The sequence below is a fragment of the Phoenix dactylifera genome, chromosome 5 (genome assembly GCF_009389715.1).
Source record: "Phoenix dactylifera cultivar Barhee BC4 chromosome 5, palm_55x_up_171113_PBpolish2nd_filt_p, whole genome shotgun sequence".
Classification (NCBI taxonomy): domain Eukaryota; kingdom Viridiplantae; phylum Streptophyta; class Magnoliopsida; order Arecales; family Arecaceae; genus Phoenix; species Phoenix dactylifera.
Window position 1 is genome coordinate 3,100,004 of NC_052396.1, and position 282,364 is coordinate 3,382,367.

General features: G+C 39.0%; 24 protein-coding genes, 3 long non-coding RNA genes and 1 pseudogene across 46 annotated transcripts in view; 17 read left to right on the forward strand and 11 right to left on the reverse strand.

Annotated features, from left to right (window-relative positions):
- Positions 1-2,868: 2,868 nt before the first annotated feature.
- Positions 2,869-3,711, forward strand: LOC103704632 (putative invertase inhibitor). Its single transcript, XM_008787997.4, has one exon. It carries the CDS (start codon positions 2,998-3,000, stop codon positions 3,538-3,540), a length of 543 nt encoding a protein of 180 aa, XP_008786219.2. The 5' UTR covers positions 2,869-2,997; the 3' UTR covers positions 3,541-3,711.
- A 2,650-nt stretch (positions 3,712-6,361) lies between these two features.
- Positions 6,362-16,160, forward strand: LOC103704633 (SH2 domain-containing protein A-like). 5 transcript variants are annotated; one of them, XM_039126520.1, is made up of 13 exons: positions 6,542-6,633; positions 7,687-7,774; positions 9,082-9,282; positions 10,865-11,065; positions 11,159-11,251; positions 13,295-13,372; positions 13,470-13,637; positions 13,977-14,327; positions 14,484-14,767; positions 14,849-15,008; positions 15,107-15,450; positions 15,571-15,636; positions 15,715-16,160. In XM_039126520.1, the coding sequence occupies exons 3-13, from the start codon at positions 9,085-9,087 to the stop codon at positions 15,749-15,751; spliced, it is 1,980 nt and encodes a 659-aa protein (XP_038982448.1). In that variant the 5' UTR covers positions 6,542-6,633; positions 7,687-7,774; positions 9,082-9,084; the 3' UTR covers positions 15,752-16,160. The 5 variants fall into 5 exon arrangements, with proteins under 5 accessions (XP_008786220.3, XP_038982447.1, XP_038982449.1 ...); XM_008787998.4 differs by lacking the exon at positions 7,687-7,774 and having other exon boundaries at positions 6,362-6,633; XM_039126519.1 differs by lacking the exon at positions 7,687-7,774 and having other exon boundaries at positions 6,362-6,633; positions 9,091-9,282.
- Positions 16,161-17,324: 1,164 nt separating this feature from the next.
- On the reverse strand, positions 17,325-23,797 carry LOC103704634 (nuclear intron maturase 2, mitochondrial). Of its 2 annotated transcripts, none has more exons than XM_008787999.4 (2): positions 20,963-23,797; positions 17,325-17,766 (listed from the first exon to the last, which is right to left on the reverse strand). In XM_008787999.4, exon 1 carries the CDS (start codon positions 23,553-23,555, stop codon positions 21,360-21,362), a length of 2,196 nt encoding a protein of 731 aa, XP_008786221.1. In that variant the 5' UTR covers positions 23,556-23,797; the 3' UTR covers positions 17,325-17,766; positions 20,963-21,359. The 2 variants fall into 2 exon arrangements, with proteins under 2 accessions (XP_008786221.1, XP_026659464.1); XM_026803663.2 differs by lacking the exon at positions 17,325-17,766 and adding an exon at positions 18,299-18,470.
- A 1,926-nt stretch (positions 23,798-25,723) lies between these two features.
- Positions 25,724-32,733, forward strand: LOC113462560 (ras-related protein RABH1b-like). Its single transcript, XM_039126523.1, has 6 exons — positions 25,724-26,078; positions 27,154-27,224; positions 29,126-29,214; positions 29,487-29,598; positions 31,448-31,538; positions 32,140-32,733. The coding sequence occupies exons 1-6, from the start codon at positions 25,962-25,964 to the stop codon at positions 32,284-32,286; spliced, it is 627 nt and encodes a 208-aa protein (XP_038982451.1). The 5' UTR covers positions 25,724-25,961; the 3' UTR covers positions 32,287-32,733.
- Positions 32,734-35,787: 3,054 nt separating this feature from the next.
- On the reverse strand, positions 35,788-37,584 carry LOC103704722. The gene has a single exon (XM_026803640.2). It carries the CDS (start codon positions 36,735-36,737, stop codon positions 35,901-35,903), a length of 837 nt encoding a protein of 278 aa, XP_026659441.2. The 5' UTR covers positions 36,738-37,584; the 3' UTR covers positions 35,788-35,900.
- Positions 37,585-43,394: 5,810 nt separating this feature from the next.
- Positions 43,395-70,148, forward strand: LOC103704635 (NAD-dependent malic enzyme 62 kDa isoform, mitochondrial). 2 transcript variants are annotated; one of them, XR_005511922.1, is made up of 20 exons: positions 43,395-43,835; positions 43,973-44,069; positions 47,044-47,162; positions 47,461-47,628; positions 48,255-48,383; positions 49,904-49,964; positions 53,840-53,943; positions 54,046-54,129; positions 58,289-58,395; positions 61,700-61,811; positions 62,526-62,639; positions 62,917-62,982; positions 66,067-66,139; positions 66,217-66,303; positions 68,708-68,762; positions 68,845-68,916; positions 69,024-69,086; positions 69,163-69,277; positions 69,366-69,563; positions 69,688-70,148. XR_005511922.1 is itself a non-coding variant. In XM_039126524.1 (19 exons), the coding sequence occupies exons 1-19, from the start codon at positions 43,665-43,667 to the stop codon at positions 69,438-69,440; spliced, it is 1,872 nt and encodes a 623-aa protein (XP_038982452.1). In that variant the 5' UTR covers positions 43,395-43,664; the 3' UTR covers positions 69,441-69,677. The 2 variants fall into 2 exon arrangements, 1 of the variants encoding a protein (XP_038982452.1); XM_039126524.1 differs by lacking the exon at positions 69,688-70,148 and having other exon boundaries at positions 69,366-69,677.
- A 3,827-nt stretch (positions 70,149-73,975) lies between these two features.
- LOC103723634 (dynamin-related protein 1E) lies at positions 73,976-89,328 on the forward strand. Its single transcript, XM_008814599.4, has 15 exons — positions 73,976-74,243; positions 74,356-74,419; positions 74,553-74,660; positions 77,684-77,785; positions 81,505-81,555; positions 81,644-81,705; positions 82,820-82,910; positions 83,126-83,190; positions 83,317-83,511; positions 83,604-83,723; positions 83,818-83,888; positions 88,056-88,281; positions 88,373-88,423; positions 88,507-88,875; positions 88,955-89,328. Exons 1-15 carry the CDS (start codon positions 74,103-74,105, stop codon positions 89,081-89,083), a joined length of 1,845 nt encoding a protein of 614 aa, XP_008812821.2. The 5' UTR covers positions 73,976-74,102; the 3' UTR covers positions 89,084-89,328.
- A 1,379-nt stretch (positions 89,329-90,707) lies between these two features.
- Positions 90,708-106,360, reverse strand: LOC103723633 (annotated as a pseudogene).
- Positions 106,361-108,622: 2,262 nt separating this feature from the next.
- LOC103704672 (phosphatidylinositol N-acetylglucosaminyltransferase subunit P-like) lies at positions 108,623-114,403 on the reverse strand. Of its 2 annotated transcripts, XR_005511923.1 has the most exons (5): positions 113,887-114,403; positions 113,708-113,780; positions 113,091-113,209; positions 108,900-109,191; positions 108,623-108,785 (listed from the first exon to the last, which is right to left on the reverse strand). XR_005511923.1 is itself a non-coding variant. In XM_039126525.1 (4 exons), exons 1-4 carry the CDS (start codon positions 114,101-114,103, stop codon positions 109,085-109,087), a joined length of 516 nt encoding a protein of 171 aa, XP_038982453.1. In that variant the 5' UTR covers positions 114,104-114,403; the 3' UTR covers positions 108,643-109,084. The 2 variants fall into 2 exon arrangements, 1 of the variants encoding a protein (XP_038982453.1); XM_039126525.1 differs by having other exon boundaries at positions 108,643-109,191.
- A 287-nt stretch (positions 114,404-114,690) lies between these two features.
- On the reverse strand, positions 114,691-118,177 carry LOC103704673 (50S ribosomal protein L18). Its single transcript, XM_008788064.4, has 2 exons — positions 117,874-118,177; positions 114,691-115,182 (listed from the first exon to the last, which is right to left on the reverse strand). The coding sequence occupies exons 1-2, from the start codon at positions 118,057-118,059 to the stop codon at positions 114,781-114,783; spliced, it is 588 nt and encodes a 195-aa protein (XP_008786286.2). The 5' UTR covers positions 118,060-118,177; the 3' UTR covers positions 114,691-114,780.
- A 1,815-nt stretch (positions 118,178-119,992) lies between these two features.
- LOC103704674 (eukaryotic translation initiation factor 3 subunit B-like) lies at positions 119,993-128,002 on the reverse strand. 2 transcript variants are annotated; one of them, XM_017842177.3, is made up of 12 exons: positions 127,868-128,002; positions 127,525-127,677; positions 126,954-127,194; positions 126,563-126,709; positions 122,970-123,098; positions 122,344-122,472; positions 122,176-122,259; positions 121,945-122,069; positions 121,651-121,849; positions 121,041-121,573; positions 120,824-120,932; positions 119,993-120,718 (listed from the first exon to the last, which is right to left on the reverse strand). In XM_017842177.3, the coding sequence occupies exons 2-12, from the start codon at positions 127,644-127,646 to the stop codon at positions 120,380-120,382; spliced, it is 2,157 nt and encodes a 718-aa protein (XP_017697666.2). In that variant the 5' UTR covers positions 127,647-127,677; positions 127,868-128,002; the 3' UTR covers positions 119,993-120,379. The 2 variants fall into 2 exon arrangements, with proteins under 2 accessions (XP_017697666.2, XP_008786288.2); XM_008788066.3 differs by having other exon boundaries at positions 127,834-127,991.
- A 2,910-nt stretch (positions 128,003-130,912) lies between these two features.
- Positions 130,913-139,892, forward strand: LOC103704675. The gene is made up of 9 exons (XM_008788067.4): positions 130,913-131,289; positions 133,883-134,010; positions 134,131-134,202; positions 134,351-134,496; positions 134,587-134,701; positions 134,777-134,857; positions 136,456-136,593; positions 137,779-137,866; positions 139,561-139,892. The coding sequence occupies exons 1-9, from the start codon at positions 131,049-131,051 to the stop codon at positions 139,689-139,691; spliced, it is 1,140 nt and encodes a 379-aa protein (XP_008786289.2). The 5' UTR covers positions 130,913-131,048; the 3' UTR covers positions 139,692-139,892.
- Positions 139,893-142,089: 2,197 nt separating this feature from the next.
- LOC103704737 (DNA replication ATP-dependent helicase/nuclease JHS1) lies at positions 142,090-178,677 on the forward strand. Of its 3 annotated transcripts, none has more exons than XM_039126526.1 (34): positions 142,090-142,497; positions 143,052-143,222; positions 143,308-143,523; positions 143,642-143,707; positions 143,817-144,017; positions 144,104-144,157; positions 144,242-144,303; positions 145,299-145,431; positions 145,646-145,756; positions 145,877-145,973; positions 146,215-146,297; positions 151,305-151,370; positions 153,086-153,241; positions 154,737-154,792; positions 154,901-154,961; positions 155,039-155,149; positions 155,239-155,295; positions 158,763-158,897; positions 158,990-159,235; positions 161,124-161,198; positions 161,357-161,478; positions 161,605-161,677; positions 161,765-161,869; positions 161,996-162,163; positions 165,667-165,736; positions 165,842-165,993; positions 170,359-170,436; positions 170,510-170,602; positions 170,714-170,851; positions 176,273-176,312; positions 176,392-176,465; positions 176,570-176,704; positions 177,772-177,891; positions 178,292-178,677. In XM_039126526.1, exons 1-34 carry the CDS (start codon positions 142,156-142,158, stop codon positions 178,454-178,456), a joined length of 4,032 nt encoding a protein of 1,343 aa, XP_038982454.1. In that variant the 5' UTR covers positions 142,090-142,155; the 3' UTR covers positions 178,457-178,677. The 3 variants fall into 3 exon arrangements, 2 of the variants coding, with proteins under 2 accessions (XP_038982454.1, XP_017697653.3); XM_017842164.3 differs by having other exon boundaries at positions 143,645-143,707; XR_005511924.1 differs by lacking the exon at positions 178,292-178,677 and having other exon boundaries at positions 170,517-170,602; positions 177,772-177,875.
- Positions 178,678-180,846: 2,169 nt separating this feature from the next.
- LOC103704676 (tobamovirus multiplication protein 2B) lies at positions 180,847-183,146 on the reverse strand. The gene is made up of 6 exons (XM_008788068.3): positions 182,971-183,146; positions 182,601-182,666; positions 182,449-182,513; positions 181,467-181,494; positions 181,273-181,340; positions 180,847-181,138 (listed from the first exon to the last, which is right to left on the reverse strand). Exons 1-6 carry the CDS (start codon positions 183,100-183,102, stop codon positions 181,012-181,014), a joined length of 486 nt encoding a protein of 161 aa, XP_008786290.2. The 5' UTR covers positions 183,103-183,146; the 3' UTR covers positions 180,847-181,011.
- Positions 183,147-183,292: 146 nt separating this feature from the next.
- On the forward strand, positions 183,293-189,135 carry LOC103704677 (NADH dehydrogenase [ubiquinone] 1 alpha subcomplex assembly factor 3). Of its 2 annotated transcripts, none has more exons than XM_008788071.4 (7): positions 183,293-183,449; positions 183,593-183,664; positions 184,254-184,370; positions 184,818-184,852; positions 187,460-187,560; positions 187,761-187,861; positions 188,842-189,135. In XM_008788071.4, the coding sequence occupies exons 1-7, from the start codon at positions 183,340-183,342 to the stop codon at positions 188,843-188,845; spliced, it is 540 nt and encodes a 179-aa protein (XP_008786293.2). In that variant the 5' UTR covers positions 183,293-183,339; the 3' UTR covers positions 188,846-189,135. The 2 variants fall into 2 exon arrangements, with proteins under 2 accessions (XP_008786293.2, XP_017697640.2); XM_017842151.3 differs by lacking the exon at positions 188,842-189,135 and adding an exon at positions 188,464-188,782.
- A 2,663-nt stretch (positions 189,136-191,798) lies between these two features.
- On the reverse strand, positions 191,799-192,809 carry LOC103704738. The gene has a single exon (XM_008788151.2). The coding sequence runs from the start codon at positions 192,807-192,809 to the stop codon at positions 191,799-191,801; it is 1,011 nt and encodes a 336-aa protein (XP_008786373.2).
- A 282-nt stretch (positions 192,810-193,091) lies between these two features.
- Positions 193,092-203,828, forward strand: LOC103704679 (pyruvate kinase isozyme G, chloroplastic). Of its 2 annotated transcripts, none has more exons than XM_039126527.1 (12): positions 193,092-193,905; positions 194,583-194,864; positions 196,137-196,302; positions 197,248-197,382; positions 197,490-197,600; positions 197,721-197,809; positions 201,023-201,085; positions 201,844-202,019; positions 202,498-202,600; positions 202,793-202,968; positions 203,204-203,308; positions 203,418-203,828. In XM_039126527.1, the coding sequence occupies exons 1-12, from the start codon at positions 193,669-193,671 to the stop codon at positions 203,431-203,433; spliced, it is 1,659 nt and encodes a 552-aa protein (XP_038982455.1). In that variant the 5' UTR covers positions 193,092-193,668; the 3' UTR covers positions 203,434-203,828. The 2 variants fall into 2 exon arrangements, with proteins under 2 accessions (XP_038982455.1, XP_008786294.1); XM_008788072.4 differs by having other exon boundaries at positions 193,103-193,905; positions 203,204-203,312.
- Positions 203,829-210,532: 6,704 nt separating this feature from the next.
- Positions 210,533-211,574, forward strand: LOC120110736. The gene is made up of 3 exons (XR_005511869.1): positions 210,533-210,980; positions 211,139-211,220; positions 211,292-211,574. It is a non-coding gene; the product is annotated as an uncharacterized LOC120110736 (long non-coding RNA).
- Positions 211,575-217,820: 6,246 nt separating this feature from the next.
- LOC120110737 lies at positions 217,821-219,133 on the forward strand. Its single transcript, XM_039126293.1, has 4 exons — positions 217,821-218,000; positions 218,302-218,481; positions 218,637-218,718; positions 218,794-219,133. Exons 1-4 carry the CDS (start codon positions 217,944-217,946, stop codon positions 218,835-218,837), a joined length of 363 nt encoding a protein of 120 aa, XP_038982221.1. The 5' UTR covers positions 217,821-217,943; the 3' UTR covers positions 218,838-219,133.
- A 1,345-nt stretch (positions 219,134-220,478) lies between these two features.
- On the forward strand, positions 220,479-223,365 carry LOC103704681. Its single transcript, XR_003385159.2, has 3 exons — positions 220,479-220,698; positions 222,236-222,409; positions 222,991-223,365. It is a non-coding gene; the product is annotated as an uncharacterized LOC103704681 (long non-coding RNA).
- Positions 223,366-225,992: 2,627 nt separating this feature from the next.
- Positions 225,993-235,686, forward strand: LOC103704739 (probable protein phosphatase 2C 26). The gene is made up of 4 exons (XM_026803691.2): positions 225,993-228,806; positions 229,419-229,532; positions 229,885-230,149; positions 235,043-235,686. The coding sequence occupies exons 1-4, from the start codon at positions 227,337-227,339 to the stop codon at positions 235,171-235,173; spliced, it is 1,980 nt and encodes a 659-aa protein (XP_026659492.2). The 5' UTR covers positions 225,993-227,336; the 3' UTR covers positions 235,174-235,686.
- Positions 235,687-235,874: 188 nt separating this feature from the next.
- On the reverse strand, positions 235,875-238,308 carry LOC103704682 (pentatricopeptide repeat-containing protein At5g46580, chloroplastic). Its single transcript, XM_008788074.4, has one exon. The coding sequence runs from the start codon at positions 238,250-238,252 to the stop codon at positions 236,042-236,044; it is 2,211 nt and encodes a 736-aa protein (XP_008786296.2). The 5' UTR covers positions 238,253-238,308; the 3' UTR covers positions 235,875-236,041.
- A 6,609-nt stretch (positions 238,309-244,917) lies between these two features.
- Positions 244,918-248,737, forward strand: LOC103704683 (NAC domain-containing protein 71). The gene is made up of 5 exons (XM_008788075.4): positions 244,918-245,790; positions 246,845-247,122; positions 247,241-247,552; positions 247,739-248,012; positions 248,120-248,737. Exons 1-5 carry the CDS (start codon positions 245,634-245,636, stop codon positions 248,164-248,166), a joined length of 1,068 nt encoding a protein of 355 aa, XP_008786297.2. The 5' UTR covers positions 244,918-245,633; the 3' UTR covers positions 248,167-248,737.
- A 1,675-nt stretch (positions 248,738-250,412) lies between these two features.
- LOC103704684 (DAR GTPase 2, mitochondrial) lies at positions 250,413-258,775 on the forward strand. Of its 3 annotated transcripts, none has more exons than XM_039126528.1 (9): positions 250,413-250,725; positions 251,603-251,707; positions 251,965-252,042; positions 252,278-252,425; positions 252,534-252,604; positions 255,452-255,548; positions 255,631-255,836; positions 256,182-256,609; positions 258,507-258,775. In XM_039126528.1, exons 1-8 carry the CDS (start codon positions 250,558-250,560, stop codon positions 256,245-256,247), a joined length of 939 nt encoding a protein of 312 aa, XP_038982456.1. In that variant the 5' UTR covers positions 250,413-250,557; the 3' UTR covers positions 256,248-256,609; positions 258,507-258,775. The 3 variants fall into 3 exon arrangements, with proteins under 3 accessions (XP_038982456.1, XP_026659493.1, XP_008786299.1); XM_008788077.4 differs by having other exon boundaries at positions 250,418-250,725; positions 256,192-256,609; XM_026803692.2 differs by lacking the exon at positions 256,182-256,609 and having other exon boundaries at positions 250,414-250,725; positions 258,507-258,640.
- Positions 258,263-261,049, reverse strand: LOC103704740 (aluminum-activated malate transporter 12-like). The gene is made up of 6 exons (XM_008788154.3): positions 260,666-261,049; positions 260,411-260,551; positions 259,921-260,193; positions 259,689-259,816; positions 259,413-259,559; positions 258,263-259,266 (listed from the first exon to the last, which is right to left on the reverse strand). Exons 1-6 carry the CDS (start codon positions 260,943-260,945, stop codon positions 258,637-258,639), a joined length of 1,599 nt encoding a protein of 532 aa, XP_008786376.1. The 5' UTR covers positions 260,946-261,049; the 3' UTR covers positions 258,263-258,636.
- On the forward strand, positions 259,414-260,283 carry LOC113462563. Its single transcript, XR_003385162.2, has 2 exons — positions 259,414-259,832; positions 259,963-260,283. It is a non-coding gene; the product is annotated as an uncharacterized LOC113462563 (long non-coding RNA).
- Positions 261,050-264,343: 3,294 nt separating the features above from the next.
- LOC103704685 (plant intracellular Ras-group-related LRR protein 5-like) lies at positions 264,344-267,627 on the forward strand. The gene is made up of 4 exons (XM_008788079.4): positions 264,344-264,518; positions 264,626-265,175; positions 266,196-267,109; positions 267,206-267,627. Exons 2-4 carry the CDS (start codon positions 264,638-264,640, stop codon positions 267,353-267,355), a joined length of 1,602 nt encoding a protein of 533 aa, XP_008786301.2. The 5' UTR covers positions 264,344-264,518; positions 264,626-264,637; the 3' UTR covers positions 267,356-267,627.
- Positions 267,628-282,332: 14,705 nt separating this feature from the next.
- LOC103704686 (L10-interacting MYB domain-containing protein-like) overlaps positions 282,333-282,364 on the reverse strand; it is an 11,865-nt gene continuing 11,833 nt past the window's right edge. For all 6 annotated transcript variants that reach the window (XM_017842176.3, XM_008788083.4, XM_008788084.4 and 3 more), the window contains exon 8: positions 282,333-282,364. This exon is cut by the window's right edge. The gene's annotated coding sequence lies outside the window, so the exon portion shown is untranslated.

Consider the following 282,364-nt stretch of genomic DNA (forward strand, 5'->3'; position numbering starts at 1 on the left):
AAGGTTTTATACAAGTCCTCATCTATCAGACGGTCTTGAAAAGGAAAAATATAAACTTCATCTAATGCCAAAATATGTTGTTTTGTTGGATTTATTTATATATAAACTATGATTGTGTATCTTCAAAAAGCATGCCAAAGTTGCTTCTCTTCTAGTTTCTATCCTTCCCCATTTAGAAAAGCAATGGCTACCTATCATTTGGAAAGGTGTTTGCTTGTCTCTAGGCTTTAATAAAAAAAGAAAACGAATAATAAATCTGGATCATGCACTCTCCCTGGGCTGTATCGTATGCGGTACGTATGCGCCGGCCTGTAGATCCTCTGCACAGTGCACCACATAGCTTTTTTTTTTTTTTTTTGCTAGGACGGGCAAGCCATACCTATTAGAAAACAGAATATTTCGGAGTGCCTGGAGCAACTTTCTATCTCCAGCCCATAACGTGCTACCCGCATGATTAGTTATATAGGCGGCTACCCAATCTACAGTCCCATTGGCTTCACAAAATACATGCTTGGTTTGAAAGATTCTTCCATCCCTCGTTATTGCTCAGATGTCTCGAAATAATGGATGGTTGCCGCTGGCATCCCTCGGACTTTCTTGGATCCAACTGATGATCCTGGCCGAGTTATTTTCCAGAATAACTGAGCTGGCTCATAACTTAAGCTAGGCATGTCGAAGGCCCACCACGTAGCCTTTTTCACTCATGGGTGCAGGGTCTAAAGTTGCAGCAAATCCGTGCCATAAATCATTTTATAATTATCTTTTCCTGTCTTGTTTTCTTTTTTTTTAGGTTTCCATCATGTATAAATGTTATCGACCCGTAGAAGTATATACGGTTCGTACAGACTCGGGTCAAACACCAGGTGCTTAAAATCATTGGTAAACATGGTAGAGGTGCTGTTGGTGTACTCTTTCATTATCTGCGGTAGGTATTCTTTTTTGAAAACAAAATATGGAGAACCAATAGTGCATTTTTATGATACTTATTAATAATCAATAATCTTCAATATCCAAGATGTTGCCATTTTCGTGTGCGTGCATATACGTGTAGAGTGAGCGTTTGATAACCCGGCAACACTCGGATGGTTCTCTATTTAGATTTGATAAAATCTAAATCGACTATTTAAAGGATCCTACATCAAATGGATGTGATTTACTATTTTTAAATTGCCTATTCAAGAAAAATCATATGATTTACAGGCTTCTAGACTCTAATCCATACATCAAATGGTCAAAAAAATATATATTATTTTATAATATTTAAACTATCCATTTTTGACTATCTGATAAATGGGTTAGAGGTCTTTAGATCATGTGATTTTATATAAGTAGGTAATTTAAAGATGATAAATCACATCTAATAGCTCAGATCTTGAAAGACGTGCACTTGTAGCTCATCAAAAAACAACTAGTGGTGTTTCGATGGCCCAAGAGTTGTAACCATCTCAGTCTAAGCCCCATGGAGCCCGTTTCATTGACTCCAAATGATGTTCCATTTTAACAACCCATGTTTGAAACCTAATCTAGGAGTAAGACAAGGGATTACATTGCAAGCTGGTAAAAACAAATAGAAGCATGGGCTGGGCCAAAAACAAATTTATTTAGGGCTCGTTTGGATTTTCCTCCAAGAGGTATTCCTGCAGGAATATCCCACAGAAATTGAAAGGGAAGTTCAAGGGATCGGCAATTATTGAAAGGTTGTTGTTTTCTTGGGCGGGATTCGTGCGTAAGAATGATGGATCTTCTTTTAGAGCATTTGTGCATCCATTTGTATATATCTCAAAGTCATTGTTGGGGGAAAATGAGTCGCTCCGGAATATATGACCGCGTGGCTAGCACGTGCCCGAAGGCGCCCGTCCAGGCGCCCGACCTGTCTACTGCGGTTGTATCTACCTACAGTACGATCAGTAACCATGCTCTGCTGTCTCCTGCGATCTACGGATCTCAAGCCCTCCACGGCAAATCTGCTTGGCAGAGTTTGATCAGCCATGATAACTCTTTGGTTCCGACCTGATCTCCTACAGTAAGGCATTAATTCGCACGATCGTGCATTAATTCACACGATATGCTCAATCATACGGTAACTTCGCCCCGTCATATCATAGGTAATCCAGTACCCCACTATAAAAGGGGAACCCTCCTATCTTAGGGGGAGTTGGACTCAAAAAAGCTGAGGAACACATATCTCCTTCCTTCTTCTCCATTAAGTCCTTCTCTGACTTAAGCATCGGAGGGCCGGCGCCGGAAACCCCGGCCATCGGCTTGTTGCAGGTCTTCCGGAGGACGCCGCTCGCCGACAGACCGCCACCTGCCATTTCAGCATCGGAGCTCCTCCTTCTCAGCTGACGGTCGCCTCCCGGGTCCAATTTTCAGCAACAGCCATCATTGGGCGATACACGAGCTAATTGATCCAACATGTCTTCAAATTTTTTCGCCAAGAAAACAAATCGAGCTCAAGTATTTGTCATCAAAGTTTGGGTTGAGCTGGGTTCCGGCCTGCCCTATCATGCAGGAAACCAAGACCGAGTAGCCTACTGGGTTGGAGACTGCAACGCTTACCGTCTCCCCATCCCTGACAGGGCTCGATGCACTTAAATAACCCATTCTGTAATCCAAAGCCTGGGCGGCTGCGACGAGGTATGACATATAAAATTCAAGTGCAGATTGTCCGGTCTATCACTTTCGCCCATTTTTTGATGCTCAAACATGTGAACTTCTCTAGTCCTTTGAGAATTGCAACCTTTATCAAGGTGCCGAGGCCGAAGCAAAATAGAAAACTTTTCTTATAATAGTTTATAGATTTTTTGAAGTTACTGGGATGGCCGATAAACTACGTACTGTCACACCAAGCATCCATTTTTTAACACAAACCTCCTCTATATATTGCCAGTTGCCTTCATTCTCGCTTCTCAGTTCTCACGCTCTAAAAACAACAGCCCTTCATACATTCACCCACAATCCCCTGAGACAAGGAGAAAGAGAGGAAAGAAAAAAACAATGAGGACTGATCTCATCCCTCTCTCTCTCACCATCATCCTCTCTCTCCTTCTTATTTCCTCCATCGCCAAAGCTTCCATCCTCGAAGAAATTTGCAGGAGCGTCGCGGCAGCCCGCCCCAACATCGGCTACGAATATTGCGTGACATCTCTCGGAACAGATCCAGGAAGCAGCTCTGCAGATCCCCATGGTCTCGCGGTCATCGCGGCGAGATTGTCCGTGGCCAATGCTACAAGCACTGAATCCAGTATAGATCAGTTAATGGTGGTGGAGTCCAAGCCTTCCTTAAAAGACTGCCTCAGTGTTTGCTCGGAAGTGTACTCGGAAGCGATCGACCACTTGAACGACGCCATCCGCAACCTGGAAGCCAGGCTTTACGGCGAGGCCGTGACATTTCTCAGTGCGGCACTCGACGCACCTGATAACTGTGAGGATGCATTCAGGGATGCCGGAGATCTGCTGCTGTCGCCGTTGGCGAGGGAGGACGAGGATTATAGCAGGCTTGCTGACATTGCTCTAACCATCACCGCGTCTCTGGGATGAAAGATGGATCTTCTCTGCTTGCTTGCTTAATATGTTAATTGTCATTAATCTTTTGCCTGGGCATGCACCCACCTGTAACATGTTCCGCTATCTAAATACCCTTTCATCTGAGTAACAACCGTTACATCAAAACAAAACAAAACAACAAAAAAAAAATCTTTTGTTTGGGCATCTAAGTAGTGTCCCATGGAGTCTGTGTACTTGCTTGTTGCAAGTAGAAAATTATACCCTACTCCATATGTACCAGCTCGTCACCTCGACGTAAGAGGAAAGACCCGCTCTCTCCCACCTTCCGCCGAGCACTTCAATGCAGGGAGCTGAAGCCCGCCGAAGGCTTGCTTTCGCAACTGCCCGTTGGAAGCTCCGCTGCAAACAGGCTTCACACGTTTATAGAAAGATAAACGGAGCTACTGATTGGGTTACCTTCTTTGCAGCTCACCATTTTTGATAGGTTTGTTTGGTTCAATGGTGGGGGTTATGCGGACAGTGGATGTTATGCGTGAGACTCCGTTGAAAAAAGAGAGAAAAGAAACATACGCTAAGGTGGCCCGTGACGTGGCGCGCACCTCTGTCGTAAAGCCTTTTCGGTAGTGGTGCCGAGCAGGACCACCACTAGCGGCAACAAATACTTGGGCTTGTATTGGAGCTGCCGGTTCTTTTGTGGGCGTTGGGCTGTCATGGCACTTCTTCGCCGCCAAAACCTGGCATGCCACGGTAGGGACCGGGGAGAAGAGAGAGAGAGAGAGTGTGGGTTGTAGGATGAGGACAGGAAATCTACAGCAGTTTGACAGCAAACAGAGGGTGGTTGCGGTGCATCACGGGTGGGAAAGCAGAAGCAGCCTGCCGACATTTTTATTCTCTAGACCCCGTGACTTTGTTCAAAGTTTCGGTAATAGCAAGGTTGACGTGAGCTTGGGTTGTTAATAACCTGATCTGAAGAAAAAAAAAAGCAGGCTAGGCCTCAGCTTTTTACAGCCACGGATAGAGATCCAGGCTCTATTTGAGCCTTGATCATCTGAAAGCATATATTATGCGGGGTCAGCCTCAGATCTAATACTTCTGAGCTAGATCCAGGTTGGAGCACTTGAGCTTTAAAATTCGAGCTCCCTAGACCTATACCCGGCCGCCATGTTTTGAGAGCAAAATTCACATCTTGTCGATGCTCGATCCCCACGGCATCTGATCATAATCTAACCACATCTGCTATCTTCTTTTGCTTTAAAGGGAGCTTCCAAGAGTAGGCTCCTTATTTTCCCAATTACAACTATAAAATATAAATCATATCTAATGTCTATGTCACAGATCAAAACAAATGCCCCATGTACCACATAAACGGCCTATCGCCACTAGATAGCTTCCTCGGAATAAATAAATGAATTCTATTATATACATCTCTTATAAGGTTATAGGGACTGTTAGTGCGAACCTTGGATGAGGTGCCAGAGAATTCAAATATAAAAGGCTGATTTTTTGCTTTGCTTTTCTCAATCTATCTTGTTTGTTTGTGGATTAGTATTGCTTCTCTATTAAGCAAATATAGAGGACAATCAAGATCAATCGCTTTGAAGAGTTGGTGATGGCTGTAGAAGAGGGTCAGCTTAGAGATATCATTGTTCTCTTTAGTTAGCATGGATGCCGTGAATGCTGCTTCACAAGTTGTTCCCACTGAGGCAGCATCAATCTCAGCTTTAGCTGAATCAAAGCTTTTGGATGCAATGAAATCTGTTTAGCACTTAAGAGCTGTTATGGCATTCTTGTAAAGATATGAGCAAGCCTCGAAAGAGTTCTTGGTGGCTCGATCTGATGCATTCTTTGAGAGCTCCATTATTTTGGACTCAATGCTCACGGCAATGGCTATGAATAGATTCGTACAAATAGCTGCAAGAAGCCATCACCATAAACCAAACAATCACCAATGCCACGACCATCAAGTCCAAGCTTGAGGACTTCTTAAAGAATGTTTCAAAGTTGCATCCTAACAAATCCTTGGAGGCTTGCCATCAGCTCTAATCGAACTTAATCCCTTCCCCAAGTTGCGCAACCAATTCTATAACATCAATGCTCAACAATGGCGCAAAGTTGTGCTTAGTGCTGCCATATAGGTGTCATCAAGCTGCAACCAGCCGAGGATGCTATCAATTAATAATGAAAACAATGATTTCTCATTTTTGTCCAACTTTGTTTTAGCCATTGCTTATTACTTAACGATGCTTTGCCATGCATATGTGCTTGTTATTTGGATAGTCTTAATAAGATGAATAATAAATATGGGTAGATATAGTCATGCCATCCTACACTAGTTGTTTTTTAAAACCGATATTAAAGCATAGGTTTTTAACTCAAGATTTATTTTTATTTTTTGCTATTTATCCGGCTATGATTTCAATCAACTTTACCTAATAAAAATTCGATTAAGCTAATTATCCATTTTTTGTTTCTGTTATTAGTTTAGGTTTAATTATTTTTCGTTGGTTCCAATCATTGTCTTGAATTTGAATATATATGGATGGTTTGGGCCTGGCTTTATGAAAAAAATCTAAGATGTTGTTCAAGAATCTATACAATTATTTTCTGATTCATGGGACGATTTTTCATTATAAAGTATCATTCCTGTTATAATGGTAAAGGAAATCCAAAATCGAAATCAATCCAAAAACCGTGATCGCACGGCCAGAATAATTTGCCCCATAATCAAAAATATGACGAGAGATGGCCCGCACAGCGATGGATGGCCCGGATCAATTCGCCGCTTCTCCCCGATACCTACCTCCAGGTGGACGAGGGCGCAGACCGTTAATAACGCCCGATAAAAGAAGAACCGGAAGCCAGGACCAGGAAAATAGAAGGGTTCCTCTCTCGCTCTCTCTTCCCACTCCCCCTCTCCAAAACCCCGCGCGGCCGACCATGGCGGACGAGCAATGGCGCGAGGAAGACTACTCCAAGCTGAGAGATCTCCGTGTAAGTCTTGATCAAGTAGGCGAAGACGGCGAAGGAAGAGGAGATGGGGACGGCGATGGCGGCAGCGGCTTCTCCCTCTGCCTCTGGCTTTACCTCTCGAGCTCCGCTCGCCCTTCTTCCGTGATCCTTCGACAGGTCTTTACTCCTTCTTTTACCCTCCCTAGATGGGAAAAAATAACTTTTTTCTTCCTTTTTTTGGGCCGTTTTTGGTGTTTTTTTAGTTGTTGCCGAGAATTCCTGGGTTTTTGTGTACCAAGATTGAATCTTTGCATCGAATTTCGTCTATCAAGGTGCTTATTTTTCTTTTTCGTTACGTGTTCTTGAGATTTTTTTTTTGAGGTTTTTAAAGGCCATTTCTTGTTTCTGTTCGCTAAAATGGGAATACGTGCTTTCCCTTTTCTTTCGGTTGTTGCGGTTTTTTAAGATAAAACATATGGAGACATGGCAAGAATTTAGGTTTATTATGAACCAAAGTGCGACTGCTCTTTTCCTCCAGTGTTGATTTCTATCTCAGTGATAAAATTGTTCCCCTGTTGAGTAATTTTTGTTGATATCTTGATTTCTTGCTATTGGTTTTGGATAAATTCACCGTTTATCTCTTGGCATCCGAATTATTTTCTGTTTTATTTTCTAGTTGGTGCTTTTTTCTTTACTGTGGATGGATGTTAGTGTTGAGTATAATATCAATTTTCTCAGCCGTTCTGGAAATGAGTTTTTTGTCTTCTGCAATCATCATCCCTATCAAATATTTTTATGAGACGAGATAGCCTTTTCTTGTTCTGTTAATGCTATTGGATCCCTTTGTTGGTTGTATATAAACAAAAGGTTTGCGGCTTTTTCAACAGTATAATTCACGCATCTGCACTGATGATATACCATCACTGAGGATATATGTTACTTTGTAAATATTTGAAGATCAAAATATTTACTGGCAAGCCTTACACTGCATACTTGCAGTTAGTTTGATCCATTATTACTTGCTATTCATTTGTTAGATTGGTTGGTAAAATAATATGGATATTTTTTTCCCAGTCCTTAGATGCATGATCATAATTTTTGAACTGAAATACATTTCCCATTATCTACCTTGTCTACGTTTTCCTATTTCCCATATGCTTTTTAATCAAGTCAATCCTTTCTTACAACTTTCATTTAGGATTTTTTCAGTTCTTCCTCTTCTCCTTCCAGATGTTAGACAAAGGAAGATGCTAGGAGGTCCAGCCCTATTACCAAACAAACAGCTACATGCTGCTGGCATGACACTTGACACAAGAGGGTCAGTGCTTTAGCCTACTGTTAATTATATCAGCCCCTTGAATCCCACCAATTCCTTGTAGCCATACATTTTTTTAAAATTTATGGGTAACAGGGTTGGGCTTCTTAGTGTTGTTGTCTTTTGTGTTCGTTGCACATGACCACGCAACACTATATATCCTTACCCTGGAAGAGAAAAGCTAGGGGGCTGAAGATGAATCAAAGACTAGTTGGTAGTAAAAAGGCCCTCCTATTCATTTCCTTGATAGATAAGAATGTTGCAAAATACTATCTATGTTTTATTTAAGTAATCCAGTATTTTTGATAATCTCCATTAGTATGGAAGATTTTATACTATTACAGTTAATAAGATGCATCTGTGCCTATTTTCCTATACTTACATACTTAGTCTAATCTAGCTAAATTCATGAAAATGAATTTGCAAATCCCATGCTTTCTTTTTATTATAGTTAGCTATGTCCGCAGTTTCCATCTTGGCCAAGATGTCAGTTAGGACATCCTTTGGTATTGGTATTAGGCACTCACCAACATGGTATATCTAAAATTTTGTCCCTATTAACTTGGCTGGTATAAACCAATATATCCTGAGATATTGAAGGAATCAAAATCAGTATATCCGTCGAGATTCTCCAATCAATATTTAACTATCTTATGTGGGCTTTGCAAGTAAATAGATATCATAATTGATGCTTAAAAACAGTATCCAGTCTCAGTTTTACTATGTTGCCCATGGTTCATATGCATCGTGCGAGCTCTCCAAACAATTAACTCAGTTCTTTCTAAAATTTCCCCACATTCCATCTTGCCTGAGATAAACACTGAGATATCAGTCCATCTCATTACCAGCCACCCACCAGATGGCCAATATATCAGAGTTTAGAAGCTTTGGCTGCATTACCCTATGATTTTTTTTTTTAATGAGTATTGAATGTTAATGCTTTTGAACATTTTGAAGTGAGAATAGGACACTTGTTGGCACTTTGAAAATGAAGAATCCAACTCACATTGGTCTGCAGTGTCAACACTTTGCACATGATTTTTGAATGTCCTATTAAACAACCCTCTGATGCAAGTGCTATGACTTCTGAGCCTCAACTATTAAAAATTCCAAATACTTGCACTTTGGAAATAAAATTGATCCAAGCTGTCTGGACAGTATTCATGGAGTATACAGCTTTATAACTTTAATGGTAGTATAATGCATCACAAGGTCAAGTTTTTTTTCTTCAAATATTTACTGTCATTAACTAATATATTCTTCTTTTTCTAATGGAAAGGTGGAATTGTATGAATTTATTTCCATTTCAGAACATGCAGATGACTTCAGAAAATGAAGGTGAAGTTCCCTTTCTGGCCCTGAGTGAGCAAAACAAGCTGATGCTCTTTCCTTTGATGTTCTTACATAAAGAAGCTCCATCTACTGATAGTTCCTTTACATGGACTGACATGCCACATGCATCTTCCAAGATCGAATTCCCACTGGAGAAATGGGTTCATGTTGGGTGTGAGGTATGTGGTATCATAAGTGCAAGTTCTAGTCATGTAAATAAGAGTCGCCGCAATGTGCAAGAATTCTTTCTGGCCCTTTCTTCAGTAGCCTTTCATTGGTCATCTAACACTTTAAATGTATTAGAGACATAAGCTTTTCTTATTTGCAGCTATAGTTCTGTTAATGGTAGGAACAATGACATTAAATGTCACTAGTATCAAATTGTAGGGTTCTGTAATTTCTAACATTCCTGGGCTACAGTTGCAGAAATATATGTTTTGTGTCATGTAACCTTTTTCTGTTGCAAGCATGATTGCATGACTGTTTGCATGTACTTGAGTAAAAATACTTCAAAAAGCATATGTCGCAAGGTTATTTTTTTCCACTGTAATGATAAAATAAATTTCTCTGGGTACCCTTTGGCAGCTACACTTTATGATCTGGTGCTAATTGTCATTTGTATGTACTCTGTCTAGTAGTAGGTTCAACTTTGTCTTGTCCTATGCGCTTCTGTTATCCTTACCTGGTTGGTATTTAATTTAACTCAGGTATTTTTGGCACAATGGGGAATCCTGGTCTGCATATGAACTGATCATCAGATTGTAAATTTGATAGGTTTACATGAATCATGCACGACATAACAAAACCTCAAAAATCTCTTCCTTTTCATTTCGCCTGTATCCATTTACTCATGCACATTAAATTTTTGACATGCAAGATATGCACTGCTTTTTTGGAAAAGTGAATTTCTGCATTGAAAGTTTTTTGTCATATTAAGTCCTTCTTTCAGCCTATATATTTTAATCTTCAAGTATAACTTGTGGAAGCTTATGGAATTATGAAGAAATATGATATGGCTACTAGTATTTCCACTTTCACATTAGCAGGATGGTAGCCAGACAGCTGTTTCTTTATTAGTAATAAATGATGCTTCTAAAATATCAAGTTTATTTGTTGTCTACCTGCCTTCTTTCTCCTTCCGTTCCTGCATTAAACTTTCTTTTATGACATGAAATGTACACTTCCAAGTAAATGAATGAAAATCTCCTGTTTCTTTAATTATAATTCTGCTGTACCAACGTACCGGTCGGCACCAGTAACGGTTCGGACCGGTACCACTGGTTTGGCTTGGTTCACGTATCCAAAAGTTTCAAAAAAATTTGGAACCGGTACGGGCCGGTTTGGGCTGGTACGGTTGGCTGGTTCGGGGTGGTACCTATTTTTAACACCGAACTGGACCGGTCAGAATCGGTGCCGGTTTGGTACGGGCTGAACCGGCCGGTACGGGCCGGTTCAACATTCCTTGATTTAATTATAATTCTGACATTTGGTATCAGTGCATTAATAGGACAGAAGCATATAATATTTCCTAACAATACTTGATGCTTCAGCTTTAAGTTTATTCACATATTTGGAATGTCTGTATGTGGTTATTTCCTTTTATTTAGCTTTCAGATATGTGACATGTGTGATAATTATTGCTTATTTAGAACTTTTAGTTTGAATGATGCCCTTGCTTGAAATTGGTTTAGGCAAGACCTGCCTGTAGATTTTCCAGTTACTTGCAAGTTACATAGTTCGTAATTGATATACTGGCATTAGGTAGCAACAAATCATATGCGCCTTCATGTTGATGGAAAACTAGTCGGGCAGGAACCTGTAACATTCCTATCCAATGAGCATCAGTATCAGGACAATTTGAAGAGAATAAAATTATTTGGTAGTGATCGGAAACTTGATGGTTATGTCTATCGTGCTCAAGTTTTGCCATTATCAGCATTGATAACAGATCAGTTTGTAAAGGTGCATATTTTTTTTATGGTGCTAATGTGTTACTTTTTCACGATGTTGCTTCTATTGTCATATAACCATTTAAACATTTTCATATGATGGCAGAATCCACCAGTAAAGTTATCTCTTCATAGTTCAGGCATCTCTGATGGAGTTGAAGAATGTGGGGATGGTGTCTGGAGCATTGTTGGTGGCAAGGTTAGAGAAGTGTCGCTCTTGGAAAAGTTGTTGAAATCATACGTTCAAATGCGCTTGAAAATATGTTAGCAAATTATGAGAACCAAACCATGTTTCAGATTTTGACTTGGGAAAAAACATTCTATTTGTTTGACATATCATGCTTCTTTCATTGCTACACATCTAAGTGGTTTCACATTGAGTGTGAAAATTGTTGTTTCTATCATGTCCTGGGAAGCCAATGTCGTGATATACCCATTTTAGGTTTGTTTGGACTGTTCTAGAAGACTCTAAAGAATTCAGAACCTCTATACAAGAGATTGAACCTCTATGTCGTGAGCCACTTGGGAGGCACTCTATGGACTGGGGAGGGAGGGATGCCCGAAGCTTTTCGGGACATTTTGTTTTCTGATTCGATTGGGTGTATTCGTACCCGTGTTGTATGAAATGCCCGCTTTAGCAGAAAAAAAGAGAGCATCATTCCATTTAATAACATTGATCTTTAATCATCTTTTTTTAATGCATGCAAATGTGGTGTTGAAACAATCTAATCTATGCCAGAAGAACTCATTCTTCAGCAATGAACATGGAAGAGATGAATTCATTTTTCTTCATTTTATTTTTTACATACCTTGAATGTAGACATGTATCACCGACATAATCTTGTGATTACCTTTTTTTCCCCTTTTTTTTCCTTTTTCAGGAGAACACTCTATTAGTCTATTTCATATCTATTCTTTGTATTATGCTCTGCACTTAGGAATATTGATCTGTAGCAAACTAGCAATACATGACTAGTCTTCTATATGTTATGCAAACGTAAGTAGAAGTTTGTCATGCATAGTAGTTCATTAGCTACTTAGGTTCATAAGAAGAGTTGCATCTCCCATCATTCTTACCAATATCCTACCATCATGATGCTGAGTGATATGATGTCAAAACGTTATGTCTAAGGACTTCCTTTCGTTTTCTGAATCTTTAAGATTTTTGATAGGGTCTTCAACCATCTTTTGTGCACCTTAAACCATGGTACATCATACCATACTGAAATGGACAATATAGGGCGTACCATACCGGTTCAATACTAGTAGACAGTATAGGGGGCGTACTAATACTCGATACGCCGAACCAGCCTCTGTACCGGTCATACCGATACAATAATAGTATGGGGCCCCGTACCAAGATGGCGTACCTTGTCCTAAACTCTTATTGTCTAAACTTGTGAAATTCCTTTTCCTGCTTTATATATGTGAACAGTAGTCTTTTTTATAAGGACTTAGCTGGTAGAGAATAATGATGTTGAAATTATAGAGCTCGTGTCGTCCTGTGATTTCTTTCCTTTTATCTGTCACTGTACCAGTTTGTGTCTTCTCAAGGTCCTCTATAATGATACTTTATTTTGAAATTTTAGTGTCTCAGAGCTACAAAAAGATGTAATGTTTCCACTATGGATGAAATGGTTCACACAGTGCAAGTCATATCAATGTTTTATATCTGACACATGATGGATGAACATACAATGTGTATGATTACACAATACAATCATATATAGTACTAAGCTAGTCAAAATCATCCCAAATAGTATTCATAGATCAGAAGTTTGCCTGGTCGATTTTTTAAACATTAGATAGAGAGCTGCATGTTGCTAGAATATGGGTGAGTTGTTTGTCAGAGATTATGTTGATGATCTAGTGAAATATGATTTGTGAAGCTTGCCAATACAATATTGTAGAGTGGACAGGTGGAATAACAATTGATATGTGCTTGCTATTTAAAGTGCCTGTCAGAGAAGCTCCTTTCCGACAAAGAGGGAAATAATGTACTACAAAATTGCAATATTAAATTTCATGACAGGGACTAAACCAAATGGTTGATTGACTAAACATGCCCAGGACCCCGGTGACTTCTACGGTTCACATCATTTTTTTTAAAAAAAAATCATGTGCAAATTGGGGATAAATTCACTCTGACATTCAAATTAATACCAATCATAATGTGTACTTGAATATACTTTTGAAAAAAATATTATTGTCTTTTTGCACTAATATTTTTGCCTGAATGCAGGCATCTTGTCGCAGGAATTTTTCCCTGGATGTTGTTCTCTTAAATGCTTTTGGTCGGTCTGTAAACAAGGAGATGGAGGTCGAATTTTGCTCTCTCCTTTATTTCCCCTTTGACTCCTTTTGTGATTGGGCCAAATAACTCTGTTGTCTCTAATGGTATCTGGTAGTCTTTTCAGATTGTTGCTTCACTTGTATATGCCGATGATGGAACTCCTGTTGAAAAGAATAGAGATGATGCAGAAGCTCCATTACTGATCAGCTATGATGGACTTGAGCACCCTTCTACGGATAGGCCTGTTACACTTCTTCGCGGACGTGCAACCTTTAAGCTGAAGATATCTCAGGTGATTCTCAAAGAGGCTTGGCTCATGTAGAATCTGGAGTTCTTTATACGTACAAAGAAGCCATGCCCAATCAATTTGTGTCCATCATTGGTGAACCTACTTCAACCATCATCTTTACATATTGCACTGCTGATGCATGCCCATCTCTGAGATTATTTCTTGAAAATTTAAGATGTTAGTTTGTTGCTTGTTGTATATGATAAAAAATCTCTAGGTCTCACTGATATTAAGTACCAATTCTAATCTGCATTGTATTCTTGAAGTATGAAGCTGCATTGGCACTTGTGTTTTTTCCTCTTTAGGCTTCACTATCAAATTTCTTTTTTCTGTTTGTTGCAGCTGTCTTCTAAATCTGACAATAGGCTGTTCCGTGTTTGTTTTCATACAATGCATGCACAAAGATATCCATTTCTAGAAGCATACTCCCATCCAATCCATTGCATCTCAAGGAATCGCGGTAACCGACCATTGGCTTTAGGGAAAAGATTGGCTTCCACAAGAGTGCTTCTTGATGAAATTCATTCACTCGAAGGCAATGATGGGTCTAGAGGAATTCGTGATGCCCATGGAGATGATTGCTTCTACATATCGAATCAGAGTGTATTGAGATGCAATACCCCGTCGAAGCATTCTAAACTAGAACATGATAGATCACCTTCAGCAATTGATGCTAATGGAATCTTGGAAAAGGTATAATGCATGCAATTAACACATCAGTTGCTAATTTCAGGCATATAATCTTTATCATTGACAGATGTACTAACAAATGTATTTTCTATTTCTTAAATTTGCATGTGTATACCCTAATGCTGACTCAGTTTTTCACTCATTGGACACTCTTTGTAGGATGAGATGTCACTGAAGACAAGCCTCGAAGTAAGGTCAAATAATTTTGAAGGAACGGATGGTGCACTATCAGATTCTGAGAGCACTGATGCTAGGGACTACGAATCCAGATGGACAAAAGAGGCTGTGAACCCAATTTCAGATGCTATCATGTTTAAATACTGTTTAGAAGGCACACATGAGCGGTTGATGCTACTCAAAGAGATGATAACTTCTGCCAATGATGAAGATATCACTAACTTCGCAGAGCAGGTTTCCCTGTATGCTGGATGTTCTCATCATCGGTAATCTTATGAAGTTTTCCTAACTATAAGAATTCTAATATGTTAAAAAACTTTCTCATTTATCATGTGTGAATTTCATAGATACCAAATATTGATTTCAAGGCGGTTACTCCAAGAGGGGGCAGATACTTGGAACTCAATTACTCAGAACAATTGCCATGTTCTCTGGAAAGATGCAGTGCCTGAGATTGATAAAAGATTCAGGAACATTGCACATTCTAGCAGGGGTTTGTCAGACGAGGTCACATCTATTTCCCCTTCTTTTCTAATTTGGACACCCCCTTTAGGCATTCAATCCTCAACAAATTTGAATGGTAGCCTTTTCATCTCATGATGCAGGACCTGGAGGTTTTGCGAGGAATTGCTGGATGTGGTGATCAATTGGGTCAAGAAGAATTTGATAGAATGTGGTACTGGTTATACCCTGTAGCTTTTGCTTTGTCAAAAGAACAAATAAATACTATGTGGGCATGCATGTCACCCAAATGGATAGAAGGATTTATTACCAGGGAGGAAGCTGAGAATGCACTTAAAGGTCCCAGAGGAGTGCAGAGACCAGGAACCTTTGTTCTCAGGTTTCCAACCTCTCGTATCTGGCCTCACCCAGATGCTGGTAGCTTAGTTGTCACATATGTCTCTGCTGATTCCACACTTCATCATAAGCTTCTTTCTCTTGATTATAGGTATGCTTTCTTTTTCTTTTTTCTTTTTTTTTTCCAGTCCCAAGTTTCGCATTTCTGCATTCAGTCTGTCTTTCCCCTAGAGTTCTGAGTTTTTTTTCTTCATAAATTTGATGATGACAGGAAAAAGGACACCAGACCACTTCAAGAGTTGCTTTTGGAAGAGCGTGAATTATCCCATCTGGGAAGGCAAGTTACACTGAAATATTATTTCATGTTTGTCTACAGTGCTTTTGTCTATTGTTAACTTGGTCGAATGCTCCACAGGGTTTCTCGACATGGGAATGCTGCTTCCCAAAGCTAAAGGTTTTGACAAGTTCATAAGCTACAAGGTTGTCGTCTCAGTACTGAATTCCGTATCGCTGCCATTCTATTACAGTGTCGAAATACAGTATGATATGAGATAGCGAGGTGTATCAAGTATTGGTACGGTACGCAACTGCATAGCAGTTCAATACCAATATGGTATGGTACCGATCGGTACAAATCTTGATGAGTAGCCATTGTGAGCCCAGTGCTTTTTTGTAGGAGCGATTTGGTTCTGAGAGGCACCTAAGTGCTAGGAGAATTTATTGTTGTTGTTGTTATTGTAGTAGTAGTATAAAAATCCGATGCTGTATAGCGGAGGGTCTTGCCACCGGACGAGAGAGAAATGTGATGGTCATGTTGATAACACTAATCAGTTGATATAGTAAATTATTCCTTTTAGTTTAGGATTTTTTTTTTGCAAATAGATGGTGACAGTTTTCATTTTTACCCACATTAATCCAGATGATCGAAACTGGTAAATTGATGGGGATCTATTATGAATTAGTGGGCACCAGAGCTCGGTAATCGGTTAGAATTAGCCTTCATCATTTAAAATAAAATCAATAAATAATCTAGTTAGTTGACGTATGTTGGCTATCAACCAGGATTGAGCTAACGTTAGGCAACTTATAGTCTGACATCGCTGCATTGACCAAATTGACCACTTAAAATACATTGAAACTTCTAAGCAGCATTAACTTATCTACAAATCAATAATTCAAGCTAATGGATGCATCTTTTTCTTTTCCTTTCCTTTTTTTTTTTTTTTTTTTTTCTGCCGTGGAAGATTGGTAAGGGGCTAAAACCCCCTTCCACCTCTGACGCAAGTACAACCCATTGCATCAGCTCATGGCAGATTTAAGTATCAATATAAAGTTGCTCCTTGTAACAAAAGCAGCGTCATCCTTCTGCTCAGGAGGCAACATTTATAATGAAACAAGGATGGATGTTACATGCTGATTCCTCCTGCTCTTTTTCTCTACTCTGGAGATTTTGGACGAATAAGCTAGCTGAAAAAATAAGCATGCTCAAAATTAGAGCTGAAAATGGATTGAATACAGATTAGATATTAGTGCATAGTTTCCGTATGCATTAAGCTCTACGAATATGAATATAAATATTGATTAGATAAAAATTTATACCTATATTTTTTCAAACAGATACAAATACATATCGGATATAAACACAAATATAAACCATTTAAATTTTGTGAGCATAAAATCAATGATTATCCTTCAATAAAAGATAAATTAACAACATATTAATATAGTCATTTCTTTTCTTTAAAAATTCACAAGTGCGATATAAGATTAAATAAGATCACAAACAAGCATGGATATTCAAATATACATCATATAGTTATCTATCTACATCCGAATCTATTTGTCATTAATAAATATGGATAAAAATACGTATATTAGTTGGATGCTCAAATTTATATATGTATCCAAATTTTCGCCCTTATCTAGAATAATTGGACTTCAAAGCACACCATACATCCAACCAAAATAGCACATTCATCGACAGGAAATTAGTGCACTTTCTTCCTTGCAATTATGCTCAAATAATTTTCATTGTGTCAAACTCCGATAAAGCAAGAATAATTCTGGATATATGCTTCTATTTAAGCATATATTGAAGACCTTGATGACACAGGAGTACAATGTCGCTCAGCAGAAAAGCAGCCCCCCAAAAAAAGTAAAAAGAGAGAGACAGAGGAAAAGAAAAATCACTATGCAATCAGAGAACTATGCTCGAGTTGCATTAGCTTCAAACCAACAGCAGCATGACAAGCAGCTGATTACAATTATATGTTCTTGCAAGTGCTGCTTTAGTTCTGCTAAGTCCGGCCACAAAAATTTGGTCAGTGGAAAACTGCAATAACAACACTAGTCCTTGTGCAGAGGGAGTGACTTCAGGTAGGAATAACAATTTAACTAAAAATTTAATTCCTTCCACTTTCCGCAAGGCCGTTACAGGAAATTCAAAATCCAAACAAGGCCACAAGTACTGAAAAAGAAGACGAAAAAAAGGCAGGAATTAGAAAACAATGAAGAGAGAAAATGACATGATTTTTCAGCTTATTCAAGAGGCAAAATGGTAGGAAATGCAAAATAAGCACCATACCTATTTATATAATGATGAGATGATTTGAAATTATAATAAATTGTTTTTCATATGTGGGAAAAAATTTAGGTATCATCACCTTTCAACATATTGTTGCATGGCTAACAACGGCAGCAGGTTAAGAAGCACAAAGGATCAAAGATTAAAAGGATACTAAGAGGAAAGGAAAATATGCAGATCCTACAAAGAGGAAAACAGAAGCGAGTGGAATCAATTACCAAAAGTCAAATACATACTGATATTGAAGAAATAAGGAAATGCTGGTTACAAAAATGAAAGGAATGCAACCCCACTTGGATCAAATGCCCACTATATATATTGCCTCCTAACCTCAATATCCCGCTCACAAATTTCTTTATATACATCTACAGTAACAAGTATATCCATAACAAATACAAATTCACATTTTATAACATAGTTCAGAAATCTAATTTAGAAATTCTTTTCATTCGCATTAGTTTTGGATCATTACACAATCTTTACAAAAATATAAAATAAACCCTATGGAACTATTCTGAAATTTTGTCCGCACCAGAAACCAACCTATTCCATCTTCACTCATCATCTCTTTATTTTTCTTCATGAAGCTTCAGACCAGAAGAACAAGAGTCAAGGAAACAATATAATGGAGATAAATATGCTGTGTTTGAAAAAAATTTGTATAGCAGTTTGAAAGTGCTACAGATGCAAAATAGGAGACACGATTCTGTAACAGTTGAGGGAAACAAGATTACGATTGACCACAGATCAAAATCGTATCTTCCTCAAAGGGTGCCAGAGCAAGTTAATATCTTGATATGATCACTAACAATTTACTGAATATGTAAACATGGGAAAATAGAAAAGCATTTCTTAGAAGGTTATTTTCTTTCATATAGACTATTATTAATCATTTACCTTCAAAAGACTTTTAATAACTGACCTTTACAACTTCCTCTCCTGAACCCCCACCTACTTTTGTTCACAGAAAATCATGTAGAGTTGCAGACTATGTTATACATTGTAACAAGCAGACGCATGCCTTAAATCCATATTCTTGGTAGATGCTATATGATGACTATGTGTATAATTGCATGCGATACCATGGCTATCAATAATGGGGCCATTGCTTGGGGCAATGGTACAATGCTTAGGTTGACAAACACAATGGCAAGGGCCTGAGTCCTGTGGCAACAACCACCGTGTGTGTGTGTGGCATGCTTTAAATCCATACTCTTGGTAGATGCTATATGACGAATATGTATATAATTGCATGAGATATTATGGCTATCAATAATGGGGCTATTGCTTGGTGAAATGGTAAAACGCTTCGGTTGACAAGTGCAATGGCAAGGACCCCAGTCCTAGGGCAGCCAATGTGTGTGCGTGCACGCGCATCCTGTATGCACGTGTGTATGGTCTGTCCTCGGTGCTACCCTCTCAGGATCCCAAAATGCCTAGGCCATTACTGAGTAATGGCACTTACCATGGCTATCAATAGATGGACTTATGACAGGTTCCGCAATTTATAACAATCAACTCAAATGTGTCCTAGGTGATGCCCAACTATCAATCCCCTCCTCTCTTGGGATGATGTTCCTGGTTTAGTCTTTGGTGGTGCACTCCTGATTTTTGGACCTGGGTAATAACTACAAATGGGTCTTCCCTCCCTTTATGTGTGTGCGTCTGTGTATACTTTACTGGCCAAGAATAGGGTGGCAAATCTAAGCGATTTGAATCCACAAGCAACAGCTTGTACCTTACAAAACAGCAAACATTAAAGCTTCAAACCATCGATTTCCATGAAGAAAGATAACATTAGAAACCAACAATCCTAACAAATTCAAAGATTCCCACAACTCCACATTAACAAAGCAAGACTTTGTAACACCAATCCCATTAATTTTTTCCCTCTTTCCATTTGTTTTTTTAAGAACTAGGATGGGAGGAAGCTCAGCTAAATTGGGCGAGAGCAGGATTTGAACCGGGCCACTGATATTAAACATCCAGTGACTTTACCAACTGAGCCAATTAGAACCCTCTAAAATGCTACCAAAACAATATGCAAAAACTTTCTCCAGTCGCTCGTCTCCAATCCTTGATCAAACAACATAAGAACTACTAGTTTGTCTTAAAAGTTAAGTTGTAACCTTTTCCAAAAGCATGTAAGATACAAAAATCACTCCAACAAATATGAAAAGGGCAAGAACTGAACCTGTAAAAGAATTTAGTGAACTCCCCTTGGAAATTTTCTTTGATACGCATACACACAGATTAGCTGAAATTAGTATGCAGCACAGAACTATAAGCACAATCTTGATTTTCTGGGCTACAATGACTATGTTGTGCAAAGATCATTGGTAACTTTGTTCTTGGACCTAATGAGGTTTCTGGACTTAAAGTGATGCACTTATATGACAGCAAATACAAGAGTTGCAAAATAATTTCAAAGCCTAATATGGTTACAAGAAAAAAAAAACTTTCCTTGATCAAACAAAGTAATGAGATATATAGCATGCATCTTCAATGCAAAATGTCAACCACACTTAAACACGTGTTTTGAGTTGTCTTGCTTTGATCATGAACCATATATTCATTGAGATCTACAATCAAGACAAACACAAGCAGATATACAACAACGATCTTTTATAAGAAAGGCCTTTATAATAATGTTGGAGATATTTGGAAAGAACACAGCTGATAATACTTGAGAATTCACTGATGTGACAGAATTATAATCGACTGCAACATCTACAAACTCATCATGTATTGGATTTGAAGCAATACTCTTATCCCTATAGCAATCTTCATCTTTATACTGGTGCATGTTTCCAACATTCTTTAACTGGATTAATAAAGCAGCTTGGGCACAATATGATATATGATGTTTCTTACACATCCATATTAAGTTTGTATGGTTCCATAAGATTTTCAAATGGATAAGTAGGTTTTAATACTTCATCATCATTAAAGCAAATCCTCTAGATACTTTCACTAAGAAAAGAAAATAGTGCTATCCCGAGGAAGAAAAGGATGGAAATTTAGTAGCTTAAGGTATTGTAAGTATAGATTCTGAAACTTTGAAAAGTAAAGAGCATACCTTGACGAAGTGGCTTCAGCTTCGCTCTCATCTTTGCCATGTACAGACCAGTGGGCTAGTATTTGTGGCTGACTGTTTCTTGAATTAGCACTCTGATCAATAAATACCATTACAGAATCAAAGTTATAAGCTCCACATGGGGATATTTGTGAATGGTAGTTCGTTGGAGAAAGACCTTGGAAGCATTCTTTTTTAACCAAGTAAGTTAATGAATATTATTTTCTCCAACAGATTTTAGTGATACATTTTGCAAATGTACAGACTACCCTAATATATAATTTATAGGTAGAATTGTTGGTTGCCAATCAGAATACAACTCAGAAACTGTGTCATGCTCTTCTCCTATTTTCACACTCAACAGAAACACACAGAGCAATAGCCAATCACCCTCACACCCTCACATCTGTGCAGCCTGTAAGACACCTCCATTCTCTTCGCCTTCTCCTATCTTATCCTTGATTTCATCCCTATTTGATCCCAATAACTCTTCTTTAGCTCTTTGGGCATCATTCTCCTCCAGAGGAGGCAAGACAAGAGCACTCTTCTTGTAGTTCCAAACGAGCACTGAAACATAATCTTGCGGGGTAACAAGGCCCTGCTTCCTAAGACAATTCCTCTGCTCTTCAAGAGTCCTTGGGTCCTCAAGCCTTATATACTCCAACAAAACCTTCTCATGATCCGGCCTCCAGCCACCTGGAAATGGGGTGTAATCCGTCTCAGGCACCAGAGACATCCGAGTGTACTGAAGCCCATCAATTGAATCCACCAGACCCATCCGCAACAAATTATGGTACTCGGGTGACTGCCCCTTCTTTTCCTTCAATGGCCGACTGAGATTCCTCGATGCAATTTTGTACACCTTTGCCCTCGACCGCAGCTTGTACTTGGCAGCATATAGCTTTGCCAAGGATCCCCTTATGATATAAGAACAAAAGTTCACAACTTTCTTGCGATTATCGGCATACCGATACCATTCCACGATAGTTTGCAAGAACTTGTTCATCTGGGCATTTGTGTGCGCCTGTGTGGCATGGAACATCCTGAAACAGGGCTGTGGATCAGGGTCCCGATCACCCTTCAAGAACTCCAACTTCCTAAACTGCTTGATACACTGCTTCAGGCTAGCAGTGACCGATAATAGTGTTCCTACACCCTTCTCGCTGATGATCTTCCCACCAGTCGCCGTGTACCTCAGCGTTGGATACACCACTCGGCGGCACAGCACATGGTCAAGAAACATGATCCCCTTGGTGATGTGCTCGATCGGGAGGCTCTCATTGTCTAATTTTAGCTGGTACCTCTGGTCACAGAATTCAATCAACTGCTTTCTAAGCACTGCAGCATCTGCCCGAGGCCCCCTGACCCCGATCAAGAAGTGCCCACCATATCGAACGTAGTCCGTCTTCCGGGTCTTGTCAGGCCCGCTGGTCGGGACAAACTCCGGCCATGACGTGTTCCCCTGCTCTTCACCGCCGGTCCATATAACATCAGACTTCGAAGGCCGGTAGAACTCCTTGATCTTCTCCTCCATCCACTTGTCAAGCTCATCAAGATACACATTTGCAAGCAAGGGGCTCAAAACCCCGCAGTGGCCCCAATCGGGGAGCTTCTCGGCCTCTTCAGGGGCAAAGCCAAAAAAGGTTTGGAGCCAGTAGGGGTCGGGCTTCGGCTCGTCCTCGGCCAAGACCCGCTTCTTCTGATACTTCCTCTTCTTCTTTTTCTTCCTGGCAGCCTCCTCGTCCATGGGGCGGCCAGTGATCACCGGGGTAGTGAGTGCCGACTTGATCAAGTCCACCACTTTCTTATCCCTGACGTCCCGAATCAACGCATTGATGATCAGCGCAGGCTTGACCCCGTCGAGAATGGTGCTGAGGTCGCCCTTGATGTACCAGAGGTAGCCAGCGAAGCTGCGGCGGATGGTGCGGATGACGGCGTGGGGGCTGCGGCCGGGGCGGAAGGCGAAAGATTTCTGAGAAAAGCGGGCCTCGTAGATGGGCTCGAGGATCATGAGCAGGACTTCTTGGACGATGCAGTCCTGGAAGGGCGGGGGCTGGGTGGAGGTGAGGAGGGCGCGGAGCTTGCGCTTGGAGAGGGAGGAGGGGTCGGTCTTGTCGCGGGGGGAGCGAATGAAGAGGTCCAGGCGGGCGCCCCAGCGGAAGCGGCCGTCGAGGACGGCGTTGCGGAGGGCGAGGAGGGATTCGAGGGCGGGGCGGGAGACGGAGGACTTGGGAAGGTAGGAACCCGTCTCGTCGGCGTAAGCCTTCTGGTATGCGAGCACCCAGAGCTCGAGGCGGCGGAGGTGGGGGGAGAGGGAGGAGGCCGTGGCGGAGGGGTCGCGGAAGTTGTCGATCCAGAGGGAAGCGCAGAGTGAGATGGGGTCCTCGCGGAGGAGGGTGGAGGGGTCATCGGGATCGGGGGGGAGGTAGCGGGGAGGGCTAGGGGAGAGGGACTGGGGATGGGGCGGAGAAGAAAGAGAGGAGATGGGACGGTGGCGGAAAAGGAGAGGAGCCGACTGTGCAGGTGGAGAGGAGGCGGCAGCGGAGGTGGAGAGGAGGCGGCGGCAGCGGAGGCGGAGGCGGAGGTGACGATACATCGCGTGGAGGCGAAACCCTAGCCTAGCCTAGCCGTGCAGCGGGCTTAAACCACTTCATTTTACTTTCCCTTCGGGCTTCGCCGCCTCCTCAGGTCGAGAGGCAGCAATCCAGCCGCCTAAAACCCTTGTTCTGACTTATGTTTTCTTTGAGAGAAGGGTTTTTGTCCCTCCGCTTGCCAGGTTTTTGCCTTGTTGGACTGCTACACTTGCCATGTCGAGAAAGAAGTTAGAAATTATTCTTTTTTTTGGGTGTTGAAAACCTATTCGTTATTGATCACAGTTCGATTCATTCAAACATATTGATCCGAGCTGCTGTATTAATCCTCAAATGCCACAGGCAAACTGAATAGCCACCATTAACAAGTGATCCATAGCAATACTCACACTAATGTGTATAGACAGAGACACATACCTATATATACATAGACATGTATATAAATACATGATAAAGTTCCATTGTATCCAAAAAATACACATAAATTGCAGTTGCAAGTGAATCAGTTTAATCTGTGGAGCAAATTATAAGGTTAGATGATTGGAAGGTGCGACCAGTTTCATTTGATCATGTCATGCAGCATCCGCGCTTAAGCTTTTCATTTTTAACACTGCTCAAAGCTATCATTTTAGATTTAAGAAAAGAAGTTTTGCTGGTTAGTGACATAAAGACTGATTTAGAGGCTTGCTCCTACAGCCTTTCTATTGTCCATTACTTTTAGCTTAGTTGTTTATAAAAAAACTATGGGGTATGTAAAGCATTTACCTGGTTGAAATTCATGCTGAAAAAGAGTTGGCGATGGTATAATTGCAAACGAGGAGCTTTCTAGTGGGGCAGGGGGTGAGGGTCTCCTCAGCATGTGGAGTTTGTCCGGAGGTGGAGGAGACCATATACCATGTGCTGATTGAGTGTCCACGAGCCAGTCAGGTATGGAGGAGTGCAGGGATTCAGTTTGTCCATGGGCAGAGGTGGTCGTCCACTGTGGAGTTCCTGCTCTTTTTGGAGGAGTCGGCATCTGGTCCCGGACTGGAGGAGAGAGGCTCTCGGGCGGCCTACCATGTGTGGTTGGACAGGAACGCCCGGGTTTTTGATAGCAGCAGTATGCCCCCGAGAGTGGTGGCAATCAAAGCTTTATTGCATGCTTCAGAGTTCACCACTGCTGCTGAGATTTCACCCTCTGGCCTGACTAGGGACACCTGGGCCCCCCTCCTGCTCTTATAGTGCCCGGGTTTGTGTGCGTATCTTGGGTGCCCCCACTCCCTGGCTTCCTAAAGGTGAATTTTGATGGCAGTGTATTGGACGATGGGAGATGTGGAGGTGCAGCTTTTGTCATCAGAGATCATGAGTCCAGACTAGTAGCAGCAGGAGGTCAGCGGATCTTCGACACCTCGGTGGTGTGTGCTGAGCTTAGAGCGGCCTGGGAGGGCATCTTTTTTGCCCATCGGACCTTGGGTGCAGATCGGTTTATTCTTGAGGGCAACTCGGCTACGGTGATCGACGGGATCCGAGGCCGGGGGCGTGCGAGAGAGGGTAGGCCACTGCTTCTCGATATTTGCAGACTGCTGCATGTGTGTGTTGCCCAGCAGGCTACATATACCTACAGAGAAGCGAATGGAGCAACTGATTGGGTTGCCTCCTATGCAACCCACCACTCTGGTGGTTTTGTGTGGTTGGGGGTGACAGATTGCCGGTTTATTTTTTCTGCCTTGTTTTCTGGTTTTTTTGGTCGTGTCCACACCCGTAGGATGTGAACTGCCGTTGTACCAAAAAAAAAAAAAAAAGTATAATTGCAAACATCTTATACTATTATTTTAAGATATGCTTGATATCATCTTTTATTTCATAAACTTTGTTAATGCAAGTGAAATCTTACCACAGCAACTCAATGCATTTGGAGGTCAAAGGTGAACTGAAAGGCCCCAAGATAAATACATTTGGAAGCCTTAATGCATAAATAAAAAAAATAAAATTTTTAAATAAAAAATATATATATATGTCTGTATGTATGTATGTATATACACTTTACACACACACACACATATATATATATATATGTTTGTGTGTATACATACATACCTACGTACGGAGTATGTACGTACAGTCAATAACGACAGTTAGTTTGGAGGAGCCTTGCTCATTAAATACGTATCGTGCACCAAACCAGCGGCTGGTGATGGGCTGCGTGCCCGCGCGGAGTTCACCTCCCTGCAACCGGATCGGTTTTCCTTGCCCACAGAACGAATTTTGAAGTAGAAAAAACTATAAAGAAGCCAACGAAGACAAAGTGGAACCTTCAGAAATCCTGTTGGCTGCTGGTGCTTCTCGCCCGAAGGCCCCCACTCTCTCGAGATCTCTTCTCGCTCTCCTCTCCGTGCTTCCGATTCCGTCGAGAGCTCTCTCTCGCTTCGGCGATGGCTCCGGTCTCCGCCCTCGCCAAGTATAAGCTGGTGTTCTTGGGGGATCAGTCGGTGGGGAAGACCAGCATCATCACTAGATTCATGTACGATAAGTTCGACAACACCTACCAGGTAGATCCCGTTCCTCGATCCATCATCCATGATCTAGGGTTTGAATTTTTTTTTCCTTTTCATTTTCACTTTCTTCGTGATTTATTTTGCGCCGGAGAAGTGTAGATCTCATGGGATTTCTTTACTTGGTAATCGGTCTTCTCGTCTAGGGTTTGGTGATATTGATAAGCTTTGGATCGAGGTGTTCTGTTCTGTATTGGTGTGGCACTTTTGTTTCAGAGTTTGCCCGATTGATTGTAGTAGGATTGGATCAAGGTCTTCAGGAATCGTTTTCGGCTCATCATATCATTTATGTAGTCTTTTATTATGGACAGTTGCACATATGAGATGAACCTCATGAATTGCCCGTTCTTGGAATGATGCCAACTGATAAAAAATCCCCAAGGTACAACAAGCCAAGGCCTAATCGTTTGCGGGTATAGCAAGATTTAAGTAGAGTTGAATACTATTTTGGGGAATTTTGTGTTGTATCTTCGTTGTCTTGATGCCCTGAAGTACCGCCCGACCATCATTCTAGGTTTGTCGTCGAAGATACTTTATCCAGTTATATAAAATATAATGCATTGCAGAGCGTGATGAACACCGTCATTATGTGGGCGAAAAAAAGAAACCAGCATGTATCAGGACTTTTTTTCCCTCCTGTTGTTACTTGGTGATAATTAATAAATCCCCTGAAGAAATTATGAAAATTATAGTTTGAAATTATTGGTTGTCCTTCGAAGTGAGCTGTAATACAGTTCTCATTAATATTCTGTAGCTCTTGAAAAAAGTTTAGATGGTACCTTTGAATTCTGTAAACATACTAGCTGCCCTTTACAAAATTACTAGAGATGAACAGACAATTTTTTTGGAGCTGCTAATTGTATGTATCTCTTTGTGTATGTCCAGAAAACGAGGATAGAATTTTGTTGTACGACTTATTTTTTTGTCTGTAATCTTTGGTCTTTGTCATCTTTTCTCTCTTGTTGCCATTTTGATGTTCTATCACACTTGTACAACAGATGAATTTAATTTCTTGTATTATTTTTTTATTTATATACTGATGTTTTTAGAAGTCTATTATCTTGATCAACAGGCTACAATTGGCATTGATTTTCTGTCTAAGACTATGTACCTTGAAGATCGAACTGTCAGACTACAACTTTGGTAGGGTCACGGCTTCATTGCTTATTCCGTCTATCTAATGAAATGCTTCTATATTCACATAAAAAGCATAATGTTCTTACTTTGCTTTAATTGTGCATGTCAGGTAGATCTCAGCATAAGGTCTCAATCTAATGGCTGAGATGGGATATAAATTTCTAAGGATACATGGCCAGAACACCACCAGCCCTAACCCTAGTGAATCCTCTAATCTTGAAAGAACCATCTCTCATCTCTAGTTCTTCCTTCCCTTCATGCCTTATATTATTTTATAAAGCTAAAATTAGTGTATAAATTATTGATTAGTGGCTTATTTATACAAACATTTCTCTTTTTTTTCCTTTTGAATCTACTGTATTGAAGATAAGTTATCTCACCCACAGATATTGATCTTGTCTGAGATTGGCTATAAATTTTTAAGGATACATGGCCAGAACTCTGCCAACTTCCCTTTTATCTCTAGTTCTTCCTTCCCGTCCTCGGCCTTTCCTTCTTTGGCTCTCTCATTCTTATGGCAGGGATTTCTGGATCTGGCAGAGCCCTCCTGAGCTTCACCACATCCCTGTGTTTGATCTTGAAGTCTGGCCTTTTTGTTTGCTCTGGCCGCATCACCACCACTGCTGTTTCTTCCTCCTTTGCTTGATGAAAAATATATTTCTATTCTGCCCTTGACACTGGCATCATCCTTGGGATCCTCCAAGCCAGCACTCGTCTTAATGTGCCAGCCCACCGCCCTTGGCTGCTCTGTCTCCACACCTCCCATGTGACCTCAGCCTCCCTCTCAACCCCTCTTGATGCTAAACAAGCCAATCAAGCTGTGCTCTAGCAAGCTGAACTGGGCTTGAGATTTCCTACTTGAGCATTCAGCCGAGCTCAGACTGACCCCAGCTTCCTCGAGTTTGGCTCCTTTACACCGTTAATAATTCCTGCATACAAATTCTGATTTGGTTAATATTATTATCTCATTTCATAGCTTTCAATTATAAAAATACCTTTAGTTGATTATATTGTTTTTCCTCTTCTGTCACCTTCCTTTACATCATGGTCTATTTTTTTTTTTGAATTTTGATATCTAGAAAAGATATTTTATAGAATTTTATGAGGATTTTTATTCTTCTACCCTGTACTTTGTTCCTTTGGACTTGGATAATTAACATGACATAGATCTACTAATTTATTGGGTATGCAGACCGATCTACAATACCATGTGAAATTCAGTGAGAGGTGATATTATGACATATTAAGGTCTTGTAAGATCTTAAGTTAAAAGATCTTTCACTTTTATAGCAATTTTAAGAAACATATATTAATTTCAAAAAAATTGGCCTTCATATTTTGATTTTCAATTGGAGGTCCAGTTTTTACTCTCATGTCTATGTTCTTTGTTGAATTGCATTTTCATTAATTGATATCACCCCTATGAATCCAGTTCCCCAGGTTACTGTTGTAACATGCCAAGCTAGAAATTTGTGAAGAAAGTAGTTCCATAAAGGACTTGTGTTTGTGTTGTTTACTTATTTTATAATGGAAACAGAAGCCGTGGTCAGGGCTCCAATTCCTGAATATTTGGTTCTAAAACTTTACCATGACTTCCACAAAGATTATTGAATACTTGTTATGGTTAACATTGTATGGGTAAATTAATTATGAGACAGGAAAGATAATGTAAACCCATGTTTCGGTCAGAGAATGACTTATGAACATATGTAAGCTCAGGTCTAAAATGATTAACACGAGAATACTACAAGAAACTCTAGTCATTTTATTCCATACATCTATACAGTATTGCGTCATTATTTTCTCTCTCTCTCTCTCTCTCTCTCTCTCTCTCTCTCTCTCTTTTTCTTTTTTTTTTTTTTGGGGGGGGGGTGCAATTCTTGTCTCTTACTTTTCATCATCCACAGGGATACAGCTGGGCAGGAGAGATTTAGGAGCCTAATTCCGAGCTACATTCGAGACTCCTCTGTTGCGGTCATTGTATATGATGTCTCAAGTATGCTTCCTACTCTAATGCATTTACAAGATTCATTTACGTTTTAGGCAAATTTGTCTCATAAAATCTAGAATTTCCATTTCCAATGTCTAAATTATCTTGGGCAGTGTAGGTTAGTTTCCTCTGATTTCAAAATGCTTAACAACCCATGTTAACAAATTTCATACGTAAGATGAGAGCGTACATTCTGTCCTCCTATAGGTATACATTATATTCTGTATTGCACATGGGAACTTTTAACTGATTACTTCTTTTTCTTAAAAAAATTGCAGGCCGGCAGTCTTTCCTAAATACTTCAAAGTGGATTGAGGAGGTTCGCTCGGAGAGGGGTAGTGATGTTATCATTGTCCTTGTTGGGAACAAAACTGACCTTGTTGACAAGAGGTAATCAGTGATTATCTTGTTATATGTTTACTTGAGTTGATGATCTTTTCAACTTGCTACAGCTAGGTTTTGATTTTTCTCTTTTTTCTCCCTTGCTTTTTTTTAACATTATTATAGGTTCGTTCAACAAGGGAATCTAGGAGAGTGAGAAGACTAATCGAATAATCATTTGATGGTCATAGAATTGATAAAGGGATTTTAGAATTATCTGGACATTAAAAATAGTAGTTGAGTTAGACATAGATTGGAGGTGTAACATTGACTGTTAGGATTGGGAGAGAAATTGCTCATTTGTGATGAGGGCTAATTTTTGACTCTTAGGATATTTATGGTGTGGTGGTCCCTGAGAAGACGAGTGATTGTACATCTTATTTTCTCCCAGTAGTTTTCTGTTTGCTGTATACAAGAAACTAAAATAAACTAGATTGAGTGATGTGTTCCTTCCTTGGAGTTGAGAGGGTTCTCTAGAAGCATTCGTGTTGCAGGGTTAACTGATGTTTCTTACCTGACCATTTAGATTTTAGATTCAGTATGTCCTTGCTTCTCTTTATGTTTCACTTGATCCTGCATGCATGGTGAGCTCTTGGAAGAATCAAGCATGCTTAAAGTCAATGTGGTTGCTCGTGGATATAGGTGGAATTTCATCTCTCCTGGTTTCCCCTTTAAAAGGGAAAATATACATCAATCATTTTATGGGGTAATTTGTGTAGTTTATTTGACAACAGAGATTATAATAAGCTAGAACTTTTTTTCATAGCATATAAGCATGGTAGAGTGATGCAATGAACTGGATGGTTTGTACAATTTTTATCTCATAGGCACAGGACTGCTTTGTTGCTTCTCATTTTTTTCCGATGCTAAATTGCTTCCCAAGCCACCTTCAGTATTGCACTTGAACCTCTTGGTGTTGCTTTTATGTGATAGCATTCGTCACCCATGCTGCAGAATACATTTGAGAATTTGTTCCCGAGATGTACATCCATGTTAATTGTCTGAAGCTTTTCTACCAAACGTTCTGAAAATGATTTAACTTGTCTGAAGCTGAAGTGTTTTCTGTGAAAAGTTCTGAAGATGACCAAACAGTATTTGTGAAATATAAGCATGTGTTTCTTGGACAGCTCAGTTCATGTGTTTACACTTTTTATTACACTTTATTGTGTTTGGTTAGAAATTTTGACCCGTAGAACATACAAAGGCATATTTTTCCAGCTTATGTTGGTCATTTAAGCAGCACTAATTTTATTCAGATTAGGTTTGGATAGGTTGGTCCAGTAAGATAAGAAATTAAGAATTTTTTGTAAGAAATTATACGAATTTATGATTTGCTTTGCTATTAACACAAAAGGAGAAAAACTCTAGATTTCTATGGAAACAGCTTGTACAAAAATCAATTGATTATTCTAGTTTACTTAGGAATTAGATCATTGCAGGGTTAACTATTTCAATGAATTGACAATAGTTTATATGAGGCAGAAAAAGAAAATTTATTTGTAATGCCAATTATAAGATCTGGTTCTTACATCATTCTACATGCAAGTATAGTTTAATTGTAAAATACTAGGTTTTTGATGGGTGGAATCGTCTCTTTCTAAAAGCATTTTCTTTTTGCCCCCTTTTTCTGGCATAAACTTTCACAAGGAAGTTAGGATGTTGATTTAATCATCCAGGTTTACTAGAGCTCAACTTTGTGCCTCCCTTTTTTATTCCCTTTATATAATAATTGTCTATCCAAATTGACTAGGACTATGAGCTGATATGTGCAACACTGAGGTTTCATTGCAAAATCTCTCTAGTACCTCTACTTTTAGTGACTGTTTAATTGTTTATAGTTCTGTCGTTGATGCAACAGGCAAGTCTCAATAGAGGAAGGAGAAGCCAAAGCACTAGATCTTGGTGTCATGTTTATTGAAACAAGTGCTAAAGCTGGCTTCAACGTAAAGGTGTGTTTCTCTCAGAAGATTGCTTTTGCCTCTTTCATTGAAGCGGACAGTGTGGCCTGCAGACTAGGATGCCAGCTTTTGTATCAGAGAACATACTGCTGCAAACTTTGCTATATACATCTAGCCTAAGGAGGTGCATAACCTCCAACAGGCTGCTCCGTGAAATTGCCTACAACACTCAACTGCTTTGGAGGCATGCTTAACAGAATTTTGCTGTCTGATCAAGAGCATTAAAGATGGAATATGAATTTTGTTGTCCTTGATAAAAAATTCTTGAACTTATGTTGAACAAGAGACGGATACGTATGGATTGCAAAATGATGTTGGTGCAGCAATATGGATTGCTTATGCAAATAAGTGTGTGCGTCTTGAGAACCAACCTGATCCAGTGCATCTGTAGTGGAACACCAGTTTAGCAAGAAGGAAATAACTGTCACTAAATATATTAGGAACAAAAGAAAAATCTCTAGCTAACAGTTTCCCAAGTGTGTCGCTTTCGTTGTTTTTGTTTTTGTGATTTTTCATTTTATATATTGGTACATTTTTTTTTTCAACTAATTCTCTTAAAAATGGCAACAAAATAACTGCTTTCTCACTTCAGGCATTGTTCCGGAAGATTGCTGCTGCACTGCCAGGGATGGAGACTCTCTCATCGACAAAGCAGGAAGACATGGTTGATGTGAACTTGAAGGCCACCAGTGCGAATTCATCCCAGTCACAGGGATCATCTGGAGGATGCACTTGCTGACCCACGCATCCAGGTCCTGTTACATTGCTCTTACTAATTCATGCGAGATACTATCAAATTTTGTCTGCTTTATCACCTTTCTTTTTAAAGCTGCATGGACCTACTTAGAAAAGGAAAAGGTGGCTGAGGTTCTGTTGGGTGAATCAGTCTCTTGTCAGTGTGTTTTGTTGTATTTATTTCTAGCATGTTCATATATAATTTCTAGTTCATCAAGAGATCTTGTAGTTTTGTAAATGCGGACGGGGGTATCAAATGGACTGTCAGAAACACTTCAAACAATTGTAGGCACAGGTGCTGCAGCCAATTCCTGGCGGCAGTGATATAGATAGAAAATGTGTAGTCCGATCGTTGTTGACATGCTCATGTTTATTACCTGAACTGCTGGTGGTGACATCTTTGCATCATTATTGGAAGTTTCTCGTCCTGGACTACTATGGGAAGGTTTTACCTTTGATCTCTGCTGCCGTTCATCACGGTGCAAGTAAAGATAATTTTGATTTAAACTACTCGTCCTGAATCCTCCACAAATCTACTTCTATGTCTTGATTATGTGATGGCTGTTATAAGTTGGGTGGGATCATAAAATTCGACCTGAGTGGTGTCAGGAGAAAAGAAGAGGGATTTCATGTGCTTTTGGTGCTTTAGACATTTGTCACTTGCCATCTATGAATATTTTCAACAGCCCCGCTGTCTGATTTGAGAGGAATTCTATGAACCCTTGCAATTCGTTATATACAAATTGGTCCTTCACTAGAAACACATATGATAGTCTTGTTGCTTTGCTTTCTTAGAATATGTAATACATTTTTAACGTGTACTATGTCAATATGTTACAAAATTCATATTGCTCCAGTTTTTTTTTTTCTCTGCATCTCTAGACTCATTGCAGAGAGAGAAATATGAAGAATTTATGCGTCAAATTATGATTAACGAAGTATGTGGAGGAGATATGCTCGTTAGGTTCTAGAGGATATTCTCGTGGTGCACATTTTCCTCGATCTATCGACAAAGATATCCGATCTCATTCATTAAGGTCTGCAGCTAATCGTCCAGAACGTTGGGATAGGACTGATTCATTGCTTAAGAATTGTTGAGAGAGTTGTATGAAATAAATAAAAATGTGAAAAAAGAGAATAAAAATAAAAAAGCGGCAGGGCCACCAAGATAGGGAAAAGAGAAGTGGGGAAATCCTTGTGCACCAACGGAGGAAGGGGCCAGTTTTATTAGAAACCAATCAGGTAAATATCGTTCACAAATGGCAACAGCAGCTAAGCGGAAGACTCTCCCCTCGTACTCTCAACAAGACTGAAGAGTCCCATTCTTCACCCTCCTGTAATCCAGTCCTCCACTCGCTCTGATACGGGAAAAGAAGCATACAGGCTCCACTATTTTTTTTCAGGAAAAATAAGATACCAATATTTGAATGCTAAATTGCCGAGCTAGCATCAATATTTCTAAAATCAGACCAGACAACAAACTAGCAAGCTATCCAGTCCCGAATCGATCGATCAGATTGGTCCAACAGGTTGGTCCAAAATTTACAGGTAGTCTATGGCTAATATGATGAAAGGAAGAATCCAAGTTCTCACTCAAAGAGGAGGAGGAGAAAGAGAGGAGTACAATCATCATGGTGGAGGAGTGAGACATCGATGAGGACATGCAAAGAGGAGGGCACATCGGTGTCGCCTCTATCGGCGACTATGGAGACTTGGCGGTGGTATCACAACTGAGGTTGAGTGGAGGAAAAGGGAGGAAAGTAAGGATATTAGCGGTAAGAGATTATAAAGAGCGACTGAGGGAATCCAAGAACAGCAAAGTGCCTCACCCTTCGATTACATTAGTCCTAGGGCTGGATCGAGGACTACTTTTAAACCGGTCGAACTGGTTGGATTTAAATATCTATGAAACTGGATCAGGTGACCTGTTAGTGATTAAATCGGTCGAACCGACTGATCCCGTCCTATTTTAAAAATGTTAGTCATCATTAATATGCACTTGGAATTTTCTGTTCAACCGCTGCCCTAGAGCGTTTTTCCTAAAATTGCTTTTATAGACGGAAAACTATGGCTTCCATATAATTATTCAATTACTTGAAAAGTCTTTCTATTGGCTTCCACAAAACTTCAATATATATGCTCTCAACATTGAAATATTTTAATTTCATTTTAGCATACCCGAGTCATTCCTTAAAAATGTTTCCTGATAATTATAAACTTTTACCAGTAGCGAAGCATATCCCCCGTATTCATCTTTAAGTATAAAAACTAAACACATGTTTAACTAGCAACCTTGCTTCTAAACTGTTATTACTTTCTTTTTCTTTTTTTTTTTGGGTACAATTGCTGCTCACCCATCCTACTCTGGTAGAGATGCAACCAGCTGTTGTTATTTTTTTGTCATCCAAAAAGCAGTGTATTTAGGACAAACTTTTCACACAATACCTTGGAACGCTAGTTATATACAGACAGCGTGTTACCTAGGCCAACATGTGCTGAGAGCTCACTAAAACGAATAAGCTGCAACAATTACATCAATTATTGGATAACTCTAGTATGGCCGATCAACAAAATACGCATTTTGGTTGACCATCAAAAGTCAACGCCGTAGAATCTGTTCATGCCCAAAGAATAGTTGACCATAAACAATGCTAGCCATGTTGGTATCAAGATTTTTAAGTACCTCGTTATCCCACCTAACACGGTTGTCTTTTATAACATTACAAAAACTATTATTTATCTAAAAAGTATCTTTATTTAATTTTTATATTTAAATATTATTAAAAACTTAAAAAGGATGGTTGAAACCATTATAGTGAATGTTATCATGGTCAGGGCACTATTATTTAAACCTATGATAGGTATTCACCATTATATGTATGAATTATGAAAAGCCATTTGAAGATATCAATATTATTATTTTGTTACGCCAGCATGCGTTGTAGAAATTTTAAACAGATATAGAGAATTTTTAAGTGGATAAGCACTAAGCCTGCAACCCGGTGCAAGCTAGATGTGGGTCCCGCTTCACATTGTTTTGGCTTTGAATGGTTCTACTTCATCGGACAGAGACGAGTCACGAGTCTTCACAAGACTTACTAATAACTCCAATTGTTTTGGCTTTGAATAGTTCCACTCTATCGGACAGAGAAGAGCCCCGAGTCCTTCACAAGTCTTAATAACTATCTCTATTATATAATAACGAAAAAATAAATTAGACGAGAGGAACTACAAATTTTCTCATACCAACATTAGCATTAGTTTTAAAATAGTATTCGATTTGAAAAGATGATGTGACGGAGGATTAAGGGCAAACTCGACGCTTAAAGCTCGGCACGAGAAAATTTCTAAGCTTTCATCATTTGAACGTTAAAAATTGAAAATTTAAACGCACATCAATGATTATTTTCGTGGCGATTCCAAACACTAAAAATATAATAAACGCACACCATTAACTTCCTTTCTTCACACACAGATATAAATATATATATATATATATATATATATATATATATATATATATAAGCTACTTAATTAAAATCCAATAAAAAATTGACCTTTTTTCCTTAAAATAAAAAGGGCAGACGTGGCAAAGGGGGGAGAGGCAGGGTAAAAGCGTCATCGGAACTTACCAAAGTCCACCAGCTTCCTCGACCGGCTCGGGCCGATCGCGGCGGCCCCGCCGGACAGGTGGCAGCGGTGGTGCGGCTTTAGGGTGCTCCGGAGCTCTCCGGAGAACCCCACCTCCGCTGCCTCCTGGCTCCTCCAGTGGCCGTGGCTCACCCTCACCAGCGGGCTCAGGCAGACGGCGAAGCCCGCGAGGCCCCCGCTTCGGTGGTGGTGTTGGCACGCAGCCGGCCGCCGCATCGTCGACGGAGTCGATCTCCAGCACCTGCCCGGCGACTCCGCGGCGCACTCGTTTCCCGACGGGGAGCAATCCGTGTCCGGCGACATTCCCCGGTCCATCGCGGGGCACGACCTTCTCTCGGCCGCCTCCTCCCCGGAGAATAGCCTCGAATTCTTCTTCTTCCGGTGGCCGTGGACGAGAACCGAGAGCCAAGAACTCGATCTGGGAGTCTCCGAGATACCGGGACCGGGCTCGGCTTTCTCGGATCTTGAGAGCCCGAACAGGGACGATAGAAGAGATGACTTCCCGGAGCCCCTCCTCCAGAAGCCGCCGGCGGCGGCGGTGGAGGAGGACGGGCCGACCCGAGGGGTGCTGAAGACGACGCCTGAGAGGCGGCAGGGGGTTGGGTCGGCGGATCGGCGGCGGGAGACGTAGGGAGAGACGGATCGGGGGAACTGAAGGCCCGGCGGAGGTGGCGGGGGCTCCGGCTTCCGGCGGTGGTCCGGCGCGTCGTCGGCCTGATCGGCAAGGAGGGCGAGGAGGCGCTCGCGGAGGCAGGGGCCGCAGACGCCGACGGCGTTCTCGGAGGGATGGCGCTTGCACCTCATCTACCGCTCCCCTCTCGTCTCTTCCGCCATTATAGATCCGATGGAACAAACAAGCTATCAACACCTAGAATTCCAGCCCGAGGTTTGGTTAGCGTCTGGTGTTCTATTAATTCCTTTTCTTATTTGTTTTAATTTTCCCTCCCGCGACGAGCTACTGGGATTTATTCACGGAAATACGGTTCAGTGTTCCTCTGGAACAACTTGAGATAAATAACTAATGGTCAGTGGGATGATGGAACGTCAACTTGGGACTCCAGTGTCGGGGTTCCTAACTTCCTATTGGTGGGCTTATCTGGTTTACCTTGAGATAGAGGTCCGACGGAACACACCTGAAGCGTGTAGAGGTCAAAACGGGTTATGCGAATACATGTCCATTTGGACGCTCACTTCAACGGGTGGATGATATTTTACGTTTTTAATCTTTCTTTTACAGCCGGTCTCCGAATGTCGTGGCAATTCTATTCCTCCTTCTTTGGAGTGGTTGAACCTTGGAGAAATGTTCCGGCCAAACGTCATGACTACTTTCTTCTACGCATTGGGCGGCTGGGTGTAGATGGTTTGACACGGGCCTAAGTGAGTTTGAGTATGAATGGGACTTAAATCTAGATGTGTTGGTGGGGCTTGGTGCCTTTGAAAATCCATATAACCAAGCCGCCGCACTGGTGAAGACGCTGAAAGACTCGGCATTTGACCGTTCAGGTTCTGTGGATCGGCCAAAAGTCAAGGTGCGCTTGAGATGGCGTTGGAAAGCTGAGATCATACTCGAGCCTTCGCTCTAACATCAGATCTGAAACAACAAACACAAAAAAGTTCCCTAGCCGGAGAGTATTCGGCGGTAATCCTCCAATGCTTATGCTAGAAGGACTCTTAGGGCTCGTTTGGTTCGCGGAAAGCATTTTCCCTTCTAGAAATATGATTCATGAAAAACAAATTCATAGGAAGAGAATGCCTAGGAAAATACTTTTGGCATGTTTGGTTGACCATGGGAAAGTGACAAATTTCCAAAGTGCTTATGTTTGGTTGGTCATCCACTTTCCTAGGAAAGTTATGTATAATTTCTATTATGCTCTTAATAAAAATTATATTTTTAATGTCTCTTTAATACTTCTTTAATGCTGAAGGGACTTTTTGGAAAAAAGTAAAAATATAGTGATTTCCGCCTCATGGGAAAGACTTTCTCATAAAATGTGGGAATCATATTCCCATAGAAATACAACTTTCCCTTCTCTCTTCTTTGAAAACTCCAACCAAACAAGAGGCATCTGATTACTTTCCGGTTGACCACACTTTTTCCCCTTCTTTTTCCGCGAACCAAACGAGCCCTTAGGGACATTGGAGGTTGTGAGAATGGCAGAGTAACAACGCGAAGGCATATGAAAGGTTGAGAGCATTTACTTGGAGCTTAGAATTGGATTGTATAGGCGAGGGTCGATGCCCATCACTGAAGAATTCGAGCATGCGGATCGGCGGTCTTTGGCGAGCCATCCCATGCTCTAAGGATTACGCGAGGTTATTTCGCACGCGCATTGCGCCCCACACATCATGCTAGTGCGTTAAGAAAATCACCTATGAATATTGTGGTCTAGATGTTTCTAGCTGAGCGAAGATTTTGAAATCCGAAGAACTTCCCTCACATTTCCGAACGAACTATGTGGCGAGCTTCGATCGATACAATGGAGGCTTTGTGTGTCTGGATTTTTATCTTTTAGTTTTTATTTTTTATTTTTACCTAGTGGTTGAATCTAGTAACTTTATCACGTAACTTCATTTCAATTGGGTTACAACATACTGTGTACATAACTTCACAAATTTTATAATGAAACAATACTTTACAACTCCATCACATCATGTATAAAGGAAAAAAATAGTGTAAATTGTGTGCACCGGCATGGTCGTTCATGCTGCCAATGGTCGAGGTATATTACCATGGGCTAATTATTGAGACGAGTGCGGGATAAATGGAATTCGCACTAATGCATCTCGATGATCGGTGTTGTGCACCAGCATGACCGTGCATGCAGTTCGTACGATAATTTTACATACAAAGGGATATGTACCTAGATCTATCCCCACTTTTTACGTAAACTGAAGGGTTGGAGCCTGATCCTTCTCAGGCTCCAACTTTGCTAGAAATTGGACTTCAGAAAAGCCACACCTTTCGATGGATGTGATTTTTAGAGATATAATTACTTTTTTTTTCTCTAGATAGCTAGCACACGCGCACGTGCGCAAATAGGCATTTTAGCCGATGCATTACTATTTTGCAAAAAAATAAAACATCTACAAGATCTCAATAGATATCAAATGGACTATTATCAAATTTAAACTATGCTAATTACATACTATTGATAACTGTATATTGTTTAGGTGGTATAGCTCTCCAGGTGTTCCTACCAAATTTTATTTGATTATCAAAGTTATTGCAATAAATTGAAATTTAAAATAAAATATTATTTTCTAAAAATAGCAAAACTATCCTTCACATGTTCATACCATATAATATAAGTATTTAAAAACATTATTATACACCATATATGTAATATATCACAATAATATATCATTAAAATATTTTTTATATAAATAACATTAATTCAATATATATATACTAATATTTTTTTATATTTTTTATTAAAATATTATTTTTTTGAAATTTAATCATGATAATATTAATATAGTAATACTACAGTAATATAATACGACACTAATATTATATAATATTACCGTAGGAAAATAAAATTATAGTAATATTAATACTACAGTGTCAATAAAATATTATAGTATAACTCAATATTACATTATACCAGCAATATTATAACATTAATTTTACAATAATATAGTAAATATTAGTTATTTATAATAATGGATAGAATATTATTGTATTGTAATATTACAATAATATTATTCGTAATTAGTATACTACTGCAAGTTATACTTAGATAAAATAAAATATAATATAACATAACATAATAGAAGATAATATCACATCATATCATATTATCATATAATAAAATAGTACAATTATATCATGATATTTTTATCATAGTACTAAAAATAATAATTTATATTAGTAATACTATGCATTATTTTATTTTTTTGCTAGTAATACTATATATAATACATTGATTGTTATATTATAATATTTTTGTAACATAAATAATATAAAATTATTTTAGAGGTATGATCTGTGAAATGCGTATAAAGAATAGGCATAAGATGGTTTGATAGGGTATTTGGCTCGCATAGGAGTCTATTGAGGGTCTTATTCTTCATTCAAACAGTAGCCAACAAAAGAATGGATGGTACACTGATTTTTCAATATAATTTCCCAAACGGTGACAGCCATACTTGGAAACAGTCGCATGCTGCCTTTCTATCTTCTAGACGATGGAGTTGGAAGATGGCTTTCGGTGGAAAATCCACACCTGCTCCTCTAGGTTTCTTGTGGTCGATGGAGAAAACGAGCGAGTGATATCGACTTGCGGGGACAAGTTGTGAAGCCTGGACGCTTCGTGAAAGCTTGAACGAGTCCATGATAAAGAAGAGTTGCGTCGGTAATTAATGTCCTGAATTGGAAGTAGCGATCGACTCTGTCGCCCCATGGCTTGGCTCGTGGCCGCAACTCTTCCATTCCCTTGGTCTATCTTCTTCTAGATTACAGATCTCATGATAGATTTATGCTGCCATACATGTCAGGCCACACATGTCTACAGAAAAGCAAATCGTGGAGCTGATTGAGTTGCGTTCTATGTGGCTCATATTTCTGGAGATTTTATTTGGAGAAAGCGTGATATAGTGTCGAATTTTTTATCTGCTTTGTTGTTTTCGGATTTTGTTAGCTGCATTTATACTCGTAGAGTGTGAGCTATTATTGTACAAAAAAAAAAAAAAATGCCGCCCAGTGCCTCTCATGACATAGATTTGGAGGGGCAACTGCCTAACTATGAATGATATCATGGTGGATATGCATGCCTTGCATGGAGGGGTTGATTCACCTGGAGTTTTATGTACAAATATAACAAGTTTGAATAATTTGAAATTTTAATACAAAATTATGCGCAGTTTCATCCTTTCATGCAAGGATGCAGAAATAAATGCTTCATTGATGGCAAACGCCTTGCCTCCCACTTCCCATGGCTGGTGGTAAGATCAACTTAGAATGTATAAGCATTGGACAAGATGTTAATATTGTTTTACATTTATTTCTCACTGTCTGGCAATTGAATTGTGCAATGTTTGCATCTATTGTCACATGACATCGAACATGTAGAGATATTTTATGATCATTTATTAGGGATTCAGTTTGGTTTGCAAGAATAGTAGGTAAAAAATGTGGCCAACGGAAAAATAAAAGAACTCTTGTTTGGTTAGAGTTTTCAAAGAAAAAAAAGATAGAAAAGTAGCATTTTCATAAAAATAAAATTCTCCAAGTTTTTTGAAAAAGAAAAATCTATAGAGATATGAGAAAGCTACTTTCCCACTGATTGAAAATTTGAATTCTTTTTTTTCTAAAACTACTCTCGAGCCATCAAAATCTATGGATAAGATATTTTCTTTATTAAGGATATGATAGATTGTTTATATAACTCTTCGAGAATAATAGATGCCCAACCAAACATAAGCCGTTTTGGAATGTACTACTTTTCTATGATCAACCAAACACACCAAAACTATTTTTTCAAATATTATATTATCAAGAATTAATTTTTCAGAAAAAATATTTTAGTATAAAAAATTCTTTATGTAAACCAAACGCATTCTAAAAGTAATAGCAACTATGAACCGATTCTTTTGAAATATCATGCAAGACTAGTCAATATTATCATACAATTTTGTTTAAATAGAATTGCTTCCGTGTCCCCCACGATGATTTACCTATCATTGATCGCTGACTAAGTAATGATTTGGACGAGGCATTCTTCTGCAATTACTTCCATACGCTGTTGACTTGCTCTGATTTGGACAAGGCTTTCTTATGTGAGTGCTTAATTAGAAAATTCTATGAAGATAAATAGTTGTATCTGTCAATTGAATTATATTATAGACTAACTATCATGTTTGCTTGATTACGATCCCATATCTAAAAAATTGTATTGCCTAGCATGCGGCCAAGGTTATTTATAAAGATTATTTTTCTTAAACCTACTATGTTGAGGCAAGAGCCTTGGTTGAAAAGTAATTATAACAATGAAGCATCAATGAACGCAATCATCCTTGTCATTATTGTTTGCAATAAACAACTAAAAATTTGTTTAAGAGGCACTCGGCTATCCGGAGATCAATAGCAGCACCAACTTGGCTGCGTAATGTCACTATCATGGAACAAGATCTGTGTCCTTTTTAATCTGTCGTTTGACAAACGAAAATAAATAAATAAATAAATAAGAGATTCATCACCTATTCACAAAAGCAAGGTTTTGAATTATAAAAATCACGACCATGTTGAAGCTTACCGAGGCCAAGATGGAACGAGATCTTGTTTTATCTCACCTGATATTAGAAATCAGATAAAATGTAAAAGAATCAATATTTTCTAGATTTTGGCCATATACCAAGATATCTCATTTTATATAGTCAATTCAGGATACTTCCCATATTAAGACAAGAATTTGAATATTTGATAATTAAGATATTTGTTTAGAATAGCAGCATCCATGGGCTCTATATTGACTGGACCCAAAGCCCAGGATCCGATACGTCCTCGCTGATCCCGCCATGATCGAGCTCTCGTGGGACCGGACGCGGGCGCGGTCCCGCTGGTGGCGGCCCGGAGCCATTTTCCGAGTACTTCATCGTTCTGGCGGTGACGGCGAGATGTTACTCGTCGACGAGCCTTATAGAAAGAGTAAAGCCGCAAGCCAGAATAGCTCATGGAACCCCATCGTGCTATCGGGAAGGGAGGAGGAGAGGGATGTGGACATGTGCTTGGAGCTCGGCACGTGGTGTTTTTTTTTTTTTTCCCCAATTGGGTCGGGTGATTCATGCTATAAGTGTATGGATACATCCAATGAAGTCAAAAAAGAAAATATTACGGATCCCAGGGCAACTTTTCATCTCTCGTCCATATGGTACTATCGGTGTGGTTAGCCACGTAGGTGGTCCATCTAGTCCGCTGCCCTATTGGCTTTTTTAAACACATGCTTCGTCTGGATAACCTTTCCATCTGTCATGATCATTCAAATAACACGAAGCAAAGGATGGTCACCAGCAGCAACCCTCGGACCCTTCTGGATCCAGCTGATGACCGTAGCCGAGTTATCATTCAAGATGACTAAACAAGTTGATAACACACATCGAGCATGTCGATTATCCGCCTCGGCAGCTCTCAGCAGGCACGTGGTGTTCGCGCGTGTTCCTGAACGGGAGCCCTGGGGAAGGGCATTTCGGGAAGGGCCCGAGAGGCCAGGGTGGGTCCACGATGGTGGCGGTGGCACCCGTCGACGAGTGGCCGAGAGGAGGGTTTGGAAAGAAAGTAAAGGGAGAGGAGACTTCCTTGCCTCTTTTGCCCGCTGGGCATCCATCGCGTGTCCAAGCCGACTGTTTTGCCGGACCGGGGTTGAATGAGCATCGGAGCCCCGAAAGAACCACCCAAGCGGAGTATGATGCACATATCAATCACTTCGGTTCTTAGTCCGGGTACGCGTAGTACTCCAGATCTATACCCGGATACAGAGTCATCCTTGCCTTTTCTTTTAAAATCTCCATCAACCGTCTACGTCCGTCCGACCAATATCACACGGTTGTAATCCACTGATCTCCCGATCCCTTCGCGTCCGGGTCGGTACCGGGGCAGCACACCGTCCGCATTCAGAAGGAGCAAAAACCCAGCAAGAACCGGAAACGACCTTGCTCCACTCCCCCAGCTGCTGTGCCCTTCTGTTCAAATTTCTCGCTCCTGACCGGCGAATCCGTTTTCTTTTCTAAAAGAAGATGGCGATCTTCCCGTCACTGCGGCACCTCCGGCGGTCCCTCTCATCCTCTGTAGCCCGGCGGCTGAGGCGGCTTCCGGCGGCGAGATCCTTCACCACCACCGAGGGCTCCCGGCCCACCATCGTGCACAAGCGGAGCCTGGACATCCTACACGATCCCTGGTTCAATAAGGTAAACATTCCACCTTGTCAACTTTCTTGATTTTATTTTCTTGATAGTTTTTTCAAGAAACTGTGGATAATTTGTAAGAGGAACGAGCTTTTGCTCGTCGATTGATTGATTCTGGCTTCCTGAAAAATTGATGTTAGGGCACGGCTTTCTCGATGACGGAGCGGGACCGGCTGGATCTTCGCGGGCTTCTTCCCCCGAATGTTATGACTCGGCAGCAGCAAATTGATCGCTTCAGTAAGTTTCTACAACCGCCTTTTGGGATGAAGATAATTCGACTCTTGTTTTGAATCTCAGGGTTTAGATTACTGCCTCCTTTATACCACATGGTTTCTTGTACACCAGTTTTCCTTTTTCTTGCACGTTAGCGGCTATCAATCCGAAGATGCATGTCACTTGAACATTGAGAGCGCATGTATTAAAAAAAAAAAAACAAAAAAGAAAAGATTTTATCTGATAAATCGGAAATTAGGTCTCGATATTCTAGTCCGGCTTTAATTTTTTCACCCAATATGAAATCCTTTGGGATAGAAAGTATTTCCACATCATTTTTGACTAGAAGAATCCTGAATTTAGGCTCCCCCCTCTCCAAAATCATATGTACGAGACACATCCAAGGGACCATTTGCCAAGTTCAAAACCCTCATATTGTTTATGCAGATATCCAGATATTTCCAAGGATGTGACCCAAAGTGAAGTGCAGATGCAACAATGTTCTTGTTTTCCCTACACCTTTCAACGACTATATTGCTCGCTCTCCTTATCCTCCTTTGGCATAGCTCAAAATGCTTGCCTCATATTTTTCCTTTTTTCACTGGTTTTGGTGTTAGAGCAATCTGATTCATGACAGCTCGTTGATGAGTTCATGGTTGTGTGAGAGGAAGAAGGCTACTGCATGACAAGGTATTAGAACTTTGGATGCAATGAAGTAACTAACATTTAGATATCAAGTTCAGGATCTGAAAAGCGAGTTGGTGAATGGGAAGATGAACTTTTGGTTGCTCTTGTTCAAAGTGGCAAAAAACACGTGGTTAGGGAACAATTCAGTCCTATAATTTGGCAACCATTGCTTCTTATAGGTGGAAATAGGGATGATGAACCCATGGTATGAGTAAAAATCTCGTACCTGACTACCCTCTTTTGCTATTGTGAATATCCTTATGTTCCCAGTTGATTTCTTGTTTTCCTCCTTATCATTATGTGGATAGTAAGAAATGAGAAGGTAATTTAAGAAAGCTCAAAGGTTTACATGTTTGGAGATAAATGTTAGAAGAGCATTATTTACACATTGAAATGGATAGAGATAGAAAGTACTTAATGGAGAAGTGAGAACAATGTAATACATTGAGTTTAGAAGACGGAAAAAAAGAAGTCAATATACAATATAAATCTACACAAGAGAGTTCAGTTGGAAGGTATCACAGAACAAAATTTGACCCTTTATGCAGATCATTTAAATGTAAAATGACATAACAACGGTCATGTTTATGCCCGCCATGGATTGCTAACAATAATTTGAAATCTGGTTTTCCTTTTATTTTAGTTTATAAGGTTTGATTGAAGAGCAAAAAATATGCATCTCTTATAATACCCCATAGGAAGGTATGTACCATGTCCGCTTGCCTCGTTAGAGCAAAATAGGATGTTGCCCCCGAATCCTAACCCCCTGCCTCGTGAAGAATTTCGCCCCCATTGTACACCTTTATGGGGTATACATTATAGCGCCTATTGAAAATGAGAAAGCATATTGCAGATCAATAGAGTATAACATGATCAGGAAGATAGACCTACACTTGTAAGAACTATAATTACTAGAATTAGGGTGGGCAATTGGGTCGAGTTGGGTCAAATAGGGGTCTAGTCAAAAATCTAAACTTGAACCCGACCCATATATTAAACGGGTCAAAAAACTAGACCCAAACCTAACCTGCATAACCCATATGATAAATGGGTCTAATCAGGTTAAACAGTTTAAGCAGGTCTTAAATGGATTAAATGGGTCTAAATTGGGTTAAGCATGTCTTAAATGTCTTAAATGGGTCTAAAATAAGCTATGCAAGTTTAAATAGGTTAAATGGGTGATATTAAATGGGTTTTGAATGGGTTAAGTAGGTTGTAAACGATTAAGCAGGTCTTGAAACATGTTAAATGGGTGAGGTCATAACCCAACCAACTATTAAATTGGTCAAAGGGGGTTAAATGGGTCAAAGATATAAACTTGAACCGGGCCTATTTAATAAATGAGTCCAGACAGATTAACTAGTATATGCCTCAGATATGTTATGTCAAACTCGATCTTGTTAAAGCGGGTTGGTTGGGGGTTGGTTTGGCAGCCAAGTCATAAATTGCCACCAATGACTAGAATCTGGCCAGTATTTGAGGTGAACTCGGCGAATCTTTCATTTCCAATTATTCATTTTAAAGGCTACATTCACTATCACTATAAGCTTTTCGAGTTCTTAGATCTTCCTTCGAACCCGATGTCTCGCTTTTCTTTTTCCTTGTCACTTCCACACAAATCCAGGCCACTTCCCCTACTAGAGCCTCCTCTTGTCAATTTTCCACCAGTTCAAAACTGGTTGGCCCATCTTCCTGCCAGTTATAAGTCAATGCTTTAGCTGAGTGGTTAAGACATGTTTCTATCATGCATATTGGATTTCCCTTTGAGAATTCTCTTGGACTGCCGCTTTTGCGTTTTTCCTACACTTGCATGCTCAATTGAGAAAAAAAATACATGTTTTAAATTACTTAAACCTCATATATAAAGATCCAAGGTTTTGGGACCTGTTATTCTCTTCATATTTATCCTGATATAGAGGGCTCATTTCATGAAGATAATCAGCTTTGATCGAATGGTTTCCACATGTGCATTTTGCTGTCATTGATTGCTATTGACAGTCATACATAATGATTATAACATTGAGGAATTTCATATCCTTTGAAATGTTCTTTGACCTGGCAATGTTGTACATGTCTAAACTTCTAACAGTAGTTTGTTAGAAAGTTGTTGGAAGCAGGCTTCTTTCTGAATCAATTTTAATGTAATAAGGCTTGGATGGGAGAAGGGCAGATGGAACAAGTAAATGTTAGGCAGTCTAAGTTATCCCATAATGCAGTCTTATACAAAGTTTATGGTCTTCTTCCTTGAATAACTTGCAAGGTAGCTCATGAATTTGCAAAGAAATGTATTCAAAATTTTGTTTGTCAACAGTGGTTGACTTGAAAAGACTAGAAGTTCATGCAAGAGATGGACCGTCAGACACTAATGCTTTGGCTAAATGGCGTATCCTTAACAGGTTGCATGACAGAAATGAGACCATGTACTACAAGGTGAGTTTTTCAGGTCTATGCATATTCTTTCCAATAATATGTTCTGTCCACTTGCTACCATTTTATTTAAGCTATCTTATGATGACTAAGCTGCATCTTTATGCCAATTTGTAATCCTTGCATAATATGCCAAGTATTGACCTTTAAAACATTAGTATTAATTGCCACTTGTTTGGCTTGCGTAAAGTCCTCCAGTAAGGAGCATCTTGTACTGGCATGTTATATCCTTTTCATTCATATTCCTTTGTAAAAATCACTTCAACAGCTCTTTTTTGTGACTTCTCTGAATATTTTGCAGATCTTAATTGAAAATATCGAGGAATATGCACCTATAGTATATACACCCACTGTTGGCCTTGTCTGTCAGAACTATAGTGGACTGTTTAGACGACCACGGGGAATGTATTTCAGTGCAGCAGATAGGGGGGAGATGATGTCGATGGTTTACAATTGGCCAGCCGAGCAGGTATCTGATTATTGCTTTTTATTTGTTTATTTATTGTGTAATAGATTCTTAATAGTTATTATTGTACTCTAATGTGGGCTTTGCTGCTACAGTCTGCTGCATGATTAATTTTTGTGCTAAAATTCATGTGTTAGATTTTGTTCCCAAAATATTTGAAAATTTTCAAGTAACTCCACTCACACATGTTAGAGCATAACTTGTTTCTACTGCATAAGCAGTTTTCCTATGACAAACTCTAGGTACTAAGGTTGTATGGAGTCATGTTCTCATTACTGTTTAGCCATCAGAACCATACATTTTTAGTATGCAGTGCTTTTGCCTATATTCTTTGCACAAGTCTGTATAATAGTATGATGTGCTCATACCCCCCGAGGAGAATATTTGTTAAGTTTGATAACAAAAATAATAAATTATATGCATCTGGACAAATTCCAATACTTTGAACATGTATTCTGGCTATTTCCCTGCACAAACTTCAGCATTTAAACTTCTGTACCTCAATGCACTCTTGACTTCATTTTTCACTTTCCTCTTTTTTTTCAGCTTCTTAAAAATCTCAACGATCGGAATTATACTCACTTGTTGTTATCTCAGTATGATATTGATGTATCAATTTTTTATTGTAGGTTGATATGATTGTGGTAACGGATGGAAGTAGAATATTGGGCCTTGGTGATCTTGGGGTTCAGGGTATTGGCATTGCAATTGGAAAGCTGGATTTGTATGTTGCTGCTGCTGGAATGAATCCTCAAAGGGTATATTCTTTGAATTTTGAATTTTATCGGCTTTACATCCATTTCTCTTAATTCCTTTACTCTCTAGTATTTTGATTTAATCAGTACAGAGATAATTATTCTATCATTTCAAATATGTCCAACCATGTAGTTCTTACTTCTTACAAATAAGGAAAGAGTGAGTATTAGAAGCTAGATGTCTAATCACATCATAGAAATTGGTTTGAACATCTTCATTAAGGTTTACTATAGTTAACAAGAAGAGTTGCTGGTTCATACATATCCTTCATAGGCCATGGGTGTCACCATTCATCTTGTAATCTCGTGTGATCTGGGTTCGTTATATTCTTTATTGTCAGATGTCATTGCAGAATGCACCAAAACTCCATTTTTGTGAAGCTTATAACATGTATCTTTTGGGGCTTCGACTATCAATGGAGTTCTTGTTTAGACATTTCAAAATTGGGTGAAGGTTTTGTACTAATAAATCTAAATACAAAATTGTTCTGTTTGTAATTTGTTTGCTCTATCTAAGCACCGGACTTCTAAATTCGCATAAGGACCTCCAGGAATTCCTTCTAGAGCCTGGTGAATAATTTTCATAGATTGCCCCAGTTCTATTGATTGCCTTTAATAAATGTTTTTCCCCTGATGACATTTATTCATCATGCAATTGAACTGATCTCTTCGTCACATCCATTAGATTATCGAAAATATTAGCATTATTGCATTTTCATCAAATTTCCTTATAATAGTAAACCAATGGGTGTTCTCTTTAATTGTAAGTGCACATTCAAAGAACTATCGTATTTCTCATTCTACATTCTTGAAGAATTTTCCCCCAACTCTGACATTATTTTAAAATACCACGATAAAAGCTGTCTTAGGTGAATCTAGCAACTAGCAAGAACTACTTGTGGATATATCACATGTATTAGCCTTAGCAGTCTTATCCCTCTGATGATCTACATATTTTCAGGGTCATGTACAAAAGACCATTTGTGAAACCAGTAATGGACTTTTCCGTCATAAATTGGATGCTTGATAGACACATGCATTGCTAAGAAGCTTCTAATTGGTGTCCCAAAACCTGAAACCAAGACTCCCATGTGGTGAAGGGAAAATATTTTTCTCATTTTCTTATTACAGATTAGAAACCTGTATCATCGACAAAAGGATCACTTTCCATTATCTGTCATCCAGAATCTTTTCATCAAATTTGATTATCAATACACCTAGTCCAAGTTATTAAGTGCTTCTCCATGTTGTTTGAAGTGCCTCTCATCAAGAGTGCGATAAATTATTCTGGTCATTAGAGATTCATTATAACATTTTACTGAAACATTTTTTAACGTCCAATCATCATTGCAACTTCTACTGAAATCCACTGATGGACTAATCCTCTGGGATAAACAGATGATCTTTTATTTCATTTCATTATTAACTAGTTTCTGTATTTAACTGAAAACTGGTGGAACAATTTCTTTTTCATAACATTTGTTTTGTTGTTACTTCGTTGAATCTTGTCTTTTCTATTGTAGGTGCTTCCTGTGATGATTGATGTTGGAACTAACAATGAGAAGCTTCTCAAAGACCCACTGTGTAAGGTTCCCTTTCACACCTTTTCTTGGGTGATAAATGATCATCATGTATCAAATATTTGAGTGTCTTTGCTTTGTAAGTACTTGTTCTTCATGGAGATGCAGAGCTATTGGTTCCCTTCAAACCAAAACATATGAGACACACACATAAACTTGTTCTTGACACTCTTTTTTGTTATTTTGGTCGTGTACATAATGTTGAGAATTCAGGTTGTTTCATGAAAGGAATAACAATATATGTTACTGAGTCAAATTCTTGAAGGCATACATGAATCATTTTATAGAGGTCATCATTAGAGTATTTCTAAATGCCATCTAATTCAGTATCTTGTAATTCTAAGATTGTATTTGTATGTTAGGTTACTCCTTGATTGATCAACACATAATATAAAGAAAATATTATCTATATAAATAATTCTGAATGTAAACCTTTCATTTTATACCTAGTATTGTGCAGTCACATTTATACAACTCACCTATATATATATACATGTATAAATTCAGGCTGATCTTGCATTATCTGCTCCTTAACTGATTAGACAGACATAAATGCTAGACTACTTTTTAAAAATCAACATAGTGTATCTGATATGCCACTAATGGAAATTGGATTTTTAGTGAGTGAGTTCTGGAGACATAGTTAGGTTAGAGACTCGCCTCCTTGCTTATGACGTGTTTAATGATATTCTGATTAGCACTAGAGTGCAAGACAGCAAAGAGTATATCATGTACTAAAAACATGAACGCAAGTTTTGTAGTTTCAGGTTTGTAGGTTCAGCAAATAATCTTCATCAGTATATTTATGGAATAAAGTGAAATGCTGGAATGAATTAAAGCATATGAAAATTTTGTGCTTCCTAAGTTCTGAATGATGCCTATAACACTTGCCATGATAGAGAAGCGATGGTATGGCATTGGAAGAGCAAAACTAATGATGCAATTTCGAGTCTGGTTATTTGTGGAAAGATCTGTCTGTGCAAACTCACAGTTTGTTGATTAGAATGTTGTCATTATTGAGGTCATTCAATTGTGTTTGGGCCATGAAGTAGGGATATGTTGATCTTTGGAAAGAGAGATCAATGATACATGTAACTTTTTGCCACAAAAAGTAACCAAACCTTGTCAAAAAGAAGCAACAAACATGACATCTAACTTTTGCAACAATTAAATTTATTGGCACGAACCAGAATGCTGAACTTTGCATTATTTGATGCTATGAAACCTCCATTGATGCAAACAAACTTGACAAGGATGTTTAGTAGCACAGAGAAATTTTGTTTATGATTGTGCACTCTAGTATGCAAGGAAGGTTAGGGGACAATGACGATTTATGCCATTATTAATCAAGAGTTTTAAGACAGCACAATAACATTCACTTTGCTATTTGAATGAACTATTGAAGCAATTATTGTGGTCAAAATTGTACTCTTTTCCTTATGAATGAGGCATCTGTGGAGTAAGTATTTACAATAATGAACCATGCAGTCTAAAGCTCCACTGCTGGAGTAGGTTTTTCATAATATAGAACCAACTCAGTGTGCGGGGACTTCAGAAAATAGATAAGTAGGGTATATAGCTCCTATGTTTGAATAGCTGCCTTTTTATTGTTTGCTGTTATTCGCCAAGTTTCCTGATAATAGCTAACGGTTGGTAAGAAAGGTCCAGCAAGAAACAGAACTGAAGGGAAAAATAATCATGTAAAAAGATACATATAAACATTAAGTTGAAAACATGGTTATCTTATTGAATTTGTAGCATGGAAGTTCTACTATCTTAAAAATTGATCGAATAAAATTCTTTGTTTAATATATCAGCTGACACCAAATCTCTGTTGAGAGACTAACACATTTTGAAAGAAACAGGGAAACGTGGGAAAAAGGAATTGCACTGAAAGGCTTAACCCATGATCTGTGTCTCATCTATATGGGGTGGGCTTTGAGGATTGAGACATGATCTAAAAAGTTTAAGATGCTCTCGACATGACACCAACCTTTTGATTTGGTATTGGATCAAATTTGCCGATTTCACTTAAAAATTTCGAAATTTTTTAGCTGCGTCCGGACCTCTGCTTCGTTTGAAACAGGAAAACCGACAGCGATCTCGGCTGCCGCAGCCTCTGCCGGCCCCCCGCAATGAAACAGGAGAACTGGCAGCGGCCTCGGCTGCCGCAGCCTCTGCCGCCACCCCGCGGCCCTCCGCTGGCGTCCGCCGCCTCTTCTTCTCCCTCTCTCCCTCACTTGCTCTCTCCTTTTCTTTTCCTTCTCCGGCTCCAACAGCGTGCCGTTCTTACATCCTGAATTGTACCGGTGAGCTATCGGTACGTCTCGAAACGGGTGGAATCGTCCGGTTCGGAACGGTTCCGCCAACCATGGTACATAGTATGGTACGAGACAGCAAGACATACCGAGTGTCAGTATAGTATAAGACTGCAAGGCGTACCAAGTGTCGGTACGATACAAGACTGCATACTAGCATGGTACAATATATGGTATAGTTTCGACCACTAAGAGAAAACTCGGTTAAGACAACTGTATGCACTAGAATGTCCTTACATGAAATTTAGAAAACTGATTGCAGGCATAAAACCTATGTAACATGATTGTTGTAATAGAATATCTATTATATGTAGGTCAAAAGAAAAAAATAGAAGATAAATGTCATTAATAAGGAAAATATTGTAAAATATGCAAGGCATACTTGAGCATAGGATTCTTGTAGGCTGCACATATTTTAACTATATTGTACACTTTAGATATAAGAAGAAATTTACTAATCTTTCATGATAGGGAGTAAATCTGTTCTTACTTCATACTATTTTTGAGAACAATTTACTGCTGCCTCAAAATAAAAACCTTGAGATTTCCTTATAGAAAAATAGGGCCGAATGATCATGTTTTTCTCATTGAGTTTGGCTATAGTTAGTCATGTTGTCTGTTTTTTATTTCCACTCAAGCTACTGGAAAAAAACCTAATGTAATAAACACAATTCTGAAATAAAAGGGAAATCAGATTTTCAAAAGTCAAAGTATATCCACATTGAATGTTAGTATGAGTCAGTCTTAATCTTTAACACCAATTAACCATTTACCAAAATAATGTTTGTGGCATGAGGATTACTATTTTTTGCGTATTTTGATATTTGACATATCAGAGTTCTGGAACCATTATAATTGTGATGAGGAACTCAGAGAATAAGAAATGTTTATCAAAATTACTTGCATCTAACCACATAATTATGGTTAGTTCATTCATTTTAGCTTCTTTAATACGTAATAACTCACAATCAATGAGAAACATTTAATCATTAGACAGTAATGTACTTTAAGATATTAGGTAACAAATTTTGTAATTGGAGTTTTCTATTATTTTACTATTTTGTTCATTTAATGAAATTAATTTTTTTGTCATTGTCATCTAAGTTTTGCATTTGAGTCTGAACTGTTGCCTTGTTCTATCAATTAGTTCAGTCATAGATATGAATTTTATTTCTAGAGGCAAGGAGGATTCTTGAACTTTGATAACTGGTACATTCAGTAGTGGTCTATTTTTTTTTATATTATCATGATATTTTTTTTAAATTGTTTTCTAGTTAGTAACCATCTGCCCATGCAGTCCTATCCACATTTTTACTAGACATCATGTCTTTCTTCCAGTATCTTAGTGTTACCTGTCACTCTTGCTATGGGCTGTGATAAGTTTTTTTATTATGATTGCCAATATATAATTTCAGGCACGGCTCTGTGTGGGTAGGTTAACGTCCATGAATTCCTTTCACTCTCATGACATGTCATGTTTGGGTTTGTAATACAATTACTAGAATTATTTCTGACAATTGTCTCTTCTAATACTTGCAATAAATATATTTTGACTGAATAGATCTAGGACTTCAAGAGCATCGTCTTGATGGTGATGAATACATCTCTGTTATTGATGAATTTATGGAAGCTGTTTTTACACGATGGCCAAATGTCATTGTACAGGTGAGCTTGAATGGTATATTGACATTTGTTAGTTGAAATTCTTTATTCTCATATGATAATATCTATCTCGGGGCATAACTAACATCACTAGTCATTTTACAGTTTGAAGATTTTCAAAGTAAGTGGGCTTTCAAATTATTGCAGCGTTACAGAAATACCTATCGAATGTTTAATGATGATGTCCAGGTGAACAACTAGCTTAAATTCATTCATAGTACGTTTATAGTTTTATTTAATTCATTGCCTTATACATCTATAACATTTAAAAACTAGCTAGTCACCTTGCTGTAATTTTTATGCCTTACTTGCATGTGTGTGTGGTGTGCATGCATATTGGAAGATTACTTTTATGAGGCCATGGGAGCCATTTGTTTTAGTGAGGTGCATACATTGCAAGAGATGTTTATATGAAGCTTGCGCACCTTATTCTAATGAAATAGAAGATTGTATGCATGATGGTATCATGTGTTGACCGAAAGATTAACTTCTTGTGTAGGAGAATCGATTACTGTATGCTATAAACTTTGATGGATATTATAATAAAGTATTATTGAAATAAAATAAGCTTTTTTTTTGAAATATTTTCTGTAAAAAATTTGTAAACTTGGAGTATGCAATGGCACATCTTGCTTAACAATTTTTTTAAAGCAACCAAATGTCAACTAAAATTTCATATGCTTTACCTTCTTACGCATGATACTTGATTTTTTAGTTTTCTACATATTACCTTTATAAAATGGGACAACTTTGAAGCTTCTATCTTATGCCTGCTCATGTGTTGCTTTATGGAGAATCCAAATGCCTTGCCTCATGTCTTCTCCTTTTTGAATAGGGTTGTTTGTTATTGGAGGGCACAACTCATAATATTTGGCAAGATGTGGCCACACCATGTGATGTAGGACAGGCAAGGGAAGGGGATCTTTAAGGATTGAGTACAGGGCTGAAACCTAAAGGTGCTGGAATTTCAGATTGAGACTTGAGTTTTCAATAAAACTGAACTACAAGGTTATGTTTTTTTGAAGAAAATTGGTAATGGACAACTAATATATAACTTAGGGTTTAGGATTCTAGGATTTAAATTGCCTTGCATGACAAAAACATTATCAACAGGTATTTCATTTGAGATGGTAACTTCTTCAAGGTTTAATGGATTATGTGAGCCAACTTATTCTTCAAATATCTCGAGGATCAAAATTTCCAACTTCTTTGACTTCTTGATGTAATTCAGCATCCAAGCATTCTTCTATTGATGGATCAGCACTAGATGTCACCTCCTTTTCTTCTGGCATCATTGTCAAATCTTTGACATTCATAGCTTCATCAATTTGTACTTCATTAGACTCTTCAATATTTTGTGAATCTTGTGAAGCTTTTCCTTTGAAGGCCTTTTCTTCAAAATATCTTTAGAATCTTGTATGTGTTCCAAATTTTGGGGAAGCTCTGCATTTTCTTTCACCTCCATAGTTAGGGAAGTAGATTTGATGCTTTCTCTATTGCCTTGTATACTAATGTGATACAAAGGCACTTGGCTTTTAACTGAAATTACCTTCCTTGTTCTTGCATCTGCGCATGCCTGACAATAACTTCAAACGTGAGGTGCTTGACTTCTTTGAATGCATAGCTTTTGGGTGACCCTTCTGTCATACAACCAAGATTTTTCACTACTGGATTCTTGAAACCGAGAAGTTTCTTCCACTTTTGCCAATTCCTTCTCTTAGAATTTTCTTGGAAACATGATTGTATTTTTTCCTTGCTGAATAATAAAGAGCGTTTTGCAATCGGGCAACAAAAACCTTTCTTTACGAGTTTCTTCATCTCTTGCCATTTGACAATAGGAGCTCAACCTCAATGAATCATCTTATCTTCTATGCCTTTACACCATATGTAAGCTCGACCTTTTACTCTTAGTAAGTTTACTCGCATATGATCAGACATCTTGTAACAATCAGACTAATCTTCTAGATTACTGATCCAATCTAGAAAATTATGTGGTTCAAGATCTCCAGTGAAATCTTCATCAGTGCACTGCTGATAATCTGATATGCTCCATTCACTGGATCAGCCACTATTGTAGAATATTATGGCATACCAAGGCTTCTGATACCAAAATGATGTAGGACACCCAAGGGAAGGGGATCTATAAGGGTTTCAGGTAGGGCTGAAACCAAAAGGTGCTGGATTTTCAGGTTGAGACTTGAGTTTTCAATAAAGCTGAACTAACAAGATCATTTTTTTTGGAAGAAAATAGGTAATGGATGACTACTGTATAAACCGGGGTTTAGGATTCGAGGAAAAGTGGTAATTCAAGGGTTATTGCTGTTGAATAATTGAAATCAAGAGCTTGCTGAAATTTTCTGGGAAAATCTGACGTGTAAACCATAAAAGGTATATGGGAAATAAAGTATGCTTTTGATCAAAATGATTAGAAGAAAGGTTTGTTACAACTAGAGGAAAAAAAATAAAAGAAGAGAAGGTAAAGAGAAGGAAAATGATAGCACCAGACTCACTCCAGGACTCAGGAATTATACCTATGGTGCGAAAAGAAAACTCTGTAACTTTCATTCATATTCTGCCAACAAGAGTGAGACAAGTCTTTATATACATTAGAAGAGATAAAGATAAACTCTCATTGGTTAAGGATGATCAATTCTTATGTTTATCTCCATCCCAACAAAAAGTTATCTTCATCTGTTGGCCACAAAAGATGAAGGGAATTGCAACCAACTAGATAAAATTTCAAATTCAAATACACATACTTTATTATTGATATTGTGACAAAAAATATCTGCAGCATAGATAATCAAACAATCAAATGTATGGATCAATCTTGGCTGCATCATATGCTATCAAATTACATGACTGAGGGTCCAACAAAATCCACCTTCTAGATCTTCATCACCGTGACCACTACAATTTGTGATCAAATAACCCTCAGGTTTGCAGGCTATCCTGATAATATATACAACATCAGGGACATGTATGCTTATCGTGGGTATTGCAACTACAATGCAGTCAAGACCAAATAAATTTTAGCCATATACTTTTAGGTCCTTGATGCCTATCAATGAGAAGGAGTAGATCTTCAAAGTTTTTCTGGGTTTTCTAGTAGGGTCTTTCTAAGCATCTAGTAGATTTTTTGATAAGTAGGGTAGTAATGATAATTGTTAAAACTATTACATAGTAATTTGTTATTAGACATGCTGATACATGTTCGATACTGAAGATATAGACATTTAAAAAGACCAATCACCAATGAGTGCGAGTGTTGCTCCTGGTTAAATATCTTCTCCTAAATCTTCATTTGCAATGGTTTATCTAAGAATTCTGATTCCTGCCCTTCTGTTGGTTGTGATGCTTTTTGTTTCTTATACCTCCATATTAATTCTATTTGACTTCAAGTATTCAGTTTGGAATTGAATTTGTATATTCTCATGATTTATGAAATATGATTTATATAGATGAAAGTCAAGGAAATATGCAAGGATAGGGATCTCTGGGTTAAATAATATTTGAGTTGTTTTTTCAAAGGATTTTGGATTATTCCAATCAAAAACCGGTGGTGTTTCAAGCTATTGTTGTCGTCATTTTGATTTTTTCTTTTTCTTTTTTTTTTTAAAAAGAAAACTTATTAGCTTCTTCCTCTTGCTAAGATATTTCACCTATTATTTGGGTATTTGACACTTCCAACCTTGTGGGACAAAATTCTTCAGGAATTATCATGCATCATCCTGGTGTGACGTATTTAGCACCCATGTGTTTGTAATCTTGTTTTATGACCGATTTGTTAGGAGCAGCAAGGCTTCCCAGTTTGCAATTGCAATTGAGAAAATATTCGAATGGCACTATCTTGTTGTTCTTTCCCACCAAAACTATGTAAAAACTCATGAATAGAACAATTTTGTTTAGAGAACATGGTCATATTTTGAATATTGTGGTTTTTTGCAGCTCCAGTGAAATGATTGTCTGAGGTTCTTTAGGTCATTAGTATTCTTAGTTTAGTTTCTCTAATTGATCATTCTTTGTATGCACATACAAAGTTATTCATCTTTAGGAAGCTTCACTTGTTTACTGACACAAGAGCACCTTTGTACTTTAAAACACACATTGTATTACCTTAACTATATTTAGTTGTTAGTAAATTCCAAATGCTTGCTTCTGAAAAGCATTTTGGTTTAAAAAAAACTCTATTGGAATTTGGTTATTGACATTGAATTTACAAGTAAACAATTAGCTTGGTATCCTAGGTATGTTATTTTGATTTCTTGATATGCCAGAACTAAATTTCAGTTCTTAAATTTTAGTTTTGAGGAGTTTTGAGATGACGCAACATTCTTTCCATGCACAGGGTACTGCTGGGGTTGCAATTGCTGGTCTTCTAGGAGCTGTAAGGGCTCAGGGAAGACCAATGATAGACTTCCCAAAACAAAAGATTGTTGTTGCCGGTGCTGGAAGGTCTGTATCAGATATGCTTCAAATGTCATGACTCAAATATTATAAAGGCTCCATGTGTACAGAATTTATCTTTGGATTAAGAAACAGTTTAGTTGTATACTGTGCTCATTCTATTGTGTTCAGATTATCTTCTCCCTTTGCTTAAAGGCCCCAAATCTCAGGACTTCAGTAAACGTATTATTGAAAAAAATGCCAATACACTTGAGCAAATATTTTATTAAAGATAGAACTGATCTTGCTGTTATAAAATCGAAAAAATTATCACATTCGATTTCATCTTGTAGAGAAAATGAAATGAATCGATGAGTTAAACACATTATATTGGTTATAAGATAAAATATTTTTTAATTGAAGACAACAACTGGTAAAAGTAAAGCAAAATTTGTGCTCCATTTTAAGATGAGTAGGATAAGAGTTTTTTCTTTGGCCAAGACAAATGCTGAACATGGTAGAGCACCAATATCTTACACAAATATTGAGTTCAATGGTTGATTATATCATTGACTGAATAGAATGATGTACAAACCGCTTCATGGTATTGGGTTTACAAGTCATGTTACTTGGTGCATCTAAATCTATAACATACTAAGACATGGTGCCCGAACAAATAGGAAAGACCATCTTCCATTAGACTCAGATGATGATGCAGGAGCATAATGATCTAAGTGCACAGTTTGCAAAATAATTGTATAGCTCTAATTTAGAATCGTAGGTGCTTTTTGGAGCCTTGTAGATGGAGCTGCACTGCAGTCTTTTCGAGCCCTGTAGATGGAGTTGCACTGCAGCTCAAGTTACAATGCAACTTGAGTTGCTTGTACCTCCATATACAGGGCTCTATCTCCCTTGTTTGGATGGACATGAAGAGGAGTGGTGGAGGAAGGGGAGGAGGATGAGAGGGAGGAATGGAAGAGGGAAGGAGAGATGGAGGGATGGGGGGATGGGGGTGAGGAAGGTGGAAGGAGAGGATGGGGGGGGGGGAACACTCCTTGGTGGAAGTGAGAAGAGTGCGTAAGCATTTGCAGAGGCAAAAGAGGGAATGGTGGATCAAGGGGAAGGTCGAGGAGTCCAGCAAGGTGTGGATGAGGTAGGTCAGACGAGATGTGGCCGAGGAAGGTTGGTGAACTCTAGCGAGGCGCGATTAGTAAGATCAGTTAGATGGGTGAGAGATGTTGGGGGTTGGTCTGATAGGATGTAACCAAGGAGATTCGGCAAAACATGGGTGAGAGAGGTTAGCACTTCTAGCAAGGCATGGTCGAGGAAATCTGATAAAGGCACAGAGGCTTGGTGGGCGTAGACGAGGGAGATCCAGCAAGATGTCGGTGAGATGTGCTGGATGGAGGTCTAGCAAGGCATTGTCAAGGAGATCTGGCAGGAGGCGAGGTCAGGATGGGGCACTAGAGAGGAAGGAGATGATGCATATGGAGTGTAAAGCTTTGATCAAGATGGAATGGAGAGAAGGTTTTTTTAAATTAAGATACTTGAGCAGTTGCAACTCGTCCCATGGCAGCCCTAAGTTGTAGTCCACCAAGCAACCAAATTTAAGGTGCAACATGGAAGGCTGAATTGTGCCGAACTGGAACGGTTGCTTGCTAGCATGGTTCAATTCATTGGTTCGAAATAGAGGGAGAGGAAGGAGAGAGGAAAAGAGAGAGGGAGGGAGGGAGAGGGGGGAAAGAGGCTGAGGGAGAGAGCTCGAATGCCCTCTATCTTGTCGGCAGGAGTTTCTCCTATTTTGTTTTGAATCAAGGGATGCCCTGCAATTTTTTTGCATTTTCAAACTGAAGTCATCAAATGGTTTGCCAACTTCAGCTTAAGTTGGCAAAAAAATGAAATAGGCAAATGGTTTGCCGACTTCTTGAGGAAAGTTGACAAATCATTTGCCGACTTCAGTTAAAAATTGGCAAAAAAAAAAAAAATAGTACATCCGGAGCGGACATGTACCATACCATACCGCCCGTTGACCATATGGGTTCTGGTACCAGTTCGGCGAACCTTAGGTGCAATTTGAGGTGCAAGCATCCAAATAAGTGGGTTAGCCCATACCTGCAACTTAACAAGACTCCAAACAGTCCGTTAATTCTAATATTGGTGGTTGATAGAAATTTATGAGTCATGATGGAGTCCAGTTTGACTGCCTTGGAATATAGATAGTGTGCTTAGGGAGTTATTTTACATTAACTATAAAGCATGACTTGGTAAGTCTTGTAGTCCTAATATATTTTTAGGAATGAGAGAAAGGGAATCTTTTCGATTTTCTGAAAATTAATCTTTTGGCTTCTGAAGTGAGTGAATCATTCTACAAATCAAGTGTGTGGCTTGGTCGTGTTGAATGTCATCCATGATTAGCAATGTCAAATGGCATCTGTTGCCTCTAGTGAATCGCATCTGGGTTTATTCTCTATGTTTTGGCTGGTCCATTTTGGCCATTCTTGCAGGCTCAGCCTGCATAATCTGCAGGATATTTATCTTATGCATTGGATGGTGTTTGAATGTCCGGTTATGCCATACAAGGATAGCATGAACAGGAGCTAAAATGTAACTGGCAAGTTCTGATATAAGTAAGAAGTGGAGACAGGTTGTGGAAGTGTGGAGAGAAAGGAGAGTTTGGAAATCTCATATTATGACATAATGAGGATACTGTGACTTACCTTTTGAGTTGATTGTGGTATCATGTATATCTCTGAAGTTCTGGAATTCCATTCCAACTGTAAAACCCATTGTGCCTCCCACATTGGCAATGATCTGTAATCTGATGCCCTCGCATAATACCCTTTTATAGGATAAACATTACCGGGCATTCTTGTATCCACTAAGTAGCACATTCTGGTAACCACACATCCTTCACCTAAACATTATCCTTATGATTGTCATTGAAAAAGAAATTATAGTGCTTCCTCATTACTAATGACTCGCTAAGCTCGGCGCGGACACATTTGAGTCACCTTGAGTTTGCAGGATTTTTCATGATGGCTGTTGCTTTCAATGATGATAGTTTTCTAGGTTGGCAACCCATTATCCAGATATCTTCTGCTTGTCTATGGCTCAGGGTTTTGTGAAGTTACATTGTTAAGGGCTCCTTTTTTAATTAATTATGATCATCTTTGAGCTACCATACATCGCATAAATTTTGTTTAGTTGTCATTGCCGTTGTCGTTTCAAAAGATGTTTCAGTGGCATATTCACCTTCTCACTGGCTAATACAACTCGTAACGTTGTATATTGAATTAAGACACTTCTTTTCATATTTTGAATCCCATCAGTTCGAACATATGATACTAAATTATCTTGTCTAATGTGATTACAGTGCTGGGATTGGAGTTGTCAATGCTGCAAGGAAAACTATGGCAAGAATGCTGGGTAACAATGAAGCAGCTTTGGAGAGTGCGAGGAGCCAGTTCTGGGTGGTTGATGCTACGGTGAGCATAATGCTCAAATTATTTGTTTTTATCATGCCAATCTTCATCAAGAAAAATTAAAATTTAAAGGGATTATATGATACACTTTAAGTACAGATATGTTAATGCTTCAACGAAGACCAAGTTCAGTACTTGACAAAAAGAAGAGAAGAGAAACTATGAGAGATGAGTTTTTCATTTATGCCCTAAAGGCTTATTCTTCTGCTATAATATAATGGAAACTGGGAGAAGGCATATCAGTTTGACGTAAGGATGGGTGTTTTTACTCTTGACATCAAAAAATTTACATGGTGGCTTGATAGGAATAATATCCAACAAAAGAAACTCAATGAAAAAGACAGAAAAATTATTTCTTCTTATGTAATTATTTTTCTCTGCTTTCATTTGTGCTTTTAATGCTATATCTCTTCCTCTCCCCCCCCCCCTCCCCCGCGCCGAACTCCTTATGTTTATTGGTCTATGTATTGTATACATATAAATACCTTTTCTTCCCTATTAACTGCTCAATATGCAGAAATTAAAATTTATATACAATAACCTATTTGGTCTTTTATATATATTTCTTACAATAGATTATGTAAGATTGTGTATTGCAGTCAGTAGACGAACCTCTAAAGATTTTTATGTAGTTTTTGTGTATTACCCATCTTGCTTATAAAATTTTTACCTTAGCTACGAACCAACTAATATTTTTTCCATGTTATTAATACTCAGGGTCTGATAACACAAGGCCGTGCAAATATTGATCCAGATGCTTTACCATTTGCCAGAAAGCTAAAGGAAGTGAGCCATCAAGGTCTAACTGAAGGAGCAAGCCTAGTTGAAGTGGTATGTATGTTACATATTTTTGAAAAATAGTTAATTATTCATTTACTGATTGTCTATTTGTCTTGCGTGCATACTGTCATTCAATATGGTGTGTTTCTTAGAATAATGATTGGTAACGGATCAGCATCCTAGATATCTATGCTTGTTAAAAATTACCTAGTTGGATGATGTATGCTTTAGGAAAAAAACATGATGATTATTATTAGTATTACATTTCTTTCTACTTTTTGCATTATGTTGTATTAATCACATCTATGCATGCTTGTGTATGTAACAGGTTAACAAAGTAAAGCCTGATGTTCTACTTGGATTATCTGCAGTTGGCGGTTTGTTCTCCAAAGAGGTAAACATAGTTACAAAGGCATCATTAAATCTGAGTAACGTTTTTTTCTCCTGCAAATTTTTTCACTATTATCAGCTATGTAGTTGATATTATTCCTTTGAATATAATGTTGATACTGTTTTGGTTAGATGGTAGGACTTACATAAGCCCTAGGGACCATATGTAACCTATTTTTAAATAGGGAACACAACTTGCATGGTTCCTTAAGAATGAATATGTCACGCCCCCGACCCGAGATCGCGAGTCAGGGGTTGTGGCAATTGCCGCATACTCATAGAGAACTCTCCCTACGAGCTTGCAAGGCATCTCATCATGATATTATAATCAGATAGCGAAAATAATTTAAATAATAATGTTCAAATTCTATTTAAATCATAAAATTAAAAGTCTTACAAAATCAATATATTTCAAAATCTTGCATCAACTCTAAAACAAAATCTAGTCTAAATAAAGATGTCAAAATCTTGTCTCTAATCACTCTCCCATGATAAATCTTCGAGTCGAGCTAATTCTTCAGATCTATAAAAACTGTAAGAAATCGTATAATGAGCTAGACGATCCAGTAAACAATGAACACTTTATTTAGATAAATCAAGCAATAAAATAATCATAATATATTAAAATTAAGCATGCAAAACACATCGATTCAAAACCAAATTGATACGCTATCTAGACATTTCAAATTTCAAATCTTGTTCGTAAACCAATTTCTTTCAAATCATCAAGTTCATCTCGACAATCATAAACTACGACTACATTTATACCCTGTGGCTGGGCTGGAATATGAGCTCATCAAAGTGTCAACGTATAACCCCCTGTTGGTAGGGTGCCGATATGCAGTATATAACCTTCACTGGCAGGGTGTTGATATGCCAGCGTATAATCCTCACTAACAGGGTGATGATATGCCAGTGAATAATCCCCACTGGTAGGGTGTCGATATGTCAACGAATAAAAAAAAGAAGATAGGGTGTCGATATGCTAGCGAATAACCCCCACTGGCAGGGTGTCGATATACCACTGGTACGAAAGCCGGTACGGGCCGATTCGAGCCGGTTCAGGCTGGTACCGCTTTTTAATACCAAACCGGACCGGTCAGAGACTAGACCGGTTCGGTATGGGCTAAACCGGCCGGTACGGGCCGGTTTAGCATTCCTTGGAACTAACCACTCAAAAAGCCTTGAGTTGTTTTTGAAACTTTCGGTACCTGTTTTTAATCCAAAGAAATAGCTTCTTTGAACACTAAAAAAATTAAAAGTTACCTAAAATATGTATGTTCTCACGCATATAGTTATGAAATGTTGATACCACCAATTACCTAAAAATGTCCATCCTCGCATGTATGGTTAATGAAATGAAGACACCGCCCAAATATAATGCTAAACACTCATATGGTTAACAAATTTGACTCCTATATTTGGTTTTGCTAAATTTGATCCAAAACTAATCAAATCCACTGAAATTGTCTGAAACTGCACCAAAACTAGTTGGTTTTAGCCAAAATTGATAGAAACTGATGCACTGTTGGATCAACTACAGCCAAAACAAAAATGTGTATTTTGACATTCCTTCATGTGGAACCTTTTTGAGCAAGAAACTATGTTTGGATATATGATTGAATGATTAATCAATTGACATGATTTTTGTAATAGGAACTTGCCATGCTTATGATATGTCTTCATGAAACACGTGTGGGAGTTATTTTAACAAATTATCAATCGTTTCTTAAGTAATCTAGTTCACGAACATATGCTTCTCAATGCCTTAATTGCTTTACATAATCCTTCTTGATATAAGACTGCAACTTAACCATCCATCTTTTGTAGCTTTGTTTCTGCATTAATGGTCAAATCTGTTTCTGACATAAGTTCTAATTATATTATCTTGTAAATGTAGCCTTGTTGTAACTTGTAGTACAGTAGAACATAGAAAAAGCTTTTTTAAATGAGTATAAAAGTGGGATAATCATTGCTTTGATCTAGGCATTGGCATCTGCATTGCTTTGGAAACAATAATCATTTGGAATTGCTAATTGAGAGGGGATAATTAAGAAATCCAACCTTTCAGTTCACTTCCTATACGGGAAGTGCCACTAGGGCTCGAGCCTGCATGCAGACTATGAACAAGTTGAAGCAAGATGTGCAGCAATTCTCCAAGTATTACTTTTTCCTTTTTTTTCCTCTTTCTTTTTCTTGTGGTTTTGGGAGTGCGAAATATTGGTAGGAGGATGGATTGTCCATGATTATTGGAGGGGAAAACTGAACACCTGTGCTTTGTTTGACTGCCATTTTACATTTAGTCCATACACAAAGGACCTTTTTACATCTGATCCACACACACTTAGTCTTGTTTTTATACTAAGTTATGCCTGTTTCTATGACATTTATGGCTGTTTTGTGCACAGACCAGGGCTGGGAATAAAATGAGTAGTCAACAGGGATTAAACATAAGGTGGTAGTCAGTCCTGAGGCCAAACATCAATTTCCCCTATTGGATGTCACCCTACTGCAGGACCAGCGGCTACAGTTTTCTGATAAGTTCTGTGATTCTCATGATTTAGATAAAGGCCATAAAATTCTCTTGGCTACTAAAATACTTCATCTTTTAGATTGTTAGTTCTTTTTTATCAGCACACAGCCAATTTGTTGTTGATTAAATGGAAATGAATGTTTTATAAAACATAGGATTAAGAAAGAGGGGACTTGCCATCTTTACCCATTTTGGTTGATAATTATTTGATGGAAACACTGCAAACAAGAAAAAAGAAAGAAAAAAAAATCCTGTTTCATTTCTAGATTTTTCATGAACTCTATGTTGATGATTAATGTGATGTGTGGAATCCCTGTACATGTAGCAGTACATGAAATGTTGCTCTACAAGTTTATGAGGTTTTAGGTTCTTTTTAATTCTCAAAAGTTTCCAAGTTTAGGTTCTTTTTAAGTTCTTTTTTTCCAGTTGACAGTTTCTGCAAATCCTATGTTTGTTGGTTCATTGTTCTTTCTCAAGAGTTTCGTTTAAGACTCAGTTGTATGCAGACAATTTATTAGGGTTCCAACTTAATGTTGTCTTTTGGATTATCTTTAGGTTTTAGAAGCCCTGAAGGATTCATCTTCCAGTAGACCAGCAATCTTCGCTATGTCAAATCCTACAAAAAATGGTTCGTGAAATGATTTGATTTACTTTATATTATCTGAATGTTTTTCCTTTCTGATTTTGGTAATCTTTATGTGGTAGCTGAATGCGCACCTGAGGAAGCCTTTTCCGTGCTGGGTGAGCATATCATATTCGCTAGTGGAAGCCCGTTTCATGATGTTGATCTTGGTATGCCTTATTTTGCATTCCATTTTGCTATTTAGTTATTGTTACAAATTCTTAATTTGTGCTTCTTTCGGAAAGGAATGGTGATACGACAAACATTAATCTCTATACTTTGATATGAAGGATGGAAACTAATTGGTTTTAATTATCAAAATTGTTAAAAAAGGACTTAACTTTCTTGTTTCTGTTATTTTTAGAAAATGTTATGATTCAATGTAGAGAGCAATTTAGAAGCTTTTGAAATAAGCCTCTATGGTATCGGTCAAAGCTTTGATAACTGTTCTATCCATGGAATGCGGAACCGTTCGGGGCATACCGAGCTATGCCAGCGGCGAATCAGGACGGTTCCGACATTCAAAACTGTAAACCGGCAGGTGGGGGGAGAGGGAGAGGAAAAGAGAGAGTGGGAGAGAGAGAAAGGAAGGGCTGTCGGAGGGGCCCCGAAAGGCCAAAGCAGGGGCTCTGCCCTCCGGACTCCGTTTTCGTTCGAAATAGGGGTGTGTAGGGGCTTTCCTTTTTTATTTTGAAAATTGTAAGTGAAGTTGGCAATGGCTTTGCCAACGTCACTTACAATATAGGTCCTTTTTTTATTTTGGAAACTTCAAGTGAAGTCGGCAAACCTATCGCCGACCTCACTTAAAATTATCAAAATAAAAAAGGGGCCCCGATGGACCCTTATTTCGAAACAGGGGTCCAAAGGGTGGAGCCCCTGCTCCGGCCCTTCGGGGCCCCTCCGGCGCGCTCCGGCGGCCCTCCCTCCCTCTCCCTTCCTCCCCCCCTCTCTCTCTTTTTCTCTCCTGTTCTCCATCTCCCACTCCCTCACCCTTTCTGCTTTGTCGGTACGGAACGGCACGAGGGCATACTGAACCCTGCCGTCGGCCGATCGGTATGGGCTTTGGTACCGGCATAGCAGATCTTGGTTCTATCAGTTTACAACAATATGGTCACTAAATTCTGCAAGGAGACCCTAGAGAATCAGGCAAAGATATCGCCTTGTAGATGTTATATGAGGCCATGACATCTGATGTTAGACTCTAGCAAACTTACTGTAAGTACAACCTCTACCATGGCAAGCATGGGAAAAGTATCCATGAATTGGATGCTGTCAAATTAAGGAACAGGTGTCTGATGAATTTATGATGCAGATAATCCACTTTGTAGTGCACATACACACATAGAAGCCCAGATGTGCGTATGCATACATAGAAATGATCAATTTATTGGGTGAAGGTGGAGTAGGGATGTGGAAATAAGGGATCTTAGATAGTGTTCCCAAAAGAATCAGTGGAAATTGATACTATAATTTTCTATGGATGATGATTTGCCAAAATAGTTTGCTTCTCCAAGAGCATAAAACCATAAACACTAGGGAAGAATGTCAGAGAGAGATAGAGAGTTTCAAATTTAATATCTTTTTATAAAATCCAAGGATTTACACTTGCATATAAGGTGCATTTATGAAAGTTCCCCCTGAAGTTAGTTGATTTAATACCATGGTTGTTTTAATATGAGATGTAGTGGTTGTATTTTTAAGTTGAGTTGTCATGATGATTCAAATGAATTTGACAGATTGGTGGACTAGTATAACCGCGTATTAACCTGTCTTCAATTTAAAATGATATCTTGTTGTCTTCTTCCCTCCTTTTTATATGTTATTGTCCCCCCCCCCCCCCCCCTCTCCCCCCCAATCCAGTTCTTTAACCCTTCGGTGAATCATTTAACTAATATACCTGTCTGGTGAAGTTTTCTTGATGAAAATTCGTCCTAATATTAATCAAGTCTTAGATGGAATCTAGTGAAAGGTGATGATTGATGTGTTAGCTTGTCTTATATGTAAATCATGAAATAGAAGGGTATCATTCTGTGATTCTTGAGTATTTTTCACTTGCTTTCTAATCCTCTTATTAGAAGGCAAAAATTTTGGGTGTTTTAATAACATAGTGTGAACTAAAGATATGAAAGTACCTCCATCCAAGTACTCAGTTACTTGGACTATCTCAAACTCCCTAGTTTTATTGCCACCATGTTGATTATTAACCAGCCAATTCCAAGTACACAATTGTGGGAACAACTAGTGGATTGGCTTATGGTGGAATATTATATGGATTTAATGATTGCAATTTATTCATTTAGCTGGATCTATTTTTTTGATTTTTTATATTTCTGCTAGTTTGACCTTCAATAAGATGTCAGATTGCTTCCGTAGGTTTTTCGGATATCTGTTGGCCATAGGTGTGTGTCCCTCTAGATTAAGTCCCTTTATATGTTAGCAATTACTAGAAGCTCAGCAAGCAAGAACTAGAGTACGTGGATCTTCTATGTGATCCATCAATATCACTGTAAACTTGAAGATGATTATGTAAGAAACTGACAAGTTCTTAAGCTATTGACTGGTTTCCTTTTGCAGGAGATGGTAAAATTGGGCACTCTAACCAGGGAAATAACATGTATCTGTTTCCTGGGTTTGTTCTGTTGCCTCTTCTCCTTTCACAATGTCATTTCCCTTTCTTTTCCTTCTGAATGATCATGTCCATGGTCATGCAGCATAGGTCTTGGTACCCTTTTGTCTGGTGCACGTGTTATCTCTGATGGTATGCTTCAGGCTGCAGCTGAATGGTAGCCTTACTTACAATAACCTTCTGTCGTAAAAAAATATTTTTTTGCTTGCAAATATTCGTTGTATAGACCTCATTTTGTTACATTAATCATGAAACTTTTCACAGTTTGGCTGCATATATGAAAGAAGAGGAGGTTCTTAAGGGGATCATATACCCTTCAATATCCAGGTCTGTTGTACATCTTCCAATGTCAATTGATGTAAAGGCTCGTTTGTTCATGCATGGTGATGGATAACTATTGCAGCATAAGGGACATAACAAAGGAGGTAGCTGCAGCTGTGGTGAGGGAAGCTGTAGCAGAAGATCTAGCGGAGGGATACCGTGACATGGATGCTCGGGAGCTTCAAAGACTTAGTCAGGTGGATATATGCTTTACATGGATGTTTGTAGTCCTGTCAGTTAAAGTTATCTTGCTTTCTTTCTAATATCAATGCTGAGGTGTTGCAGGAGGAAACTGTGACATATGTAGAGAACAACATGTGGAGTCCAGAGTATCCAACCCTGGTTTACAGAAAGGACTGAAGCACCATCCATCTTGCCAGGTTATTTTTTATAATTAGATGCGACAGGCAAGTGTATGAGCATCACACACAGAAATAGGAGCCCTATTGTATGATCTGAAGTGCCCTCATGGCTTCTCAATAGGCAATGTTTATTCTCATTACTGATTGAAATCTCCTATTTATAATCGCCCTTATCTATATTATTTTGACTGGCTTAGTCTGTTACCACTAATACATGATTTTTTTTTAAAAAAAATTCTATTCAGGTATATCAGAGTTGCAGTATCCTTTGTTATTGGTGTTCACTGGGCTTGCATGCCTATTTGTGGGCATATAACAGGATTCTAGGTTTTCAAAAAGGTCTTTTTTTCAGTATCATATGCTTCCAACATAAACGGGTTGATTGAGCCAACAGACGTGTGAAGAATGATACTTATGATTTCTATGTCCCCTCAACCTCTGTTTTCAGCAATGAGAGATGTGATAATAAAAATATTTTGAAATCCGATTTTTTGCCCTTTACTTACTCTCTAGCACCCCGAAATTTGAGTTGGTAAACTCATTCAGTTAGCTTATTGATTTTTGTACTTTAGATCTTTGCCACGTGCGAGTTATTTTTGGTTTTATAGGCTTGCATAAACATTGAACAAACCTATATTTTTTCTAATTCTGAACAAAGAAGTTATGTACTCTTTTCTTGAATTTGTGGGCAAATAAATTATTATGATATGATATTTGTACGTGAGGGAAATAAATTATTTTCTTTGATTTGTGGATGAACGAATTATTTTCACACTGGACAAGTTAGATAAGGGCCAAAACACACACACACCCACCCCATCTCCACGTTGCTGAGCATGATCGCACAATGCTAACCTTCCGTTTCTTCTCTTTTTCGTTGGGTTTTTCACATTTTTTATTCTCGTAATGCTTAGTTGATATCATTCCCTTAATGAAATCTGAATGGGTGATTAGTTACCCTCCCTTCTTTTATAAAAAAAAAATGTATGAAACATTAATTCAATTTGTTTTTCTGCACTGATCAAACATTTGTTTGATATCTATTGGCTCAAAACCCACGAATGGGAGAAGTGGGTCTTGTGGCGTTATAGCGCGGTTCCTATTTTTCATTGAAAAACAAATTTACAAGAGCTTAAGTTGAAGGCTATTAGGTCGGTTTTAAACTTTGAATTACATGCAAAAGTTTTAATTATTTGAGATGATAAAAAAAATAGCTTGCATTCTCTAATCTTTGGAAAAAAAATATGATCCACCATCCTCTAGGTTAATTTTGATGATGGTGTTTTAAACAGGTAAAGAGAGTTTTGTTATTAGGAGTGTTGAGTGGTGAGGCTGCGGCAGCATGAGATGTTAGGTTGTTTGATATTACTAGTTTCTGTGGCTGAACCATGCGCCGGAAGGGTATAGTATGTGTAACGAGAATTTTCAAGGCTTCTCATACCATCTTGGGGGGACACTCCTTGTCTTTTATTAGCCTATTTTTAGGTGGCTTGCTGCAACATCTTTAGATTAATATTCACCTTTTGAGACAAGATTGGTTAGGAATGGGAGCATCTTTTCGGTCTTTTGAAGTAAAACATATCTATACAAAAGCTAATCGAGCTGCAGATTGAGTGGCGATTTATGTTGTTGATTACACGGGACCTACTTTATTGACAATTGTAAGAGAGATTCTTTTGAATTGTTAGATAATTTATTTCGAGTTGCTTATGAATTTTTTTACTCTTAATTGGTTTAATGACTTCCGTCTACCAAAAGAAAAAAAATGATGAGAGAATTACCGCCAGTGATCACTTGTGTAAGACGCATGAAAAGCACACCAAATATTATAATGGAAGAAGTAAGAAGCAATTATGCAATTATATCCCAGTTTGCCGACACATAAAATTTGTAAAGATTTTTTTCTTCTTCTTTTTTTTTTCTGTTATGACTTTTCTTATTTTTTCTTCAAGCAATCATGCAAATATCTTTTTTCTAGCTGTTTTTTTTCTTTTTAAGCAATAGCTGATGTAATGTTTTTTTTCCTACAAGCTACTAATAAGAGGATATGATCCAAAATAGCTAGTGAGAAGGTATTATTTGAGTTACTTGGCTCTATATAAGTATTCAAGATCTACCCATTGTATAAATAATGTGGGACTAAACATATGTTTGTAGATCTTCATATACTTATATATTTCCTCCGTTTAAGTCTTTGTGATCCTTACTAGGCTAAGGGTCTAAATACATCCAAAGTCAATTACAAGTACCACAAATTCAATCATAAATACCACAATAAATCTATGGTCAATCCACATAAATCCATACTATCGTGGTTCCTAAATTATAAGGGTCATGGACTAGGTTTGCTCCAACACTATTTGTAATAATTCACTCTTTAACCCTGGTTGCCAATGAGTTGCCCTACATTGTTTGGGCTGAGACTAGTCTTATGGGATATATTGGAGGCAAGTTTGGTTGAGAGGAGTAGAATTTTGGAATTGGAATGGGAATGGAAACGACTATTTTCTATTCTAATCGTTTGGTTGGGAACAATTTCATTCTATTTCGATTCTTCAAGAGAATGAAAATGTCTCAACCTTCTAAATACTATTTGTTATTCTTCCTTAATATTCAAATTTTATTTATCAAAAAAATATAATACTTTTTTATTTTTATTTTTAATTTTAACTGTGATCGCGAATCAAATGCCTCACGAATATTGCCCATTTGCAATTTTTTCTTAAATAACAATGATGTTGCCGAGTATTTGGCACCGGGAGTCGTGCTGAGGACTTCGGTGGGGCAACGAGGCCATTTAAACGGCGAGAGGAGGTACAATGGCAGGAAACGCGCAAGGGAGAACTCAATGGATGACATGAATGAGAATGACCACAGCGCATGTTCTGTCACTTCTCACGTGACTCCCTGACCATTGTTTTGAATTTTGAATTTAAATTTGAGGTACAAACAAAATTCCTGGGGCCCGAGCCCGAGCTTTAAGTAATATATTATTACGCTTACAACTGATCCCACAAAATTATTATTTACCCTTGTAACTGTAAAAATAACACCTTCATACATCTAAAAAAAATTCAAGTTTTAATATTTAAATAATAATCCTTATAACAGTATTATAATGAAAAATAAGGAGCAATAATGGAGATATAACAATATTATCTTTCTTCTTTCTTTTTTAAATAAAAATATTATTTTTGGACCATAAGATCATTTTTTTTTTGAAGGAACTTCAATGAAAAATAAATTTCAAAAGTAGTATTTTATTAATAGAAAGAAATAATGTATTACATTAGCTGTTATTTTTATAATGATCATTGTAACAGTTATAATATCTTTATTAAAAATATTGTTAGGACTAAGTTTGAGCATATACAAAGTCGGTGACTCAAGGCTAAAGAACGAGTTCGGAATGATTGAGCTATGAAAATATATTCATGTTTGTGATCTCATTTTACTCTAGCTAGATGGACTGTACAACTCTTATCAATTTACATGTCATGCCGCGTTTAGCCAAACTAAACCTGGTTTGTTGTTTGGGCTTAGTTGGGCCAACATGTCATACTTTGGTCTAATTATAATTGAAAATCATTGTGCCAATTCCATATAGGTTGGATTTGGATCGAAGAGGCATGAGCAGTGCAACTTTTAGGATAACATTTCTATCATGATCATACACGAAACTAATCTTTATAAAGATATAAAATAGTACCATAAAACTAACAATTGTTAACTCAACTGATTGGCACCCGATATTTTAAGGGCTTGCCTTTTTGGTATATTTTATTAACATCATATAGAGGCAGAGATGGTTAGGATTGGATTATGCCTCTGAGAGTGTGTTGGGTATTGCAAAAAATTGTGACTTTGACGGCATATTTAGTGTTGCCAAGAGCACGAAGAAAAAAAAAGTTTAGTAACATCATATAAAAGTGTTTAGGACAAAAAATATTGAAAATTTTTTTAGAAGAAGCTACAAAACATGCTTTAAAGTTTCTGTTACATATACTAAAACTAGGATATAATCAGCATTAAACCCAAATGGACCTTAGGATTCTATCTGCCAAATATGACTGGTCTCAACCTGTATGGTGAATTATATTAAGGTTGCTATTAATAAGCTGGGCCCTGGTTCACCTTTATACAACCATCACTTCCAGGGCAATCCAATTTGACGATGGATCCCTTGCCCACGGACCATGCAACGGTAAAACGGTATCATTTTTGTGCCGTACGTGTCTCAATCACGCTCCAAGGGGCCTCGTACCGTCCGAGAGCTTAAAAAATCCGCAACGAATTTAGGAGGTAAAAATCCCTCCTCATCCCCAAGCCCTTAACGGAGAATCTGAAACATTTTGAAAAGACCAGCTGTGGACTGGGAATAAGTAAACGCCGTCTCCTATGTCGTGACGGACCGTCAATTTTCCCAGAATTTTCCACCGATCACAGCCGGTGGGCGGTGGCATAAAAAGAGAAGGACATAACGGGAATAAAAACGAGAGAGAGAGAGAGCGACCAAAAGATATTAGAAATTTAGAATGAGAAATAGAAGCTTCCATCACCGCCCACAACAAGAAGTGATCGTCTCCCCGAGGTCTCTTTCTCTCGATACTTCCCTTCCCCTTTCGGATTCTAGGGTTAGGATTAGGGTTTCGGCATCGGAATGACGACCATGGAGAGCTTGATCGGCCTCGTGAATCGGATCCAGAGGGCCTGCACGGTCCTCGGCGACTACGGTGGCGCCGAGGGAACCCTGCCCACTCTCTGGGAGGCGCTCCCCTCCGTCGCTGTCGTCGGAGGACAGGTTCTCTTTCCCTCAGAACTCAATCTTTTATCCGCTGATGCATGGCATAGCTACAGTGCTTTTTGTTCTTTTTTGGTCTTCTGACCTCGATGTTGGTGCCGTTCGAGACCAGAGCTCTGGGAAGTCGTCGGTCTTGGAGAGCATTGTTGGGCGCGATTTCCTTCCTCGTGGATCTGGTTAGGGTGCTCGGATCTTGATTCTCTTGTACTTTTTTTTTTATATAATACCATTATTCTTTTAATTTTCTAACCACTGATTTTAGTATTAAAAAAAGAACACATTTTTCTTTTTTTTTCCCCATTGCTGAAGGGATCGTGACGAGGCGGCCGTTGGTGCTGCAGCTACACAAGACAGAGGAAGGGCAGGTGGAGTATGCCGAGTTCCTTCACTTGCCGAAGAGGAGATTCACTGATTTCTGTGAGTTTCATTCTTTGTTAAGAACTCCTACGTGATTCCCTTTGCTCGAAAAGAGGAGTTTTGTCAGAGCTACTTTGTATTTTTCCCAATCTTGTTCCCGTTGATATGAGTTACTTATGCTTTATATCATTTGCTGAGACGAAACATTTTGATCGTGCTTTGACTGCTTTGGTCATGTAAATTTGTAAATTTTGAGTAGGGATTCAAAGTATTTTGGCTGGACTTAGATAGTTTTAGGCTTTACATAGATAAAATCATATAAACTATTTTTACTTTCTTGGCTGAGAGAGAGTGCTGCTGCAAAGTGGTTGACTGTTTGAATTAATATTTTTTAGATTATTGCCTCTCTGAATCAGTACAAAGTGATTGAGGCTCAGAGTCCATAAATAATTGTGGGGCATCTTGATATTAGCATGTCTGCTGTTTTTTGATTGTTATGCTAAACCTTGAGCAGCAGTGTCGGCCTTTTTGCTTCTGTTGCTGCACCTATAATTCAATCACTTCTTCTGAATGCTTACCAATCAAGAAAGAGGGTATTCTGTAATTACTGACCAGTTGTTTGTCTCTCAGTACAGATGGATCTGGCTTATAGGAACAACCATCAGTGATGTTTAAATGGATTTCAATCACTAGTCGTAAGTAGAGGTCATACAAACATTATTCAGAATCATGCACATTCTGTATTAGTATGTGGGGTAATGGTCTGGCTCCATCAGCTTTATAACCTTCTCCATGGTCTATAGATTTTATGAGCAGGATAATTGTTATTTTTTCCCCATTCTTCCATAGTTTCCTGTTCTATTATTGTGATTTTTCCATGTAACTTTGACCACAACTCTTAGTTCATTTTTTTCCAGGCAATACCTCCATATATGTCTTGTTCGTTTTTTATTCATATCAATCTATTCATAGCAATACTTTAGTTCAATGTTTGCCTATTTGTATTTTTCCTAAAGCTTATCCTTGAAGTTCAAATTTAGCGCTTCTGCTCATCTTTCAAATTCTTTGTCGTGTTAGATATTTTTGATCTGTTTTCTTTTGGGACCTGATAGAAGTTGAAGTTTGAATAACATATTTCATACAAACTACAGAAAGTAGTACCTGGATGAGCATTTGAGGATTATAAATCGTTAAGACGTGTCCCACATTTAGCCACATCAATCCATATTAGTTCATCCTTATATTGGATGAATCAGGAGACACTTTGGTGCTCGTTTAAATGGGTCAAAGCTGCCCAGGAAGGATTACTAGGTCCTTGTTGAGGTGCTTTGTGCTGGGTCAGGGAGGGTGGGGGCTATTTACTAGGTCCAAGCAGCCATCTATGCTATTTTTTAGAGAATTCAACTTATTAAATAACTAACCTTTTTGAGTGAATTTGTATGAAAATTAACTTAATCTCTTCAACTTTTTGATGATTGGTGTTGCCTATAACACTACCATGTTTAGATGTTGCTTAGATTAATTTGTGGCCCCTTAAATAGTTGCCGGTATGGTTGCCTAAGTTGCCTTTTGGTGCATTAATCTTACATAGCAATTAACTTGTTGATAGTCAAAGGAAGCGTGGTAACACGACCTAAAGGTGAACAGAGGATGAATCATATACATGACCTCACATATGATGCCCTTGAGATGAACAAGTTGTGAGTGCCAACTAGTGCAGTTGGTAAAGTCATTGGGCTACTCTATGTTTTGGATTCAAATCCCACTCTCTTACACCTACGTGGTTGGGTGGGGGTAACCCCCTTCCCTTTTCTTAGAAAATGGGTATGGTTGTAAATTGATAACGTTGTTGTCAGCATAATGATCTTTTCGTAAGTGAAAGTGGCAACATAGCCAAAAGGCAAGATTCTGCTCTCAGCTTATAGAGGGAAAAATGCAACATCACACCATATTTTATTAGGTCTATCATAAGCTAGATTAAAGTCAAATGCATTTAATGATGGAAAGGTATTTACTAGAACAGCTGTAGTAGAATATAGACAAACAGGGGATGATCCTTTTATTTCTGTTGTGTTCTTTAGGTACATGCATCTAAAATTAACTGAGAAAGTGACTGGGGTTGGAAGAAGGGGGGTGTCAAAAGAAGAGAGAGAACAAGAAAAGAGAGACAAATCGTTGAACCAAATCCAAGTATACTTTTCTTTTACTAATAACACTTCAAGCATCCGCAACTTAAAGCCAAAGAACAAAAATAATGCTATAGTCATGTCCGGCCTCTAATAATTATTACTCCTCTGGTCCAGTTTTAAAGTAAGAGCCATTATAATGAGATAATCACTATTGTAATGGTTTTGGAGACATCTTATTATGCTGTATTTATGTGAATCAGTTTTTACTAATTGTCGCTCCTTTTATTTTTGCCTCGTGTTCTGAATAGCAACAATCAATGCGAAAAGCTAAGGTGAATTTCTGTTTTATTTGAGTATCATTTACGATCTGGCAATATTAATATTCAATTTTATTTGAAGCCTTATCATTTCATGAGACCACTACTTCGTTTTTCTTTGAATCCCAGTTCACTCTTTTTCTACTTTTTTTTCCTGCTGCTTTTGTATGGACATGACAAGATTCTTTGTATATTGAGTTGGGATTACGTCCAATTGAATCTGATTAAGTTATGGTCTAGCTATGTTGGGCTTGAATTTTACTGGTTTCAAATCAAATTAGGTTTACACTTGGTTTTAATCAACAATCTAGATATCAGGTCTAGATTTCTGATCTTGCTCGGGTTCAAAACTTGTGGGGCTTGAGATATATCTTGTTATTCTCAACTCACATGCAACTTTAGAAATTACATCTTGCTTGCATGAACATTTAAATTATCTCATGTCCTTTGGCAAGTTAAATTTCATAGTATGGCTCTAACTACATATAAATCGATGATAAACTTGGGCTATATGCAAGTGCAAAATGTGTGGGCAAGAGAACAATATAAATTATTTTAACATTATCTGCAATTATTGTTTATCTTAATAAAACATATGTAAATCAAATTCTCTTCTAACGTTTACATTTTTTTGTAGCTCTTGTGCGCAAGGAAATTCAAGACGAAACTGATAGACTTACGGGGAAAACAAAACAAATTTCTCCTGTTCCCATTCATCTCAGCATTTATTCACCAAATGGTATAGATATCTGCTAATATTTTCTTTTCCTTTCTTGGTATTTACCTTTTGGTTATCAGTATGCATGATATGATGCTCACTGTAACCATTTGAACAAACATCGTGAACTTTGACTGCTGTCACTGCTTTCATGATCTCGTTAGTATAGTCTTCCATGTGTCTATTTTGTTGTTCAATCTTTTCTCTCTATTTCCCTTTATACTTTAATTAAGTTTATATTGTCCTCATTTTTGGAAAGGATTTCTGACTTTTCACAAACAATCATGCTTACTTTTGAAATATTGGACACTCAGTTACAACCCTATGAGTTGAGAATCTCTGCCCTTGCTGATGAAAGGTCAGAGGACCAAAAAAGTCAGATCGCTAGAATATACCGAAAACTCAAAAGGATATGACTGATGATATTTTGAGTGGACAACCAATTGCAACTGTTGGTCTATGACACAATTTCAGGACAAAGATTATCTTTGAACTGCAAGTCTTGCATACATCATTTTTTTGCTCCCCTAATTGGTTTGTTTAAAGCTAAAGGCAACTAAATGCTTCTTTATATGGTCAACATGCTACTATATAAACTACAACTCAGTGAGAACTTTTAGATGCAAATTAAGATTAAAAAATATTGCCATATAATAGTGTATGCTTGTGTTTGCTTTTCTCAGGGGGAAAAAGAGGTAATTGTGTTTCTCCCTTGGTTTATAACTTGTCCTGATAGATAATGGAATTCCCTATAAACAACTTTGCCTTGCCTAATCTTGGAGTGTTGCTCCTGGGTTACATGAGTTCAGACTGTATAACCAGTAAGGTCGGTTCTTCTGACTTTGCAAGATTTTGGGATGTCCCTTCGTGCCCAAAGTTTAGAAATCAACACCAATTCATGGAGGGTTTTCATCAGGTTGAGAGCTGATTGTAAAACATTCTGAATCTCGAAGGGATAATCTGTTGATCCGTTAAGCTGACCAAAGAAAGGATGGATAAGGCTTAGTGGCCAAGGTTGTTGCTACCAAAATAAATACAACAAAATGGTCAATTTTTTAAATTCAAAAAAAAATCTTCTGTCAATATGATGTAGCTATTATAAAATAGTGATTGTCATTGTTGGTTGTTCAACATCTTGTTTTCTATTGTCCTATTATAAAGTTGGAAGGTCAACAAGTCAAATCATTCTCCCCTGAAATGGGTTTGGCAATTAGATCCAGCGATAACGATGTTTGGGTTCCTAGAGTTTGACAATTGGGTCACTATTTGGTTAGGATGAACCTAAATATCATGGTGTCATGATTTTCTTTACCCCTTTTTCTTCCATCTTCTTTCCAACTGCTGTCACCCTCACAGATCCAGATTAGTGATTTTGTATTATTTACTATTTATTATCTGTTTCGTCCACCTCACTGTCCATCCCCTCGTCGTGGGCATTTCCGTAGTCGAAATCAATAAGGACTAGAGTCCAGCACCGTATTTGGACAATAAGGCTAATTGCTGTTTCAGCACTTGGACTGCTTTGTTCCATGTGTATTTGAAATTGAGGAACTTGGGTGCAGCCATAGAGGTGCTTGATGAAATGCCTCTGAAACATATGATTTTTTTTGAAGGCCATGATCTTGGGCTACAATCAGGATAGCTGTCCAATTGTTGCTGAAGACTATTCCTTGTTATAGGGGTAACAAACTCGCTGGTTTTGAGAAGAAACTAATAGACATTATAGCTGTTTGCACTAAACTCAAAAGATTTCTTGATTCCTTGCATATAATCTATCCTAGTCTCAAGGAAACAAGGCCAGCATCGCCAAATAATGGACCCAAGAAAATTGTTGTTATCCTAGATCAAGTTTGTTTGGAAATAAATTTAGGGTGGAACTGAAAAGTATTGGAAAATGATATAAAAGTAATAATTTTATTTGCTTGAGTAATTGCTTGATAATAAAAGATACTCTTTTATCATGCATTTAGATTCAATTAAAAGTATGTGCATTCAAATAATGAAGATGAAAAGCCACAATCATGTTTATTATAAAATAGTGTTATTGCTCAACTCACTATTCATCAAACAAAAACCTACTTTATCCACATCAGGACAGCAAATTTTGTATGTCCATGCTTTTTGGTTTTGGGTAACCATTGTTATGAGAGAAGATTTAAACTAACCATTATTGTGTCAAAAAATTATACTATTCTCTTTTAACTGACATCCATCATTAAACAATTGATATTTCCTATTCTTCATCATAATCAATTTTCATCCTTATGACTTTTATTACTTGATGCATTCAGGTAAATTGTTTTGCAATGTACTTTTGTGGTTGAATTTGAATTTTGTTTTAATATTTGGAATTGAATTTCATTGTAGCAATAAATGCAAGTTGGTATTCAACTATTCATGCATGTGCATTGTACGTGCTTACCAACTAGGTTTTTTTTTTTTTGAGAGAGAAGGTATTTGGATGCCTTTAGTGAGTAATTAATGCGATAGAGACAGAAAGAAACAAAGATTACATCCCAGAAGTGGTGCATGAATATTTTGAATTAGATCAACCATCGCTCACTAAAATGGGTGACTTTCTTTTTGATTGTCAGGTTCACTTTTCCTTCTCTTCTTTCTGTTCTTGGGCGGTTTATAGGGCAACTCGTTGAAACTACTCGTAGATTCCTTTACGTTTCAGGCGCTTTTTCGGTAGAGTGAGAAGTATAGTAGAAATTTTGCACAACCTTCTGATATCTGTACTATAGCATCATTTCATTAATCATCTCGATTGTGTTTAACATAAAATAATGTGATAAGGTGGTTGTTTCTGTTTGCGTGAAGCTTTGCTGAAATTTCTTATAATTATTTTTAAACTGTCCAGGGCATGCACTAGCAACTGATGCATTTCTTGAAGTATATATGTTGACTGCATTTGGATAGCTCTTATCCCTTACCTTCATTACTTGAAGTCATTTTTTTTTCAGCTGGCAGATTGATGTAGAAGATTTTTGGTTAAGTTTTTGATTTTTTTCAATATTTTTTAGCTGTCTTATATTCATAAAGTTGCAGTAGTAGTTATTCAGTTGGCATATCGCAAGTACTATCACGAAAGAGAGGAACAACCAAATAATCATAGGAAACAGAACTGTGCAAATGCACTTTTTCAAGCCTCAAAATCGTTGCCTGTGCTAGTGTAAAAAAAGAGGGATGCAAGCCACCAGTGACCCAATATCTGCTGTTAAAAGAAAGCATTCGGACATATCTACTAGTCTGTTACTACATTAATTATTCAAAGATCCTACATACAGACCTGTCTGCTGATACTTCTGGCAATGGTAATTGTTCAATTTTTAGCAATACTCTCAGCACGAACGAGTGGCATGTTAAAGTTGAACTAAATGCCCCTTCTTTGTAGGTAACTAATTTTGCTAGGTAATTACTAAACCGAGTATGTTATACCTTTCCTTATAATCAAAACAGCTATAACTGAACATGAATTGCTCAAATCTCTATCTCATGTTTTTTTATATTGCCAACTGGATTGAAGTAGATCTTGATCATTGAATGCTACTGATATATTGTTGTTTTTGTTCCTTGTCTCTATGCATTAGGTTTTTCTGCTTGATGATAAATCCGTCGTCGTATGTCTTATCTTTGTTATGTTTCTATATGTTCAGATCTCTGGGTCTGTCATAGATTTTTATGGTCCGTATATGTCATATCTTGACTCTGCTCACTGATTTCTTTTACTGTGGCAGTTGTGAACCTTACACTGATTGATCTACCTGGTCTGACAAAGGTTGCTGTAGGTAAATACCATTTTCACTTTCAGTTAGCTATGGGTTTACCATATAAGAAACTCTAAGCATCAAATGTAAACAATATTGTCTTTTTCAGAGGGGCAACCTGAAAGCATTGTTCAAGATATTGAAAATATGGTTCGCTCATATGTCGAGAAGGTATGTCTTAGCACCAGAAGGTGCATGATAATAACATGTATAATTCTCACCAAAAAAAGTACAAATAGTAATTTGTAGGTTGTTTATGTTGTCAAGACTGTGAGGTTCTACTTAGCTAATAATTAATGCACCTTGTGCTCAGAAGTAAAAGTTTTATCAACTTGGTCATCATGGTAGTGCTTTTTTGCTTCTAAGAGTGATTTATTTCTGGTTTTTGACAGCAATGAGTGCTTTTTTTTTTGGTACTTAAATGGGAATTTAAAATAAAGAATGACCAGTTCCCACTATTGTTCATTCAGAAAACCTATGTCAAGAGATGGAGTCTATTTGACGAGCAACCAATCATTTATGGGTATCAGCTGGAAAGAGCTCCATGAGGAACCCATAATCTATATCAAGTAGAATTGCAGGTAAGTTAGAATCTGAAAAATAAGAACCTTGGTACGGCTCGGTACACCTTGAACCGAGCGGTATGAGACAGTACCGTCGATGTTGCAGTAGATCAGATCCAACAACTTGGATCATCAATGTCAAGTCCCCGTTGTCTGGTCAGGACTGATCGGACATGATCTGAAATCCAGTTGCCCGGGATTGGGAAGGGATGAGAGATGGGTAGGTGGGTCTAGTTTTGTGGTTCTTCATGCCCTGAATGTGTTTTCTAGCCAAGAAACCATGTACCTGTCTCGCATAGTAATGAGCTACAGGCATCAATTAATATTTGACATCAGTGGTTGTATCTTTACAAGAGAAATCATGAATGATGTTTATGGATTATTTTCATATCTTGTTAATGTTTGTTTTGATTGATAAGGACAAGTTATCATGTGGTCAAGGATAAAATTGTAAAGATTTATCTAATTTTTGTTGTATATGGTGAATGAAATGTGGCATGGTATGCGTACAGCTTGAGTCTTTTTGCTAAGTGGTTATGTGATGTAAAATCATATTTGTTAAATTATTTCCCCCAATTTGGACATATACGGAATTCTCAGATTTCATTCATTAATGAAAATTTTGCCTCTTTGATGTCATTTGAGTGTTGAATGCTTTTCTCTTTCTTAAATTATTTTAAATCGGTTTCTTCAAGTGTTACCATATGTGTTTTCTTTTGCAGCCCAATAGCATTATATTGGCAATATCTCCTGCCAATCAAGACATCGCGACATCTGATGCCATTAAACTTGCTCGGGAAGTGGATCCAACAGGTACAATGTCACATTAGCAGCAAAAGTGGTAAATTTAGTATCATGATGGTCATGCTGCTACTGTTGTTTTGTAATTAGCACATTTGATAATAATAAAATTTATAAAGCATTTTTCTGGCGCATGAGAATCATTTTGTGAAAAATTATTCTTTCTCTTGCATAATGGGCTTCCTTTGAACTTTTTCTTTTTTGTAACACATTTGAGCTTTGTTTAGGTGAAAGAACTTTTGGAGTGTTGACAAAGCTTGATCTGATGGACAAGGGGACAAATGCACTTGATGTAGGTTTAAGAACTGAGAACAATTAAAAAAATTGAGAAATTGAATTCAAATAGGGCTTTATGGATTTTCCTGAAAACCTTAACATGTGGTTACCATTGCTAATCCCATTATTGCTTGCTATAAAGGTTCTTGAAGGAAGAGCCTATAGGCTGCAGCACCCTTGGGTTGGGATTGTTAACCGTTCTCAAGCAGATATCAATAAGAATGTCGACATGATTGTTGCCAGGCGGAAGGAAAGGGAATACTTTGCAACTAGTCCTGACTACTCACACTTAGCCAGTAAAATGGGGTCAGAGTATCTTGCTAAGCTTCTTTCGAAGGTAACATATTTTGGCTCCTTAACTTTTATGCATGTATCTTTGTTTGAAAACTTGGAGAGTGCGGCATTTGTAACTACGGACTTGGATTTCAGCATCTGGAGTCTGTAATCAGGGCACGCATTCCAAGTATCACATCTTTGATAAATAAAAGCGTTGAGGAACTTGAATCGGAGTTGGACCATCTTGGTAGACCCATTGCTGCTGATGCAGGGGTGAGGCATTTATATGCATATAACATGAAGTTTAGAAATTTGATGAAGTTAAAATATTATTATTGGAACTATAATGATTTTTGTTTTTCTTCAGGCTCAATTGTACACCATATTGGAACTCTGTCGTGCATTTGACAAGATATTCAAAGAGCATCTAGATGGAGGGTAAAGTCCTTAAATGTGTTTTTTAAACCATGTATGGAGTTTTAACTATCTTTTTATATGCAACTATTACACAAATATGATTAGCATATCGTGCTCCATAATATTGTTTGGACTTAGTCCTGACTTCACATTTTGGCACATGATCTGGGCACTCGGATGTGGTTCACATGTCTAGATGGATCGATCATGTTATTTGTGATTCACATTTTTTTTTCCGGTTACAATGGGTATGGAGTATAAGAACTAAAATCCGAAACAGATGCATCCACAAGCCTTAGCTGGTATTAAAGAAGAAAGCTTAGGGGGAAAAACTTCCTGCTTTGAGACCTCAACATCTCCCTTTAATACTGCCTTGGCTAACCAAACAGCAGATTGGTTGCCCTCCCTAAAAATATAACTACGAACACCTGAATGACCTTTTTGAATTGCCAAATATCCTTGAGGAGAGGGAGATGCTATGGACCCGAAGACCTTGGATTATTTATCTATTGAACCACTATATAAGAACCCCCTTCCAGCCCTATCTGAGTTACCTTGTACTTGAAAACAGTTGTACAGAGTCTGCACGAAGCAGCATATAGTTCAGTTTCTGGACAGAGGTACTACTTGGACATTTAGATGCAGCATGAATAAGTTTACCATTCTAATCTCTTATAATAAAACCAGCTTCTGCAGTGGAGTTCCTCAGAGCCCCAAACCATTCCAATGCCTTGCTTTCATGCTGGGTGAGTTAATTCAAACAGTAGACAGGAACTCCTTTGCCTAGTAACTAGCCATAGTACAAAGAGCATCAGTAGTTACTACCTTCAGGTGAAAAATGCTTTCATTTCTTGCCTTTCAAAGCAGCCATCTAGTATATAACCTGGCAGCCAGCATGCCATTTTTCCACTATCTAGAAACGTATAACCCTGTAATGATGGCTAGGGAAGTTGATATTGCATTGGTCACTAATAGACCTCCAAGCACTATAAGAAAATGGACAACTAATAATAGTGTGTCCAATATCCTCTTCATTATTGCTGCATAAATCACAGAAGCATTGTGCTGGATTGAGAAGGGCTCTTAAAGCACAGCTTTAGAAGGGACTCTTGCCCATTTAGTCCTCCACCAAAAATACTTCACCTGGGGCAGACAGGTGCTTCCATATTCAAGAACATTCATCAGAATTTTGCTCTACAGTTCCACAAGATTATAAATTGCCTTCAGCTTCACCTTAGTTTCCATATTCTCACTCCAAGTCAATTGATCCTTCCTGCTTCCTCCAGCAGTGGGAATTTGAGATTTTAGGCACCATTTCCTGTGGAGATATCTCAGCTAATCTCTGCGCATCCGATGTTCTCTGATTAGTTATCATTTTAGACACCTTCATACCCTTATAATTATCCATCTTGACATTAGAGAGCCAAGGATGATTGAATAGGTTGATATCCCTACCAGACCTCGCTACCCAAATAAATTCATACTTAGCAAACTTTGTACCCTGACAGATGGCCTTCCATATTGCCGAGCTGTTCCTCACCTTTTTAATTCATGCCAGCTTCCTTTGAACCTATACTTGGCCAAAATAATACTGGCCTAAAGAGATTCAGGTTGAAGAACCAGATGACCAGCCACTTTGCCCATTAAGACAGTCCTAGCCCCTAGTGAATGTAAACCCAGGCCTCCCATTTTTCTTTCTGACAAACTTTATCCCAAGATATTAAATGTTGCTTGCGCTTATCCATAGAATGTCCCCATAAGGAGGCCTTAAATTCAGATTCTAACTTGTCTAGCATTCTAAAGTAGTAACACAATTAGCTAAAGCATACATGGAAGTGGAAAGTAAGACATAGTATAAGAGTAGTTCTACCAGGAAAGGATAAGAATTTCCATTTCTCTTATGACTCTTCTCAAACAGATAACTAGAGTCAGAGCAATTCATGGAAGTACCTGATAAAGGAACCCCTTCTCAAACAGATAGCTAAAGTCAGAGCAATTCATGGAAGTGCCTGATAAAGGAACTCCCAAATATTTCCATAGTTCATTCTTGATTGAAATCCCAAGTATATGACTGATATCCTACCGAGTAGAAACTGGAGTGGAAGGGTTAAATTGTATGTCAAATTCTCTAAGTTCATTTATTTTTGCAGAAAAAAGTCAATATTTCCTCACAAATTTGTTTTAAACATTCACTATCCTTCAAAGTAGCCCCATAGAAATGGAGACAGGGGGGACCATGCCTAAGGCCCATAGAGGATTGAAATCAGTAGGTAGGGGTTCCATTTAGTAAATAAAGAATTTTAAGTGATACAACCCTTTGTCTATTTAATAAACCTAATGGAGAAGATCAAACCCTGAAGAACCAACCATAAGCATTGCCAATTTAGCATGTCACATGCCATTTCCATATCCACCTTTATAGCCATAATAACTTTTCTTTTTTATGCATTTTCCAGTGAATGTAATATTTCTTGTGCAAGAAGAATGTTATCTGACATGTTCCTTCCACCCTAATTATCTAATATAATCTGAGGGAGAAGGCCTTTCATCCAGTTTGCAATGATTTTTGCAACAATTTTAAACCGGCCATTGGGTATACTGATAGGTCTGTAATTTTTGTGAACCATTGAATCATTCTTCTTTGGGATTAAAGGCTTGTCACTCCCTTGCACTGAACCTGTTCTGCTGAAAAATTTCTTCACTGCAGCAACTATTTTTTTTCTTGATAATTGACCAAAAGACTTTAAAGCGGCTGGAAACTCAAGTCCAGGAGCTTGTTCAGAAGCCATACTCACAGTATATTCGATCTCATCATCAGTATCTGCAGCAGTTAACCTTTCATTGTCCTCCTATGATATTTTAATAGGTACAGGGTATATAGGGTTGAGGGTTTTTGGCATTTGGTGTTAGGCTTCATAAAGGATGGAATGTGCTTTCATTGTTGTGACTTTGTCCTTATGGCTGGAGGGCAATAGAAGGCTTTTTCAGGTCATCAGAAGCCAACCATGGGAGGTTACTGCTAGTGTGAAGTTTTTGCTGAATAGTTGGTCAAGTGTTTGCAGTGAGAAGAAGCTCTCTTTGCTGAAACCTGCCTTATGCTTAGTGGAGGGAAATGGCTGATGGGTGGGCTAATTTGAGGAGTATTTGTCCTCTGACCCTGTATTGTCTTATGTGGCTTCTTGTTCTTCCTCACAGGTTTTGCTTGAGTTGTTATCCTTTGTTTCTTCTCTATTTGAGAGTAAACTTGCTGTTTACTTTTTCATTAGCTTAATGAATTAGCTTGGACTTGGGTCCAACCTCTCTTAAAAACATTTTCATTAGGTATAGAAGGCGGCTCATGTGGACCAGAGTAGGCCACAGCATTCCATTTATCTCTAAAGCTTTGAACAAATTAATCCCTTATTTATTCATCATTTTGTACAATAGAACTATCCTGTAGCTGAACTTTAGAAGTCCTACTTCTAAGAAAAGTTGACCTATGAGAAAAGGAAGTATTGGAATCCCCTTCATTTGACGATAACATTCTAAACTTTTGTATCCATAAAATTTACTGTTGTTTTTAAGTACAGTTTGGCACAACTCAGATGTGGTTCAGATGTCTAGATGGACTTGTTATGCTACTGGTGATTCACAATCATTGTTTGAAGTAAGTTGGTGATGTTTGCTTTAGCTCCCTTATGGGGGCAGGTGCTGCATTTCTCTGAAAGCCAATATTGGCATGTTCTTTTCGATGTCAAGACTTAACCTGCGTATTGTTAATAATCTAGTATGGTATTTACTTGATTGGTTTTCTGGGGAACTGCATTACTGTATTTGTTGATTTAGAAAATCAAATTGTAAACTTTAACCAATAGGGAAGGCTTCTCATAAGAAAACCAATATATGTGAACTGTTGAAACTCATGTAAATCATAGAATATATGTGTGCGCGTGTGTGTGTTGAACTTTTAAGCTTTGACCATAGAGAAGGATTTGTTGTGCCAACCAGTGGGCATCACATCCATGCCATCAACACTTGAATCCATGTGTAAAAGCAAGGGAAGAAAACCTTCGCTACAAAATATTGAATTTTTTTTTAAAAGAATTCTGTTAATATTGTTTTATTATGTACATGATAATCAACAATATTTGATAATCAAAAAATGCATCTTACAATTGGCTTCTGATATGCATGCAATACAAATCACAGGCGGCCAGGTGGTGATAGGATATACGGAGTTTTTGACAATCAACTCCCTGCTGCTCTTAAGAAACTTCCATTTGACCGGCATCTTTCTATTCAAAATGTGAAGAAAGTGGTATCAGAAGCAGATGGATATCAGCCCCATCTAATTGCTCCTGAACAAGGTTACCGTCGCCTCATTGAGAGTGCACTCAGTTATTTTAGGGGCCCTGGAGAAGCATCAGTGGATGCTGTAAGATACTTCAATTCTACAATTTCCATATGATTGTCTTGTACTTGGGTTAGAAATTGATTTTAGTTGCATTCCTGAGATTCTTTTGCAGGTGCATTATGTGTTGAAGGAATTGGTAAGGAAGTCGATAGGAGAGACTCAGGTCAGTGGGAAGCATTTTTCTTCAACCATCTTGATCATTGTCATTCTGAATAACATAAAACAAACTAATTGTTCAAATGCCAGGAGTTGAAAAGATTTCCCACCCTCCAAAATGAACTGGCAGCTGCCTCTTATGAAGCCTTGGAAAGATTCCGTGAGGATAGCCGTAAAACAGTACTGCGGTTGGTTGACATGGAGGCAGCATATTTAACAGTAGATTTCTTCCGGAAGCTCCCACAGGAAGTGGAGAAGGGAGGGAATCCTACTGGCCCTACAGTTGATCGATATACTGATGGACATTTCAGGAGGATAGCGTCAAATGTGTCATCTTACATAGGAATGGTGTCAGAAACGCTCAAGAACTCCGTTCCAAAGGCAGCGGTCTATTGTCAAGTTCGAGAAGCTAAGCGATCTCTGCTCAATCACTTCTATACAGTAGTGGGGAAAAAAGAGGTTCTCTTTCATGGTTGCCTGTATCTTGAGCCCCTTCTCTTTTATATCGTCTCCATAATAACTATGCTCTTTTATGCAGGGCAAACAGCTGGCACAGCTATTGGACGAGGATCCAGCATTGATGGAGCGCAGGCTGCAATGCGCTAAGAGGCTTGAATTGTATAAATCTGCAAGGGATGAAATCGAGGCAGTATCATGGGCCAGATGAGGATGAGTCAACAGCTTAAGCGTAATATTTGTACTATATCATATAGTAATTGGGGTCGTGCTATGGAAGATTTGACTCCAACCCTATGTTTGTGTCTATTGCTGATTTTGCCACATATATAGTTTGCAATTTTATGTTTCATTTTGCCAATCAGCGTTGTATCATGTAACCTACATTTACCCTTTGGTGACGGAAAGTTTGTAAAGTATATTAAAAAAACATTCTATTTTGATTCCCGAGGTGTATTCAAGCGTAGCATTCTGTTTTTGGACTGTAACTGTAGTTCCGCATCGGTGACGATCCAGCCAGTGTGAAATTTGAAGATACTGTGAACAAAAAAAAAAGGCATTCAGTGAAGGCTAACAGAGGATTTAGGTTATTAAAAAGTGAAAGGGAAAAATGATAATAATACAAAAGGTGAATTAGAAATTAGGTGATGGATATATTCATAAATATTGTTTAATGCTATCGACTGGTAAATCATTTATAATGAATTTGATTATTTTAGAATGGTTTGGAGATTTAATTGGTTGGCCTGAAGACAATCTTTTAGTGTTGAGAAGTGATTAAGATGCCAGTATATGCATATGGATGTGTGGAAGCAAGCTCATTCTCCTGGTCCAAGCATAATTTTGCTGCGTGAGAATCTGGATGGTCCAAATGTTGGCTATCGGCAATCTTATTTCAGAACCTATATTATCCGGTGACATTGAGATTGCAACTTCTTGTTACTTTATTGGCTTGTGACTTGAGGTTTACTTGGACGCAAATGACCATCTTCGAAATAAATTAAGAGAAGCATGATGAACCGATAACTGATGCTGGTAGTTACTCAGGAAAGGAAGAGAGATGCAGGAGGGACGTTGCAGGTAATTTGCTCTTAAACCTTGAAACCTGTGCGTTGCTAAAATTTGAGTGAGCAGCCTACCTTTTCGCTGGGTGGGAATTGGACATAATCGACGTCATTAGAGCTCTGGTCCTGAACAAAAGAGCTTTCACACTACGCATGGTTTGGTAATCTGGAGATGGTCTCCACTAGCTTGTAAAGGTTTTTGGAGGAGAGTTTGGTGGGTGGCAAAGGGGGAGAGAGAGAAGAGAGGACATGAGAGGGATGAGGTAGCGGTGGAAGGATGAGATTCCTGGAATCTCCTCTACAAACTCTCTCCACTTTCCCCCCTCTTTTCCTTCCTGGAGAGAATCGAGTAATTGTACGCAACCTCTCTTCACATGATTCCCATGCGTAAGAGTCAAATCATCAATGGCAGGTGAAAATTCGTGCATATCTCTACGGATGCAGGATTCTTGGACAGGTCATACATGGCAGTTAGTAATCTCCTACATGATTCTCGGATCACATATAGCAGTGAATATTACCAAACATGATTCTTGGACACACGTATGGCATTTAATAATCCTCGTGGATGGATAAATAATTCTCGGGAACAAATATTTAGGGTCCTGCACACTTACTCAAAGATTTGCTTTGTAGGTGGCCCTCCCAAACTTGCTGCGTTGAGCTACAGATTCTTGAAAACATATGATTAGGACAAAAATGCATCGGTGGTGATATTTCATTAACAAGATTGGTGTTTTCACAGAAAGCAATAACATAAGACTCCTTCCATAGTCATGCAAACAGTCAACTTTAAGGAAAATATACTACACGGTTCACCCACATGCTGTTTTTGAATGAGGAGCTTTACCATGCATTGCATCTGTGAAACAGCATAGCAGATTTGGCAAGAGCGGACTTTAATTTTGAAAAAGCATGATTCACTGTGGTCATGCTAACTTTCTTCATGTTGCCAGTTACAGCTGAATATAATTTTCATTGTACAATGATTTCAAACCAAAGTTCTACACTAAAATGTCTGGAGCTCTTGTTCCGGAAGAACAGCATCCACCGGCCTGTATGTTCCCAGAGCTCCAGATCTGTGTCTCAGGAAGTACCATAACAGAAAACCTGAAATACTGAGAGTCACAGTGACAGAAATTCCCAAAATCAATCCCAATAGATGTTGCAGCCACCACGCCCTGTACATGAAATTATAGCAGAAGGAAGATTAAAGAAATAGAAAGATTTATAGCAAGTTCTTTCATCACTCTTTTTGGTCAATCTGCCCTGTAAATTAGAAAATGAGCAATGGGTATCATCTTTTTAGTCACACTAAACTTTCATTGATGAGCTGATATGGTTACCCTATTATTCATGAATATGGGCATCAATAGGCTTTACTTTTTTAAGGAGATGAACTATGCATCCCTTCTTCTAATGCAAGGAATAGGCACATGATGTACTTGCTCTGCACCAGGCCAGCATCATCATGCACCGACACATTTGGATATGGAACATTGTAGAAGAAACACCTAAGGCACACACTGAGGGAGTCTTGCAGAACTTCGCTCTTATTTCATGATTCTTTTGTTAGCTTTCTAAAGCAGACATGTATTGAACAATCATCAAGACAACTACTCCTTTGGACAAACTTGCCTTCTTGGAAGTCAGATTAGAGATACTGACTACTGCGGACTAATAGAACCTAAACACATAGTTTAAAATTTATAGCAAAATCTGACCTGGATAATAGTGCTAAACAAGCAAATACATAAACAAGGAGCTTAACATAGTTAGGGAGCCTTCAGAGAGGAAAAACAATAACTGAATCCAGCTAAATAAAATGATCAACTTCAATATGTGCAACTGTATCTATGTGTTCTCTGCAATGTATCCACCTGTATCAGCATGTTTGCTAAAATAGGCTACAGAATAGGGCAAGTATGAGGCAACAAATGGATGTGGACCTAGGCCAGTACACGACCCTATATCATGCCAGTTTCTGTTCAACATGACACAGGTCACATGGCATGATAAGTTACAGTGTAATAAGAAAGCATATGTTCAATATCTTTTTTTTATTTTTTTTGCTAACAGCAAGTTCTACAACTAATTACATGTTAATAATGCAACTAATCTGAATGGATATAAATAAGTAAACATAATGATGAGTTTCTGCTATTACTACTTGGCCAAAAACATATTGTAGGACATACTACTGCTAATCATCGAATCACATCCCATCTATTGGTTTTAGCTATAAGATTAAGGTATAATAGCTCATAGTTTGGCACATTTTATGGCATCAACCTGTCTCTACTCTTTGAATAGGTGTCAAATTCCTAGCCAAAACAACTTTGGACAAGAAAGGAATCTGCTTTGAAACTTAAACGATAGATAGCATATAGGAATATTAATCTGTCATTCAATCATCTAAATATGCAAGAGTATAGAACAAGTCTTTGTGGCTAGCGGCCAGGAATCCAGTACCGTCTCGATGGAGGCTCAACATTCCATTCAATTAACTTGTAACTTCCAAAATTTTCAGGAAGGCGAACACGGTGTTCAATCAAACGAGAAATTATGCTCTGCAGAAAAACAGAAGAGTAGAATTTACTATAACCTGCATCTAAGAAATACCAAGTTGTTTATCAATATGCATCTAATGATGTCAAAAAGTGATATTACCATTGCCGTTCTATTAGAAATGGAATCAGATCCTAATGGAAAGATGGCACATCTTACTAGGGTAGCATTTCCTGTACTTGTGAGATTCACCAAATGGACCTGTAAGCATTTAAGATTGCAAGTGTCAGTTAAAACCGCTTGGAAATAATTTTTATAACAGCATAGCAACCACCAGGAACTATTGGTAACATGGTACAGCATATCTGGATCTAGTGTCCTGGAATAAATGCCAGGATATGCTGACCTGGCATTGTCGATCTCAGTAGGTAGCACCTTCTTATTAGGACACCACAACTATCATCACAGAAATGTAACAACAAGAAATCTAGAAAGAAGTTGTCTGTAGGTAGCAAGGACCAGTAAAGAATAGACCTCACCTGCCGTGCATCAACCTCCAACTCATGCGCGATCAGATCTGCAAGTTCTGTAATGTGAAGCACTAGGTCTGGATACTTCACACTCAACGATATATCAAAGTTTATAAGCCCAATTTGGAATTGACCTGAGAAGATCATTATAAAAATTAGAATTCAACATTTGTAATCTGACTTCCTATTCATAAACCAAAGCACTACAATGAAATGAAATAACAGTTCTTAAGAGGGTAGAAGGCATTTCATAAAGCTAAAGCAACATATAACAAACCTAGAGCAGACAACATGTGGATATAGTTTTAATGCATATTCCCTTCATACACACTACTTTTTAGAGACAGAAGTTAATGGAAGCTATAAGAAAGTAACTTGTTCCCAAATTCATATTTCAACTTCCAAGCAATGATTTTCAGGAAATAGAGAAGAAAGAAAAATCAACATCTACCAAGTACAACATATGGTGCATATGAGATGGAAATACAAGAATTAAGCTATAAATAAGGCATTCCTAGAGCTTATATAGGGCTTAGAATTAAGTGAAATAGGTTAAATATTTTTCTAACCTTTTCAATTAAAATTCACCTGCAAAATTTACCATCATCCAGGAAATCCAGCTTCCTAAGCCTACATTTGGATCATATTCATATTGTTCCCTAACGAATCTAGATAAGAGTATTGAAACCCCAGATACTGATTTTTGCAGATTCTCTAAATGATAGACAGATTGGACATATAACCAGACTTGATTCTCTCTCTCTCTCTCTCTCGTTGTGAACGTGTATATAACTAAATAATCACCCATACTGGCATAGATGCAGATTCAGAAACTACAATCAGACACAAGTTAGGATGTCTGATTCAGAGTTGCCACAATGGGAAATTATCAAATGGATGTGACAAGAGCACATAAAATGGAAGATAAAAAAAAGGTTGGAAATTATGCTCAATGCATGTTAAAATTGAAGTATAGCATGTGGAGAACTCATTACAAACAGATGAAGGCATGAAGAAACCTTAGACACAATTCCCTTGTTTCTTCATATATGACTTCATGTTTTCCCATAATTCCATGCATTTCTATGATGCCTTTCCGGCATTACCCAGATTTTGAGGTACCATTTTGAATATTTAGGGAATGCTTGACCCTAATGAAATGAGTTGCTCAAAGTAAATTAAATGATCAAAAGAAAAGAAAAGATTAGAGAAGTGGGAAAAAAAAAAAATTCAAATGTTAAATATTCTTTCTGGAAAAATTATAAGATATTGAGTACTTTAGTTTAAGCAAAACAGCTTCCTCTTTGGCCAACTCAGAGCATCTCATACATCACATATAACCACTATCACATACTGTAACTTATAAGCTGTATAACATCATAAACATTACTAATTCTGTGGCAACGTATCTATATGGGTGTGGTAAGGGGAGCAAGGCTAGGGCATGTGTCAATGCACATGTGCACATGCTCTTCCATGTAAGAGTGCATGCGTGAAGGGATAAGGTACTAGTTTCTTCTTGCAAGTCAAAGGCTTGAAAAGAAAGGAAAAACAGGGAAGGTGTATGCAAGGTTTAAGTATTCGCCTTTCCCCATATCCATCACAGGAAGTGCCACTATTGTCATCTCACAACATGAACATTGACCTTTTCTTTTCATAGGCAAGTTGTTTAAATTTTTTAATCTGTCAAGTTCCATTCTTTCACAGAAAGAGGAAATGAAGATCGCAGGCAAACACAAAGGCAGTATCATGAGCCCACCTAGTCACCTAAACTGTCCATCATTACTTGAGCGCTACTAACCATACGAGTTCCAACCTTCCAGGTTAGGCAGCTATATAAAAACATTATTGTTAAAAAAGCTCTTTTGAACTTTACTGAACTAGAACTGAACTTTTTAGCAGGTCGGTTGCTTATAACCATATGAATTCCAGCCCACTCAGATTGTTGTCAAAATCTTACAATTCCCAATCTAGATCTTACAATCTGGATCAAAATGACAATAAATAAATTGAATCTTATCTTTGGATCAGGATCAGTTAAGAACACAGGATCTAGATCCGTATTATGAATTGTACAGCTCCTTGGATCATCAAAGCCAGCTTGATTTTACTATTTTAGTTATTAAATCATGTGGGAATCCATTTTCTATATTTTATTTGACTATATGACTTTTAATTACTGTCACTCAAAATCTTTAGTAAAATCAGTAACCTTGTTACTGGTGTTTATAAAGTAAAACATAAGATGCAGATTTTTACAACTCAACCAAACACAATTCATCCTTTCTTTGGAAACATTCTAACTAAAATGATAATCTAATTGACATGTAATTTATTTTCATCATCTAGTAGCTACAATAGTCCTTTTGATCCTAATCCCATTTGCTCCCCTAGCTTTCGTCTCTCATTGTCAGGTGTCGGCCAGCAGAGTGCTTTCGCCATTGGTGTTACTTCCGATCTCTACGCATTTCACCGCTCCACCCATTAAATACCCATGATGTAGTTATATACGAAAAACTCACTTTGAAGTGACTATTCCCTAAAGATATTAATTTTATTATGATCCATTCCAGGAAAATATGGTTCACATCAAAATTTAAAAACTAATTCTATTCTTTTTTCTTTCTAGTTTTTCTTTCTACTAGAAAATGAAGATAAAATAATTACAATAGATTTAAAACCAAGAACCTCTTCAGTAAAGGAGAAAACCTATGCCCACAACATGCATGTCCCTATTATCTGAAAGTTTCCTTCCTCAAGGCCACTGCCAACTGCTAAGGCTTCATTCTTTCTTTGTTCGATTGAATGGATCATTGCAAAAGGTGACTCATGGTGAAACCAATGATGTCCTTCTAGGAAACCTTCATAATAGGAAGGTATGAACAATGCTCATATGTTATTGTCGGTAAAATGCCGAAAACAAAAAAGGTAGTTTTCATCAAGGGAATTGAATCATAGGAGTATCATTTCTCATCCAAAAGAGCGACCCTATTCTCATCAATTGAATGAGGCTCTTATGGATCTGTGCATCCTATAGGTGTACTATGCTCTAGCATTGTAAGCATGCTTAGCCTTCTGAACATCGGTAGCTTTATCGGTCTTAAGGAGATTTTGTCCTCTCACTTCAAGGCATGGTGCTTCAAAATCTACTCTATACCCTAAGATAATGCTGCCTGTGAGGCTAATGGGAGGGTTCCATCTTCCTGTTTTAGGTAGGCTCTTCATCTCTTTTCAGCCCGCGATGGAGTCCCTCTTCCCCACTAGGACTTCCATCTTCAGCCCTTCCTGCCTATCTATTTTCTTTGTAGCTATAGAACCAGCTAGTTGAGAATCTGCCCTGCCTAGTCAATATGATGACCCAAGTTCTACTCTCAAACAGAAATCTCTCTATTCAAAAAAGTCCGTCATTTTTATGACCTGATTGCTCTCACTGCTTATCCTGCCATGAAGAAAACATTCTTTCATCCGATCTGGAAATAGAAGAGGACAAACAAACAAAACCCTCCATTCACATATAGAAGAACACAAACTCCTATTCTGAAAAAGTACAAGGATCACTAACCTTTTTTTATCATCAATTAGTTTTGTCTAGCACGAGGATGACACTCTCAGTTCTCCCAGGGTTAGATTTGCATCACATCAGAATCCAGGGCTGAGGTCTACTTCCCAAAAGGAAGAACTTATGCCAGTCAGGAGATTAACTCGTGCCAGGAATCTGAATAAGGAAAAGAGTATCTGCCATCTTGGATAACCAAACACAATGTTTGCTTCATTAGGATGCTCTATATGACCTTATCTTGGTGGAAACCAAACTTCTTACATGCATGCCTTTTTATTCTCCATTATACTCTATATTTGACTCGTATTTCAAATTTCATATTATTTTATATTTTAAAATATTTGAAAGAAACCAGAAAAAAAAAATTATGATCCATGACCAATCCAAGACCCAATCTGGTCCAACTTACATGACTCAATCTCCATCAACAACATTGATAACTAATATCCACAGACTTGACCTGAATCTAGGAGTCCAAACATCATTGATCTGTGTTAGGTGTGGTCCAAAGATAGACCAACAAAACGTTTGAATCTAGTTAGGGTTAGCCAAAAGTTTACCCAACGTGGATCCAGACCCAAGCCAATAATATAATCCATAATGCTATGGAATTGATTTTTATGAACTAGATCAGACCGACACTCGCCCTACTTGGATCTAATGGTTTACCTAGAATGTGATGCATGTGTTACACTCATCCTATTCATATCTTGTGGTTCTTACTAATTATACTTTAAACCTATGTCACCAATGATTTCTTTTGAGGGCATGAGAGGAATCTCAGGATCGGACTCAATCTGATCCTAGACAGATAAAGTTTGGGTCAAATATTTAGACCTGAACCTCCTACAGGTCCGAGTCTGAGTTTGGTAGTATTTAGACCCACCTAACCCAATATCAATTTAGCAACTCTATCAATAACATAGAATATGCACGCTCAAAAGTACAGACATCAAGGGTTTAAAGTGGCACTAGTTGGCATACAGGTCAATACCATTGAACCTTAAACTGATTTGCGCATATTGCATATAAGAGATTGATTAAAAATGATCAAATTTAGAAATAATCAGTAAAATTAACGAAGGAGGGTGTGGTGGCCTTCCATTCTTTCTTATTTGGTGCTGGAATAAGAAGAGAAAACCATGTCTTCCTCCTCAATATAATTTTAACATCAAAAAGAAAATGCACTAGGACTCACAAGCATTATCCAAATGAGTCTTAAGGGCACTATAATGGTCCAAATTAGCCAGAACAAGTCCATCACCTTGTTACAATCATGGTGGCTGGAACCTCTGGTACATAGGAAGGTTGGCCGGTATAGATTGGCTTTACCTATGAACTGGCCAAATTTTAGTCCAGCAGAAATGTTAGATCAGTTATGGAAAAACAAAAAAACCTGTTATAATCAATAGTTTTTATAGCAGGACTTCAACAGAATCCACATAAATTGTAATATAGCTTCATCATCCAGTAAAAGGAATTGACTCAATAACTTCATGTCGCCCCCAAACTATCCAAGACATTTCAGTAATTAGTAGTTTAAACTGCAAGTTGTTTGATACATGTGTAACCAAATTATATGCAATTGGCAAAACACCTAGCTTTCCAGTGCAGACAGAAAAGTGTTAATGTATCTAAAACATTCCAATAAGTAGAACGCACCAAATTTTAGCTAGCATGCAGAAAACCAGACCTGTAGTACATCATTTTGCATTCCACTAGGCGATAATGCTGGTGAGAGTTCAGCAATTGGAGCCCACTATAAGAAGCTGAAGGTGCTGGCGAAGGGCTCCCTGTATATCCAATTTCTCCCATAACTCAGAACAGTTAGTTTTCCAAAACCCAACTCTTTGGTTCTGACGATCATAAGTAACAAGAGTATTGCGAACAACAATTCCTGTTAGATGAGATATTGTGCTGATGAGTTGCAGAAATTTGGCACTAGACTATGAAAGAATAAAGCGAATTAGATTTCACTTAAAAGAAAAGGAGTGGCTTTCATTTGATAAGGAGTACAAATCATATCTGCAATGGTGACAAGATTGTACAATTAACAAGGTAGATAACAACGATGTCAGAGAAATACACGAATGAGTTCCACCAAAACCAAATATAACATACCTCCCAAAAGTGTTGTTGCATCTGTCCATTATGAAAGATTCCAAGGCAATAAGCTCCTCGGACCTTGAGTGCTTCATTGGCAATAAGAGGAAATGGAGAATGGATGTAGGTCAACTGGTGCATCAAAATAAGCAAGAAACACCAAGAACAGAAACTGGCAGACATATTGTCTTTTGTTGTACACTAAGTATAGTCTCATCCATAAAAGGTCATCTTACCCGAACAAGTAATTTTCAGGAGAAAGAGACAGCTTTTGTCCATTGCCAAATACCATATCAACTTCTGGAAAGATCTTTGAGAGTTGGAAGCATCACTTGCACATTCCAAACAGGAGTGTTATTTTTGGTCTTAACATGAAAGAAATTATTTGTCAAGAACATATATTATTTACTCATATGAATATTACCTTCCAGCATCAGAAAAAACAAATATCATTGTAGTTTGGGTCCGGACCAGGGATTTGTTTGAGATGTACTTCGTTCATTATCTACATCACACCACCAAAAAAGAAAGCTAACTAATCAATGTTGAAGAAGAGAAATATCATCAGCCACAATGTTCAGTAAGCTAACCAATCCAATGTTCTGGAAACAATTATCAGTTATATTTCCATATAGATAATATTGGAAGTATGGTGGTTTTCTTCTTTTAATGTATGGCATAATCCAGTTAGAACTGCTGAATGCATTCTTTTGTTAAACCAACAAGTCAATGGGTTCCCAGTGGAACAGAAACAATACAACTATAAGATGACAAAGAACCACCACCTAGAACTGAAAATTAAGGGGCAAAAGGAAAAGGATACCATCCAAAATCTACGGTAAAAAATGAGGATGGTCAACCATTATAGACATACTGCAGCCAAGAAATAAACAATATCAAAGATTAAATAAATAACAGAAAGAGAACAGATATAGCTCTTAAGACAAAACAATGGTTGTTATAAATCTAAATGTTTAAATGTATCAATTTTCCCCCAGAAAAAAACACCTAAGATCTATAGCAGAATTTGAAACTGTAGTCATATTAAAACAATAACCAACAACAGCACAACTATCAAGAGAATGAATATGTCCATGAAGAGTTTGTGAATGAATTTCATGCAATAAAGACAAAGTCATGAAAACACTATACTATCATCCATCCAGATCATGATATGTGTACTTATGGTAAGATGGTACTGTTCAACTTCTCGCATAGAAAGCCCCCCATACAGAAACAGTAACTGAGAGAAGGATCAGACAGTGATCTAAGAAAATCTAATAGAATTAAGAAAGGAGGGGAAATTTGAAATTTCAATTTATATGTCTAAGTGGAATTTTGCATAAAATATGCACTCAATTATTGATTTTGCAGAAAATGGTTAGCTTTTTTTTTTTGCAAAATGATAAATATTTAGAGGTCCACAGATAATTTTGCACTTGGATAAAATATAACACACGCGATAAACATTTATTGAATGCCTTGACACATATGTACTGAACGTCCCAATACACATTTTGAATACCAGAAACACATTTGTTTAGACCATAGTATGTCTCCTACCTAGACCCAGGGATCCATTGTCCGAGGGCCCTGAGTGTGTATCATCCCGCAAAAAGATTAAACTAACCTTTCTTGCAAAATTGATAATTAAGTAGATTTTTATGCAAAATCTACAATGTCTAATTTACAGATTATAACTTCCAAACATTTTCAAATGCACAAATCACCTAATCCTAAATTAAATAACTCAGATGGGAGCATAAACTTAGTGGCATTATGAACTGTATTCCTCTTTTGACAATATATTGTTATCTATAACGTTTCAAAAGAAGATCAAGGACCACAGACCTCCAAAAATTATATGTTGTTCATGACAGAGTGATACAAATAAACCAGCCTAGAAACTAAAATTTCTACCAGGATTATACTGGAACAACAAGATCAAAAAAAAATGCATGGCTATAATCCAATAATAAGTCATAGAATCCTAGGGTAGACAACTTTATGTGTATAGTGCAAAATAGTTATACATTCTTTGATAAAACCTCCCAATTAGTTAACATCATGACTTATTTGCCAGTGGAAAACAAATTTAAAAAAAAAACAGTTTTCCTCATCCATATGCTTTGATAATGCTGGCTCCATGACAAAAAGATGAACTTGCATGATTGCATCACCTAGAAGGCTTGAAATTTTCATATGTTGCATGGGCCCATTTTAAATGTAAAGTCATACTACACAGGAAAGCATGCATGTAAACTCTAGAATGGGTGGCAGCAGTGCAAACCACATTCGCTGAATAAATGAGCAAAGGATAACATTAGAGTACATCATGTAGCCAAGCACTAATGTGCTACATCATGTGCACATAGTATGGCTCTTCTACCAGCAATCTCTAAACAAGTGGCAACAAGTGCCCAAATAGTGAGGGCAGAGTGTTATAGACCAACATCTCTAGACACAGAATGATAAACAGAAGAATTGTGCAGGTTTGCCCATGTACACCTGTAAGACATCATGCAGTAATCCCTAGTTCCATAGACTCATGACAGAATCATAGACCAAAAGTTTAATAAACATGAAACAAGTCGAAACAATCATGAGGTATACAAATTCATGAAGAAGTCAGATTATAAGTCAGGTGAACTTCTTAGTAGATGATAGATGAGATGGAAACAGATAAACAATAAGATAGATATAGTTAGTGAACGACAATCAATCTCCAATTGTAATCATAACATGATTACCAGAGTCTCTGCTATGCGCACATAAAATTTGAGGATAACAAGCATAGGACCATCCATAGAGACAAGGGATATACATATCATGGATAAAAACCAATACTGATAGAGCAATAATCAAGAATCTCTTAGAAGTCAGCCATTGCAGTATAAGCCCCCTCAACCATGCAAAGATCTTGAAATATTCCTCAAAAAGAGTGTACGCAACTTTCTAACTCATGCATATCACATATCCAGTCATTTTGGTGCAGGATGAGATCAAGAAAAGAACTACTCCTTGATCTAGGAGAACAATGAGAAAATAACTCATACAGGATATTTACTTTCTACAACACTTAAGACCACCCTAATTACCTAGTATACGCCCAAAACACTAAATTTCAAACAGTTTTCCCCAAGTAACCCTAAATGAATTGATGGATGGAAGTTAATAACGACAGGTCTGAGGGACCACTTCAAATTGTATCACTTATCCTAATGGTGCATTCCTCTCCAAGAAAACCCTGACATGCAATGCTAGTTCACACCATGCCCTATGAATTCACCTAGGACTCATCCTACATGAATTTAAGATAAGCCACTCTGCGGACGGACTTAGGCCACAGTTGTGAAGGTAGCAAGAACATGAAATATATGATCAATGTACTCCAACATAGTTCCCCACTTAAATGGACTTGGTTATAATGCATAATATCTGGCAATATTCAGATGCACATAGTTTACAAAAGAGAATAGATAATTTAAGAATGAATAAAGAATGTAGATACTATAAAAGCGGTCTATATATAATCAAGAAAAGGAAAACACACTGAAGGATTCAACGCTCAAGAATTTTATATGGGTGGAGTTGAAAGGGAGAATGGCGATGCATGAGTCCCAACCAAGGTATTAGCATGTATATAGAGATGAACTAATGAAATTGGATTTAGGAACCTTCTTTCACGCATGTGTAGCGGTGGCAATCAGGTCGGGTCGGGTTCAGACACAGATTCTGGTCGGGACCTAGGTAGGGCCAACATAGCCTATCAACCCGAACCCCAACCCCATTTATTAAATGGGGTTAAAATCAAAACCCTAAACTTAACCTTTTTATTAAGCAAGTTGCTCAAACCCATTAAAAATCCAGACTTTGAACTTGACCTTTTTATTACACAGGTAGCCCAACTCGACTCGCATCACCCATTTAATAAATGAGTCAAAATCAAGTTAAACGAGTTAAGCAAGTCTTAAGTAGGTCAAATGGATGAAAAACAAGTTAAAGTGAAGTCTTAAACAAATTAACAAGTTGAGTTAAATTAGGTTAAGTAGGTTTTTAAATGAGTAATGTATGTTTTAAACAAGTTAAGCAAATCTTAAACAGGTCAAATCATGATCTGGGCCCAACTAAAGCTGAACAGGTTAGAATCTAAAGTTGAACTTAACTCGTTTAATCAACAGGTCCAAGCGAGCTGACCTGTTCATGACCGCGACCTATTTATGGCCAAACCGAAAACCTACTTAAAGCAAGTTGGTTGGTGGATTGGGTCATAAATTGCCACCCTTCATACACGTGCACACATATCACTAAAGCACATAATTATGAGTTCCTTTTGTTGTGAAAAGTATTTCATAGTAGCTCTAGTATTCAATATGTAATATCAGGTCTAACCAGGCAAATTAAAACCTATAGGCTTATTGGAAGGGAGTAAAAAATGAAATCTTGATAGTTCTAATATTACACAGAACGCATTAAAGACATTAAGGCAGCTTTAAATGAATCAATCTAGGCAAAGTTCAATAAATAACTGATGATATATCAAAATCCAAAGAAGAAATCTTACAAGCATCTTTAAATGCTTTAAAAAGCATCTTCCGGTAGGTAAGCATAGGTAGTACCACTGTCCAGGATAGTTCCATGCTTTCTATCAAAGATCCTTGAGTTTAGGTGGCAATGGCTTTCCAGACAGCATGTAGTTCCTTCAGCTCAATATTGTAATATGGGCTGTTTCCAATCCACAACTATAAATGTGTGAGATGTATCTAACGTATTCGACAAGAAAATCTTGCATTTGCTTACATGGTAAAGTAGTAATTAATAATACCTGCGGTCAGGGTCTGAATGTGAAAACACCATTTCTGGAGGAGAGGAGATATTCCACCAAGAACCATTGCACCCCCTCCAATATCCATACCACCATAACATAATGAAAATGAATCATTATCACGCCCTTTTTGACAAGTTGATCCATAATACTGAGCTGACCACGGCCCAGTCCCATTATGCCATCGGCATGTTGACTGAAAATATCACCAGTTTCAGAATTTTCACAACCAAAAATAGCATGCTGGGGTAGAAGTGCGCATTCTGCACCAAATGATACAATGTCCTCACCAAGCACCCCACTACTAGAGCTCATTTCAGCATACTGCCTTTCATACGTACACAGCGACATCTCTTCATCACAAGTGCAATCAGCATTGCATTTCACTGGTTGGTAGGTGCTTGGACAAATCAGGTTGAAACCTTGGGTCCTAGACATCAAACAAAATTTACATCAAACTGAAAAACTGAACAGTATATACAAACTTCTCTGCAAAAAAATGGACAACTTCAAAATTAGGTATGAAAAAACAAGTTTGAAGTATATAACAGGATAACCATGCAACAAATATCAGAAGCAGCAGAATTGCAATGTCTGGTTAACATCACAAAAAAATGGTAGAAAGCGCAATAAGATGATGTTATCTCATGTGCATGCTTACATTAACAAAGAGGCATATACGGAAGGAAATGACAGACTAGATAAAGTACAAAGTACAAAATATATTCAAGAGGCCTCGATCAGCTCAGAATCCAAACATAGAGTCTCATCAGACCAACTGTGACACCATGTACATTTCTAAATTTAATATTATATTTTATCTATTTTATTTTATTTTATTTATATGGATTTTATGTGAATGTATTTAATCTTGTGCTAGTTAAGGTTACTAAGAACTAGCGGCGTTAGACTAGAACTTAAGGTTTAGCAGGACATGCTGAGGACTCAACTCAGCAAACCAGATCGACCATAAGTTGAAAATTGTGCAGAATTTTTTAGCGAAACCAGTTTTTATATGAAAATAGACTTCGAGAGCTTTGAGATGGTACTAATTTTGGCATGTTTTCTTAAAACAAACAAGTTATGAGTTTTTTAAATTGGTCCTGTTGTGCAGACCTGTTATAGCAGGTTATACCGGACCGATTTTTTTAATATTCTACACAAATTTTAGCCTTAGAGAAACCCTAGAAAAACCCTATTTTCTTTGTGTTGCATAAGAAAAGAAAAGGGAAGGAACACTTGGCCATCGAGAGAAAGAAGAAGAAGAAGAAACTAGGGTTGGAAAGCATTCAAAGGAAAGGACAAGATTTTGATTTTTGGAATAAGATCTTGTAGAGCACATCACTGATCAAGGTAGGCAACTTTTGAAAATATTTTCAAATATTATTTTACTGCTTAAACAAATCAGGGAATGTTGAAGTTTGTGGATTATGATTTTATTATCAGTTTATTATAGGTCACGTTGAGGACCATTAGCTTATTTTTTGGTTTTGGGCCGTGACACCAACTCTTTCAAAATCAAAAAAAGCCATCCACATTCTAACATGGGTTAGTCAGTGACACAACAAAATAGCCCAGAATTTTTTCTTGAAATAAACTATAGCCCATCAAATACAATATATAGTAACAAGCTTATAACTTATGCAATACTCAACAGAATAAATGCGGTAGATGGCTCTAGTGACTGTTTAAGATCTGCATCAAATCATATTGCAAACGAATGAAATTGCAAGTAGTAAGGAGTCCTTGTCATTGCTATCGTGGATGACTGCCTAGCAATGTTGTCTCCTGTAGGCTTTTAAGAAAGTAATTTGCTTCAGCTGCACCCACCTACGTGTATGTATTACAGATCTAAGTGACCAATTGACCACCCAATTCTCCATGAAACCAATTTTATTTACTACAAAACTATTTATCATAATATTGCAGGTATATATTATAAATTATATGAATGACTAAAAAACAAATATCCAAATCAGTTCTATATTATTGAGTAATGTAGCAAAAATGTAAATCTGTTAAAAAGAATTCAGTGATATTCATAGCAAGCAAGCAAGGCGATTGGAGTTTTCTCTTAGGATTTACAAACTATTGCTGAAGATAATAATGTCAATAATCTATACATGGCAAGTATTTAGTATTCAGATCCTCGTCATGACGCGACAAAAGATAATAAATATATACAAAATAGTAATCTTGCATCAAGAACTTATAAAAATAACCAATCTAAGAGCAAAATCCTATAGATGCTGCAAACCACAAAGTTAACATTTGCTTTCTTGAAAGTGCAATAACCAAATAGCGCCCAAAAAGAAGAAATTTGGGCACAGGCTCGCCTGATGATTGCCGCACTGGTCGCAGTTGGAGCACGGGACGTACGTGACGCTGCTCCCGGTATCCACGATCAAGGCGAACTCCTGGGGAGGCGTCCCGATCCAGAGCCGGGTCGTGTAGTACCTGCTCGAACGAGGGTAAATAAAGATCCATCCGATTGAACCGGAGAACAAGAAGCCGATCGAAAGAAAGGGATCGAACGATGGGTTACCCGTTGCTGAGGAGACCGTCGTAGAGGCCCATGCGAGCGCTAGCGACCGGAGACTGAAGATGCCGGCGGCGGAGGCGATCGGGACCGGCGGAGGAGTTGACGGAAGAGGAGGAGGAGCGGCAGCACGATCGGATTCGGAGGCGCGCCCCGTCCGAGTCCGGCGGGGGATCCGAGTCCGGCGGCCTCGTCGGCGGCGAGAAGAAGAAGAAGAAGGGCGAGGAGGGAGGAGGCGGGGTGACACGATCCCGCGCGCGGGCCATCGTTATCGTCCGCAAGCACGTGAATTCCTCTCGTAGGAAAACGGAGGGATGGAGGACCGTTTTTTACATACGGGACGAGGACGCTTTGTGTTCCGAGTCAACCGGCCTCGGTCTCTGATTAACTTTAAAATTTTTAATTGTAAATTAGAAATACCCGGCAAAGGAATAAATTAATCCAAAATACATGGTTAGCTGCCTCCCAACCTCCTAGTAACTTACTCTACTGATATTTTGCAGGATAGCATAGTTTATTCTAGATTAAATAAAAATGTTTTATATTTTTTAAAAATATTCATCTTGGCTATTTTAAAATATTTAGCCGGTTAAAGTGAGATATAAATAAAATAAAGAGTTCTTTATGCCATTTAGATCTATTTTAACATTCAATCAAAAATCAGAATGGTTGGAATATTTTGAGACTGATACGATGTAAACTCAAAATTATATATCAAAATGATTTAGACTACTCCGAGCAGGGATGGAGCTAAAAATATATTATATTAAACTTGAACATGATCATATCCTATTTGTGTCCATATTTTTTAGTAAATACGAAAACAAATATAGATGTTAAATAGATACCAAAATTAGTATCTATATTTATTCCAAATTGATGGATATGAGTCAGATATTAAATAGACATAGATACGAGTCACATATTATTTATATTCATTATTCTATTTAGGTCTATTTTAATGTTCAATCAAAATGATTGGGGATACGTTGTAACGTAAACTCCAAATTTTATGTCAAAATAATTTAGACTTTCTAATATGAGATAGAGCTAAAAATATATTGAATGAGGCTTGGACACTATTATATCCAATTCGTACTTATGTTTTCTCAATAGATATAAAAACAAATATAGATATTAAATAAATACTAAAATTAGTATCCATATTTGATCCAACGAATACAGATATAAGTTAGATATTAAATGAATGTAAAACAAGTCAAATATTATTTATATTTAGATATTAAATGGATATTATTTATATTAATGTTTTCTATCAAAGTACATATACAAGTCAAATAGTATTTAGTTATAAATCGAATTCCAAGTGAAATTCAATAATTAAAACTAGTATAAGTGATATAATTATGACAATCAGGAAAGGAATCCTCTATTCATATTGCAAATAATACAAACAAAGGAAAAGGCATAGTAATGAAACCTACACAAGGTTTGACTTAGCCATAGGTCTTAGTCATTGGGGATTTAGATTTATATTAAAATATTTAAAATTAAATAATATTTAAAATAAATTATATAACAAAAAAATATAAATAATTTTTTATATTAATACTATAATGAGACATTATGATCACCATAAGTTAAAGGTTTTCCCAGTGCTTGAGATGTTCTCGTCGAAATAGATAGTCATGGGTTTGATTCTAGATTTAAGTGCTACTTTTTACCCGATTCAACATCAGGTAAAATATTGAATCTGTTTTCAACCCTAGTCTTAGATATGCCTCAAATAAGGTACAATGTTTAAACTTAACAATCCAACTGAAAAGCGTAATCACCTGATTCATATCAAACACTACTGATTTGATCAATGATGCACTGTTAATTTTTGCTTCAGACCAAGCTGAAGACGAAACTTGATGATCTAGCTTATGAACTCAACTGTATCTGAGTGGATTTGTGATCCAACTAAGTTTCTTCGTGCATCTACTCGTCTCTGCTTTCGCTTTCGTTAGTGATATAATAATTTAATTTATAAATTTTTGAATTGTTTGCATTGAGCTTGATTGGTTATTTAATTATTTTTGTTTTGAGTTGCAAGTTTCTATCTGAATCACCAATGCACTGAAATAATTGGAGGTACCGTTTTTTTCAAGAAAAAAAAAAGTTGATAGAGATTCAAGTAAGTCAAGCATTTGAGATCGTACCCAAGGCACAACATGTAAGAACAGCTGGTCGCTCTTTGGAGTGGGGTTCGCTTTGTACCGCTAACAACGAACAGTCTCAGGAATGTAGCTTTGCCAATGTCTACTCTTTTTCCCTTCTTTTTCTTAGCTACCTCTTCATGTTTTTCTCTCTCCTTTCCGTATTTCCATGTTTCCTTTCTTCTGGTCCTGTACATTGTTTTATCTTTAATAAATTTCTCTGGTAGGGGCGGTTTCGACACTCCTCCCCTATTCTCATAAAAAAAACAGAGAGAGAGAAATGTAAGCATAGAGGTTGGTTACCCCCGTCAGGAAATGAGCATAGAGATGGTAACCAAGTAGGCTATAAAGTTTTTTAAACAGTGATAGAAATTGGATTTACTATGCTAGCTAAAAGAATTTTCATTTAAGGTATCCACACCAATTTAGCAAGTTTAAGTATAAGAATTCATGGAGTGAATTTAGAAAGAAAAATGTCAGTATTGGAAAGTTGAATTAGGAGGTAGGAATTGAACGTGGTTCCAGAAAAGTTCCAACCATTAATTGTAGCTAGTTTTGATGCTCTTGGAGACAAATTACCATACAAAGAGCAGCTGATGCTATGACTTCCCTAAGATGCTCATCTGTAAATAAAATCAAACGAAAAACAGTTGAAGCCAGACAATAAGTTGCAGTTAGCATCTGAACTTCAATGTGGACAAGTCTATTGAAGACAGATGGTGTTCTCAGATTGGCACCTTCATGTAAAAATCCCCCGCATGAAAGCAAGGACTGGAGCCCAAGATAATTAGATCTAAATCACAGCTATATATTATTTTCATGGATATGGCTGGCCCCAACTTTCTTTTAATTTGAGTGGCGCTTCACAGTTCTCCTGCACTTTCCTTCCCTTGTAGCAAAAAATAAAGCAAGGTTTAGTTTATTAAAACATGATATCATTTATCTGATTTATGCCAATGTCAGAAATGGGCTCAATTGGCTGTTCCACTCCTGAAACTGTGGATGTTGAGCGCTCTCTACTATATTCATCTGCGATTCAAAAAAAAAAAAGGGTCAAAGATTACGAGGAACCATGCATCTAATCCTCATACATAGCCAAATCACAAATAAGAACTAATTGAGTTGTCAGAAGTTATTGATCTCATATACCACATTATTAGAAAATGCAAGTCAGTAATCTACCATGGTTGATGTTTCTAATGTTCATATGTCATTGGATAATTTTTGGAAGATGGCACATATGCATAAACATACATACATATATTGTAGATCATAATATATAAGTACGAGACCTTCAAATCCTATGAATTGTCTTTTAGGTAATATAGATATTGTAAATCATGATCAACAGTATGTATTTTTTCATTTTAAAAGGATATTGTCAACTTCCTTTTTTCCTCCCTTTGATGGGGTACAACAAGGGAAGGGGAATGAGTCCGTGGTCGGGTTGAGTGATTACATAAGCATGCCACCATTTTTTGAAATAGAAAGCGATATGAGTGGTAGTAGATCCTACCACCTTGAGCTTCAAGGATTTTTACTACTAAGGCACTGTGGGCTACGGAACTACACTATGAGCTACGTACTAAGGATAAACTAGGATAAACTAAAGCAAGTGAAAGATAAAGATAAAAATAGATAAACTGATAAGTGTCTGATCGGCTATAAGGGCCATGTCGGAGAGTAATGTTGTAATATTTACACAATCCCTCTGTAACTTCTAGGCAGCCGTTTTCTTCCAATGTTGACATCTATCCCTTAACTTATAACTGCTCCCTTGTCCACATTCTTCTGGCAGTTACCACAGTAGGCTTCACTTATTCCTCCCACTTCCATGATCAGTCATGTTAGTAACTGTTCCACATTTTGCCTGCACGTCTTTGCCTCATGCTTGGTTGGTGCTCTAAGGTTGTCAGACTAGATCGGCCAGTATAAGTTATTTTCAGATCTGGTTTATACATGCAACCTCTACTCAGCCTTGGATAACCACTTGGTCAGCCTTATTTCACTATGCCTCGGCCAGGCCTGCATGGCACCTATTTCTAATTTGATCGGCCTACTACCGACCATTTGTTGTCATATTAGCCAATCATCAATCCCGACTGAGTCCCATGACTACTCCATGAACTCTCTGTGCCTATTCTTTATTATCGAGATTTCTCACCATTTTCCAGCTTCTGTCCTCGCCATGTGATCATTATTTGATTGGCATCCGGACTTCCACCACTAGTTGGGATGGAGTGTAAACAAGTATCATGTATCATTGATATTGCTGTGAAAGTAACAGAGGCTATTTATAATGTCACTATAATCAAATAAAAGCAACTAATTAAATCCATCAAGGTCTCAAATGGGAAAAAGGATATATTCAATATTCTACCACTATATTCAGTTGTTATATTGGTACAAGGCATTTCAAAATTCAATTGTACACAGAATATACAGAATTTAGCTTTACTAAGCTTTTATAGTTTCCTAACAAATTCATATAAATTACAAATATAATATATATTTTTTTCACAATGATGTATAATGTCTATTTATGTATGCCTCGAACCACAATCCTCGTCCCTCTACATTGGTCTGATGAAAGTACAATGAAACAAAATTTTGGAAATGGAAGTATTCCTCCACTTGCTCTTCAACTGGGTTTCAACATCATCTATATAGTTTCCTACTCCAGTACAGAAGCCCTTGATGCAGCAAGGGCAAATTGGAAAAAGCACGACCAACCTCATAACTACAACTGAAAAGTCTTTCTTATAGCAACTACCTAATATGGGCTTTGTGAGTTTTTTTCTAGTGGTTCCTATTAGGGCTGCCTCCCCTGTCCAGATAGCTGCAGTCAACTACATTATATCAATTGAATTGAATATTTACTGAATCCTTCTTGATTATCTGATCATATAAGCATTTGAGACACCTTAAAATGCCATGTCCAACCATTAATTTATATAGGATTAAAGATGCATGCAGCAACCTATGTAGTAGAGAAATCCAACTGCTAAGCTGACAACACTCAGGAAACCCTGTACAGAAATCGATGTCCCAGCAGCATCATTCCGGTCCATCTGGTCCCACCCTGCCCACATCACCTCTAAAAAGGCAAATCCCATAATGCCCAATCTCCATAAGCAACTCCCCCAAAATGAGGTTCATGTCACTAAGACTCTTCGACCAAGATAAGCTTTTCTGAGTCTTCACCACAAGAGGGTGGAACCTTGTCTGTGACCTTTATCCCCTTAGAAACATTCTTTAGGTCTTCTCTAGTCTATTTGTCAGATCTCTAAGATTCTAGACATACAGCAGGAGGAAGATGGAGTGAATAGGATATACATAACACCAGTCCCCAATGGCAAGAGTATTTTCTTCATCACAAAAGCTTCCTAACAAGCCCCCCACCCCACCCCCTCCCCCCCCCCCCCCCCCCCCCCCAAAAAAAAAAAGAGAGTATGGATCCTACTCATTAGATAAGATAGGCAAATACTTAAGGGAAAACCGATCACCTCAAAAACCAAGTATTCAGCAACCAGTTCAAGGGCAAACTCCAGATCATTAGCTCCAAAGAGATCATTTTTCACCAAGTCCACCCAAGAGAAAAGTGATCCACTATAAAAACAGTAGTAGATGTGACATTTCATACCTAACCTAAATCAGCTGCACCAAAAATATATATCGCAAAAGCACTAGAAGAACTGCAGGATCTAAAATAAGATAACACGACCCCCTCATTGCTGCCCAATCTCCTAATTATAAAGAAAGCCTTAGATAGATCTTCTTCCTACTGGAATTCTCTTGCTCCCATGCCAAAAGTATTGACATATTACAAGTTCCAATTTCCACACCATAATACGTTCTCCTTCTATATGGATAACATCTTTTTGTGAAACCAAACTTCTAGAGGATCAAAATGAACTATTTTCCTACTCCTCAGGGAGGTCAACCTCCTCGATCAACCTAACTTCTATAACCCCCCCCCCCCCAAAGGAGAAAAAAAAAAAACATGCTCACGAGTTTGGAATAACATGCCAGTTTCCTTTATTAGCATAATTTTGACACCAAGTGGAATCATAAGTTATCATAAACCCTGCATGCACAGTAATAGTTTTTAGAATAATCATAGACAGTATTCTGAAAATTTGCTATGCAACTCTTTCTCATAAAAGCATTCTAAATATTTATAACATTATTCATCTAGAATGTCATAACTCATAACTATGGGCAGCATGTTAGCCATTACAATGTACCAGTGTATCTGTATGTCTCTATTTATAAAGGTCTAATTTCATGTAATAGCTATCGCACTACAATATAATATGCCAGCATATTCAAATTGTTGTGTTTTAACCAGATCTCTACTGAAGCAGAAGGTAGCATGCAAAAAGGAAGGGTGTAAATGATGGAGATTTTCTAACTAGTTACAATTAAGCCTGCTTGAACTGGCATAAGAAAAACAGTCGGATGGGTGCTCCATTACCAAGTAATTTTTGGGTACTTCTGCATCTACAACTGCAGATAGTATGATTTAGTGGTCCCACCTAAGTGCACCTAAGTTTTATACTGGAAAAACGGGCTCAGATGTAATGCTTCAAGGTTATACTAATGGGCATGACATGCTTGAGCCAGACACCTAACAACATTTTCTTGCCGATCAAGTACATAGGCATTTTATAATCAGAGTAATAGACATATTTTTGCAATTGGAATGACAAGGATTTTGAACTTTTCATATCTGAGCTTTCTATTCTTATAAATGAACATAATACTGCAAAAATCACATTATAATTTAAAACAAGTCTAAAAATGGTTTATAAAACAGTTAACTAGATTATTTAGGATTGTTTTTGAAGTGCTTTCTTATGTTTTTACATTCATGTGTTGCTATCAAACTCAAAGACTTCACCATTACAGTGTATTGCAAAGCTTACCAAACATTGTGTTCAAGGAAGTTGGAGGTGGAGTCACCATAAAGTTTAAACCGAGGTAAAAAGCCATCATTAAAACCAGCGTTACCATACAAAAAGTTGGAACTGCCAGTGCCCAATACCTGACAATAAAACCAGTCATCAGATAGTTTAACCAAGTTCCATTAATTCAAATGACACACAAACAAGGTGATGATTTTATGTGAAGTATGAAAAGTTACATCACCAAAAGAAACAAGACTATGTCCTTTGTGCGAACATATAAGCTAAAAGGCCACCCATTTAGTGAAGTTAGGCAAGAGACCTTAGATCTTCCATAACATGGTAGCATATGCATTAGCAAAAAATAAAAGATAGGTTTTTCTGGATAAGCAAAAACTATTAACGATCTAGGCAACTTTGACCTCTCAAGATTGCGATTCATAAAGACAAGATCGCACGGACTAAGAATAGTAACGGATACAGGCATATCGGCGATCCCATCATACGAAAAATCTAACAAGGCAGTAGTCGCCCGTCACCTGCTTTACGCAATGCCAAGCAACACATCGGTATAAAAATGGCAATCAAGAACTCACAAGACCATAAGAACAAGATTCATTGAGAGAAAATTTACTGACTTGCTGGGATAATAGGTGATCCCCAAATAACGCAACCAGGGTTCAGGGGTATACGCCCACACCAAAAAGATAACTGCATCGAAGAAAGAAAGAAGGATCCAAAGAAGTTCTATCATCAACTCAAAAGGAATAATGATAGAATCAGCGTAAGACAAGAGGAATAGGAGGAGTAGAGGTACCGGTGGCGATGACGGTGGTGATGGAACCGACGAAGCCGTAGACCTCGGAGGGCTTGGGGCCATGCTCCTCGGCGAAGCCCGGGGCCTTCTCTACAGGATCGAAGACGGACACCGCCGCCCGCCGCTCCCTCAGCAGGCTCAGCGTCCGCCTCGGGCTGCTCACCACCAGCCACGACGGCGACGACGGCACCTCCTCCGTCGCTGTCCCCCTCTCCATCTTTTTCTCTTTCTCGCGGTAAATTAGCCGCGTCCGGTCGTGCTCTAATGAAAGGTATTCGACCAAGAAGGGCACGGCGAAGGCGGGGTGGGCTCACTAATCACACACTTTAGCAGGCCTTTCGGGGCCATAAAGTTTATACAGGATAGAATAAAGAGTAAAATCTAATGCCACATCGCAAGATGTTCAAATAATACCCGTTGGCCTTTTGGGTGAGTCCTAAATTATTATAAATAATATCAAAAAAAACTTGATTCATAATCTATGTGGATTAAAAAATACTGAAGGATGGATTCATTAGAGCGAACCACAAACCGATTATGATGGTTGTGATTAGATTTGAAAAAAATTAAATTCTTGGCCGACAAAGACATCAAAGAAAAAAAAATTCATTTTGAAGCTTTGTTGGTTTTGCAAGCTTCTTCACCGATCCTTTCTGGCATCTTCACTGCATTTTACACTTCATCATGGTTTGTCTAAAATGCTGTAGCTGAATAAAAGATTTATCCCACAGAATTTTATGCTGGTCGCCTGCTTTGAGTATATCAGACACTCGAGAGCAAATCCAGAAAGCTGCAATAGCAATATGCAATTAAGGAACCGAGACTTTGATATAAAAATATTAATGCTAAGATCATTCCATTATGCTGCAACATTAGCTGGGTTAAGAAATCGTTTTATTTATCTACAAAAATAATGCCATTTTCTTTTATCGTGTCTAGGATAATCCCAAGCCTACCCTCAATTCTCTCATTTTTCTTAGGTTCATAAGACATTGCAAATACGTCTGCATCCTTTGATCTTTCAGCTATCAGTTGTCCAATAGTCCTACAAGCATCGTTGTCTATAAGGGATGGCAAAGTGTTCCTGAGATCTTTTGCATTGCTGCTTGCAACAGAGATGACTTTGCTTGTCCCCCGGTGTACTACCTTTGCATGAATGAACCTCTTGGAGAAGAAAACATTTAGCATGAAGGGCCGCATGTACATGTCCGTTCTTTGTTTCCATGATTTTCTATTTGGTTTCTTTGCAGCTTCGCCTCGAGATCTGCGAGTCCAAGCAGCATGAACCACACCAGCCTACATAGAAAAATTAGTTAGAAAGAGATTGCTTAATAGATTCATCTAGGTCAGATCATACACAAAGTTTTGCACAATTTGAGGATACAAGTCTGAATAACCAGGCAAGTGCTTAAAAACAGGTGTTGGATATTGGTAAATTTTTCATAAGAGCGCTAAACAAGATGAATGGTGCTTGTTAGTTGCAGATAATGTATTGTTGAAGAAGGAGATCTAGCAGGAATTCAGTGTTGAAATAAAAATGTAGAGAAACAAGTTGTAGGATAAAAGTTGAGGATTTTTCAAACCAAAATAAAGAAGAACGGGCTTTGATTTAATAGCAACACTATTGTAAGATGATAATTTGGCAGAGACAATTAGCAAGTGAAGGCTACAATTACCTTTTACTTATAACAAACAAATATTTAATCATCTTATCTTTACAGCGATAAGAAATGTGAATGTCCATGATCTTTATTTCGATAAAGATTATACTTCCACTCATGAAAAGGTGGCATCTTGAAGAATTTTCAATTCCTATAGACCTAGAATTTGCATATCATCCATTCATCCTTAACTTTATTTCAGCCTAAACCTCCGAGAAGAAAACAATTTTTAAGGAACATTTTTCCGCTCATGAAGACATATCATCAGAGCTTCAGTTCCTATAGAGCCTAGGTTTGCAAAGGATCTACTAAGGCCCCCTATCCTTGACCATGTCATTTTGAAATCAGTGTCCAAGGATTCTCCAAAGAAATAAGAAGATGTCATACATGTCTTGTGGACATATATGGATTAATTTTCAATATAATGAAACCATTTATGCAACAAAAGAACCCTTCATAAAATGTTCAAATGCTACGATTTATGTCTGGGCAACAAAAAAACTAACTTATAAGAAGAGGAAGCCATCTTGATACATTAAGTTTCTTTTTCATTTTAATTTCCTATCTATTATTAAATCTTGAAGTGTGAAAAGTCCACGTTGCTTTAATAGCTAGTGAGGAAAGTCTCTGAGTCATGCAAGATTAACATTAAGAAGCCATAGTTGGTTAATAGATATGGTAAGGTAAGTCATGCAGACAGTAGTCATTATGTTTGTATTCTGACTTCTGAGTATCTAGGCATCTACATACAGAAGACCTTATGGTTATGGCTTGATACTAGCTCCTCAGTTACAGGAAGTCTTGTTTTTCTTTTTCTTTGGTGGGCTCCACTTTTTCCTTCTTTCTCCCCATGCAATTTATTTCCATTTCTTCATTCTATCCTCTTTTGTTTTCCTCTTATTTCTCCTCTTTCTTCTTTCTTTCTCTTTCATGGTCCCAAGCAGCAACAATAACAGCAACTGGCACCACCAAAGGTGCAGCAGTGAAACCTACCTCCCTTCCTCCTCCTTTAGTTAAGGTAACCCTCTCCTTTTTGCTTTCTTAAGATTTGGTTTCACTATATATGGTGCAAGTAAAAGAACAGGCTATGTGAGTTCAAAATTACAAATGGACATATATATATATATGGCTCAAGTAAAAGAGTAGACTTTGTGAGTTCAAAATTACAACTAGACATACAGTCCCACCTCATAATAAAGGTACCTCTAAACCCTGCAATCTGCAAGTCATCCCATGCATGCCAAATCTAATATGATTTATAAATATGTAAACTAGATTTATACATGGACAATACAACAAAAATACCCAACCATCTAACTAGTAAATGCAGCAATCTGAATATACTCACATATATAACAAAATGGGATTGTCTAAGTTCACAATTAGAAAACGGAATTTGGTAAAAACCAATGATAGAATTTGTAGTCTCATTTCATCAAGCTGGGTCATTTTGAACCTCGTGTCCTACAACAAGAATCCAAGAATTAAGTATTGTTTGCTAATGAAGTAGGTAACATTAGCTAAAACAAACATTTTGGGATTTTAGAAAATTAGAAGAACCACATCTGATATAATTTACAAATGTGATGATTTCTCGTACTTGTAAACTACTAAGACTTTCAGAGAATACTTAAAATTAATTTAACCATTCTTACCTAGTCTAATCATAGTTATCAAAGCATACCGAAAAAGTAGTAACATCACCTGGACTTATATTTCAAGAAATTGATGCTTTAGTCATGCTCATCAAACACAAATACCCTCGATTCAAAACGATTCATGCTTGAAAAGTAATTGTATAATGAATAATATTTGAATTTCCATTCATTATGCCCCTTCTCCTTGTTTCATTCAGAACACTTGAAGAATTTTTCAACCTTCCACTAACCACTTAGCAACTACCTTCTTTCTCTCTTCTATATGATCATGTCCTGTCAAAGCTTTAGTAGACAAGAATCCAACTGATGTAGGACAAAATACATCCAGAAAGATTCTATTTTCCTAACTATATAAATAAGTTCAATTCCACAATAAGCTATTTAAAAAAAAAAATCAACCAAGCAAGCAAACTTGGGCTTGCCGAACCAGAAATAGCTTCCAACTAAAGTTCTTGCGATGTCATACACTCAATCCACCACAATGAATCACTCTAAATTAACCAAAACTCAAACGGATTGTTGTCTTAAATGAGAAACCCACAAGCAAATTCATATTACTAATTTCCCCATGAGAATCATCGCGATGAGAGCCAAGAAATTACCAAAAAGCAATAATTCTTCCATAAACAAGAAAGGGAGGGGAAGAGGAAAGATTCTGGAGCACTAACCTGGTGATTGGGTACGACGGGGGAGGGGGCTTTGATGAGATGCTGAGTGTAGATCTTTATGTTTGGGATCGACGAAGCCCACGAAAGCGAAGAGGGCTTCGTCCCCGAAGGACTCCCACGAGCCCCAAACGAAGACGGACAGCAGAGAGCAGAGGAGGAGGCGACGGCGGCAATGGAGATGGCCATGAGGGTCGGCGGCGCGCGAGCGGTGGCCGTGGACTGAGAGGGAGAGGATCCTGCCCAGTCTCGAAGAGAAATCCTGCGATCAGATGTCCCGCGGAGAACTGTTTTGTGGAAAATTTTCCGCGTCTAGGGCAGGCCTGCGTTGGAAGTTGGAAGTATATCACGGCCTTGGACGAACCCGGTTTGCAATCAGGCACTGAATACTTTGGGATTGTAAATGAATAAATTTAACAAAACTAGTTATTTGATTACTTTCTATAAAATTTATTTCATCTAAATTAACAGATTGTAAAACATGAAAGATAAATTTTATAAATATAAATATTTTTATTTTCTAAATATATTTTATAAAGAATCATGTTTTGCAATTATTTATTTTAGAAAAGTATAAAAAAATCGAATAGCTGCTCAAACTATAGGCGTAAATGAGTTAAGACGAGCATAAACTATGTCAACCTAATCCAATCATAGATAGCACACCGGTGGTTTTCTTTGGAAGAACCAAGCGTATGTTCCTTCTTTTCTTCGTCAACTTCTTTTTTTCTAATTTTTTTGACTGCACTCATGCATATTTTGTATGAGGCGTTGTTATATTTATAAAAAAAAAATGGCGTACCAGTATGGCTGTAGTAGAACGAGTTTTGAACAGAACTGTTTTGGTTTGGAACCTAACTCAAAAAAATTTAATCACAAAACCATGCTTGGCCATCAATAGCAAAAAGGCACCATACTTACCTATCTAGGCTTGTGGAAATACAGGGGGCTGCAGGCCTGCAGCAATCTTGGATGGCCGCTGGGGTAATATCATCAGGAATATTTTTCCAATTTTCATCCAATAGTTGTCATGACGGATAGTACTTACAAGTCGAATCAATTAAACTTCGGTAAGAACAGCGATATACAAGGCCATGGAGTTCGTATTGTCAAGAGACTTGGCTAAGGTTTGTTCCCTTCTATTTCACCTCTACATCTCAAGCAGATGGTGCTGCTATTTCATACTACAAGGACTCTAGTTAGATTGCACTGGTGCTGTTTCATACTCGGTCTCCACACTGATGCTATTTGGTTATTATGTGGGTACGTTGGATTTCGAGGCCGATTCGACGTGCCGAATGTCGGTACAGCCTTTATGATACATATGAGTACCAAACTGATATAAAACAGTATATTTGTACCATCCAATTCGATACAGTATAATATATATTGGTAAGAGCATATACTACCACAACCGGCCACCTGTAGACCAGCATCCGCTCAAACTCAACTACCAACCAATAAATTAAAAAAAATATATAAAAGAAAAGTTAAACAATTCAAAAACGTGCCCTAGCTCCTTATCATATCTGTTTCTGTGTCTTCAAAAATGAGTGCTAGTTTTTTATTGATTTTGAAAAGTTGGATTGCCTTGGGCATACATTTAAGTTTCCATTTATGCTTTTGAAAACAAATAAAAATGGAAGTGTCAGCAGGATTTTGGAATTGAAATGGGAGAATTATAAGAGCATGCATGTTAAAAAAGCACAAATTCAAGCTTGAAGAAAAGAAATTAGCACAAATCATTGACCTAATATTTGTGTTTCTAAATTTCAATACATTGCATATACGGTAAGTGCATATATCCGAGTTCTTGGATTTTTGGATTTGAATATAGCAACATTCAAGTTCTATCTGATAAGAAATTGGAACTTAAATATAAAATTTGACTCCAATCCGGTAAAATTATTAAAAATGTATATTTGATTAATCAAATATAAGAAAATTCATAGCCAGTCGCTCAATTGACGGAACTATAACTTTTAGATCCTGTTGTCTGAAACTTTAATACTCGCCCCAAGTTTCAAAATTTATCTAATTCCCAGTCCCTAGCAGCTGTACATACTATGTAGTTACAAATAATTGCGTATACTCATATAAGTATAGGAAGAGATGGTACAACTACATGCAAGGAGAATACAACTGTTTGCAAGAACTAGTATATTTACAATGTTAAGTGTAAGCGCGTGCAAATCCTATATAGATGTGTGCAGGACTACAAATAAAATAATAATGGTCTAGAGACCACATGTTAAAATCCGATCAAGGACACCTATAAGAAATTGCCAAATAGATTTAGTTGACATCTTTTGGTAATATGTAAAAATTTGAAAACAAACAGTTCAAAAACCTTGAATGATCAAAATCATACTTAAAAGACTCGATCAAAATGCTCAACTCCTTGAACTTCTAACACCTGGACTTCCACCTCTCTTCCTCCCCATCACGCACCTGTACCCTCAGCTCCCTTTCTTCCTCATGCAATTGATTCATACTTGAATACTCATTCTTAATCTAAATCAAATGCAACAACCTCCTCTTGAACTTCTAGCACCTCCTCGACTTCCACCTCCTTTGCTTCATACTCTTCCTCTCCATCACTAGCCTCCCCGTCGCGCAATTGTACCCTAAGCTCTCTTTCTTCCTCGTGCAATTGCTTCCACTTGCTCACCCACGCATCCCATTCCTCCTGCAACATCTTCCTCTTTTTCCTGTCTTGCTCGCTCAATTGCAGGGACACATCTTGATCCTCTGCTTCATACTTCTTGCTGTACTTCTTCAGGTTCTTTGCAATCTCATCCTCTTTCTCCGCACTCAAGAGTGATGGTGGCCTTGGGCGCCATAAGAACTGTTTCATTATAGTTAATTTTAACAAAAGAAATCCAATAGTTAGATCGCACCATACCACAGGCCAAATGAAAATTTCATGCCTAGGACTAGGAGTCGTCTTTACCTGATAGAAATGATCCTTTGGGATTCTGTATAGCAGCTTCCCGTTGAAGGACCATATATGAAAACCATTTTCCATCTCATGGACAGAAGTAACAGAAGTTGCAACATACCTACATAGTTGCAAGTAGTTAAACACTTATTCTCTGAAAAAGAAACTAAATCCTAGAAATTTAATTAATGCATCCATAATAGAATGAACTTCCACATAAGCAGATTACCTTCCTGTAGGATCCCACTCAATGTCAGTGGCCATAAAATGCTCGCCTGTCGCCATAGTCTCTAACTCATCAACATTGTAGAACTCCAATTGGCCATTGAAACCCTTCAACCCCGCAAGTACAATGAAACGACCAGCAGGAGACCAATAGAGTGCATTAGCCTGCTTGCCCTTGAGAGTTGCAAGCTTTGAGACTCGACCTGTGTGGTGAGCAGTTCTCACGGAATAGAAGCTTATGTCAGGCCGAGGACTATCACCATGGATAACTGCAAATCTGTGGCCCTTAGGCTCCCATGCAAATGCAACTATCTTGTCATTCTTATTGTCAAGCTCAAGGACCTCTATTGGGATATCTCTTTCCTTAATACGGAAGAGCTCAAAGCCAGTATAGGTGCTCTTCTTTGTTTTAGTATATCTGTCAACCTTAACAGCAAGGTACTCTCCATTGCTCTGCCAATACATTTTGCAATCACTGACACTGAAAAGGTTTTTCTGTCTTAGTTCTTCTTTGCCAGGAATCTGAACAAGGCTCACCTGTTGACAAAACAAGAATTCCTCAAGTTCACTGAATTACATAGAAACCATAAGCAACTAAAGAAACACTGTATTACCCTGGCAGGCTGGTTTCCACCACCTAACTCTGGAACGAACAAGGCTATTATGGGATCAGTAGGAGACCAGTTGAAGTCCACCACATTTTCGACTTTCAAAGACTTCTTATCAATCAGTGTAAAAGTCTCTGTTTCATAAACAGAAATTACATTCTTCCCAATCCTAGCAAAATATTTGTCCTCTCTGCCACCAGCCCACCTGAAATTGAAAGGCGTTCATAAGGACCGGCACTCGAGGACCTACGGTAGTGACCATACCATAAGTGCAGATGCACTTGTATAAATTAAATTTACCTAAATATAGGCCATGAAACTCCAGAAACACCACCGCTTCCACCAGTTGTAAATTCATCTGCATTTCCTTTGAAGTCTCGCATCACTTTTCCAGTTCTCACATCGAAAATATTTAGTATAACTCTCTAAAAGAAAATCTTGAGGACATCAGACACAGCCAAGAGAAGAGAGAGAAAGAGGAAATGAGGAATAGAAGAACAAGGAGCAGAGCAAACAGATATAAATACTCACATGTGTGTCACGAGGATTGCTGGGTTCATGGCTACTGTATGTGACCAAGTATTTCTCCCCGGGAGAGAAATCAATCAGTTTAACCTGTTAAATGTGAATAACAGCCGCAACATAAGCAAATAATCAGTAAATAACATTAATTAAGTAAAACTATCATAACTTAACGACCTGTGGATGGGCAAAACGCATTAATCGGTTAAATGTAGTAGCACCTCCCCAGACAGCAGCGCCCTGCCTATGAACTGTTGCCAAGTATGTCCCAAGAGGTGACCATTGCACAAAGCTCTCTGTCCAGTACTGCCAAATAGAGAAGACAAGAACTAATCCATAATTGCCTTATAATGGTCATTCAAGTAACCAGTAAACCAAAATAAGATACATAACAAATCTGATAGCAGGTAAACAAATTTGTAAGTTTCCAATGAATGTACGGCATTATTATAGTATGAGAGTTTCTTTGATAAAACATGTATAAGATGAAAATATGTCCCCTCCCAACTACGAAAGCAATGCTTAAAGTTGATCAGAGCAAATAAACGAGACATCACATAGATGAAGGGAAGAAGAAGAAGAAGAAGCAGCTAATAAGACATGATCACCACATGGAAATCAGCAACACTAAGTTTCTAAGTGATAAAATCTTCTTGGTTCCTTGATCATCGAGTCCAACAATTTCTTGTTTCACAAAAGTAACACTGTACTATCAAACATTCACTCACTTTTACAAAAGAGTATTTTGTTGTTAGAAGAGCATTATACAATATAGAAAATTTGGGAGCATAGCAAACGCTTACCTGACGACGATAAACAAGGTCAGGCATCAACTGCCTGGGGTCATTCCAGAAAACCTCAGTAAATGTACCAGCACGGATAACAAACTGATCCCTAGCTTTCTCATCAGTTAGCCACTGCTGTAGATTTTCCTGTAACATAGCATGTGCAAGTTTAAAAACGCCACCATCACATCTTCAGCGAGCACTTTGAATTGAGTATGCATCAACATGCACCTAGCTTGACATTTGATTTACCAATATAGTGACCATAATAAAGATAACTTAATCATGATAGGGTATACAGCTCTTCCACCAACTGAAGGTAATAACTTTGTGGACAGGGAAAGATTATTTGACTATCAATTATTGAACCAAACTTGGCAATAGTCTGAGATTGCACTCTGTGCTAGTCAAATTGGTATGAACTACTTCCAGAATGGAAAGAATCATTGGTTATCACAAGTGGGAATAATAACCCACTTTTTCCTCATTCCAAACATATTTCAGAGATTTAAAATATGCATTTCATCTTTCATGTTTCTTTAACCTTTTTCTTAAGAATAATAATGAACTTTTTTCTAATAAAAGTTATATACTGGATCCACTTAATCAACTTTAATCACTTGGTGGAACCCACCCACCCCCTCCCCCACAGAACCCCAGTACACCAAACATGAACCCCCAGTACAGAATGCTACATGCAGAGCATGCCATGGAGAATTTGATCAGAAACCGACTTCATTCATGGATAAATAACAAGTCCAAAGACTGGATTTCAACCATCTTCACACAAAACTAATGAGATTCATCATTAAATAAGTATTGTAGTTTCTTTAGTAGATTTTTTCCTAGCATTGCAGTATTTTCTAGGAATGCATTATGGCCATTTGATTAAAAGAACTACTGGAAAAGAAAATTGGTTCTTTTTAACTTCTTACTAACACAATATTCATTTTTAATAAAATGTACAAGAATATGATAAAAAATTAAAAGGTTTATCGTCATTTAATTGAACAGAATCAGCCAGGCCAGATCTGAATAGAATTAAGAATCAAAGAAACAAAAGAACATATGAAAATCAACAAGAAGGCAAAAAGGCAAGGCAAATGTCCCATGGAGAGCCTCATTGACAGGGTGAGTAGAACAATTAACTGCAATACACTACTTGTGATACATTGACAAAGAAAACAGAATCATGGTTAGGCCCATACTTACATTTAAAAAGAGCTTTATACAATAATCATTTATTAGTTAAAACCCCAACATATCAAATACTGTAGGGAAAAAAAAGGGGGTCATGGACCGGTGGCATGTAGTAGATGTGCCAATTTTAACAGAATTCAAGTCATGATAGAAGAGATCTTATAATTGGGTTCGTGAAGAGTGTGTTTTGTTTTGCTTCTACTTTTAAAAAGGTCTCATAAAAGGAGAAGCCAAAAGCTAGATTTCCTAGCTTTTCCTAAAAGTGCCTTTTTGACTTCTCTTCTTGTAGAAGCACTTTTGAGATATTGTTACCAAGCACTCTGCACTTGCTTTTCGAGGAAGCACTTTTCTTGCTCTAAAAAAAGTTGCAAAAGTAACCTTTTTTAAAAAAAAAGTAACACCAAACACGCCCTAAGTCATCTGGCTAGATTTAGTTGACATGCAGCATCAATTATCAAACCAAAAAAGAGGGAGCACATGAAGATGAAGGAAAAATGAGAGAGAAAAAAAGGAGGAGAAAAGGCAAAGAGGAATTGTCATAAGTGCTCCATATGGTATACCACGTACTATGTATACAGATATAAACATAATATACAATAACAAACATAGTATTTTAGGCTTCAACCATGCCAAGACGGCCCATAACCAGCTCGACTAGCCTGGCCCGAGATATTGAATCCAACCAGTTAAATCCATCTTGCATTAAGGCCTGGGAAGTCAAGCTTCAAACTGGTTCAATCCCATGTATCAGGTCTAACTTTCACTTCTTTCAAATTATTATGAGTTCAATGGTAAAGATACTGCTAAGTATTCGATGAATTTCTTGAGTTCTATGGTTTTTGTGAATCCATTTATTGCTCCCACACCCAAATTAACCTCCACGCCAGCTCATGATCTAAGTAGCTAGTACCAGTTCTTAACCAGTCCTATCTCCATTGATTGGACAAAACTTGCTCCTTTATCATGTATGTGTGGGCCAATGCTACAAGGAAGACAAAGCTAGCTTGCGCACATTTTGCACCATTTTGAACTAACTGCTGCCATATTAGAAGGGAGCAAACTCTATGAATAACCTTCCTATTTCTCACCACTATCAGGTTCATTAACAAGGACTAAAACACTAAAAGCATTGCTAGATCTTTCGATACACGACCCCGTTGCCTAATATCGTCATAGTCCCACTGCCGCCCCCCCCCCCCTCTCCCCAGAAAAAAAGAGAGATATAAGAAGCACCTGTTCTCATTTCTTACAACAGCATGTCATACCAAGAGAACTTGCATCATGTAAGGACATGTCAATTGTTTTGTTTAATGAATACAAAATATGAATTTCATTGGCTCCCCTTTATGCAAACCAAGGTTCGCCGTACCGGGTCCGGTAGGCAACCGATACGCCTACCGGACCGGTACGGTTCCCGTTCATACCGAAACTGGCAAGCGCTTCCCCGCCAAAGACGGGGAAGAAGAAGAGAAGGAGAGAGAGCGCAGGAAAGAGAAGGAGGGAGGAGACTTGTGGCCGCCATCGGAGAGCCGCGGAGGGGCGGCGGAGCCCGCGGGTCGCGGCAGAGGCCGTGACTTTTTAATTTGAAAATTTTAAGGGAAGTCGGCATATCGGATTTTAAGGAAATTTTAGGGGAGCCCCCGCGGGCTCCGCCGCCCCCCCCTCCGCCGTCCCTCCGCGGCTCTCCGATGGCGACCACAGTTCTCCTCCCTCCCTCTCTTCCCACGCTCTCTATCCTTCTCTTCGTCTTCTTTGTCCCCAGCACAGAACCGGCCCATACCGGTTTTCACTACTCCAACATACCGGTTACAGGCCGGATCGGTCCGAACCAGCCGGTATAGGCCGATTTGTCAGACCTTGATGCAAACACTAGTTAAATATCACCCTAAGAAAATAAAGCAATGTTGAAGGATGCAGATAATCCCTATTAAAGCAACAAACAATAAAAACCAACCTAAATCAGGCTGAGCTTGGTTGCATGTCTTCCTAGAAGATACAATTATTTTTATATTACTTAATATCATCATAATAGTCAAAAGAAAAAGAAACACGTCTTAACATTCTTTTATATCAGCATGTCTTGCCACAAGAATTTGCTTGTGTCAGAAACTTTTTTTTTTGAATTACAAAGTATGAATTTTATCGGCTTCCCTTGATACAAATACTAGTTCAATATAACTTTACGAAAATAAAGGAGTGAAGGATGGAGATAATCCCTATATTACATCAGATAATAAAAAACAACATAAATCAAGCTGAGGTTGGTTGCAAGCCTTCCTAGAAGATGCAATTATTTTCATATTTTGCATCAAGTCACAAACCTGAATATTAGTTCACAAATTAAAACAGATGATACTACCTTGTCACCTAAAAATAAACTCAAAATACAAGCCAGTACTAAAGAAGCTTACCCCCGGAGTGTATGGTTTGATTTCTGCAGGAGTCCACTCATCTGGAATATTCATATACTTTTCAAAGTCATCGAACAAATTAACTGCAAATATGTGAGATTTATCCAACTTATAACCATTTGTCTTTTCCCTCGCAAGTTCTGCTTCCTGTTTTCATGGCAAAAGAAAGGTTGGGGGCAGACACTGGGGCATAATCATGAAATGGGGCTAATAAACAACTTAAACAAAATCCTCCTCAGTTATTGATCAAAATTGAATGGATTGTGATATTCCAGTCCCTTGTACTTCACAATCAATGCCCGTAATAACATAAAAGGGACATCAAGTGCACGTGGTGGGGGAAAAAAATCAAAGAAAAATAAAATAATTTCCAAATTTTGGTGTAAATTACCTGAGGGGTACTGTACTCAATGAAGCAATATCCCAGAGTTTTTCGGGTTTCCGGATTCACTGGCATCCAGAGTCCTCCTTCTCTTATCACACCAATCTGACTATATATCTTCCGGATAACACCCTCAAGCTTCTCAAATTTCTCCGGAGGGACCACCGGCAGATTATCCACCACAATGATATTCCCAAACCCAGCCTCAAATTCCAAAGGATCCTCCTGGTGGAGATCCTCATCATCATCACTGCAAAGTTCAATTTTTCAATTAAAAAAAATTTAATAGCCATGCATTAGACAAAATAGAATGCAGCTTCCACTAATTTTATGAATGAGATTGGAAAGAAACACAAAGAACAGTGGGCTAGGGTTAGAGTTAGGTTTAGGGTTTGCTTCAACATGGCTAGAGATCCTCATCATCATCGCTGCAAATTTTAATTTTTAACAAAAATCTTTCAACATAATGCAGTAAGCAACAGAGATAGCAACTTTTAGTAATTCTGCGGACGAAATTGTTCATAAATACAAAGAACATCGGGCTACAGTTAGATTTAGGGTAAATATTTTATCAAATTACCTTTTGATGCCGAAATCTTCTCCGGGTGGGAGTCGGATGGAATCCAAATCAACTGAAGATAGATCGATTCCATGACGCTGAGCAGTTGCTTCGATATCGGCCATGGAAACCACCTCCGCCATCTTCTTCGTAACAGATACTAATATCCGAACACTGCTAGAGAAGAGCAAACTCCAGTGAGAGATGGGGGGGAGGGAGGGATCGAGGTAATTTTTTCTTCTGGACTGTAAAGTCAAAAAAAGCTAAGACGAGAAATAAACGGAAATTTCGAGTAATAAGGAGGAAAAATAAGAAGATAAAACCCACAACCTGAAACCATCCAAGACGCCGAGGAGAGCGCTACCTTTTTTCGGGAGGGGACCGAAAATAGAACCCCAGTTTTCTCCTTTTCTTTTGGAGAGCTGGAAACCCTAGCCGTCGGACCTGTGAGGAGAGAGGAGCGAAAAATGGGCTGGTTTCGGCCGGGTAGAGCAGAGCCAGTAGTCGACCGGAAAGGTTCGGTACAAGGCCCAGATAAAGTCGGCAGGCCCACCTACTTTGCTTTGAGATAAGTAAATCATATTGAATTGACGTAAGTTTTTGTTTTTAAGTACAACAAGTGTGAAGGGTTCGTAATGGTATGGTTGAAGAGAGGGGAGTAGCGCAGGCGTCCGTAGCTCGTAACAGATGGCCTCAGTTAAAACTGGCATCGCGAAATTCCAGTCCCGACTTTAATAATCTCTAATATTTTAGCCAAGGCTTTTTTTTTTTTTTTTCCTGCGGGAGAACTAATCCGCTAACTTTTTTTTTTTTTTTTTTCATGATACTAAGTGCAGCCAACAAAATTAGAAAAAAAATATTAGCAGAAAAAATAAAGAGCATCTATTTGGTCCTTCTATAAAAAAAATTTAAAATAATTAGTCGCAAAGAAGACCACTCAATCAGCTGCACTGTTTTTCTAAGCTGCTCCTTTGGAGCCTCAAACACCATACCCTCACCGAGAGCTATGGCTCAAATCTGCAATGCGATGCAAATTATACTTGCCGTGCTAAGACTTCATTAGCCTCTTGAAGTTGTTACAATTGCCGATATAGATACATTGGCTTCCAAATCTTCCATCGATGTCCATGTTGGATGTCGAGAAAGATGAAAGGTATCGAGTTGTGCACTACAATGCAAATGGATCCAGTTGGAAACAAATCAAACTTCATGATGGTGTGAGAATATGCGCATAATGCCACTTGTATACTTGTATGTATGCATCAAAGGAGATGCAAGAAAATAGTGCAGTACAAAGATGTGCATCAACCATGAAAAGGTATGCATGATGCCCTCTCCTTGACGATATGGTAAGCTCCTTAAGAGTCTGAAATAGAACCATGGTCATAAGTTTTTGGTGAATAATTTAATGGTGATTCAGTACAATTTTAACTATGTATGTATGCATTGTTAACTTTTAGGCTCCTGAGTTCTCCACATGCACCTATATAAATTGATGGAATGATGTCCGTTGCTTCTGTGCTGCTCTGCTTGTTTCTCCCCTTCTTCCTCTTTTATTATTACTATTATTATTATTGTTTAGGGCCTCCTTCCTCTCATTTCTTGCACACTTTGAAAATTTAGCAAAGCCTTCTTAGCTTCTTCCCCTATGGTGATGCCACATCATACTCCTCTTCATCGACTATGCGACTAGTGTACTCTTTACTATTGCGCCGACAATCTGTCTCTCTACTTTCAAAGATGTCTGCTTTACTATCCCTTATGCAGTCCTCAACTCGATGACAAGTCTCCTCATCTTAATGCCAAATAATGCAAGTTAGGCTTGTAGGACCCTCCTTTGTGCATGGTTGTTTGCAACTTGTTACAATTGAGAATTTAATATACCATCAGCAGGGCCGGCTTAATCCTTAGGCGACTGAAGTGGTTGCTTAAAGCCCCGCCTCCCAAATACATTTATTATAGTAAGTTCCAATGTGAGCATCCAAATACATTAAGACCCCCCAATAGATTTAAATGTATTCAACAATGATTGGGCATAAAAACGTTGGACTGGACAAACAAAAATCTTTTTAGTTTTTTAAAAATCTTGCCAAAATTGAATTATATTTGGTTTGAATTGGACAAAGTTTGGCGATCTTTTTTTTTTATAATCTATTATAATGTTTCCAATTTGGTTTTTTTGGTCAATATCATGCTATTGACATGCCCGCGACGTCCAATCCTTGATTCAACCATGGCATGAAACCCTAATACGAGAACCCTAGTGTTAGTTGCTCGTGATTTGTGCATCAATTGAGCAAAAGACGAGCATTAAACAAAAATTGGCAGGCAAAGTACAGACTTGTGTACCAACAATAGCATGAAGCAAGGACTCACCTCCAATATTTTTCTCCGAACAAAGATGCAGCCCGTTTTAACACATGGACTAATTTTGATGGGTGAAGATGCAAGTAACCAGCATAGGATCTAGATCTTTTCATTCTCATTTTTGGCCTCGCGTGAAAAAAAATCAATAGGTAGGAAGATTCGTACTCTTTGGGATGGCACAATGGACTAAGGGTCAAAATCTTAATTTTTTCTTGTCAAGACAATTTTTTTTAGGGTAGTTTTTCGAATTTCGTACTTCAAAACTGGTTGCATTTTAGATGATAAATATTTCATACAGATCATAGCGTCTCTCTCTCTCTTTATATTGGGTAAAGTAGGGTGATATTTGATGCACAAAGGTCAAAACAACCTTTCCTACAAAAATAATTAAAAAAGATCATTCATGCAAAACCTAAAAATGAAGTGGCCATTTTTATTTTAATACTTTTTTTCTTTTTCTTTTTTTTTTTTTGGTAAAAAAATAGGAGGGGAGGGGGAGGGACCAGCCCACCCGCGTAGCAGCCCCATTACTGGGCCCCCCTTCCACCAGGGAATGTTCGATACAGGTCGCAGGTTTCGCGTGCCTTCCCCGACCCGTGGGCTCACCCCACTGGGTTCACCGCCTCACGTGTGGGTACGTCACCCCAGCGCCACCTTGGTACAAGTGGAAGGAAAGCATAACCGCCAACAAGCCAGCCGGGCGTGGGGCATCCGGTCCCCTAATTTAATCGACGCCCGCGCGTTTCGAACCCGGGCAACTTGGGCGGAATTATCGCCCCCTTACCACCAGGCTACTACCTTGGTGGCTACTTTTTTTCTTTTCTAGAGTCCGGCTTCAACGTAGTTCAACTCAAGAGTCTTTTTTATTTATAGGAGATTTATAACGATTTTTTTGTATTGTTTGTATATAGAACAAAGAAGGAGAGAGAGATTTTAAGCAAAAAAAAAAAAGAAGAAGAGAGAGAGAGAGGGGACGATATGGAAATTTCTCAACAACCGTTGCACGAAATATGTCATAGCACCGTGATAACGGCAGTTATCCTCTTACGGTAAAGACGTGTCTCCAGGCAAAAAGCTTACGGGATTTCGGTCGAACACCTCAAAAGCGTACCTTCTCGAGAACCCTCTTGCCATCAAGCGAACGAGAGTGGAGCGACGATCAGCCTCCAGCCCTGGCCATGTCCTCCGCCTCGAGGAAGCGCCCGAAGCCCAGGGCTCGAGATCCCTCTCCGCCGTTCCGTCTCTTGAGGGAGCCCCCTCACTCTCTCTTCCCTTCCAAGGACGAGCTCCTGAAGCTCGTCGCCGTGATCGCCATTGCCGCCTCCGTGGCCGCCGCCTGCAACTACGTCGTAGGCTTCTTTAATCGTCAGCCCAAACCCTTCTGCGACAGCGGCGGAGAGCTTCAAGATCCGGTCTCCGGTGACGCCCTCTCCCTCTCTCTTGCTTTGAACGTGATGCGTGCTGTCGTCATGAAATCAGCGCAACTTTATGATATAATTTTCATTGCTTACGGAGCATTTCTCGTGGTCGTTCCTAATGCTTCATTGTTTCCCGCACTTTTGAGTTTTGATCTCATAGTTACCTAATACATTAGTAAAATTATAGAATTAGATGGTAAAATCTTTTCTTCCTCAGTCAAGACTAGAAGCTTGAATTTCAGTATTATTCTGCAGCTAAGATTTCTAGTACCAACTTCTACGGAAGGGAAAAGGATGAATTCCCGACAGGGTACAGTGGCGGCGGCGCCTTTAATTAGTTCAATGGCGTCATTATGTTAATGTGGCATGCAAGATTTTTTTTTTCTTCTTCAGAATAACATAAGATGGTTATGAACCATTTAGCACTGATAAAATGTTAGGTAATGTTATTTTGATTTTTTTGATAGTTTTTCTTTCTTCTCTCGATAATGTCATAGGGGGGTTGATAGAAATTTTAAACTTTTCCATAATTCCATTCCTGGACAACATTTTTTTTTTCTGGATAAAATTCCTGGACAATTTGTTGATATCAAACGAGGAAAATACAAATTTGATAGAGGTGGGATTAAACGTTGGAAAACATTTAGGAAATTAAGGGAACCTACCTATACAAACACATGGAAGAAACCTTCATAATATCCTGATTATCCTCACAAACCCAGTTCCCACTAGTCTTTTTAGAAATCCCTGATTTCAAATAAAAGCACATCCCATTGATCTCCATTCATTTGAACTACATGAATTTATTGAATGTATGCTAAGAATCTCGGCCTTATCTTTTGATGTAAATTTTTGAACTTGCTTTCCTCAGCAGAGACCAACCATAACTCATCAACTAATCGCATGCGCATGAGTTTATGCAAATTTTTCCATGGGGAATGTTGAACGATGAATTTTAAGGCATAAGTTCACAGAAACTACAGATAGTAAGCTTCCATGAGCATAGTTATTGGCTCATTGCTATGGAGACACTTTAGCAAACATTGCTGGCGTGTGTGTGATATTGGTTACGATGGATAAGTAAGTACCTTTTGACATGGTTAGAGCATTCTCAGGGTATTGTTAGCACAGCATTCAAAATGAAATTGTAAGAATTACAGATTGTAATTTGTAGTGGAGCTCTTAATCCTGTTGGATTAATTCATGCGAAGTAGATAGCCATACCTTGCTTTCTGCCTCCAATTTGAATGCCTTTATTCCCTTAAGCTTGTAAAAGTGGATTCTTTATGTGCCACCAGAAAGGACAAGTTATAGTTGCAAGTTGAAGGATTCTTAATTTGTTAGGCAGACTCATTGTTTTTCTCTCTCTTTTTTTTTTTGAGAAAATATGGTCAATCAGTGATAATAAAAGCACATAAGAGGTTCTCTCATTTGGTTTTGGACTTATTTTATGGGAGAGAGCATATATCAACCCAATTTTCACAGAGACCAATGAAACCCCTTATCATGACCATTAAAAAGCATGAGATATAACATGGACTCTTTGTGCTTATCCTTAATATCCTGAGTAGAGGAAGTTTGTACATAATCCAGTTAGATTGTTTATGTGGGACAATATGCTAAGAATACTACCTTATCAGGAAAATTTATTGGCATCTTTTATTTTAGACAGCTCAATTATTACTAACATTTGTCTAATCTTAAGCTTCACTATTTGATATTACGATCAATTGAGAATTTCTTTTCTTTCTTCTCATATTCTGTTTTCTGTTATGCTCACCAGTCACCATTGATATATTTGGTTTGCTCAATAAAGTAATTAGTAATCATAGAGCTCAAGTGAAAACTATTAAGAAACTTTTTGGATGCTTTTTCCTTGCTTTTGAAAAAGGCAATGGCTCATGAACTCCCAAATCTAATGTCATGAGATCAACTCTCTCCTTGTCTTAATGACAACTGAAATTCAATTAGCACCATTTGATTTAATGAAACTCATAACCATGCAAAGCAGAACTCATGTTTATGAAATTCTTGACATCTTATTTATTTATCTGTGAGCTTCAAAAGATCATTTTCTTCTTTTCTTCTTTTGTTAGGTTTTTATTTGCCTCAGATAGGGTTCCTTTTATCTGGTGATTTATTGATTACTTCCGAGATAAGTTTTTATAGTCATTATAATTGAATCAAGAAAACTAAGAAAACTTTGATTGACATTGCCCGTCAAGAAATAACAGACAACCATGTCTAACTCAAGAGTCAAGAAAAGGTGAAGAAGAAAGAAGATGAAATAAGATGCAAATTAAGAAAGAATCTTCCCTAATACTTCTGTTACTATACACTTATTAACATATTCTACTTGTTTTGAAGAGGCAGGACTATTAATAACTTATTGTTGGGTCCTCATCTTCATGATTTTCTGGTATATATTTGTGAAGAATCATATCTAGAGTAGTTCTTCTGCTAAGAGCTGCATTATTAGCATCTGTCCAGTTCTCACTATTGTCAAATCTTTGCCAGTAGTGTTAGTTTTACATTCTTGTACTGGCAGTGTTACAGCTCAAGCAGTTTGAGTTTTAACCATGGTATAATTACAGATTTTTGTGAACCTTGTCCGGAAAATGGGCAGTGCTCTGATGGCAAGTTAGAATGTGTTCATGGATATAAAAAGCATGGAAGGATATGTATAGAAGATGGAGTAATTAATAAAACAGCTAAGAAACTCGTATGTCCTCTATACTTTTGGTTCTTTTTGAACATATTGGAACATTGATTTGAGATTTTAGGAGGAAACTTTATTTGCACCTTTTGTGTGTCTTGTGATAATTGTATTTTGCAAATGCAGTCAGAGTTACTAGAACGGCATGTTTGCGATGCATACGCACGGGTTTTGTGCGATGAAGTTGGGAAGATCTGGGTCTGTTATCATCACCATCCTCATGGTTTTCATGCAACTTGTATATAGAAGTTTCTGGTATTGATATTGTCTTCATTTGTAATTTGAACAAAAAGTTGCAGTTCATAGATATATGCTGTAATCTTTGTTGTTTGAATGGGCTTTTCAGTTTGATAAGGCTGATATTACAAAGATACTTGATGATCATGTATTGAAGGAAAGTATTGGCTTGAAAGATGACACTTTTACTTTTGCAAAGCGTAAAGCTATGGAAACTGCAGAAAGCCTTTTGGAGACAAGGACAGTTCTTGATGGGTATCTCTTTCTTTAGAATTCAAGGTTGACACTGGCTATTGTACAAAATGAATGATTTGCTTAATCAGCTTTACATCTTTTCATTTGTAGAGGCAGAGAGTTTAAATGTCCGGACTTGTTAGCAGAACTCCATAAGCCTATCTTTTGTTGCATCCGTCAGTGGATCCACAGTCACATCTTACTTGTGGTGGCAATTTCTGGTTTGGTAGGTTATCATAAACTGGTATTTTTGTCCAGATGTTTGTATTGAACTGAGCTGACATTGTAGTAGAACTTACAGCTTTTAGGGCTAACAAGGTTCTTGTGGATCATACGTCGAAAAATGTATCTCTCAAGCAGGGCTGAAGAACTTTATGAGCAGGTATGCATGGATGCCTTGTTTCTCCAAGATCACCACAGAAATATTTGTTATTGAACTGCTGATATGGAGTTTTACCATGGCAAGTTTTTTATGTATTTCCTGCCCCACTTTAGCTCATTATAACCCAAGTTACACTAGCTTGTGTAGTCTATTAAGCTAAATTTTTCTCTTGCTTATGCGTACGATTGTTTATCTTATGCCTTACCAAAAAAGAAGAAACTGGTGTGCAAAAAATGATACCTACATCTTGAATAAGATAGTTCAGATGGACGAATGACAAACATATGAGGTTTCGTATTGGCCATTCAAGTTCGATGGGGCAATGGAATTCACTTATCATGAATTTCAGCTTCCTCAAAGATTAAACCTCATGCAATACTTCTGCGAACTCTGTATCCGTGAGTTAGCATTGTCCAAATCTCTTGGACCTTATGTCAGGGCCTGCACCTCCTTTCTAGACAATTAGCTCAGCCCTTTCAGCACTTGAATTCACACCTCTACTAAGGCCCCAGAGTCAAAGAAGTATGCATGAGTTTAGGCACAACATTCCTTGACTTGCAACCTTTCTTAGTTGCATTTGAGTGTTTTTTCTGTTTTTTGCTTACCTTGTTTTGAATTGCTATGGAAATATCAACTGGCAAATTTCCAGAAGAATTCAAGGACCTGACAAAATATCTTACGCTTGCTGCGAGAAGCCTTCTGAGCTATTGATATTCTGATTATGTAAAATTTCCTCCCTTGACACTTCTCTACTTTACTGATTTCTAGCTTTCTCTTTTGCTGCAATGGACCATCCATCCCATGCTTGCTTTTTGCCATATTTAAAGGTCAAATTGTCACCTTTTGATAATATTCCTACCATTCACATGTAGTTGTCACTTCATTCTTCTGCTATGTTTCTCCTCAGGTCATGCTACCTGTTGTGTTGACCTAGTGTCTTTTGTTAGGGTTTCTATGTTGGCCCTTATGTTGCACAAGCCCTAGGTGCAGAATTTGGGTAACCTTGTTGTTGATTTATGGAAAGTTATGCTGTTGCCATTAATTTAAGGAATAAGAGATGATGCTCAGAAACATGCCTTATGATTATGAAGCAGACAATCCAAGAACTATAGAATGACGAGTGACTGTATCTCCTTTTCTAGTGAAGACGTGGTTATCAACTTCAGCTGGAGGTCAGCCTTCTTTTTGAGTCTTTTGGTTCACATGGAATCATGAGAGGAGTCATTCTAGTATTCTTATCAAGGTTTTTCTATGCCAATACTAAGGGAATTATGCATGGCATCCATTTGCTCATGAGGCAAGGGACTCTAGATGCAGAATGACCGTGATCTTGTCTTCCTTTGCTCGATTTTTGTATTATAAGCACTAATGTAGAGTATTTTTAAACTGCATGGACACCTTTAATTATGGGAATCTGTATGATATAATACATGTGCAATTAAGAATTGGTCATGTATATATATGCTTTTATCTATGCCTTCGATATCTCATTTTCATAGTGAAAGCCAATTGCACAATATTTTGCCAGTTCATTGTCATCTGAATATTACATGCAGTTTGTCACTGTGTTGACTGATTACTAGCTGACTGGGTTATAGGTATGTGAAATTCTTGAAGACAATGCCATGAGAGCTAAGACTGCACAGGATGAAGGTGAACCTTGGATGGTTGCTTCTTGGTTGCGGGATCATTTGCTTCTACCAAAGGAAAGGAAGGACAAGCAGTTATGGAAGAAGGTATTCATCTCAATTGAATTTTCAAGTTTAAAGACATTATGTTGGCACGATGAATACTTCTCTACTCAATTTTAGAATATCAAAATTGAGGAATTTAGAAATGAATACCAGTTTATTTATACTCTTTATTTTTCATTCTAGTTTTTAGCTTATAAGCCTTTGGCTTTGGTCATGTTTCTGAAATTTGACTTGTGATTGCTTGAAAGAGTGACACAAATTGTGTTGCACTTATTAAACAACTTAGCCGTTCAGGTCTGATAGTACACACCATAGTATTATATTATGGCTGGTGCTGTGGATAATAAATTAATTTCATCATAAGATCGCAATGTTTTGATTTCATCTAGATAGGCATCTTCAAATTCCACTATAATTTATCTTGGATGTAGTAGCCTACATATTATGTATACTACATAATTATATAGTGATGAACACATCTATTATTAAACAATCCAGTATGATTAGGAAAACCAATTCTTTGAGTTGGTCCATGCTCTTCAATATCCAAATATGGTAGTTATTCATGAGACTGCATTGTTAGAATGCAAAATGGTAGAATTATATTTCCTTAGCTTAGTAAATAATGATCTCAGTATAATAATGGATAACATGTCTTCTATCTTGATTCTTTTGTTATAAATTTTGAATTTCTAAAAAAAAAATCTGTCATTTAATACTTACCATGATGTCTTGATATGCATTGCCACTTCTAAATGTGCTGTCTCTAGCCTGTAAGTTGTGCCAGTGGGCAAAAATTTTCATTTGTCATTGATACAAATTGATATCCGGTCATTGTCAGTCAAAGAACTTTCATCTTCATGACAAGCCAGTTGCTGTTTGACAGATCAACTCTTGCTTGTTGCATAATAGGGAACTGGGAACCTATTTAGTGAGATCACAAATTTGTTCATAATTATTAAAGAAAGATGCCCACTGCTTGTTTTAATTATTCGCAATTAAAGATTACAGTTATTACTCAACACATATTGTGCTACATATTCAAGTAAATATATAAGGGCTCGATATTTTAACTTTTTTTGTTTAACTAACCTAGGTATTGTACAGCAAACAAACTTCATTCTTTTATAGTTGTGCATTATGAAATGTAGCTGTGTATTCTATGTGCTTTCAAGCAGTTAGCTTATGGTTTCTTTATGGGCTGTCATCTAATCCTCTTGATCATAGGTTGAAGAATTGATTGTAGAAGATTCTCGTATAGATCAGCATCCAAAGTTGATCAAGGGAGAGTCAAAAATCGTATTGGAATGGCAAGGTATGCTACTCTTGTGTAATGATATTTCTCCCTCTCTCTCAATATTAATTGACAAAGTTCTTTTGATACCTTGAATTTATAAGGACATAAATTGCATAGATTCTCTATTCTTGCAATTTTTTTTAAGAAAAGAAAACCTGTGTTGCATTTAGAGTACTTATCAATGCAGTGATTTTATGCATTTAGAGGAAATTAATTCTATTTGAAGCCGGTAGAAACTACCATTAGAGATCATTTTTAACCTCTTTATGGTAATTGCAAGAATTGTAAGTACTACACAGAAGTCAAAAAGAAAAAAAAAATCAAACACGTTCTTTTGTTATAAAATGAATCATACCAGCTTCTACCCAAAAAAAAGAGAATGATACCGGGAAAAACAGAGATCATGATATAAAGCCTGGCTTTGATCATGTGGACTGCTGAAACAGTCCAGTACTATAAGCTCTGACTGATCTTCTCTCCATCATATTATTCTGATTAATTTTCTTTAAATATTCTGCTTTATCTTATTCAAGATTACCACAATACTTGAAAATCAGATTTTGTTTTTCTGATATGCAATTCTTTAAGCTTTTTTCTATTAAAAAAAATAATTCACAGAGCTTTGCTGCTAAGAGTTCTTATCAAATCCTTAATTAGCTTTCCCTCTTGAGCTTATGTCTTGACATTCTTTTGTGTAACTCAACCAAAACTATTCCTTCCCTACCACAAGGTATCTTTAAATTACTGCTGAGTGCAATTAAACAAAGCCTAAGCTATCAGCAAAAACTGTGAACCAAATTTGAGAAGGATAATCAAAGAGACCACTCTAATGTATAACAATTAAAATGTGGAAGAGCAAGTAGATAGTAAAACACTTGCAACATTTTAAATATGCCAAAAAGTATTTCTATTTGAGTTTCAATTTTTTCCCTCCTGTTAGACACCACTATTCGAAGCTCAAATGGTAAACCTGAGTTCTTGCCCTATTGATGAGGTGCCAGAATTGTTTTTCTGAAAAAATGGTAGTTCCAAGAAGAGTCATGAAGCTTTTAAATCAAAAGGATCTTATGGAAGTTGGTGAATGGTAATGCCATTTCATAAGCCAGGGGACGTCTGATAGTTCTCTCCTTGGTGGAAGTGAGACCTTCAAGGATAGAGAGCCTAACTTGCATTTGAGGTATCTTGTCAATGCATACATATATTTACTAAAGAGAAATGCACAAAAAATTGCATATAGAGACAAATAGGATATCACTTTTCTCCACGTTAATGTTTCTAGTCTACTTTATTTCAATAAAAGAAGTTTCAAAGTAATAGTGATAACATTCCATGAATGCTTAAGTGTTTTGAGCAGTCTAATTTAGAGGACCCACATCAACCATATCCCACATATTTGTGTTGAACTTATATCCTTGCAGCATTATTCTTTCTTATTACAGCTCATCCTGGAACAAAGGTAACTCAGCAAATCATCAATTTGTCTGGCTATATCTCACTTGCGTTTGTACACATGCTGGTCTAGCACAAAAAGTTTGCCAACTTTGAGCCTGCAGCTGCTTAGACATTTCAATGTCACTCGAAAGCCCATATCTTCAGCTGCTGGAAACTTCCTATAAATGCATGCATCTTGATTGAACTTTCTTTTCCCACGTTGAGCTTTGTAATATTTTGTCAAATAAGCAAAGTTCATTGACAAACACTGTCTACTGCAGTTGATGGTTCACTTAGTTCAAACATGAAGTTGAAACGAGCTACAAGCAAGACAAAACTTAGCAGCAGCATTGATGTATCTTCTGGGCATGAACAAGGTAAAACTAACATATGTAAATCCCTGTTTTCATAGATGGCATTCTGGATGTACGAAATGAGATTGAAGATATATAGTGTGTGTTTTACCTTGAACCCATCTCTAGAATGATAACAATCAGCCTTCTGTCCCTTTCTGCTTGCTGACGGATTATGTATTGCGCAAACGATCCATGGCATATCGGCTATATGAACATTAATACTGATTTTTCTGAATGATATGCTCAGTGATTGCTCCCATGGCTCCAATTTGATCAGATTGTCATTGTAGTGAAATAGTTACATTTGTTAAAATGGGATCCAGATATGAGATTTCTGTTAATGATCCGTTGGTATGTGTACTACGAAAGAAAGATCGGACTGTCAGTAGCAAGGAGGGCCTGATTGTAGCTTTTGCATGAATGATCTTTCCACCTCATCCGATGAGCTAATTTTTTTTGTAGCCTTCGCCATTCATGGAGCGGGAATGGAGTAATTGAGCCCTGCTGTGTGTAATTAGACAAAAGCTACGAGCATCAGATTCTCATGTTGATGATCAAGCATCTAACTTGAGTGGGTCTGATGTCTTGCAAGTTAACTTCCCCCATGGCCTGATAACCAGTCATCTTGACTATATAATTAGGTTATCTTTTATTTCTTGCAATATCCATTGCCACCAAAGGACTGGGAGTTTTTTATTTTTATTTTTAATTTGGGGTTGGGGGTGGGGGGTGTTGCTCCCCAAGGTTCTTGCAATACTCTTAAAAGGTTATTTGTTTACCTATTGGATAGGTTGCAACTGCAAATACTGAAATTGAATTGAAAGAGTCCAAAAAGTCCAAATCTTGCAACTGGAACTATAGATAAAAATAAATGCTGTTCCAATTGCAAGATTTATGGTGTTTGTCATGTATATATTCAAGGTAGGTTTTCAGTTTCAACTTCACATTGAAGTCAAAACCATGCCCCTACAATAAAGACTTGAAACAAGGTTTTCAGCGAAGGAGCTATTGTGCTGTGGTGAAGGCTGCAAATAGGTTTATTTCAGCCCTAAATTGGTTTATTTTTAAGACATCCCGATTGGGTCGGGATCCAAAATTAGACCAATTTTAAGACAGAATTGGGTCGATAATTCTCATCCAATCCAACCTGACTTGGCCTATATATCATCCAGGTTACTTGGTCAGCAAAAACAAACAAACAAAAAAAAATCAACCCGACTCCAATCCAATTTAACCAATTTAAAAATCCGAATTATGTAAAACAAGCTCCCCTCTCACCTCCTCTCATTAATTAATTGTTTTGGTAAGTTCTTATCTAAAATATGCCGATTATCTATTTTTAAATCATGGTTTGTAAATTTATATATTAGTTTACTCATTTTGACCAAACTAAAAAGGTTTTATTTGAGTGACAATCATTGATATCCCTTTAGTTTTCTTTGAAAATTTTCAATTTTTTTGTGCATAATTATTAATTGTCAAAATTTTAACTAAGGATTGTTGAATGTTTAACCTAAACTGTAGGCTAAACCCTATTTGATCCCAATATGGGTCGAATATTTTGGATTCAGGGTCATGCTCGACCCTTGGCTTGGCTCGAATGGATTATTGTGTCCAAGATTTTCCATGGACCTGATGCAGATCGATCTATGCATTAGCAATGGATCTGAAATTATGACCATTAATATAACTCAAGTAAGATTGGGGTCAAGCATAATGGACCCTAACTAAACTAACTATTTACTATGTACTATAATGACCATTATAATGGTCGTTGTTTGGTCCATCCCGTACAACTCGAAGCCATATCAAAACAGTAATAATCATCACAATGATCATTATTTTCCCTATCCCATGCAATTTAAAAAAAATAATATCAAAATAATTACTATTATATCAATAGTTATAATCGTAAGAGAAAGTAACACTCAAACACAAGAACAATTGCATCGGATAATTATAACATAGAGAACTATATGAGTTGGCACTAACAAGATACAAGAAATGTGGGTACAGAATGTGGCTGTCGCAAATATTGGTCTTTCCTCCAACTCCTTTTGATCACTTGAAATATTTGCCGAGCAAATCTATGATGGACCAATCATCTCAGAGAATTGGGTAAGTTGTACCATTTGGCGATGCATAGCATGGGGAATCACAGACCATCCCAAGCACCTTGTGGTTCGGTCGTGCAATCGGTGCGATAGAATGGTAAAAAAGAGCTTACTAGAATATCTTCAAAATCATTATAGCGATCATCTTAACATCAGAACAGCCGCGCATCATAACGTCTCGAAGCGCAAGTTTTTAAGCGCGGGCCCAATTCGGTCACGTGATATTCATTCGCCGACTTCCAGCCCGCCCCAAAGATCACGTGCATCCGCTTGCGCGGGAAAATGCCCTTTTACATCCCCCCTTACCACACTCCCCCCCCCCCCCTCCCTCTTCCTCCATTTCATTTCTTCCAACGCCATCCGTGCCTTCCAAGAATTCAAAAACCCTAACCGCGAGTCCCACCCCATGGCTCCGAGGAAGAGGGCATCCTCCTCCTCCACGAGAAAGCCCGGCCAGAACCACCAAACCTCCCAGCCTTCCAAGTTCGGCATCCAGCACTTCTTCGAGCGCCACTCGCAGGCCGCCGCCTCCTCCTCCTCTACCTCCATCCCGTCGATCCCTCCAAACCCTAACCCAGATTCCAACCCTAACAATAACCCTAGCCCTCCCCAGAGCTCGCCTTCCCCTGCCGATCCGCCGCTACACGCCCCCGCCTCCGCCTCCAATGGCGAGGAGAGCTCGTCCCAGATCACCCCGGAGATCTCCAAATCGGTCCCTCACAAGCGCTTCAAGTTCTCCCCTGGAATGGTGAGATCCTCTCGCAATCCTTTACCACGATCCCATTCGTTTTCCCCTCTCCTCTTGATTTCTTTTACGCTATTCCTATTTCTTGATTCTTGATGTTATATTTTCAAATATGAAAATACATCAAGAAGATCTTGGATTATCATGTTAATCACAATCAACGCGGAATATATAACTATAAAGACATACCTGTATCCATTGCTGAAATCTGCCCTTGCTTTTAGAGAGAATGGTCATCCTAACAACATTCCTCAAGAGTGTCTCATGATGGTTAGAGGCACAAATTATGTTGTAGGTATGAACCCTAGAGTCTCTCATTTCTTTTATAGATCTCCCACCATCAAGAAGATCAAAGGACTCTTTTAATAGGTTTTCTACTAGCAAGAAAACCAAAAGACTCGTATCAACAAGAAAACCAAAAGACTCTTTAAATAGGTTTTCTACCCATAAATACAATTGGACTAGTAATAACCCATAATCATTTAATTGGGTATTATAGGGTGTGTGGGGCACTTTAATAGAATATTAAATTAATAATATTCTTACACTTGATCCAGCTGATCAAGCAGAGCCAAGATGATGGGGGAGATGAGGTTACTTGGAAGATCTCTCCCGTGAATATGCGGCTACAGTCGCTCACTGCGAAGCAGTTGCCACGGATGGCGAGAATCTTCTCCGAAGCCACAATGCCGAACGGTTCCACCTTGCACCCGTGCTCTCAAAAGCAGGTCGGTCAGCTGAGGTTCTGCTTGCCTTGATTCGAAAAAGCTATCTTTTGTGGATTTAGCTTGTTGATCGTTTTCCGTGGTGCAGGATCCTTCTTCTTCGGTTGGAAAGATCGAAAAGTGGCTTTCTTCTCCAGCCACAATGGCACCCGACAGGTCTTTGACGATCTCAAGAAGCGTCTCCATTCAAGAATCAGAGGTTTGCAATAGCCGTGGGTTTAATGGTGACCTGAACAATGACATCTCGTTGGACTTCGGGAGCCCCTTTAGGACTCCTCCCTCCATGTCCTATGGCCCCAACGAGGTAATAAAATTCTGTCCGCAAAAGTGCCATCCTACTGACACGTTTCTTGGCGAAATTTTACTACCTGTTGATTTAATTTTTAGTGCTATCTTGGTCCCGACCATTTATTTCTGGACAGCAGTTGATTGGTGGAGTTGTGTGTACTGGAGCTTCTCACCAGCTGGGTTTGAGGCAGCATCGGAAGGTTTAACTGGCACTCTTAATCATGTTTTGAAAATCATCACTTTCTTATTTTATCTTGAGGAAAGAAAAAAGACAAGGTAAATCAATAGCTGATCCTCCTTCCCTCTCAGGCATTGCTTGAACTTCTAGACCAAGTTGAAGATGCAATTATGGAAGAACCAACAGCCAATGATCTGAGGTTTCACAAGAACCAAGATGCAATTTATGAGAAGATACATGCGGACCATGATCCTATCAGAAGCAGTTTCAGAGACACTCCATTGGGAAAGCCTTGTGGTGCCTCACATGATGATACTTTTCTTGTATTAGAGGTTTGCTTCTTGATCTCTATAGAATCTTTCCATAGGGGCCCACTGGGATCTTTTTGCAATTTATCATCACATGTGTTCTGCTGTAGGTTTCAGAAAAGCACAGGAGTATGGATTCACCATTTGGTCAATCTCCTTTAAAGGTACGTTTGGAAGTTCTAATATGTTGCAGTATGCTGTTCATGGGAGCTCTTTGTTGCACTAATGGCAAAATTTCTTACTCATAGGTTCTTCGCTTGTTGAACGAACAAACCGGCCAAGAGCGGATTTTGCATTTATGTGATGAGTGGTTAGTATACTTTTTTAGTTTAGGATTTTTTTTGAAATGACTGCAAGTCTGCAATGCAAGGAGCGCAGTATTATCAGGTATGAATTAGCTAGGGGCCTGTATGGTATGCTTTGTGTACTGTCCTATGTTGACAGCAGATGAACCTCATTGAAAAATGCGGTTATTTCAAAAGCTATGCAACTCACACCAAGATACACTACGATATTCATTTGTTGCTTTTAAAATAGGTTTTTGACCTGCTTCCTTTAGGGGACTGGAATATCTAGAATAGTCAGAGCTTTTGATTTATACGTTATATCACTTAACCTATTCTAAAAATGATCCACAGTGGTTCTTGAACATGTGCAAAAAAACTACTTAGCACAAAATACCGATATACATAATAGCATTGCATAAAAGTAAACTAGCATTGTCAGAGGACACAAACTCAGAATTTAAGGTGCAAAGTGCAAAATTTACGAAACTATGTAAGATCCTAAACAATCCTAAGATCAATTACTGTAACTAATCTTAATGCAAAATGGTGCAATAAATGAATGAACAGAATATACTTTGATGGTGTATAGCTGTTGGACGAGTGGCTAATGATTGTTATCTAAGCATACCTGGAATATCTCATTCCTGCGAATAAATTCCCAACATTTCCAGAACACTAATGATATGATAGTCAGTAGTAATGTTTCATATATAATCCTTGTTGAATAAGACTTTCATACCCTTGGAGTTTCACTGTTTGCAGTACAGAAATTAAATTATGGATGTGCCAAAAGGGCTCTCACTGCTTTTGTCTTCTTCTTTGCACTTATTATTTATGTAGCTTGGAAAACATTTTGGTTAGCAAAGTTTGCCATGAGGATCTAACAAAAAACTGTTTAGGTTCCCTGTTTTTTAGCAGAATTCCTTTTTTTTCTTCCAGTAATAATGTGAAACTATATAATGCCTACTTGTTCAAAGCTGTGATAGAAATGTCCTGATACTTTGATTACTTATTCTAGGTTCTATAGCCCGATTGGACCTGGTGATACTATAAATGTCATTGGAGAATTTGATGACCAAGGGAAATGCGTTGTCAATCATAATAAAAATCTTGTCATAGTCCATCCGGACATACTAGTATCTGGAACACGGGTAATTATTCCTTAATATTGGTCAAATGTACCGATTTACTATTGCCTTCTGGGATTTAAATTGGTGATTTTGCTCATGCCAATGCATTTATACATTCTTTAATACTTCAATTACTTAGAGAATTCACAATTTGTTCATTTAGGAAAGGCTAGATTTCATGACTCTCCCCATTACTCTCCCCATTATAATGAACATTGATGATCTGAGCTTATAGGTTGCCTCAAGTTTTACTTGTCCAAGACGAGCTGTTCTTGATGAAAGACTAAAAAGCACAGAGCATTCAACTGCTGCATTAATTGGTACCATGCTTCATCAAATCTTTCAGGTTTCATGCTCTGAGGATTCATCTGCCATTCTTCTATCAATACACATTTCTTTGTTGCTATCAAGTTGTTGATAGTTTATGGTATTCTGAGTGCAATGGAGAGTTTTGGTTCTGTTTTAGGCTGGACTTCTTAAGGACTTACCATCAAGGCTTTTCTTGGAAGAGTATGCTGGAGCAGTCCTTCAGAAGAACATTGAAAATTTGTATGCATGTGGAGGTAGGAATCCTTAAGTAGCCTAAATGAGAATGCATGGTATGTCTATATTATGAACCTTAAATAGGATGCATTCTTAGCAGATGGTTTATTTGCTTTTTCAAAAAATGACCTTTGCTTATGTGATTAGCCAACATGCCATATTGTGTGTGCGTGCGATTGTGCTAACTTTTTTATAGTTAGTGTTGTTTGTATAGTCTTCTCATTTGAGCAGCTTAGAAATGCCTTGCCTTCTTGAGTGCAGCTAATGAGAGAGACACATACTCAACACTTGTTGATGCGGTTCCCAAAATACTCAATTGGCTCACATGTTTTAGGGAGGCAAAGGTACCACAATGGGAATTTTAGGCCTCTACTTAATTATTGTCCACAAAGCTTATGTTGATCATGATTTATTTTACTGTATCTCTTGCTGCACAGTTGTACAAAGGAGATCTTCCTGTTGGCTGTTATGGCTTTAATTAGTTGCTATTAGCTCCGGGTTACTTGTCTTGCATATACTTGCAAGCATATTTTGTAGTCTAATAGTCAAACAGCTTAACCTAATTAACCCAGGATGAGTTGTTTATACTAAGGTTCGCCGTACCGGTACCGAATCCCGTACCGGTGCCGCGCTAGTATAGGTGTACCGAGTGTCGGTATGGTACGGTATGCGGTACGTCAGGCGTACCGACATTGGTGTACCGATACCGGTACCCATTGGTACGGGTACGGTACGCTCGGTACCGGCCGGTACCGACCGGTACAGCGAACCTATCTTTATACTGATTTGTTTTGACGCATATTTTCTCAATGTGATTTCCATCTGATTACCTAATTGCAAATACATTGCATTTTCTCAGTTGCTCATGAATTAGGGGTATTAGGACATCATTTGGTCAATGAAGTTCAAGATTATGGAATTGGATAGAAATGAAGTGACCAAATGCAGGCTTGAGTAAACATAACTTAGGTTTCACCCAAAAACTTAGGTAGGTTTTAGGGATGTACTCTGGGTTAAAATGGAGAATGTGACATTGAGCTGTAACTGATGGAGGATGGAGACCTATTAGAGTCACTTTTAGTGCTGTTTACATCTAATATATCCAGATGAGTGGAATTATGAGTTGTTAAAGTTGGCAACATGGCCTTTTCTTTAGTTTTTGCGAGAAAATCTCATTACCTGAAAATTCAGGTAGACTCTCCAGATATGGCACACAATAGGGATATGAAACATTACATAGGAACTAAACCTTGAGACGTTATGATGGTGGGCAGTAAAGCTGAACCAGATGCATGGTATGGGTTGGTTATTGTAGAATGAATTCATGCTTTGTATATCATGCCTGTGCTAGGCAACGGCTAGCTTCATGTGGTACCACGGAGGGGCAGGTGTCATTGCTTTGATATTCTCTAAAAGCAGATGAGGTAGTAAAGCCCATGCTTTTTTAACTGAGTTTGATTTCTTCAAACTGACAAGCATACATGCTTTTAACAAATAAACCCAGTTTTGATAGGGTATATTATATGATTATATCATATTGAACATGCATGTAATTGCTATGAAAATGTGCTATATGTGCTCATTACTGTAATTAAAGAAATCTCAACTGCAAACTAACATAAGTTACTAGTATATTGAGCAAGACATTGTATTAGTTTAACTAAATTAATGTATTTTCTTTCGATTGCTAAAATCATAGACATGGTGTCATGAACCCAGACCAAAAACCACTAATGGTCCAGAATGTTACATAATAATGAAATATCAAGAACTTAAAAATAATTACCCCAAAAAATTTCATCACTATATATAATATAAAATTATCGAATTCCTCGACACCATTTTAATTTTTAAAGATACTCAAAGCTACTAAGTTCTCAATTTATAAGCAATCACTGAAATCATTGTTGCATAAGAAATTACAAGCCCAAACACTAAGAAGAATTCAAACTAAACAGACATCCTTTCTTTCCAAAACTACAAAGAACAATATCATAGAGAAACAATAATGCCAATAATTGTTTTACAAAACTAAAAGAGTTGGAGTATACACTTTGACTCCTTGTAAAAGGAGTTAATGATTTTAAAATCTATGATAGGTCATCCAATTTGAAGATCTAAACATTGGACACGGTCTACACTACAAAAAAAATCTTTGAAACCAAAATTCATATATTTTGAAGGTCTCTAACCTATGAATCAAGTTAGTAAAAAAATAGTATCAATTGCATTAGTATAGTAAAATATATGATATGACATATAAATGGAAGATCCACTTTATAGATCATGACATAAACATGCTAAAACATTAGTAGATTTAAATTCACTAGGTTTTGATCATTAGATTATAGAAAAACATAGTGTCATGCTATTAAAACTGTCCATTTTGACACCTGTTTGATAATTAGGTCACAGATCACCTAAATACATTAATTTGGTTTCTCGGAATTTTTTGTAATATAGATTATGTTCAATGGTTTGGATCTTGCATTTCGATAATCCGTCATTGATTTGAGTTGTTAAATACATTTTAGAGGAGTTAACGTAAAGTGTGTACTCCAACTCAAACTAAAATAAATAAGTAATCTCCTTCCAAGTGATTCTTTTAATAAATTGATAATCTGTCCATCTAAAGTAGATGCTGGATGCTCTATTTCTAACATCAATATGTAATAATAAGGAACAGGTGAGCTCAACAGTTCAATAATTGGACATTTATAACTCACCAAATAGAATCAAGCTAGAAGACAAAATTTTGATATTGTTTTGTTTTTGCCAAGAAGACCATCACAACCAAGTAATAGGGAGTTCATTTCAATCCTTTAAAAGAAGACTAAGTCTTAGAGAGTTCACACAATTTATAAACTAAACGTATCAAAACTTAGAATCAGATTAGAATATAAACAGGCTAACTATGTAACAGACTCCTTATTGTTTAAGGCACACAAACCCCCCTGGGCATATAATGTCTCCTGAGTTGGGGAACGGATTTTAAACAGACTTCCACCAAATATGGCACACAAACACCTGATAGGTTGAGGCACAACAGAGCATTGGTACTGCAAACAACACCGTCCTTGCTCGATAGAACAGTAGTCATATATAATTCTGATCTTAAAACATTTGAAACACATGTTTATATCCAAATCAGATCATCTTGAAATCATAATAATTTTAATTCGTTTGAAAAGTTCCAAAATTTAATTAACAGTGCATTATGAGCATTAGTTTGATTGCAAACCAAGTCCGTAAGTAAGATGCTCAAAGATAAATAAATAATTGATAATTTAATAAATATATAATTTCATGTATATAAAATCTGACTGTCGTAATCACATATTATAAATTTACAATGGTGGAATAAATAAAGCTCTTTTAAAGAACAAGAAAGACTAGGATGTCATGTATGTCTAGTTACAATCTCTTACGCCTTTCATAAACCAGCCACTACTAGCCTCAAAATATGCTCAAATAGCTATCAAGTAAATCTTAGAGAATTATTTAAAACTATATCCAATGAATAGCATCCAAAATTGCCTACTTTATCTAACCTGGACTAACTAGCTTGACCACTTTATAGCATAATCTCTCTTCATGATGACCCCTAACTAAGGGTTCCTATGGTCCAATAGTAACACTATTCAATCCCAAAGAAGTCCTAGGCCTGTAGGCATTAAATGTATACATAAAAATGACTAATCTATCATTACTGGAAGTCTGCTAACATTGGCAGCAGAGAAAGTTTGCTGCAAAAAGTTGGCAAGGAATGGAATTTTTAACTTTAGTTAAATCTGGAAGATTTAATCCATAAAATGTTGTTCAAAATTAGACTAGGTAGGAAAAAAAAATCACTATTTCAGTTTTCAGGTATGCTCCCCTACAGAACAGGTGCTCCAAAATTAATGTAAAATAATCTCTTAGAAAGTGAATTAAATCTTGGTACTTTCCAGATTTAAATTTCTATATATTGACCTAATACATATAAAAAATCATGGCGAAAATCGAACTCTTGGTCGACCAACACAAGCATTAAATCGAATGCATTCAGCATTACCTGCAATAGGGACTGATCTAATTTCTACTTCATGAACCCTAATGGCCAGGCCCCTTTTTTGTATTTTTTTAAAAAATAATATCATGACTAAGTTGTGAAATATTGCATACCTTAATCAGTGAAGCCCTCTAGAGCATGGAATGCCGTACCGGCCCGTACCGGCCGGTACGGGCCGGTACGTACCGGTCCGGTCCTAGACCGGTACCGGAACGGATAAAAAACCGGTATTTTCCGGTTTTTTATCCGAACCGGTATTTTCCGGTTTTTTATCCGAACCGGCCGGTACGGGTGCGTACCGGCCGGTACGGGCCCGTACCGGCCGGTTCGGAGCCCGTACCGGCCGGTACGGGCCTCGTACCGGTGCGAACCGGCCGGTTCGCACCGGTACGATTTTTTTTTTTTTTTTTTAGAACCACAGCGCCGCGCGCTGTGGTTTTTGAAACCACCGGTACCGGCCGGTACGGACCGGTCCGGCCGGCCACCGGTACGCCGACCGGTACCGGTACGGCGGACCTTGCTCTAGAGTTTAACTCCAAGTTCTAGATGCTTGAGCTGAAATCACCTTGATTAGTCATTTCCCCCTAAATCCTTCATAAACCTCGTTTCTTCTTCTTTCTCTCTTTCACTAGCGATGACTTCCTCGTCTCTCAAATTTCTGAATTGTCATAACACAATATGATTCATCTAGGGTTTCCTTGTAGTCACATTTTCGTCCGTGGACCCATAATTTGAGCCAGATTAAATATTATCCTGCTCGGCCTATCAAACCTTGACTGCATGACAGGTCCAACATCAAATAATCATAAATTCCTTGTTTGATGTCCAAGGGTCAAATTTATACTTGTTTTGAAGGTCTTGAAATGTACTTAATGTGGAAATGGTCTTATAGAATTTAAGTCCTTAACCAAGGCATGTCTTGCTATTTTTTCTCCACTTTTTTTTTTTGATTTTCAAAATGAGTAGGATATACTAAGTGAGAAGTACTCTTAGAGTCCTAAATGTTTTGAATGATATAAAATGCACATGAAAACTTCCAATTATATTTCAGTCAGTTGTTTGCAATTACCTTCCCACACTGTTGCTCCTCCTTATGCTTAGGGTAATTTTGCAAGCTTGACTTTCCTCATTTCTAATTGTGTTTATGGTCACACAATATTTGTCACTACTTATTTTCTTGATCATGTTCTACCAGTCATGTTTAGCGCACTGTATCTCATTGCTTCCCTGATACAAGTGGAACATTTCAAGATACATATTCTGGTCTGATTTGCTAATTGCTTTTTCGGCATTCGGTCAGGGATCCAAAAGTGCATCTGTTGACTTTGGAAGTTCTGATGGGCCGAAGGATGTCAGCATAACTGAGGTAAGCTGCTCGGCAGACATGGTGGACACAATTTGGTGTAATCCTATAGTTAGATGTGGTTTTGCATTAATAATTAACTCAGTCATAAGTCTGCAAAAATATGTCTACATGTATGTGTGCACACTTACTTAAAGTTTCACTAAAACCAATGATATTCCTTAAAGGAAGTTGTTCATCCTGCCCAAATGCTAACTAGAAAATTATTGAGATCAACAACTTCTGGTTTAATGGAGACTTTTGAAATGGGATGTCTTTGTATAGGTTGTGAACATGGGAATTGCTTGGTTTTTTGCACGATGCATTGTGGTTCCTAAAGATGTTTTATTACATGGATAGCTGAATCAGCATCGGTTGTTTATATAACTTTGGTTTATTTGGAATTCTGTATAATTGTTTCAGAAAAAGCACTTTGTATAAAGCTAATACATTTTGTGATCAAATCTATACTCAGCCCTTAGATTTCTACTTAATTCTATAAGAGTTGCTATAATTTGGAATCCTTGATGTAGACTAAATTGAAAAGTAGATAGTTATGAACAATATGAATGGCTATAATTGTTAACAGTTTTTATTAAAGTGATTTTATTTGCTGAAAGCTAGGCATGTACATCGATATGGAAGTTATGTATGCAAGCAAGTTTTGTGAGACGAGTTAGAAGGAAAAAAAATACCCTTCTACTAGCGTGGGTTTTGCAGCATGTGGCCATGCATATGGATTAGTATATGTGTGCATGCGCATGTATGTGCACAAACTGCACAAGCTTGTGTCTGTGTGCGTGCGTATGCGCGCCTGCATGTGTGTCTGTGTGCCCCTCTGTATATGAAAGAATGCAGTACACATGCATGCTTGTGTTGATGTCCATGTGTGCATAAATTATAATTACATTTTATCTACACTTAGAGAAAACTGGTTATACCATTATGATTGAGAATTTTCATTCGATACATATAATTGTTCCTGATCTTTCACTAACTGCATCTGGTTGTAATAGGTGTTTTAGATATTACTTCTGTTATAGTCTTGTTGTGCACAGAGTCTGGCATGTGTGTGCATGTGGCGTTCTGTGTGTGACTGAACAGCATGTGTTGTGTGTGCATGTGGGCATGCTCAGCTCTGCACCTCTATGGTGCATTTGTTCTTGTTCCTTGAGCTAGTGCTATATCACCTTATAATTCGATAGGCTTTTTAAAGTTTTTTCAATTATAATGGAATTTTACAAAACATTATTCCATTATAAGGTAATAGAGCTCTAGCAACTGTTGTGCTTGGATAATGTAAAGAAGCTTTATGAAACAAAAAGATTTTGTTTTAGGTATCCCTATAAATGAAACAATAAACAAAATAAGTACTCATTCATTCCAAATACATCATGATGTTCTGCTTAGAGAAGTTTAATGTGTTCATACATCCAGACATGCAAACTCATAAACCAAATGCATTCCTTCTGAGTTCCGCATATGCATTTTTGACTGCTAATTATTTTCTATGTAGTTCTCATAAATAGCGTCCGACACAAACATAAAAATACATCTGCAGAATTTTAAAATCCATAATCTGCACAGCTGTGCCTCAGCCATGCCAATGTTCAGCCATTCACGTTTGAAATGCATGTGAGATGTTCAGAACGCCAAAAGTTTAGTTAAAAAAGCTCATAGAACCTCCAATTCTTTTACATATTTTTGATTTTAAATATTTGCTCTTACAAGAATTTCAGGTTATGGATATTGAGGAGATGGCATGGGCTCCAAGATACGGATTGAAAGGAATAATTGATGCTTCAGTTCGTGTAAATATTAGTTCAAGCAGTGGTAGTTCACATCAGACAATTATGCCTATGGAATTTAAGTCTGGAAAAGGAACTAGTGGTCAGGTAACAGGAACATGTCATTAACAATGAAATTAGTAGAAGGATATATGAGGTGACTTCTAAATCTTGCTGTTGTGAATGGTCTCTGTTTTCACTTGTACTTGTGCTCGACAATATGTGTATATTGTGTGCTGTTTGAGTTTTACACCGTTCTATGTCCTCTGTTGTCCAAAATAATGTTTGAGTTTTACAGAGTTCATCGACATAGAACTTTTCGGATGTTTTGATGAATATGTTATCTCCGCAAACTCACAAAGAGGCATATTCACGTGCCAATATTTGACACTCTGTGCCTGTATTTGATGTTGACCAAGATAACTGTATCTATGAAGCATTCCTATTTCTGAAAGTTGAAGCCATCCCTCTGGTTTAGATTTTTATTGAGTTACAAAAGTTTGCTTATTTAGCGAGGCAGATTCCTCTTGTTTTTTTTCCTTGTGGTACAATTGGCAAACCATACCTTCTTTCTTTGCTTCTCTTTAACTTGGTGCCATTGTGCCTTTTATGCAGATCTAGATTTTTATATTTTTATCCATGTTATATGATAGTATGAAATTCTAATAGCTGTTTGTTTTATACTGCTGCATCAATATATAGTTGGTTAAACATGCATAGGCCCTTTCAAAGGAATCAATGACACTATAATCCTGTAATAGCAGTATCTTGCTAAAACTGATATTGACCATTATAGCTTCTACAATTTCTGTTATTTCTGTTTGTTTTACATAATAAGGTCCGCCGTACCGGTGGCCGGCCGGACCGGTACGGCACCGGTCCGGTCCGGTACGTACCGGCTGGTACCGGTCCCGTACCGGCTGGTACGCGGTGGTTTCAAAAACCACAGCGCGCGGCGCTGTGGTTCTAAAAAAAAAAAAAATCGTACCGATGCGAACCGGCCGGTTCGCACCGGTACGAGGCCGGTACCGGCCGGTACGGGCTCCGAACCGGCCGGTACGGCCTCCGAACCGGCCGGTTCGGATAAAAAACCGGAAAATACCGGTTTTTTATCCGTTCCGGTACCGGTCCACGGCCGGAGTGTTTTTTTTGGGGGGGGGGAAGAAAACAACTAACAATTTAGTGGCCTTTATTTGGCATTATAATTTCTGTTTTTCACTGTTACAACAGAAAATGATGGTCAGTGACAGAAAAATAACAGTTTACCAAATAACAAATTATTTTTCCAAAAAAATAAAATCTTTTCAAAAATATTTTATTTAGGTAAGCAGTATAAATGTTGAATAACAGTCAGGTAATTATAATATTGCTACTATTCTTGTCATACAACGGCAATTATAACGGAATAGCAGTCCAGTAATAGCCACTTCTTAAATTCCCGTTATTAATGCGTGCGTGTATATATAATGGATCTCCTCCAAAACTTTTATAATGTTGTAACAGTCGATAGTTTAAACCTTGATTCTGTCTTACAATTTAAATAAGCTTACAACTCGTTTTTGTCTGACATTCTTCTTTGCCACAAATGCATCTGCTTGTGCAGTCCGCTATGGAACATAGTGCCCAAGTCATACTGTATACTCTTCTAATGTCTGAGAGGTATTTTGTACTTGACATATTTGATCTGACATGGCCTTCTTTAACCGATATTCTATTGGTGTTCTGTTGGACTGATGTTTGAAATGGAATTATTACTCTTCTCTTCAGATACTTGAAGAAAGATGTTGATTCTGGTCTTCTGTATTACCTTCATACAGATCAGACACGGGTAAGGCCAGCAGCCAGCCATGTTCTTTTTATGATATGCATGCGGGAAGACCGACCTGACTTGTGTTTTTCTTGAAGGGTATTAAAACTCGACAGTCTGACTTGGTTGGGATAATTATGCGCCGAAATGAGCTCGCAACTGATATTTTGAAGGCATCAACTACACAAAATCTTCCTCCTATGCTACGGGTATAAATATCAAAAAAATTCTCTCCACCCTAGATATATGGAACTGATTTACAGAAGTTTCACTTAATTTCTGTTTAGCAATATTGCAGAATCCAGCAATATGCAAAAGTTGTCGTCACCTCAATATCTGTACACTGTATCACAAGGTAAATCAGTCAGCCTTACATAGTCTTGTGAAGTATTAGGTTAATTGGAATTGAGATCTTAGTGTTGGGAACTTTATTCTACTTCTGAATAATCAGAACTTGGTCACAATCTTTTCTAGATGAAGGGCTTCTCAGCTCTCAAGGAACATGGGAAACAAATTGTTTTAGATACAGCCTTATGCTCATTGATAGGGTACTATCTGCTTCCCAGAAACGAAGATAGCTTCCTTTATAATGTCTGCTCTGTTATATGATTTTCTTCTAGTCTTTTTATCCTTTTCCCTTTCATATTCTTATATCTGCCCTTGTACAGCACACTTATGGTTATGACTTTTATCATGGGGCATAAGACTAGATAGTTATATCTACTATTGGCATTTACTTCTATGAGATTACAAAAAGATATTTGATGTGTCCCTCCACACATACTATTTCCATGATAACATTTGACAAGTTATATTATTAAACTAATTTAGTTAATGGATGCACTTTTGCTAATTGATCTTTACATCACCACTGAGGCATTGAATCAATGCAGCTGAATATTGAATATAAAGGTTTAAAATTGTTGGAATTTCTTAAAAATATAATGCTAATTACATATTAAAATTGAAGCTGACATCTTCCTAAACTTTTTCAACTCAATTTTAGGGATCTTTTTTTAATATATTTTTTTGCTTTCCCTTTTTATTTATTATTTCTGATATAATCTTTAAGGGACTTTCATTTTGCAATACTTGAATGGCTTCTAGGATGTTCAACCTAAATTGCACATCCTAATGTTTCAAATATGCCTACAATATTACTGGTAATATTAAATTAACATGAGCTAGAACTATTCTTGGTCTTAGAGAGTGAGAATTCATCAAAGTTTATGTATAGTAAGTTCAAGAATTGTCGGTATCGTATAAAGTTATAATAGTAAATGTTATGTCAGTGTATACATGTGGTTGCGGAAATTTAAAAAGCCATACCATAACCCCTCTATTAAATTTTTTGCAGCCATGAATGTGCTTTCTTGCCTTCAGTAAAACATGCCAATTCTAAACCTAAATATTTCCTTTTTGAGAATATGATGGTTATTCACGACTAACCACCGCTCAAGTTTGAATTTGAGATCTCTCACTTGGAGAGGTAGGTGCCAACCAGCTGAGCTACCAGCTGTTAGTCTTAGCCGAAATATTTTTCGTAAGAATTCAAGTTCTACCAGGACGTCCCTTAGGACACTAAGATGGAGTCCCATCCGATTTATCGAGGCAGGACCGTCTCATCATCGTCCAACATCTCAATCCGTACGTCTTGGGACATCCCCTATCTCAAGTGTCGGGACGGGGCGGGATAGCGGTGCGTCCTGTTCCATGAGAAAACTGGGACAATCCTGTCCCATGGGATTTAAAATCTTGGTTTTCAGAAGAAAAAGATGATTACATGAATTTAGGCTGCGATATAAATCCCTTGATCTACATTGAAGAGATGAATGTCTCTATATATACATACTTGAAACTAAGGCAAGGCCAGCTTTGTGAAGGTTGTTATTGTTTCTTTCATGAATCTCTATTGATTAATTTTAGTTCTTCCCTTTTTTTGAACCTTTTGCTTGATCTCATGGGAGCGAGTTTTTACTTTTAATTTTTTAAATAATTTTCAGATTTCTTACTAATGATTTTAAGAGCTTAGAGGCTATTTCATGATTTTGTAATAATAGAAGTAATTTATTGCTGCTCAGCTTCCTTTTAGGTAATCTATTATATAATATATGTTGAAGGATGACCTTATTAATTATTAAACTACCATATAAACCTACACTATCATGTTTAAAATGTTATTATGCATTCTCTCATATGAGATAAAATATGAGTGCATGTTTGTTGTAGTTACTGTCATGTGTTTTAATAACCATAACCAATAAATGTATTTTTTTGATGGGGATGGGTTCTATGAATCTTAACTTCTTGTGTTTTTAAAGTACTGTGAATCTTAACCTCATGAACTCTTTTTCACCACTGCATTGATTAAAATTAGTTCCTTTTTCTTAGTGTAACGATTTTAGCTTTTTATACATGACCAGGTCATCTCATTTAGTTATCTTATACTTTATCATCTTCATATTATAAACCTTCACATTCAACTGGCATCCTCACCTTGCCACATTGATCTTTAGCATGCATGCTCATGAATTGTTTCCTGCTGTATGGGTCTTAAAATTTGCCCTTGATATAAAATTAGAATTATGAATAGACCATTTTGTCCTTGAATTAAGTTTTTTTGATTTCAAGATAATCTTTTGCGACAATACTCTATGTGTGCATGATTTTCATCTTATCTAGGTGACTGCTAGTGTTAAGTCTTTGGTAAAAGATTTAACTTCCGAAATAAATGTTGGGGTATCCAAATCAAAGATTTACACCGCTTATTATGATCTAAATATGTATAAACCTCTAGAGATAAATAAAATTTATATTTTGGAAATCTTTCACCGTTACACCATGCGGATGCAAAAATTGATGATGCTCATTGTGCTAAGTTACTAAAATACAGGATGGGGCATTTAAATCAAGAAATTATTTTATTGATCATGATGTGCATGCACCAAAACATCTATAGACTAAAATCAATAATTTTGATGCATGAAATGGAAAAGATATGGTTTCATATCATTAAAATCATTCATTTTTGCACCTACTTGATGTATAAGTTGCAAAGCACCAAGACATGTAATCTTTGGTTTTTTGACCTTTTCAGTGGAGTACATCATGATTGATAGTGTACATCTCTAGCTTGGAGCACCTATCATTTATCTTGAGAGACCAATGTGTAGTCCCACTCACATAAATATATTTAAATATCTATAGATTTATAAATATATAAACATATAGATATACACAAGGTAAAGCTAGGATTTTTTTTTGTGTGTGAATATTTGTCCTCAGAGGCTTCCTACTGAAAATAAATGATGGCCCTCTTAAAACAAAAAATCCATGCCGTTGATCATGATCCACAATATCTATATTGACCAGCATACATTTTCATAGTAGATACAGAATGGGCAGTTTTAAAGTTATGATACCATGTTTTGATTTGAGTTATAGTGTAGAAGAATCCAACTCTGATGAATTTCAGTTTGTATGTGTTCAAGACCAATGACTTGGATTTTCAAACTATACAGTCCACAATATAGTTTTGCTCATTAGTTGTATTGTTAATTTGCTACCTTTCATTCTATTTCCACTTGATAGTTAGGTAGGAGTCCTTCAAAACAAATCTTTTTCAGTTTCAGGGCATTGTAGATCATGACCAATGACATGTATTTTCATTTTCAGAAGCTATGATTGATTTTATCAGGGAGCAATTCTATGTCGCATATTTCTGCTTTTTCCTGTGACTTCATTTAATCTGTATTTTCAGCTTTTCAACCAGAAATTCTAACTTGAGGATGTTGTCATATGGACTGTGCTTTGAGGCCACAGGCTTATGGGGGAAGCATTGAGGGCAGTGGACTTGGTGATGTATTTGATAGCCTTGTTAATCATCTAACTGTTGCTCAAAGTGATTTTCTCAAACATTGGGGCCGATTGATTGACCTGGAAGCTAAAGCATCTCAGGTTTACTTATTTTGTTTCTCCTCTCGTGACCATAATAGTGAATGCAGTCAATTTATATTGGCCTGAGTTCTAGTTGTGCTTTCAAATTACAGGTCACTAGGACGGAAATATTGCGCCAACGTAGTCTTAGGGGAGACAAGAGCACCAACAGCATTTCTTCTATTGTTCTTGATGTTATGAATGGATTCTCAGTAAATGGGTCTTTTAAAAATGGCAGATACATATATCAATTTGTGCATCAAAAGTTGCCTCATGGAACACATAGCAACCAGAAAATGGATCCACCTGAACCAGGACCAAGCAAACTGGACTGTAGCCTTAGATGCGGGGACTATGTGGTATTGCTCTTACAGTTCATTTTGTTCAAATTTTTTCTCTACTAGGAAAGCAATGCATAGATGCTAACTGTTGAACGTTCCTTTAACATTTGAACTACTAAATCATTACTGAGTTCTGCATAATAATGTTCCATGCTATTTAGGGACTTATTATTCATGACAAATTACATAACTCACAAATGATAATTGCATTACTTGCAGTTTGCTTGCTGACCTGAAATTCATCTAGGAGGCTAGGAGCTGGTCGATCTTTTATTCACATGATCCTGTGACATATGTTCACAATATATATTTGCTTTGATTATTACAAAAATCTTCCATGATTAAGTTTCCCTCATGACATTACTTATGCATGCTAAAAGAGTTTTCATCATATATCTAATCCAATAAAACTAATTTGATTGTTTGTGTATGTCATGTTGTAGACAAATGATATTGACCAACTTGTGAACTTGAAATTTTGGAAATAATTATTAAAAGCTGAGAAATATTGCTGGTCAACATTGTAGAATTGGGTTGTATAACTGTAATGAAATAGCCTTATCCCATCTCTTTGGGTTTGACTTTATCACCATTTCTTATTTGGGTCCTATCTTTTCATTTCTTGATCTTCACTACTACCACCCTCAGATCAATCATAATTGTTTCTATCTATTCCATTGGCCTTTTCTTTTCCAGACACATCAATAATCTGAGGGAATCCAGAGGGTTAGCCTTGGTGCAATGGTAAGTTTAGTCCATTATGACCTGGAGGTCACGGGTTCGAAATATGGAAACAACCTCTTCATGTGCCGGGGTAAGACTGCATATATCTGACCCTCCCAGACCTTGCAATGGTTGGAGCCTTGTGGTCTAGGCTGCCCTTTTTTATCACCTGTCGGACTGCATATATTCTGGTGTTCATTTGGCAACTGTTATATTTGAAATCTTCAGAAGCAATCTTTATGCTTTCTCTAATAACTGCCCTCCCAATTCCCAAGTTTTGCTAAACATCTATATGACATCTTTTGCTTAAAATCCTCATTTTATGCTGTGTTTCACTTAGATAAATGAGGGATACTCTGGACCTATATGACTTGTAAGAGTTCAGCGAAATTTGCTATTGAAACAAAACCCTGCTGCTATACTATACCCAGTAAGTTATTCAAAGACAATCAGGATCTGGTCATGTTTTAGACTGGAGAATGAGGAATGAAGGAAAGATCCAAGAGTGATGATTTTAAGGTTAAAGGACAGAACCTTTTTTATACCCTTGTACCCCAGTTTGTATCTATGCTGAGTGAAAGTCTTACCTGAGACTTTATTCTCAAATGCTCGTTGGAAGTGTATGATAGAAGAGTCTTGGAAGTTGTCAACTTTGTTAGTTGTTTAGATGTTGGGGTGGGGGGAGGATGTAAGAACCAAAATAAATCCAAAATCACAAAAGCCACTTGCATCGATCAATTTAGGTTCTAAATTTGACCATAACCATATGTGACATTTCAGTAAATAGTACGGTTACATGCATATATGGTTGATGGAACAAGGAAATGTTAATAGAAGAAAAGGATTAGGATTCCTAGTCTCCAGTAGATGATTGGGTGTCTTCGTTGTTTTGGAGAAAGATTGTGCCACTTTTGTCTTCTCTTAACCATGAGAGTTCTCGGTCTAAAAATGCCTTTTGATTTAAGCTACGATCTTTTACCATATATAGTGCTTTCAACTATAAAGCAAGTTATAACATGCTTTGTCATCTCTTGTTCAATCACATGATTATAGTTGTTGCTTTACATGATTTTTTCCCCATTTTCTTTTTGTCTATTTGAATTAGTATACTATGAAAGTTTCAGCGCTTCATCAATTTACTTAGGCTTATTTTCTTCCTGCATATGTTGCAATATCGTGTTAGATACTCAGCACGGAATCCGGGCGCATTGCAGTTGCAAAGGGAGTTATATGTGACATTAGTCAGTTTCATATATCAGTAAGTAACTCTTGTTTGTGTGACCTTGCTGTTTCATATTCATGTCTCTGTTAACATTAACAAACAGTAGATATGTTATATAGAAGAGACAAAATAGAGTTTCATCTTTATTATCTTTCTGTCTTCCTTAACTTAACCTATCTATATCATTATTCAAGGTCTCTTTTCCCCGGCGTCTACGGCTTCCAGGAAGCGATTCTGCATCAGAGACAGGAGATCTCATTCATGAAGTTTGGCGACTTGACAAGGATGAAGTTGCTTCCTCGTACACAATCATGAGGTAGTTTCCATGATCATGTCCTTCTTTGCTGTCATCTCCAATCATCACTTCAGCCATGCATTTGTGATGGAACTTTAAATGCAAAACTCCCATACTTCCTTTCATGTTTCTGTGCATACTTCGAAGATTCAACCTCATACAATTGTTTTCTCAAGACTCACAAAGTTTGCATCTGAGGAAGATGATTGTTGACCTTGAGGTGAGCACAAGTTTGCTTTTGCATTCCCGTTTCATATTTCACTTGTGCATGTTACCATTGCCTCTACTTTCTGTTCCTTTCTTACAGGCACCTAGGTTTGAAAGTGGAGGAATATATAGTCAAGATCCAGCACTATCATATGTTCGTCAAGAAAAGCATTTGAATGATGATCAGAGAAGATCCATTCACAAAGTAAATTTTTTTCATCATTTTGATAAATCACTGGATACTTCATTACTAATTAATCCTTTAGGCATTAGGCTATAAGTTAGCAACTTTATGTACTTAATGCATCTCATTACGTCTTGTGTTTTTCAGATTCTTACTGCGAAGGATTATGCTCTTATTCTAGGAATGCCTGGAACAGGAAAAACATCCACAATGGTGCATGCTGTAAAGGCATTACTGATGAGAGGAGCTTCCATTTTACTCACATCATATACAAATTCAGCCATTGATAATTTGCTTATTAAATTAAAAGCTCAGGTCTTTGCTACTCCAGCTATTCACTGTGATATATATCTTGTTTTGACCTAGAAGTTTTGTTCATTTTTCTCTCAATAACAAATATTGCTATTCATGTTGTAGTTGGATAAGTTCCATGCTGAAGAATACAGTTAGACCAAAACTTGATTGGCAATGCACTTGTAATAGTGGTTTATCAGCGCTGGAAGAAATCTTCCAGATTGCCCATCATACAATGTGTGTCGCTGCATGGCGAGTTCTATGATTATTGATTTAGACCTTGGAACTCCGGGGAATTCATCTAATCCTCTTCCCCCCTAGCCCCCCTCGATGTCCGTGTTGCCATCAAACGAGTATTCTTTACTTGAATCATCAGTGGTTACTGGTTACAGTATGCTGAATATAGACATGGTCACCACCAAATATGGGTAACCATTCTAGGCACCTTGATCTGCTGTTGAATCTCTTAGTGTCAGGCATTACTGAATATGTTGACCTGTCATCTTTGACATGAAATGCTGCACTAACTTTCTGAAACTAACAACCTGGCAAGCTATTGAAGCTCAAACTTTGCCTTGTCAAAATCTTAGAAATCTGTTAGACAACGATTGCAAGGAAGAATTGACTATTGAAAGCCCAACTATAAGATTTTTCTTATTTGGGTCATTCTCCTCAAACCGTTTCTCAAAAAATTGAAGTTGGTGATAACAAGTTTTCCTGTTTGTTTACTGCTTCAGACTCAGATCTTGTTTCTAACTCTTCTTCAAGGACATGAGATGGTCGGGTTATCATCAAATCAAAATCTCTTTACCAATCTTTCGTATGACCCAAGGAGTTTCTTTGCGGAAATTGTTCAGCACAATAGTCGTAGAATATCACACAACTGCACTCCATGAGGGTATTCAGTGGTATCCTTTTTGCCATTTTATGCAGTAATATGTTCATATACTTTTAAATTGGTCTATTGGCTAGGCTTGTGGTCCATTGTTTGACCGTACCAAAACATCAAGAGTCCAATCCAGCTGGGTGCTGCTTTAAACTAGTCCTAGACTAAAATAATTATTTGTAGTTATTGAATAATTTTTTCTTCACAATAATAGTGATGATCCTATTATGCATTTTATTTTAAGATTCAAGTTTAGAAATGATTAGGTAACTAGTTAGGGAGATCATGTTAGCTTGTTACATTGGTCTAGAGGCTGCTGGACTAAATTTGACTTAGAGAGACACTAAGCCTGGCCTTGCTGGCTGTAACTTCGTGCTCAAGTGTGTGCTATATTATACCAGAATTGATACCTTTCATTACTGACCCTGATTGTTACCCCATTCCATATGGCAAAATTTGGTTAGTGACTCTTGTTCATTCAGTTGATTTGGCAATATTCAGCCTTTTGTGTTTCATAGATTGTGGATACATCAAGATGACAAATGCGAACATGAACGGAAAGGAACAAATGATTTTTAACCCACTTTTAATCTCGACATAATATTTTTATTTGGATCTTAAGGATCAAACTCACACACTTCACTCCTTTTTCCTGTCAAATCATTGAGTATTTTTGTTATACATCTTATGTCTAAGAGGCTTATGCAATCTATTACATTGTGAATGCATAATGAGAGAAATTACAGTAACTTACATTTTGTCAGTATGTTGGTCAAGTAAATGTAGTAGCTAAATACATCTTAGAGCCCCTTTCTATACATGATAGGAAAGATATGAAGTTTTTTTCTTGCATAGTGACATTTGTGGAATTGTTGAAGGTGTTTTTTCTTTAGATGAAAATATGGATAAATGCCATTTGGTTGACAATAGTTGTAAATAAGAGGCTTGAATTATGAAAGACAGAGACATTGGATATTAGCTAATTCCATTGATCCTCATAAGCTATTTATCATGTCGTAGCCTCATAATGATGCTTAATGGCAAGGGTTTGTATAAACTTCCAGATTCTGCAAAACACCACCTCATCATAGTAAGGCATGGAAATTGTAGTGGTGTCTTATCAAGAAGATATGCTATTCTTCAATAGGACCATGATAAAAAATGCTGGACATTTGGTTATGGCACCCTGCTAAGGCTTGATCAGCCCCTTAAAAAAAAGGAGAAAAAAGATTTCCTTCAAATAGTACAAGACTGGGGAAAAATATTGGTCTTGTTGAAGTAGAATTTTGAATTTTCATGAGGAATTAGAGAGAGAGAGAGAGTTATTAGCTTGCGAATACAGTTATATGATGGAAAGTCATGGTATTGGCTTTTAACAAAGTCATTTTCAAGTTGTGGAGTTAAACATCTATTTGCTATCAATGATTGGCTACATTATTACTTCTTGTTTGAGGATGAGAGGATGCAAATACATAATTCTAAGAAAAGTAGCAGTATATGAGAATAAGTATGGTTTATGAATTAAAATATAGAAATTTATTTTTGCGCCAGCAACTGATAGTATGAAGTAATCAAATTTTGTGATCTACATGTTTCCCACTGGCCTTCGAAAAAGGTGCTGTACCGTACAGGATTGTACTGGCCTTGCTGGGCATACCAGTAGCACACTGATATATGGTACGGTAGGCATATAGAGTGTCGGTATCAAGAACTGCTGTGTACTGACACCATACTAGCATGTACTGGTACGGGTACTGCAACTGCTGCTGTGAACCATGTCTGTACCACAGTTGATTTGGAGGGTGTTATGAAGAAAGTTACAAAATAGGCATATCAAGATCATTAATGCCATATATAAAGGAGCAGTGGTATGATTAGGAAGTAGCTATTATGAGATGCATGAGTTCCTAATTCTGGTGGCGAACATCAAGGGCCAACATTACTGCTTTATATCTTTGTTTTATTGACGAATTGATGTAGTGGTTCTTAATTTTTTTTATTATAAATTATTTGTTAATTAGATATTAATAACATTAAATGTCAAGTTTGAATCATGGAGTTTTTTTTGGGTACTAAAGGTTAATTTTTATGAAATGCAACCAATCACAGTCTATCACATTTTGGTGGGTCCAGATGTGAAACTGAAAGCCTAGAGATGCTTGACAAGATCATTTTTGGTATCATGGGAGTCGAATTGGAGGAAGTGAGAAGTGAGATCAGGGAGGTCATATATTCTGAAGTTCCAATATTTTCAATGCATCTGAAAATAGATTTATGACTTATTTCTCTAAAATTCTGGGCTGTAGGTCAAACAAATTTCTCTGTTTCTTATTTCCAGTTCTTTGCAACCATGTGGAAAGTTGTATTTCACTTTGTCAATGCATGTGAGAGATGTGCTGGTTGTGCAAATAAACCGTTAAAAGTCATTCTAGTGTTAAAGGATGATGCTAAAAATTTGGTTTTGTCGAGCTCTGTCGCACTAGCAAACTGTGTGTTGATTTAATTTGCACTCTAGAAGAATCACTGCTTATTATTGTTATTCTTGTTGCTACAGTTGTTTTCTCAGGATGCTGGTTTAGCTTTGGAGAGGCTTCTCTCGAATGGAATCTTTATTCTCACAAAGCTTTAACTTATGTAGGAAATAGATTTCATACGAATAGGAAGGCATGAGGCTGTGCATAATGATATTCGTGATCATTGCTTTTCTGGTGGGTTGTTTTAAGTTTTTCATAATTATATCATGCACATGTCCTGAACTCCTGTTTGTTCTTATTGTCCATGATCTGTATGTGTGATGGTTTTCCTTTTGACAGAAATAGGCACACGGTCTGTAGATGACATTAAGCAAAGGATGGAACATGTCCAAGTTGTTGGAGTGACTTGTTTGGGAATAAATCATCCATTGCTAGCAAATAAGAAGTTTGACATCTGCATAATGGATGAGGCTGGGCAAACCACACTGCCTGTATGTGCTTTCTTTTCTCTACTGCAGTTCATAATGGTAGTTGTTTCTTTATTCTCCATATTATAATTCATCATGGTAAATTCAAACTTTCATATGGGGTAGTTATACAAAGATGATGACTGCATGCTTGGTAGGGATGCAAATAATTCCTGTTTTTGGCAGATATTGCCTGAGAGCACATCATTATGTAATAAATTAGAAGTGTTTGCTTATGAAGCTTATGCAGATTGGTTCTTACAGTATAATATTAACATCATATTCTGGAAGTTTAAGTTAGATTGTGGTATTTCTTCAACTATTGGATCTCTGTCATGCAATATCTTTAAGGTTGCAACTGGTATCTGAAATTCCAAACCAGTTGATTGTGATCTTTAATTCAAATTCGATGATAATGCTGTCCTAGATTTGGATATGGAAAATCAGATCAGGATTCTTGTAAGTTTTTATATATATATATATATAAATTATGTTTGTATGTATGTATATGGATGTGCAACCTGTTGCTGATTTAAGTATATGGTTTACACATGTTGTCATGCGCAAATGGCTTTTTCATTTTGTAATTTATTCTGTAAAAATCATAATCCAATCCTTAGCTTCATCTATCTTTAAAAAAAAAAATCAAGGTTAGCTTTTTTTTTAATTTCTCATGGCAGGGGCTATTTATTTTTTTAAACACAGACTTGTAATGGTTTTTTTGAAACTTGCAGTCAGATATTGTTCATTCTTCCTCTTTCTCTAATCATTAACAAAATTGCACCCAATCTCTCTGTCAAGACACTTTCATGTTTTCTTATACATTAGCATACTTCTTAGTTGGTACCTTTTTAATTATAATAATGCTCCAAATATGAACCGATTAATAGAGAATTTGGGTAATCCAGGTTATCAAATGGGCTGGATACTGTTTGAGTTGGGCTAGAATCCAACATCAACTCTTTACGTGTTAGCTTGAGCCTAGCCTGGTCCTGGGCCTATTTTTTTAACCAAGCTAACCTTGAACATGTCAATTCCAATATAGGCTTGGTTTAGGATAGAAATTGGGTGAGGGAGATGGAAACTTTTAGGAATCAAAGTTGGGATATGAAACATAATAATTGACATAATTGATTTAGCATTTTTTCAGTTTCTTTTGCACTAGGTAATTGTACTAGGAGTAGAAACCTGAAACCCAATATAAATCTTCTAAGGGTCTAATAAATATATTTCCTCATGGTTTTGGGACTAATGAATTTTCTTTGGAAAAACTAGGGTGTAGCTGAGACAAGCATGATTCAATGTGGGTCTGATCAAGCCCACAGATTAATATGGAGCCGAGGTTTTGAGATCACGCTTTGCTGATTTATTATTTGATAAAGCCTAGTTGAGCTCAACTTTTGAATTGAGTTGGTAACAAGCCTAATTTGATTGGCTTGATAACCTTATGTTGAGCGAAATGAGTAGACCTTTTATTGATAACCCATGTTGCAATGTCCAGTAGCCCACATAGGCTATAAGCCAAGTTTGCTCTGATACCATTTGTCACAACTTTGGACCTCACCGAAAAAGGCTAACCGAAAGGTATTATTTGGGTTTCTTGATCATATATAAGTATCCTAGATCTACTCAGCGAATAATCGATGTGGAACTAAACACACACTCGCACGGGTCCTGACATATAATAAGTTTTTGAGTAGACCTTGTTTGTGATGCAAATTGAAATTCATCACAATGTCATGATTTAAATAGCCCACTAATCAAAGCCTTGTGAAAAAGCATGAACCTTGACAAGCCCGAGGGTTTCCTCCTCAAATAATGAACACAAAGTCCACTAGCCCAAGGTCTCTAAACAAAAGTAGAACAATCACAAATTTGGGGCCGAAGAGGAAAGCTTCTTGGTATTTCATTAAAATATTCTCCAACATACAAGACTAAAGTGACAAGATTCACAAGACAAGTTTATAAAAGAGGTTTATATGTAAAACTCTAGCATTGTGGTTCCCAAAAATGCGAAGATTTGTCATGCAATGTCTAGGAAAATGAAAGGATGTACCTAACAAAGGAAAAATGTTGATTTATCATAAATAATGGTGGAAAGTCTTATACAAATGAGGGTATTTTATGAAGTACATGTAAATAGATAATGATGCAAAGGGAAAGGGTACTTCGATGGAATGATAATAAATGGAAGGCTCAAAATACAAAGTGAATGGTATGGAAGGGAGATGGGCTGATACATATATGATTCACATGTTCAAGCACCCAAAATGATAACTAGACCTCTATAATATCATCCCCCATAATATAGAACATAAAATAAAAAGTAAACTAAAAATATAATATCCTTTGGGAGAACCACGTGTCTGCGCCTTATTCTTTGTGCTATCCCTTTTTTTTGATTTCGTTGGCTGCACCTACTCCTGTTGTGTGTGAGCCGCCGTTGTACCAAAAAAAACTAAGAATATAATATGAATCCCAAAATTCTCTTTACAAAATTTAACAAGCCTTAAACATGACCTATATATTCGCAGGGAAAAACCATGAGGGTTCGGATTTCTTACTGTAACTACGTGAAACATCAGCTGGTGGATTTATTCTAAGGGTTTTGCTATTGGTGCTTTTATATTATTCTTTTATTGATCCCAACCATTCATTATTAAAGGGTATACTAGGAAACAAAGTGGCAATTGGTTGAGCTTTGGTGCATTATTGCCTCCCTCTCCCACATGCTCGGCCAAGGCGAGTTTGGCCCCAATAATACTCTGATTGTGGGGTGGCAGCTAGTTGGCTGGATGTCGGAGGTGGGAGGATCGAGGGATGAATGGTGATGCTGACAGTCGGGGCTCGTTGAAGGACTCCATATTGCGGCAGTAGAAGTTTGGAAGAGGCTAGATTATGGTCATGGTGGTGGAAGGGGAATCCGACAATGGCAACAGGGGTGGTGGAGGAAAAATGAGGGGCTGGAGGGAAGGGGAGCTAGGACAGTGGGAGTAGTTGGTCTTGGCATTGGGGATGCGGAGGTGGAGGCAGCAGCATCATAGGCAGAGTCGAAGGTGCTGGGCTAGACGTGGGTCTTCTTTTAGGGTTTCTGGATCTCCGCCGTGAACTGCCTTTTGGCTGCTTCCTCACATCATGGAATCATGCTTCCTTCACTTATTGGGCTCCGACTATGACCATTGTTGTCGCCATGGTAGGTGCTGCCCACCCCTTTTTCATCACTGATAACTAAGCCAAATGTGGGTCTTCTTCTAGGTCTCCTGGTAGCCACGAACTACCCCCACAGTTGCTTCACCACACCACGGAATCGTGCCTTCACCTGTCTGGTTTAGGCCATGACTACCATTGTCATCGCTGTTGCTGCTGCCACATTACCCTTTCTTATTGCTGATCAAGATTCTAAGGATGGAAGCGGAGATAGATGAAGGCTAGGAAAGCGGGGGGGGGGGGGGGGGGGGGTGGGGTGGGGTGGGGGGGGTGGGGTTAGGGATAGAAAAGAGACATATTTTGATTTAATTACAAAATATCCAATTTTGATGACCTGCACCTTCGGTTATCTGGTCATCCATGTTAGCCCCCTTATTCTTGAATCTATAGTCAAGATTATGTACCCATAGGAAAGTTAGAAGCAATATACCAAAACCCTTATTTACACATTGTATGCCCAATTCTAGGTCCTGTCGAGTTGAGCCTCATCAAGCCAGATCTTTCTCAGGCTCAGCTAGAAATTAGTTTTGAGCTGGAGATTCAAGTTCAGGCTCAACTCCATTATCCCCAAACCTAGCCTGATGAAGCTTACATTCTAGCTGAGCTTGAGCACTTGAGCAACTTGAGCTAAACTCGAGCAGCTTGAATCTTTTGACAGCCTTATTAGCAACCATGAATTTGGGATTATTTTTACATATACATTATTTAGCAATTCAATCCTTCTTTTGGAATTTCAGATTCTCGTGATACTAATGTTCTATTGTATAAAAATATTGTTCTATCCAAAGTCCATATAGTCATTTTTACCATTCAATTTATATTTAAATTTTTTGATTGAAGAAATCATAGAAAGAAAATACAAAAAACAGAGATTTGGCTTGTACTGTGAGTTTCTTTTCCTTGCTTGATCTTGTTGATGTCTTGATGAGTTTCCCTTTTATGGTATAGAGGCACTAACTATATGAAGATGTTCTGTTTTTTTGTGTAATGACGACAAACCCTTAAGTTCAATATGATGTACTTTATTTTATCAAATATTTTGTCATGTAAAGTTGTGGTTGTGCTATGATGTACTGGTTATGACCCATGAAAATAAGTTTGGTAGAAGATTCAAACCATAATACTCAATAGCTGTTCAGTTCTCCTATTAACTTCCCATATTTTATGCTTTTTGGCTTTCAGGTATCATTAGGACCACTGATGCTTGCCTCAACATTTGTTCTAGTTGGGGACCATTACCAGCTTCCTCCACTCGTTCAGGTTCATTCCATTTTTCATGCTATATACTTCTCGAATTTTTCTGCTGAATAGATGTTGCTTTCTGTTTTCCTAGAGTACAGAGGCTCGGGAGAATGGAATGGGCATTAGCTTGTTTTGCAGGTTATCAGAAGCACATCCCGAGGCAATTTCATCCTTGCAGTGCCAGGTTCCTCCAAATTATGTTTCCCTTTTCTTTATATTAAAGATGACTTGACTCTCCATGCTTGATATCATAAGCTAGAATAGCTAATGAGCTAGGTCTTCCTTTTGCTTTCAGTACCGCATGTGTGCTAGTATAATGGAACTGTCAAATGAACTAATTTATGGGGGCAAATTATGCTGTGGTTCATCTGAGATAGCAAGTGCCAAGCTAAAGTTTTCTAGCATAGGAACCATCCCATTGTGGCTAAAGGAGGTAAAATCAACTTTCTTTCTGGTTTTCGTATGAATTTATAAACTATGAAAATCAACTTTGTTTCTGCTTCTTGTATATAGTTATAAACTAAGACATGCTTCGTAAATGCAAGAAATGTTGAAATTATGAATTTATGGTTCTCAAGAGCCGCCAAATCTGCCAATGCTTCTAATAGTTCTTCATTTTCAAATGTTTTTTCCTCTATTATAAGTTGATTTTTTAATGGATTCGTGCCTCAATAAAATATTGTTGGAAGGAAAGGTGCTGCAAAATTGATGGTATAGATGGCATAGAATATTAAAAAAGTCTCAGGTCGGTTACCAATTTAATGACCTCTTTCATGAAAATGATGTCAGATTTGAAATTTACAAGTCAAGCTTTTAGGGTTTCTACCCATCATTCTCTCATGGGAATGACACTTAAACATGACAGGAATTGATCACGACCGCTGGTAATATCCATAGTAGTAGTACATAAAAAACTTTAAAGCTAATCTAAATTTATATGTCAAGTGTAGTCTCAATTTAATATCCTTGTGGATCAAACAAGTCAAATATATCACTTGATCAGCCTTAAGTAGAGCACAATTGTATCTGTAGCACAGGTTAATAACACTGAAGGGTTGCTCTTTAGATTTTATTGCATATTTGCTGCCTACATAAGGTGATGACTTTTTTAGTGGTAGTCAGTTCTGTTCTAGAGAAATTTTTTTCTTTAATTTTTTCTGAAACTAGGACAGTGTTAAGCCTGACTGAAATCGAGTTGTGGGTGTGATCAAACCGTGGTCATTGATATCCAGTAGCTAGTGACTTTATGAACTCAACGAGTTGGCACCCTTGCAAGTATTAAACTGTTGGCAGTTGATCTCCACCCCCACCCCCCCCCCCCCCCCCCCCTCGTTAGGGGGATTGACATACATCTACTATATAAAGGGAAGGCTGGTGTGTGCCCCTGATTCTCCATCCATACTCTTTTTAAGTATGCTCTCCTTTTTCCTCTTCCAATTCTTCTTTCTTTTAAAAAGGTTCTCCTTATGAAAGTGTGAAGTGACACGTGCCATATCTGTTTTTTGCTGGTGGACTGGACTAAATCGTTTCTTCCTGGAAGTTATTTGCTCTATTTATCATGTTTTCCAAGTGACCTCCCTCCTGTATAATTCGTCTCTGTTCTTTTCTATCCTCTTTCTTTTCATTTTTTGCTTTTTCTTTCTCTTTCCTTTTTACTCCCTTTCATTCTCTAAATGAAAGCAGATTGAACTTGATCAACCTTTTTTTGGAAAAAAGAGAGACCCTCTTCAAGAAAAGTTTGAGCTAATTAGTAGATTGGATGCTATGAAGTGATAGATTGTGGATGTAATGGGCATTTGACATGTGAAAATGAGAGTTTCACCGAACACGTTTTGTTCACTTGAAAAAAAATTTATTGGTTGCTACTTAGTACTCTAATGATCAACATCTAATGGAGTACAGGAATGCTTGGAATACACTAGAGTATTGACTTTGTGGCAAACAAATGGCGGCACCAAAACCTACATCTTATTTGGAGATTGGGCAATGCTGTCAATCAACTTTTGCAACAGTGAGGTTTGGTCAACAGTTGTCCTTTTCATTGAAGTGAGAGATATTACCTTGCTTAAATGAAGAAATCTACAAGAGGCAGAAGTCATCGGTTGAGCACTGACCGATCACTAATAATCTACCAAAGAGGCATCAGTAAAATACCAGATCTAGCTATCATTGAAGGTCTAGGTGAACATCTAAGATATTTTTAAGGGTGAAGTAGGGGAGGAACTCCAGAAAATTATCTCGCCACACGTACATCATGCACATTGTTGGGCTAAAAGATGGTAAAGTGTGGCAAAATCTGACCTGGACCTGCCAATGCATACATACCCACCTGAAATAAATGGGTTTGCAGGTCCTTTTTGTAATCGGCTTGCTTCTGGTTCAACCCCAAATCAACCTGATGATAAGTGGATTGTTTTGGGTTTAGCCTGTAACTTGATGGGTCGCCCATGGTGATCCATCAGGAGCCAACTTGCTCTCAGAGACTCAGATCTCACATGATTGATAGTTTTCCAATTTTTTTCATATGATCTGGTTCATTTAGAAAAGTTATAGAGAATGATGGACAGTGTGAGCCACACGATTTTAGGATGTCAGATTTCATTTAGTTAGTTTTATCCTTAGTTACCTTTTGACTTTCATATATCCTACATTTTTATATTTGCCACGATTATGATGATATATTTGAAGCCAAATCTGGCCTTGTTGAATGTCATGTTTTGTTTTCTTTTTTAGTTGTATGTATTTTTGATGAGGGAAAATTTAAATGCGTTGGTGTGTAGGTGTGGGTATATATAAGATAAATGCATTGATATGAGTCTATATTTTCCAACCCAATTATAAATGGGATGAGCATGGGTTGAGAGTTTTTTTGACCTAATCCCGATTTGAGCTGGCCCAAGCCCAACTTGACCCATCCGATTGCTATCTCTAATTACTATTTACAGGACGAAGCTTCAGATGAAGCTCCATTGGAGTAATGGTACTATGTCACAGGTGCATTCACATTATGTTCTTCAAGTATCCTCTTAGAGAGAAGTTGCTCTAGTACTATATAGTGGAGACATGGGCCCAAGCTTTTCATCTTTTTTAGTGACCTTTTGTTTTGTGTCCTAGTGGATGGGCTTTTATTGCTTTGTGCTGCACTGTTTTGGATGTGTATAGAGAGCCATGCTCTCTACTTGTATTCGGTCAAGGACATCGACACCTCGACAAATTCTACGAGAGTTTCTGTCTCTCGGTTGTTTCCATGCATGGTTTCTACACCAAGAGGTTGGAATTTTGGAGTTATTTCATTTTTGCCATCGAAGACAAAACAAGACACTCAACACTGTCTTGGCCTGAATGACCTATTGGGTCTAAAAAAGTTCATGAATCTGACCTGGGTTAGCTAATGGGTTGAGTTTGGGTTTAAATCATGAGCCAAAAAAAAGACTCTGGTGCAGGTCATACTTGCTACCCTTCTAGACCTAGCTCGGCTACATGCCTGTTTAAAAGTATGTATATGGTATGTATTACGTGCAATCATCTTAAGTTTCCTGTATGTCCTTGGGCATTATATTTGCTTAGATGGTTCCGGTATAATGTCTGAATGTTCAAAAGACATTAACATCCCACAGAAAAATGCAAGAAGATAGGCCTTTCTAGCTTATCACGGTAACCTTTTCGTGTAATTTGCATATATTTTGATATCACACAGTGCTAGTTCTGTAGCTTTTTTGATAATTTTTCACACCATTCTTTTCTGGTCTGTGCCAACTGTCTTAATGTCTCACCCTTGATTTGATAGATACCATAGGAGATATGCTAATCTTGTCTGTGATGCACAGGAGACTGATTCAAGAAGAGTTTGGTGGATGCTTATAATGCTTTAAGAGAGGAAACTGTTTAGCAAATGTTTGGCTTTCTGGGTAAAGAGGGTACTTGTTACATATGTAGGAGAGGGACTGATTTTTTGTTATGATTTAATTGATAAAATGGTAATGAGCAAGAGCTTAATTTTCGGGCATGATTTTGTTAAGATCTTAAAAGGATTATGAGATTATTCTGATGCACAACCATGATGATACATAGGATGGATAGATATCACTTGGTTAATAATTAACAGGTAAAGCTGAAAAAAGGATTTTTTTTGAATTATCTTTTAAAATTCTACTTTCCAACAAATATTAGCTTCACTTTAAATGCAAACAGTGGCATGAGCACAATATTTGTGAATCAGCATGCCGTTAGGGAAAGATAGCATATGTAGACATATGAGGAGAAAATTCTGGTGTGAATGGAAGATAACATTATGGAACTTAGGCAAATATTTGCACATGCATGATATTCATTCTGTGATCATTGATTACCACACTAGGCATCATATGTACATAATTTACACAACTATTAAGAGAATCATAGAAAGGGTGAGTGATTGCATCTGTGCACAGCATATAGGATGTGTATATTGCTGAGATTCAAAGTTTAAGCTATGTAAACATATTGACAAGTCCTTATCTAGGCTGTTTAGGCTTTCAACTAAGACAATGGAGATCCTTATTGCCTTACTACATCTCTGGAAGAGTGTAATTGGAAGCTAGTAATCAGCAGATTAAAGATTATGATGGTTGTGGGATAGATTCATAGCATGGAAAATACATGCATGTGATCCAGCGACACTCTTATTGGCAACTTCATATAGATAACAACAGCTCTCATTGAGTTTCATGATCGTTTTGCAAATTCACATGGCTAGATGTACTATGGGTAAGGCTCTGAAATTATAGCATAGATGGGGGAGATGCTTATTGACCAGTACTATTATCTGCATGAGACAAGCACCTGAAACCTCCCTCATATGGACTATTACAGAAGTGGAAAAAAATGGCATCTATACTTTTAAAAATGACTACTCAATACTCGTCCTAGCACCAATTGCTCAATTCATTTGAGAGCTGCTAACCCCAGAAAATTCAAAGCTTTCACTATTCTCCTAATCAAGCAAGAAAAGCTCTGACTGCAGATAACCTCGGGAAGGGAATATCATTTGGAGTTTGGACCCTTTCTTTGTGTACTTAGTCATTGTGCAGAAGTAATCATCAATTATCTCTTCATCAACTGTGCTTTTTCCGCATCCATATGGAACTTTTTCGTTCAAGGAATTCAGATAGCTTATCTTCCCATCAATGTTACGAATCTCCAGACCTCCTGGAGAAAGTGCTTTTGTGAAAAAAGTGAATGGAAAGTCTGTTGGGATTCATGAGCTTCCGTCATTTGCTGGACTATTTGGTTGAAAAAAAACAGCCGAATTTTCCCAGAAAATTTTTGTACAGCTCCAGAAGTGCTATGTTCCATCATTAGCTTGGTCAAAGATTGGACTAGTCAAGTCTCTCAACTGTGGTTGGATAATCTTTATTTCTCTCGCCTCTTGTACTGCTATTGCAACTTTGTATTTGTTTTTCTTCTTTAATTTTCTTAGTGGAAGCGATCTGGCTTGCCTAGTCTTTCCTCAAGAAAATCTGTAAACAGCAAAAAATGACCCTTCCAACTTAAAGGCCAATTAAACCATAGTCCTGGAATGGAATTTTTCCTTCATCTTTATTGCATTTCTTTGAACTTTGCTTTATGTATCTGGAATACTTCCAAGTTTTTACTGCATATTTACTTACTTTGTATCCAATGTAGAAGTTGCATGCATCTGTTGACCGTATGTCACAATGTGTAAGTATGCATATCGGATGCTGTTTACTGTTGTCATGGTATGTTTGGCCTTTATCATGCTTGAAGTAACATGCTTCATTTTGCTCTTGTTCATGAAATATTATACCTTCAACATTGCTTTTGTTCAACCAGCTGTTGTTCTTAAACTATGCAGATTTTGGATCCAAAAAGATCTGTTGTCTTTATCAACACAGGTTGGTAGGAATTTTGTTTTCATATTTGATTACCGTATATTTGCTAAATAGAACTTGATATTGAAATCAAATCCTTCAGATCAGTTGCCTGCTCTGGAGGCAAAAGAACACAATACTGTGAACAACCCTGCAGAAGCATTTATTATTTCGGAGGTATGAAACTAAACTTTTATTTCTAACTTTTATGACTATCTTTACCTTTGATATTTTAGTAAATCTGGCTTGAAATTAATTTATTCATTTGTGTTATTTTACAGATCACAAGAGAATTAGTGAAGATAGGCATCATTGGAGATGAAATTGGTATCATTACCCCTTACAACTCTCAGGTCAATCTCATTCGAGAAGTTGTTGGTGCTTCTGTTGAGGTTCAGACAATTGATAAATACCAGGTTACAGTTTGGAACTTGTAAAATTTTTGAAGCATCGGGTCTTGCAGATTGTTATATTTTCCAAAGTTTTCTTGACAACAACCAATTGGTCACTTCAGTTAATTGATTATTTATGTGTTAACAACGAAATTAAAGCATAAAATACCCATCAACTGTGTTCAATATTTGTGTCATGATAAGATTGGATGGTCACTGACTGTTCTGTTGTCGAGTTTGAAGCATGCCTTTTTCACTCAAGTGGAATGTGCCTTGCATTGAAGCATGGTATGCTGAGCCGGCACATATCAGCTGGTTCAGCATGTACCGTATTGGTCCGGGCCATAACCAGTACGGCGGAGTCGTGGAAACCGGTGCAGGGCCCATGGATGCCGAATCCAGCTAGAGTCGGGGAAGAAGAAGAGAAGGAGAGAGCGAGCGGGGGAGGGAGGGAGAAGAAGAGGCCTTTGCCGTCCGTGGAGGACCGCGGGGGGGGCGGTGGAGGTTGGGGGGGGGGGGGGTGCGGAGCCTGCGGCCGCATCCCCTGTTTCTTTCCGAAACAGGGGATGTGGCTGCAGTTTTTTAATTTGGAGACTTTTAAGTGTAAATCACTTGCGGACTTCACTTAAAAATCTTAAATTTTTTTTCCGCGGCCGCTCCCCCTCCTTGGGCTCCGTCGCCTCCCTGTGGCCCTCTGTGGGCGGCGGAGGCCTCTCCTCCCTCCCTCCCCTACTCGCTCTCTCCTTCTCTTCTTCTTTTCCGGCTCGGGCTGGGTGCACCCGCTTCCGCGGGGAAGAGCTAGTTGGTTCGGTACTGGTTCGAACCAAAACCGTACCGGTCCAGTAGACGACCGGTACGCCTACTGGTATCGGTACGGCGTACCTTGCCTTGAAGTTGTCTATTGTAGGTTGGATTGTTCCTTTTCCCATTCCTACTAGTTGAGTATGCAAGATTAGACTGTTTTCATTTAACACGGTCATTTGGTGATTTTAGTTTTCAACCTGATGTTATGACCCAGATCTTTTTGTTTCTGAGTGCCACTGGCCAGGCTCAATCAATTTCTTACATCACATATGGTATTGTTCGAGCAGGGAAGGGACAAGGATTGCATATTATTATCTTTTGTACGATCTACTAAAAACTCGAAAGCCTGCACTTCTTCCTTGCTTGGAGATTGGCACAGGATCAACGTTGCCCTCACACGTGCGAAGGTTGGTGGAACCATCAGATTTTCTGGCGACCCAATCTAATCCCCTCATTTCCTGCTTGTTTTTTTTTTTAATTTCATTTTCAACTACTCTGATTTTGAATGTTTTCCAACATGTGTTAATTTCACAGCTAAGTTCATGGTTAGAGACTGGACTGTTAGTAATTTCGATACTCCAGTCAATGCTAAATGATGGTACTTCTAAAAGAAAACTAGCAAGATTATTCTGTCACATGTAAATTTTAATCATATTGTAAAAGCTAATGCTGCTGATATCTGTTTACATCTTGATTTCTCACTTAAATGCAAGCCTGGTCATGCACATATTCTTTTATGATTTCCATTCCTGTGCTTATTTGACATGCTCGGAGGTTGAGAGTTCTATGATGCTTTTTGTGGAGCAGAAAAAGCTCATCATGGTCGGGTCCTGCAAAACCCTCTCGAGAGTTCCGTTGCTGAGGCTACTGATAGAGAAGGTGGACGAGCAAGGTGGCATTATTCATATATCAGGTAAAGATATCCATCACTTGAAAGAGCTGAAGAAGTGCTCCCAGATGAGTGTATTATAATCCATGTATCTGCAAAAAAAATGTTTACCTTTTTTTCCCATGCGGAAACGCGATTTTGTTAACAGGCAATACTCCTGTAATTGTATTAATCAATGTGGTCAATCTGTAATTGTATTATTTTTCTTTTTATCAGTTTGGATTTCTAACCTACTTGGAAGTCTTTATCTTGCCCATCATGTAGAAATTATAATTTGGCCTTCCCAAAGTGACTTTAATTTGTATGCTGTCTTGTTGGAAGTTGGTTGTTTCCTAGTAGAGGCTTTTTAAGTGCACGTCCAGTCACGTCGGTTGTATACTCAAAAGATTTTGGATGCTTATATGAGACTAAGAAATCCAAGATATAACTTCTGGCTAGTTTTGGGATGAGATTTTGGATCATTACAAAAGATATTAGAACTGGCTGGGTCGATGGTTTATGTATAACACTTTGCTGCACTTGTTCTTTTGAGGTTGACCAAGCTCATTGTAAGTGTGACTAAATTTGATTGTGTTTGGTGCTGAATATTTTTAGAAAGTCAGAATAAAAAAATATTTTTGCTAGCCTTTTTGGATGAGGTTTTGGCTTGAACTAAAATATAGCTGTTAGTCAACAATTTTGAATGAGGTTTTGTGTTGTTACACTTGGATAGGCAAATAAAAATAATGATACATATATCTTAAATCAATAAGTTGCAAGAGTGCCATGAATGAGTTATTCATGACTTGCAAAAGAATCATAAATATTTAATTATTTTTTAAATAATTGTAATATTTGGAATATCTCAAGGAATCAGCTGGCTAACACATCATTCAAGTTTCCAGGTAGGTCACGTCACGGTCGCTAGCTCAGATGTAGTTTCTGGTAGCTCGCTGGCTAAGCAATTAGCTGGGAGGTAGTTCTTGGCAGCCCTGTGGCTTAAATGGCTGTTTACTTTATGACCTTTCTTTCTTGTTTTCTTTTTCTTTTCTTTTTTTGGGAAAAACTTAATGAGACCATTCTTGGATAGCTAGTTAAGCAGCCGGTATCAGTTTTGATTATGCTTAGAGATTGCCCCAACAACTTGTCTAGCTAGTTAAACCTTTTGCTTTGTGGCCTTTATTGAAGACTGGGGCTTTGTCATATGAAGAACTTAGATTATGCTTTGATTATGCTTAGAGATGAGATGCCTATCCCAACATTGCCTTGGTGTCAATTTCCTTAAAAATGTTGTGCCTTCGTACGTGTGTCTTTGTCATGAAGAACCTAGCATCTTTTGGCAAAGAGATGAGCCTCAAATGACAGAACAAATGAGACCTCGATCACTACTGTTCTCTCCGGCTTGTTGCAGAAAAATTAAATTGGTCGGACAAGTCCCCTGTGCAATTTGACGTGGAATCGTACTTTGATGGATCTGTTGGATGGTGATTGCATGGGATCGCCTTTAAGTTCCAACAATTGTATGTTTGTGTGATGGTTATTGATGGTCCGACTTGTGGAACAAGGTAAATCGACCAAGACATATCTCATGGGCAATGCCACTCTAAAACAGGTTGAGAGATGTATAAGTCGATCGTGCAAGGGTAAAGTGACATGTAGGTGTGATGGTGGTCTAAACATGCACGCGTCGCTCTCTTGGAATGGTGACAATATGGGGTAGATAAGAGCCAAAGCTTAAGGGCGCGTGGAATGGAACTGTAATTGGCGGGTGCGGACATGACATTGTGCTTTTTTAACAAGAACTTTTACTTTGAGATGATTGAAATCTTTGTTTTTTGAATTGGAATGTGAGGAAAGCAGTACTGTTCTTTAACCGAAAGATGTTGGATGAGGAGGCGAGGTCTACTATAAGATAGCAATGGACACCTTTGATGCAGCTTTCCATCTCTAAGCGGGAGGCCTGGGCCTTTCTTCGACGATTGATCCCAAAGCAAAGGTCTGGCGCTTCCCAAATGTGAGAAATGATGAGCGACCGCGCAGGTCGATGGACTCGCATCGGCATTAGATGCTCTGGACTGAGCTTTGGTGCGGAGAGGATGGAGTGCAGCAGGTTTTGGCATGACGATAGGCTGAGGGACTACTTCCACCTTCTTCTTCCCCTACCAATCTCCTGGTATGTATTGCTCATGTTAGTTATAGTTTTACTTTCATGCATTGAGTTATTTATTTCATCAAGTTATATATTTCATCATTGTACCCTAATTTCCTTCTACTTCATTTCTCTCGCAGTTATTCCCACGAAGGCCCCTAAGCTGGGTGTATCTCGTTTTAGGGAGGAGGAACCCACAAACACAACTCCTATGAACCATAAAAGAGGTGTCTCGGCAACCCACAGTCGGGTAGCTATCATGCTATTCTTGTAGAGTACGGTGCGGCAGTAGAGTACTCAATAAGGCAGCAACCCTCGATTAAGAGTGGAGAGCGGCGCACCAGGTTCAGTAGAAGGGACAATAAATTCCAAACAAGAATATCACACTCCTTGGAATAGCTCCAGGGTCCTTGACAATGGTGTAGTTATCTTATGTAGAATAATATATTTTAAAAAAAAATGAGAGGATGATTTTTTCAGGTGCAGAACCTGCAAAGGTGTTACATTGTTTTAACAACTTTTTTCTGAATTGGAATCCTTTTGTTTCTCTTCTCGTCGATAGGGTGGAAATGCAGATCTAAGCTGAGAGGTTTCCATATTTGACAGCAACTGAGTTACAGTCTTCAGATGAGGAGCGCTGTAGGAATCAAATACAATTGATCAAATAAAGCTTCCAAAAAGCAGTGCCTAAAATCAAAAAAAAAAAAAGAAGAATTTTCACAGACAATTTGAAAAAATATAAAAAGGAACAAAAACAAAACTCCATCATACCCCAAACATTCAAAAATTATTAATAGGCTTGCCATCTGATTGAGAAAAGGGAAAATTTCCACTGAGAACTGTGTTAAAAGGCATTATTTTTAACAGCACAAAATTATATCACATCCAAACATTAAAATATTAACAGCCTTGTCATCTGACGGGAAAAGAAAGAAACATTTTAAGCAGGACATGAGATGACATACCTTCACTAGTATCGAGCTTCCCCGTCTCCTGTAGAACATTCTTATATAAAGGCCATATACAGTCAAGGGCCCAAGAGAGAAGCATGAAGCATGACTTCATGACTCCAGTAAAGCTCAATACAGAGAGAAGCAAGTGATGATTAAAGCATAGAAGTCTAGTCAACATAATGATAGTGCATCGCCAAATATATTGGTTGCGCAGGTACATTATTGCTAGGGAAAAGATAAAGTTGCATTGTCATCTATTAACTTCATTCAATTGTTTGGAAAGTTAATATGCTTGGGCTGCATACCCAACTGAGTTCAAATAGATTATGCTTTTAAAGAAACCTTCCAGATGGATCAAAACCGATTACAAGATCGTCGGAATTAGCAATTTATGAACGAACTCTTAATCAAATCACTCAGCTGCTATCATGAATTATCGAGGCCTATGCTAAATAGGCTAGCAAGCATGGGGCACCCACTAAACAGCTCTCTAACTTGATCCAGCAGACACCTGACAGCTTAATAAACCAGAACACTCATGAACTCCTAAATTTTTATAATTCATCGAATAAGTTTGTCCCACCAACTTATCTACCTCTGAAGTTCTCTTTTTGGAGTCTACAAATCTAAAAACTTCACTTCTTGGAATGCATTTACTATTTTCATTCTGGATCCTGCCTTGTTCTCCGAATTGTCCGATTAAAAATTCCGACGAACTCGAACTTCAACTTATGCAAGGGTCTTTGCAGAGTTCCAGATCTGTACAGTCAATTCCTTAAAGATTGAAAGTTGTCACAAAAACACACATCTGTATATGTTTACCAAACTTGAGGAACCCTACAATTTACTACTTAATACAAGGAAAAGTATCAAACGAGTTAAATTGCCAAAATGCAAAGTGAAGGTTAACAATTTTCATTATCTTAATAACTAGGTTGATGAATTCTCCATCTTTACATATATATACATACATTGGGGGGGAGGGAGGACCAACCTCTGTAAACTGTCCTCCAAGTAAGCATCCAAAGATGAAATGACCTGAGGAAGTTGCTCTAACACCTAATGACACAAGCAGCTAAACGTCAAAACTTTAGAAGCTTTCAGATGAAATTCTTTCATATTTATCTCGGCTAATCAGTGACATACTTGCCCTGTGTTCTTGACAGTAGAAGCTTTGGCCAAGAGATTCTTAGGGAGCTTTATTAGGTGAGCCTGCAAGTAGAATGGTAAATCCAAGATAAGATCCAACTATAGGATCTTCTTTCTCTGAACATAATGTTGTTTCCAAAATTCATGAACATAATTCTTTTATAAATTCTAATGGTAAGACCGGCAAAATCCATCATTTTTATCTGCTGCAAGAGCAGTTAAACCACCAAGACATGGCCTGGTTTTTATTATCACCAGCGACTGCTGCATCTCGTGCATCGGCCATGTATTTAAAGACACATGCAAGCAAGATTACCTGGAAAAGAAAAGAAAGAAGGGAAGGGGAAAGAAGAAGGGGAGAGATTACCTGGGAGGGGGAGGAGTCCTGCATGAGGTGGAGGAGATTGGAGGTCGATTGCACCGCCTGGCAGATCTGATCCGCCGCCGTCGCCTTCGCGCTCCCTTCCCGACTCCCACCTCCGCCGCCGGTCGTCGCCATCCCCCCCTCTCTATCTCCTACCGCCGGACTCTCTCCTAACAGTTGGTTATAAGATGAGAACAGGTCGTGAAACGATTTACACGCTAACGGGAGTCGATTTACAATAACGGGAAACGGGAACGTGAAACGGGAATCGCATTTCTAGAAACATACTACCTCGCATTCTATCAAGCCCAACGATGGCTGTTCCTGACCCTCACAGAGAGAGAGAGAGAGAGAGAGAGAGAGAGAGAGAGGATGGTGGGAGGGAGTGGAAGGCAGAAGGTGGCGTCGATGTTGCCGTATCTTGTGAAGACGCTTCGGAAAGAAACCCTAAAACCCTCCAATCAAACCCTCCCTTCGCTCAGGTTTCGACTTCACCGTCTCATCGTCTGTTATCTTCTTCTTTTTTGATTATTTGAGTTCTTTTAGGGATTAAATAGTTTATTTTTTAGATTTAATTTTTAAGGAACGTTGTTCTTGTCCTAAACTTTCGTTTGATCATGATCAGGCGCACGTTTTCTCTGTATGATCAGATAAATCTCATCGACAACGTGCCTGAAGGTCAACTTCGCTTCCAACGGTATTTTATCCCATATCATTATATTCTGATGATCTTTGCTTTCCTTTTTTTCTTCAAATATTTTTGATATTAATTTCAGTGAGATATTTTGATACATTTATGGAATTATAAAATTAGGGTTTAAGAGAAAGTTATGATTTTTTATGTTAACGGAGAAAAGAGGAAAGCTTAATTATAGGTTCTTAATGATTCTATTTCTTCTTGTGAGTGAATTTAGCCTTACTCTCTGTTGATCTAGTTAATTTTCTGTAAATTTCAGTGACAAATTATAGTAAGTGACTTTTATTGTGTTTGGTAAATTTAGGGTTATGAGAAAGTTATGATTTTTAGGTAAAAGGTGAGAACATGAAATCTTAATTATAATTTCTTGATGTCTCCAAGTTCTTGCGAGTCAATTGGGCTTTCTAATAGCGAAGATGATGTTTGATCGAGACTAGCAAATGTCATTTCAAATCAAGCCTTCCATGGGAACAATATATGTAGAGACGATAAATATTTGATTTTGGAGAATTTGATCACTCTTTATCTGCTAGTTCGGTATCTCTTTGCGAGATTAAATATTCTTTTCTAAGTCTGTTCCTTTTTCTAGGTATTCTGACACAGGATTTACAGTTAATGGTGTAGAGTATGATGGGAGCTTGCTTATTGTAGAGAACAAGGTTATGTCGTGGGCCCCAAAAAAATTTTCAGAGATTACTGGTGAAAGGTGGGTTTCAAAGTTGTTTATCTATTATCATCAAAACAGAAAGTTGCTTATCTATTATATTTTTAAGAGGTGATTTCTGGCCATGTGGTGGTTTGTTTCATTTATCCGTATGTCATATAGTCAGGTAGCTCACAAGACAGGAATTCACTTGTCCTTGCTAAGTTGGAAGTTGGTCTGGTCATGATGGCATTTACTATTATTTATTCTTTGGGTAGCAATATATTATAATTTCTTACTGATTTTATTAATCATATAGGTATCTGGGTTCTTGTGTCCTAGTTCTTGACCTTCTAGCTAATACCATATGTATGTTTCTTCACCTGCAATTTATGCAATTATTTTTGGACAGACGCTGGAATTTGGTTGTTCAATATGTCTGAGTTAAAAAAAATTAAGTCATTTTAACAAGTTACTAATTCTTGGATTTTTTTTGGGGAACAAGTGCAGTTTATCCATATTCCAAATTCTGCGGCCAGTTCCAGGTATTTGTTCTGCAAGCATTTTCTCTTTATCATGCTGTCCTGCAATTGACTGATTTCTAGATGGTCATGTTATTGTTGCAACTAAAAGCTGATTGGGTTCTTCATAGTTTGTTTGTTTGTTTTTTTTCTTCTTTTTTTTTTTTGCGTGTGTGTGTGTTGGGGGGGGGGGGGGATTGTTCTCTCTAAAAAAGAAAAATAAGATCTAAAATACCATCTATATGTGCATGAATATGTCAGTTGCTATATCATGCAGGTTAGAAATGTGAATGTGTACATCTATTCACAGGGATGTGGGTGAACTGTACTCAAATAAAAGTTCGATCCAACATTTTAAGGAAAATAAGGAAACATTGAAAAGATAAAACACAAATCCTCTAGTTAGCAGCCATAAATTATTAACAAACTAGTACTAGAAACCTGAAGTAGAATGAGAAGGACAACTTTGTCATTCTAATATTCATATAATAACACTGTCACCATATTAGGGAAATGAACTAGACAACACTGTAACACCAGATGCTTTCTAAGATGCAATGTACTATTTAGATACTGGGGTAACTCATCTGTAATATTGAATAAACAACTATATGCACGTGAAAAATAACTGTGTTTATGGACTTTCATATTTTAGGTTCTTGTTTATCTTTTATGTATTTTCAGAATTTTTATGTAGATTTTGTGCATGAATTAGCATATCATAATGAGCCAGCTATTCAAGTTATTGTTATTCAAATAACGTTCTGAAGGAGCAGCATCTACTTGCATCCACAATTGGCCTTATATATGGTGATCTTAATTTTCTAGAAAGGCTGAAGGGTTGAGAATGAACTTAGACTAATATTCTGATGAAAGCTATTGAAAGGAGTTTCTCTAGAGAAGAGAAGTGATTTTATACCTTTCCCTTCCTCTCTTTCTTTCTTTTTATCCTTTTAGCTTCTCTTCCCCATTGTTTTCTTCATCTTTGACCCATCTTTTGCTTTCTTGCTTTTTTTTCTTTTCCTTTCGACTTATCTAAAACTTGATATGTATTCATCTACCTACGTAAGGTACAGATATAGTGCACATGTAGATGAATAATTTTGATTAAATACTTCCATATATTTTTCCTTGCCTCCTTCTCTAGGTGCAAGAGTATGAAACACTCGGATTCCATGAATGAATAAATAAGACATAAATTATGACCATGACTTAAGGTCTCCACAGATTTTTCATGCTGATGATTCAAATGCATTGATAAAGTATTATTCTTTTATGAATTAACAATGTCATTTTCGGTCGAGACAGATTTTTTTTAATTAAATACGGTCTGTTTCTTTATTATTATTATAATAAGAGGTTTCAGAATCAAGTTAATCAGCTTAACTTGTCATCTGCCAGCTATTACAGGTCGAGTCAACTAATACGTACATCTCTGACCAGAGTAGTTTGACCATGTGAACCACCCACTTTGGGGGCTTTTTTCTTTACCTGCTTGGTATCAATTTTCAAATCAGGAAAGGTGGGGGAAATGTGAAGATTATGGAGATATAATGTTGATCAGATCTTGGAGGGAGATCCTTTTCCTTGTCAAGATTTGATGAGGAGCTCTTTTTCTACTTTGTTGGGTTGAGGTGGCAGGTGCAAAGGGTTTGCCGTTGGCCAGATCCAAAGAAGGAAGAAGAGAGGAGCATCTCCTCTCCTCCTTCATTTGGGTTGAGGCAACAAGGATAGAGTGAATCGGCAATTTTGGCGGGGGAGGGTTGGGTCGGTCAGTTGGACCATGGAGAAGGGTCAATCTGCAGTTGAACTGCTGACCCATGTCCCAGGAAACAAAATGGGCAGTGTCTAAAACCGGGCTTTAAATCACCGACCAGAAATTAGTGCTCCGCCAACTCCACTGTTCATGGGCAAGCCAGGAGAGCAACTGATCGGATCTACATAGACATCCAGATTGCATGCCCTTATGGCTTCTGTACTTTTGAGAGATGATCCATCATCCATGAACAAGTACCACTAGTTTGCAACTCTGATCCAGCAGAATTTGCTTGACTGGTCTAGATATCTACGTAGAACTATTATAAGCTTTCCTGTATTAAGAAACTAAGCCAGTGACCAATGATATTCTCTATATCGCCACATTTCGATAAACACAGTTATGTTTCTTCATGAACAATTGTTGTTGAATTAATAGTGCCTGCCCTGGATTAGTTCTTTTCACTGTCAATCTAGCTTCATGCATTTGTGCGACCGAGCAATTTTGCTGAGTTCAGCTGCCTCTAGTTATTGCTGATATATTCTTCTGTAGAAATACGTTTTGTGCTTGATGGCCTTGTTAATTAATCAGAAATGTATTATATGCCTAATTTTTTTGTAGCAAGATGACAAATTTATTTCTAGACTCAGTAACTGAAATCTTATAATGTTACTTTTTAAAAAAAATGTTAATGAAAATTTCTTTTTTAATGGAATTTGTTTGCAAATTTCCTCTCATTTTAGTGTCTGCATTTTGTGTAATCTATCTCATTCACATCTTGTCATCTATTGATTCTTTATTATGTAATGATTTTCTTGCCTTATGTTTTTTTTTTTTTGATCTTTTGCATTACATTTGTCTTATGTTTCTTTCAGAGATTCTGATTCTTGGCTGTGGAAGGCACATTGAGCCAGTGAACCCTGAGCTCCGTCGCTTCATACGGTCTACAGGAATGAAATTGGAAGCAATTGATTCGGTATTAATTATTATTCAAATGTTTACTAAGTTTTCTAGTAGCCCCTGTTTTTACTGTTGTTGCAGTCAAAATCACCAGAAATATTGGATTCTTGTTGTGAATTATGATTATCTTTTTATTATATTATGATTCTTCATCATTATTCGATGCACCTTTCAAGTGATTCTTTTATTTACCTTAATTTCCAATTTGTTTAACAGAGAAATGCTGCTTCTACTTACAATATATTAAACGAGGAAGGAAGGCCGGTGGCGGCTGCACTTCTCCCCTATGGAACTACTTCAGAATCTTCATCTACCATGTAAGGATCTTAATCTACCCTTACAAAATTCTGTAACCTCACAAAGCTTTTGCTTATGCCTAGCACACTGGAGAGATTATTTACATACAATCATAGAGCCAATATTTCGAAGGATGATATTCTAGTCAGGTAAAAATTGGTTATTTTTGAAATTTGGTGCACTGAAAACTCACATCTTACTTCAAAAGAAACAACAATTCCTTCTGGATTTGCATAGTGGTACACCATCTGTTAAGGCCTTTAAGCATAAGGATGCCTGCATGGTTGGGCTTGGACACCAAACTGAGAATTTTCATGAATTTAGGAGAGAGAGCAAGAGATGATTTGATACAAGAACATGTACTAGCGGGAAAAACATGATGATGGCTTGACATAGGATGTGACTAATGATGTGGCATAGACAATGTTGTTAGCCAACTTAGAGGCGAATAGACTAAAACATGCAATAGAGTAGATGATCTTCAATTATGCTGTTGAATTATTAAAGGTCACAAAAGATAATCCAGGAACTATTTGCTATATTTCTCACGTCGTATAACTTTTTTTGTATACTACAATTATTTTTTTCCCCCACTGAATAGTTAGTTTGGTTGATGATGTAGGTGACATGAATGTATGACAAACTGCACCTGTTACTTATGATACTAAAGGAGGTTCTGAAACAATTCTCATGCGCCACCGCCCTTAAAATATTCTACCATCTTTCTATATAAAAATAGATAGGCTGGTGCAAGAGGCCTGCAACTTCTTCCAAACTATATTCCATCTGTATCAGATCTTTGCTTTTGCTATTTCAATCTGTAGCCTATGTATTTTTAGAACATGTCTTTCTACAAACCCGTTTGCTACAAGATCTTATCTTCTTCTACAAACTTTAAACCGACACATAATTTCATATCGTATCTCTTAGGAGTTCTTTAACATTTTTTAAAATATTTTGATATTCTTGATTGCCGATTGTGATGACTCGTTCTTTCCAGGTGAAGCAACCAAGGATATCCTGGCGCTGTATCCACATTGCAATGCCGTTTCCTTTCCTGGCCGAAGATAAAAATTGTCCTTTCCTCTTGATCAATTATCTTTTTGATGCTTATGTTTTCTCGGGAGTCTGAGGACATTTTTAAGTATGATTGTTCTGGGCAGACGGCAAGAAAGAAATGCTTAGATGCGGCTAGTCTGGTTAACTTTTTTTCTACCCCCAATCAACTCTCACACCTATTATTTTTACCCTTGAAAATAAATTTACATGTCTCAAGGCGTGCACATTTCTGATGCTTTTGACGCTGCTCTCAGACCGTGCAATCGTTGATGCACATCAGTGATTTTATTGGGGAATCTTCATCCCCAGCACCAAACATTCTACCGGCGTATCTCGCTTTTGACTCGGCTTTTTCTAGCTGTATGTGCTTTGTGGTCTGTTTCATTCATATGATGGTTATTAATTTGTCAAAGGCCCATTTATTTATCTTGTTTCATCCATTCTCTCAGCTTCTCTCGGTTCAACTGCCATCGGACTGTCATTTGGGTTTCTAATTGATCTCGAGCATCGCATTTACAATTGATTTACCGAAAGTTTGCACCTTTTAATCCTACCAAGCTTCTCGGCTGTTTAATTCTCTTGGATTGCCATGATGCACAGGCATTTTAGAAAGAGAAACTTCTATGTTTGTTTCAGGGAGCAAGGACGAATGGCCTGTAGAAAACCATCCTACCTACAGGCCAACTTCCATCGGATCCGCTCTCTGCGATCCTTTTTCTCCCAGATGCCATTTGGGACGCAAGCCCAACTTGCATCTTCCTACAGCACCATTCGCCTAACAGTTCTCAATATCTAGTCCAAGAACTATGGACTCGTAACCATTAACGGCATGACTATGACCTTCGGCTCTCGTCCGAGGTAGCTGGATTTGAACTTTCAATATCACACTGTTTGGATGCATGATGGAGAAAAAATAATAAAAGAAGGGATAGGGGGAAAACGAGAAAGTAAGAGGACTACATCGACAGGGGACTGATCATACGTAAGCGCCTCACAACCTCGACCCCTCTGCCAGGCCTTTTCATATGACTGCCTCCATGGCAGTGAAAAATCCCACCATCCCAAATTCTGATAGAACTATCAAACCAGTTCCAAGCAATGGAGGAATCACCAACTCCAGCATCTAGCTCTGATGGAGGAATTGAACCAAGTGCTAGCCTAGGTTTTGATGGAGAAGTTGGGAATACCACCTGGTGGCTAAGTGAGCCGAAACGCAGTCTAGAAGTGCGACCAAATTTTGATGGAGCAGTTGAACCAGATGCTAGTTGTGGAGCAATGTCAAAGTTTTTATGGAGTCCAACCAGCTCCACCAGATGTAGGACCAAAATCAGCAACCAGTACAGAAGCGCAACCAAGCTTTGACAAAGAAGAATTAGCATCTGACGATGATGATGGAATCGGATTTAATCCTGGTGTAGGAATGCCACCAAGCCCTGATGAAAGAGTCCAACCAACTCCAAGTTCCTGAGCGCCCCAAAGTTCTAGCAGAGTAACTGGAGCAAGCTCTGATAATGGAGGAATTGAACCATTTTTTGGTTCAGGGGTGTCACCACACTCTGATGGCGGTGCCGAACAAAATACAATGTTAGAAACGCCACCAAATTATGATGGAGGGGTTGACCCAAATTCTGGTATAGGAGTATCATCGAGCTTTCGAAGAGTAGCTGAACGTAGTTCAAGTCCGAGCATGCCACCGAGATTTGATGAAGGAATTGAACCAGCCTCTGACTTTGGAGGTTGAATCGACTCCAAGATTAGGAGTGCTGCAAAGCATTGCACCTATCCCAAGTCTAGAAGAGTCACCGAGACTAAATGTAGCAACAGAAACTCCAATTTTCAGATTGCCACCAAGTTACAGGAAATGGTAGATCAATTGCAGATCTGTGAGAACCCCAAATAATGAAAGCGCAAGTCCATTTCCTTTCAGTAATCTCCTTTCTAGCTTGATGGTGTCTTTATCTACCCCTACCTCTGGAAGAGTGAAGGAGCAGGACGAGATGATGATTAAACAACAAAGAAGATTAATCTACATTGAATAAGGTTGCTACTTGTAGTGAAGAAATGTTTGTAATTACTATCTTCTGGAAGATGGGATATCCAACTGCCCAAGATTTTCAAAGGCATTTTACAAATACCAAGAAATTTCTTCATGAACATCCTCCTTGGTTTGATCACTATAATGTGACTAAATAGTCGACCTTCTTTTTTCAAACCATCTTTGAAATGTCCATGGGTAATACCGAGCTCATGGTCTTTTTGAATTTGCACCAAGTATACAATGGGCTTTGTTCTGTAGAAGAGACACAGTCTAGCATTCTCAGGCTTCACCATATTTTAAGTGGTTCGAGGTATCAAAATTTAATTCTCTAACTTCAGAAAAAGTAACTAATTTCTTTTTTACTTCACCATAAAAGTCTGCCCGATCTTCATGTACCTCTCCCACGATCATAATTCACAACCACCCACCCAAATGCCTTTTTTCTCGTCTCTTATTACCACTACCCAGCTGCCCTCCTAAAATCACCTTTCACACTTGAGTTTCAAGATGTGTGTTATTTTGCCAATTATAATTCACAAGAATCATTCCTCATGCCATCCATGTTTTATCTGTTCTTGTGCATAATAATGTTGCAGTCCATATGGGATAACAAGAAGACTTAACAAAAAAGGAACTCATTTGGAATTAGCATGCATATAAGGTGGTCTTTTCTCTTCAATCACCAAAATCATGGACAAAGTCATCCAAATTTATTCTACTAGCACTTACACAGCTCCTAAGAAAATAAAGATACAATTCAGCAATAGTAAAAATCGAAGAAAGATTAAAGTTTAGAGAGACCGAACCACAGTTGCTATTGGCTTCTGGTGGCAGTGCTCGTTCTGGTGCGAATAGCTTCATCACCTGGAACCCCCCCTCCGTTGGCTTCCTTCTTTCTCTAGTCCCCTGCAACTAAGTCCATTTCCATTACTCCTCCTAACATCCAATCCACCACCTCGAGAGCCCTCCATCCCGCTGCACCTGCTGTCCAAAACCTTCCTCCAGACCTGCTCAATGCTATCCTTGATCATCGTATTCTCCCTCTGAAGCTCCTTCACCTCCTTCCTCATCCAAAAGCACATACCTTTCGTCGCCAATGAATCCCCATCACCAATCACTGCCATGGCCGGCTTCTTCGACTCTCTCTCCTCATTCTCCGCAGCTTCAATGCTGATCTTGTCCACCGTCAGGTACGGCAGTCGCCTCCACCCGGTCCCAGAACCCACCGCCGACGAGGCCGTTCCGGCCGGGAAGTTCACCCCCCACCGGAGCTTCAGAGCGGCCCGGCCAGTCATCGGCAGCGTCGTCGTAGCCGCTACTGCGACGCCGGATGAGAGTAGGTCCTCGAGGTATGACCAGTCTCTCGGGGCCAGCGGTAGCGGGTGGTCGATCCCGCCGCCATTTTCCCTGAGAGGATTAGGATTAGGGTTGGAGCTGAAGGAGGAGGAGGGGGAGGAGGAGATGGCGGTCTTCTTGAAGGAGAAGTTGCCGATCCGGGGCTTGACCTGGATGGAGAATAAAGGGTAGACAGGGACTCCGCCGCCGCCTCCGCTGCCGGCGGCGGCGGAGGGGAGGGAGAAGTGAGCAGATATGAGAAGGGGGGAGCGGTCGGGGGAGCCCCAGAGGCCGACGCCGGACTTGAGGGTGAGGGAGAACGGGGAGTAGAGGAGGGAAGAAGGGTGGGGGCGGTAGGAGAGCCGGAGGCAGGGGCCGCCGGGGAGGGCGGTGCGGAGTTGGAAGGAGAGGTCGTGGGGGTCGCCCGCGGCGGTGGCAGAGGAGATAAGAGGGAAGCCGAGGGCGGAGAGGGGGAGCTTGGCGCGGAGGAGAGGGCTCTTGTGCTCCTCATCCCGGAGCTTCACCGACGCCTTCATCTCTCCTGCTGTCTAAATCTTCGGAAGCTACTGTTGTTATTGGTAGCTCAGCCAGTAGTTCGATGACGGCCTTCAACATGCTTCGCACGTTGCTACGGCTGCTCGGCAGGCCCAGGCAGCCCAGCCCAGATTATTCAACCATTGTGTCCTCACGGGCCGGTCTTATTGGAAATGGGTGGGCGGTGTGGGCTTTTCTGGGAGATAATATGATTAAGCCATGTAGCTTAACATCAAATCAATAGTTTTAAGACAAAAAAAATAAATAAAATTTGATGGGACTACATTTCTCGGCAAGAAAAAAAAGGACAACCCAGGCCCATTAACAATATTTAAGACAAACAAAGTACTTCCACGTCCCTAAATCATACAAAGGTCAATCAATATTAAATATATTACTATGGTCACACCGCCCCTCTGATTTTACCCTTCTTGACCTAGACGTAACGAAGTTCGCAGTTGGTTCAAAGACGAAACAGTACATGTCCGAATAAATAATTATCACCATCTTGGACCCGTCTAGGGTTCACACAGTCGTCGCGTAAACTGCAAACCACCTGCCCTCCCTCCTCGCGCTTTCATGGGACGCCAATTCTGACCGTCTCTCGAATCCAGATCGTCCAATCGTAGCGTATACCGTCAGATTTTGCATTCGATCACGGCGAGCGAAGGGTGGCCACGTAACTTAGAGCGAACCCAGCGAAGTCCCAACCACGTTTGCCGCGGCCCAATTCCCAAAGTCCCAACCAACGCCGACACCGCTAAACCCTCACATAGAACCCTCCTCTTTCTTGACTCCCCCTTCGTTTTCTCTTTTTCCCTTTTTTTTTGGTGTCCTCCTCTTGCTTCTTGAATCTTTTTGATGGCCGCTGCGACGGAGATCGGTAGTTTGGCGGCGCGGATCCGGCCGTCGTCGGGCGGGGACTGGGCCGACCTCGCGTCCAGCCGGCGTCTCGGCCGGGCTCTCCACGGAGCTCCATGGGCTCGCCGGAAGCCGCCGGCCATCGGCGGGGGTCTCGTGGTGAGATTCATGAAGACCACCGAGACGAGCGAGCCGACGGCGGATCATGTGGGCACGTCCAATGGAACCATTAGCACCGTAAGTTCGAGTTCTTATATCTATATCTTCTCATTTCTTTTTCTTTTTTTTTAAAAAAAAAGCAATCTTTTTTTAGTTTTGATGCGGTCTTTGTGATATTTCTGAGCTTTGACCACTTTGGTTTTAAAGTAGTTAACAAGATCTTGTGAATCATAAAGTTCTGACGACCAAAGAAAATTTGGCGTTTTGCGATCTTGATGCCCTCCTTGGTTGACTCCGAATTTAATGTAGAGTTGGATTGCTTAAGCTTTGAGATGGGTGAAAAAGGGTTTCTTGGAATATCTCTTCAAGAAAACGCCAAGTGAAACTTTTGTGGCTGTCATGTTATATGAGCTTCAAAAGATGCGTTCTTTTTCCAGTGGGCAAGTGGCGAAGGATTTGAAGACCATGCTCTATGCATAGATGTACGGTCGGGGAGGTCCTAATAGATCCTTTATGAAAACCTGGTCTTCCAGCCTACGCACAGGTTGCCATAATTGTGGTAGAATGAATCCATGCTTGTTAGGTCGTTGCTAACTGTTGACTGCTATATGTTGTGTACTATTTTCTAAGCAGTCTCTTGTGTGATTGGGATGGTTCCACCATTGGCTGACACATGCAATAAGTTTGACGATATCATTTTGATTGTACTAGTAGTATCTTCATCTTTAATGATGTAAGCATTTGAATTTGTGCAGGAGATGTCGAACTCCTCTTGCACCCTTCCATCGAATAATTACAGCATGGAGGCGATGACGGTGGTTTCAAATCCGAGGAGGAGGACAAAGATAGTGTGTACGATTGGCCCTTCCACGAATACACGAGAAATGATATGGAAATTAGCAGAAGCAGGAATGAATGTCGCACGGCTAAACATGTCCCACGGTGACCACAAATCGCACCAGAAGATTATTGATCTGGTCAAGGAGTACAATGCCCAATCTAAAGGCAATGTTATTGCCATAATGCTGGACACCAAGGTGTGTTTGCGGTTTGCTGCTTGCAGGCATCTACTAATCATTTGGCATTTGTTGGTTCTTAACAATAGTTTGTGATTAGGCTACATCGCTGGCATGATATATTTTATGAAGTTCTGAATTTTGCTAGACATTGATGCATGTGTGTTTGTGTATGTGTGTGTCACGCGCACGCACACACACACATGCGAGCACACACACACACACTGTGTGTGTGTGAGAGAGAGAGAGAGAGGGAGAGAGAGAGAGAGAGAGAGAGAGAGAGATGCCAGTTGTTACAAACCCACCTAAATGTCTCAATTGAGATATAACATATAAGGTCTATATAATGTTTTTAATATGTCTCAGACCCACAAGGTATTTGATTTTGCTTATTTAAGTTGTAATACGTGAGAAAATTTCAGGAAATGCTAGTTGCTATTTGTGATCTTTATGGGAGGAAAATTCTTATCATAACCTTTCTACATGGTGATAAGATTTTTTTTGGGGGTGATGATGGAAGTTACTCATGTGAAGAAGGGTGATGATTCAAAATATTTTTCCTTCCACTCCTATGAAATTAGAAAATGGATGCTGAAAATGTCATGAAACTGTTCTGGGCTGTTCTAGACAATGCTGAATCCTAACATCATTAGTTATTCTGCTTTGTTTCTCTACAATATATATGTGTTGCATACTGTTTGTCGTTCTAGGTAAAGGAATCACTGATACCAATATACTAGGTAGTCTGGGTGGTTACAAATATGATGAGAGTTGACAGCTTATCTTAGAGTGCTATCTTGTTATGTATTTTTATGTCTTTCCTTATGTATCCTTTTTACCTTTCATATCAAAGTTAAAATTCCATATTCTACTTTTATCCCATTTCAGTTGAATTCCCTTTTCTTGATGCATTTGAGCCTAAAATTGCACTGACATGCATACGAGACCTTAATGTTTCCCCTTATTAGTTCACTAGTTTGTGATATTCAATGGTCATGCTTTAAATGCCACTTTGATTAAATTTGACTTAGCCGGTTGTTAAGTTCTCATTCATCAAATGAAAAGCATCCAATTTTCCTTTCCATAATATATCTGAAATACATACTCTTTGAGGCCAACTTAAGTACCTTGTTTATAATATTGAGGTTCTCATGTGAATTTCTCCCTTGCTATTTGCTATTGGGTGATTATTTTTCTTTATTCTAATTTAGCTTTTGTTTCCTTTTTTATGAATTAAGTTCATTAAAGGAATAGATTACTGACATACTAAGCTAAAAAAATTTCTACGGATAGGGGCCTGAGGTAAGAAGCGGAGATGTGCCTCAGCCTATTTTGCTCAAGGAAGGACAGGAGTTCAATTTTACAATCAAAAGAGGATTTAGCTCCGACCACACTGTTAGTGTAAATTACGATGACTTTGTGGATGACGTGGAAGTTGGTGACATTCTTTTGGTTGATGGTGAGTGCAGATATATATTTGAAAATTTTATTTAGTTCATGCTTAACAGTTTTGAAATGTATAATTTAGTTACTTAGTAAATGCTCTGCAAAATTATACATATTGTTGTAAACATTGACTGAGAAAATGATCAGCTTTGCAGCTGACTGATTGAATAAGTTGATATTTGATCTGTAATAGCCTATACAGAATTAGTTGATTGGCCTACAAAGAAAATAGGCAGTTGCTCCTTCAGCATGCCAATTTTGGTTTCAAAATAATTGGTATAAGGCTTCTAGGGTTATCTAAAGAAGAAAATGCATTTATATTTAATTAAAAATTCCAGTGCTGTTTAAAACTGAAGAAACCTTTTGCTTTGTGCAAGAACAGTAGCAAATGCATATTTTTTTTTTCAATCAGATCTCTATATTCGCAAGTTTAGGACCAAATCTCAAGGGCAGCAACTGCCTATTCTCTTTTATAACACTACAAAGGCACACAATTGAGGGCCGGTTTGGGAAAACACTGCAGGATCCAGCAGGATAGGCTGACAGAAAGAGCACAGGGGGGAGGGCAGGGAGGGAGTGGGAGAGGGAGAGCATGGAGGGTCGCAAGGCCCGATCCCTATGGGATTGAAAAAAGACCTTGAGAGAACTGGGCCCTGTGACACCCTGTGCTCTGCCCCCACCCAGCATGTTCTGCCTGGTGCTCTCTCTCTTTGCCTATTGCCCCGTATCTGAGAGGATTTTTCCAACAGGCCCTAGGTGTCCCTTTCTATGGTCCTTTGCCCAGTAGGGCTCCTATAATGAACCCTCACCTAAGGCCCTGAGTTTTCCTCGTACATTTGGATGACCTCGAACTTATTTCTTGCAAATCATCACATCACAGGACTTCTATCTGAGATGTATGAAATTGTTATGTTGCTATTAATCAAGCTTAATGGGTTTCTTTTTTTCCTTGTTATAGGAGGAATGATGTCACTAGCTGTGAGATCAAAAACTGTCGACACTGTCAAATGTGAAGTAATTGATGGTGGAGAGCTAAAATCAAGGCGTCATTTGAATGTACGTGGCAAAAGTGCTACTCTGCCGTCCATAACAGGTTTCTTCTTTAATTGTTTCTTTTCTGCTAACAAATATGTATTTTTATTAATTATGGAGTATCTTATATTAATTCTTTTCTTTGTATTAATTTTGATGTTTCTATAGAAAAGGACTGGGAGGATATCAAGTTTGGTGTGGACAACAAAGTTGATTACTATGCAGTTTCATTTGTAAAAGATGCTAAAGTGGTGCATGAATTGAAAGATTATCTCAAAAGTAAAACTCTGAATCTGTTTTACAAATATAACATTTTTTGCATTAGTTCTTGAGTCCTCTGTAGAAATTAAGCTGTACAATTTCATTTTTTTGCTTATATATTTTTTTCCTATCTCTTAGGTTGCAATGCAGATATTCATGTGATTGTTAAAATAGAAAGTGCTGACTCAATACCGAATCTTCACTCCATAATTTCTGCTTCAGATGGGGTAGGACATCTTATCTTTCATCAGGATTAACTGAAAATTCGTTTGCTTTCTATAATGCATTAGCTTAACTTTTTTATGTTGTCAAATGACTACATGTATATCTATAGTTTGTATGTCACCTTTACTTGGTCATAATTAGAGTTTGAATGACTGTCAGCTTGGATTTTTTGAAGGACTAAATGAAATTGATACGTTTGAATTTTAGAAACTTCTGAAAAAATATAACAATTCTGATTCTTTTCTTATCTATATCTATGATAATGCTGAATTATGATAAGCTACTATTCATTTTGAAAATACTATATCTTTTTTTGCAAAATCTGTTATACAAGAAGATAATGATTATTATCATTGAAGCAAAGTGATTTCCCTTAAGCTAATCTTACATGATGTGACTTGCGTTTTTCAATCTTGTGGATTTTATGTTCATACGAGCTGATTTCAAAATTTTAGTAATAAGTTCAAAAGCAAGTTGGCCACTAAACTTTGGTCGAGTGACCTCTCACAATACAACCAAGGATTTGGTACTACTAGGATAAGGTGGCCTTACTTGGTTTTAGATGGTTTATTTGCATTCTTAGCATAATATTTTTGCATATTTTATTTTATCTATTTGATGGTCTGGTCTTGTTCAACATAAGTCTTTGAAATTTACATGGAAGAGTATAAGAAACAGACACTTAGATGAGTTTTAATTAAGGAATTATGGGAACCTGCAATTAACAAAATTTGCAAACTTAGTTGTGTTTCTATTTTGACTGGACTGGATGACTTTTGGTTTCAGCAGATTTACTGAGAAATAATTTTTAAAAAAAATTAAAACCATAAAATAGTCAGGAAAATAAATTAGTCATCAGTTCAAACTATAATGTATTGTTTGGAACTTTGTATCTATTGCTTTGGTGAGGTTTAATGTAGGCCTGTGTCAGAAAGTTTACCTTTCCTCAAAATTTCTTTAAAGCCCACATTGAATGCTTCCAGATTTTTTAAGAACTAGCATATTCCAAGTTAATCTTGTATATTTCCTAAAGCTCAAAGAAATGAAGAAATGACAAAGGATTATCAGAAAGACTATATATTTGGTCCCTTAAGTCCATCTCAGTCAGAACGCAGAAACTGACTCGGATTTAGAATGGTTCCAGCCAAAATCAAATTGTTTGGATTCACTTTTGGAGTTTCAGCTGAAATTCAAACCATAACCATTAACCTGTTACTCTTGAGTCAGCTTTATGAATCAAGTTAGGTCCATTAGATTTGAGAACTTTATATGACCACACTCAACTAGACGTTGAACCTTATATAACATATTTCAAGTGCTGCCTTGATAATGTGTACCGAATTCTTTGGTCTGTGTAATATTAATAAGGGAGAGTCTTATTTGGGGATCTGAAGATTAGTTGATGGGAAAGAATGTTAGCCTTACTATTTTTATAGTTTAAGCTCAGTCAACGGTGGAGGACCTTCTTAAATTATGTTAGATTTGTCAGACAATCAGTGAAAAGGCAAGAAGTGAAGATTATCTGCATATTTCAATTATAATGTAGATACCTAATTTGAACAACAATCCCATTGAACAAGATGGCAGATAAAGAAGAAATGCCTTAGGTGAAAAACAATAGTAAAACATGATTAAATGGTCAACCCCAAAGTATTTAGGATACGATTTATTTGTTACATTTCTGATGAGCAATAACCAGATATCAGTTCACAAATTATGCATTTATGACTGATTCCTTTTCACAAGTTCTCTAAAATGTCTACTGCTGCTGAATTTTGCAAGTTCTGCATTCTTTCTAGCTACAATCTTGTACTATCATTGGCTCGCTTTGGTCCTTTTAGCAACTCAGTCTTCTTGGTTGTTTCCTTGACCTGAAATGCGCCTTCTCTTTAAGGTCATAGGTCATATAAGAGGCAGTGTCAGTAAGTAATCTGTATCACTGTGTCAGTGCGTCGAGGAGTAGGTGTGTGTATGCTTATTATTTGATTGCTTTCTGCATTACTTTCAATTGATAAAAAATTTGGGTTACTCTTAAATTGTTTTCAATTTATATGTCATTGACGAATGAAAATGGTTTAGCTTTGGATAGTTTGTGCACAAGGATAAATTTATGCTCTTCCTTGTTCTTTTATAATAGTCCCCTTATAGGTCTTGTTATGCTTGTCATAACTTACTTTGTGAATGAGGATGACATCTTTTCACGTGTTGCATATAAGACAGTTGTGTTGGTTACACTACTATGACTTTGATAGAGGCTGGTTGACAAACATTCTTTGATATGGGACCAATAACTTTCTGCATCCTATCCAAACGAAAGGGGTAACTCTGTGTGGTTGAATGCAAGTCTGATTTGCTGTCCCAACAGGCATGCATTTCCAAGGAGACTGACAAAGAAATGGCAGCTATAGTTAAGGAAAATTTTTCTCTAGAGGGACGAGTCAGCCTCAGTGGTTGTCTGTGGTTGCAGAGTGATCTCATGTAGCTCATTGCAAAATCATGAAGTACCCAAAGTTTTGATGGAGCAGCGACCCCTACAGCCACAAGTTTTTTCACTTTGTTAAGGGCTTCATAGAAAATCCGGCAATGACCATTATAGGGTAGATTCCAAAAAGTACCATAGACAATATGTAAAATAACTTATGAGATCCGGAACTGTTTCATGCTTGTATAAGCATGTTGGCCTTTCTCTGCATAAAAGTCATCATGAGATGCAAATGCAAACCTGCTAGCTGCCTAGACACTTACTGGGGCTCCTTTCAGTCTTATCAGTGTTTATAGCGAATCGAGTTTTCTCTTGACAGTAGAAACAGCAAAAAACATGGTTTAGTGTCAGTATAAATGAATTAAAATTAAGCTTGATCGATTCATATGACTAATTTTTTGCTCCATTCTTTATGGTTGTTCAGTAAAAATGAAAACAACATGCTTAATTTGTTGCTCATACCTCATTTTTTTATGATTGTTCACTAAAAATTGAAATAGCACAATGCCTGATTAAAACTTCACTCATGAACTGATTTATGTTTTTGGTTTAAGCCATTATTTTATTCAGTCATATAAATTCTGCACAATCTCATGTTTCTGCACACTGTTGGTTTTCTAACTGTTTCCAGAATGACAAGATTCTTCTGCAATTTGAATGCTTAACAATTTAGAGTTTTTTCAGAATATTCTTGTACATCCCTTTTCATGATAATTTTTGGAAATATTTATAGGCAATGGTTGCTCGTGGAGACCTTGGTGCTGAGCTTCCAATTGAAGAAGTTCCTTTGCTGCAGGTAAATAATTAATTCAGAATATATATTGGGTTTTATATCTAATTTCAACGTTGCTATGACAGTCAGTTCCTCAAAACCTTCTGACAATAGATAAATAACATGTAATATTTCCTTGTAATGCAGCAAATTACATAGATGTGAAGCTATTTTGTTGTTACTAAACTTTAATAGTTGTAGTCCTTTGTTCCCTGCTACTCTGGCATACATGAAATTTTTTTGTTTCTTATATATATATTGTTTATGAAATTTCGAATTCTTATCATTGACGAGGGATGGGTACTGGTGCTGGCCATGTCGCTGACGCTTGACTAAATGCAAAATTCTTTGTTATTTGTATGTTGTAAATAAATTGTTAAATGTGCTCAGTCAATGTGGGCCTTGATCATCATTTGAGTCCAAATTAGACTCTAAATACTGAGGCTTGTCTAGTCTATTCAGGACAGAGAAAATATTTGAGGACTCTACTGAACAACTGTAAGAGCTTTAGTGGAATTTTATGCAATTTTTGTTTAGTATGTTTGGATTCGATGTTTTCCTTGTTTCTGAACCAAATATAGTGCAGATTCTTTAGTCTAATAAATGGTGATTTTGGACATTGCTTTCTGCCATAGGTACATGCATATATAATGGTCATACATAAATATGCACGTACGTACGTACGTACGTACATACATACATGTATATGTACTATGTACATATGTATGTAAATACTTACATTTGTTGGTCGTAGGAAAAGGTGACTAATTTGTCTTGAACAGGAAGAGATTATAAATATGTGTAGAAGCATGGAGAAACCGGTGATTGTGGCAACAAACATGTTAGAGAGCATGATAAACCATCCAACACCAACAAGGGCTGAAGTTTCTGACATAGCAATTGCTGTCCGGGAAGGTGCAGATGCTATTATGCTATCGGGTGAAACTGCTCATGGGAAGTGAGTTATCATTTATTTATTCTGTCTTACTAATACCTGGTTTCTGATCTATATGTAACATTGCGTGAACTTTTTGTTCTTGGTTGTGAATGTATAACATGGAATAAAGTCACAGTTAGTTGCAAATGTAAGGATATTTCAGACTATCAATCACAATGGATTGAATGCCTCTGAAATTCATCTAAAGATTAGTATGGCAATGTTTAAATCTTGGTGGGCTTTACTGGATTATTTTCAACAGAAACGTTCATCATTCCTAACCTCTGTTAAGATGTAAATGCAAAAATTTTAAATGCTTGAGGAATTTGTGTTAATGGAGCTTGTAACTGGATTTTCTTGATTTTTGACATAGATAAAAATTTTACTAGCTTTTTTTTGAGTGATGAAATTATTAGTAGCTTATCCATTGATGGGTTGAGTATACCATGATCAAATTACATTCTTTGTAATTGTAGTTTTTTTTTATCCGTGGGTTTAGGTATCCACTAAAAGCTGTTAAAGTGATGCATACTGTGGCACTGAGGACTGAATCAATCCAATCAACCAGCAATACCCATCCTATTCTTGCTACTGCTGTTCAGGTATCTATGCTCAACCAAAAGATGGAAGCTAACCTTTCCCGCTTTTCTTGTATTCATCACCAGTTCTGTATGATCTCACCAGTTCTGTATGATCACACCAGTTCTGTCCATACATTTGATATCCAAGGGAAATTCCACTGAAATGCTTTGCTCAGCTGCTTGTATATACTTATTCCTTTTCCTCACTTGCAGGCTGCAGTCGGCGAGGAGTTTTCTCAAAGCCACATGAGTGCTATGTTTGCATCTCACACAGCCACAATGGCAGACACCCTAGGCATGCCTATCATTGTTTTCACGCAAACTGGTTCCATGGCTATACTTCTTAGCCACTATAGACCTTCTTCTACTATCTTTGCATTTACAAATGAGTAAGTTCTTTCACTTTAGAAATTATTGTAACCTAAATGTAGAAGCATAATTTTTTTAATGTTGAGATCTATTGATGACATACAAAAAGATATATGGCAAGAAATTCGCCCTAGCTGAAATGGGACTGTTAGCATGGCATTTTTTTAATCAAGAAAATGTACGCTAGAAAGCTTTTAAGGCCTATATTTTATTTTTGCTTTTATTGCATGGTAAAGATTTAATTGTGATTGGCAGAGAAAGGATCAAGCAGAGGTTGGCACTTTATCGTGGCGTGTTGCCTATACACATGAAGTTCTCTAATGATCCAGAAGAGACATTCTCCACAGCATTAAAGTGTTTGTTGGTATTGCAGATACTTGAATGTGTCTAAATTGTTTTTGCTATCTTGCTTTTAGTATTATTTTTCTCTTTCTTTTCTATTAATTCTGTATTTTATTTGATGAAATAGGATGTGCAATATCTGAAGAAGGGAGAATATGTCACTCTTGTTCAAAGTGGGATACACTCAATCTGGAGACAGGAATCTGCACATCACATTCAAGTCCGTAAGGTCTGAGGCTGATATGCATTTGAATTACTTCCATTAGCAAGCGGATCAGACATATCTCAGCCCACAAGAGAAAAAGGTTTTGGGCGAAATAGGCAATTCTTTTAGTTAGTTTTACTCATGGCTAATTTTAAGTTAAAAGAATATTTTATTGCAGAATGTATTGATTAGGAGCTGCTCTTTGAGCTTCATCTAGATAGTGTTAATTGATATACTCAAATAGTCTATGTGTTTTACTACATTAGAGACTATGTTCTTGATTTAAACTAATTTTGAAAGTTTAATTGAAAGAAAAGTGAATATTTTCTTTAAGTTACTGTTATACTCGATCCCCTAACTCAAAAGAATGGTTAATTTCTTTCTGAGCAAGGATGGAAAAGAAAATCTTGAAAGATCCAGATGGTTCAATATTTTCTGTCATCATCTATCTTACGCTAATGCATCTTTCTTTTTAAATATTTTGGTAATATGTTTAGAAATGTCTCTGATGTGGTAGTGGAGATATCTAGGATTGTTAGATATTTTGGTAACATGTTTGTTCCATTTACATGTTCGCATCATACATGCATTTACTGTATGCAAGATTATACTCATTTTTCTGGCACATTCAATTTCATGTGCTACTCAATAATATAACATAAAAAAACAAAATACTACGTAAAAAATGCTTTTAGCCTTCAAGAAAGAAACACAATACTCATCATTGTTTTCATTGACATCCACTAAAGGTTTTCTCTTCTTCCTTCCGATTCACCTTTTCAAGCTGTGTTCCTGCAAAAAGTGACGGATAAATAGGTATTCAATTTGCATTAACTATGTCGAGGCCTGGCTTAAATTAGTATCCTGAGGTAATCTTTATTTCTCAATTTTGGCTTGTTCTAATATATATAGTTTTGAAACTTATAAAGATCTCTCGGTTAAAGGAATCCATTGGATATGAAAGTGTTTGAAAAGAGATTCCAAAAATCTCTGTAGTATGTGTCTGTTGAATACAATCATGGACAAAAACATGCATGCGTCCGTGCATGCTCACACATATATCTATGCTATAATGACAAGTGTGAGTTGAGCCCATGAGTCTGTCATTTTTCCACGAAAATTTTTATTATTTTATAAGTGAAAAACTTTGTTCGAGAATAAATACATCAGTAGCATGTTTGGGTAAATATTAAAAATATCATATCCAGTCATTTGAATACCTTTCAAATGTTTATCTGTAACAAACCTTGTCTTTTTATCAAACCTTTTGTTTCTAGGCATGCACTTGCATCTGCCTGGTGTACCATTGTGTGCTCATATAGATAGATATATATATATATATAAATATATATATATATATATAGAGAGAGAGAGAGAGAGGGAGGGAGAGAAAATTAGTCAATAATGCTTGTCTATGTGGAAGATTGTGAAGTATTAACCAAGTTCTAGTTGCTAGGAGATGTGTGGGGTCCCCTAGTCTGTAGAAGATAGAGAAACAACGATCATTTGCATAATTTGATTTGGAAGGGCTTATTACCAAGTTCGTTATCGATCTTCCTCCAAGCACTGAGCATCCTTGGAGGAAAATGAGACTCAGAAAGAGCTAGGGAGCAAGGGAGGTGGCTTTCAACTGCATATCATGCAAAAGATTTGGAGGAACCTTAGTACTAATAACCTTCTCAAGTAGATTATAAAGGGTGTAATAAGATTTTAAGGCGGAGGTCTTCATTGCTGCACCACATTGTACAGCATGTATGTTATCAGCATCCTCCTTCCCCACGAGAAATGTTACAGAGCTGAATGACTTGTCTAATGTTGCAAAAACGTCCATGCTTGAGCTGCAGATTTCCTTCTTAATAATAAGATTAAAATGGCTTCATAGGCAATTTCCTTATGGGGATTCCATAGGAGTACTAAGTATGAGTCATCAAAATCATTTTACTATATTGGTTTTAAATTCAAAAGGATTATGTCAACCAAGGTTCACAGTACCGGTATCGGACCCCGTACCGGTTCCGCACTAGTATAGACATACCGAGTGTCGGTACGGTATGGTATGCGGTTCGCCAAGCGTACCGATACTGACATATCGATATCGGTACCCACCAGTATGATACGCTTGGTACCGGTATGGTACGCTTTGCAACTTCCTTTAGTAAGGAATTTAGAATTTTGTTACTTCTTTTATTAAAACAGCACACAGTATGTTTTTGCATCTTTATCAATACCAGAATGAGTGTTTACTGAAACAGCTAGTTCCTTGATGGTGGTAGGATGTATTTTTCACAGAATTTTCTGGGCATTTTCCTTAGTTTGTGTGGTCTTGTTCTTTAGTTAATTCGATTATTATTTTATTAATTTCCTATTCTGGACCCCAAACGGAGAAATATGTCTGCATATCCAAGAGAATTTTTGCACTCTTCTTTGGCTATGAAGCATTTCTCGTGTTGCATGAGTAGATCAAGTCCCATAGATTTCATGCTATCACTGCGTAAAGGGTAGGCATGGCCAGCTCGCAGAAATATTTTCTATGATTTCATTATGATGACAAATGAAGGAAAGCTGAATTCAACACCATTCTTAGTTGTGTATATAGAAGAGTTTCTTGGAAGGTTGAAAGAGAGAATAAGTTTATTCATGTCCTGAAAAAGTAGCAGTAGCATAAGCTATTAATCTACAAATATAGACACTCTCTTTCATCCACAACCTCTAATTCCCAGCGAACAAAGCGACATCGGTGGCAGCAAGTGCATGTCTCCCTTGTCAAGGTTTCTCTCAGATATCCAACCTATTTGATCGCCTTTTTCCAGTGATTTCCATGGAGTGCCGTCGCAAGAAAAGCTGCTCGCATAACTCCGAGCTGAAATAAATGCTGCTGAATATAGTGTAGTCCCCAACTCTCTATTCCCTCCGGGGCTTGATTGTTGAAGAGTTCCATCTGACCAACTCTTTATAAGAAGCTCCAGCCATCACATACGGAGGGATTTGCTGCAAGTTAAATGAGCTCGAGCCTTTGCTTGCTTCATGGTTGTATTTTAGTATCTGTAACTCAACTACTCCAGCCGAAATCATTGCCATTGTTGAGATAACAGGCCCCAATTCTCATTCTCTCAAGTTCAGTTCACCCTCAACATTTGCTCTTACAGAGTCTTGAAAACATGCTCGGTTCACCATTGCCATTGGTTGGTTAACAAGCCCAATTCCCAGTGATTGTGAAGAGATGAGATCGAACGTGCTCCACTAGGTTGCTTAATGAGTAATACCAACCCAGCTATGTTACTGTAATTTTACTGTTGCATGCAATCTTTTAAATACCAGCATATTCATGTCCAAAGAATAATTTGCTACTCCATGATAGCACGGGTGCTTCTATATGTTCCAGTAAAGTAATTGTTGATTGCTTCGAGATTTGTATGCCTTTTGGAAGGCAAAGCAACTAGGTGGTTATTTGAGTAATCTGCTACCCATGGTACCCCTAATTTTTTTTATATAAAAAAGTCTCCAGTACGTCCATGGCATTAATCGAATTAATGGAGTTGGTTTGATACACTCTTGGGCCACTGTCTTCAATCATGGGAGAGTTTTTTGATGTCCAATTTTGATTATCCACCACACCACCTGTAGCTTCTCAACCCATCATAAAAACATCACGCAAAATGGATTTCGTGTGCAATCAATCAATATATGTATGTATGTATGTATGTATGTATGTATAGAAGATAGTCGGATAAGTTGCAGACGTGTTGGAAGAAGGAAACACACATAGCGATTCAAATGTAATTAAAGAAGTTTGATGAGATAAGCTAAGATCTCATTTAGCTATTTAATGATTAGCGCCATGCATCTTCCAGAGTTCTACCACCTTCTATTGGCTAATCCGTCCACTTAGTGAATCAGTAATCCAGTAAATGTTAGCCTTGGATCTCCTTTTCGAAGTATAGTGGATTGAGCCTTGGAATGCACTCAAAGAATGAGTCGCAAATTTTTTTTTTTAAAGAAATAAAAAGGTTATTAACTGCATGGTTGAGATTTATTATCAATAAAATAGTGAAAATATAATAACTTCTGCTGTTGAGGACCACCTTTATGATACAATTCTAATAATGGCACAGTGTCCAGAAAAATTATCAAATTCCAAGACTGAAGATCCAAATTGAAAAACAACTCCATTTGCATCTTTGATATTTTAAGATATACTAGGTGAGTTGGGTGATTGTATCTTTAATATCTTTGATATTAACTGCATGATCAAAATCTTTGGTATTGGTTATCAACATCATATGCATCAAACCTGCGCGCCTAAAGTACAGAATATCTGTAACTATGCACTGAACGAGCACCAATCTAAAGCAAATATATTAAAGGACCTTGATACGCATTTATGATAAAATTTTTGCTTTAAGTCCACCTAGAAATATTTAAACAGCATCGTGCAGCTTGATTCCATATATTTCGTTATATCCATGTAGAATAAAGCAGGGACCCACCAAGCAAGAAACTCAAGAGTTCAAAATACCTCATATCATTCCTCTTGCGCTTTTAGAAGTTCCACCCAAGAAATAATAGGTGCAGATAATATCATTGCCACGTGCACTCCATACTTGGAAGGAAAGCATCTGTTTACTTTTATTTCTTTTTTTTCCTTAGTGGTTATCTGACTACAATAAATATTAAAGAATGGCAGTTGCATTATTCGCACAAAAGGATTCACCTTTCTCGATGCCAATGCACCATTAGATCACCCACCGTACAGATCTCATAGCACTTCGAACTCTGTCATTCATTTGCTTGCACATATCTCAAGGTAGGCAATGGATGATCCAATGGTGAATTCACAAAAATATATGAATCTTTCTTTCATGTGAAAGATACAACCATGACCCAATATTAAATGGCTGTCAAATTTTTCTAAAAGATGCGAACAACACCTCTCATTCCTTATTGCATAAGCCTTATGAATGTTTCATTTTTGGCCAATAAAATCCTATCTTTTTTGTTTTTGTTAATTACTTAAATTATAAGGCATGCTATAAGACTCTCATGCCACATGGCTTGGAAACTTTCTGTTATCATGTAAACAACACCTACAAATATTGTGAGAAAGAGCATTCTTGAATATTGTATAAACCTATGAATCTTCGACTTCGAAATCTGAGCCCTCATTTACATTTTTTTATACTAGTATAAGCCTTTCTCTTTATAAAATCCAACTATTTTATAATCTTTCTTTTGTTGATTTTTTAAAGTATTTTCTTAAATAACAAGATAGGTTGCACATACAACATGCTAAATGAAAAAGGAAACTTTCTAATACACGTGAACAACACCTGACTATACACATTCCGTGAAGAAGAGTGTAATTCAGCATTATACAAACCTCATGAACCTTATACTTTTTGAAATCTATGCCCTTATTCACATTCTTTTACGCCAATAATCTCTTTTCTCCATAAAATCTAACAGTTTTATAACATTTTTTTATTTCTTTCTGATAATTAGTTTCTTACAAGATAAGATTTCTAATAAGACTATTATGCCGAAGAGAAAACTTTTTTGATACTGCATAATAGCACCTCATTGCACATAAATGCCTCATGAATCTTCAACCTTTTAAAATCTGAGCTCTCATTCATTCTTTTACACCCATAATCTCTTTTTTCTATAAAATCTAACTGTTTCATAACGTTTTCCCATTTCTTTATGATAGTTTCTTAAATGACAAAATATATAATGTGACTATTATGCCATATGGAAGATGAAACTTTTTGGTACCACATAAATAGCATCTTATTGCACAAGAATACCTTATGAATCTTCAATATTTTAAAATTTGAGCTCCTATTCACATTCTTTTATCCGAGTAATCTCTTTTCTTTATAAAACTTAACCGTTTCATAATGTTTTTCTGGTAATTAGTTTCTTAAACGACAAGAAGTGATATATGACTATTTTGCCAAATGGAAGAGAAAACTTTTTGATACCACATATAGTAGCACTTCATTGCATATGAATACCACATGCATACCTTATGAATCCTCGACTTTTGAAATTTGAGTTCTCTTTCACATCATTTTATGCTAGTAAACTCTTTTCTTTAAAAATTCTAACCGTTTTATAACGTTTTTTTCATTTCTTTCTAGTAATTAGTTTCTTAAACGACAAGATGTGTAATATGACTATTATGCCGGATGGAAGAGGAAATTTTTTGATGCCACATAAATAGCACCTCATTGCACATGAATACCTCATGAATCTTCAACATTTTGAAATTTGAGCTCTCATTCACATTCTTTTATACTAGTAATCTCTTTTCTCTATAAAACTTAACCATTTCGTAACATTTTTTCATTTCTTTCTAGTAATTAGTTTCTTAAACGATAAAAGGTATAATATAACTATTTTGCCAGATGGAAGAGAAAACTTTTTGATACCGCATAAGTAGCATTTTATTGCATATGAATACCACATGCATACCTTATGAATCCTAGACTTTTGAAATCTGAGCTCTCTTTCACATTCTTTTACACTAGTAAACTCTTTTCTTTAAAAATTCTAACCGTTTTATAACGTTTTTTCATTTCTTTCTGGTAATTAGTTTCTCAAACGACAAGATGTGTGATATGACTATTATGGCAGATGGAAGAAGAAACTTTTTGATGCCACATGAATAGCACTTCATTGCACAAACCTCGTGAGGAAGAGCATTTTTCGAAGACACGTGGAGGAGTGGAGCGTTGTTTCAGTTTTAGATTTAATGCTTGCCCTCTTTGTAACGTTTCCTCTTTCTCTATATAAGTCGTCATACCATCATCGTTTTTCCTCAAGCCCCACCAATCTTCTATACATCCTCCTTTTATTTTAGGTATAGTGGAGTTTATTCATGTGCATTCTTCATTCTTTCGAGGCAAATCCAATTATGAGGTGAATTTCATGGTTTTCTGGCCTCGTAGTCCAAAGGATTTCTATGACGTGTGAGATCATCGACACCTTGCCCTGGAGGAAATGGCTAGTATCCTAAAGGTAAGTATAAGTAATAATTATTTACTATTTTATATCTCATTCTATTTATATTACGAGTATAGGAATTTTTAAATAATTGTTGAAAGAATTCTCCTAGACGGCAATTTCCATATCCTAGATGCCAAAGATTTGGAGTTGAAACTATGATGGGCCCAATTCATCCTCCTCTCTCTACATCTTGCATACATGCAGCACCTCCTTCTTCTCTATCTTGTTATAGCACGTTTTTTTTTATGGATTGTTGTTTCCTGAAAATAAGTTAACATATTTTAGTATATCTGACAGATAAAATGGAGTTTAATCGAGTGGATTAATTCGTGCACCTCTTCGTCCTCCTCAGATCCTAGGGGCAAGGCGAAGAAACCAAGGACTATCACAAAGGTGGCCCTCATCAGTAGAGTCAAGCAATCTCAAAGAAAGCCACTTAGGTGGCTGTTCCACGACCAAGTAATCCTCCATTGGATGGTAAGGTCAATGCTACTTGACAAAGGCACAAGTAGAAAGCTAGGCCCGCTTCAGAATTAGAATACCAAATAGTAGAAACTACGAGATGCCTTGAATTATTTTTTATGGTGAATGATTTATGTGCTGACCATTCTTTATGTTTCTGGTCTTTTGCTTAGCTCATTAATGAAGAATTAAGCCTGATTTGGAGGATGTTTACCTTGGTTGCCACATCGAGATCCTCGGTTCCTCGCATGGGGGGTAACTCCTCATCTCTCTCTTTTAACTATGAAATTTAGATAGATATGAATCACGTAGTTTGTGACATGCAGGACATCTGTCCCCTTTCATGTCTACGTGCGGAGCTCACAGATGAAATTTGTTGGGGGGATTTAGGATGGAGGAACCAACCATCTAGTTGTTGGACCCTTGGATTGCTACAAAGCTAGATGGTGATCCAGCACCAAATTCAATGGTGGTCTTCCTTCCATGGACATGCTTGGATTAACATTCTGTAAGGTCAACAAGGTTCATGTGGATTTGTGTAATCTCAAAACAGTATCAAATCCTTCAATGTAAATGACAAGTGCAATATATGTTCATTTTCCCAATCGACATATTTGATGCTGAATTCCCAATCGACCTTTTTTATTTTTGAATGAGATTTTTTTTAGCAATTTGAGGGAAGAAAAATATTCTACATATTCATTGCATAAGTAATTGAGGATGTATGGATGCCGTCCCTCTGTAATATTTCCAGAATGTTAGCTAATATATTCAACGCAAGAAATTTTATACACAACCTCTTACAGCATCCAACTATTATGTTGAATATAAGTCTGAATTTATTTTAGAGATTTTTTATCTTTTTAACTAACAAAAAGCTCATGGTGGTCAAGGTTATAAATAATGGTATTACCATTATAACTCAACTACTCCAGCCGAAATCATCGACATTGTTGAGATAACAAGCCCCAATTCTCATTCTTTGAAGTTCAGTTCACCCTCAACATTTGCTCTTACACAGTCTTGATAACATAAACGATTCACCATTGCCATTGGTGAGATAACAAGCCCAATTCCCAGTGATTGTGAAGAGATGAGATCGAACGTGCTCCACTAGGTTGGCTAATGAGTAATACCAACCCAGCTATGTTACTGTAATTTCACTGTCGCATGCAATCTTTTAAATACCAGCATATTCATGTCCAAAGGATAATTTGCTACTCCATGAGAGCACGGGTGCTTCTATATGTTCTAGTAAAGTAATTGCTGATTGCTTCCAGATTTGTATGCCTTTTGGAAGGCAAACTAACTAGGTGGTTATTTGAGTAATCTGCTACCCATGGTACCCCTAATTTTTTTTTGAAAAAAAGTCTCCAGTTTTGGGCTACTGTCTTCAATCATGGGAGAGTTTTTTGATGTCCAATTTTGATTATCCACCACACCACCTGTAGCTTCTCAACCCATCATAAAAACATCACGCAAAATGGGTTTCGTGTGCAATCAATCAATATATATATATATTTATGTATGTATGTATGTATGTATGTATATAAAGAAGATAGCTTCGGATAAGTTGCAGACAGGTGTTGGAAGAAGGAGGCACACATAGTGATTCAAATGTAATTAAAGAAGTTTGATGAGATAAGCTAAGATCTCATTTAGGTATTTAATGATTAGCGCCATGCATCTTCTAGAGTTCTACCACCTTCTATTGGCTACTCCGACCACTTAGTAAATCAGTAATTCAGTAATGTTAGCCTTGCATCTCCTTTTCGAAGTATAGTGGATTGAGCCTTGGAATGCACTCAAAGAATGAGTCGCAATCTTTTTTTTAAGAAAGAAAAAAATTATTAACTGCCTGATTGAGATTTATTATCAATAAAATAGTGAAAATATAATAACTTCTGCTGTTGAGGACCACCTTCATGATAAAATTCGATTAATGGCATGGTGTCCAGAAAAAATATCAAATTCCGAGATTGAAGATCCAAATTGCAAAACAACTCCATTTGTATATCCATGATATTTTAAGATATACTAGGTGAGTTGGGCGACACGCTCATGATCGAAATCTTTGTTAATGGTTAGCAACATTATGCGCATCAACCTGAGTGCCTAAAGCACAGAATATCTGTAACTATGCATTGAACGAGCACCAATCTAAAGCAAATATATAAAAGAACCTTTATCCGCATTTATGATAAAATTCTTGCTTAAGTCCACCCAGAAATATTTATAAAGCATCGAGCAGCTTGATTCCACATACTTCGTTATATCCATGTAGAATAAAGCAGGGACCCACCAAGCAAGAAACTAAAGAGTTCAAAATACCTCATATCTTTCCTCTTGCGCTCTTAGAAGTTCCAACCAAGAAATAATAGGTACATACAATATCACTGCCACGTGTACTCCATACTTAGAAGGAAAGCATCTGTTTACTTTTATTTCTTTTTTTTTTTTTCCATGGCGGTTATCTGACTACAATAAATATTAAAGAATGGTAGTTGCATCCTTCACACAAAAAGGATTCACCTTTCTCGATGCCAATGCACCATTAGATCACCCACCATATAGATCTCATAGCACTCCGAACTTTATCATTCATTTGCTTACACATATCTCTAAGTGAGTAATGGAGGATCCAATGATAAATTCACAAAGATAGGTGAATTCTTCTTCACGTGAAAGATACAACCATGATCCAATATTAAGGCCCTGTTTGGGGGAGCTTTTGGAGGGCCAAAAAGCACTTTCTGACCCTCTAAAAGTACTTTTAGCTAAAAAATGATGTTTGGTAAATTTTTCGAAAAACTGTTTCAGCTTTTGCGGGAAGCTGAAAACAGCTTTTGGGGGGAAGCTCCAATTTGGAGCTTTCCGAAAATGCTGTTTTCAGCTTTTTCGGAAAGCTGTATTTTTGACCAAAATACCCCCAATTAAAAAAAAAAATTACTCCCCAAAACCTCTCTCTCACCGTCTCTTCCTCTCCCACCCAACCCCACTCCCTCTCCCCCGCCGCCGCACCCTCTCCCTCTGCCCCGCCATCGCACCCCCTCCCTCTCCCCCGCCCCCATGGTGGGGAGGTGCCGAAGAAGAGGAAGACGGGTGGTCTTCCTCTTCCCGCGGCCGCCGCCGGCGACGATGTCCCCGTCACGGAAAGGGACGGTGCCGAAAAAGGAGATTCCACGGTGGGGAGGGGCCGAAGAACAGGAAGAAGAAGGGGGCGCCCTCCCCCTTTCTGCGGCCGCCGGCGGTCATGACCCGCCCCCTCCCGCGTCCGCCACGGCCCAGCCCGGCATTATCGGCCTCGCGGGAGGAGAGAACTTCCCACGGCCCGGCCACGACCCGGCCCCTCACGCGGCCGCCACGGCCCGGCCACGATCTGGCCCCTCCCACGGCCGTCGCCGGCCACAGCCCGGCCCCCTCCCGCGGCCGCGGCGGCCTGGCCCCCTTCCGGCGCCGCCGGCCGCGCGGGAGGAGAAGAAAGGAGAACGGGGGAGAGGAAGGAAGGAGAAGAAGAAAAAGAAAAAAAAGAAAAGGAAAAAAAAAGAGAAGAAAAGAAAATTTAAAAAATAAAAAAAGAATAAATAAATAAATATTTATTTATATAAATGAATGAATGAATGAAAAAATGAGATAATAAATAAATATATTTCAATATTATTAATTATTTACACTAATAATTATAATATTTTATACCTTTATTATTGTATTATACTATTAATATTATATTATATTACATTACATTATAATACATTAATATGTTATTTTAAATAATTTAATATTATGTTATATTATGAGAAATTAATTTATACCAATAATTATAATATTTTGTACCTTTATTATTGTATTATACTATAAATATAATATATATTACATTACATTATAATACATTAATATGTTATTTTAAATAATTTAATATTATGTTATATTATGAGAAATTAATTTATACCAATAATTATAATATTTTATACCTTTATTATTGTATTATACTATAAATATAATATATATTACATTATATCATAATACATTAATATGTTATGTTAAATAATTTAATATTATGTTATATTACAAAATATTAATTTACTCTAATAATTATATTACTATTATGCTATATTATAATAATATTATTTTATATTACAAAAATATTATACTATATCGTATATTTATGTATTAATATATGTTATGTTTTATTATGTTCTGTTGTATAATACTATGCAATGTCCTTTATGATAATTTTTTCATACAAAAGTACTTTCTCAGTTTGTTTACCAAACACAAAACAAAGTACCACAGCACTTTACGAATGTAGTTACCAAACAGCAAACAGCTTTTTATAACAGCTCTACTTCAGACAGCTCTACTTCCAACAGCTCTACTTCTAACAGCTCTACTACCAACAGCTCCCCCAAACATGGCCTAAATGGCTGTCAAATTTTCCTAAAAGGTGCGAACAAAACCTCTCATTCTTTATTGCATAAGCCTTATGAATGTTCTATTTTTGGCCTATAAAATCCAATCTTTTTTGATTTTGTTAATTACTTAGATTATAAGGCATGCTATAAGACTCTTACGCCACATGGCTGGGAAACTTTCTGTTATCACGTAAACAACAACTACAAATATTGCGAGAAAAGGAAAATTTTCTAATACACGTGAACAACACCAGACTGTACACATTCCATGAAGAATAGTGTAATTCAGCATTATAAAAACCTCATGAATCTTCTACTTTTTGAAATCTAAGCCCTCATTCACATTCTTTACCTCAATAATCTCTTTTTTCCATAAAATCTAACATTTTCAAAATATTTTTTTATTTCTTTTTGGTAATTAGTTTCTTAAAAGATAAGATTTTTAATAAGACTATTATGCTAGATGGAAGAGGAAACTTTTTTGATAACCCATAATAGAACCTCATTGCACATGAATGCCTTGTGAAACTTCAACCTTTTAAAATCTGAGCACTCATTCATTCTTTTACACCCGTAATCTCTTTTTTCTATAAAATCTAACTGTTTCATAATGTTTTTCTATTTCTTTCTTATAGTTAGTTTCTTAAACAACAAAATATGTAATGTGACTATTATGCCATATAGAAGAGGAAACTTTTTGGTACCACATAAATAGCATCTCCTTGCACAAGAATACCTTATGAATCTTCAACATTTTGAAATTTGAGCTCCTATTCACATTCTTTTATACCAGTAATCTCTTTTCTTTATAAAACTTAACTATTCCATAGTGTTTTCTATTTTTTTTGGTAATTAGTTTCTTAAACGACAAGATATGTAATATGACTATATGTAAGATGGAAGAGAAAATCTTTTGATACGACATAAGTAGCACTTCATTGCATATGAATACCACATGAATATCTTATGAATCTTCGACTTTTGAAATATAAGCTCTCTTTCACATTCTTTTATACTAGTAAACACTTCTCTCTAAAAAATCTAACTATTTTATAACGTTTTTTCTTTTTTTTTTTAGCAATTAGTTTATTAAACGACAAGATGTATAATATGACTATTACGCCAGATGAAAGAGAAAATTTTTTAATACCACATAAATAGCACCTCATTGCACAAGAATACCTCATGAGTCTTCAATATTTTGAAATTTGAGCTCTCATTCATATTCTTTTATACCAGTAATCTCTTTTCGCTATAAAACTTAAGCAATTTATAACGTTTTTTCATTTCGTTCTAGTAATTAGTTTCTTAAATGACAAGATGTGTAATATGACTATTATGTCAGATTGAAGAGAAAACTTTTTGATATCACATAAATAGCACCTCATTGCACAAGAATATCTCATGAATATTCAATATTTTAAATTTGAGCTCTCATTCACATTCTTTTATACCATTAATTTTTTTTCTTTATAAAACTTAACCGTTTCATAATGTTTTTTCATTTCTTTCTGGTAATTAGTTTCTTAAACGACAAGAAGTGATATATGACTATTTTGCCAAATAGAAGAGAAAATTTTTTGATACCGCATAGTAGCACTTCATTGCATATGAATACCACATGCATACCTTATGAATCCTCGACTTTTGAAATCTGAGCTCTCTTTCACATTCTTTTACGCTAGTAAACTATTTTCTTTAAAAATTCTAACCGTTTTATAACGTTTTCCATTTCTTTCTAGTAATTAGTTTCTTAAACTACAAGATGTGTAATATGACTATTATGTCGGATGGAAGAGGAAATTTTTTGATGCCACATAAATAGCACCTCATTGCACAAGAATACCTCATGAATTTTCAACATTTTGAAATTTGAGCTCTCATTCACATTCTTTTATACTAGTAATCTCTTTTCTCTATAAAACTTAACCGTTTCGTAACATTTTTTCATTTCTTTCTAGTAATTAGTTTCTTAAACGACAAAAGGTATAATATGACTATTTTCCCAGATGGAAGAGAAAAATTTTTGATACCGCATAAGTAGCATTGTATTGCATATGAATACCACATGCATACCTTATGAATCCTCGACTTTTGAAATCTGAGCTCTCTTTCACATTCTTTTACACTAGTAAACTCTTTTTTTTAGAAATTCTAACCGTTTTATAACGTTTTTTCATTTCTTTCTGGTAATTAGTTTCTCAAACGACAAGATGTGTGATATGACTATTATGCCAGATGGAAGAAGAAAATTTTTGATGCCACATGAATAGCACTTCATTGCACAAACCTCGTGAGGAAGAGCATTTTTCGAAGACACGTGGAGGAGTGGAGCGTTGTTTCAGTTTTAGATTTAATGCTTGCCCTCTTTGTAACGTTTCCTCTTTCTCTATATAAGTCGTCATACCATCATCGTTTTTCCTCAAGCCCCATCAATCTTCTATACATCCTCCTTTTATTTTAGGTATAGTAGAGTTTATTCATGGGCATTCTTCATTCTTTCGAGGCAAATCTAATTATGAGGTGAATTTTACGGTTTTTTGGCCTCGTAGTCCAAAGGATTTTTATGATGTGTGAGATCATCGACACCTTGCCCTGGAGGAAATGGCTTATTATCCTAAAGGTAAGTATAAGTAATAATTATTTACTATTTTATATCTCATTCTATTTATATTACGAGTATAGGAATCTTTAGATAATCGTAGAAAGATTTCTTCTAGATGGCAATTTCCATATCCTAGATGCTAAAGATTTGGAGTTGAAACTATGATGGGTCCAATTCATTCTCCTCTACATCTTGCATACATGCAGCACCTCCTTCTCACTCTACACTTGTTGACAATTTTATCTTATTATAGCACGTTTTTTTTTTATGTATTGTTGTTTCCTGAAAATAAGTTAACATATTTTAGCATATCTGACAGATAAAATGGAGTTTAATCGAGTGGATTAATTCGTGCACCTCTTCGTCCTCCTCAGATCCTTGGGGCAAGGCGAAGAAACCAAGGACGATCACAAAGGTGGTCCTCATCAGTAGAGTCAAGCAATCTCAAAGAAAGCCACTTAGGTGGCTGTTCCACGACCAAGTAATCCTCCATTGGATGGTAAGGTCAATGCTACTTGACAAAGGCTCCAGTAGAAAGCTAGGCCCGCTTCAGAGTTAGAATACCAAATAGTAGAAACTACGAGATGCCTTGATTTTTTTATGGTGAATGATTTATGTGCTGACCATTCTTTTTGTTTCTGGTCTTTTGCTTAGCTCATTGATGAAGAATTAAGCCTGATTTGGAGGATGTTTACCTTGGTTGCCACATCGAGATCCTCGGCTCCTTGCATGGGGGGTAACTCCTCATCTCTCTCTTTTAACTATGAAATTTAGATAGATAGATATGAATCACGTAGTTTGTGACATGCAGGACATTTGTCCCCTTGCATGTCTACGTGCGGAGCTCACAGATGAAATTTGTTGTGGGGATTTGGGATGGAGGAACCAGCCATCTAGTTGGTCCCTTGGATTGCTACAAAGCTAGATGGTGATCCAGCACCAAATTCAATGGTGGTCTTCCTTCCATGGACATGCTTGGATTAACATTTTGTAAGGTCACCAAGGTTCATGTGGATCTGTGTAATCTCAAAACAGTATCAAATCCTTCAATGTAAATGACAAGTGCCATATATGTTCATTTTCCCAATCGACATATTTGATGCTGAATTCCCAATCGACCTTGTTTATTTTTGAATGAGATTTTTTTTAGCAATTTGAGGGAAGAAAAATATTCTACATATTCATTGCATAAGAAATTGAGAATGCATGGATGCCGTCCCTTCGTAATATTTTCAGAATGTTAGCTAAAATATTCAAGGCAAGAAATTTATGCACAACCTCTTACAGCATCTAAGTAATATGCTGAATATAAGTCTAAAATTATTTTAGAGTTTTTTTTTTCTTTTTAACTAACAAAAAACTCAAAGATATACAGTGGTCAGTGGTCAAGGTTATAAATAATGGAATTACCATTATAATGGTTTTGGTGATCTCCATTACATTATATGTATAATAATGGATAGGTTAATGATAATTACTATAATATATTATTTACTATTATAATAGTCCGTTATAATATAAATAATAATTGTTATTTTCAGCTATCTTTAACACTAGTTTTTCAAAATTCAAAATATCTCATTGAACCTCTCAAAAAATAATTTTATGGTCCAAAATATAATACTTTTATTAAATGAAAAGTGAAAGAGAAAGACAATACCATTATTTTCATGTTATTGACAATTATATCCCATTATAAACACCTTTATAGTATTTATTATTTAAATATTAAAAATTTGAAATGATTATCTTTTTCTTTTAGGTAATAATGGCCGTTTTTAGCCGTTATAATGCCAATAACAGTTTTGGTTGGATGTTGATGGTATTTAGAAGTGCTATTAGGTTGGATCAGGTCTGGATTTTAATGAACTCATACCCAAACCTATTTAGGTGTTCAGTCAAAATTTTGTTCCTTTTTTTGTTTATTAAACGATGAGATTAAAGTTGGTTTGTACAAGTTGAGTTTAGATATATTATACGTTGAGTTTAGATATGCTATGACATGCGACTTATCTATTATACACAAAAAAATATATCTCAAGTAAAAAAAATTAAATTCATCCGAAATTTACTAATAGAATGCTTCAAAAATTACATTATGAGCAACGAGCATTCAATAGTTAAAGTGATGCTCCTCTGCTCCTTTTAGTTTATGTAGTTTGCTTGATAGTGATGTTGTTGGCTGTGTTCATGCGAGAGTAGTGTGAGCAGCCGTTGTATAAAAAAAAAAAAGAAAAAAAAAGTATATTATAATGATCAACTAAAAATTGCAAAGATACATTTGCCTTAAAATTCAACATAAATAAATAAACACATTCTAACATGCAATTATTTTTAATCTATCCCATTAAGTTATAAAGCAAGAATTTAGAAAATAAAAAGTATATAAACAAAATTAATATTATATATATATAAATGGATCAGATAATTTGTCGGGGATTGGATTTGTCGGGTCTTGAGACGCTCAAATCCAGCGTATTCATCTCTCAAATACGCTATTTCTTAACTTGCCGGATTTCGCTCGGGACTAATAAATTGGGTCCCAGGTAGTTACCATGATAGAGCGCAGCCATTGTTTGGTATTGGACGTTTTCCTCTATTTTTGATCGAGAAGCCGCTCGACGATCGAGGGGGGATGGCAAAAGACGGGAAAGAGGGAGAGGCGATCAGCCGATCGAAGCATCGCTCTTGATCCCTTTTCTTCGTCGAGTTAAAGGTATTCGATCCAAAACCTAATCCAACCTCGGGCAAATATCGATGTGTTTCGCCCCCTCAGAAATTAGGGTTATCTAATTTTTTGACGTCCGTTTTCGGTTTGCGCACCTAGTCAATTTTAGGATCAGGTTAAGTTGCTCTCATGATAAATTAGGCTAAGAGGGTGGAGTTTAGAGTGCAGAGTGCATTCGTTTTCGGAGCCATCAATTTTCGTTGCAAGAAAAGTTTCTTATTTCTTCCCGTTTGATCCATAAGCCATCTTTCTGCACATAAATGTATAGGATGTGCAACTGCAGTTAGATTTTCTTTTCCATATTTTGTGAAATGTGGCATCTTACCAAAAAAAAATTGAATTTTGATCAGGGCTGTATTGCATTTGGTTTACGAAGTAGGATTTTCGAGGAATCAACATTACATGGTCTATTAAAAGTTCATGGTCATAGAAGGTAACAGAAGGGGAGAGGACGTTATGAAGAAACAAAAAGAGGAAGGATGATATACAATAGATTGAAGAAACCCATCAAAGAACAAAAGTTATTAAATCAAAGCTTCAATTAACTTTTAAACTTAAAACAGAGGATGCTATCAAAAGACAAGAAGATTTTTAAAATCTAACAGCAAAGAGGAATTTTTGAGATAATAGCAAAGAACAACGTTTGAGATGATCGCAAAGATCAATTGAAACAGAATTCCATTTGTATGTGTAGATAGATAATACATTAAACAAATGGGGATACCCACAGAAAGAGTAAAAGAAATTAAACCAATGCTTTAATCAAGTCTTGAAGTTTAAAACTTAGGATTATCAAAAAGACAGTAAATGTTTAGGAATCCTAGAGCAAATAGTAGAGCTATTATCATTTTGACCATTGATGTACATTAAGATTAGTGTCCATGAGATAGGGAATGAGACATGCACCACTCTGAAAGGAAACATACATAAATATTAATCTTGTAAATTATATTTAGAGTTAAATCTTTCCATTTTGTCATATACTTTAGCATGAATTAAAAGTTTATATTAAAATGATCATCATCCACAAACTTTGATTGGGATATCCATTTGTTTTTAGTGTCTGTGGAATTGGTAGTCCTGTAAATACGATTTTGTTACTACAGTGTTTACAGTGTTATACAGCAGGCGGTTTTTTTTTTTTCTCCAGTTTATTAACACCATATCTTAGTTCAATTTCAACTAGCACATACTTCTATGAGCACATAATCACTGATGATGATGATGATGATGATGATGATGATGTTATGTAGGATACATGAAGAATACTAGGTTAATGATGCTAAGTTCATGAATCCACAGAAACAGGTCTTGTGGATTGCAATTATTTTTTAGATGCCAACAACTTGGAGAACCACATGAAGGGCCCATTTCATCCCCTCTCTCTTTACAATTCTTTTACATTAATGCATCATCCGCTCAGCTGCCTTTGCTATAGTATTATTAATGACTTCATCTTTTTTAGCAAATTGTTGAGTGTTATTATTATTTTCTAGGTAGCTTAACACATTTTGTTTATCTACAGTGGCTATGGAGTTTGGTAATGTGGGCTCATGCACCTCTTCCTCCCACTCAAGCCCCAAGGGTAAGGGCCAACAGATCAAGGACTGGTATGGAGGCGTTTATCATCTGTAAAGCAATCTCATGGAAGGATTCTGGCACACAATCTGCTACATCATCCTCCCCTTTGATCTGGATGGTAAGATCAATGTGTACACAGGTTCACATAAAAAGCTAGGCCTAATTAAGAAAGGTGTAAAATGGATACATAGATTCACTGCAATATGGCCACTTCAAAATTCAAATACAAAACAGCCAAAGGCTTGAAATGTTTTGATAGTGCATGACTTACATTTTGTCATTCTCATTTCCTTTAATTGACCTTAGATCGTTAAGGACGAAGCATGCCCAAACCAGAGGATGACCTGATTGGTTTCTGCAGGTCGATCCATGTAATCACACCAGATGTACATCTAACAGCACTCCCTACCTCATACCCTCTTTTTTTTTTTAAAAAAAAAAAACTGAATTCAACTGGGTTGATTTTCTAGACTGGAGCTCTACCATTCTCCACTACATTCTTCTTTTCCTTGGAACCCATGACCCTCATCTTTCCTCTGTAGTCTATGTAAACCACCCAGCTGCGTATTCCACTTTCACAACCATATTCCTTTTACATTCCTTAATCATGAATTCATTTTCTTCTGGCTTTTTAGTATTTTAGTAGTAGGAGAAAATTTAGTCATATAAGATTGTTTGTTACAACCTGGTTTGTGACAGCCAGGGTCCTCCTCTCCCATGGTTGCCTCATCAGCCAAGTAGGTGAGGTTTGCTACAAGGACCTGGATAGAGGAAAACCGCCATCTGGAGAAGGCAATAAAGCATCCAAGGTATTGTAATATAATAATGCACATTAACGAATGTTGGGCCTGTTTTTCAGGATTGTGGTGTCGGAGGAAAAGGAGAGATTTGCGCTCCAAACTCTCGTATAATGAAAAGTGTAATATATGTCATTCTATGTCCAAACTTCAATTGCATCTTATGCTAACTTTCCCTATATCCCTGCCTCATTTTGTATTGAGACATTGCATGCAAAGAATATGTTGTGCTGTTCAAATGGAATAAACTTTATTAAATATTTGTTTTGTGCGAGTATACGGATCATATCCTGTTTTGCAGTATTATTTTTGATAATGTTGGTGTGCACTCTGTGCTTATTTTAATATCGTTGGTCATGACTCCAAAAAATAAGATTTAGACTAATTTTACATGATAAATAAGATCTTAAAATTCATATATTTTTTTATTTGTCCTTTAAGCAAAGGTATGCCATAGCTAAGCCAATGTTGGTGCCATTAGTAAAGAAAGATTCCTTACGCCGCAAAACTTTACCAACTTAACTAAGTGGGGACACTCACATAAGCTGTGTTTTTTATACTTGCCAAAGCATGAAAAAGCTGAGCAATGATTTCTTAGATAAAAGCTTTAGTTCTTTTGACTTGTGCTCCCTTTGCCTCATTGTTGTTCGATAATCTCGATTTGTAAGGTGTATCTCATCTTTCCTCCAATTTTTCCGTGTAAGATAGAGGTGTAATGTGGTTATTCCACGTTGTAAACCTGCTGTAAGTATGGTTAACAACACCTGAAAAACTTCTTCTCATTGTACAAGCCTTATGAAGCACTTCATGTCACTAGCTATGTAACAATAATTAATATTACATCGGGCAGATGATGGTAGAATATTTGACACCTTCTCATAGTACAAACCTCATGGTGCAGTTACATGTGAATAAGACTTTTTCATTGTACAAAACTTGTGTGGGACTCTATGTTTCTGGCTACTTAATGACAATGAACATTACATGGCTTCTATAGTAGATGGCAGGTGTGAACATCTTCGCATTGTATGAACCTCATGAAGCACTTTATGTTACTAATTATGTAGCGACGATGAATGTAAAATGGATTCAATGGCACATGGCATGGGAATAATTCCGACAATACGCTCGTTATACAACCCTCGTGAAGCATTTGGTACTAACATCGGCTTAGCGACAACGAATGTTACATGGCTTAATGGCAAATGGCAGGTATGATCTTTTTGATAGCACGCAAACAACACCTCATTATACAAACTTCATAAAGCATTTCATGTTCCAAGTTACTTTTTGACAATGAACATCACATGAATTCAATGCCAGATGGCAGGGAAATTTTTCTCACAATATATGAACACCACCTCCTCATTGTACATATCTCATGAAGCATAGGAGCATTCTCTGATTCAATATTAGAGCCCTCATCCTCATTGTCTCTGTCCAATAAGCCCTTCTTTTTCCCTTATAAAACTTACCACTCATTCAACCTCTCTTCATTGCTCTCCATTCTCAAAAACAGACTGCTTTCGTTTTGGATATGATGGTGCTTGGTCATGTAGATTTCTCCTTTACCAAAAGGAATACCTAGCTATGAGGTGGAGGGCCTCATACTTCTCTTACTTCCTAGTGCTGAGAGAAACTCGATGCGTGGAATCACCAAATACCTTACATAAGAGAAATTGGCCTTTCATTCTTAAGGTAATTATAATTTGTTTGTATTTTGTTCTCTTATATGTTCCTTTTTTTCACGAGAAGGAACTAGGCAGCATGTTCTTACACTCCTTGAAAGGACCCATGAACTGTGAGTATGCTTTCTTGGGTCTTTTATTTTTGGATTTGTTAGATCCATTGTATGGGGAATTGGCGGACACATCTTACGACGCCTAGCGATAACTCTCTCACTCCAGTGTCGAACTAACCATTTTTTGTTTTCATTTAGACGTTTGTTAGAATTACATAGTTGACAGTAAAGAAATTATCGCACATAAATAGGATGTCCACGTATTTGCAGCATTTATGCAATTGGTAGGCCCATATTTAACATGATTTTATTGATATGAAGGTTAAAGAGAAAAGATGTATGTTGTTCAGGAATTTATGTGTATTTGATGGCTGCAATTTTTTTTTCTTTCTTTTTTCCCTATAGGCTTCACATCATAATCCGTTGTGATAACATTTTTATATTACTTTATGTGATCATGCCACATAGAACGAAAGAAGATATTCACTAATATATACATAAAGGTTACGAGATAAATAACTGGTAAGGCTGAGAATGTTTAAAAATGTACAGTATATGTAGTTCTTTTAGATGAAATTTCTATATATGCTCACCCCCTAGATGCCGTGCAAGAGCTCGTCACCATTGTTCTCCTGGCGAAAAAAAACACCATCCCCTCACTTCCCTTCGAGAGTCTTCTTTCTATTTGTTATTTTTTATGAGATAATTGTCAAGTAATGTCGTTTTCTTGATACGACTTGGTGCAGTGCATGGGCCTGCAATGAGCGCAGAGTTATCCCTTGGCCGTGCTTAAAAAACGAGCGATGTTGACTATAACTTGATGACTTATAAGGTCGACGTTATAAGTCATCAAGTTTAATGATCCTTGAAGCCAAGACATAACTGTTTTTTATTACTTTTAATATTTATCTTTTATATATGCGCTCCTTTTGCATGAATACATTAGTTCATTTATTTATTATGTGAAAAAATATATGGCTCATGACCTTGTTTGGTATCTTTGTCGTAGCAGGGTTATTCAAACAGATGCAGTTGTTTTCTGATTTTATCAGGTGTATCCGTATTTATATTATTGGACTCACCCATCCTAGCAATAATAATAATAATAATAATAATAATAATAATAATAATATACCATCAGTCACTCCTATTTTTTTTTTTTTTTTTTGGTAAACTCTTATTTTCCTTTCACGTGTATTCCATATACTCGCATGCTCCTACCTGCCATCGCAAGACCTCTGTTCCTCTGCGCGCTCTGTATTTTTTTATATTCTCTTTCCTCTCTAACACTCGCTCCTGTTCTACGATGCTGGCGTCCGCAATCCTCCCGCAACTCCGTTTTGATATTTTAGCGCTGGAGACCATGGAAAAAACTCCGAGATTCCTCCCTCCTGGATAGTCCAAGAATTGGACTTTCTTGGCAAGCGCTTCTGAAGGGGAAGGAGACAAAAGAAGGCAGTTCCATTGACGTCTCCACATCCTACCTCCCTCTTGCGGGCCCCATCCCAACCCCTGCCCGGTCAACCCATCTGACGCCGCCGGCGTGCCGCCCGGGACCCACCAAAACCCAAAACCTTCAACCCTCACCACTAATTTAATCCCCACTGGTACATTAATTAATTCCCCTACGGATCGGGGCGAGGCGTGTCTCCGAGAGCATGTATCCTCGTATTTCGCTCATGTATTCTCGTCCCTCTAATCGACTGAGATGGGGAGGACGGGCTGAAACGGAGTTCCGCAGGGGGCAGAGCAGGGCAGAGCCGAGCGGCGACTGAACTCAATTGACCTGCAGGCTTACCCCAGTTACCGGAAGCGGGATGGAAGTGGAACAGCATGGCTGCATGATGGGAACGGCTTTATTTGGGAGTTCCGGGAAACGGATTCTTCCCAAAAACTGGCGCCTTTTTTTTCGATTTAATGCGCGAATTCCGTTTTTCCTTTTCGTCGAACTCCGGGGAGTTTTTTTTTTTTTTACATGGGGGTGCGACAAAGTCTCGTGCCCTTTGACTCCGTGACGGTGACGTCGCCGCAGATAGCCGATCTCGGCCGTAGGATGGAATCGGGTACGGTGACACGTGCCTTGGAGATGCCGGTGTGATTGGTTGGGCCCCGGACTCCCGCTCCTCCTCGGTCCGATCGACCAACGTGAAATGACCATAATGTCCTTTCCCTTAACTGCGGTGGGCCTAAATTCGTTGAAGGGGAGCCGAACAACGTTGACTCGTTTCGCCCGGCTCGTGCCACGTCATCGCTCGCCGCGCCATGTCGGTGCTGTTCCGAAGGCGTGAACTGGAGCGCGGAAAAAACCCGGCAGCGGAGAGCGAAGCTCCCACTCGTTTCCTTCTGCCATTTTTTCCGAAGTAATTAAAAAATTAGTATAAAATTGGAATAGATAATAAATAATAGGTAAGAAAAGGCCAATAAAGACCTCGGCGGCTGGAGGGGGGCTTCTTCTCCGAAGGAAGAGAGAGAGAGAGAGAGAGAGAGAGAGAGGGATTTCAAATGTGATGGGAAGCGGCGCCTCCCGTCTCCTCCGCGTGCCGTGCCTGCGGCCCGCCACCACCGGCGCCGGCGAGGAGCGCCCGCCGGATTTCGACGGGGGGGCTCTGGACGAGGCCCTCGGCCACTCCTTCTGCTACGTCCGCTCCGCCAGCCCCGCCCACTCCCGCTCCTCTTCCGTCTCTTCTTCTGCCGCCGCCGAGACCGCCTTCAAGTCCATCTCCGGTGCCTCCGTCTCCGCCAACTCCTCCGCCCCGCTCCCCGTCTACGACGCCCCCACCGCCGCCGTCCGGTCACAGGCTGCTGGCTTCCGGAGCTCCGCCTCCTTCTCCGCTATCCCCCTCCAGCTCTCCTGCGGCGGCGGCGGCGGCGGGGGGCTGGCGTCGGGGCCGCTCGATCGGGGGTTTTTCCTCTCCGGGCCGATCGAGCGGCGGGCGCTCTCCGGCCCGCTCGACGCTGTCCCCTTCTCCGGCCCGCTTGTGAAGAAGAAGAGCCGGGGCATATCGAGGAGGCTCCGGAAGCCGTCCCTCTTCCGACGGAGCTTCTCGGAGAAGAACCGCCCCTGGGTGGTCCCTCTCCGGCGATGCGACCCCGAGGACGCCCCCCCTCCCGCCGGCGGGAATGTCCAGTGGGCCCACGGGAAGGCCGGGGAGGACCGGGTCCACGTCGTCGTGTCGGAGGAACACCGGTGGGTCTTCGTCGGGATCTACGACGGGTTCAATGGTCCGGAAGCCCCTGAATTCCTTGTGGGCAACCTCTACCGCTCGGTTTTCGACGAGCTCCGGGGCCTATTCTGGGAGGAAGTGGAAGAGGAGGCAGTCTCGGAAGAGGGGACGGACAAGAAGGTCACCTTTCAGGAGGATTCAAAAGCCGGGAGGCGCCTTTGGGAATTCCTGGCAGAAGGGGATGGTGATGGAGAATTGGACTTCTCCGGTTCGGGACGGTTCGCATTCTCTCTGTCCAAGCTGAGGGATGGATTTGGGAGCTGGCGGAAGGAGGGCAGGAGGTTCCGGTTTCCGAGGTGGGGGTATGAATCGGAGGAGAAGGCGAAAGAGACCCAAGAAGTTACCGAGAGGAGTAGCCGCAGGCGGAGGAAGGCGGGGCCTGTTGCTGATCATGAATTGGTGCTGGGGGCTCTTTCACGGGCATTGGAAGTTACCGAGCTCGCGTACTTTGAGATGACAGATAGGGCCATGGACTGCAACCCTGAGCTGGCACTGATGGGCTCCTGCTTGCTGGCGGTGCTCATGAGAGATGATGATGTGTATGTAATGAATGTGGGAGATAGCCGTGCAATTGTGGCGCAGTATAGACCTCGAGGAACAACCGAGAGAAGGAGGAATCAGGGCAATGCCGATGAACAGGACACAGGAGTTGGAGGGAATGAGGTGGGTCTGGAGATTGAGACACTGGATCGAGAAGCAACAGAATTAGTGGCATTGCAGCTTTCGACTGACCACGCCACCAGCAATGAGGAAGTAAGTTCGGATAAGAGAACATGCATTTAGTGAATTGTTGTTTTACATATCCCTTTTTCCTTATTATGCTTCAGAGAGAGAGAGAGAGAGAGAGAGAGAGAGAGAGAGAGAGAGAGAGAGAGAGAAATTGTTATCCATTAATGAAGAAAAAAGAATAATGATTTGTTCCTTCATACTAAGCAAACTAAAAATCTGTTCATAAGGCTGGATACATCTATGTGCTCCAACTATGTTAGGACATATGTAAGAGTAGGTTTTTTGAAAACTCCTATCTAGTATGTAGTATCCAAGAAATACTTCATGACTTGCAATATTGTTCATGGCTGTGCTATGTGAACTTCCCATATATGTGAATGTTAGCTTTCACTTATGTAGAATGAGCATAGCGAGTTCATGAATACACACAGCTCTTGTATAAAATGAAAATACCGGTTCATAAATGTTTGTAGCTGTTGTTGACATTTGCATGTGCATGCTCTCTCTCTCTCTCTCTCTCTCTCTCTCTCTCTCTCTCTCTCTCTCTCTGTGTGTGTGTGTGTGTGTGTGTGTGTGTGGCAGTTTTTCTTGGTACAGCATATTCTCTTTTGGTTTCATGAAGTTTGGCTTCTGCAGGAAGTCCTCAGGATAAAGAAAGAACATCCAGATGACCATCAATGCATTGTCAATGATAGAGTAAAGGGACGTCTTAAGGTCACGCGAGCATTTGGGGCTGGATATCTCAAAAAGGTAAATGCACTCTCATAAAATTTCCTTCTATATGTTTCTAAAATGGATGATCCAATCTCCTAAAGCTTAGATGGTCGAATTTTATAATTTCACAGACTAAGAATTGTCCAATCCATTTGGAGACAGTGTTCAGATAAAGGCTTCTTCTCCCTTTTTCTATATGTTTTATCTGCTATCATTATTTTCAATACCAGATAAATCGGATAAACCTTTACTGTTGACATTGTAGTCTGTAACACAAACTAATTTATGAAATGGGGCATTTTTGTGAGTTGTTGTTTTGTTAAATAGCTTTGTTATGAAAAAAATTATGAATATGTTGCACCTTTTCTCAATGTGCATTTGGTTGCAGCCTAAGTGGAATGATGGATTACTAGAGATGTTTCGGAATGAGTTCATTGGAATAGCGCCATACATAACTTGTACACCTTCACTTTGTCACCATAAACTGGGATCAGATGATCAATTTTTAGTCCTTTCTTCTGATGGCCTGTATCAGTATCTAAGCAATGAGGAAGTGGTTTTACATGTTGAAAATTTCATGGAGAGGTTCCCAGATGGAGACCCTGCACAAAGTTTAATTGAGGAACTTCTTTTTCGTGCTGCCAAGAAAGCTGGTAAGATTTGTTTCTGAACTTTTCATCTGTTTACAAATGTATGTTACTTTTAACGTTTAGACAATTCTGTCAATAATCGCTGGTGCAGTATTTTGGGTAGAAAATCTGGGTTTAGTCCATGATCTGGTACTTGACTGATTTTTAATACTTAATCCAACGGTCTTTTTTTGAGGGAATACTTAATCTGTCATATCAGTTTATTAGACGTGTATATCTGCTCTTGCTTGAACATAAATAACAACCTTTATCTTATCTATTTGAGGCAGGCATTATGGTTATTGCCTCACCATCACTTCTTATTCAAATTAATGGTGTCCTCAACTTTTTCAACAATTCTTACATCTAAGACTGTTATTGTGTCCTGTGATTTCAATCTGATAACCTCAATTCAAGGACCTGCCCTCATTCATTATATATAAACTGCAACTTTTATTTCTGAAGCCACTCCCTGATCTAAAACAAACCACTAATATAGTGGTTTAGAATGTAACCCTGAATATGCTGCTGCATCTTTAGTGCCAAAATGATTGCTTACATCTAATGTAAAATTGGCTAACAACTAGATACTAAAGGAATTAGATTCATGTCTTAAATCTTGCTTGTTGAATGAGTTTAAACTTTCTAGTGATTGGGTTAGCTTTGGTGGCAGTGTTATGCAAGATTGATGGTTAGCTGGGGGACTATGTGTGAGATTGGTATTGAGCCAGTATGCTAATTGTGTCAGACAATAAGTACTAACCTGATTTGCTGTGTATCAACCAAGGGTTGAAATCTCATGCGTATCACCACCACACTAGCCATGAGCCAGTCGTATGGGGCTGGTACGCACAGGTTTCAGCCAAACCAGACCTATATCGTGTCTCATCAGAGCATATTAGCTCCATAGTGCTTAATATACTTTTTTCTTTCTTTTTTTCCTTGCTCATTTGCATTGAGGCATATTGAGGTGTATGGCTCCCATACTATCTATATCAAGGATGATACCATATGAAACCTACTATCTATCTTCATTGACTTGTGCCATATTGTATTGCAGTGAGATGCTCAGATACAATATGATATATTAATCATCATGTGTACAATTGTAAATTGAAAAAAAAAACATATGTGAAATTAAATATATCATTTAGATGAGTTCAGTTTCTTGTTCTTTCCCTAGCTTCCCCAGTCTGTCTTCCTTTTTTTTTTTTAACTACTTGCTATTAGTTGTTTGATCTAATTTTACAAATGCATTTTAACTTGTCTGCTAACCTTCTTTAGATAGTGAATTGCATGTGTTTTGGTTATGATTCTGGTGCTCAACAAGCACCTTTAAAATGATTAAGTATGATGTATTCGTTTCTAGTACATGTTTTAATGTCCAGACTGTAACGCAATTCAAAATAGCCTAGACTCAGAATGTGAAGAACAGGGGGAAAAAAAAGAGGTGAAACTAAACATATCCTAGCTAATTGCTGCTAGGTATTTATATTTGCTTATGTTTTACAGGCTTGTGTTTTTCTCCATGCTGTCATATTCTATATGTTGGCATGGCATATAGGTAGTTCTTGAAAAGGCACAAGCATGATACATGCTTTTCTCATTCTTGGTTATACATGAATGTAGAATGGGGCTTTGGTATTGTTGTGAAAATGAATGATTTAAAAGAACTGGAATCGCACATATGCACACACACACACATACACTTAATTCAAATAAATTGTCATGACTCATGAAACATGATAGACCCATGAAATATTAGGTTTTACACTAATAGAATGTACTGGATCCAGGAGCATGTGATTATGATCTGATCTGAGGCATGGACAAAATGAAGATTGAATGGATGAACAGATTAACATGAAGATAACAATCGTGCATGAATGTACATGTTTTTGAATATTTAGAGCCTGAGATCAGATAAAGAGAGAGAGGATATATTGGTGCATGTTTTAATTGATGATGCTTTGAAGCACATGGATGGACAATTAACTGGTGGAAATAACTGGTAGGACACTTAATTGTTCTTTTAGTGTTGGAGGGACTTTGGGTTTTGTGATCTTATTAAGACTGTATAGTTGACTGGATGTGCGGAATGGTTGTGATTTTATTAAGAGATAAAAGAGGGAATTGGTTGAAGATCAATTAGATATCTAAGCAAGAAGTGCAATTATATATGAAAACATTGTGTTACTTGTCTTGCCCTCTTGAACTGCAAGCAGTCATATCTATGCATAGTTTGTTACAGATGACAAATGCAAGAAAAGAGTAGCGCAGCTGATTTTGGAATTTAGGGTTAAATACCGGTCAGGGTATTTGATAGCCTCTTGGTCATTCTAAGGGTTTAATGGGTTTTATAATAACAACCAGTCACTTGTTGCTGGAATTCCTAATCCAACCTGAATTTAGCTTTAGATAAACTACGAAGAAAAGCAAGTAGGATTATGGATCTGGAGTTTGAGATATGATTTGTTGTAAGTTTATGACTTAGGTTTATTGGAATCTTTTTGCATATTTGAAATTATTTTAAATTGAATTATTTGATTATGCAAATAGAGATGTCAAGATCTGGAGCAAGTGCTTGATGTTGCTAGAGGGATGAAGATGAAGAACCATAAGGAATCGAATACCTGATCAGCAAGGAGTAGAAGTTGATAAACTTTTCAGAGTTATTGCCACCAAAATTCAGTCATCACTACCAAAATGAACATTTTCAGATTCGTGAACTTCATGCATGAATTTATCACCAGGAAAGGAGATCAGAAACTATCATATTTGTTCTGCATAAGAGGACTGCCCACCATAGAGGCATATAGCAGCCACTATAAACGAAAAAATACAAAAGGAACCCCTTAATGCTAAGTTAAAAATTAAGGGTAAATCGTTGTTTGCATAAGAAACAGAAGAATATAAAATGATGAACTTGTCTCAAGAGAGACATCAGAGTTAACTGAGAAAGAAGTAAATAGAAATGAGGAACATGGAAATTTGGGATTCCAGTAGGGTTATATGTGTATATATCAATAACATCCTAAATCTCTAGGCTCTTGGGTTTTTCTGCCCACCTCATAATTGAAATAAAAGATCGAGACAATAATCCTACAAAGATAGGACTTCAAAACAAAACTTAAAATTCAGTTAAAAAATTTCAAAAAAAATTCCAAATATAATGAAATCCTTATATTCTTTGTTGTTTTAAGGATGTTTAGAATCAACTGTAATCCTTTGATAAATCCTAGCTAAGTGATATTGTTTTAGGAACACGTTTTCGTACAGCACAGTGTATAGAATGAGCAAGTAACCAGTGTCTATTACTTGGACCACTTTATTAGTGAGTCTACATCAACAATATAACCAGCTTAGCAATTAGGACTGTTGATAATCAGGGCAACAGATCACCTTGATAGTTTGATGTGATTATATACCAAAACTATTATAGTTATTACAGCAAAGTGTATTATATTTGAATTCATAATCTCATCAAAATATATTATGTTTCAAGCCCTAGATTGGGAATTTTATGACTGTGAATAATAACAACTAAGTTCTGGGCAAATGCAGTTTCTCAGGCAATCAGGCCAGTTTATGTGGTTACAAGAACATGGTTAAGAATAAAGACGTCTTCTTTTAGCACATCTGCAATGATTTCATGAAGCATTAAAAATGCCTTAATTGTAAATTCGACATTGCACACATTAATATCTGCCTATGAATATGTTGTAACATGTAATACACACACACACACACACACCCGTGCATATATATGAATGCACTTACTTGGCTCTGCAGAGAAACCCTTGTTATCTGAAGAACTATTTTGTTCTCTCCATATATTGCATCAATGGCACCATAGTTCTGCAATCTGCTCAACTTTCCATGAATGTAACCTGGGAAGGAACAGCTCAATCTACATCAAAATGTTAAAGCGGTTCCAGTCTTTTAACAGCTTCCTTACGTACAAATGTGTGACTAACCATTTTACCATCTGGGTGCCTGATGCACCCAGGATGGGATGGAAATATTATCTGAAGTACTTTCTACAAGCTGGTTTCTAATTTCCCTGGATTTTAGTTTTGAGGGTTAACCATCCCTAGCACATGGGTTGCATATTTCTGCACATTGTGCTCAATAATAATCCGGGAATACAAGAATATGGATTTGCTAAGGATATGTCCCATGCAACCCGCTTCGAAGATATGTCTTCCCAAGCTCAAGGTTACTGCAAAGTAGATTTTGTATCTGACAGCCGCCTTGAATCAACCTGTTCTGTTCATCTGGAATTTGAAATCCTCCAAAGTCTTGGTGACCTCTCTTGTCCCTGTGCGTGCTTCACCTTCATATTTGTTCCACTCCTACTTCATACTAGGAAATGTTAGATTAAGTGGATGATTCTCCTTCATTCTTGCTTGATCTTGGAATAAAAAGTCATTCCTAACCAATCACTCATCAGTTTTGAATCCATTTTATCAGGAAGCATTTCAAGCAATACATTTGGCAAAAACAATCTGTCCACGGTGCATAGATTCTGTCTTGAAAATTTAACCTAGTGATGGATCCATTGATAGTGGCGAGTCCACTCATATGCATTCAACAATCTAAGGAGATTATTGTACTTAGGATGACCTTATTATCTATCACCAGCATTATCATGAATAAAGCATATTGTACCGGAAATTGGTCAATCATCCCAAGCAATCATCGTTTTGTTTAGTTGACAAATATTTCAAATGTTCCTCCCATGGACTCTTAAGGCCCTTGAGCAATCGAGCCAGTCTCTCCTGTCATCTGATTTTCATAGGAGAAAACCTTACATCTTTGCGCTGTTTACTAATGACAGAGGTTGCTTCTTGCCTTGAAGTTAGATGCTTTAGTGTCAGTTCCCTGCTGTATTTATCTAATGACTCTCAATTGCAGGTATGGACTTTTATGAACTCTTGGACATACCACAAGGAGACCGCCGAAAGTACCATGATGATGTAACAGTTATGGTCGTATCTCTTGAAGGAAGAATATGGAAATCATCAGGAAAATGTGTGACAAGCTAAGAACCAGATGGACTTTGTTGTCTATGCTATGCAACTTGCCATCAGCATATTGCCAATTCATATCTCGAAATTGTAAAAAGGCCAAGGGTTCCTTCTGATCATTAAGTTGTGATCTGTGACAGAGCCATTTTCCTATGGTTCTGGAAATCACCATGAAAGCTTCAACGGACAAATCGAATACAGGTAAAGTGGAATGGCTTTTGGATTCATGCTGGTTGATTTTGCCAATCAATCTGAAAGGGGAATTGGTCTGGGGTGGTAGAAGATGAACATACCTAGGGAGAGTGCACAAGTTTATTCTCGTTTTTTGGGAATGCCGAGCGGCGACTTTCCTTGTGCTGCGATGCTTTTCCCCCTTTTATTTCAGGTTTTTATAGGGGTAAATGGTTTTTCAGTGGGAAATATTTTTACAGATGTACAACATTACCTTTTGTTACATGTGACGCCCTCTATATCTGTTGGACATGTTCCATCAAAAGCTAATCTACAAAGACAAAATTCTTTTGGCAGCAATGTTGCAAAGGTGTTTGATAAGCAATTGCAATGCATATTAGAACAGGTAGCACTTTTACTGCCACTGTGGTCTTTGACAATCTTTAGGTAGCACGACTCAATTCCCTGACAAGAAAGCAGAACGTTTTGAATGCTTCCTTCTTGTATGGTATTCATTAAATTATCAATTTAGAGGGCGTGCATACACCTTTTCTGCTTCAATCTAATGATGTAAAATTTATACTGCAATGAAGTGACAGTGGTAGACAATCAAAGAAAAATGGAAGTCGTGAAACTTGCACTTCATCTGCATTAGATTTCACATTCCAAAACAAGGATTACAGTTCAAAAGTAGTACAATTACCGTTGCCTTCTCCTATAATGCAGCAAAAACTGCAGAAGGAGCTCCGGACCGTACCCATGATATAAAATCCTCCCTGGAAGCAACAAAATTGCCGCTCGTTTCTTCATTCCTCCTAAATGGTGCAGCCAATTTCTCCAAACGTGAGGCAAAAGCACTGGCCAATCCCTGTGAGAATCTGTGGGTTCCAGCACCAGTATTAATAGAGAAGGATTGAGGCAACACTTCCTTCTTCTCCACAGAATCTGATAAACTTTTTATCCACTCTTCGAAAGCAGTATCGGCCGCGCCGAAAGACAGCGATCGCAGGTTCAGCGACCATACGTCCGAACTCTTTGCATGCAAATTAGGATAAAAGCCATAAAGGGTTCCCAGATGCAGAAGATCATTAGCCCTCTGCGAAGGAAAACCATGGTTCCTGCATATATCTATCAGGCAATTGCAGAAGGGCCTCCGAGCCTCGACGGTAGCCTCATTCAGCATCCCTCGGAATTCCTCTTGGACTTCATCGAAGCCAACTTCTTCCATGCGGAGCATCTTTATCAGCTCAACCACCCTTGGATTAGCCTTCTCCAAGGATGCGAGCACCATCTCCATCTCCCCTTCTTCGCACAAAGCCACAAGTGAGAGCAAGCATCCGCAGAGCCGATCATCCGGTATAACACCTCTCTCCACAGAAGTCTCGAACACCCTCATGGCATCTCCTATCCTCCCGGCCTTCCCCAAGCACTGGATCAAACAGGTGTAGCTCATAATGTTTGGCTCAACTCCATTCTCCAACATCTCTTCGAACAATTCCAATGCCCTCTCCGCCTTCCCTCCACTCCCATATATGTTGATCATTGCAGTATAGCTCCAATTATCCGGCCGAGTACCGCGCTCGGGCCGCTTCATATCCTCAAACAGCTTCTCGGCCTCTTCCTCCAATCCAAGATCGGCGCACATGCTGAGCAGTGTGTTGTAGAGGATGAAATCCATCGGCCATTTGTTGGACCTCATCCGCTCCCAGAGCTCCAGTGCGTCCCGACTCCACCTCGCCTTGCCATAAATCTTGATCAGTGCAGTCAGCGTCTTCTCATTTGGCGACAGGCCAGCCGACACCATTTCGTCGAACAGGCTCCTGGCAAGCCCCGGCTTCCCAGCCTTCCCCATCGCCTCCAACAGAGTGTTGTAGACCACCAGATCGGGCTTCACGCCCAGGCTCTTCATCTCCTGCAGCACGTACTGAATCCCGTCGTAGTCCCCGGCCGCGCCGAACATTTTAGCGAGCACCGAGAAGGCGACAGAGTCCGGGGTCCATCCTCCAGCCCGGGCCCTCTCATACAATGTCATCACCTCCCCCCGCTTGCCCAATTGAGCATACACATCGAGGGCGGCCGAGTAGGTGACTTCGTCGGGGATGACGCCGGTCCTGTACATCCTCTCGAACCACTCGACGGCTCTGTCGAACCGGCAGCACCGCTTGGCGGAGGTGATGATGGTGGAGTAGGTGACGTTGTCGAGGGGGACGCCGCGGTCGATCATCTCCTGGGCGAGGCGCTCGACGAGATCGTGCTGCCGGCCGGCGCGCAGCGACTTCATGGTGACGTTGTAGAGGATGGTGTCGAGGGGGGATTGGTCGGCGTGGGTCTTGAGCCAGTCGAAGAACTGGAGGGCTTTGGGCCATGAGCGGAGGGAGTTGAGGACGAAGAGGGCGTTTTCTTGGGAGGGAGGGAGGGGGAAGGCCTCGGTGAGAGCGGCGGAGAAGGCGGCGGGCTCGTCGGGGGCTTGGCGGAGGGAGCGGGAGAGGAGGGAGAGGTGTCTGAGGTCGGGGTTGAGGGAGTAAGGGGGCCGGCGGTGGCGGTGTGGGGAGAGGACGGAGGGCTTGGGCTTGGATGGGTTGACCCAGGTGGGCTTGGGCTTGGTGGGGAGGCAGTGGGAGTTGGACGAAGCGCGGTCTTTGTCTTTGAGGAGGGTGAGGGAGAGAGGCCGGAGCTGGTCGGAGAGAGAGGGGGTGGTGGACTCCGTTTTCGTGGAGTTGGGCGCCGGAGGGGATTGCTTATTGGAGGAGGAGGAGGAGGAGGAGTGGCAAAGGAAGGTGGGTCTGCGAGAGGGTTTGGAGAGGAAGAAGGGGAAGGAACGAGGGGAGGACGGGGACTGGAGGTCAAGGTGGTGGAATGTGGGAGTGCAAGTGTAAGAAGAACCAGGAAAGGCCAAGAGTGCCATGGCTGGGGAAAATACCAGCATCACAACTCCAAGTCTTGATGAGTTTTTTTCCCTGAATATTTCTCCTTTGGATAAGCCATTCAGATATATTATAAAAAATATCTCAGGCAAGCAAGGGCTTGTTTCTTTTAAGTTGCCCAGCCGAAATGGATGCAGCCCAGCTAGCCCGTTGGACATCACAGCCCAACTAGCGCGGTGTCCATCATTGCGGACTTCGACGTGACCTCAAACTCACATGCGGAGGGCCTGAGTCCAAATAAGGTAAGGTCTAGGCCCATTTATAATTTTTGTTTTATTTCTTTCTTTTTGTCTCAAACAACAATAGGAAAGTCAGAATCATGAGAACGACCATGGTAAGTTTCAATGTTCACCTCACAAAATCACGAGAAAGAAAAACTTCCATAGACTTAGTCATACATAAGATCTGATGCCATGAACTATTTTTTTTCTTCTTTTGCTTCTTTTTTTAAACTAAAATCAAAAATCACATGATGCGTGTGTTTTTCCTTCCTTCTTTTTTTTCTAATTTTGAAGCTGCATGGTCGAATTGAATTGGTCGCATCCGCCTTCCTGCTTAGCGAATCTCTAAGGGGCGGCCATGTTAGGCTGTGTGGTCTACGCTTTGGGAGTACCTATTGATGGAAGAGGAGCTCTAAGCGATCATGAGCAAAGATGTGTCGAAGTTCACCAAGGCTTCGATCGCCGGCTCTTCTGTCATCAGGTCACCAACTTTCTTGACCTTTCGGCACTGGGCAGGCGTCAAATCAATTTCTTGAAGTTGGCCCATTGCATTACTATTATTGGGCATACAGTATATGAGAGGAAGCATGCATATATGCAATCACATGAGATGGTGAGATGAAACATTCATAAACATCATCTCATACTTTTCTCTTATTTTTATAACAATTATCAAACTAATTAAAATATATTCTTTTTCGAGATTGAAGGTAGGTATAAAAGCACTCCTTGCATGGATTTGCGGTAAATTACCGAAAAAATGGATATGCAATAAAACTTTGACATGGATGGAGGTTTATAATCCAGGTATATAAGTATATATACAATAATTGAGTGTAGTTTTGCTGCATGATCCATGTTGAGGTTCCAGCACCCAAAAGGTAGCTATAATTGTAGCTTGAGCTTATAGCTTGGTAGTTGCACCTCCTTGCTTGGAAACAAGAGATCAGAGATTTGAGTGGTGCATTCTTCCATAAGATTTGGACCTCAATGGTGGGCCCATGCAACCTTATGCACGTCAGCATGTGTGGAAGGTTGCTGTTTGCTGTTGGGAACTTGACAGCAAATATTTATCTAGTCACGCTCCTCCTCCCGGATGTTTGTAATCACAGGCTTGAGAAAAAGCAGCAGCCCGGACTTTTGTCCGAGCGTGGCCTTTTGTCCCCTGTTCAAAAGCTCAAGGCTGAGTCATAGGGAATTATAGGGAAAAAGGGCTCCAAGAAATGAAGGAGATAAAAGAAGGGGAGCGGTAAATTTTTGACACGTCCATTATATGCGCCAAGCTCAAAGCAGTATGAAAAGGTGTTATTTATGCGAGATGGATATTGGGTGTGGACTGCATTCTTTTGGATGGGACTCGACCACTGTGATCGAGTGGATCCGGAATCAAAGATGCACTGCTAAGGAGAGGCTGCTGCTCTACGATATTCGTCAATTTCTAAGGGAGTATGACTCCTATTTAGCCACACATATTTATAGGAAGGCAAACTGTGCTGTTGACTAGGTTGCCTCCTTTTCTTCACATCACTCGGAGGATTTTATTTGGATGGACCATGTGTCTGCGGCGGAGCTTCTTTGTAGCCATTTGTTCTCTGATTTTGTTGCCACATTCATACTCGACGGGTGTAAGCCGCCGTTGTACCAAAATAAAAAAAAATAATAATAAAAGAAAAAAGAGGAGGGGAGCCTAGCATTTGTTTTATTGAGGTCCATCGCACCATGCACAAAAGTTTTGCCGAAAGTGCGAGCAAAAGCAACCGGATAGGGTGATGGGGAAGTTGTTTCTTGTTCTCCTTTCTATTTTTTTTATGCCTTGGCTTTTATTAATCTTAAATGCTACATATTTTTTTAAAAAAAAATTGTGTGTAAGATGAGATCCTAATGAAATCTTTTGGCTTAAAATACAAGAGGATCGCAATTTGGCATTCGCATCAAATAACCGTGGCCACAAGCCATGGATGACTTTAAACTAGAAGTAATTAAACGATACTTTCTAGCAAGAAAGTTAAGAGCTTTATGAGCTGAAACATCGAGGCATGATTTTCTCATTGAGTAAAATTGTTACATATCTGCCACATAATAATATTAAGAAGGTGTGTCGATGCTGAACAATCTCTTAATATGACGAATTAAGGCTCTAGAAGTTTTGGATTCAGGTGTTGGATGGCATATTTCCAAGATTTTGGACCTTCCTGTTTTCTCTCTAAAAAAACACAACTACACATCAACTCATAATAATATATTTGGATTGAAAGGAGACGGTTGAAAAAATTTTGCATCCCAAGTCTACACATTGCATAATTGCCTACTAAGACCTTCCTTCTCTACTGCATAAAGTCAATTTGTGTCATATAATAAATTACAAGTACAAAGTGCTGAATGATACCTTGCCTACCCGTGAGCTTGAATCTTCGAATCTTTGTTGCCAAGGAAACGCTCAAGAAACTACCCATTTTGGATCCAAAGGGCTAAAGGAGATTTTATTTTTTTCTTTTTACTATTAAACGTGTTATAAGATAATGTTTTATTTCCCAAATGACAGATATGTGAAGCATGAAGTGGTTTCTTTTGTGGGCTTTTTTGACTTGGCCATTCTTACCTCCATTTTCCCTATCATCTTTATTAATATCTCTCTGCGCAATTTTTCTTTCATAATATGTGGGGACGCATCCAACTTAGATGTCACACGTAAGCGTTTCTATCAGATGACAAGTTCCAAACTAATGAGACACGCCGGTCCAGACTCTAAAGTTCTTATCTTGGGAAGAGACAGTCCCACTAGGATCAAGGATATTCTCCTCTAATCTCCAAAGTTGGATTGATTCATAATTGTTCCTTCAGTCTTTGTCTAAGAAGTTGGGGGGAAACACTTGGAGTGGGGGGTGGGGTGCACTTGTAATCATACAGGAGACTGTTTAGTACTTGGGAGTCCCCTTGGGGAATGATGATCAAAAGAGTACTCAAAGTTATATTCTTAGTGCTGTCTGACCAGGTTATGATGCAAAGGTATGGTCTTAGACCAATCTTCTTGGTCGCACAACAAGAGCTGGTCAAGGAGTTCACAACTAGGAATGGTAATTCAATCTTGAAGGCATGCAGCTTAAGCACTACTGGTTGTAGCCAACTGTGGTGAAGGCTGGATGGCACCTTTATGACCTCGGCATCATGACAGTAGCAAAAAAAGATTGGTGGGGTTCACATATATGCTTTGAGCTAGGCTACTGACCTGTACTGCACCAATCCATCCCATATCATTATATCCTTCGCCGCCTGCATCAACATGGTTACACACCATGCCAATTATCTTATCTTCTTACTGTAGACTAATCACCGAGATGAGCGCATGATGAATGAAGCCCATAAAAAGAAGATGAGATGATTGGCATGGTGCATGGCCATGTGGTGCACGTGGTGTAAAGTAGAATTTTCTCATAACCACAAAATTATGCATCAATTACATATTTCTAAGTTCGCTGGCATTAATTTTTTTTTTTGAAGTCCAATATTCATTCGTCTAAGAGTTGGTGAATGTATTATGAATGAAGCCCATAGGAAGGAGATAAAGGTGATTAGCATGGTACATGGCCTTGTGGTGCATGCGGTGTAAGGCTATGCATGAGTTACATATTCTGGCATTAATTTTTCTTTGGAGTCCAATATCCATCCAACTACGAGTTGGTTAAACCTTGTGGTGGGTTGCAAATTTGACACTAGTCACTCCTAATCCAAGTTTCTCATGCTTTCCTACGTGAAAAGGCCAGATCAAACAAACCGAGCCAGAACTCACGGGATCAGTGGCTTGTTAAACGAGGGCCAAAAACGTGGATTGATATCATCGAGGATCAAAGTCGCTACCTCTTGCAGGGGCGAGAGCCAGACTCCCTCCTAGATGTTACATCTATTAACATTGTTTTGCTTCAATATTTGGACTGTAGGAAACAAAAAAAAAAAAAGAAGGAAAAAACACATTACTGGAAGGTTAATGGAGATGACCATAACCTGGGTTTGACCAGCATTTTCTTTATTTCAGTAGAATTACTGATCATCCAAGTATACTTCCATTAATGTAAGATGCACCATTGGGATACTATAGCAAGGCCTCTTCTTGATCATCTTTTGGCCATGTTTAGTCTATTGTACTAATGATTCTGTTGTCGATTATTTTTATTTTTATTTTTTTGTGCAACGGCATCTCACTACATATGGCTGTGAGTATGTCCGAAAAAGTCACAGTACAGAATGTGCTCTCGTGCTAATGGCACGTGCTCCAGTGCCCCCATGTGACGGATCCAGAGTGGTGCGCTGCAAAGGAAGCGATTTAGTCCGCCGCACTGTTTGCCTCTCGAAATACATGCAAAACACGGAATGAATCAGACTCCTCTAGAAGATGGCAAATATCACGGACTAGGGGGTGCATATATGTCCTAGCATGCCCGCTCCGGATTCAGTCGATCAATATAGCCGAATTGCTCTCAGGAAGGATCCGCTGCGCACCCAGGTCCACTCTGACATGGATGAGGCCCTTCCATGCCGCACGCAGCTCCGCCACTAGGACTGGCTCGTCAAAAACGACCTCCGGCTGCAACCAGCCTAGAGTCTTGGTATCTGATCACAAAATTTGCACCGCATCTGTTGCCGTTCTCTGAAATACTACCGTCGAAATTTATTTCATTCAGTTGGCATTCCCACCATATTAATTTCTTAAGAAAATTATGTAAAATAAAGTTCCAAGTTGCTGAAAGATGTCCTCAGAATAAAATGGTAACCAATGCAGTTTGTTTTGTTGGAGTCGGCCTTTTTTTTTGACTTGTATATGCTGGACCAGCCACTAGGTAGGTAGGATCTTAGCTCTTGCACTACTTTTAATAAAGAACAAGAAAGGAATTCCTTTATGCTTTCACTCAAAGGCCTACTCCCATATTCGCTTATAAATTAATAAGTATATGGCACATCATGTTTCGTCAGGTAAGTTCAATTTGACTATGAGTAGTCTATCAAGACCAAGTAGTATACTCAACAATGGTTATTATACTCTGGAAGCTATCAATAACTAACATATTTTCCCACCAAAAAAACTCCTCCTCCTTGGAATAGTTCTCCAGAGAACTACTCTAATAATTGTCCTATACCTTCAGGCTTGAATTGTACCTCTACAACAAAAGGTCTTCTCATGTTCGATATACCTAGACAGTAAACCTTCTTAATATCATATTTTGGACAGAATCTTACTTTGTTGGTGACTACAAAACTTTTAAGATCTCTGCACGGTTCATTCTCGACTTTTAAGATCTCTACACTGACCATTCCATCGAGAATGAGACAGTAGCAGTCATACTGACTGCGATACTTGGAGTGGACTGAAATTCCTGACTTCGGTTTTGTTTTCTGCAAGAAAGTGTATGTTATAGTAACATAATTAGCTCATGGGTGCATATATAAGTAAAACAAAGTTCTCTGGAGTTCAGATACCTGGATGCAATGCTTGTAACTTGTAATGAAGAAAACACATTGATATCAAATATATATGGATATGGAGGGTTCCCCAACTAATAACCAAGAGCTTGTATTGATCTAGGCAACCTAGAGTGTACTTATTTCCATACTCTTGAGCCCTGTCTTCCTTGTTCAAAGCCCAATCTTTCTCAGGTTCCATCAGTTTGGCCTTGTAACTCTCTCTCCAACCTAATCCTCTATGCCCATCTCCTCTCAAATTATTCTCTTCTTTTTTTTTTTTGTGACACAAACCGGGCTTAAGCCAAGGTTAAAGAAGTATCAAATCTATACGTTATATGTATGTATCTTTCAATGCTGCTGCCCCTGTAATGCTGAAAGCATCCCTGAGTCCACCAGCTGCTGCCCAATCAGCTACTAAGTTGCACGTTCTTTTTATATAGGTACCAGCGAAATCTCTTTTCAAATATAATAAAGATCTTTTGATTTTGTTGGCCGCATCCACGCCTGCAGAGTGTGAACCGCTGTTGTATTAATATATATATATATAAAATAAGGACCTGTGGTCGAGACTTCCATTTCCTTCAAAAAAAAAAAAAAAAAAAAAAAAAAAATCATACTCTAAAAGCATCATTCTTAAAGGGATCCAACAGCTTGTATAAAAAGATTGAACAGAATGTCGACACGCAAGTCCCATGAAATGATGTTTAACATCTCAACAACTAAGGATTTGCTAGGAGGGTAAGTGCACCGGGAAAGTTCTCAAATTGAGGGTCTACCAAAACCACGGGTATTTTGGTCATTTCCCAGCAAGTCTTTGACAAAACGAGAACAAAGGCGGGCTTTCCGACATGATGACGTGGAGGGAATTTAAGCTGGCTGTAAAACTAGGAAGAACCCCATTAACGGTAATAAATTATTGGCGGGAAGCTGACTTCAGGTGTGAAGTGTGAACAATCCGGGGGACTTTCGGGAGCCGCCAGCCCCTCTTAAACGCTTCGGATCGCTTCACAAAGCCAAAGCCGACCTTCGGTTGCTTCGAGCGCCTCCTTCCTCCCTCAATGAAATCCCCGCCATTCACTCGGTTCTAACACCTTGTCTCTATAATAGCTCCGCCTAACCCCTCTAGGTTCACTGCTTCTTTGGTTCAAGCTTCCAAATTCTAAGAAGTTTTGGGATTTGGGTGAAGTTTCTGCTCTCAAAATCTCAATTTCTTCTGGACTTTAAAAACTTCAGTGTTTTAGCCTTCTAGGTGTCCGGATTTACTTGAATACTGTAGTTTGAGGGTTGTGTTCTGTTTCTCTTCATTGGTTGGCAAGAGTTTCCATTTTCACAATAATTTTTGTCCCTCCTTTCAAACACTTATACGTTTGAGTAGCATCAGTCAACTAACTGGGGAGCTTTAGCATACTAATTAGAAACTCGTGTTTTTTGAGAAGAATGATTTTGTTGTCCAAGGGTTGCATCCTGTGGAACTTCTGCTTGGTTTTAGAAAAACTTCGCGTTGAGAAAAGCTTCTATTTTTGGATATTCCAAATTTTCAATAGGTACAATATTGTCACATGAATGCGAATTTCATGATCTTAGCGTAGGTTTCTTCTGTTTTCTGTTTTTTTTTTAAAAAAAAATCCCAGATGTGCATTCTTCTGGAGAGCTAGCTTCTTCTTCTTCTTCTCTTTGGGGAAGATTTGGATTCTTTTCGGGTGTCAAAATGAGTCCTATGTCTCTGCCTCCCGGTTTCCGTTTCCATCCCACAGATGATGAGTTGGTGGGATATTACTTGAAGAGAAAAGTGGAGGGGCTTAAGATTGAGCTTGAGGTTATTCCGGTGATCGATTTATATAAGTTTGAGCCGTGGGAGTTGCCAGGTAATATGACTCATTCTGTGTTTGCTAAAATGCCATAGATTATCAGATGATTCGCTTCAGAATTGGAACATGTTACAATGATCTGTGAATTTCTATGTGTATTTGTAGGCATATTTTTTTTTTAATTGTAAGCTATAAATTCACTGTAAAAGTATAAATGGAACTTCATTTTTATTACCATAAACCCACAACAAGAATCTCATTGCGCTACTTGAAGTCAAATTGTGGATGAACAAATTGTGCAACATTGACTCACAGCCATAGTTGATATTACATCACATTAATTGGAAGGAACTAGAATTTAACAAATTAGGCTAAAAAATAAGCATTTCTTGACAAAGTCAACTTTTGGTTAAGTTGCTGATGTTTTGGAATATTGAGTTTCGTGTGATCCTTATGATACTGATAATAGTACCTAAGTTATCTGGGTGCTTAAATTAGAAAATCAAACCACAAGCTTCAATAAGGTGTTTAAAGGTCATGTCAAGCCACGAGCAATTAAGAAGAAAAGAAGGTTCTGTTTATTCTTTTTTTTCATTCCTTTTTTTAAGTGATAACATTATTTCTTGAAAAAAAAGAGAAAGATATGTGCTTCACCAACCATGTGGTATTGTACATGCATTTTTATCTGGTGATGGAATCAGTACCTTAATCAGAACTTAAGTGAATTTGAGTAAATCATATGGCACATTTGCTATGAGAAATAGAGGAACAATCATTTTTTCGAACATCTAAGCTTTTTCTCGAGAAGTCGGTTGTAAAAAGAACTTCTTTTCTTCCTTCAAAAGTTATGTCAGTGTAGGAATGTTGCAGTTTATATGCTCTCCTTATGTTAGAAAGTAATGTTCTCAGCAGACTCTCACATCAACATCATCAAAGTGGAATCTTTCTGCAGGGGAATGAAAAAATAACTAGAAAGTGCTTACGTAGATAGGCTTTGCATATCACTCCCTGAAAATGGTTTCAAACTGATTTAGGTTTTTGAATACTTCTCGAGCTTGTTTAAGTCTAAATCAGAAAATAATGCTTCCAGTTATTCAATGATGCATTTCAGACAAATCATTCCTTCCAAAGAGAGACATGGAGTGGTTTTTCTTTTGCCCGCGAGATCGTAAATACCCAAATGGTTCACGCACGAACAGAGCTACAGAATCAGGCTATTGGAAAGCCACTGGTAGAGACAGAAAAGTTGTCTGCGAGTCTTCGGTGCATGGACTCAGGAAAACCCTTGTTTTCTATCGTGGAAGGGCTCCTGGTGGAGAAAGAACTGATTGGGTGATGCACGAATATCGTCTTTGTGAAGATCTTTCTCAGGGATCTCCAAATTTTGTGGTATATACAAGTACATGCATTTTTATAGATTTATGATCCTAATACATTATTCATCTCTGAAACTACCATGCATGCTTAATCATGCCATTTTTTTTAATTTTTAAACTATCTGCTCTAGGGAGCTTTTGCTCTGTGCCACATAGTGAAAAGATATGATCATGGGCAGAAGATAGGTGATCTTCAAGGAGAATCCAGAGCTAAAAGGGGTCGCTTTTCTTCCATGATTGACTTCAGCCAAAAAAGGTGCTTCAACGAGGTCGGGAGTACCCCAGAAGAAAATCAGTCCATAGTAACAGATATGTTGACAAGAAGCAATGGCTCGACTAGAATCAACTCTCCAGAAAATGGGAGTGGAACTGGGCTGCATCAAATTATGATTGATTCTGATCAGAGAGACTTCTGGGATTCACATGTTTCAGATGCCTTGAAGGTATATAGAGGAGTAAAGAGTGAAACTAATTAGTGTTCATCATAACTGAAGCCACATAGTAAATGTAGTTACATAATTTGATTAGCTGCTTGCACAGCAGTGGATATATAGATGTTATTGGCAAACAACATGGAAGTGGATGGTGCTTCGCATTTGTCCTTTGACATTATCTGTGAATTTTTGCAGGTTTCTTCACCAAAGGAAGGCATATATGAATCAATGACTGCAAATATGTTCCCTAATTCAATAGAAATATGCACACCACGTAATCTTTCTCTTATCTCATCCTATGCAAACTTCAGAGAGGAAGCGTATGTGACTGATGAGCTTGATGGTCATGGATGCTCTTCATCTTTTGCAAGTCCTGCTTTCTGCATGGACATGTACAGCAATGTGGAAGACGCCACGTTGCAGAGCCTTGAGTGGGATACAGCAGAACTTATGAATGCATCGTTCAGCGGTACTAACTTTGGATTACCCTGTTGAACTTAATTATTGTTGCTTCATCCTTTTCCACAAGTGACTGTGCTAAGGGATATTTAATCATATTTTGCCCCATGGATGCAGGAATTGAAACCTGGAATCGAGTATTATCCATCCCCTTCAATTCATAGGCAAGAAAGCGAAGGAGAGGAAACCAACCTGTGGTTGCAGGAAGACAGTATGGTCATTGTGAAATGAAAATTTTCTCTAAATGGACGCTAATAGACTCCAACCAGTCTTAGTACAGAAGAGGCTGTTAAAAAGATGAGTAATAGATAATTATGTGATATAGTTGACTGTATGTTGCAAGATCTCTGAGGCAATGCCTTTTAGTATTTGCTCTCAGATATATGATATATCATAACAGTTCCTGCCTAAATGTATCAAGAATCTGATCTCCAGAACAACCTCCTTTAATGTCTGTGCCTGGAGACCTATAAATTAAAGTTTGAGTATCTACAAGATTAGGCCACCACTACCTTGATGGGGTAATTATTGGTTTTCAATCTTAGGTAAAAGAGATATGTTATATGTACCATAAGGTTTGCTTGTAACTTCTATTATTAACAACAATAAGTACTTCTCAGGTGCACTGAGTACCACCATGAGCTCTCTTCTGCAAGACATGTAAAGTGAACTATGTACTCTTGCTTGCCATTTGTACTCATTATTTTGAGAATAAAGATGTATTGTAAATGTGAATGTGAGGATTTATGCGGCCGTGTGTTTAGCCCCACGTCGATTATGCATTAGGAAGATTTGGGTTACTTATACAAGGCCAAAAACTCAAATAGCATCTTCTGTCTAATCTTTTAGATGAGGTTCTAGATTGTTACAATAGTATCAAAATAGATTCGGCTCATGGTCTATGTGGACTAGAAAACTCTTCGACATGGACTGTTTGGGGCTGAAAACAGTCCATGCTGAAGAGTATTTATAATTGGATTTAATTAGATTTGGACTTTTAGCCTGGCGAGGATATCAACAAACAAATAGAAAGTACGTGAAAACTTATGTGGGCATGTGTTTAGTCTCACGTCAATTATGTATTGAGAATATCTTAGTTACTTATATAGAAATAAGGAATCGAAATAATACCTTCTGCTAACTTTTTTTAAGTAGTAATAGTAAAAGCTTTCCATTATTCTTGGAGATAAATTTTGAGTCTTTTGGAATTTGTTATTGTTAATTCCTTGATGGCCAGCCTTTTCTCTATGTGTTGAAGAACCTTTAAACAAGAGTCCTATGTATTGGTACTATAATAGTAAAATTAATAATTTGAAGTGCTAATCATTTAGGCTCCTCTATCTTAAATAATTTTAATGAATGAACTGATCATATGTTGAGGTAATATAAAAATAATAAAAAAAAAACGTAATACCAAGATTGCTTCCATTTTTAAACATTGCCAAAATAATGTCTGATATTACAGAAATCATGACTTAGAAGCTTATGGTTCTAATCTTCCATAAACAAGCTAATGCAGCAAAAGAACACAAGAAGTCCCTTCTTGAAACCTTACATAAAGATTGAGGGCGCGGGGAACAAGAGAAAGAATGTATACCATTCGGCAGCTGCTTCCTCGGAATCGAAAACCCCCACCACCGCCCCGAAGAATCCATGAAAAGAAGCAATTAGCTCTCATGAAGCACGAGGCATTTTACTCTGAAGAGGTTCCAACCAAAGTCTTGCTTTTTCTTATACAGCACTAATATATTCCCTCGGAGGGTCTAATCAGAGAGAATTTATAACACGACCACGGGACAGCACCCAATCCAGTAAACAATTGACTTAAGAAATTAACGATAGTAAACACTAGATTGAGTCGATGTACGGTAAATACTTTATGTACCGGAGCGTAAGCCCTTGTAAGGAGTAGGAGTTCTTTTTACTTTCATTCAGCAAACTAGAAACGGGGTTAACAGAGAGTACATGATGAAGTTCCAAAATATTTTCAGGAGTTTGGAAGTTTTTATATCCAAGTGTTCTTCGGATTACCATGCTAATGGTAGACCAAAGCTGAGTGCACCTCCTCCATCTCTCTCCAGGTCAGAGGCTCCATGTCCATATGGGCTGCACTTGCACCATATGGCGGTGCACCATAGGAACAAATCGAGATGAGATGTATTGGGTGGCAATTCGACACTACTGTACGATACATAGAGACCAAAAAAATTGAGACGTTTAATTGGTGTGGTGCACCACCACATAATGGTACATATGGTGCAGTGTATAATTTCTTCTATCCTGCATCATATAGTGGTACACTGTAAAAACGAATCGAGACAAGATGTATGGTATGGTAACCTAAGACGAGCGCATGATACTTGAAGCTCATAAGGATCAAAAATGTGATTGGCATGGTGCACAGCCACGTGGTGCACCAAGTTGGGGCCTCCACGTCCACATGGGTCGCACGTGTTTCGCTCTCCCATATCGTAAGACTAGGGTGCTTTCTCGGGGAACAACCGTTGGAGTCGGTCGCCTTTTTTTGAATTTTAGTTCTCGTCCTCCTCGAACAAATGGCAACGGCTTCTTCTTTCGCGAGGCGGTTGGGCGCCGCCGTGCGGGAGGTGAGCTTAAAGAAAGGGGCCGGAGGTTGGTACGGCCCTCACATGGCCGCCGCCGAGCGGGCCGTCCTCGAGCGGATCCCGCTTGTTGATCTCGTCGTCGAAGTCCGCGACGCCAGGGTAACTCCTACGTTCCTTCTCTGCCTTCCATTTTCTAACCACAAAATGTTCGCTGAAATTCCTGAATGAGCCGTGGCTGTTCTTTAAATATATTTCCCCCTTTATTCAGTGAGTTTGATTCCGTTTGGTTTAAGGGTACAGGATTTAGTCGAAAAGCAATTACTGTGTGCTAAAAGCTGGGCTCTTGCTGCCACGAGAACTTTTCTGGGATTAGATTTTGGCGAGAAATTGGTATACTGATAGAGTTCTCATCCACCAGCTGTTTGGTGATTTTTTTGCGATCTACGGCCCGTCTTTCAAATTTTATCCCCCTTTCTTTCATTTCATTATGGTTGCTCGTTGGTTAGGGTTACAAGATGCCAACGGTGATTGGAGTTTGCTGAAAGATGAGGATTTTCTGCCAAGTTTTGAGCACTAGTGATGAAGGGTGGGGATAAGATTAGTGTCTTGGGGGCCTAGGGCTTTGGTATTCTTGCTGAAGGGATAGTATTATGTTTTTCCTGTTGGCTTGCTGTCTTTGATATGGTTACTTATTTTATTTTATTTCTTTATAAAGCGAATTCGAAAAGTATGTTTGGGTTTTAGGATTCATCAAGATGGTTTTGTTCTAGTTTGGGTTCCTTATGTTGGTGGCAACTAGGGTTCTGTAAGGGGAAAATATTTGTTAGGTGAATTGAGGAGATTATATGCAGATTAGGGTTGGATGAGTGAACATGAGGTTATAAGTTTTGTATAAAGAGATCCAGAGAGGAAATGAAACAGATCAGGAGGGAAAAGTAGTGGTAAAGCTATTTATATAAAGGACCAAAAATTTAGATATTTCAATTCTCATTTTCACTTCTAAATTTGGTTTAACTTTTTTTATCCATGTGTGCAGATACCCTTTACATCAGCTTTTGAGTCTCTGAGACAAAGAGTCTGTTCTCATAAGCATATGATTTTGCTTAACAAGGTGGATCTTGCAAATCGCTCACTGACAGAAGTATGCTCTTTTTTTTCTTTTTGTTTCTGATTAACATCTTTTTGATTTTATCAGTAATGTACCATTCATATTACCATGTTATTGCCCCTCTTTTTTGGTGCAGCTTTCCTTGTCTTGATATAATTTCGGTATGGATTAGATTAGTTGTTAGTGGTAGAATTGTTTCCAATGATGTTAATAAAAAACTTTTTCCTTAAGGGTGGTGCCTGTTCTTGTTTTCATTTTTTGATTCTTAAACATGGACACATACTTTGTAGAAATGGATGAAGCACTTTGAAAACCAGAATCGTCTTTGCTATGGAGTCAATGCCCACAACAAGGACAACATCAAGGAGGTAATATGGTTCTTTTATACAATTTCAACAATTAATGGAGTAATGATGAAGGTTATAGATGAAAAAAATGTCAATATTCATGTCTTTGGTGCTAATATGGCTTCGTTCCATATACATGCGTATGGCCATTACATGAAAATACTTGCAGTAGTTTTGCCTCTCTGCTGAAAAAAGGTATCACAGAGGCTGAAAAATCTAATCAGTGATTTTTGCTTGATATGCACATTTCATTCAGCTTCTGAGCATTGTACGAGCCAAGATCAAGGAATTAAAGGTTGGTGAGAGTACGTACACTGCAACAGTTATGTTGGCTGGGATTCCAAATGTCGGCAAATCGGCCATCACCAATTCCATGCATCAAATTGGTAGAATAAGTGCTGCAGGTATCCACCTTGAACTTTGTTAGATCGAGGTAACAATGTTTACTAAGTTCAACCCACTTTTTGTTATATATTTGATGGGTATCTCATTCTGTGGCTTTTAATTTCAAGAAAAGGGAAAATTGAAGCATGCTGTAGTGAGCCCACAACCTGGGGAGACAAAAGATATTAGCAGTTACAAGGTAATGACTTCTGTTGGTCCGATTTGTTTTTGTTATCATATATCTTACATTAAACATCACTTGTGCACATCAATTATTGAAGTACATGAAGATACAAATATAAAGCAATGTTTTAGATTCCTTTTATCAAAATGTTAAGCGCTATTTAATTTTTTGTTATTACATATATTAAGTTCTGTTTTTATATTTTTGAGATTTTCTGTTTCTAATCTAATGCCTAGAGAAACTCTGACATCAGAGGTTAGCTCAAAAAAAATTGGAACTAGCACCAAGTACTGCTGATGATTCATTGTACTTCGTTGGTGGGCTTTGGCCCTCTTTTTTACTTAAAAAAGAAACTACTTGTTTTTGGCAAAGAGTAAATTCTTGAAACCCGTATTTCCCAGACATTACAGTTTGTTCCTTATGAAAAAGAAACATATTATCTATCCTATCAAGATTTTATATTTTTCTTCACTGGCATTTAGCTTGGTGTTTTGACAACCTAGTCAAAAGCTCATAGGTAATATAGAAAGTAAAGATCAATAACTTAGTTTTATTTGTTGGGTTAAAATGATATATCCTTTTTGTTAAGGTTATAAACAAAGTTATATTTTGTTGGACATACATGCCAAATATTTTAATCTGGGTTTTAAGGTACCATGAAACACATTATATCACCAATCTCATGGAAGATTATCCATATAGACATTTCAGTGTTGCCACCACCAAGGAATGAAGCATTAATCTGATAAATCCTAATGTTGTTAATGGTTCCTAAGTAGCTAAGTTTGAGATTATGTGGAGTTTTCCTTTTGAAAGTTACATCTTCAAGCACCCTTGACAGTGGACCATAAGCATCCAGATCTAGCCAAGTTGTAGGAGACGCTAAAACTAGTGTTTTCTTTCAATAATCCTTCTATAACTTCAAACAACAGCCTGGTTGATTTGAAGCTAATGCTTTTGACCTTGAGAAGTAATTATGAATATCCAGAATTGATGGAGTTCTTCACCCAATGGTCATTGGTATTGTAGTAAGTATATTTGTGCTATCTTTCACATCTTTATTTCACACTGGTGGTATGCAGCAGAGAAACTACCAATTTGCAATTTGTTTACGAAGCCTGCACTGAATATACCATTAAAGTTTAATTTCTTATGGACTCAAAAAACCCAAACCCCTGCCTTTTGGATCTAAATGATGAAGTTCATACCTTAGGAAATGTTTCTTCCAAAAGATTTTTACACAAGGCTTGTTGACAATGTTTTATTTAGAGGTTCTAATCAAAATAATTGATCACTTTGTCACCTGATGATATGTTAAATAGAGATTAGATCTCCTTGACAATTCAAACAAGAGTAGAGCTGGGGTGCACCCGTTTTGTGTACATGAAAAAGTTCTACTGCCACGTGGCATGAGAAAATTAGGGTAACTTGTGGAAGGTGGTGTTTTAAACAATGGGTTGTTGAACAGTGAATTGCCAACCTAGCATTACATGGGACCAAGGAACTTTTTGTTGCACTAATGGTGCCTCCGGAGATTTTTCTTTTAAAACAATCAGCTTTTAATTTTTTGTGCGATATGCAAACTAAATTACTTGGTTTTCCACCCCAAACTTTCAAAACATGGGCACTATCTAACCTAAACTACACTTAGGTTCCTAACTCAACTGAAATAAATTCTGAGGATTATTTCTTTTAATACTACTTTTAGCACAAACTACATCACTTAGGTTCCTAGCTTTGTCGAAATAAACTTAATGGATATTTTTTTTGATATTTCTGTAATGAGTCTAATGACCATTTATCGAATAAAGATGAATATGATGAAGTCATAATATTTGATTCCAATCCCCCCACCACTACTTAGACAAAAATCCTAGTTCCTTCCCCTGCACTGCAGGGCAAGGTAGGGTGTGGCCATTGCTGTGCAGCAGGTGAGGTGGTGGGTTTTCAGGTGCTAGGGATAGGAGCAGGAATGAGATAGCTGAAGAGAGAAAAGAGTACGAGAGAGGAGGGGACGGGTGGTTTAATGTGGGGGTACAGGCCCATTAATACTAGTCAATCAAAATGATTAGGGTTGCATTATAATTTATAGTGGTGTAAGGTGGGGGTACAGGCCCATAATTACAAGTCTATCGGAAAGATTAGGGTTGTGTTATTATGTATAATGACCAAAAATAAATTATGTTATATGATCTTGTATTATATTAAATGTTTAGTGTTTGGGTATAGCTGACAGGATCTCATACTAATCTCATATCTTATTTGAGCCTGAAAATTCAAGCCTAGCTGTCCCAAAGTCTGACTTTCTTATAACCCCAAGCATAGCCTGATAAGGCCTCTGTTGTGGTCTATTATCAGCCCTATTTATCTTGTACTCTTATCCATCCAATTGTTACTTTACTGTAGCCACTTCTTCAAGGTAAGATAATATATAAGCAAACTTCATGGTTGCATCAAAATTCATGCATCATTTAACAACAAACATGCCCTGTCAGCATAGGTTCCTGTAAATAGCTTGCATAAGCATCAGATCAATTGTAGGTTCACTGTGCACCAAAATGAAAAGGCAGATCATGCTAAATTATTTTGGCAGTTATTGATGTAAATGGAGGGTGAGCCTCAGTGCTACGGTAAAATTGCTCTATTGTGACTTTAGTGTTACAGGTTTAAAACACACGAAAGCCTCTCCAATCCCTGCAGTGGCGGGACCTCGTGCACTTGACTGCTCTTTCTTTTGTTGTTGTAATTGCATAAAGGAAAAAATACAGGAAAAATAAGTATTTTAAAGTTAAACTGCTTTGCTCTTCATTCTGTGGAATGTTTAACATTTTTCTCTGCTCTTTCAAATATATCATGTTTCAGATTGCCAGCCATCCCAACATATATATATTGGACACTCCAGGTGTTCTATCCCCTAAAATTGCTGATGATGACTCAGCTTCCAAACTAGCTTTGACAGGTAACAAGCTGCCTATACATTTGTATGGCTTGCCATGTTTTATTTGACTGATGCATATTTGTCCCTTTCATATACCCGGCAGGAACTGTTAAGGACTCGTTGGTAGAAGAATGCAAGCTTGCTCGATATTTCCTTGCTGTCCTTAACTCGTCAGAGGAATACAAACATTGGGAAAACCTTAAAGATGCAGTAGATGACACATTATCTTTAAATAGTAGAGAAAAACTCATGGCAGGCTGTCATACTGACCAGAAAAGGAGAAGACAATATTCTTCAGATCACACACAGGTGAGAGGATTCAACAACATACTCTGACAACATCTTTGGAAGACAAAAAATAGAGAGATTAATTAGCGCAGATTATCACAACAAATTCTTAGTGAATGCTGATGGCTGTTGCCATCTTTTACCTCAATAAAAGAATGTCACAATAACTTAATATTTATTGGGTTTCTTATGTTTCATGACCAAGTTGGTATCTACTTTTGTTTCATAAAATAGAATAAGAATCAAAAAGTGAGTAGATTCCATTAAATTCAAAAAATAGCCATATAAAATAAATACATATGTTGTATTATGAGATGATGTTGCCATGTTTTTCCCCATACATGGATAAGTTACAGTTGCTTAAAGCCCTGTGCAGGACTTCATTGTAAAGGATGTTCGTGTGACCCTGTTCAAGACTATATCATCATTTAGTGACTACTTGGAAAAAGAAAATGAAATGGAAAGGCTGATTGAATCTCAGTTTATGGCCTTACAAGAAGCTTTCAGAGTGTCTCTAGAATCAAGGGAGGATAGATATAAAGCAATTGCTGCAAAGCTACTCAACCTATACCGGACTGGAAGACTTGGCCGATACACCTTGGATCTTGTTCCAAGCAATATGCAGGAATTTATTTAGTAAAAACATACCCGCATGCTTCAGAGAAAAGGTGGTATTGTATTAGATTGAGCTAGCAGGATAGGCATCTAACTTTCAAGGGCAAGAGTTGCTGGGTCAAGACTGGACATGCAGGCTTATTTTAGAGGTCCTCGCAATCATGAAATAAGCCAGAGAAGTAAGATGTGACTCAGTTCATGTCTTATAATCATCGCTTTTATGTTACATCTATTTTCAAATTTACCTATTATATAATTGCTTAACTTTAAATACAGTAGAATATGTATGTAGGCTATCATACTGTGTATATTTAAGTATCTTTCTGGTATCTTCATGACATTTTTGCATAGACGAAAATTTTTCATATCGATGGGCCATATACACTCACATTATTCAGATAACATAGTACTAGAGCCTTCTCCAAGCTAGTTGGAGAGCTTCAAAGAGCATCTGTGTGAAATTAGCTAAATAACTGCTCTTACTTGAGAGAAGGGCCACCCATGGCCTGGGTCCTATGCCACACTTGTATCCCTAGTGAGGGACCAACATGACTAATAAGCAATATGACACACAGTGGGCCTGGTTCCTTTACCATCTATCACAGACTCACAGCCTAAAAAGCTTAAGGTATTGGGTGGAGGACCGGCACCAAGCTTCTAAGCCCATGTGAGACCATAACATTAGGCTTATGCAGTTTGCTGGCCAACCTACTTAGGGCCTATCTCCTAGTGTCTTCTAAATGTTGGCTACCTAGTGGGTGACCAAGTGACCAAGATAGAAAAAGTTTCTACTTTTTTTCTGGGATGGTTTGGATATTAGACTTGGTGGTATGGGACACATGATGTGTCAGGTGGGCACCTTATAAACCATCTACATCATCTGGTGCCCAAATAAAGTTAAAACTTTTCTAGTCTAACTGGCTCATAATGATTCATAGAGTTGTTCACAACGAGGTCTGGTTCAAAAATCTAGCAATAAAATTATATCTACCTTCATCTGCAAGCCAATTGTTGGATTTCATGACTTGGTAGTCTGCAGTTTCAAGCCTAACTCTTACAAGAGTCTTGCTGGTAGAACTAGGGGTGAAAGTAGATTGGATAGTATCTGTCCGAATCTGTTTTCATATCTAAATATGTATGGATGTGCATACAAATTTGAGCATTGGACTAATATTTGTATCTGTAGCCATATCCATAAAAAAAATGAATATGGATACAGATAGACAATTATCCAGTCCATATCCAGATATTCGGTTTTGCTTGTAATCCTATTTAGTCTTACATAATACTCATGAACTTTTATGGGAAATGAGTGACCATATTAACATGGTATTTGCTTAGCTTACCTTGCACTTAGTGATATCTTTGATTTAGCGGTCATAAAGTTTAACTATCTGACTTATATCTGTATTTTCAATATCCGATTCGTGCCTTTGCTAATATATGAATTGTATCTATTTTATCATATGAATTGTATCTATTCAAATGAGGATGGAGATTTTGTTGGCTGGCTCTAATGAGAGAAATTTTCACGTGTGCTTTTTGTCCAAAAAGTGTAACCAGTTAGCTTCTATGTGATAAGAAATGGTAATAGACTCTTTTGTTTAACTAAACATGTCTAGGCAGATTTCAAAACAAATTCCCAAACTGTGTAGTAATGGTACTAAAATGGATGCCACTGTTTACTGGAATGGAAAATTTGGCATCTCATTTAGGTGGGTGGAAGCTTAATTTCGTGAATGTTATCACTGGAATATAGATATCTGAAGAAATATTAACAATTATTGAATTGACTAAGACCATCAGAGAAGTTTTGCAATCAAGTCAGCTAATGACTAAATTAAATGATTAATATTTAAGAAGAAACTAACATCTGATTATTACACTATTAATATCCTTGCATTTTTTGTAAATCAAAAGAAGTGCAGTCAGCACTTTCTGTAGCTGAGCAACAACATAACCCAATCTGACTGATGTAATTAATTGTGGACGAGGTGACATAGACTGAAAAATACAATAGGCGACAATATAACCATAACGAAAACAATGCTGATATTCTCATTCTCTGCTGTGCAGGACATCACATGGCTCAGAAAATCTCAGGCATCCTGGTTAGGGATCTTTTGTTTGCAGCTCATCTGAATTATAATATCTTCTTTTCCAGCATAAGACAATAACTACAATGCAATGGAGACTAGGCTTCCTATCACTCTGCTGATTGGGACACCACATGGATCTGACGATCTCTATTACTCTCATTACACTTATCTTCGCAGCTCACCTCCATTGCAATGCCATCTTGCCCAGAGAACTCCTTGAAATTTGCAGCCCTTCCCAATTCTTCCACCTCCTCAATAACGAGCTCCAGCCTTGCTACCATCTCCACTAGCAATGAAGCAAATGCTGCAAATGGGAGTGCGTCGGAGAACTCAAGGCTAGTGATCGCTAGCTTACTCAACGTTGGCCTCAAGACCTTCCTCTCAGCTGATTCTGCTGACTTATCTGCTACCCTTTTGCTCCGCCTTTCCAATATTGATGAGATATCGGTCTTGACTGATGGTAAGACAACCTCGGACAATGCATGCTTATCATGTCTCCAGTCCACTAGCATGTTGGTGTTGCTAGGGGCGTTGTTGGAGCCTAGGAACAGGCGTGGTTGGGACTTAATGACAGAATTAAGGTCTTGCAAAGCCTTATGAAGATGTTCGGAGAGCACATCAGAAGAGCAACGTCTGCGGTTCCTTATGCTGCTAGCAAGTTCTGCAAGAACCTTGGACACTTCACCAGCTACTCGTATGCATGGGTCGCGAAATAGAGCTCTTACTGATCGTGGAGTCTACAACGCACGGGTAACCATGTGATTAGTAAGTCTCTGATGTGTGGTTCTTTCCAGAGCTATAACTGGGAAAGATGTGGCCTGAAAAAATGTCAAATTATGAGGATGTTGTTAATTGAGAAAATAAAACACCGAAGTAGATGTACCTGAATTTCAGATTCCAAACATCCATGAAGAGCTACAGCTGTATACCCAAAATGTCTAAGAACAGCACCAAGCTTCACATATTGTCGCCATGGGTACCGGTAGCAGTGTCTTGAGTGCCTCCTAGGCTCCCAGCTTGCAAATGTTGCCTGACCAGTGCTCATCATCGTCACCAACAATCTCATACAATTGATCCCTCAGAAACTTAAAAACTTCATACAATTTTGAAGATTTGTCTAAAGAATCATGGAATGCATTCAAATACTCTATTAACTTACAAGGGTCTCATCAATAGATTTGGAGTCCAAGACTGCTCTGTAGCCCTTGAATATTGGATCCTTGAACGAGTTTTCCTCCATAATTTTATTGTCCTTGTCTTCATCTTGGAAATACTCATTCACGCAAGCTGCAAGTCTTAACTGGTAAATTTTGGTTGAATATTTGTAATACCAAGGCACCTTGGACTTAAAGTAGATACATGGATGTTATTTAAATTGATGAGATGTATACCTTCAATAGATCTTGCTAACCCTTCAATCTTGTACACTGTAGAGTGGTGGAGATCTTCACCAGACCAATTTGGCAAAATCAAGAGACTCATGAGAAGGCAGAGGCCGCAGCCGATGGCAATGGTGTAGAGACGGTCACGGGCTAGGTATAATACATTTCGTTTACGGAAACTTGATACCGTAATCAGATTGAAGGTTAGTAGGAAAATTACTACTCCATAGTCATAGTTCTTCTTTATGTATGGGATAAATCTCAAGTATGTCGCTAGAAATCCTATCAAAGTAAAAGAGATACTGTTCTGTAAGAATACTGAAAACCTATATTACACCAGGTGAGAAAAAAAAGAAGAAAAGCGTTTCCCAATTTTTTCCGAAAAAGTAAAGTGGCAGCAGTAAGTTAAAGATATTCTAATTCTCTGTCGTGAAATCTAGTTATTGTACACTAACTCAAAAAAATAAATTAAATTAAATTAAAATAAAATGCCACCTACCTATTAAACAGACTGATATTCCTATAAAAGCTGCACGAAAAATTGTGCCTGTTTTTTCTGCCATAAATTCAATCAAGAATGCCAGTGATCCAGCACACAATGTCCCAACTCCTCTATTCAAACCCTTGCACAGTGTTGCACCTAACATAAGCAACAGAAAAAAAAAAAAAAAAAAAAAAAAAGCCCTTGAAGTTTCAACAATGAAAGAAGTAAACAAATATTTCTTGCTCGTAAATGAAAAGATCACAAACTCACCAGCAGTAAATTCGAGGACCACAACAACAGTTATGACAGCCCAGATTGCATTGTCTCCAACACCTTTAAATAATGGCTCCAAGAGATATAAGAAGGAAACCAATGTTAAAGCTACCCCTACCTTTAGAGCATGAACAAGACGTCTAGGATCTTCTCTTCCCAGCTTCAATGCACTTTGCCACGAGGAAATAGATAGCATTGTGAATTTCTTCATAAAACCCACTATAAGGATCATATGCTTGTGGCCCTTGCTCTTGCAAGAAATCTGATTTCTTGCCATTGGAGTTCTGGAAACTGAAGGTGCTAATAGCCCAAACCAAGCATTGTTAGTGCAAGATCGTGAGTTCCATATATAGAACTTCCAAGACACGACACTAGCTCTTGAACATAGGCAGCTCCTCTTGTAGAAGTTGAGGATTCTAATGGAGGCTGGTGGATACTTTCGCTGTCGGTAGAAGCTTTTTCTGACAGCGATCCCGGAGTCGTGGGGCTTCTCAAATACGAGAGGTTACAAACTCACATTCACATGCATCCTGCTGAATGTAATGAGAACCGACATCAACATGCATATCCCACTTGTGGGAGTTAATTAAAGTTTTTTCAGAGAAAATCAGAATTCAACTCGTTCTAATATGATTTCGCTATGTCGAAAGGATATGCACTAAAAGGTTCTGGTAAGATGAATGGAACAACAAAAAGAAGCTTTATATTGATAAAGTTATTATCATCCATCAAAACGTTTTAGGCAAATAATAAGATGTCATAAGAAATTATGATAAGTTAATTCATGTTATGGAAATTATGTCTGAATTCGAGGGTGCTAAAATTTACGTTCTGTTCCATAAATTATGGGGACGATTTATGAGTATGTACTTAAGAAAGACGAAAATTCTATAAGTTGGTGATTTTGTAATGATCTTTAGCGGCATATCGGGTCATTTTGTGGCTGGTTGGACTTAGCTTTTTAAGAGTTCGATCCTCTTAAAGCTCCACTTACGTATGAGGCTTCCCTGGGCTCAGCTGGAGCCAAATGTCTGCAAACTAGAGGAGAAGAACTTCCTTCAGCTTTAATGTATTTGGCCAGCTAAATTTGGCAATGACTCCATGAGCGATCGCTGTGACTGCTGTGACTCCTGAGATTGAGGATTTACAAGCCTTTCTAGCCTCAACTCTCGACAACTTGCATCTTTTTCTTTTGACTTCGCCACCGAGGCAAAGCTTCACATGTAGGAAAAAGTGGTAGGCGATCCCTCGCCTTCACCCGTGCTGGTCTCCAATGGCCTGGGTAGTTGGTTGAATCGTTCTGAGGCTTAGGGTTTGGCCACATAGCCTCGCTCTAGGTTTTCAAAAATTCATGACATTGGTTACATTGCTAGCTTTTTTTATTAAAAAAAAAAAATACCGATTTTCAGTTCCAAGACCTTTTTTTTTGTTGTTGCTAATCCTACTGTTTGTAATGATTAGAAATCTTTACAAGTTGGAACACAAGCACATCTAGGCTGCTTGTCCATCGTTTCGTTATAAACGCATTAGATTAGTCATCCCCACTGTAATAATTTAAAAACCTAAGTTTCTCATCTGTGAGTTTCATTAGAGACTAATTATATTTTTTAACAAATATATACTTCTCTTCTTCCTCTTTAATCTTACATACATGCATATGCCCACATGCACGCATGTACACACGCACATAAATATATAGATAGATAGATAGACGTACATTTTTCTTATTTCTGAAAAACTGTACACATTTTCTAAAACAGATGTCTGCAAAATAAATTCTTGTTTTAAAACCTTGGCATCAAGGTAGATCAAAAGGATGCTTATGCGCTTTTAAAAATCAGAAACGATGCCTCTTTCCTTTGATTTGTTTGAAAAATTCTTAGACCCTTTCATATTCTTGGTTGGGCCAGAGTATGTCTGCTAGATTGAAACTAAGGACATCAACATGAAGGTTTTCTTTTGTGCAGTTCAACTTGGTGGCTAGCTTCACAAATGGATAGTAGCCACCAAGTTGAACTACACAAAAAGAAAACCTTCATGTTGATGTCCTTAGTTTCAACTACTGTTAATCTGCTTCCGCTGTTGAGGATTTCGTCCGTGCGCATGGCTGGGAGCATGGGCTTGTTTCTGGGCATTGGGGATATCAACGTGACTGCTGACGTGACTTGGTTAGACCCATACAAAGATGATTCGCAGGTGACGTTATGGGCCATTAGTTTAATTAATATCCATGCCTCGTCCATCTAATTATTGGATTGGTTATCCGTTGAACGAGTGGGTTCGGCTACTCCCACTAGTTCAAACACTTCCTTTTCACCGATATTATATTATTATGGGAGGGACTGCAATCAATTGTTCGTCTGATTGAGTGAAATGAACCGAAGTAGAAGTTGGGCCAACATTTGTTGAAAGAAGATGCTTGCAAGAAATGTAAGCTAATGATAGCTTGCCAGCTTTTGACCACATCCGGATAAGAGAGAAAGAGAGAGAGAGGTGCAGCTCCTTGACATCTTAAATTTTGTACAAGAGTCGAGAGAATCTCACAGATTGGGCAATACATGAAAAATAGGCATCGCGTACAACATCTTCTATGGATGAGTCGATTAGTTCCAAGAATAGCATCTGATTTAATAACGAGAAAAACTAGGATAAGGATAGTTATTCCTTTTGCAAATTGCGATTGCCTGTCTGGCTGATGATAATTCGTTTCAAATTTTTTGCTTTAAATATCAAGTCATCAATAGTACTCTAGTGATATTGTGTCATTATGATATTAGTTTTTTTTTTTTTGATATAGTAGATGATTCATGCAATTCTAGCATGAATACTCTAGACAATTCTTCAAAATGATTTGCCACAAATGAAGCCACCCAATCTACAGCTCTATTAGCTTCATACTTGATCCTAAAAGCAATGTCTTCGCCTGACATGCCCCAAATATTTCAGAGCAGGGGATAGCAACCATCCATGTTACTGGTGCATCTCTAGATCCAATCGATTACTATAGCTGAGTCAGCTTCGAGCATGATTGCTTTGGCTGGCAGGACACGCCGAGTATAATACGAACCAGCTTAAACTATCTTCAGCTCTATCCTAAAAATAAAAATATCGAAAATTAGGCACTTACTGTAGCGTTAGCTTTGAAGCACAATTGGCCAAAAGCGGTAGACGTGAGAAGCCCCGCTGAGCTTCGGAAGGGCCTCTGTAAGGTTTTTTTGGGTAACAAAAGATCTTTGGAAGGTCATAAATTTTAGCAAATATCTCATGTGAGCTGTCCCTTTTGTCCGTTTTTGAGCTATGGGGGCCAACCTTTTTTTTTTATTTGGTTGGCTTTCATTGTCGGAGACAATTTGGCTTGTCATTTTTTGCGACCATGCAAGACAAATGAATATGGTATAATAAAATGGCATGGATACATGGGCAAATCCTCGAATTCTCCTCCCATCCCTCCTCTCATCTGAATAAATGGCATCAAGAGATGAGCTAAACTACAAGGGTATCAATAAAATGTGACCATGATGCTATACTAAGGTATCAATCAATTTTCCATCTAACAAAAAAAAAATGTTACTTGATTATTTGGATATTAAAGTTGATCTAGTATGATTTAAGAAAAGGATAGAGATGAATTCTTTAGGAACTAAAGATGCATAAAACCACACGCTACTGATATCCATGGATAAATGAGCAGTATTCCCCAAAACCATGCCCCCATGAGTTGGAAGCCTTTGAACCAGGGGCTCGGGCTGTAGCTTTTTTAATGATTAATCTGGAAGCATTCCGAACCATCCGGGTGCACGGACCTCGAAGTGATCATTGCGCGATCTAACGGTAGATTCGTCGATATGAGGTGAATCCTTCTTTCTCGCGAAAGATACTACTCCTGTCCTTTACCCACATCCTTCGTCCCCTCCATTGCCGGTACCTCGCTTTTACTCTCTCTCTCTCTCTCTATAGCAAGAAGTAGCCATGGGAAATCTACCCAACCCAATCCCCCCAGCCGTTGTGGAGGCCGTGGAGGAGATCGTGAGGGTGTACAAGTCGCTGCCTCCGAGGCCTTCCGTAGAAGAGGTGGAGGCGGCCATGGCCGTGATCGAGAGCTCAACCTCCGAGGAGGAGCTCAGAATCGAGGAGGTGGACAGGATGGAGAAGTCCTCAGACGTCCCCGAAGAGCTCTTCTTTGTGTTGCAGGAGGTGAAGAAGAGCCTGGTCCGGCTTCAGAGCCATGAGCAGAGGAGGGAGGCCCTGCACGTGGCGGAGCTCGACAAGAGGTTCCAGGTGTTCGACGAGCTCATCCAGAGGACCTTCAAGCTGGTCTCCCGTGACGAGAGCGATGCTGGCGATGAGGAGGAGGGAAAAGGGACCGGTTTTGCTGTAGTGGTTCCTAAGATTGATAAGGTTTTGGTCAAGACGGACAAGGACGAGAAGATGGGGGAGTTGGATGCTCCCAAAGGATTGGTTAATGTTTCCAGTGTTTCCCCTTGGAAATCTGAGATCCCATCTTCAGGTCAGATTATAATTCCTTTCAATTCTTCTTTCTGCATGGAAAGTTTGTTATTTTTCTCTCGAGTCATGTTCTTCATCTTTATGAAAGATTGTTCCTCCCTTTCAATACAAAAAAGAAAAAAGGTAAGATTGTTGGTTGTTAAAATTTTGGTTTAGAAAGGGATTTCGGAGGATCTCAACTTCGATTAAGGCATGGAGATAAAAACCCTGGTGCAATTTAGAAGGTTTTCTGTTGGGTTTTTATCTGTGATTTCCTCTTTACTTATCAAATTATGGCAGCCGATCCTCTACAGAAGGTTTCATTGATTATTTCTTCGTTTCTTATACGTGTTGCAACAAATGTTATGGAATCATTGGGTAGGATGGTGGATTGGGTGTTGGACCGAATGGCATGTCCTGTTTACTACAATTCTTCTGTATTCCCTTGGGCTGGCTGTGTGTGCGCTTTAACTCAATATTTCATTGCCCAGTAGGCTGAGCATCTTAAAGATTGGATAGAATAGTAGCCTTGCTGATGCATTAGAACACAGAAAAAAGAGATTTTTCTTTGCATAGATTAGCTTTCATGTCGTACTACCTAATTAAACATTTCTTTCCTCAATTAGTTTTCCCATTTTGTCAAAATCCATTTTTAAGAAGAAAGTGAAGGTCATGTAATGTGGGCATGTCACCTCTCATATTTAGTCTCACATCAGCTATGCATCGGGTAGATCTTGGGTACTTATACAGGGCCAAAGAATCCAAATTACACTTTTCTGCGAGCCTTTTTTGGGTGAGATTTTGCGGTCTGTTTTTTGCAGGGTAGGTGTCTACTGTTAGTGATTGCTGACATTTTATAAAATAGTTAGTGGAGTGTTCTTTCTCTTGTTATTCACATTTGGCTTCAAAGAGAGGTTGGGGCAGGTTTTAATGAAAACAAACATTATTTTCTTCTGTTATTCATGTAATTCTGGCATATTATATTGGAATTTGGAAATCTCTGTAGCGTTCTTACAGTAGTCTTCTTCATGAATGCTAGCAGGTGGTGATGCGGATAAATTAAGTCTTATCCAAGTGGCAAGCTTGATTGAGGCTAAAGCGAAAGAAGGAACTGAAGTACTCCACCTTCGGGGGAAGTTAATGGACCAAATTGAGTGGCTTCCACTGTCACTTGGGAAGTTAAAGGGCATCACTGATCTGGATTTATCTGAGAACCAAATCATGGCACTCCCATCAACAATTGGTAGTCTTAGGTTTTTAACGAAGCTTGACATCCATTCAAACCAGCTGATAAATCTACCTGACTCATTTGGAGAACTATCCAGTTTAGTTGATCTTGACCTGCATGCAAACCAGTTGAAATCTCTGCCTGCTTTATTTGGGAACCTTACAAGTCTAGCCAACTTAGACTTGAGTTCCAATCAGTTGTCTGTACTGCCTGAGACGTTTGGGAATCTAACAAAATTGAGAAGATTGAATGTTGAAACAAATGAGCTGGAAGAGCTTCCTTACACTATTGGATCATGTACTTCTCTAGTTGAGCTCAGGTTAGATTTCAATCGACTAAAAGCACTTCCCGAAGCGACTGGGAAGCTGGAATGCTTAGAAGTTCTGACATTGCACTATAATAGAGTCAAAGGGTTGCCTACTACAATGGCTTCACTTTGCAGGTTGAAAGAACTTGATGCTAGCTTCAATGAGCTTGAATCAATCCCTGAGAGCTTGTGCTTTGTCACTAGTCTTGTGAAGTTGGATGTAGGAGGAAATTTTGCAGACTTGAGAACATTGCCAAGATGCATTGGAAATCTTGAGATGTTGAAAAAACTGGACATAAGCAACAACCAGATAAGAATATTGCCTGAATCCTTTCGATTTCTGTCAAAGCTAAGAGTGTTCCATGCAGATGAGACTCCATTGGAAGTACCACCAAGACAAGTGGTCAAGTTGGGAGCTCAGGTTCGTGAAAATTGATCTCCATAATTTTGTTACAGATCAATGCTTTAGTAGCTGTGATAGTCCTTTTTTTTCCTGACATATCTATTTGTTCAACAGGCGGTTGTTAAGTACGTGGCTGATTTAGTTGCATCAAAGGACCCCAGTTTTCACCTAACTGAGAGGAAGGGCTTTTGGTTTTGGCTTTGCACGGTGTGCTCTCCTCGCAGCAAGAAACACAACGAAGATAGAGACTTCACAATAGCTTGAAATCCTTCATTCCATATAAAATTTGTGCAGCATGCTTCCACAAGGTTCCTTTAATCGTTGTTTGTTTTGATGATCATCTCTAATCATTCGGTGTGACTTAAACAATTCCATGTTTTGATCTTTGTAATTAAGTAACAGTTAATCATTGTAATGCCATATTTCCTTTACGCAATCTTCTCGCACAAGCTTCTTTATATACTGTTGAGTGGGATGTAATTTTGCAGCTGATTTACTCTTTTTACAGTCAAGATTGCCTATATGTTATTTTGTCACTTCTGTGTATTTTGTTCTTCTGCTTGTGTTGGTAGCTAATGAGTACTTTCATGATGAGGTATGCTCTTCAATTTTCAAGAAAAATTATATCTTACACTGCATGCACCAGTGTGGCCATGCACGCCACCAGTTGCCGAGGCACATTCTTGTAGACCAATCACCGAGATGAGTGCATGATGAATGGAACCCACACTAATACATCTCGGTGATTTCAAAGTTTCTAGGGACTTCACAGCTTCTAGCCAAATATGGTTTGGCGGCCTACCCTCAACTCGGTATGAGCACAGATGGTGATGTTTTGGCTTTCAGTTGGGTATCACTGTAATCCATTTGGCCAGCTCAGCTGGAGCAGGCTTCTTTCATGAATCAAGATAAGGTCTTTCTTCTGCAACATTTGGTAGGCTGTAGGTTCCACAGAGACAAAGGAAACAGATTGAGCTGACTGCTCGGCAAATGCGGGTGTTGCTGGAAATTGGACCCGGGGACAATCTTCGGTCGAGGAGAGGGAACGACTGTTAGTCCTCACGGCGGGGCGGCGGTCTGTCGGCGGGCGGCGTCCTCCGTCCGGGGCGGTCGGAGAGAAGGAACAGCAGGTCCTCGCAGCGGGGCGGCGATCCGTTGGCTGGCGGCGTCCTCCGTCCGGGGCGGTCGGAGAGAAGGAACAGCAGGTCCTCGCAGCGGGGCGGCGATCCGTTGGCTGGCGGCGTCCTCCGTCCGGGTGCCTGCACACGAACCGGTGGCCGGGTTCTCCGGCGCCGGCCCTCCGACGCTCAAGTCAGGGAGGGGGCAAATAGTGGGGAGAAGGAGATAAACAGTGATTTTTGGGCGTATGAATGTTCCGATCCCCTCTTGGGAGGCCAAAGCTCCCTTTTATATGCGGGGGTCGGTTTACCTGTGATGTAACAGGGCGAGGCCGTAGTACGGCTTGGCATGTTGTTCAGGTCGGCGCTCGGTCAGGCGAATCATTGCACTGATGTCGGCGGTATGGCCGAGATCAGAGACTTATCATAGTCGACTAAACCCTGCTGGGTCGATTTGCCGTGGAGAGCTGGGGATCCGTAGATGTCAGGAGCCATGCGCATTTATTGTGGAGTAAGTCGGAGATCCGCATTTATTATGGAGTAAGCCGGAGATCCGCATTATTGGTGGAGTAAGCCGGAGATCCGCATTTATTATAGAGTAAGCCGGAGATCCGCATTTATTATGGAGTAAGCCGGAGATCTGCATTTATTGTTGAGTGTGCCGGAAGATTACAGCGGCCATGCGCAATAAATGCCGGAGGGGTGTTAGAGTACGGTCCTCGGACATCGGGGTTTCTCTTAGGTCGGAGGTTTCGGGGTCGGTCGTCTTGTGGCCGAGCGTTCCGAGGTCGGACGCTGACATCGGCTATCCGGGGTCGGAGGCTGTACGGCTTCTTAGGGGCATTTATGTCATTTGGGGGGAAACTTTATTCCCCCCAACACTACCCCCCGACTTCCGAGTTCGAGCGGCTTGTGGGGCTCGGACGTGGGAAGTAAAGTCTGTCACTAAGGTTGGGGGGAAGGTCTCGCCCGCCCCCTTGTGCTTTCCGGAGCTTTTATGGTGAGATATGCGCCCTTTGGCGTCTCGAGGCTGCTTTATTCGGTGAGCTAATGATGGAGCTCGTATCATCATGCTTCTTGAATCGCCAGGATCATTTTACGGCGGATTAATGATGGGGGACCTCGAGCTCGTCGAGGCGGTGTCTCGATTCCGTAATCGACGTTTCTGGCTCATTAATGAGTGTGCCGTTACGGGGTTTGAAACGGACACGCGGCGCGACCCGAGGTCGAACGCTTTCGATTTCATGTTACTGGATCATAATTCCGAAGAAGTGGAGGCCTCATCGGGGCTCCACGTGTCCCAGATCTTATTAAACGAGGGGAGCGGGGGTTACGTCTGCTCGTTCCTCAAGACGATTTGATTCTGTGGACCCATGATGAGGCCCCGAGATCCGATGGGACAACGCTTCGATTTCGTATCCGATTTATTAAACCGGAGTGAATACGGTGCCTCGGCTTCCGAGGTCGACACGTGGCGCAACCCGGTCGGGGGGATGGGAGCCGACCTCGTCGATCTGGGCCGTCAGGGGGGTCTATATAAACCCCACGAGTCTGCCCTAAAGGTCTTGTTTGGCTGCCTCTTATTTTCGTCGTCTTTCCCCCCTGCTTCCTCCCTCAGCTGAATCTTGCTGGTGGTGCCCGGAGCGATTTCCGGCAATGTCCAGTAGGTTTTCTTCCCGTTTTCACTAGGGTTTCCTCTTTTCTCCTCCTCGTCAACTTCCATTTTCTACTCTTAACTTTTGCTCCACTCTTCCGTGAAAATGGGTTCCGGTCCCGAAGAGGCTGGGTCGAGTCTGTCGGAAGAGGAGCTGGAGTTAATCCGCTCCCGTTTCTTCTTCCAGCCCGGGTTTCGCCTTGAAGCCGCAGGGCCGGAAGACAGGGTGACGCAGCCGCCCCCAGGTCGGATCGCGGTTTACCGCGAGACACTTTGGGCGGGCCTGCGTTTTCCCGCCCATGAGTTCGTGAGCAACTTGCTGGCCGAGTACCAACTCGTCCCGGCGCAGTTGGCTCCGAACTCATGGAGGACCATAATCGGGTTTTTATCCCTGTGCCTCGGGCACGGAATCCCGATTTCGGTAGGCCTTTTTCGCCGGTGTTTTCTGTTGAAGAAAAATCCGGCGGACGTAGGGTGGTTATATTTCGCCTTTCGGGGCGGTATGTCACTCTTCCGGGGCGCCCCTTCCTCGATTCACGAGTGGAAGAGGAAGTTTTTCTTTCTGGCTTCTGCGGCGCCTTGGGGGTTCGAGCCAAGGTGGGGACACCCTCGGCTGAAGGCCCTCAACAAACTCTCCGAGCCCACGGGGAGGGAGCTGAGGACCCTGGACTCTTTGCGAGCCCTCGGGAGGGGCAACGACCTGACCGAGCTCCTGCAGGAGGACGCCCTGGCGAGCGTGGGTCTGAGCTCGGCGCGCCCCGAGGGTAAGGGCGGTTGTATTATTCTATTTATTTATTTCTTGTTCTCCGTCTTTACGGTCACTGGTCTGACTCTTAACAAAATTCTTGATTTCAGATATTCCACGCATGCCGACCAGCAACACATCACTTTTCTCTCGCCTGAGGAGGCGAGAGGCCGAGGCCGGGGGTGCTGTGCCCCAGCCTCGGAAGAGGGCGAGGACGGACGGCGCTTCTTCGTCGGCCGGGACGAGTGGCCCCGAGGCGGGGGCCCCTGCAGCCGACCCGAGGCGGGAGCGGGTTGTTGGTGATGCGGGCCCGAAGGCCCCTCCTTGCCCTACCCCCCTTTCCCAGCGGGGGGAGCCGTCCGTGGTCCGGCCGCAGCAGCCAGGACCCGGGCTTACCCGAGGCACCGAGGCGAGCGGCTCCGGGACCTCGGGTTCGATCGTGCCGAGCTCTTCTCGGGCTTTCCGAGAAGAGTCGGCAGAGCCGGACTCTCCTATTCCCGAGGGGCGCTCGGCCTTTCAAGATGCCGAGGTCGCACGCTCCATGTTGCGGCGTGCGGTGCTTCCAGCGGACCGGGCCGTGTTCCGGGGCATTTCGCTGGAGGAGGTCGTCGGCAGTGCTTACTGCAACACTGCCCGGGTAAGCTTTCTTCTTAATTTCTCCGAGTTTTTAGCGTACATATGTGCTTTTCAACTCACAATACCCTCGTTTCTTTCTTTTCAGCATATTCTCGAGCTCGACACCATGGCGTTCATCGCCCATGGGTATCGGAAAAAAGTTCAACAGCTCGGCTAGCAACTGGAGCCGGCCAAGAAAAGAGTCGCCGAGCTGGAGGCGGCGTTGGCCGCGGCCGAGGCTCGGTGGACAGCCACCGAGGCTGAGCGTCTTGCCATGGTGGGGGCGCTCGAGGAGGAGAAGGCGGCTCATGCCCTGACCAGGGCAACCATGCGCGGCACGGAGGCGCGCCTAGGGGAGGTCCAGGCCAGGGTCGCGGCCCTCGAGTATGAGGAGGGGGTCTTGCGCCTCCGACTCGGGCAACTTGAGGCCCGGGAGAGGAGGGCCCTCGAACGAGCCGAGCATGCTGTGGAACTCTTCAAAGAGTCGCAAGAGTTCCGCGACACGTTGGAGGAGGAGACGGTCGACGGTTTCCTTCGAGGCTTCGAGAACTTCCGGGAGCAGGTGCGCCGGTACTGCCCTCAGTACGACTTCTCGACGGTCCGTCCGAGGGAGGACCGGGGCTGGGGGTCCGACGTGCAAGCCCTTCCTGCCATCCTGACGTCCGAGGCGGGAATATACGAGCAGGACCCCGCCGAGCCTTCGACGGGGGTAGCCGAGGCGGATGGTGTCATGGAGGCGGCTCCGGCGGCCGAGATCGATGCTGTCCCGGAGGCGGCGCCCGAAGCTCCTGCTCCCGGCCCCGAGCCTGTTCCGGAGGAAGATCATGAGGTCATCAATGTGCCGGATGACCCCCCGGATGTGGCTCCCGCTGCTTAGGACTTAAGCATATTTTTCTTTTCTTTTTCATTGTATCCGGGGTCGGCCCTTGAGTGGCCGACTTCCAATTTTGTAATTGGCCTTCCGGCCCTTTGTTAATGAAGAAATGTTTGTCATTCTGTGTTCATCTTTCCCTCTGTTGTCGTGGATGAGGCTAGAACCTTGGCTAACCGCCTCGACGACCTCTAACTTCGTATTTTAATCTTTGGGCTGCTTAACGAAGCTGCCCTTTTCCCTGGCTATATCTTAGCCTTTTCGGATCCCAGTCGTCTCGACCAAAGGGAGCTCCGAGCTTAGGTTTCTAGAAAATTTCTCTAAGTCCTATAACTCGGATCTTAGAGTCATGGGAGTTGCCACGTTTGGCCTTTAGGAAAATCTTAAGGCACCGAGGTCGGGCCTTAGCCCTTCAAGTGGGACCAGAATAGGTCTATTCGTGCCGCTATTCGGAGAGTTTAGTCGGGTTTCCGAACTCAACTCCGAACCTCTCATAGGGAGCGCGGGCTAATAAACAAGTTATTGCCGAAGGTTTTCATAGTTATCGTCTTCGGACCCTGCCGAGATTTCAGTGAACAAGGCTGGGATTCCCAAAGATCGCCTTGGTACCTGTGCTTGGCTGGTACATTCGTGGCCGGGACCACTTTCCTAGCTGGACGTCGGAGTTTACTTAAAAGAGCCGAGTTGGGCCCTACTTTATGAAGCCTTAGTACGGATTACGGAGACTTGACGAACAGAGCAGGCATAATGAGGTTGGGAGGTCGGTCTTAAGCCGACCCAGCGAAGAAGCCCGGCTTTGGGGCAAAATAAGACTCCAACATTGGACGAGATCCCGCTCGGCAATATGTAGATAAAATTTGACAAGGAGGGCGTCTAGTTGGGTGTACCTCTTGCATTCTCGGGGTCATGCTTCGCATGGTGGAGTAGGTCGCTTCCCTTCCTCGTCGACCTCCGGAGTCATTTTTGACTTGTAAAAGGGGCTCGGGCTTCCCATGGACCCGGCGACTCCTGCTGGAGTTGGGAGGATCTGGGGAGGCTCTATTGATTTGTAGCCCTTTTTGAGATCGAGGGGGCTTAAGACCCTATGGTCGGACCTCGGAGCGCCTCAACCTTGGTCGAGGGATCTCACATCAGGTCGGCGGGTTCGTGGACGCTTTGCTGACCTGTGATACCTCCCGAGGTCGAGGGAGTCTGGTTCTCTACGGTCGACCCTCGGGGCATCCCGACCTTAGTCGAGGGATCGTTCGTCAGGTCGGCTGGTCTGGGCATGCTCTACCGACCGGCGACGCTTCCCGAGGTCGAGGGAGTCTGGTTCTCTACGGTCGACCCTCGGGGCATCCCGACATTAGTCGAGGGATCGCTCGCTTCGGGGATCGGGGATCGTCGACCGCTCCTGGGGATCCACTTTGTGGCGCCCCGGGTGGAGCCACCCTTTCCACCCCTCACGGCGCCTTCCCGAGGTCGAGGGAGTCTGGTTCTCTACGGTCGACCCTCGGGGCATCCCGACCTTAGTCGAGGGATCGTTCGTCAGGTTGGCTGGTCTAGGCACGCTCTACCGACCGGCGACGCTTCCCGAGGTCGAGGGAGTCTGGTTCTCTACGGTCGACCCTCGGGGCATCCCGACCTTAGTCGAGGGATCGCTCGCTTCGGGGATCGGGGATCGTCGACCGCTCTCGGGGGTCCACTTTGTGGCGCCCCGGGTGGAGCCACCCTTTCCACCCCTCACAGCGCCTTCCCGAGGTCGAGGGAGTCTGGTTCTCTACGGTCGACCCTCGGGGCATCCCGACCTTAGTCGAGGGATCGTTCGTCAGGTCGGCTGGTCTGGGCACGCTCTACCGACCGGCGATGCTTCCCGAGGTCGAGGGAGTCTGGTTCTCTACGGTCGACCCTCGGGGCATCCCGACCTTAGTCGAGGGATCGCTCGCTTCGGGAATCGGGGATCGTCGACCGCTCCCGGGGTCCACTTTGTGGCGCCCCGGGTGGAGCCACCCTTTCCACCCCTCACGGCGCCTTCCCGAGGTCGAGGGAGTCTGGTTCTCTACGGTCGACCCTCGGGGCATCCCGACCTTAGTCGAGGGATCGTTCGTCAGGTCGGCTGGTCTGGGCACGCTCTACCGACCGGCGACGCTTCCCGAGGTCGAGGGAGTCTGGTTCTCTACGGTCGACCCTCGGGGCATCCCGACCTTAGTCGAGGGATCGCTCGCTTCGGGGATCGGGGATCGTCAACCGCTCCCGGGGGTCCACTTTGTGGCGCCCCGGGTGGAGCCACCCTTTCCACCCCTCACGGCGCCTTTCCGAGGTCGAGGGAGTCTGGTTCTCTACGGTCGACCCTCGGGGCATCCCGACCTTAGTCGAGGAGGCGCTACGGGGGGCCGCGAAGGTACTACCCCGTTGTTGGTGTCGAGCGCCACGGGGGACTGCGAAGGTACTACCCCGTCTTTCCGAAGTGTCGAGGGGTCTGGGCACGCACTGTCGACACTCGGGGCATCTCGACCTTAGTCGAGGAATCTTGCACCAGTCGACGTTTCACCGTCCTGCGATTCTTTCCGAGGTCGAGGGAGTTTGGGACTCTACGGTCGAGCCTCGAGGCGTCCCGATTTTGGCCGGGGGATCTGAGGATCACAGACGACCCAATATTAGAAGAGGATTTCAGTCATCAAAATGAGAGAAATATTTGCAGAAAAAGGGGCTGAGTCCATTATCCTGATTATCTTGAACCCCTTGGGGTTTCACTGGTAATACATTCGTAAATTCTCGGAGTTCCAGCTTCGTGGGATCAGAGTCCCTTCCAGGGACTTCAATTTGTACGCCCCTGGCCGTTGTACCCGGGCGATTTGATACGGTCCTTCCCAGTTTGGGGCGAGCTTTCCTTGCTCGGTTGGTTGAGAAGCCTTGGCTTTCCTGAGGACGAGGTCCCCTACTTTGAAGAGCTTGGGCTTAACTTTGGAGTTGTAGTATTGGGCCGTTCGCTGTTGATATCTCGCCATGCGCACCCGGGCGACCTCTCTTGTCTCTTCGACGAGGTCCAAATTGCTCCTGAGCTGGGAGGAATTGGTATCGGGGTCGTAATGCTCCACCCTCAGAGAAGGCAAGCCGATCTCCAATGGGATGACGGCCTCAGTGCCGTATGCTAGGTTGAAGGGGGTCTCTCCCGTGAGCAGTCGGAACGTGGTCCGGTACGCCCAAAGAACATTGTACAAGTCCTCGACCCACTGTCCTTTGGACCGATCAAGCCTAGCTTTGAGTCCCTGCAAAATAGTTCGGTTAGTTACCTCAGTTTTCCCGTTTGTCTGGGGATGGGCAACCGAGGTGAAGCGATGATCAATGCCGAGCTCAGAGCAAAACTCCCTGAAATGAACATTGTCAAATTGTCGACCATTGTCAGATATAAGGATACGGGGTAGTCCGAATCGGCAGATTATAGACTTCCACACGAAGTCCCGCATCTTTTGCTCGGTGATCCGGGCAACAGGTTCGGCCTCGACCCATTTGGTGAAGTAGTCGATGGAGACGACCAGGAACTTTCTCTGTCCGGTGGCCAGGGGAAAGGGCCCCAGGATGTCGATCCCCCATTGGGCAAACGGCCAGGGGGCGATGATGGAGGTCAGCAGAGCTGAAGGTCGGCGCTGGATATTGGCGTTTCGTTGGCACCGATCGCACTTGCGGACGAAATCCGTTGCGTCCTTCTGGAGTGTGGGCCAGTAGTATCCCTGCCGCAGGATCTTATGGGCCAAGGCTCGACCCCCCAGGTGATTTCCGCAGATCCCTTCATGGACCTCTCGGAGGGCGTAGTCCGCCTCGGAGGGGCGGAGGCATCTGAGAAGGGGAGAAGTAAATGATTGTCGATAGAGTTTATTCTCGTACAAGACATACCGGGGAGCCTGGCGCTTGATTCGGTGAGCCTCCGTCTCGTCATGAGGTAGAGTTCCGTCCTGAAGATAGCAGACGAGCCCGTCGATCCAGCTTGGCTCGGAGTCGATGCACATAGTGGGCTCGGGTTCCTCCGTGCTGGGGACCCGAAGATACTCGAGCGCTGTTCCCTTGGGAAGCTCGCTCATGCGGGAGGTGGCCAGTTTGGATAGCTGGTCTGCCCTGAGGTTTTCCGCTCTGGGAATATACTGAATATTGAAAGAATTCAGGGCAGATGTGAGTTCCCGCACCTTTTGGAGATACTTTTGCATGGATGGCTCTTTAGCTTCAAAATCTCCTTGGACCTGGTTCACCACCAGCTGGGAGTCGCTAAAGGCCGTCAGGTCTCCCACTTTTAGTTCTTTCGCCAGCTTGAGCCCGGCGATGAGAGCCTCATACTCGGCCTCATTGTTCGAGGCCGGGAACTCGAGGCGCAGAGCTTGCTTGGCCACCACTCCATCTGGACTGGTGAGGATAAGTCCGGCCCCGCTGCCCCCCGGGGTCGAAGACCCATCTGAGTGCAGGACCCATGGCTGTTTCGGGGTCTCCTCCACGGACTCAGATGGCGGCTCGGGGTCGTCCGGAAGGGTGCACTCCACGATGAAGTCGGCGAGTATCTGAGCTTTGATAGCCGGCCTGGGCCGATATTCTAGGTCGAATTCCCCGAGCTCGACCGCCCATTTGGCGATCCTCCCCGCACGATCCGACCTCTGCAATATCTGCTTCATAGGCTGGTCGGTTAATATAGCTATCGTGTGGGCTTGGAAGTAAGGCCTGAGTCTCCGAGCCGAGATGATGAGAGCGAAGATGGTCTTCTCAAGTTTAGAATATCGGGTCTCAGCATCCCTGAGAACCCGGCTGGTGTAATAGACCGGCTTTTGGAGCTTATCTTCTTCCCGGACGAGGACCGAGCTTACTGCAGCTGGGGAGACGGCCAGATATAAGTAAAGAATTTCGCCCTTCTGGGGCTTGGTGAGCAGCGAGGGAGAGGCCAGAAGGCTCCGAAGCTCTTCAAAGGCTTGCTGGCATTCTTCTGTCCACCGGAAGTCTTTCGGCCGTTTGAGGCTCTTGAAGAAGGGGAGGCAACGCTCGGCTGATCGAGAAACAAACCTTCCCAGGGCGGCTACCCGCCCCGCGAGCCGCTGCACCTCCTTAACTGTCTTTGGAGGCGACATCTCTTGCAGTGCCCGGATTTTCTCCGGGTTGGCTTCAATTCCGCGTTGGGTCACTATGAAACCCAGGAACTTGCCCGAGGTGACTCCGAACGCGCACTTCGCCGGATTGAGTTTCATTTGGTATTTTCTGAGCTTGGCGAAGGTCTCGTTGAGATCGGCTATGTGGTGTTCCGCCGCTTGGCTCTTTACCAGCATGTCGTCCACATAGACTTCCATGTTCCGGCCGATCTGGTCTTTAAAGATTTGGCTGACCAGTCTCTGATAGGTGGCCCCAGCGTTTTTCAGGCCAAAGGGCATCACCTTGTAGCAGTAGGTGCCCTTGTCGGTGATGAAGGCCGTCTTCTCCTCGTCTTCTGGCGCCATTCGGATTTGGTTGTATCCTGAAAAGGCGTCCATAAAAGTTAGCAGTTGGTGTCCTGAAGTGGAGTCGACGAGCTGGTCGATGCTCGGGAGAGGGAAGCTGTCTTTTGGGCAGGCCTTGTTCAGGTCGGTGTAGTCCACGCACATACGCCATTTTCCGTTGGCCTTCTTTACGAGGACTACATTGGCGAGCCAATCCGGGTAGGAGACCTCCCGGATGAAGCCGGCTCCGAGGAGTTTGTCCACCTCCTCGGCCGCAGCTCGTTGTCGCTCAGGGGCGGAGCCTCTTTTCTTCTGCTTTACAGGCCTGCTGGTTGGCCTCACCTGGAGTCGGTGGACCATGACCTCGGGGTCAATTCCTGGCACGTCCGCGGGCGACCAGGCGAAGACGTCAGCGTTGTCCCGCAGGAAGCTGACGAGGCGATTCCTCTCATGGGCGCCGAGGCCGGAGCCAACCTGCACGGTTAGCTCGGAAAAATTTTCTTGTAGTGGGATTTGAATAAGGAGCTCACCGGGCTCTACTTGCTTCTTCCAGAGGGTATCCCTCGCATCGAGGGTTTCTATGGGCAGTGAAGGGCCCATCGAGCGGTCTGGTGCCTCGGCTGGTTGCTTTACTGTGTGGGCCGCCATGTAGCATTGCTTGGCGACCAGTTGGTCTCCGCGGACCTCGCCCACTCCTTGGCCGGTGGGGAACCGCATGAGCAAATGGCGAGTTGAAACCACGGCTCGAAGGGCGTTTAACCCTGGGCGCCCAAGGATGGCGTTGTAGACCGAGGGCAGACGGACCACCAGGAAGTCCGTCCTCACAGTGCTCTCCCGGGGGGCGAGGCCAACTGTGACAAGGAAGCTAGCCTCACCTTCAACCGGGACCGCATCTCCGGTAAACCCGACCAGCGGGGCATTGATTCTCCGGAGGTGTCCTTCTGTCAAGCCCATTTTTTGGTAGGCATGGTAGTACAAAATGTTGGCTGAGCTTCCATTGTCAACTAGGACACGCTTTACATCAAACCTATTTACAATCATTGAGATGACCACAGCGTCATCGTGAGGGGTCTCGACCCCTTCTAAGTCCTCGTCCGAGAACGAGATGACTTCATCAGTGCGTGGGCGTTTCGGGGGTGCTCCCTGGGCGGCTGTTCCTGCCGAGGTCCGCCCAATCATGTTGATGGTGCCGGCGATAGGCCTGTTGCCGCCAGGATTTTCGGTTAGTGCGACATTCTCCGCCGGCCTCCTTTCCTCATGTCGGTTCCTCACGAACCGGTTGAGTACTCCCCGTCTGATGAGCGCTTCTATCTCATCCCGGAGTTGGAAGCAGTCCTCCGTGTCGTGCCCGCGATCTCGGTGGAAGCGGCAGTACTTCCTGAAATTTCGGGGAAATCCGTGTCTCGCATAGGAGGCGGGGGTCGGAAGAAGTCCCGACCCTCAATTTCCATCAGGATCTCGGCCCGAGGAGCATTGACGGGTGTATAGTTCTCGTACCTCGCCTGGTACGTCCGGGGCCGTGGTGGAGACCTCGGACGAGGAGGTGTCCTCTGCTGAGGTCGCCCCTGCTGACGGGGCGGGCTCCTCAGTCTGGAGAGATTCTTCTCTCGGCGGGGAGACCGGCTCCTTTGTCGACCGCGCTCCTCGCGGCGCTTCTTCCGCTTCTTCGAGGTGGGCTCGATTGCCCCCCGCCTGGAGGCGACTGCCTCCTCGGCCTTGGCGTACTTCCGGGCTCGGGCCAGCATTTCGGTGAAGTCGGCCGGGAAGCTCTTCTCGATGGAGAAGAGGAATCGGTAGGAGCGGACCCCAGTCTTCAGAGCCGATATGGCTATCGACTGGTCTAGCTCGCGAACCTCCCATGTGGCGGCGGTAAAGCGGTCCAGATACTCTTTGAGGGACTCCCCCTCCTTCTGCTTGATGTCTAGGAGGGAGTCTGATGTCCGTCGCTGGCGCCGGCTGGCAGCAAAGTTGGTGGCGAACTGCCTGCCGAGCTGCTCAAAAGAGGACACCGTGTTCGGCTTCAGACCAGAGAACCAAAGCCGAGCGGTCCCTCGGAGGGTTGCTGGGAAGGCCTTGCAGAGTATGGCCTCCGAGGACCCTTGTAGGGCCATGAGGGCCCGATAACTCTCCAAGTGGTCGAGGGGGTCGGTGATTCCGCTGTAGGGCTCCACCTGAGGCATTTTGAACCTCGCGGGAACTGGCTCGTCCTCGATCTGGCGGGAGAAGGGGGACTTGGTAGTGAACTCAAAGTCCCCTTCCTGTCTTGCCTTCTTGCTGTGGAGTGCTGCAATCTGGCGCTCCAGATGCTCGACTTTTCGGTCGAGCTCCCCCACCCGTGGGATTGTCGCTGTGGTTTGCGCCAGCTCACGGTGATCCGGGGCTGACTCCGCCTCAGAAAGTTGGGGTCTCCGGTCGAAACCTTCTCCCGGTAACTCTCTCCGGGGAGAAGCTCGTTCTCCATTGTTGGCTCTGGAGGAGCCATGCAAATTTTGGCTGGGGAGAACCGGGCCGTTGGGGAGACACTCCGGCGGGGCCTGGGCCTGCGGGGGAAGTGCCGGTAAAGCCTCCACGCGCCGTAGGCCCTGAACGGCGGCGGCCAGGGCCTGGACTTGCTGTGCCAGGGCATTGAACTGTTCCGGCTGGACCTGAGGAGCTGGGTCAGCCGGAGTTGGAGAATTCTGGACGGAGTGTCCAGGACTTTGCGGGGGACGCCGGGAGACGTTAGAGGTTCCCTTACTTCTCAACTTCATGACTGCTACTCGGGCCCTTCCTCTAGCGCCAACTGTTGCTGGAAATTGAACCCGGGGGCAATCTTCGGTCGAGGAGAGGGAACGACTGTTAGTCCTCACGGCGGGGCGGCGGTCTGTCGGCGGGCGGCGTCTTCCGTCCGGGGCGGTCGGAGAGAAGGAACAGCAGGTCCTCGCAGCGGGGCGGCGATCCGTTGGCTGGCGGCGTCCTCCGTCCGGGGCGGTCGGAGAGAAGGAACAGCAGGTCCTCGCAGCGGGGGCGGCGATCCGTTGGCTGGCGGCGTCCTCCGTCCGGGTGCCTGCACACGAACCGGTGGCCGGGTTCTCCGGCGCCGGCCCTCCGACGCTCAAGTCAGGGAGGGGGCAAATAGTGGGGAGAAGGAGATAAACAGTGATTTTTGGGCGTATGAATGTTCCGATCCCCTCTTGGGAGGCCAAGGCTCCCTTTTATATGCGGGGGTCGGTTTACCTGTGATGTAACAGGGCGAGGCCGTAGTACGGCTTGGCATGTTGTTCAGGTCGGCGCTCGGTCAGGCGAATCATTGCACTGATGTCGGCGGTATGGCCGAGATCAGAGACTTATCATAGTCGACTAGACCCTGCTGGGTCGATTTGCCGTGGAGTGCTGGGGATCCGTAGATGTCAGGAGCCATGCGCATTTATTGTGGAGTAAGTCGGAGATCCGCATTTATTATGGAGTAAGCCGGAGATCCGCATTATTGGTGGAGTAAGCCGGAGATCCGCATTTATTATGGAGTAAGCCGGAGATCCGCATTTATTATGGAGTAAGCCGGAGATCCGCATTTATTGTTGAGTGTGCCGGAAGATTACAGCGGCCATGCGCAATAAATGCCGGAGGGGTGTTAGAGTACGGTCCTCGGACATCGGGGTTTCTCTTAGGTCGGAGGTTTCGGGGTCGGTCGTCTTGTGGCCGAGCATTCCGAGGTCGGACGCTGACATCGGCTATCCGGGGTCGGAGGCTGTACGGCTTCTTAGGGGCATTTATGTCATTTGGGGGAAAACTTTATTCCCCCCAACAGCGGGCAACCAGCTGGATGAACCTTCTTTGCGTGGCAAAGTCTTTGAGTCTGGATAGCTGGTACCTTTACCCTCTCATATATGCTATAGAATTTGGAAGATACTCGAGTAGCATAAAAAAAATTTTACGCAAAAAAAAAGTTGCATGACCGGAGCCTGAAGGGTAACTCTCTTGTTGGATCGCCTACAGCTGACATGCTACGAAAAGCCAGTGAAATGGCCAATTAAAGAATTACAGAAGAGATGGGTAACATTGCTGTGAGAGATTGGAGTTACCCTAGCACTGTTCATGAGATACAGTTCACTGGTTAAGAATCAAGCCAAGAGGGGCGGATGTAGAGAACGCTTTATTTCTATTGGACCACGGAGCATGGCTCAAGAGTCAATATGTAAAGCCAGAATAACCCGAATGAAGGCTTACAACAAGTTCATTTTTAATGTACATAATAGTTTTGTCTAGCTTCTGCTCTCCATACGTTAGTACCAGTGGTTCCAAAATTTCCAATAACTAGATGGCAATGTTCCAGCTAAGAATAACTTCACTCAACTTTGTACCACTGCATCCTCGTTCTCTTTGGGAAGTAGCAGCCAAGACTTTGTCTAGATCTTTAATTGCTGAGAAAATGAGAGAAGGAAAAACAGAGATTTTCCCGTCCATGATGCATGACAATTATAACACACACACATATGGATGAACCATCATTATTATTCTCATAGCAAAAGTTACAATGCATTTGGCAGAATCAATTTGTTATTATAAATCATTGCTTAAAAAAATTGGTAGCTTACTAGGATTGGCCACTGATACTTCCATCTGAAACAGAGTTGAAATCCTGTCGGTTATACAGCACTATTCAAGTTAAAGGCCACTCTGATCATAATGTGAGCAAAAGACATCTTTCCCTATGAAAAAACAAGGCCAAGAAGCACCAGTTAATAAAATGACCTGGTACTCTGGATGGTGAATCGAATTATTAGCAATTCCGACCTTCTCAGCTAGCATAAAGTCGATGCTTAAAACAAAATATTTCAGCAAGATGCGTGTTGTATACTGTTGCC

What these genes read in the sequence shown, in the direction of transcription:
- LOC103704632 (XM_008787997.4), top strand. Translation starts at nt 2,998, where the DNA reads ATGAGGACTGATCTCATCCCTCTCTCTCTCACCATCATCCTCTCTCTC.
- LOC103704633 (XM_008787998.4), top strand. Translation starts at nt 6,445, where the DNA reads ATGGCGGACGAGCAATGGCGCGAGGAAGACTACTCCAAGCTGAGAGAT. An exon ending in CTGTAAACAAGGAGATGGAG is followed by an intron (nt 13,373 to 13,469) that starts GTCGAATTTTGC and finishes TAGTCTTTTCAG; the next exon opens with ATTGTTGCTTCACTTGTATA. An exon ending in GCTGGATGTTCTCATCATCG is followed by an intron (nt 14,768 to 14,848) that starts GTAATCTTATGA and finishes TGAATTTCATAG; the next exon opens with ATACCAAATATTGATTTCAA.
- LOC103704634 (XM_008787999.4), bottom strand. Translation starts at nt 23,555, where the DNA reads ATGTATCGTCACCTCCGCCTCCGCCTCCGCTGCCGCCGCCTCCTCTCC.
- LOC113462560 (XM_039126523.1), top strand. Translation starts at nt 25,962, where the DNA reads ATGGCTCCGGTCTCCGCCCTCGCCAAGTATAAGCTGGTGTTCTTGGGG. An exon ending in ACTGTCAGACTACAACTTTG is followed by an intron (nt 27,225 to 29,125) that starts GTAGGGTCACGG and finishes CATCATCCACAG; the next exon opens with GGATACAGCTGGGCAGGAGA. An exon ending in ACTGACCTTGTTGACAAGAG is followed by an intron (nt 29,599 to 31,447) that starts GTAATCAGTGAT and finishes TTGATGCAACAG; the next exon opens with GCAAGTCTCAATAGAGGAAG.
- LOC103704722 (XM_026803640.2), bottom strand. Translation starts at nt 36,737, where the DNA reads ATGAGGTGCAAGCGCCATCCCTCCGAGAACGCCGTCGGCGTCTGCGGC.
- LOC103704635 (XM_039126524.1), top strand. Translation starts at nt 43,665, where the DNA reads ATGGCGATCTTCCCGTCACTGCGGCACCTCCGGCGGTCCCTCTCATCC. An exon ending in TCTGGGTGGTTGATGCTACG is followed by an intron (nt 61,812 to 62,525) that starts GTGAGCATAATG and finishes ATTAATACTCAG; the next exon opens with GGTCTGATAACACAAGGCCG. An exon ending in GCGGTTTGTTCTCCAAAGAG is followed by an intron (nt 62,983 to 66,066) that starts GTAAACATAGTT and finishes GATTATCTTTAG; the next exon opens with GTTTTAGAAGCCCTGAAGGA.
- LOC103723634 (XM_008814599.4), top strand. Translation starts at nt 74,103, where the DNA reads ATGACGACCATGGAGAGCTTGATCGGCCTCGTGAATCGGATCCAGAGG. An exon ending in AAAGAGCATCTAGATGGAGG is followed by an intron (nt 83,889 to 88,055) that starts GTAAAGTCCTTA and finishes TACAAATCACAG; the next exon opens with GCGGCCAGGTGGTGATAGGA. An exon ending in CAGTAGTGGGGAAAAAAGAG is followed by an intron (nt 88,876 to 88,954) that starts GTTCTCTTTCAT and finishes TCTTTTATGCAG; the next exon opens with GGCAAACAGCTGGCACAGCT.
- LOC103704672 (XM_039126525.1), bottom strand. Translation starts at nt 114,103, where the DNA reads ATGGAGAGGGGGACAGCGACGGAGGAGGTGCCGTCGTCGCCGTCGTGG. An exon ending in CACCACCGTCATCGCCACCG is followed by an intron (nt 113,781 to 113,886) that starts GTACCTCTACTC and finishes TCTTCGATGCAG; the next exon opens with TTATCTTTTTGGTGTGGGCG. An exon ending in TTCCTTGAACACAATGTTTG is followed by an intron (nt 109,192 to 113,090) that starts GTAAGCTTTGCA and finishes TTTGAATCGCAG; the next exon opens with ATGAATATAGTAGAGAGCGC.
- LOC103704673 (XM_008788064.4), bottom strand. Translation starts at nt 118,059, where the DNA reads ATGGCCATCTCCATTGCCGCCGTCGCCTCCTCCTCTGCTCTCTGCTGT. An exon ending in CCGTCGTACCCAATCACCAG is followed by an intron (nt 115,183 to 117,873) that starts GTTAGTGCTCCA and finishes TTTTCTATGTAG; the next exon opens with GCTGGTGTGGTTCATGCTGC.
- LOC103704674 (XM_017842177.3), bottom strand. Translation starts at nt 127,646, where the DNA reads ATGGCGGAGGTGGTTTCCATGGCCGATATCGAAGCAACTGCTCAGCGT. An exon ending in ACCTTGTTTATCGTCGTCAG is followed by an intron (nt 122,473 to 122,969) that starts GTAAGCGTTTGC and finishes TCTATTTGGCAG; the next exon opens with TACTGGACAGAGAGCTTTGT. An exon ending in GTGGAAACCAGCCTGCCAGG is followed by an intron (nt 121,574 to 121,650) that starts GTAATACAGTGT and finishes TTTTGTCAACAG; the next exon opens with GTGAGCCTTGTTCAGATTCC.
- LOC103704675 (XM_008788067.4), top strand. Translation starts at nt 131,049, where the DNA reads ATGTCCTCCGCCTCGAGGAAGCGCCCGAAGCCCAGGGCTCGAGATCCC. An exon ending in CTGAAGAACTTTATGAGCAG is followed by an intron (nt 134,858 to 136,455) that starts GTATGCATGGAT and finishes ACTGGGTTATAG; the next exon opens with GTATGTGAAATTCTTGAAGA. An exon ending in ACAAGCAGTTATGGAAGAAG is followed by an intron (nt 136,594 to 137,778) that starts GTATTCATCTCA and finishes TCTTGATCATAG; the next exon opens with GTTGAAGAATTGATTGTAGA.
- LOC103704737 (XM_039126526.1), top strand. Translation starts at nt 142,156, where the DNA reads ATGGCTCCGAGGAAGAGGGCATCCTCCTCCTCCACGAGAAAGCCCGGC. An exon ending in TGGAAGCTAAAGCATCTCAG is followed by an intron (nt 158,898 to 158,989) that starts GTTTACTTATTT and finishes TTCAAATTACAG; the next exon opens with GTCACTAGGACGGAAATATT. An exon ending in TGTTGTCTTTATCAACACAG is followed by an intron (nt 176,313 to 176,391) that starts GTTGGTAGGAAT and finishes CAAATCCTTCAG; the next exon opens with ATCAGTTGCCTGCTCTGGAG.
- LOC103704676 (XM_008788068.3), bottom strand. Translation starts at nt 183,102, where the DNA reads ATGGCGACGACCGGCGGCGGAGGTGGGAGTCGGGAAGGGAGCGCGAAG. An exon ending in TTGGAGGACAGTTTACAGAG is followed by an intron (nt 181,495 to 182,448) that starts GTTGGTCCTCCC and finishes AATGTTCTACAG; the next exon opens with GAGACGGGGAAGCTCGATAC. An exon ending in GAAGCTCGATACTAGTGAAG is followed by an intron (nt 181,341 to 181,466) that starts GTATGTCATCTC and finishes CTTTTAACACAG; the next exon opens with TTCTCAGTGGAAATTTTCCC.
- LOC103704677 (XM_008788071.4), top strand. Translation starts at nt 183,340, where the DNA reads ATGGTGGGAGGGAGTGGAAGGCAGAAGGTGGCGTCGATGTTGCCGTAT. An exon ending in CAAACCCTCCCTTCGCTCAG is followed by an intron (nt 183,450 to 183,592) that starts GTTTCGACTTCA and finishes GATCATGATCAG; the next exon opens with GCGCACGTTTTCTCTGTATG. An exon ending in AATTGGAAGCAATTGATTCG is followed by an intron (nt 187,561 to 187,760) that starts GTATTAATTATT and finishes TTTGTTTAACAG; the next exon opens with AGAAATGCTGCTTCTACTTA.
- LOC103704738 (XM_008788151.2), bottom strand. Translation starts at nt 192,809, where the DNA reads ATGAAGGCGTCGGTGAAGCTCCGGGATGAGGAGCACAAGAGCCCTCTC.
- LOC103704679 (XM_008788072.4), top strand. Translation starts at nt 193,669, where the DNA reads ATGGCCGCTGCGACGGAGATCGGTAGTTTGGCGGCGCGGATCCGGCCG. An exon ending in TTCTTGCTACTGCTGTTCAG is followed by an intron (nt 202,601 to 202,792) that starts GTATCTATGCTC and finishes CCTCACTTGCAG; the next exon opens with GCTGCAGTCGGCGAGGAGTT. An exon ending in CAGCATTAAAGTGTTTGTTG is followed by an intron (nt 203,313 to 203,417) that starts GTATTGCAGATA and finishes TTGATGAAATAG; the next exon opens with GATGTGCAATATCTGAAGAA.
- LOC120110737 (XM_039126293.1), top strand. Translation starts at nt 217,944, where the DNA reads ATGATGTGTGAGATCATCGACACCTTGCCCTGGAGGAAATGGCTTATT. An exon ending in AATGGCTTATTATCCTAAAG is followed by an intron (nt 218,001 to 218,301) that starts GTAAGTATAAGT and finishes CATATCTGACAG; the next exon opens with ATAAAATGGAGTTTAATCGA. An exon ending in AAGTAATCCTCCATTGGATG is followed by an intron (nt 218,482 to 218,636) that starts GTAAGGTCAATG and finishes TCTTTTGCTTAG; the next exon opens with CTCATTGATGAAGAATTAAG.
- LOC103704739 (XM_026803691.2), top strand. Translation starts at nt 227,337, where the DNA reads ATGGGAAGCGGCGCCTCCCGTCTCCTCCGCGTGCCGTGCCTGCGGCCC. An exon ending in ACGCCACCAGCAATGAGGAA is followed by an intron (nt 228,807 to 229,418) that starts GTAAGTTCGGAT and finishes TGGCTTCTGCAG; the next exon opens with GAAGTCCTCAGGATAAAGAA. An exon ending in GGGCTGGATATCTCAAAAAG is followed by an intron (nt 229,533 to 229,884) that starts GTAAATGCACTC and finishes ATTTGGTTGCAG; the next exon opens with CCTAAGTGGAATGATGGATT.
- LOC103704682 (XM_008788074.4), bottom strand. Translation starts at nt 238,252, where the DNA reads ATGCTGGTATTTTCCCCAGCCATGGCACTCTTGGCCTTTCCTGGTTCT.
- LOC103704683 (XM_008788075.4), top strand. Translation starts at nt 245,634, where the DNA reads ATGAGTCCTATGTCTCTGCCTCCCGGTTTCCGTTTCCATCCCACAGAT. An exon ending in ATGTTTCAGATGCCTTGAAG is followed by an intron (nt 247,553 to 247,738) that starts GTATATAGAGGA and finishes GAATTTTTGCAG; the next exon opens with GTTTCTTCACCAAAGGAAGG. An exon ending in TATGAATGCATCGTTCAGCG is followed by an intron (nt 248,013 to 248,119) that starts GTACTAACTTTG and finishes CCATGGATGCAG; the next exon opens with GAATTGAAACCTGGAATCGA.
- LOC103704684 (XM_008788077.4), top strand. Translation starts at nt 250,558, where the DNA reads ATGGCAACGGCTTCTTCTTTCGCGAGGCGGTTGGGCGCCGCCGTGCGG. An exon ending in ACAAGGACAACATCAAGGAG is followed by an intron (nt 252,043 to 252,277) that starts GTAATATGGTTC and finishes CATTTCATTCAG; the next exon opens with CTTCTGAGCATTGTACGAGC. An exon ending in ATTCTTCAGATCACACACAG is followed by an intron (nt 255,837 to 256,191) that starts GTGAGAGGATTC and finishes AGCCCTGTGCAG; the next exon opens with GACTTCATTGTAAAGGATGT.
- LOC103704740 (XM_008788154.3), bottom strand. Translation starts at nt 260,945, where the DNA reads ATGGCAAGAAATCAGATTTCTTGCAAGAGCAAGGGCCACAAGCATATG. An exon ending in GGTCCTCGAATTTACTGCTG is followed by an intron (nt 260,552 to 260,665) that starts GTGAGTTTGTGA and finishes TGCTTATGTTAG; the next exon opens with GTGCAACACTGTGCAAGGGT. An exon ending in GTTTGGAATCTGAAATTCAG is followed by an intron (nt 259,267 to 259,412) that starts GTACATCTACTT and finishes CGTGCGTTGTAG; the next exon opens with ACTCCACGATCAGTAAGAGC.
- LOC103704685 (XM_008788079.4), top strand. Translation starts at nt 264,638, where the DNA reads ATGGGAAATCTACCCAACCCAATCCCCCCAGCCGTTGTGGAGGCCGTG. An exon ending in ATCTGAGATCCCATCTTCAG is followed by an intron (nt 265,176 to 266,195) that starts GTCAGATTATAA and finishes GAATGCTAGCAG; the next exon opens with GTGGTGATGCGGATAAATTA. An exon ending in TGGTCAAGTTGGGAGCTCAG is followed by an intron (nt 267,110 to 267,205) that starts GTTCGTGAAAAT and finishes TTTGTTCAACAG; the next exon opens with GCGGTTGTTAAGTACGTGGC.